Source organism: Limanda limanda, chromosome 16 (assembly GCF_963576545.1).
Source record: "Limanda limanda chromosome 16, fLimLim1.1, whole genome shotgun sequence".
In the NCBI taxonomy this organism is placed as follows: domain Eukaryota; kingdom Metazoa; phylum Chordata; class Actinopteri; order Pleuronectiformes; family Pleuronectidae; genus Limanda; species Limanda limanda.
The window spans coordinates 22,276,581-22,564,938 of record NC_083651.1 but is presented as its reverse complement, the minus strand read 5'-3'; the positions used below and the strand labels follow the sequence as shown (position 1 = coordinate 22,564,938).

Genomic DNA, 288,358 nt, shown 5'->3' with positions numbered 1-288,358 from the left:
ACCAACAATACAAATATACATTCAATTTAGCTGTTAGTTTCATGATAGTCGTCAGAAATCCTTGTCCATGCAGCACTGGGAGCTTTAAGACTAAACAACATTCTCTGGATCATAACAGTCTGGAGGAGTTCATAAGCAGTTGAGGCAATGTTTTGACAGAGCCCGAGCCCCCTGATAACCAAGCATAACAGATCTGTCTGCTCTATTTGTCCATCTTGGCAGAGTGCATAATCCTACATGTCTCATCGCCAAAAGAGTCTCACTTTCAGTTTGATGTAAGAAACAGAATGTGACAAGGGGGGTAATGGAGCAGGCACGTTGTCCTCATGCATTCAGGCCGCATAGCCACAACACTTTGACGCCACTTGCTACCCATCGACCCCCTTCTCAGCCTACACGCCATCCTGGACAAGACCCGAATCAAAGAGAGGTTAGAATGATTGAAGATAATCTCATGTCTTATCATGTTGAGTAGAATATGATGTGACACTGTGGAAGAATAAGGGCGACGGGGTTGGCCCGCTCTGGTGACGAAAGACAAAGAAAGAGACATAAATGGTGTTCAAACAGGAATAAGAGGCAGTGGGTCGCTGTTGGAGTTCCATCCACTGGGGACAGATCTGCTTACATGCACAATGTGCAGCTGTTGGAGAGGCCTGTGCCTGGGTTGGGTGGGGGATTTTTTAACGGTTGCATATCATAAAGCATCGACATACTTTATCACTTTATCTCCATTTTCAAAAGCTATCTATCTTTAGAAGAGATAACTTACTCGCTTGCTTTCCATATTCAACCTGATTCTGTACAACTCAGCATCCATTCAAGTCATAGATTCCTCTTCTAAAACTCTTCATCATATTGCTTGTAGAATATTGTGTCAGCATGTATAAATCATCAAAAAGAAGTGCACTAGTCAAAATAAATATTTGCATATTCTAAATAAGAGTACAGAGCATTATTAAAACAAGCACACTGAGTCATTTATACATCCAGTCATAAATGTGTATCAAGAAAACTGGTGGTTATAAAAGGAGCCATAGTTATTTAGACCAAGCGACCACTGAACACTGGAAAGTCTGTGAGTTTCAAGCCTGCTAGCTGTGTAGTGGATGATGCTCTATTTGAAAAGAAAACCTTATATAACATGATCTCTTCACCTCCCAGGTACAGTGGATGCATGTGAATAGGAAAGCAGTCTGGACTCCACTGTGTAGTACATGAGATATGTGCTGTTATGTTCAGGGCCCCCTTTGTCATCTCTGCACCCATGAGGGCTAATCGTTGGGTAAACAAACCACTCCAAATGTGTTGTAACAGGAGCTCAGCGCGCTGCTGAGGTGAGATTATGATGACAGTGAATCAATGGGCTTCAATAACAAGGCTCTGATTTAAATCCTCTGTATGGCCTGGAATCCCTGCTGTCAAACAGCAGGCATCACTAACCCTTTTTTTCCACATGACAGTGAGTGACACACCAGGATTAATAGCTGCCGGTGTGCTCCTCATGCTCATTACTCTGTCAAGTTCAAGTGTCCAAACTTGTGGGATGGAGACGTTTAAGGTCAAATGTGTGGAGAGGTTGTAGACCAGGGGTAGAAATTACACAGCATGAGATCACAACTTTACCTCAGTTTGATGTCGGGCTGTTAACAATCAAATCAGTCCAACAGGTTTAAAGATAACTTGTATTTAAAGTTACCACAGGTCTGTTAAGATGTTCAGAATAATAAATATAAGTTAAATGTGCAACATATTCACAAAATAAAAACACAAAAAACAACCACAGTTTTAACATCAAATACAAAGAGGGTGCAAATCAACTCCGACCCTATAATGCTAGAGTAAGTTGCTGAACTGCAAGAAGTATAAACGTGTAAAAATATACACAGATAAATGTATTTTAGAAAACATCTTCTGCCTTTGTGTGTTAGCTATTAACTAGCTAAATAATAAACAGTGTTAAGACAACACATCTATTGAAGCTGCAAATCACAAAACATGCACCATCCAGCTGGGTAGACCCTATGCTACAACTTTGCAAGCGTTTTAAACTTAAATTTGATAAGTCAGAAGTGTTCTGTCTGTGTGTGTTTAGTATTTGGCAAGTTTGGATTCTGTGTGTTGGAAACAGGACATTTTATGACACCATACTGCCCAAGTTTATCTTTTTTTATTATTATTACAGTAATTTCTTGAAAAGGTTTAAGGTCATGATCTCCTCCAGCTCCTCCACTCTGGTGGCCACTGGATCTGCACCTGCAGCATTTGCTCGACTCCAAATCCACAAATCTCAGGTTGTAAGTGCATCTTTCATTGTCTCTCCTCAACAGGGGGGGTCAAGGAAGTGGAACAGTGTGTCTACTTGTGCTGACATTATTGTATACAGCCTGCAGCTTGTTTTTATGTCCTTGGTTAACTGAACCTCCTCGTCTGACACAGCAAACACAACTTGCCTGCATAGCTCGAACATGGAGAGGTACACAGAGGCTGGTCAAGTAGTTTTCTCGAGACAACAGTGAAGTTACAGAAGTTTTGCTTTGTGAACAGCGAGGTTCTGCATTTATCATTAGAAAGACTCAGACAGGCTCAGGCAGACAGTTGTCTCAAGGATGCTCTGTGCTGCTGCCAGTTTCGATCGCAGCAATCGACGCAGCCTTGTCCATTTAGAAAACAAGCCTTTGATTACCTTAGTCAAACCTTCAGCAGGAGTATTAAATTAAAATTCAGTGAGGTCTAGAGGGAGGAAATGTAGTCAAAGGTCTGGAAACATTATCTCGTCGACCCTAGCATTGTGATTCTGTGCAATACATTTTGAAATACTAGATGCATTAATATCTGTGTGCAGTCAACAACTGACAAATCAAAGAAGTTTTCTTTGGTAAGTTTTCCTCTTGAAGTGGAGGATTATAAAGAGCACTCTAAAAATAATTTCACTTTAGTCAAGTAAAATATATAATGCACACCAGAAAGCTTTTATAAAAATCATCTCAAAATTTGGCAGTTGATTTTATTTAAAACAAACTATGTGTTTACTCATTTTCATGAAACAGTCTCAACCAAATTTCTAACAATTTCAACACTTCCTATAAACGGAACATTTTTAAAACCTGCTATTCTTTTCCTCTCATATTCAACCCCTACTTTTCTTGTTCAGTGAGAGATGTGACCTGTAGGGTGTCTGGGGCTGGAAGGGTGTAGTGTTGATTGACATGGCTGATTTTAACAACTACTTTTCTCTTTTTAAAGCACGCACTCTCTTCCCCTTGTTTTCCCTTCCTGGCAAGTGAGATGGAAACATCATTATCAGAATTCACAGATTCAATAGGCTTTGTTTGCACCGAGTGTATTCATCAGTTATAGGCCTGGATCCAGATAGGATGGCATCTGGGTCCGGATCCAGACCGCGGTCGACCTATTTGTGACCCCTGATCAATAGTGTAGGTCGAATGAAATATATTACTACAAGAGAATACAAGAGAACTGGATTTCCACCTGATTAATGTTCAGTTCTCTAAATGTCTCGGTGATACTTCCAGCTAACACAAAGTCAACACTGTTGTATTTCACATCACACCTCTAACTCCTCAAATCACACAGTGTTAACTTAATCATTATTTGTAATGTTGAGACGCAGACAATTAAAAAATAATTAAAAACAAAAGAATATAATATGATGTCATATCGGAAATTGGTACATATGACACAATACATTAGTAGAATGTTTTAAGAAAATTGTATAGAAAATACTGGGTAAGAAATTGTGATGAACAAATAAAACAATAAAGATGGAACCAAGTTTTTAGAAAGACGTGTAGGATGCTAGGAGTAACAAATGGCCTTCAAGCACCTCTGGCCGAGATGTAGGGAGCTGCAACCCATGGGGATAGATGGGTGGGCGATAATGTCTTCACAGAGGCCCCACTGAGCCCAGTACACAGCTCACCCCCAGGAGAAAAGACAGGTTCAGTACACACACACACAAACAGACAACAACGATTCACCCAAGAGACTCATGAGCTGTACAGGTGAGGCCACACATGTATCACTTCAATATATCATTCTCACAGGGCAGGCTTTGCAAACACGCCATAGCTGTGCTAGATCAGCTGATATGAAACACGGCCAGAGGCTGGCATCCCGACAGCTCTGTTGTCCTGAGATGGCAAAGGTGCACAGCAGGAATTAAGTCAACATGGCTCGCGGCGAATACAAACAATCACGTGGCGTCGGTGTGATCCAAAGTAATATTGTTATCTCTGTCATGAAAGGCGCGGAGAAGCAGCTCATTTTAAAATGCTTGGTACGCACCAGTATCATGTCTGTTGGTTTTCATCTCAGTGACTTTAATTTGAACAAACCGACAACATCTGTCTGTGCAGGTTTTATAAGATTGTCCGATATCTCACTGTAAATCTATTTCTCATTCAGTGGACAATACGACATGCTACTGCCATAAGTAGAACCCAAAGACATGATGGATCCAATTCCTTCCTGTGATGGCGTTGAAAATCGGTACTCCCTGTCAATTTGGCTTCATGTTTTGATGTTTCCATTTCAAACATCATACATGAATGGAATAGCTGCACATGAAGAAATGCATCCACACAATTACATCTTGCGTTACACCCAAGAAAGAATCTTTTTGTTCCATTCCTGACAGTCTGCTGCAGATACGCTAATTTGGCTCTTTATTGGGAACAACAAGCTAAAACTAATGCAGACTAATAAAGCAGTCGTGCAATAAATCCTCCCTTTCATGAAGGTTATAATGTCCTGTTTGTGCTGAAAACTGAGAGTTATAGTTGCTTTTAGAGAGAAGGACATCTCCCTGTATAATCCATTTCAAAAGTAACACAAGATGCATCCTCAGAATCCCCATACAATTGAATCAACACCTCACTGAGGCAATTTCAATAATGATTTGGACATTATAACCTTCATGGGGGGAGGATTTGCTAAAGGACTGTGGTGTTAGACTGCATTAGTGTTCGATAGCTGCACTTAAACTGCTGACTGAGTGTATGTCATGACAGCTGATCATGTGGCTGATGGTCAGAATTAGGCTGTGCGGTTGTGGCAGATATAGAAAGAAAAGTGACCACCAGTCTGGGATGGGCTGCAAACCACTTACACTTAAGGCTGTAATTGGACGAGACCACATCTTCCTACAGGTTTAGCTTTTCACAACCTATTTCATAGAAATCATCAAGGAATGAACATGGATCTCAGAGCACTGATACTTGCAATACTGTCACTCTAGATTACAATAATTTCATGTTGATATGGATGTGATTGCAGATGTAATGCTTTTTACAACAGCATGTTAATGTGCAAGATGTAGTTTAAAGGTTCAGTGTTTAAGATTTAGTGACATCTGGTGGTGAAGTTGCAAGTTGCAGCTGAATGCCCCTCACCTCATCCCCCCTTCCAAACATGAGAGAGAACCTGTGGCAGCCTTTAGTTGTTATAAAATCTCAGCAGAGAATGTGGACTATATGAAGGACATTATTCAAGAACCCTGCCAGCAAATTTCAAAACACAGGATTGTAATCTTTTTATTACACATTTGAACATTACAAGTAAGATAAGGTTGAGGCTTTCTGACTATGGGGTTTATTGAAAGCCTTTAAACAGGCTTTTCATTGAGATTGTTAAAATTACCACATCCTCTCGTCCTCACTGGGATTGGAACGGTATTACTGGTATAATAGTATTATTATTATAGGGTGTAATTGCATTTATACATCATGGCATGAGGCCATGTGTCTCATTTAATTCGCATATAAAGATGTAAGAAAGCTGAGGAATCCAGTATCTGGATGTTTTTTGAATGCCACATTTCTTCACCACACGGATTTCACAAACTTTTCTTTGAGATTCTGCTCATGTTGACGTGACTACATCACATCGTCTCTGCAACCAGAAGGTGCTAGATTCAGATGTGGAGATTGGGAGATCGAGCTCATTGACAAGTTCATTAAACCTCTTTGAGAATACTTTTGCTGAATTACATGGAGCATTATAATCCTGAAAGAAACCATTAGGAGATGCAAAAATTGTGGCCAACAACAACACTCAGAGAGGCTGTGGTGTTGAAATGAGGATTGATTGGTGTGATTGGGGCCACACCATCACCACCAGCCTGGACGGTTGACACAAGGCAGGTTGGGTACATTTATTTAGGCTGCTGAGGCCAAATTCTGACCCTACTGCATGCATACAAATCCATTTACCATTTACCATTACCATTTTTACCATACCATCAACAACAATACAGGTATGGGACAGAATACACTATTGTCAAGGCAGATTCAATAAGTCTCTTTTTTTCCAGCCTCAGATTCATGTTATTGACTGACAAGTGAAAACCAAAAGGTTCTTGTTGTTTCAGCCTCAAGAAATGACTTGTTGTGCATTCTCACCTTAGCTTTACTAAATGCTTGTCTGAATTACCAAAGATGATTGTGCATTACACTGCCGCCAGATTGGCAAAAATATACTCCGTTGATTAATCAAGAAAAGCTTGAGTAAAAACAGGTAGATCCTGTTTCGGTTTGATATGTGAATTATTTATAAAATCGTATTTGTTTTTCTCACCTTAAACAGCAGTGTCAATCATCGCATACCATGAAGCAATCACTTCACTAAAAGTAACGTGAAAGGGCATGAACTCCCCCAGCACCAGACCAGAAGCCTGGATTTAGATCAAATCAGTGGATGATGGATTTACCCAAGAGAAGCAATTTACCGGGGCCCTAAGAGTTCAGCATGTGTTCAACAACAGGGAAAGCGCAGACAGTTCAATGTCAAATCCATTAGACTATATTACTATTATTACATTTTAAAAGCTTCAGTAACATAGGGCAACACTAGTACACCACTCTTTATTAAAATCAAGCATCATGTACTACACGCAACAAATGAAAAAGCGAATTGCCACTGGCAGCAGGTTTTTCGTATTACCTGGAAGTGAAAGACAACAATTGGTCTGAAAATGTCGTAAGTGCTGCATTGCTTTTAGTTTAGAAAGATAAAGATTCTTTAGCAAGGCGTGAATGCAAAGGGCCACTGTGTGCAGATGCAAGCAGAGCCCAGCTTGGTGATGAAGACGGACGGTCAAAGACGGAGCTCATTTAATCCATGCAAGACGAATCGGGTGGGGGGGGGAGAGATAGGGTGGCCTTTGAACCCAAACAACAGACTGTCTCCATCAGCAGAAAAGTCAACTCCCAAAATAGGCTTTGCTCCATATGATTCAGGTGACATCCACTGTACATAATCACCGCAGCACCTGCACCAGCAACACATTCAACACTTGTAAAAGTGAATGAGAATGTCTCGTGTCTTTTTTAGAAATGTCCTTCCTAGGACTTTCTCAAGTGCCTATCCAGTTGTAAAAACATTACTGTACTGTTGAGCTCCGGCAGCTTGCTGTGACACTGAAGTCTCTGGATGACTCTGCCTTATAAACACAGTGGGAGCCTAAGAACTGTGTTTCAACTCAACAGCACACCTCGCAAAATGTTAAGGTTATATACTGCTGAAATGTGAGGCAGTTAAAGCAAATGGAGGGTGATCAATATGTGTCTTATCTACCTTCTACTGCACAGTTATTCCCAAATTTCTCACATTTTACTTCATTGCTCCCAAGTGACGAACCCTCTGTTCACTCAGCCTTCTATTGTCAGACGGAGCTGAAGCCAATTACAGGAAGAGGAGGCCTGGAAATCCACCCTGCGACGGCTCTCTACATTTCAGTGCTGGTAATAGCTTGGATATGACAGAGGTGGGGTGAGTCATAGACGGTACATTCTGCCAAGGAAATACATGGAACTGCTGGAAATGTAATGATCAATGATTTGTACAGTGCTCTCCGCAGATGGCTGCAGTTAGAATAGCCGAGCTGTAGGTGTTTTATCACAACATAACCTTGGTTCAATATCAAACATTAATACCGCAGCAACTAAAGCACTTTTACTTAGAAGCTGCAAGTATCAGCTGCACATGTAAGGTGGTTTGAAAAAGGGAATTTGGGTTTTTGTAATTGATGTGCAGGTTCTTGTGGTTTAATGGTTGCAAGAGCAAGAGCAGTGTCTGTGTGACTGAGGAGATTATAGAGATTTGTATTGGATGAATATCAATTTATTACAATATTAAAACAGAGGGCTGACAGTTAGAATTCAAGCACCTACTTATGAACATAATAAATAAAGAGCTAAGCTAAACTAAAATAAATGTCTTTCCATGTGCAGTTTGCTTGTTCTCACTGTTTCTGCCTGGGTTTCCTCCAGGTACACCAACTTTCTCCGACAATCAAAAGTGATGTGTATTAAGGTTTGGATGTGAGTGGGTTGTTTGTCTCTGTGTGTTGGCTCTGCGATACACTGGCGACCTGTCCAGTGTCTGCCCCGCCTCCGCCCCATCTCAGATGGGATTGGCTCACCCCTCCTGTGACCCTTCAAAGGATAATCGGTAGAGATGATGAATGGAGGGATTAAAGTAAGAAGTCCCAAATACCGTGAGCTAAGATTCTTAGAAATACAAAGTAAAAGAGGCGACGAGGAGTGAATTTTAAAGTCCAAAGAGAAAAATTAAAACATCCAAGCCAAATGGGAGATTTGCATTTGGAACCAGTCATTAATTCCATTGGCCACAGATGCACTATCTTTCACTCATGACCACAAGGTGCACACACCAAAATACTACTCTTCACTCTGCCGTGCCACCAAACTCCGGCCCTTCTTCCTCTGTCTGACCGTAGACCCATCCATCACACTCCCTTCTCCCATGGTGGAACATCTCCTGTGGGTTCTGGTGCAGTTCTTTCTTCCTTTCTCTGCCTCTGCATCCTGTCGTCCTCCCTCGGCGTCTCCTCCTCGCCCTGTCTTCCCTCTTACGTGTCTCCTTCTATGTCTGCTTGCTCCTGGTGGCCCCTGCTCTCTTTGGTAGGAAACAAACAGAATCATATTTCAAACTAAAAGCTAAATAAATAGCTAAATAAGACTTACAATCATGAAAACACAAGCAGTGGTAGAGTACTTAGAATGCGTAATGTACTTGGAGTCCCAGTGGTCGGGCTGGTTGACAAGGCTGCCCTTTGGATCATTACTTCTCTTGTGGTGTGATTGATAAACATTTTCTCAGGCTCAAAGCTATACATCGATCAATGATTTCAAATTAATCATTACTACATTGTATATGTTTGGTGTCATTCACACTGATTACCATGGAGGATTTCTAGTGATAAAGTTCTAATTAGCGCGCCCTGTGCTAACTGGCCCAGGAACAGTAAGCAGTGAGCATAATGTGAGCAACTTGCCAGTAACAACTATTTGCAGCTGTCAGGCGATAACAACTGTTAATTGACAGTATGTCAGTGTTTTGGTTAGTTTGTGATTGTATTCTGAAGTAAGAATGACACATTTTCCTGCTAATTAGGCACTTTTAGACAATGGTATTTATTTCCACATATTTCATTAATTGCATTCCTTCATTGCCACTTCTTCTTTGTTGTTGGATTGTTCAACTGCAGTTGCAAGTGGGCTCGATAGGAAAATCCCTGAGAGTTTGTGGGTCACACAGAATATTTCTCAACTGATGGCTACAATTGACTCTTGTTATGTTATGTTTGTAGATATATAGCTGGTCAACTCAAAACAGTAGGAAAGTTTTGATTACAGTAACATTCCAACCCAAAATAAAACATTAGGGGGGGTTTCTGACACGTCCATATCCACAAATGTAGAAAACAAGATAGTAAAACGGTGTCCATCCTACTGTTGAACCATTTAATGGCTTTTCAAAAAGTAGAGAGCAGAAGCCAGCTCAGGGGGTCTGGGGTCATTTGTTGTCTCTCTGCCGGTGTTGGCACTTAACATGTCATGACATGCACTCGGCCTCAAAGAGAAGAAACGTTTTGACACTCACCTCCCACACTCGTCTCATGTTTCTGCAGCCATGTCAAGGCTTTCAAATGTATCAATTATTAGCTTGTGAGCTGACACTGTGAAAAAAAAGAAAAGCCACTTTCTGCAAGACTTTGTGCAACTTAGTGCCAAGCAGCACTTTTCTTTGAATGTGTAATCTCTAAAGGAAGCATCGAAACAAAAGAGGACTCCCAGACACTGCAGTAATGATCTCCTCCTCCACCGATACTTTCCACTGTTGGTTGAGACAAAACTTTATGGCTCACTGTGTTACTATTTTTTGTTGATGTCAGACATTGGGAAAATAAGTATGGCGCTTCCCGATTTTTTTTTTGTGTCCTTCATGTTCTCATATCTTGACTCAATGCCAGCAAAAAAACATTACAATGCAAAATCGCCTACAACTGCACCATGGCAGGTGGGTCTTCACCCATTGGAGGTTTAATTCCCCCAAAATATCAACACATAACTGAGTTTTCTGCTCCTTTGTGTTATGAGCTGTGTCCCGTCCTTTTCTGGACGAAGACTCATCTTAAGGTGCACATGTCACAACCCACCTTGTTCAATGATGATGTCTCCACCAATCCCTTCCCCTCTTCACATATCTGTCAGACCAGCTTTTAATTCAAGTGTGGAACTCACTTTGTGCCGTAATGCCTGATATGCCATCACTAGCTCTTCTTCAAAACATATTATAATTTACTGACTTCACTTGTCACATATTGTGAATTACAGGATATTAATTAGAACAACACTGTACATTTAACTGTGTCTTTTTGTTAAGTTTAATACATTTCTATGTGTGTAGGAGACATTGTTATGATTTTACTGGAAAAAGAAAACTCACACATACACACGCACACACACACACACACACACACACACACACACACACACACACACAGACACACACAATATTATGTGAAATGGACTTGGGAGAATCTGAATATAACCTTTAAGATCTGGATGACATATTAAACAGGGTTTTAGTGGTGGACAGAAAGAAGCTGTCTGTGATTTGTTTGTTTGGGGAGAGAGCTCCTGAGGGAGGGCCAGGTCTGGTGCTCGGTTCTGAGTGTAAGTGACAAGTGGTTGGCTTCGGAGGGGTGGAGGCTACAGGAGGGCACATGGTGTAGGAGCATGTCAGTGAGGTGGATGGGGGGGCCTGCCTGGTTCTGTGAGTGAAGAGAGGCACTTTGAATTGGATCTGCTGTGGGACAGGGAGCCAGTGAAGTGTGGGTGAGCTGAGGACGTACTGCAGTTTGTTGTGGACTAACTGTGGGTAACTTCACACCATGTCCACTCCACCTGTAGAGTGATGCCACCTTTCAGCATTTAGCATCGTGTGGCTGTGATTCATCTGTGTGTCCTATTTATGAAATTAAAGTATCTCTGTATCAGCACAACATGAATGTGTATTCCTTCTAGTAGCCTGCTGGTAGACGGAAGCAGCTCGATTGAGACTTTTTGTCTTGTCTGCTGGTTCCTCTGTAAACCTCTTTGTGTTTTCAAACTTTTTCTCTGTTAAGACACTGGCTCTGTCGGAAATGTTAAAGACTGTGTTGTGCAATAGGAGTAGACTTGACGTTGGCTAATTATTAATAATCATGAAATAGGATTATTAAAATAATAAAAATTATCTATCAAAAATAATTAAATTATTAATTGAAGATGATCAGTAATCAAATAACAATAAAACCACTAATGAGAAAATAGGAATTATCAATTAGAAAGTACAAGCTATCAATTAACAATGATAAGGTTATCAACCAAGAATAATGAAAATAATTAGTCTAAAACAATAAAATTATCAATTTAAGAATAATACTATCTATATTAATAATTGAGAAAGGGGGGGCACCACCCTGGCTACCAGGGACCAACAAATCAAGCTATAATTATCAGTCTCATAATGATAAATGTCAAATTAATACTGTCAATATTTTAATATTAACGATTACTTAATAAACAGTGAAGGCTTCTAAGTTCGAGCACAGGCAATCATAATCCAGCTGTATTCACACACTTATGCACAAATAATCACAGACTACAGATACTTTAATTACAAAAGTATTTATTAAAAAGGGGAAATAAAGTTATAATGTTATTCAATGATTTATCATTTTAACAAGCTCCGATATTTCAAAGATAAACACAGCAGCAGCACTTATCACAATTCAGAAAATACATGTAAAACCTGCGGTCTACCTATGTATGTCTGTCTCTGTGTGTGTGTGTCTGTGTCAAAGTGTCTCTCTGTGTATGTGTGTCTATGTGTATGTATGTGAAATAAAGTTAGTGTTATTTAATGATTTATCATTTTAACAAACTCCCATATTTCAAAGATCACAACAGCAGCTTATCACAATTTAGAACACGCATGTAACCTCTGGTCCATCTATGTGTCTCTGTGTGTGTGTATCTGTCTGTGTCTATCAATGTGTCTGTGTGGGTGTGTGTGTGTGTGTGTGTGTGGGTGTGTGTGTGTGTGAGAGAGCGAGAGAGAAAAGGGAGGGGGCGTGGCGATGACGCAGTAACGTAGTGACGTCACATCCAAGATGGAGGCCGACAATGTTAGGCTTAAAACTACAAAACAAAATGGCGGGTTCGTTATGAATTTAGAGCCAGAATTGAGGGCGGGTCTACCGATGAATAATCTCAAATGGCCGCCGGACCACGTGTGAGGCACAAAGGAGGAGGTGGAACAAAGGATTCTTTGTTCTGGTTTAGCTTTGGCTTCAAAATGGCAGCCAGATGTTTTCAGGCCCTTTAAATATAGATTTAACTGTTACATGAACTGTATTCTAAATACAGATCGGAACGGGTGTATAGGTCGGTTTAGAAGGAGAGAGAGAGAGAGAGAAGAGAAGGCATGCAAGGAGAGTTCAAAGAAGCTCTTAAAAACACCGTCAGAAACAAGTTACATTTACTTTACCGCTCAGCACTCAAACGGCGTTGTGTGCTGAAGTCTGACGGTAAAATCTCTGTAAGGTTCTTCAGACGGGAACGAGTGCAACCGGAGACGTTTAGTCACGGCGCTTAAGAACTGTGGCACAAGGCCGTAACCGGAAATGAACCGGAAGTAGCCGAATCGTCGTGGCTAAACAATGAGACACGGAGATCCCACAAACAAATACACTCAAATATTAAACAATATGCTACGTATCTGCCCAGATAATCAAGTCTCTTACTGTACAACCCTCGCGATGTGCCTGCGACTCGTCGCGAATGTGTCGGGGGCCAGTGAATCACGTGGTCTTTCTCACGAGCGGAGCTCCGGAGCTCAGCCGCTGGACCGGAAAAGGGAGCGAATTCCTCGTGCTCCTTGACGGAATGAAACTTTGTCTTTCTTCTGTAACAGCGGAGACCGTGCTGCTTTACAGGAACGGAGTGGATTGTCTCATACTCCTCAGCGGGATGAACGTCGCGCTTCTGCAGGGAACGGCTTTGTGGAAGCCGTTTGTGGATCGTTGGAAAAAGGGAAGTCTATAGAAGTGTCGGAGTCCGTCCAGCGGGGCACTTCCTGTTTCGATATTTCAAGTTAAAACCGGAAAGGTCCTATCAAGATAAAACTTTGACTGAGATAAGAAGAAAATGAAACGACTTCAAATAAAAATGATATTAAACAAACGTCTAATCGCCTCCTTAGTTACTGAGTCGTGTGGTTAGACCTCTTGAGGTCAGAAGACAACTTGAGCAGCGTGGAAAAGAGACAGATTTCTGGGAGCAGAGGGGTTTTGTTCTACCTGGGAGGTACCTGCCCCCCTGGAGGAGGGGTCAAGGGTCAGTGTTGCCCTCAGCCAATAAGATGTCAGGGTCCCGACCTTAGTGGGCGGGGATTCGACCTCAGTGGGCGTTTCAGAGTCTCATTTGGGTTTTTGCAGAGCGGCCTGCAACATCTCCCCACCAGGCCCTGCTGGAGGGGGGGCACAGTGGGGGTTCAGGACATGCTTCCCCCACCAAGGCGAGGCTCCAGGCTGTCTAGAGAAGGTGTGAATTAAGACTGAAACTGGTTGAACTGGTTTCAGCTGGGCCTTGTAGGCCTCAAGTATTTACAACCTATTGTTTGATGGTCACTCAGGACCTCACCCCCAACAACTGTGTTCCAATGCCCACTGCCCCTCCGTTGTTCCCCATGAATGTAAAGGCTCTGTCTCTTTTTTAAAGCTCCCAAGTCCTGCTCCCAGGGAATAAGAGGGAGGAGAGGGCTTTTAGCTGCTGCTGATGAGGCCAGCACACTCCCCTTAACGTGCTCTATGGGGATATTACTCATGTTTAAGCACAGCCTTTAGGTGAAGGTAATCTAGCAAATAATACAAATTTTAATCACCAGCGCGATTGCCAACACAGGTGCATAGGTGAATTAAAAGGGAGGCCTCAGCATTCATCTGGGACTTGCTGTAGGTAGTGGGAGGCGGAGACGGAGACTAAATCGTGGGAGCATTTGTATGCAGCAGCAGATGCTCTGCATTTTAAACAAGCAGCGGTAGGTTAAGGTTAAAAATTCAGGACACAATACTTACCCTAGATTTAGAATTTCACACAAGCCCTGTACTCATAAACAAACCTCAGCTCGGAAGAGTTCTAAAATGGCTCTTTCTCCCTCAGCTGCAGCAACCATGAAAAGAGAAATAATCCAATGAAATACAAACCAAAAGAAATGTGGAAATGTTATTTGAGGTTTTAAAACACCCTCATATATTATATACATATTCTTTCTGATATAAAAATACATTGGTTTAGTCTGTCCTTGACGGTGTCCTTCGGCAAGAACAGTGAACATGTGTGGGTGTAATGCTTTGGGGGTTTTTGTCTGTCTTTGACATTTTGCCTACTGAGAATATGTTGCTTACGCACGTACCCAGTTGCAAACCATGGCAATTAATCCGGGGTCTTTTAAATATAAGGTGATTAGGACTGTGCATGGCACCGAACTCAGTCACTCCTAATTCTATTACAAGTCCTCTCTCTCCCAGTGTCCGTCTCTCTTGCTCCCTCACACACACACACACACACACACACACACACACACACACACACACACACACACACACACCTTGATAAGGATCACAGACTCTGAGCAGGACCTGAGAGGCCTGTAACAGAAAATTGTTGTCAGGCTCCACATTTGCATATCGCTATTAGCATAAAGTACGGCGACACAATCTAAAAAGGATAATGTTAAACCCCCAGGACTGTCCTCTCAGGTGGGGCCAAGGTTGGGAGATAACCACGACCAACCGCTGGAAAGATAAAACATCTTCTCCAGCAGGAATCTAAAGCAGGACATTGAATTCATCACCACTTCAAAAGGAAATGACAATGAGAGGGAAACTTCAAAGCTAAAATAACTGCATGAATAAGCAAATCTTACACGGTGGCTCTTCAGTGACAGGTGCATGACTGTATTCTATATTTTATCAGCAGAGGTCGAAGGAGGAGAGTAAGCAGTGGTGAAATCTCAGAGGTTCATTTCTAATGTGACGTATTCTCCGACATCAATGGGACACCTGCCGCCTATCGATCATGTGCAGTCAGCTGTGACGTTGCTTGGGGGGAGGGTGCTTTAAATGACAAATACTTATTATTGTCAAGGAAAAAAGTGCATTTCTGTTCACATCACTAACAAGTCAAGTGGTCTGTGGGTCCAGGCTGAATTTTCTCTGCAGGACTGAATGGACAGATATGACTGGACCCCCTGACTTTTCATGCTGCAACACCATTAGTTTGACATTTGAGGTGCTGAGTGGAATTACATCCTGATGAGTTAGCTGCAGACAGTCATTACACTCAAGATGACTTATATTAGCTGGCAGCCGCCTGACCTTTCATCATCGTCAAGTAAAAATTTCAGTTTGTCCCATTCTTTGGTTTATGACTGGATTCCTGATGGCGTGACATCGGCTCCACCTCTACGGCAACATGCTATAAGGTAAGATGGTGAACACAGTAAACATGTTTAAATGTAAAGACCAGCATGTATATGTTGTTATTGTTACAGTGTTATTATGCTAACAGCAGCAAGCAACATAATTACTGGCAAAGCTGCATGCAGTCTCTGTTTGTTAAGACCTGCTTAGTACTGTAACTGCACTGTGACAGGCTAGAAGAGTTCACACTAAGTAACACTATAGCTTATGGAAAACTACACTGTCAGGAATAAAACAAAGTTGTAACCAAGACTTTATATAAAGATGAACAGCTTGACAGCTGTGCAGAATTAAAGCCAAAGTGCCCAGATTGCCCCCTGGTGGATCACTGAGGTACAGGTCATAAATCCCACCTACTCAATGTTATTGGATGGGACATGGACATCAAATAAAACATTTCATTGTCGATTATATCAGTAGAATTTTAATTCAGTGAACTCTGGCTCCAAATGACGTCTTTGGTGCAGGATGGCAGTTTTCCTGTCCAGGATATTTTGGCTTCATTTCTGGATAGTGGGAGGAAGTGAAGTTGCATCGTCAAGGAAAGTGATAAACGTGACTTCTTTGAAACTGTATGAATCACTTGAAAAATACTTTTTCAACAAGATACTGCAAAACACTCTCATTGACTTCTAATGATGCCAAAACAGTGTCAAAAATGGAAAATAAAACTCACTGTTGGTTAACTTTTTGCAGTTAAAACTTGCAGTGAGTTCCATGGTTGGGTGCTTACCAGCAGCTGTGTAAGGGTTTTGTGCTGTACTACAAGGTGTTGCCAGACACTTGTGATAAAGTGTAATAAAAAAAAGCCATGGAGGAGCCACCGGTGGCTGGTGATACAACACCTGAATCTGCCGTGTCCGTGTAGGCCTGGATTATCTATGCTTCAGTTTAGCCAAAGGGCTGAAGATTAAATACTGCAAGTGGCCCGAGGCCAGCAGTTCTGACCTCTGGTGCCAAAGGGACATTCAAGTCTGGAGGCTCCGCTAGATCAGGGGCGATTTATTCCTCTTTCATGCCATGGTTTAACTCAGGGGGCCACCTTGTAAACCAGCAATAAATCAGCTCTGCTCCCTGTGAGGAAACCTTTGTTTCTCTGTGATCCTTTATCTAATTCCTAATTTATTGTTGGTGAGACCTCAGGCCTGTGGTATAGGTGGGAATATCAAGGCTGAGACCAATAGTCCCCATGTTATTCTCTCTCTCTCTCTCTCTCTCTCTCTCTCTCTCTCTCTCTCTCTCTCTCTCTCTCTCTCTCTCTCTCTCTCTCTCTCTCTCTCTCTTTAATGAAAGATAACTGAACAGTAAACCAAGTTGTAGAAATAATTGACTTGGCATATAAGGTACATATTTGAGACATATTCACTCCCCCATTACTCTTGCAACCTTTAATGCGATTTTCCCGATAGCTCTGTAACATTTCATCATTTTAAATGGCCTGTAGCTTTAGACACTGAGAAAATAGAGTATAGTGATGTCTTTAAGTGTGAGTCATAAACAACAATTAAACCTTTATCACCTCATTCTTGTAGAATCACATGAAAAGCTTTCACATTGGGGCTTCATGACCATAACTGTCCAAAGGTTCAGTTTATGTAAAATGATAATTTGATTTGTGCCATAGAGAGAATTTTAGCTATTAGGATAAATTGGTAAATTGGTTTTTCTCATGCACATCGGTAATTCCATTGAGTCCACTGGATGGTGAAATAATTAAATGGAGAACTGTGATAATCTGTGGAAAGTCGTCCTTTTGTCTTTCTCCACCCCCTTGTCCAGTAATGTGATCACAGGCAGATATTTAATTTGGCTGTGGAGCCCCGACAAGGTCAGGAAACACTCTGTGAGAGCGTGTTTGATACGTTCTCTTTCCAGCCCACTACAATGTCAAGAGAGGACGGGATCTAAAGGGCGGATCTGACGTTTTTGAAGGCAAGTGACAATTAACAGTTCCGTCCTCCAGTGTCACCATCTGAATTATGCAAATATTCACATTTGTCATCAGGTGTCAGTTTGTTTTTTAAGAAAAGGCAATTTCAATGATTTGCTTTTGAGTTCTGTCTCTATGGCCACATGTGATCCGACGTGAGAAGCTGAAATACGTTTTAACTTTACTGAAGTATATTTTGCAGGTATCTGTACATTTACTTTTACTTTGTGCTTTCACTTGAGTAAGTAATATGGTTGTACTTTTGCCACCTATGCAATAGAGGGACACAGACAGCATTCAATTAGGACTCTGTCACCACCGAACCACTGTTAGGTGGAAGGTCAGTAACAGTTTTAGTAAGTTTCAGGCACACATGCATTAAAGATATCACCATACCTATTAGAGTTTCTGTAATATTAAAATTCAAGGAGTGAACACGATGTTATACTATGTGACGACGGTTACAGCTGTTATCACCTTGACATGTGTGCCCTTTAACAGCAAAGCTTCGTGTCATATTTAATTCATATTCTGTTCTCACTATATTGAATGTCTGATTTGATGATATTTTCAGCAGTGAAAAGGGCTGTGAGCAAACTGCATTTGGAGATCAACACCATGGAAACTAATCTCAGATAAATAAGTCGGGTTTTCTTTAGGGCTCAGCTGAAGGATCAGGTGGTATTTATCAGGTTTGGCTGATGGGTGAGGTCACGGGGGGGGGGGGGAAAGCTCACCTTATTATGTGTATTAGAAGTTGGGGTTTTCGCCCAGACGGTATTCAGCATCTGCTCCTTTAGGTCTAAGGTGAAAACTTCTGTTGAAAATAAAGCCGTAAAGACGGGTCAACAACTTCTTACACTGGATCACCTGAGCTGAGCTAGAGCCCGACACCAGCTGAATACTAAAACGTAAGAGGGTTAAAAAAGCTGCCGCCACTGACAGAGCCGTCATTCTCTGTGAAGACAGGGTTGCAAGGAAGAAAAGGCTTTTTAAAGAGGGACTCTGTGAGATGAATGAGCGTTCTGAGGTTTTGGAGCTGAGATAATGTTCCTTCACAGTTAAAATGCGAAGTAAATCGTATTATAAAGGACATCATTCTCTGAAAACAACACATCTGAGGTAGGATCTCTGGAGGTGTCACTACATTATGATTTATATGTGAATTCAGTCTTTACATGGGACTTCATGCTTAAACTTTGCCGTAGTTTTCACAGCTTGATGTGAGGACCACCCTGACAGATGTTGGAGGATGGACAATGAGCAGTATTACGTTTTACATTACTGGCAAAGAGACCGGAGGGGGGTTTGAAGGCGAGATACAGTAAGGAGGTGTTTTCCTTTCTGTCGGGGTTTATCATCGGCTCAGTCGACAAACTGAGAAGCTGTCTCTCAAAAAGTTCAAGGCAACATTCTGGCTGGGGCACAATTAGAGCTTCAGGTAAACACTTTGGGTTTGAACCAGTTTGTGCTCTTAAGAAATTGAAGTCTCAGAGCCCATCGGCTCTTGTTTTGGGGCTTCCGGAGTAGACAGCACATACCGAGGCCGAGACTTTGTCTTCCATTCGCCGTACACTGTCTACAGTCCAACTAGTTTATTTTAGGACACGAGCTGAACGTTTCTCCACATTAAACACAAACAGTGATTTGTAGGCGTTTTGGGCCCTGTCCCGATTCACCCCATAGCCCTGCACAACTTGGCCCGACCCATTTGTTTTGCGTGTTGCCGTGAAGGGGTAGTGTTGTCCTACTTCTTTACTTGATGGAGGGATAGTGGCCATCAAGCCCTTCAAACGTAGTGTAATCAGGACCCCCCCCCAAAAAAAATGGGGTCAAATCCTTTCTCTTGTGGCTCCATTTGAAAGGGGACACTACCAGCGAAGGGCACTTCATATCTGGGGGTAGGGCCAAGAGAGAGGAAGTGGGACAGTGAACGAGATCCAGAGACAGTTCGGCTGATCACTATTAACAACTATATGAATGCAGATAAATTAAATAGACAATAGCGACCAGCCAATAACAGTAATTCGTGTTTGCCTCATCAGAAAAAGTATAAATAAATTGACATAAAAAGACTTAATCCACAATAGAAATAAACTTCAAGAACACGGATAATGAAGCCACCGATGAAACCTGCTAAGTAAGTTACAGCTAAGTTTTCAAACACGATGCAAAGGAAGCAGCATGAGTACGGATGAGATTGTGCTGACAACACACAGCAGCGTGTGCTACGGCAGCATTAAAAGCTCAGACCGAGCTGTCACCAGTGCTGCTCAGCCTCCTTGAAAGATCCATCATCACCACAACCCAAAGTGTGTATGACCTGTAACCACACCTACGCACAAAGATATAACTACACAGCGAGAGGGGGAAGCAATGATGATTAAATCTGCATACATTTCCATCAAGCAAATATAGCCCGTCCCTGTGAATCTCACCTGAGATAACCTACATCTTTCACTATCAACCTCCTGATGAGGAAAGGACGGCGACTATCTCTTTTTATTAAGTCGAATTCCCTCCTCAACTTGTGGAAGGCACCAATAGACTTTTTGAAGTATAAACTTTATCCCAGTTAAGAATATTTCTGACTCGTAAAATGATTAGAACCCCATATTATAAGGAAACTACTCTATCACAATAAAATATAAACATTCTGATGGGTTATGTGCCCACCAACTTGAATGAGCAAACCCAAACCCAAGGAAATATAAAGTAACACACACAGTTTGTCCCTGATAACATGAACTAGAATGAAAAAAATGCAGTATGGCCTCCAACCTGAAGCAGCTAACATGTTTACAGCTGTGAAGGACACGGTGTGTTTGGTGGAATCATCAGTTTTTTGTCTCCCAGAAATTTCTCTTGTATTGTGTTGGACTTCCTGCTTCTGCATAGACACTGTACAGAAATATTATTGTTGCCCAATAGACTCATATCTAACTAACTGACCCAGAGGTGCAAATCATCTCAAAGTGGCAAAGTGATGATGAGTTAAAAAGTTACAAATAAATAAATGTAATTAAATTAGATAAGATTTATACTCACCCTGCAGTTTGAAACCTCATTATCCATTCAATCCTCTTGATGCACCTTTTGTAGCCTAGAGTTTCATAAAAAATTCTAATGTATTCTCTAAATCTGGTTTATCATCAGTGCTGATGCATGATCAGAGTCAAAATTAAAGAATATAAGGAAGGGAGAGATATTCAAGATCCAGAACCTGATATTGTTGGTTGAGAAATCTGAATTAAATTCAATTTACACGATAATTATATTATTATTAATAGAAATAAAATACAAACTGAGGCATCAAAATTGTACCTGCATGACATGTGTCTGCAAAACATTTACGATAAAAATACTATCTCACTAGCTGGACAAACACAGGTGGGACCAGTTTGCGACATATACAAAGACTTTATAAGTAGACTTTGAGAACATTTGATAAGAAACCAAGTTCAAACAATGTAATATTTTGCCAAAATATTGTTTCTTGAGTTTGGAAAATATTGTCTCTATGGGAGAGGGAAAAGAAAGAAAGAAATACATCGTATTTGGACCCTGTATGCAGGGAATCCAGTGGTTCATGCTGTGAGCTGCTCAGTTTTAAAATCAGTACAGATTATTATAAACAACAAACATTGTTTTGTGTTCTTCTGTCAGTTTTAAGCCCAGAAATCACACACACTTAATGAATAAGACACTCATGGCATGACTAACTTTGAATTCTACGAATTAACCTGCAATAATTTCAGTTTTTTTACTTACATTGATGGTAGTGGAAAAAAGTTGTGAAAACAAAGCTGGGAAATATAACATTACAATATTTGTCTATGTAAACAAGTTAACCTTTTTGTGTCTGCCCACCCTGAGAGAAGTAATTATTTTTTTTCCATCAATAAAAAATGTTCAAAATGGGAGGGTGGGTCAAGAGACACGAACCCTAAAGCATATTACAGGCAAACTTATTAATGATCTTGCCAGAAACAAAAACACTCTTTCAGCCTAATGAGACTACCCTACAACCTCTGAGCAAACAGTTACTAACTTGTTTTTTTATTCATTTTCATTAAAAAGTATTAAATGCAACTCTTAAATCTGAAAGCACTGGCTGTTTACAGCTATGAGTTGCCATGTGGTAATAACATTACAAATATGCTACTGGCGAATACGGTAAACAGAAATAAAATAACACAACACATTGGTTTCTGTATATTTGGTCTTTTATGAAATTGCGGCCTGAGTTATTACCCGAGTCCACCCAGACGCCTCGAGAGCGGCGAGTCTGAACCGAGAGAATAACGTCAAGACACAAAAAGCTCCATAAAGCCGAGAGGAGCTGCAGATTTAGGCGGAAATTGATGGCGAATTGTGACTCATACTGTGTAAAGTGATCATCAGTATAAAATACAAGAACAGGCCTCTCATGTATGCAATGCATTATGATGCCAGGTGCATCACACAGGCTAAGATATATTGTGGACGTTAAATACCCCCCCCCCCCAAAGCAATCTAAACAACGTGCTGAATCAGTTCATCTATCATCTGCCTGGGAAAACACACCAAGTACATTTTCTGAGCCATTTTGATGTCTGTATGAAAGTCCTGCGACATTAGAATAACTTATCATAGACAGTTGGTTACAATTGGATGGGGCATTAGAGCGATGGGGAAATTATAGGATGTCTTTGAACTTGTGCGAAGAAAGTCTGTTCAAACCTTTTTGTATAATAAGGACGTTGTTCTACAGTGCAATAAATCGGAAAGGGTCGTCAGGCTCGGGCAGCCGCAAGATGACTCAAGTAACAAATCCTGAGTGTAATTAGCTTTTAAGCCATCGAACGTCCCCTTTTTCCATGAGTGCAGCATTCAGATACTGACAGGTATGACAAGTCATAAATTATGAACTGTGGCTATTCCCCCGCTGTCATGACTAAAGAAGTGAATTTAGCATTTGACATTACAAGAGCTTTGTTCACACGGATTTGTCCCAAAGCTCCAATTTGATTTCGAGACATATTTAGTTGGGTTTGTGACATCAAAGTTTCTGCGAAGTTGACTGAAACATCATTATTGTACAATAATAAAAAAATAAAAAACATCATGCTCATCTCTGCTGGCAGGATTGTTTCCCTCATGTCAGCAAAACCAGTGGATAAAGTAATGCGAAGGCACATATGGTGATTTGCTCCGAGATTGAAGTGAAACTATTTCATCCCTGGCTCCGTTCCACAGTCTCACAAAATGTTACCTTGATATAAAGACGTAAAATCGGGCCGTTAAAATGAGAAATCAACCGACAACCCTGACAAATATTATCGCTTCTTGGCAGAGGAGCCGCCTTCGTGTTGCTCCTCCATCTCCATCATACGTCATCTGGAGCAGCTGCTGGACAAAACAATGGCCCAATGCCTCTCATCAAAGAATCGCATTCCCATAATTATTATTATTAAGCTGCAACCTTTTCCACGTCCTTTATCAGTATCAGGGAAATGCAGCTGAGCAACAAAAAGGTCCGCTGCTACACGAGGAACCACCGACATGCTTTTCAAACACGGTGGATCATATACTCCCCGTGCTGTTGGCAGCCGTTTCATGTCACACACAAACAAAAAAACAGATTTCTCCAAACGTGGCTCACAGTAAATGTGTTGTGATTTAGGTCCAGCACAGAGGGATTGGACAGATGGTCTCTTTGCAAATATTAGGATTAGAATGGTCCATTTTGTAAACTGCCAATACCAACAAACCACACACACACACACACACACACACTAACACACACACACACACACCCACATGTTGTTCCTTTGTAACATATTTTTGATCAAGGTAAAATAAACTGAAGGTTATGATATACTCTACGCTACCATAACAACCCCTTACCATCATCGAGGGAATTAGTGTCCTGTGAAATTCTCCACAAAGAAGTGAGGGAGCTTTCTTTGGATTTGTCTGACCTCCGACGGTGAGAAATTGCCCAGATGACGCGCGGGTGCTGAAGTTCCATTTCATGGTCCCGTGGTTACCGCCGAGCTGTCTAAGAATATCATTTTTCTTTGCTCTCTCTTGTGAACCTTCAGCTGTGCATATTTTGAAACGTGCATATGAAAATTTGGTCTGTTTTTTTAAGTGGTTGAGGAAACAGTTGTCAGTTCCGCTGTGGTGTTGTCATCCAAAGGGTCAGAGTTAAGGCAGGAGCATGTTTTCTGCGTTGTCAGGGGCCCGCAGGCACGCAGCTGTAACGCAGGACTCGTTGTCATTCATGGTTTTCCAACCGTTGCGCGGGTTGCCATGCAATTCCCCGCCAGAACACTAGGCGGAGTAATGTTTTTTGTCGAAGTCGGCTCTTCTTCGTGTGTGGCACGAAAAAGAGCCACGGCGGCTCCTCAGAGCCTTTTTCTGGCGGAAAAATCCGCCGGTTAGTGACGGGTTATACTAGTGGTCATAGTTTCGGATCTCTTCTGCCAAGTGCTCTTCTATTTGGTCCATATTCGTTCTTCTAAATCTTCCGTGGTTTCCGGGCATGAACCGGAAATGCGACTCCGGAAATGATGTACTTAGCAGACCAATCACAGCCCTTGCGGGCGGGTGACGCTTGCGGGGCTTTGCCGTCTAGTTAGAAAAATTGGCCGACGCATGTAAGGACGTAAGAAGGGCCGTGAGGGGCCCGGAAGGGCTCCTGCGTCTCTGGGCCCGTAAAAAAACGCAGAAGCATGCACCGGCCTTTACAGTCAAGTCAGAATTTAGAGTTTATATTAACCAAATAAATACAATGCCATTCTGCCATTCTGTAAAGCACTGAATTGAGGTGTACAACAAAATGCAATGTCTACAAAGTTTTTAAGTTTTCACTTAATTAAAACTGTAAAACTTGGAAAACTGTACTTGCCAAAGCTTTCTGTATTGCTCTATACATTCATGGGAATATCTGATTTTAATGTATTGGGGCAGTGTCTGTTCTTCGAAGAATGTTGTTGCCATGACGGAGATAAGCATCCATGTCACCTATTATCCCATATTAACACATATTCTTTGTTTCCTTAAAAAGATGAACCATGAATCAATAACAATGTTTAACCACACCCGACGCTCTCATGCTGGTACTTGCCCAGTTTTTGATAATGCAGCTTTACAGTTTTGAAGGTGTTAAGGAAGTTTACTCCAAGACCATCTAAGGTGATTCATAACCTGGCCATCCTATATTTCTTTTTGTGCTTAAATATGCATCAGTGTCAGCAGGTGCTTGCAGATATGATGTGGGAGTCCTGTGAGGTTAGATGCAAAGTTTTTTTCCTGCCAGGCTGCTGAGTTACACAGGGAATCCAGCAGCAAAAGGAATATTTAAACTCAATAGACCATGGAAATGGACACATATGAATGATACAGTCTATGTGGTGAATCTAGCTTTAAGAAACAAGTCCATGAATTGATGATAAGTTAATTGACTCTCTACAGAGACTGTGTTTCATAAGGTGAAATACTTGACTGAGCAAAGTGTTTGCCGCTTGCATTGTGAATTACAACTATTAAGCACTCATGGAGCTGTACGGCAATGTCACATATTTTCAGCTCGATTGCACGTCGGGATAAATGATCATGGAGAGAAGTAGAAAAAGAACAGCGGCGTAGTGAAGTAGTGAATCAATACAGTTTATCTTTATCTAATCTTAGTCTCTGTCTTTCTGTCTGACCCCTTTATAGTGATGCACAAAGGTAAAATTAAAGTGTTGACATAAAGTGCTGACAGAACTCTGAAAACACTGACCTTACTGTAAGACTTGGCGTGTAGTTTATATTTATGTAAATGTAAAATAATTGTGTATCTCACTTATTTCTATTGTTTGTCCAACATGTCTCTTATCGCATTCTCACCGAATTATTGTTGTAAACAAGCCAGTAGTTTAGAGTGTAAATCAATATATGTGGAGGTAGAACTCTTGTCTGTACGTTACAGGAGTGAGTGCACAACTACAGCAACTACTCTGTGTTCAACAATGAACCACGAGAATTGTCTACAAACTATGATGGATTACTCCCAAGACTTTCATTAGTAATGCCTTCCACCCCGGGTTCAAACGTGCACACAAAAGGAAGAAACAATGGATTGAAGTCTCAGTAATTGCTCGGCTACTGTAAGTAGTTCCTGAATAATTGATAATTATTCCAATTAATGGTTGGCTCATTGATATCTGTGAATTTGAATAGGGCCGCTGTCATCATCATCATCTCTGGATCATAGAGACAGTGGCTGATCTTAGATTTTTCTACATCATGGGCCATAAAGGGGTCATATTGTTAGTCAGTGACTTTTTATAGGACAACTAACAGGACAGGGGCAGTTTAGGGGCCAATCAGATTTTCGGCTGAGGCCACTTTACCAAGAGAGGCTTTTGGGGTTTGCTTCATCCGCAGTGACTGGATTTGTTTCCCTGGAGAATATGGATTGTGTCTGTATGGCTACACCTAGATACACTCTGCTTTAGTTCAGCTCTATTATGACAGTGACCTGTATTCCTAAGTGTTATAGTCAGTGTGCTCACAGTCACATCAGCCGACTGCTGAGCATCTCTAGAGATTTTGTCTTACCGGTGTGGAGTCTCTTTTCCCTTTCTCCTTGATGAAGTGGAGACACATATTCACACTAAAGTTTTTCAAAATCATGGGACTAATAGGGATCCTGTGGACCATCCCTTTACCATTTACTGAATCAGCAGAAAACTTCCTCATTACTTCTTCATCTCACTGAACTCACATTTACTGGGCAGTCAAATTGGATTAGTTGTAAAAGTATGAGAAAAATTTACTTCTAACCATCACATGTTGAATTCAATTATATTCAAACTAATTACTTGCTGAGGAAAGAATGGAAGATGTCACTTTTTTTTTTTGGGAGCTAAATTAATTCTGCAGCCTGTCAACAAAGGTAATTGGTGATGATGAGCTACCTCACCGCGGCGTACAATACACCCAGTGCTCTTTTAAATTTATCCAGAGCGAGATGCAGCCAACTACATCAGTCCTCAAAAAGCAAGAGCTGTTCAGTGGAGCCAAATGTTCCCCACTACGTACAGTATAATCTCTTTATAATCTGCAGGTGTAAACACTGAAAACATATGAACAGTTTATAGTTGGTCTGAGCTGGCAGCAAAAAGCAACTCTTCACTACAAAGATGCACAGGTGCTGTTGTTTTTACAGAGCAACTGTTCCATTCCCCGTGCAGCCTTCCCCAACCCGGCACTCCCACTGCTCCCCCTCTAATGGCCTTATAGGAGCGCTGTGGGCAGTTCGAGCACTCATGTGTTACTGATCCTGGTGTACACACAAGTACTGTCAGAAATTACTGAAACAAATCACTAAAAAGGATGAGTGGGAGGTCAGGCTCTAACAAAACGGGAGAGATACGAATAATTCATGTTTTTTTGCAGCCATGCCCTCTAGTAAAGTCGCACTAATGGGGAGTGAGGAAAGTTATTTGCTGATCTTTTTTTTCAGCTGCTTTTGGAGGACATTTCTGTCAATTTAGATTTAGACACTGAGGGTCGTTTTCTGTGCGACTCAAGGCGAGAGCACAAGTCTCAGTCAAAGTGCGACACAGACTTTAGTAAACCTGCTCAAATTGACGATTGATTCCTTTTCCATTACCACTTGTAGAGTTTACCTTTCTGTTTTTGTTTTGCTCCTCGTGAGTCATAGTCAACGTCACGCTCTCTCACCTCGCTGTCTCTCCAGTGACGCATCTTACAAGATACAAGAAAATAATCGCTGTTGCTTGTTGTTCCCAAGAAGTTAAAAAAAAAACAATTAGGACACAAACATTCATGGCCTTTTAGGCACACATGCCAGGATGTTCAATTCGTCATTACGTTGCCCTGAAGGAGTGCAGCTCCAGCATCTAGACTGCTACAATAAAGAAGAAGAGGAAATTAGCGTGTTAAACCAGGTGTCAAATTTCCATTATTGCCAATCGGAGCTGAAATGATTGAGTCATTTGTTGTTAGTGGGGTCTATTACCAGTATCAGCATAGACCCCTGCCCCCTTTAAAGCAGTGCCCTTCCCCAACATTTTATAAATAAAATAGATAAAATTGAACATTGCTTTCTAGAAAACCAATCTACCAAACAAAATCTTAAAAACATAAACATACTCAAGCCTTATTATGAGCTACAGTACAGCCACTCTGCAGTAATAAAGACAGCACATAGTCTTCCTACATAGCTATCTGCACATACCTTTTGATCCACATCTCACATTCAGTCTTAATTTGCCCTGCATGTGTTGCTGATATCACCTCAGGCTGATAAATAATAAGCCCTGGGGCTGATATGGGAGGTGGTTATAAGCTGGAGGAAGAAGCACAGCCGCACATAGGGGATCATCCGGGCAGCTGAACTCGAAATGCCAGACATGTTCAGAAATCAGCTGGAGAACATATTTCCTGTTTATGGGATTTGCAGACATCTTCTGGGCACAGAGAGACAAAAACATGGAGTGGGAAACAGCTGGAGACTCCCAGCGTTTCAATGGCTGCATACCAAAGAGGGCAAAACCTGTCAGGCCTCAAGTGATGGAACTGGATTAGCTGCCACTCGCCGATTTACCTGATGAGAATTCAGTGCATTGTGGAATACAAGCCAGAATCTTTCACTGCTGTACATCACATTTTCCTCCCTATCTTTCAGAGAAAATAAAACCAAGCACATGATGAACAGATAATCATCTGCGAGTTTGTGGTTTGTCCTTGGTTTGAAAAACTGGTATCTGGAGTCACTGCCAAGAAACAGACTCAACAACAACATTTAAATCGAACCTGTCTTGTAGAAATGAGGCTTCTGAACAGCAACAACCAAGTTTGTTCTACTAAGATAATGAGGATATATGGTTTATCCATGTATTTGGACACATTGAAACTAAACACTGGAGAATACCTTTTTATTTTCCCAAAACATTTTGCAGGGAGTCAATCAAATGTAGTTGGGAAAGGTAAATGGTAAAAACCTTGTTGGGAATGTTGTTTATTTCCCTTTTTGACTTTTCCCGTTAACCTTCAGTTGACCTTTAGTTGACTTTTATCAGTTATCACCTGTTATCTAAGTCCCAGGGCTCTGAATCCAATACAACCCCTGCTTACAGCCTCCTCAGATAAATGTGATCTAAGCGATATCAGATTTTAATTGACAGGTCTGTCCATTCCTTGCCATTGGTCAGGAACCAGAGACTAATGAAACAGAACTACATCTCTGAGCCAATTCCAATCGGAAAAACACAGACTGTTGGATGTAACCAACACCCTGTGGCTTGATGAGTATCAGCGACGCGTGCTTTCTACTGGATTCTACCACTGCTGCCAATTAAAGCCCTCACATCAGCGTGAAATACATTTAATGCTCTGTGGGGTATGACTTGTACTAAGTCCAGCTGCAGTGTTAGAATGAATACAGCTCGGTTTTTAACTAATTTCCACATGATGAAAGTCTGTGTAAGCTTATTATTCTTTAATTAATGTTACTATTCAAATGACAATTAACATCAATGTCATTTTTTTTTGTTAAATGGGCCAAGCGGGAGTCCAAATTTCAATTATTAGCATCGATAGTTGTTCATAATCATCAATGAACCTGGAATGTGGTATTTTGAAATAAACACCTTCCATCCACTGAAATTTGTTACCGGGATACAGGGAACAATAGAAGACTCACAAGCACAGAGTATAAAAAAGATAATATCAATTGGCCGAACATGATTCCTTGTGACACTTGTTTACTTTGAGACTATTGCTGATCATACAAAGTCTTATGGACGTGAACTGCATTGTGTTGTAAAGCAGATTCAATACTCTCTCTTCATGTCCTACACATAAAAGGTTATTAACACAAAGACATTTTCATCATAAATTGTGACTAATGAGGAGTTCCTTCCCTCCAGTGACCGTAATCCTCATGGTTTCAGTTTTAATTCAATTTATTTCATTGTACAAGTAGGTTGAGTGTTGGGTCAAGAGGACGTGTTTCTCTTTAAAGAAAATATACATTAAGGAAATGTGCACAGAGACACGAGATTGAATAATATACTTTTTCCTCCTACTTCCATAAGTCAGTGTCGGGTGTGTTTTGTGTGGGCTGGAGGACGTGCGCTTTACAGAGTGCTACTGCTAATCTCCTTCTAGAATCTAGTGAATCTGGTGAATCAGAGAAAACCTGTAACAAATTAACCCCTAGAGTCTGTGTGCAAAGTATTTCCGAGAACCCCAGGCATAGATATTTAAGATACTAACCTCAGGAGCGGAGGTATAGATTTATGCGGGTTTCAGGTGCTATATTACTAACAGGGTTTATTAAATCCAATATATTTATATTCATTTCATCTATTCAAAGTCCCGTCCACTTTATCAGCTTAGATATTTTACCTTCACATTTCAAATACCAATTTACATTGATTAGTTTTGCAGTCATTGATTTCTTTCATGTAGCATTGTCCATCAGGTGTAGATCCTGCCATGTTATTTTTGTTCTGCTTGTTTTCTGAATGTTTTATTGGTTGTAAGTAAATGTTTGTTTTTGTTGAGCTATATTTTTCTCTTTTAGAAATGTTACACCAAAAATTGCCATTATTATTAAATCAAATAAGAGAGGTATGTTACTGGATTTAAATCAAGAATTAATGCAATGTCATCTACATACAATATAATTTGACATATAACTATAATATCACTTGCAATCTATGTGTGGGTACCACATGCAGCTTAAAGTAATCCCTAGGCCAAGAGTAATATATATTTTCAGCTAATATGAAAATGTAAGTTATTCAACGCTGATGGCTCCAGAGACTTACAACTTATGCAGCAAGACCAACATAAATTCGATTCCTATAAATTGCTAATGTTGTGCTAGTTCCTAGTAAAACAGATAGAGAAACTCACACATAGGGTTCAGTATCTTATACTATTTTGATATTGTGATGTCTTGTTATTAAATAAGCAATGATTAATGACAGGGGATCATATCTTAGCTTATTCTAACTTGAGTTTAGTTTCCCTTCCCATATTTTGTAAGTAAGTCGGGACTGGGCTTGAGGAATGTATTCCATTTATTTATAATAGATAGTCAGCACCCCTCGGTTAGTTATGATTCCAGCAAAGAATGTTTTCCTTAATATTTCAGAGTAGCATTTCAGCAGCTTTTTCACCTTTGTCATATAAAGTTTCTTTGAGGCTAATTAAACTGTCTTAAACTTTTATTTAATGTAAAGCACCTCATACTCAGCTATAAGAGCAAGGAGTTATTTTCTGGAACTTAATTAGCTGAAAATGCCTCCCCTCTCAGTTTTTGGTGCCCACCCTTTTCAAGCTCTGATTAATTATTGGATCAAGAACTAGTGATGCTTATTATTTTATCTCCAAATACACATTTTTGTTTTTATCCTCTCCCTTAAATACAGATTAAATTTCTTCCGGATGGCTGCCAATGACTGATATGCGTCAAATGTAAACATCTTTTATTCCTCCCACACATTTGAGCCACAGTCTTAGAACCATTTTGGATGCAAACGTCAATTACGTACAAAGAATCAGTATAATAATAGCATTAACTTTAATGTGTGCTCTGAGTACATGAGCATGATTTCGTAAGCAGGAAGTCATTTAAAATCACATACATTTAATTACTCACCATTATCTCTTTCATATCACGTAAGCTGAAGACCATATTTAATATCTGTTTGTCCCTGGATGGGTTATTAACTACAAAGTACTGCTATTAATAGAGACAGTAATAATGGAAACAGAATGTGACTCCCACGGTGAACTGACACGCAGGGAAATTAGCTTTGTCGCGTTCACACAACACGCATTTAGGAAAGAGACTTATAATAACTTATAACAACTATAAATGATCAAATTACATAAGTGTACCCGAAAGCAGAACAAGGACTCGAATGGGCGAATAAAGGAAAGAAGATTAATTGCTGGTTTTAAGGCAAAGGAGACTGGTGATTGGTTTGATGATGACGAATGGCAGACTGGGATTGGTTAGCATGACGGCAAAACAGGAAGATGGAGGCTGACAAAGCGGGGTTGCAGGAAGTAGAGGGCCGAGTGGTGAGTGTGGTATCAGTGTGTTGCTTTTGTTGTGCACTGCAGGAGAGAGGGTTAACAGTTTGTCGGCAACACGATGGAGAGGAGCTTCTAAGTCCTGATTAAAATGAACTTTGCTCATCTGAGATTTCAGTTTTGAGTTTATTCAGCTCCGGCCGAGCTATGGTTAGATCTGATTAGCTTTGTTTTATTTTAAAAAATGGGTGCCCCATTGATGTGTGTGTCAAAGTGTTTGTTCCCAGTCTCTTCCTCCCCTCAGCCATTAGTGCTGTGATGATGTTGCATCATTCCATGTATGAAACATGGTGCAATCGTGCTTAGATTTACCAGTGAGTGAACACAAAAAGCTGTTGTTTTGAGGCTGGCACACTGACATGACTCTGAGAATAATTCCCCGTTCCCTCCGTTGCAATTGTTACCCCTCAACCTACTCTTGTGTTTGGAGTATAGAGCAATAAATGACAGCAAAGCATGATTTTGAAATGCGTTGCACAGGTGTAAGTGGTCTATTTGGCTGTAATAGTGTTGGTCAGCCGTGTCTTTGAGTAAAATCAAACCTTAGTCTGTAGTCTTCCGATAATCTTCACACGTCAACGATACTTTAAACACACAATGTGTTCCTGATTAAAGCCTAATGCTTCTTCTGCCTGACATAACTCATCAACAAAAGCCCAGCCGTAAAGAAAAGGAATTGATTTGGTTGGTGGTTGGTGGGAGGTCTGAGCTCAAGCTGAAATTGGGCATTAAAATGACACAGTCCATTGCTTGCACTCGCAATATTCCTCCTGGTGTCAGGGGAGAAGCTGTGAGACTGTACAATTAATGCTTACAGGCTGAGACTTGCCTCATTCAGCACCACACTGCTCCCTCACACAACACAACAGAAAGTGAAGAAGGACAAAATTACATCATTTAATTCAACTCTTGTTGACGTGTGGCTGTATTGTGTTATAATAACACGACAATTAGGTGAGGGTTATAAAAGACAGCCTGACAGCGGGTTATCTCTGGGACATATGAGACATGAAAGTAAGGAGGGTCCCCAAAGAAGTGGCCAACCTTTTGATGTCATCCCTCTGCACATTGATGTCAATCAACAGGAATGGTTGTTGAGGGTTTGAAAGCAAACAATTCAAGCAATACTGGGGCTCCTCCTACAGGTCGGATGCCTAATTATAAAGCTCCAAACTGAGAATGGTGAGCTAATTGTCTCTTTTAGCTACTAGCCACTAGCTCTAGCTGTTGGTGTGTGATGTATGTCGTAAATAGGTTGTAATGTTCCAGTACGGTATACGAGAGTTACATGTTGCAGTTCCATGCGTCCGGGAATGACTGTGGCAAAGACAGACATGCTTATCTACCTTTTATTAGTTTTATACCCATCAAAATGATTTTGAAGGTTATTTTATGTAGAGAAACTAGCTTGTTTTGCTTTAAATGTACATATACCCATCTCTTATATCATGGCATTAAAGCAGTCTATTTCCAAAAAGTATTTTCCCAGAGCCGTCTTGGAGAATGAACCTGCCTGTCTTCCGAACTCTTGTTGAAATACAATTGGCTACATCTGTCTGTTCCGCTGTTCGGTTTTGACTACAGTTTAGCCATCAGTAGTCTCTTCTTGAGTGAGACCGCTCATGCAGAGAGACACTTCTTTTTAGAAACAGCAGCTTTAGCAAAGCAAGCATTAGACTGGAGACTATTTTAAAACGAATAAAAGAGTTTATCAGAGGTCTTGGTGGGCACCAAAATATCCCAGTATTTCCTTCCAGGATGAGTTCAGACAGCCCAGCGACATTAGCAGTCTTTTTGTAATACTAGTGCTTTTGTTTATCTCACACCAAGCAGAAATCTAATTTCCTCTGCTTTCCTGGTGATGAATTATGTTTCTATGAATCTGCTATCTGGCTGTTCTCAATTCAATACAGAAGAAGAGAAAAATTGACCCCCACTCCTTTCAGGCACAATAATAAGCATTTAGTGGCTCATAATAGAATACAAACAAACAAAGGCCTTCACACACAATATACAAACAGTCCTGTGAGTTATTACATCAGTGTCTGTTTGACCTCAACATTTGTGAATTGTGGGATTTTTTGCGTTCATACAGTGCATCTGCTTGCAGCACTTTGTTATTCTATGGGGGGCTATCGAGGGTTCAGCATCTTGCCCAAGGACACTTCAGCATGCAGATGGTTCAGACTGGGGATCGAACCGCCGACCTTCAGGTTGGAGGACGACCACTCTACCCCTCAGCCACAGCCGCCAAGCTAAACTCCTTGATAATGATTGACATGCCTTCACCTCGTGTTGTTCGTCCACATCTGTCCACTACTTATCGGAAGCTGCTTTGCAAGGATTCGCTCTCTTCTTCAGTCTCGCTTTACCGAGTGGAAACGAATGAGGATTTTAAAGTTGGACAGAAAAAAGACGGCTTGAAAATTCAATCTGCACAGTCAAATTGATGGCAAACCCCTCGGTGACCTGCCACGGAGCAGATGGTATTCTAATACAAGGACAGCACCATTAAAAGAGTCATCCATTTTGAGTCTGTGTTGGGCGAGTAGCACATCACTGTCGAGAGGCTTACCGAGCCAGAATAGTCAGATGGCCCCTTCGCCTTTCAAAGGGGAGTTGGACTTACCAGTGCCGCCATTCACATTGATACACTCTGTGTTCCGCCGATGCCAAGTAGCCTCTCCACACGTCTCATGTTGTCTTTTGATTATCATTGAGAACATGATGTGCAAAGCTCGCTAACTATTATTACTGTGTACATGTGCCCCCCCCTCCCCACCCACCCCTGGGCTTTCAAGACAGAGTTCTCCTCATTATGAAGTGCGCCTCTGGATTTAGACATGGTCTGGAGTTGAGAACCACTTTGCAGTTTCCACAAAAAGACCCGTGACTTATATCCTGTTGAAGAACAAAGGCACAGTTAAGTGCTGCATTAATATTTCAGCTTCACAATGTCTAATTGCACTCAATTAACGCGATTAAGAATGTAACTGTGGCTTCTACAATGAAATACAGAGATTAAGTGGTAGCTGTCACTCCCGTTGAGATATAGCAAAAAGATGTATTATCAAAAGCACTGTTAGCATTTGCATTTTAAGGTCACCCTTTAGAACATTATGTTTGGGAAGGCTGATACAGACAGAGAGAATAGTTTTATAAATTAACCTTTATTGCATTGAACAATCGCCTAAAAGCTTCTCCAAATACAGTTAAATGCCAAATATGAATCAAATCCTCACATCCAAGACACATCTGGGACTCACTGGAGCAGCACAGATCAACTGTTTAACTTGAATTTATATAGATTGTGACGAAAGCAGCTGCTACCAGAAACTCTTTATTACCTTTTAAATAAATTCATCATATAAGATTTATTCTGCATTCTTATCGTTCATTTGTAATGTATTGCTTGTTACAAGTTACATGAAGCAGGATGATCCTATTTTAATTTTAGTGCACTGGTAAAGATTTTTGATCAAAACTAAAGAACATGTAGATTGATTCTACAGGAATGTAAATGTATTTTATTACACTATACATGTTCTTTAGTTTTGAACAAGAAATCAATCTGATTTTGTCTAAAGGAAACTAGAATAAAATGTATTTTATTACACTATACATGTTCTTTAGTTTTGAACAAGAAATCAATCTGATTTTGTCTAGAAAAACTAGATCTGGTCCGACCCATAAACTATGAATAAAAACATCAACCACCACCATTTATTATCACTTATATTTTAAAACTAGTTTTATATGTATTACATAGACACAAGAGTGGATGTTGAGGCCTGTTTACGAAGCATAAAGCGATGGAACGTCACCAAATGCAGACCTCCACCAGGTTTAAAGGTAAGCACACGATACATATTTACACAAAGATGATTAAAACAGTTTAGTTTTTTTTCTAGTTAAGGAGTTCAAAATAGTGCAACCTAGACACCTATTTAGTTTCCTAGTTGTTAATAGTTTAATGGTGTAAACATTTCTGAAACAATTATTTTCAAGCAGGACACGGATCACCTGACAGGGAAACACATTTTTAGGGCATTCATTATGCACAGCACCTGTTTCTGGAGGCACACTCACTATCCAGCCTCGGATGATGAATGCCGACTTTAAAACCTCGGGGGACGCTGGTGCTTCTTCTGGAAGCTGGAAGGATTTTGTAAAAAAATACAACAAACCTAGACTGCTATGGAGGAAGCATCATATTTATTCAGATAATTAAAAAAAAACTTTAAAAACTATTTTAGGCCAAGACCTGCACACTTTTCCGTTAAAAAATTATAATAATGTAAACGGGTTCATTGTTTGGGTAACACCTGCATCACTCTGTCCTTACCTTAAGGAGGTGATGCGATGGAGGGGGGGGAGTTAAATAAAAAAACTGTCACACAGTAAGTGATGGTTCCTCTGCCATGCTGCAATGCCCTGCTCACCCTTGACCTCCAACCTTTTCACCTCACGTGCTCACCTCATGCATGGTGAGTATGTGGGGGGGGGCAGGATGTGGGCGCAGGGTGTGAATACATGTCTGACAGGCTGGGCTCTCTCATTGGATTAAAGAACTCCTGGGAGGACTAGAGATGAGAGCGGGTCACAGAAGCCTATTTTCACATTATTTGAAATCTAAGTGGTTACTTTCTTTTCTGAAAAAATATCAGTTAATAAGGTAACACAGTAACAGTTCTGGAATGGAAAACTATAACACCTTACAACTTCTCTGCCATCTTGCACCAAATGCATTCTGGGATACTTGGCAACCCCGAGTTCATGCAGGTAATCCCACCAGGTCTGGTTGATAAAATGGGTGAATGGACAGAGATCTGTAGACGTGAACTGCACCGCGAATGATGACATTTCAAAAAATTCACAAGAACATAAGGAGAGAAAAATCACAGATAGAGGTCCAGTCTCCTCCATTCATCCCAGCGCCACACGCTGTGGTTGTCTGGGCAACCGACCTGAATGACCAGAACCATGTCCCATTTTGTTTGTGACATTTCTGTGCCAGGACTTCACGGCCCTGAGGTGTGACAGGGTCTGAGGTCTTTTTCTAGTCTGTTATCTGATTAAAAACACAAGTTTAAAGTGGAGCCACTGAGTCTCTGTATGTGCACGTGTGTCGAAAGTCCTTCACACTTCTCGCGAACCATTCATCCTTCTGACTGAACACTTGGCCGGTGTATTTCCTGGGGACACAGAGGAGGTGCAGTTGGTTCACAATCTGGTGCAGTTTAATAAACTTTGAATAAACAAGCAATCTGCTCAGCTCAGCTGAGCCAGGATCAGAGCTATACATCAGTTAGTGAAAGGTCATTTTACATGATGTGCTGTGAAAGGAACATAAATATGAAACTGATTTCATTCACAAGTCGTCCAACCGGTGTTTGCTCATTTCTGTCAGCTGAAGGATGTATTAGTACTTTGGAATTTGAGTCTAGCCAGAAAATCAACAATCATTCACTCTCCCATTGACACGACGGATAATTTAGAGTCTCCCCAATCTGCATTTTTTTGGACTGTGGGAGAAAGCTGGACCACCTTGGATTCCAGTCAAGCTGTGAGGGCACAGCGTTAACCACTGGCCACCATGTTGATCACTGGCTGGCGACGTGTCCAGGGTGTACTCCGCCTCTCGCCCAATGTCACCTGGGATTGGTTCCAGCTCATCCTGCGGCCCTCAGAGGATTAGCAGTGATGCCTGCCAGCAGTGTCTTTCAGTAAAACCATACTATTCATATGCCCAGTTGAACATTGCAGTATATTAGACTCACGATAATAACTTCTCTTAACCATACTGTGCATATTTCTGACATAGCTCTAATGTAAGTAATAATGGCTCAAGTCAGTGTCCCTATTATTTGATCAAATGCACTCCAAATGCAATTTGTACTGAAGTGCTCTATGTGTCCTCCATCAGAGAAATTACGCAATTAGAATCTCTTCACAGCTGCTGTGGAGAGAAAGAATCTCACTGCAGTGTCCAGTAACTCTTTCAAAGGACACATGAGCACAGGAGAGTGTGAGAAATAAATGTTAACAGCTAACCTTTTTTTAGTTTTTAACGGAGGGAGCTGCAGGAAGTTGCTTATCTACGGAGCTGCCACAGAATTCGCTGTCCTGGTCGGAATGCAGTCTCTTCAAGCGGCCGACCACTAATGATGTACAGCCTTGCCTGTTTGGCAGCGCACACTCGCTCGCGGCAGTATTCCATCAACGAATAACAGCTTGTAGAGAGGAAGACCTGACAAGAAGCCCGCTTCCGTGTGATGAGGCTGTTTTTGAGATTTGTGCTTAGCGATGTCAAAGCACGATACACCCACGCACCAGAGGAAGCAACTGAACTTGACCTTTTTCACCTGCCTGCATCCATACTCAGCTTTAATAGCAGGTACACAATACTGCTGCTGTAAGAAGAATATGAATCTATGAGAGAAACCATATGGGTTTAACTGGGCACTTTCATCCATAGTGAATCAACCTCACATAATCCAAAACAGACCATAGAATGTTTCAATGACTATTTTTTTCTACAGTTTTTCAGGCTGTACCCAGAGAGACACAGCCGATAACTGCACAAGGACAGTTGGCTCTCGTATCCGCCAGACTGCAGGACACACTAGCCAGTGAGTAATAATGTGAAAAGATCCAGAAATGTCCTAAAGTCTCATAATTACCATATCGTTTTTAATTTTCAGCTGATGGCGCATGTCTTAAATGTGTCTTAATTATTTCACCCTCTAGTCCCGGAAATGAATGGTCCTGTTATCAACATTTAGTCAGCTGGCAAATACAAATAGCAAACATATGTACCTTATATTTGTGGTAATATTGTAAACTGTATTGAAAGTCATGGGGCAGGTGTGAATATATCCTTGATTATCTAAGGTTTACAGGCTGTTGATAAGAATAATAAGAATAATACTAAACTAGCAACAGTCCCCAAAGTGTTTGAATGCAACTCTAATGTCAAATATTCAATCAATTTAAGTCTGGATTTTAAACAAAATAATAAATATGGTGAGGTCACTGTTTAACTCAACATTTTATTCGAGTGTGTTTTAGCTAAAAAGATAAAAACTTTGAAGTGTTTGTTTTATTTACTGTCTCCATATTGATATCAAATAGTGGCAGGTGTCACCACAGCACATTTACACAAGCTGCAATAAAGAGCACATGTTCTGAGTCACATGGGACCAGTCACATATTCCTACAAATTTGTAACCTCCGGGCAACATGAACACATCAATTTCTGAAGGGCTGTGTTGCATCAGAGACAGTACCAGCACAACATAGGCATTGCATATATATACTGTTCTTTCTAATGGAAAGAGCTACACCGAGGAAAATCAATAACTGTTCACCACTGTTATTTTCTCATCCACAGCTGACAACTTGCCTCCATATTTGCTATTAAATCACCAGGAGTCAGAAAACTCAACGGTCCCTGAGCCTCGGAGTCTGTTTACACTCCTCAGATTCTAGTTTGCTGATACGTAAAAAAACCACAAGGTGTTTATCTTATGGTAATTGTTTCTGTGTCAGACACATTACTGCAAGAGATTCTCATAATGACAAAAAGAATGCTGCATGGCAGAAAAAAAAACAACACGGAGATTATCTGGAGGTCGCTGCATGGCTGGTTACACTTACAGTTAAATGGCTATCAACTGTACGACTTGCAGAAGTTACTGGCATTAAAGAGCAGGGCAATTTAGTCTCAGCATATTGGTTCTTCATTTGTGACACAGCACGAGTTTACTTCGGCCCTGAGCTTTTTTTTAAATGTTAAAGTCTTTAATACCTTCAGAATTGCAAAATGGACCCTGCATGGTGTGTAGTCGCAGTATGTGTGTATTGTTTTACAACACACAGTCTAGGGTGTGGTGTGTCCGTTACTGGTCAGTGCATTCTCCCTGTGAGGTCTTCAGGTTCACTAAATGCTTGTGATTCATCAACTGATTATTGTGATCCTTGAGGAAAACCACTCTGGTTCTTCAGCTCTCCCAGCATCCCAATGTCTGTCATCACTATCTCAGTTTGTTTTCATAACGAGTGCCTAGGTAAATCTGGAAAGTCTTTATCTCAACTCAACGAAAGTAAGGCCTCGTGTTTGGTTCCATAGAGCCGATGGGATTGTGTAACAGTCTTCTCATTAATCCTTCTTTGGTAGAAGACATTTGGTATTTTTGATCAAATCCCTGCAGGTCCCTGCCTACTGACCGAAGCAGTGGTCATACCTGTCAAGTTTTGCAAATTATAGGATCCTGAGCAAGAACGAATTAGGGTCGAGGGTTATCTTCAGCTGAAATGAAAATGGAAGCCAAAATTACATGGTTAACTGATAGTTATACAGAGAATGATATTCAGGTCAGAGGGTTTATTTTGTAATTACATTTCTGACCTAGTCATTTATTTAATCAAATATCTGAGCTGAACATTACAAAATCGGGAATATTTAGGTCAACTGTCCATAACACTTGGAGACTGAGTTTGGGGGGTGAAATATTTTGAGTTGGATTTATTGAGATGATATTAAGTCATTCAGCATAATGACATGACTTATTTCCTGAGAAAAATATGATCTGATAATTTTTCTTGGAAGTCTTTTTTTTTAACTTATCATCTTTTCTTTGTGAAGTTCTCACTGCTATTATTGATTGACATGTATGTGAGATGATGACCTAAGTAGGAAGGAATAAAAAAAGGGACAGAATAGTTTATTTCACAGGAGTGTGGTTTTTGTATTCACACATCAGAAACAACACAAGAGGAAAGGGAAGGCAGCAGAGATTAGCCGTGCAGAGCGTGATTTTGGACAACACCACGGGTAGCAGCAGCAGACCACGAGAAATAAGTATGCAGTAAATGTGTCACTGTTACGGACATTGCAGAGAAGCTCTATCAACCTGTCCCCAAATTCATTGGCATTCAGACCACATTAAGTAGAGTCGTGCATTTTAAAACTCACAACGATTGCTTCACAGCGGCACCTCCCCCGGAAGGCCGAAGAAAAATGATCAACGCATGCTTTTAATCTACAATAGTTTCAGAAACTGAAAGAATGCATTACCCTGTTACAACAAACACCAACAGAATAATAACTTCACCTGGGTGGGGTCGACAGAACTCGGACACCAGGCAGGACACTCTCATTAGGAGATACCTGTTCACTGAGGGCTTTCTTCAAGGCAGGGCAGAGAGTTGTATCCAAGATAATGTGATTTTGATTAGACCTCGATTCGGTTCAGTTTCCCACGTGATTATGTTTCCATAGGTATGAGTTTGTTGACTTGTAGCAAGACAGAGTAGAGAGATTGAGAGTCTCAGCTCAGCAGGAGCTCATCAGTCCTTCCTGAACCTGCTGAACCTACTTTGTTTGGCCCCGTTTTCATTCCAGCTTTGTCACAAGTATCATTAACTGTGAGCTGTGCGTTAATCCAAACCGAGCTGACTGTATCGATACCTGCCCCGTGGTTTGTTTTGATTTTGTTTGTTTGTTGGTTTTCTTGACTGCGATTGGAAATCTGTATTGTTGTTCATACTTAATTGCACTTTCCTGTGTGGGAAGAAAAAGCATCTCAGACGTTTGGGGAGCGTTTCTTCACGGAGGACGGGATGACCTCATTAACCTGGTGTGTTCTGAAACACCTCCACACTTCACTCTCACTGTCTTAATGGCCACTTGAGCTCTGCTGGTAATTACCGGAAATCCGTAATACAAGTAGGAGCCTGGACAAAATCCACAGACCGCAAGTGTGAGTCTTGGGACCGAGCCAGATGTTCCATTTAGTAGCATCAATGATGTGTCAGGATGTTCTGTGTCGTGTTACAATCAGTCTTTTGTTTTACATTCTGCGTCAGTGCTAAAGGCAGAGCTGAAACTAATACTCAGGTCAACCTTGATTTTTGCTGACTGGATTGGAGCCTGCTGGAACATAATGGTATCTATTAAATGACGGCCATTGTCTATTTCACTGGAAACCTCTTCATCAAAAAGTAAATGCCACCTTCATATTGCATATCGTTTGTGTAGTGTTCTTTCTAAGTTCAGTGAAAAAATGTTAATATAATGGGACAAAATCGATTGTCAAAGAATTGTTCAATTGCTCATGGTCTTGAATATCTGTAAAAAAATACATCTTATGCTGAATGTATGTATGAATTCTATGTGTATCTCTTTGACTTTGGTGTTTAAAAAACAGTCGTTAGCACAGTTTTGTCCTTCCCTAGATTTGCTCATATTTTTGTACCACTTTCATTAATCATAAACTAATAGTTTTTTCAACTTCTTTGGTTTTCACATGTATTTAAAAGAGACTTTCATTCCAGTGTAGGTCTCAGGAGAAAACTTCATGATTGTTGCAGTTTGTTGGCAAGTTGCTCACTGACCTTGGTGGTTGCTGCACATGAACTAAGGGAAAAAAAGGCAGATTCATGCTAATCTCAAATTGTAAATGTCTCGTTGTGCCAGGGCCAGATGGTATTTAAGTATTCAACTTTCCTGAAAACAGTATTTTTCAGCTGTTTTTGTTTAAATCTCTCAATAATTTGACCAGCATGACTCATTAGTGGCCAGCATTCATTCATCTTTTCATCGACGAATCTCAAAAAAACGAATCAACCCTGTTGATAAATTTTTCCCACAAACAAAAACAAAATAAAACAACACAATAGCAGCATTGAGAAAAAGTGTTCATCTGCCTATTTATACAACATCTGCTCTAAAGACACAAGGACAGATGACAAATGCCTTTCACTGAATAGGTGAACCCAGGTTATACAGTTATTCACACCAGCAGATGCATTCCACTCCCACAATGTGTGTTGATGCCACAGGTCAAGTACATAATTAAACCAACCTCTCAAGTGAAGATGTGTTGGGTATGTTCGCTAGAGAGGAATATTGTTTCATCAGTTTCATCAGTCATGAGAACTGAAAAAACAAAAACAAAAAATTAAGTTTCAGGTCACTTTAGTTTTTTACGGAAAAAGTCAAAAGGTATTTTAAGATAACAACTAAACAACTGTAACTCCTAAAACAACTCTGTTCCAAATAAGATATGTGGTGAAAACATGTTGTTTCATACTACAGGGCAGAGAGAATTTGTCAAAATATGACCTGGTCTCCGCAGCCAAACAAACTAATGTTGTTTTAATGAGGAAAAAAAGTCAGTCAATAACTGCCACTGTTCCAGTTACATGATTTCATGCCACACAGCCCGGCAGCAGCCGAGCACAGTGAAGAGAGCTCACTGAGGAGCTGGAGGTGTGCAGCCTGTCACCCGCAGCTCTTCAATTTGCTGCTACTTCTTGTTCTACTGCTGCCCTAAATATTTAACACAAATCCGCTGTCAAAAATGCACCAAAAAAAACATATTGCCTCGTTTTGTAGATGCATTTGTGATTAATGGTTGGAGTTAGCAAGAAATACATCAATGAGGCAACATTCAACTGAAGTGCATGCATGCCTCCTAGCAGTCCCCATAATGAAAATTAGTATACACATCATCAAGCATCAGTATGTGGTGATATAATACATATTTGATGCATTAAATATAATATAATACAATCAATAATTGTATCAATCATTGTATCATTTTTAAATAATTCTTAGTCATGATTATGACTTTAAATCCAGTGTATGCCACAGAAACAGTGGACTAGATGCTTAGCTCACACTACATTTATAGAGTCCAATATCCCCATTTAAGAATCTGAGCAACATGTATTACATTTCAACACCTTCTCTCCTTAGATCCATGAATTACACAAGGAGAAACTCCATCCATCCATCACCTACTGTATATATACTGCTTATCCTTTGAGAGTCACGGGGGAGCTGGAGCTTATCCCAGCTGACATGAGCGAGAGGTGGGGCCCACCCTGGCCAGCTCACCAGTCCATCACACGGCCAAACAGACAAACAACCATTCACTCTCACATTCACACCTACTGTAATTTAGAGTCTTCAATCACTATGAAACCCAGACTGCATCTCTTTGTGGGAGGAAGCCAGAGAAAATGCCCATAAACACGGGGATAAAACACAAACTCCAAAAAATCTGTCGAAGATGTTTCTTATTTTACTGTCAGAAAGAATTTCAACCTGAGGACAATCAAACACACTAGAGATGTTGTAGGTAGACAATAGAGAAACTAAGAGAATAAACAATAAGGATGACAACATTTGAGATTGTAAATATTAATGAGGAATAGGATGTAAGACCATGAAGACCATTCAGCACCTGAAGAGGTAGAACATGTCCCTGAAGACGTGGTTGAGAACAAAACAGAGTCAAAAGCAGAGTGAAGTATTTACGATTAAGTTAAAAACTGGTTCCGCTTCCCCCAAATGGCCACAAGAAATTCAATCACATGTAGGTTTAGGAGAGCTACTTGTGTAGTGTTGGACACATTTTTCATGATGAGATCACTCAGTGTTTTTTTCCAATTAGTGGCTGATGCGAATGTTCTTTACTTCAAATGGAGATTTCAAATCCAATTGATTTACCGAGTGATAATTATATCTGAAAAAAAACACATAAACAAATATTAATAATGGCTGCTCTGTTTGTTATGTGCTGAGATGATGATGTCGGCTAGACCGCCTTTCACTATAGCTTCATTTAGAGGTGAGTTGAGATCAGGGTGATGGGGAGGCTCAGTCTCATCTCACCCCTCTGAGATTACGAAATGCTGAATCCCAATACACCCCCATTCTCCAGGGGAGAGATCCCAGCGGAACAAGCTCATTCCCCAGAGTGGCTGCATGGTAAAAAACCTCACCTTTTTGATAAGCCATCATGAGCTGTCTCCGCTCTCAATCAGTACATATCCGCCACGCTGCCTGACTCATCTCGATTCTATGCTGCAGCGAGTGGAGGCAGCATCAATACCGCTTCCACCCCACGCTGCTTTGAGGGAAATCAGTTGAGGATTCTTTAGAAATTGAAAACTGAAACTCCGAGCTGTTCAAATAAGTAAAAGGGCCACAAAAGTTTCCATTCTCTCAGGAACGGTTCTTGTTCCTAACACCTCCTAAATCTGACAACTTAATAATAGAAAAGTTTCTCTAGCAGGAATTATTTTAAAAGTGTATAGTTCAATTCACTTGCTAATCAGCCATTTTGCGCGAGCTGATAAGTTCACTTTGTTTGGAAAAAACAACCCTTTTGACCGTCAGACCTTTTTAAAGTGATTAAAGTATTGTGCTATAATCTTTAAACTCTGTTCCCGACCAATTTACTCACTGAAAGTCGGCTAATAGAGTTGTTTCAAGACCATGGATAGTTCCAGAAGAGGAAAATATGTTTACACAATGAAGACTCTCTGCAAAGTATTAATATTCATCAGCTGTGTTCAAGGATGTTACACGGCTGGCTTATTGATGAGGTGAGATGTCTGGTGTGAACAGATTCACAGGACAACAGTTGTAAAGGAACAAGTTGTCCTGGTGAAGCGTTGGCAGCAGTCACTTTTCTTTTTTACTGTATGTACAGGAGGGAAGGTGTGAAGTAGTTTGCATATAACGAACATCTGTCTGTGAAGATTAAAACTGTTACTGAAACACACACACACACACACATTTAAATAATTTATTTGAATCCACCAATCATATTCGTACAACAAGGATTCAAACATTTCTCAGAGGTTGAATACAGCTCAGTGACTCATGGGTACAAGAAACATCTCCTACGCCAAACAGCAAGACTACCTATAACAGCTGATACAGAGCAAAACTTTGCTAGTTGTTTAGATTGTCTCTTACTAAGTCCTGCCAGTCGTAGCCCACTGACCGAAAGTTTATGGACATGCCCCAGACTTCCAAATATCAATACTACCAGTTTACATGTATAGCCTAGGTCTCTCATTTTAGCAACAATGGGCTGGTATTTGGTCAACTTGTCAAGGAAGGCTAAGTCCATGTAGAGGTCATTGACACAGGCGACCTCAAGGACTACTACCTCCCTTTTAACCTTGTCCAACCTTGTGTGTGTGTGTGTGTGTGTGCCACACACACACACACACACACACAATACCATATGTGTATATAGATGTGCTTTGTCTTGTTAACCACTCAATTCACTTCACAGAACAAGTTGCATTAATACAAACTTTCTTAGGGGCAATTTGGGTTCCAGCATCTTTACACAAAGCAATAAAAAAATATATAAATTCCATGAACAAATATTGGTCTTGATAATTACAATTTCAGCTCTGTCTGTCACAGCTTTCACAATTTTTGAATTCAATAGACGAGAAAGGACGATCCAAGGTTATTCCCGGAAGAATTGGATCCTAAAATCTATTAACTGTGTTCATTAGTAATTCAGTTTCCATCTTACAGCATCTGCAGCTTCATTTGAGAAGAACAGATGAGAAAATCACGCAGCTGGAGCAGTAATTCTGTTTATTTTCTTTTTCTGGCCGGCTTGTCGATACCCACACCACCTGTCACTTTGAGCTGCTACATCTATCAAATACCAGTGCCTGCTGCATATGAATTAACCTTCTTCAATTCAATATTCAGCTCCAAAACAAGAATGCATCCCCCAGCAGGACAATTAAAAATATCCTCACATTGTGTGGTTATTCCGACATTAAAGATCTTTGAATATAATTAAAACTAAAACTAAATTATTTTTTTTAACATATCACATAATAGAATATTAAATATACATGATCAATGATTGATGATTCGTTCTAATAATTGTTTATTTTTTTCCCGTTAAAAGGTCATTCAGATACTTTTCAACCTGGGCCCTATGTTTATAAATAATATAATCTTATGTGGCTGCTGCCACAGTCCACATCCGACCACTAGAAGTGATTTTTCTCAGCAATAAAGGGCTCAAATTTTAATTATTGTTCTTATAATATTGAATAGTCAAGTCATAACCGTGAATAGTCCAGTCATAACCATGGCTCAGTGTCCCTCCTCTGCTTGTAGCTTCTCTGTCTCTGTTGTCATTTGTTCTGAGTTTGCAGGAGCTCCTGGTCCGTGTACTGCTGCACAAACAAGTGGAGACGGCCATCAAAGTCAAATGCTTCACTGGCATTGTCCTTATCATAAAAGGGTTCAGCCATAACAGTTTCTCTCAGTAAAAAAAAAACTCCTCTCGCTCTCTTTTCCACCTCTGTCTTCCTGCATCCGGACTCACTCTAAATAATCTCTTGAAGAGTGAGATGCGTAAAGAAAAGACCCAGAATAACTGGGTTTCCCCTTAAGATTACATTGTGGCCACTGCAGAGGCAGTCTACTGGACAGATTCCAACAATATTAGTAGGCACCCGTGGCGTCTTGTTATTTGAGACACTAGGACCTACTTAAACCTGTTAAGCATAATTTAATTAGATAATTTAATTAGATAATAGTACAATGCATCTGGACTGTAAGCACCAGTAAACATTCAATATAAGTTGTTTTCAATTTGTATTGCCTCAATTTCTGTCTAAATACATGTACTTGTAGTCCTGGGAGTTTTGACAACCAAGGGACCTTAGGCTGCTTTTTATTGGTTGCTTTTTTTTTTCACAGAAAACCGAACACTCCCACTTCTATTTACAGCTAATTGGTATTGATTTGAATTTTTTTTTTTAAATAGAATGTGATTGGTTGACCCTCTCAGGTACATAGGCACTGGGTTACTTCTGCTCCAAGCTGACCTGCAAAGATAAGGCGACTTCAAGTGAAGCTGCTGCAAATCTGGTAATTCCTTTACAGTAACACTCTTTCACAAGGAGTTCACCAGGGAGCTCAGTCCGGACCGACCTGATTTACAGATTCAGCGGCCTGCAAGTGATGAGCACGAACTTACACCCGAGGCTTCTTCCACTGTTGTTATGAGAAACAGAGCTGTCTAACTGGATGTGGTGTAAGTAATGTCTTTCACTGCTTCAGCTGTTTGCTGTATTCCACAGCGTCGGCACAGAGGTACAGTGGACAGCGACGGGGGTGCAAGACCTAAAACATCTCCCTGAAAAATGCAAAAGGCATGAAAGTCACTTAGACACAATGAGGCTACTTCTTTGCGGCAGGCTTAGCATTGCTCACAGCAACAGCCTGATGAAGGCTACAGGATTGGCATATTGTGTGTTGTGTTGTTTTTGTCGAGTCTGGCTAAAGTTTCATCACCAGCCGCCACTGGTGGGTACCACTCATTTACACACCCACATTTATGAACATACGGCTCAGGCTGAAAATTACCAGAATTCCCTTGGGGAGAAAAATGATCCGCACACAAAAACACATCATTGTTTGTGTGATTATTAGAGAACAGGCTTATACTGTTGTTCTTGAGATACTATTCTCCGTGTGGTGCCAGTCAAACTCGGGATCGTTTGAATTTTGGGGTCATAGCAATCATGGGAAATTGCAAACAATTATTTTTCTCACACAGCTTTGTTGTTGTTTTTTTTAATGGGTTTGGGCATATTTACTGTTGAATCAATATTACACACAAAGAGGGAGCATTGGAGAGATTGGGGATGACATGCAACAAACATCCTCCAGTCAGAATAGAACTGATGATGCTGGGCCATAGGGGACACTTCCCACTGAGTTGTTTCTGAAGCCTCGGATATTCTCCAAAACAGCTTTTGCTTGTTTTGTTTTTTTGTATCTGTATTAAAATAAACTTCCCCAGGTTAACAGCAAGAAAATAAAGTTTGATAATCACTTGCAGAGTTCATGCAAGGTGCACGGCACAGTATGCAAAATAATAGAGAGATAGCATCGGGACTTCAAAGTCATGCATGAAGCCTAATTTAAGCAGGAACTGCAAACGATCCGTGAGGCAAGGTGTTTGAATTAATTTACTCTGTCATTATACTGTACCTGGAGACGTTTAGATCCTTGTGTGGGAAGTGAAATTCACTTCTCTCAGCAAGTGCATTGTCCATGTTGGACTTCAGCGCAACTTTCTTCTATAAATTGATAATATAATGATAAAGGTTGAAAACAATCCTCTGCATTTTGGCATGTCTCCTATCTTCTCAATTATATTGCTGTAAGTAGTCATGCTACACCGATCCAGAAGTAAACAGATGCCACAGCAAGGACACCAGAGGAGAAACGTAGGTGTTGTACATGTTCCATTACCTGAAATGACACTTCGTCTGAGCACCGGTGTCCCACTGACTTTCAGGCATAGCATGATAAACTAATCTAATGTGAACTGAAATTGAACTATTAGCCCATTAAAATGTGAGCAGATGTAGAATGGGCCAGATGTTGCTTGTTAGTTTCACTTGGTTTGAATGATCCGCAGCAAATTGTGTGACACAGCTGTGTTACTAAGTACAAGCTTTTAATAAAATATTCCCAGATGGTTTATATTTGTATGTGGCTTAATGGTTGGAAACGGTACAAAGGACAGTAAGTAGCTTAATGGAATTTATAAAATTGGGAAATACCTTGCTGAGAAATTTTCGTTGATCGATAAAACTGGTAACATAACTTTGTCTGCAAATGGGAAATTGGTAGTTACACAAAAGCTTGACAGTTCACTGCAGTTCATGGACAATGTATTTTTTAAATGTCAGCATTCCAAATGTTATCCAACAAAATAATTTCCCCTGCCAAGGACATTATGTTTTCTCTCACCTCGTCTGGTAGTTGGTTGTTTTCTTTGTTTGAAGGCAAGATTACAGAAAAACATCTGGACTGATTATCAATAAACTTGGTGGAAAGATGTAGTTCGGGTAATGGAGGAACCCAAATAAATGTGGGTGTGGATCCAGATCAGGGGGGTAAATCCAGGTAGATTCATTTCAGTTCAAAAGCAATCTTCAAAGCCGCCACTAGACTTTTCACCAGGTCAAAAGGTATAATACACACATACTGAGTTGTCTTCACTGGCTCACTGTCACTCGCAGAATTCCCTGTCACTCACATAATTCAGAACAAAATTCTCACTTTTACTCTCCACCATCAAACCCCTTCATAAATATATATATAACCCATCTATTCCACCCTCATTCATCCACTCGCTCTCTCAGATCTGAAAATCTATTTTCCCAAGCTCTCTTCTAAATCTTGTGGTGACAGGTGTTTTTGAGACAATGCCATCAAAACTGTGGGAAGTCCCATCCTACGTCTTTAAGGTTTGCTGATTCTGGGGAATCAATCAAAATCCAGTTAAAACTTCCTGTAAAAAAAGGCACATGTACCAGATCTCTCTCCATATATCTACTTTACTGGACTCTATATTTTTCCCCTGTAAAGCATTTTGTGACTCTTGTCTGTGAAACGTGCTCAACAAATAAACTTGACTTGCTCATATATATATATATATATTACTAAGATATGATATACGTCTATGATCATCTCTCCTGTTGTGATTAATGATCCGGCGGTCGTGTTTGTGCAGCAGTAATATAAACATGTTGGCACAGTAATTGATGACATGCTGATCTTGGCGCTTTATGTGGATGTATGTGTAAAAGAGACCAACGTGTACTTTTATCTTAAACGTTTTGTGCACTGGAGATTCAAAAACATTTTGTTATTCTACTTTTATTGAATCTGTCTTCACATTCTCATTTGCCAGCCATTGCAGGTTAACCACAGAAACAGGAACACATTGCAGCGAATCGGCAACGTGTGCAGTGCAAAGTGTTGGCATGACCTTTGATGGCTTAACTCATCTGTGCAAGGTCAGGACTTTGAAGAAGGCCCAGTCAATCCTGACTGATCCCAGCTCCCCCACCGTCCAAGGAGTTCAAGCCGCCTCCGTCTGGCTGCAGAGACGTTCTGCCAACATGCCGGACAAATACACTTTACTTCTAATTTGTCCCGGCTTCCACTGGCCCTCTGAATAACTCAGTGTGATTACTACGCTCTATTTCTTATTATTCGTCTGATTGTTGTGTGGTGACTGTACGACACATTACTGATGCAGGTGTCCTTGTTCCCCCAGTGCTTGTAGCATCAGGTAAGTTATACACAAATCTGATGCACTAGAAAGTATATCCTTCACACCATGTATATGTTTTCACACGTCTAAAATAAGTGTGATAGTGTTATCACATGTGATGACCTCATTTGATTATGACCTGTCACCACTGCAGAGGTGAGTGAAACCAGTTTCTTCTTCTTTTAGATTTCCAAAGCCAGATTTCAGATATTTATTCCAAACAGTATGTGCTCTTCTAAAGTCATTTGTTTGACTACAGTGCAAATTTTCTTTTTTAGTTCAAATTAATGTATCTCACAGGATAAAGAAAAGTAATGTTTTGATGAGGAAGAAAAAATAACATTTCAATATAACAACCTTACCCTTTAATCTTACAATCGACTCATATCTCCCTTGTGTTATTGCTACTTTTTCTTAAGCGCAGATATATTGAAATATTCATCCATTGTTATGACTTACAATTATTTCACAGTTTTGCACTTTGGAAGTTTTTATTATTATTATTGAACATATCATAACTTACAAATGATATAATAACTTTTCATACATCCACCCACCACATTCCTAACGGCAGGCAAGATTTTCTTTAGCACTTCAAAGACTTGTGCCAATCAGGAAAAGAGAACAACAGCAGAACACAGTCGGGGTTCTGACATAACAATAACTGTTGCGTCTGAAACACAGAGAAGGTACTATATGCTGTCACCTTCTTTTATTTGATGATATGGTCCATCAACGGTTTGCCATCACACGATTCACCTTTTAAGAGAAAACTGATGATTTTCCAAAACCAGGTTTTATTATTTATTTCCAGCTGTATGTGGTTGTTGTATCGTTTATTATTTTGTGGGATCGTATTCAGCTTTATGTGAACAATAACATTCACAGAGAGAATCAGAGATTATTATGCTATCAAACTGAAATTGGCTGTGATCAGCACAAAACACAAAACACATATGGTCAATGTTACATATTATATCACTGTATTGTTGACTGTTGTACGGCGACCTTGAGTATCTTGAAAGGCGCCTTATAAATAAAATGTATTATTATTATTATTATTATTACAAATTTAGCATCCATTTCATAAAAGCGAAAGGAAAAAGTAGTGATGGTACTGGAGGGCTGTGTGTGTGTGTGTGTGTGTGTGTGTGTGTGTGTGTGTGTGTGTGTGTGTGTGTGTGTGTGTGTGTGTGTGTGTGTGTGTGTGTGTGTGTGTGTGTGTGTGTGTGTGTGTGTGTGTGTGTGTGTGTGTGTGTGTGTGTGTGTGTGTGGATCCTGAGCAGGTAATGTTTGAATACAGTGCAAAGAGAAGGAAACATTTATTTTCCTTTTATCAAGGGATGAGTGTTGTGAGCATTTTCTTTTATAGTAAAACATTTTTTTGCAATAATAAAAGGAACAAAGGTCAATTCTGACTCAACTCTGTGTTATTGCAGACTCAAACAATGTTCACGTTTTCCACAAAGGTGCTTTCAAGTGTCAATGAGTCCTTGATGTTTCCCTTTTTTAATTTTTCCCAAAACCTTAATTGTTGGGATGGATTAAGAAAAGGTGCTATTAACAGAATAGCATTGTATTACAACTTTTTGCATTCCCACCATATTTCTCACAAGCCGGTGGAGACCAAAACAAAGCCAAAAGGTCTGTAGCTTTTTTAAACCACGGCCAAAAACATGACAGGAATGTTTTATGTGTCCGCTGCATAAAAGGCAATTATTTCCTCACATTTTTGTCTTAATAAACTTTACGAGGTGATAATATTTTTGATAGATTTTTTTTATTATTCTCTTGCCTCCTTCATTCTCACTTGCCTGCTGCAGTAACAAGTTAATGTCGTCGTTGTGGGATCAATAAAGTTTTATCTTATCTTATATTTGGTCAAAAGCTAAATAGTCTCAAAGAAATACTTTTACTTCCACGCGTAGCAACCTCACTGAGAAATCTGTCTGTGTTTTTCTTGTGGCTGCAGTATGAAAATGAACTTGCACCAACAAATTAAATGTTCATATTGCTCCGCAGCTGTTTAGTGTTAATGAATCTCATGCTGATAATTGTTATTTTTTATTTCTATAGATCAAACCCTATAGATCAGGGGTGTCAAACTCATTTTTGTTAAGGGGCCACATACTGCCCACTTTGATCTCAAGTGGGCCAGACCAGTAAAATCATAGCATAATAGCCTCGTGCCCCCCCCCGTTTTTTTCACCGCCGCAACCACGCCCCTCTGCCCTGAATTACGTCGCGTCGGAACCTTCTTGGAACACGGACCTAGGAGTCTATCACACGCATTGAGAGTGAAAGGTGAGGGCCGGCGCGGCCGGCTGAGGTGGGATTCCAGCCCGCTGGGGCTCCGTGCACACCACTGCGTACCCCCTGAACCACTTTGCGTACCCCGTACTCCAGTTTGGGAACCGATGGTCTATGGCAGGGGTCACCAACCTTTTTGAAACTGAGAACTACTTCGAAGGTACTGAGTAGTACGAAGGGCTACTTGTTTGATACAAACTTCCTGAATAACAAAGTTGCAAAGATCACATTTTAATAATAATAATAATATATGTGAAGAGAATGTCTGATCACATCAATTTAAATTATTTCTCGCAATAATCATTAACAACGATTTCCACAACAATAATGGTAGGAAACAGATATATTAAAACAGGCTTTATTTTTTTGTTAAGCTGTTTTAACTTTGCTTAAATTCAACCTTATTGAAGTACTTTTGGTGCTATTTATCACATTCTTCCATCAATCTGTACTTTTTCAAAAATAGAGAAACAATAAATTAAATTACAATCACTTTGTTACAACGATGATGAAGTTCAACCAAAAATAACACATGCATGTGACTGGGGTGTAATGTTTCTAAGTGTCTTCTTAATTTGTTGGGTCTCATACTGTCAGCTGCCAGAGTTTTCAGACCTCTGACAGCTGACAGTATGATTAGTATCATTCACTGTGAACCCAAGAGCAAGACAGGCTTCATCATACGTTATTTTCAACTTGGTTGGCGGTTTTGACTTTTTTTTTTTATTATTTAAAATTAAAAAAAAAAAATTACATTTTTTTTTTTTTTTTTTTTTAATTTCGAGCAAGCCTTGCATCCGGCGGGCCAAGCTGGACCCCCAGGCGGGCCGTATCCGGCCCGCGGGCCGTATGTTTGACACCCCTGCTATAGATCAAACCAAATCACTGTTGAGCTCTACCTGTTCGGCTCTTGACTCTGTGTCTTGTTTACAAGCGGAGCGGTCTCTACTCAAGTTGAAACAATTCATCTCAACTCAAGCAGAAGAGCCGCTGCCTCTGTTGGTGTATTTTGAACGACTACATTACGTTGTTGTAATGCAATTAAATGGTATTTGTGCAAATGAAGCCTCAGTTTATCCTCAGCTAGTTTCAGAATCAGGCTGAATTTCTGCAGGATCTGAGATTATTGCGTGTGCAGGCTGGGGGGGTCAAGGCGTGTTAAGTAATTGCCTGAACAATGAATAATATGGCTGTTGAACGATCAGATGGGTTTCTGGCACGTCATAAATTTTGTTTGGCCGTCTTGCAGTTTCAGCAGTTTTATGGTCCAATTTCCCACATGGCTACTGACAAAAGATCTCTTATAAACCGCGGTGAGCTCATTTAACTTCTTCTGAGCTCATTTCACTGGAGCGCCGCTCTACATGTTGTGGTTGAAACTGGGCCGTGGGGACGTCTGTGATGTAAAACAGAACAAACCGACCGGCTCGTCTGTTTCTTCCTGTTCTTTGTGAAACTTCACAAAGCAACCCTGCCTTTCTTGTTTCAATAAACTTTATTTCAATTGTCAATGGACAATATCGACTCTGTATTGTGTGCCTATGAGTTCGATGGCGTGTTTGATCCACTCATAGTGTGAGCATCAAAGTCCCAGGCTCCGTCTATTGAGGACGGAAAAATTAAAATGTGTCGTGTGAGTAAACAGATTTGTAAAAGGCTGCTGTTGTACTTTGCTCAAATACTATTGTGACTGCTCTGGGTAGTTGGCTTGGCTGCTCATACCTTAAATTGCTGCTGCCCAGAGATTTATTCATATTAGTGTCATGATACGACTCCACTGGCAAACTGTTAGCTTTGTTTACCTATTATGCATCCTTTTGGCGGAGGGGGACAGTCAGGAAGACCCAGTGGGCTGCGCTGTCTTTGAGGCTTCAATGCCTCTGCAACCTGAAGGCTGTATCGGCAGCTTCTGAACGTGCTTCAGACAAACACGATGAATGATTAAAATTTGTATCACTTCCCCACTATGGAAAACAACAGCAATGGTCTCCTTGGCAAAGCAAACTCTCCGGCTCGGAGGCCCAGAGGATCTGAAGCCTTTTCCAATGTAACTTGTATTGCTACAGCTCTGTGTCCATAATGTAAAATAAAATGTGCTTAATAAGGAGCGCCACAGGCAAGAGATCACAGGGTTGTACCCAGGGCAGAAGAGTTTACTCTGATTGTGTTTGTTGATTTTCTATTATGCTTTTTGTTTTATCAGAGGTGCTGTTTAATTTGACATTACACTACATTACTCAATGTTTGCATGTGTATTTTTCTAGCTTTTTTCCCCCTTGCCTTTTTGTTATTTATGTTTTGTGTCTTTTTCCAGCGATTCTAAATTTATGATGTGGTTTCACAGATCAAGAATTCAGTGGCGCCGCGTGACAGACTGTTTCCTGCTATGTAAACAAAGTATGAATTTAAATTGAGTTAATAGGCCTGCATGTTTGTCATGTTTCATCACATTATCCACTCTGAATCTGAAATGGCAATCGCTAAAACAGCAGCTGGGTTCAATTATTTTTGAAATAATGAGTATTTCTTGTATTGTTTGTGATTGGTCTGCAAATAGAATATGTATTCATTGTCTCATTGTTTTGCACTCTGCACCTCATAGTCTGCTCTGAAGGAAACAGTCTGGAATGTTTGAACTGTAAAAAAAAATTAAATCCATGCAACAACGTTTCAGTTTGATGTTGCAAACTTGTTAAATTCTATTTTACTGACAAGCTGAAAGTTTTCGCTCTTTCCCAACACAGACAGTAAAGGCTGAAATCAATGCAGGAGTCCTCTAGACATGTAATCCCTTCTTATGCTAAGCTCTAATCAATGTGGCAAACACACTCGCATTTGGTCTGAGTTTAGTCAGCATCTGACCGTGTTTACAGAATATTGTCTATTGTTGGTCAAAAACAACAGTATTTTTTAGGATTTCTGTTTTGGCATTTGACGTTTTTTCTATACATTACATTACATACACAAGTACAAACAGAATGTTTTTTTAGTGTCTGTTGTTTCATCGCAGGGCAGAGAGAAAAACTGCACATGTCTTGCTGTGTGCTTCAGTCCTTTTTCAGTATCTCGTGTCATATCAATAATCTGTTCTGTTGTGGTTCTTTGAAATGGACACATTCACAATTTTACATTCTCTATATATATTTTTTTTACTCTGAATTAAGTTTTAGTTGGGATGCTTGTGTCTCACTGCTTCTGTTGGAATGTGGTATTGTGAAATCGGTTTGTTGGGCAGGAACCTTTATCTGGGAGCATTTGTCTTTATAAAGCTGATTTAGTTTGACATTTTCATGATGCTCACAAATTCCTAATTTATTCCATGATGCTTGTCAGTGATGAGACGTAGAATCTGCATGCATGTTCACAATGACTGTGACCTGACAAGCATACAGGTCACGTTAGTCTATTCTGTGATGTTCCGGCTGTCATAATAATTTCATTGTATTTCTGAGTTCAGATTAAATTGACCCGTAGGCAATAAACGAGAAGGCTGCAGATCCATCTCACTCTATAAACAACGGTGGGATGGGGCACATCTGTTTCACAGGGAGAGACTCACATGCAATAAGATGCACATGCACATGCAGTGTCATGAACACACAACCGGAACCAGCGACCAAAACAGAGTGTAAAGCTCCGATCGCACAGAACTCATTCTGAGCTCAGGACGTTATTTCTCCTCTATCTAAACAGATACAAGTTATTGGCTGCTACATTTGTGTTAAAAATCTTGTACAAATGTTGTTTTTTTTTTGCAGATTTGCAGCGTACTGTAGACTTACCTGAGGGAAACCACAGGAGAACAGAACAAACACACACCGACTGAATCTCAAAGGAAGAGACAAAGGCCTTTTCTTCTTCCTCCCACACAGCTAATGCCGGGCGGCAGCCAACACAGCCCGCACACACACACACATAGTAATTGTTTGTGATTCCAGGAGACCGTTTTCTTTTTCTTGAGGTGGCCAGGCTTTGACTGAGAGTCTGATTATAATTACGAAGCCATTTGTTTATATCTGTGTGTGCTAACAGGGTTGGCTGCAGCATCCGGGCTTCGCGGCTCGTGCACTGACGCTGGAATAAAAACAGTGACAAGCCCTTTGTGCTGCACTTTAAAATGGTCATTGTTAGTTGTGGATTAGCACGACATATTGCAAATATGTTATTCAATAAGCCACAGTACAGGGCTAATATGGGTCTAAATGCAGAGGCTTTAGACCTCTGTGTGTGAAAAATACATTTGAACACAAATTTGAAATTCTCCAGGCTCCAGTGCTGAATGCTGTGTGCATTTCTCTGGCAAAGCGCAGTGATTGGCACTGAATGGATGCGAGCAGCCGGAGGCAGTCCAGTGTTGCAACATATCAATCATTGTTGATAAATAGCCCTCTCCACTGAAAACAAATGTCCCCTCTTTTACCACTGATTTAGATGAATTGACCAAAGGACGTCAATATCCAATTGGTCCGGCTTGCTCCCCCACTCATCAAACTACATTTGTTAGTCGTCTTTTAATGGCAAAGCAAATGTCCTCTAAGACGCCAGCACGCTTAAAATCTAATTTCCCTCCTAAGTAGTCACCTACATTAAAAAAAAAACCTGAGAAGACAGTCAGTCACTTGGTGCTCATGTTGAACAATGGTACATTTATTTCTCCTGAGTTTCTTATTGCCTCTGACTGCTTCTCCCCTCTCCTCCGCTATCACTCACACACTGAGGCTCTTCTTCACTCGCAGTAGAAAGGATGTCAGGGCGAAATCTAAATAGGTAATTATCAGACTTGTGTGAGGGGAGCGAGAGAGAGAGGGAGCTGCCAGCGGGCCCTCGCCACCGGCCGAAAATCAAGCTCAATTCTCAGCCCAGGAATATTAATTGAGTTCCACCTTGTGTCTGGGACCTTTATTGGATCCCGTTGTTTTTACCAAACAAGGCAAAATTAGAGTGTTGCTTTTTTCCATTCCGGCATTTGCCCATTGATTGTTTACCTAACAGGTTAGCATTTGAGGGGAGCTTCAACTCAGGCGTTATTAATTGAGTCCCTCAACTGACAATGAATGCTGATTTCTTACCCTCTCATACTTGTCATTTTCATGTGTGTGTGTGTGTGTGTGTGTGTGTGTGTGTGTGTGTGTGTGTGTGTGTGTGTGTGTGTGTGTGTCGGAGAGAGACAGAGATTGGTTGCCCTATACTTATCCTTGCCTCTCACTAACTGAATAACAGTCTGTTTCTGGTGAGTTACTGCCCCCAATGGGCCACAGGAGTGAAAACCAGATCATGATTGAGAATTGACTCTTGCTGTCGCCTGTTGGCTCCTTATGTGTTTTTAAAATACTGGCAATGTGCAAAATGTTATGTTGGATAAGAAACTAATTTTAAAAAGAAAACTGGACATATACAAGACTTTGTACTTATATGTGTGGCTTTAAAGATTATAACTATGGGCACAGTTAATAGGACCTTATTAAATTTAATTTGCATCATTTACTCTGTCTCTGTAAACATAAAAATTTAACAAAAAACCTTATTAATATCTTAATAAGTTTATCTTTTTTTCTTTACCAGCTATTGATGTTTCCTCATTTCACATTTATGGTATTTACGTTTTTTTTCATTTTCTGTTATTAGTTATTTTGCTCTGTGCATGGATGGATAAAGTAAGTGGAGAGGTGGTGTGTTGTTTCTAATTGTGAATATGGAGATGAATGCCAATAGGACGGCATATATATATTTGATTTACTGTATTTAATATAACAATAACATTTCACAGGAGACATTTTGTCATGACTGAACAGGGGCAATCAGTAACAATAGCTGCTTCAGTTGCAGGCCCCTGGCATTGATTCTCATTTAGAGTTATTGGCATCACCAGTCATTTTCTTGCTATTGCAGCGAGCCGTGGTGTCTGCTGTGAAAAAGGCCAGATTTGCTGTTTCTCTCCAGGTCACATTTGAGGACAGCGGGAGCCTCATTTTTCCATTTTTCTTCTCTGGTACTTTAGCTGGATGTCGATTAATTAGCATCACCTCAAATGCTAATAATGGCCCCGGGCTTGCACGGAGACGGTGCGATGACTCACCAAGGGATTCAGACATTGCAACATAAAATATACAGCCTTGGCAGATTCATAATTTCAGTTGCACAAGGATATGCTCCTTATTGATCACATATCAAGTCTTGTTTCTCTCACAGTCGGTGTCTGTCAGATTTGCCTAAGGTCATTCCACCTCACCTCCAATAGCCGTGTGGTCCGCGGACTCTTGACTGACTGGCAACAAATGATCATCCTCCTGGCTGCTGTCTGCCGCCCGGCTCAAATAACCCACAGTGGCTGGCTGCTGCTCTCACACAGACCTAATGGAGGGGGGGGGGACGACTGGAGATGGATTCCCTCTGTCATTCTCCACTCGAGCATGCCAGAGTCTATTTGAAGACATGAGCCATGTTTGAGTCCATGTCTCTAATTAGGCACATAGGCCTTTTGCCTTGTTCATGGGGCCATTAAACGACCTAATAACAGCCAGCGCCGAGTCCTGAGAGCAAATAACTAACACTCTCAGTTTAGAGATGCCACTTCCTTCGAGTCCAAAATAAATGGGAGCACAGAATTGCATTTTGTGAGGATTAACAAGTATGCAAATATGCGGTATGTGTGCGTAAGCTAGTGAGTCCCGTAACAATGAAAGAAATGCCAGAGAAGTGGGTCTCCGATGATTAAGAGCCGCCTCTTTCCCCGGGCGTCTTTGGCTCCAGAGACACATCATCATCCTGATAGTTTCCAGGCTGAGCTCCGGCCCTGCGACAGATGACAGAGAGAGACGAGCGGCGACTCTTCCTCTGTCTGGTTCAGGAGGGCAGAGTGATGCATCTCGCTTTATTTATCTTACAAATGACTCCATCTCCGGGCGCTGCTATTTGACTTCACAGGTGATGATCGGGAGAATGCAGAACTGATCGCCACACTCTTCCTCCCGGTGTGGCACAATTTTTCTCCACACGCTTAAAATTCATGAAGCATCCTTCCATTAGTTCCCAAACTTCACCAGTTCTCACAGAACATGATGCTTATCACAATTGATCTGGTCTGTGTTTCAGTTCTTTTTCTATTAAAAGATACCTCTGTGTAATCAAGAAGCCCCTGTGTGTTTCTGTTTTTCTTTTCTTTTCTTCTTCCACTGACAAAAACATGATCCATTTCCTAATTAACTAACACAGGGGCTTGTGAAGGAGAGACAATTCAAAAAAAGCAACGATTGTCTTCTGAGTAGAGGCAATTAGCACCTTTTCCAATGGCGGAAGGAACATCACAGGTTGCCTAAATAGTTGTTTCTCATCGTTACCCGGGTGTCTTTTCTGTTTTTCTTCTTTTCTTTGTTGCCTCCTATGGAGACTGACCTATATGGAGAAGAAATGTCAAGCGTAAGGCAGGGAACAGATGAGAGAAACAGCAGAGAGAGGAGACAAAAGCAGACCAAAGCCTGCACTCAGATCCACTCATGCAGGAAATAGAAAGAAAAAACTAAGATCCACTCTTTCTCTCCACGTTCCCCTGGAGAGATCACCTCTCTTCACAGTTACATAGTGAACGCGGTCGGATGTGGGTGAGATGCCACGTCACTTTTTTTCTGATTGTTATTATATTTATGGCCGGGCGTGTTCAATGGCACAGTTGTGGTCTCTCGCAAATACCAGGCCGTGCGACCCCGAGGCTGCAGATGTAGGAGGTGAGACTTGATCATTTTCAGCAGTTTCCTTTGTTCTTGTTTGGTTGTAACATCACATGACGAGTGCAGTGAGCACCGGCCATCCTGACATTTGAAGAAAATACCAGCAGAGACAAACTGTGACATCTCATTAACTTGCTCGGCGTGTTTCGGGACCTGTAACTCAAAACACTGCTGCATAATTTGGCAACATAGCCTTTATTTCAGGGTTTGGCTACTGCAAATCCATGAGGATGCTGACACACTCCTTCAGAATGATACATATATATGTACTAACCTTTATTTATTAACACTTTTCCGAGCATAAATGCAACTCTAAGTGCTTTACATAAAACAGAAATACAGAAACCTACAAACAGGATGACACTATGACAGGAAAATATGTGAAAACAATAAAATGTATGAAAAAAGGGCTAAAGGTTATGATTTCAATAAAAGGCATGGTTGAATAAGGGTAAGAAGAAAATCATAAACATAAGTTTGGAGCACTTGCATTTCTAATTTGTAGTTGGAGTTGGCTCAAAATCTTTGGTGCATAATTACAGAAAACCTACTTCAGCATATGTTTTGCAGTTTGTGAAGAGCGTGTTTAACAAGCCAGGACAAAGTGACCTGAGCCAGCGGATAGGAACATTAATCCATTAGACAATCTGACAGATAAGATGCTGCCAGGACATTTCTGTCCTCAACAACAAGTTTTAACATCTATCTTCAGTGTTGCTGGCAACCAGTGAAGTGATGTGTGATATTTCTCTGTTCCTGGTTTTGGTTCAGATTCGAGCTGCAGATTTTGTTAAACGAGTTATAGACTCATTTCAAAATTGTCTGTTCGTATATGGAACACATAATGTATCTAGCAAACCGTTCATTTTAACAGCTTTGCACTTGGCATGTATATTTTTAATGACCTGAGAAAGTTCAGTCTCAAATTTGATGTGATTTGGACACATGAATCAATATTAATAAAATTTGACTAACAGTACCTGCAATTGACATATAATATAATATAATATATGAACAGTAATAAAGAAAATTCCATTGATTTTATGTTAAACACTGACTATAAAATCTTCATCGCAGATAAACCAGGTGGGATGAACGCACAGTTTTCTAGCTTCACTTTGCTCCATAGACTGTTTATAAAAAGCTCTGCACACACACGATAAAAAGTGACAGTATGTTGTAGAACTGTCGGAGGAGGACTCACTAATGACAAGGATTCATTCTAAAGCAGCTCTGGAGGATTAACAAAGGAGAAGAGAAGATCCAAACAGCCAGGTTTTGAACAAACACTGCAAGAGTATATGTTAAGTACAGTGTATATGGGTGTATATAGTATATTGTATAATACGTATAGCACCTAGGACTCATCCTGTTTGCTTGAGTGATTAAAAGTGAGTAAATTATGGCTGTTCCTCTGAAGCTTTAAATCACTCATCTGCAGTCGGGACTTCGCTGCGCTTCACTTGATGTCTAAGAGCTTCCATTAACATAAAAGTTGACAGTCCTGCCACAAAGCTTTTGCCGTTTATTTGAGTGTGTCAATCACGCAGCATGAGCGGCTTCTCAGGAGATGTGCTGAGGTAACAATTTATGAAGACTGACAGCTCAGTTCAGAAGATCTGCGAAAGCAATGATGCCAGGAAAGAAAAAAAAAGAGCTGTACTTGCACCTAAAAATACACATGATTGCCAGTGGAGATACTACAGTAGAAAAGATATTATCATATCACATCTGTGATGGTCGTCTTTTTCAGAGATCACTTTGACGTGAACAGCACGGGAGTCTCTGTAGTATCATCGATTTTATCATATTAACGGAGGAATCTCTCTTTCTTTTCTTAACCAACAAGACGTGACAACGACGATAATATTGTAAGTGTTTTTCGTTTGGGTTCACGGGGACTGGGAGAGCTGACACTGAGCCTCTGGGATGTGGTGTTCTGTCGTCGTTCCTTCAAGATGCAGCTTTGATAACACGCGCACATGCTGACACTCATCCACAGCAAATACAGGCTACTTAACACCAAAATGAAAAGCACGTCCAGGTTGGGCCCCGGCTCAGGCAAGCTGTGCCTGTACACAATGACTGACACTACTTGTACCAACTGTTGTCTCATGATGGAAGATGATGTCACTGTCCTTGAGGTGGAAGTGATTGTTGTGATTTAGGCCAAAAAGCACTTAACCTAGGATTGTTATCATCATTTTACACCCATTTAGCATCGTTTCACATTTGGTACACCTCACTAAAACCTGTGTAATTCATACAGCTGCCCTGCTACAGATCGTATATACCCTCTGTTGTATTTTGCCTTCCATCCATCAATCCATCATCAATACTGTTTATTCTTTGAGGGTCACGGGGGGGGGGAGCTGGAGCCGATCCCAGCTGACATTGAACGAGAGGTTGGGTGCACCATGGCAGGTCATCAGTGTAACACAGGCCCAACATATAGAGATAAACAACCATTCACTCTCACATCCACACCTATGGTCAATTTAAAGTCTCCAATAAACCTTAACCCCAATCAATGGACAGTGGGAGGAAGCCCAGACTAACACTTTTGTTTACATAGTTTAGTTCACAGCAAAGACATCAAAACACTGCCACCTACGTGTGTGTCTGGTATTGTTGTGTTGCCACGCAATGTACTGAGCAATTTACAGGGGCCGAGACACTTTCTAAAGGTAATTTGTCACATTCATAAGTGACTGGCTGGAACTCCACTGAGGCTGTTCTCCGGGATCCGTTTGGAGTTGAATTTGTCAAACTGCCCGGCTATTACTACACTTGAGTCAAGGTCGATGCCTGAGGTCAACGTGGAGCTGCACAAGGTCCCCAGTTAATGACGGTGAGTGTAACCTCCCTCACCAAGGGATCCTTACTAAGCCGTACTAGCAGCACCTATAATTCAAGCTTTGGATGAATAGTTTGGCATTTTGAGCTGATTCACCCTCTTTTTTTAAATGGGAAGATCAATATAAATCTCATTTATTCTTTATAAGATACGCCAGCATAAAAGAAACAAGTAGAAACACTTAAAGGTTCAATGTGTGAGCTTTAGGTGAAAGGGATCTGTTGGCAGAAAATGATTGTGAATGTTTTCACTAGTGCGTTTCATCTAAATTGTATAAATTGCTGTCGTAGAATGAGCCCTTTATAATTAAATACTTTATATTTATATCAGGTCCTCTCTACGATGGCCGCCAGACTGGACACACTTTTGAGTTTTTAAGACAACTTAAGGCTACAGGTTGTCTTTCATGTTTGGAAGGAGAGGGTGAGGTGAGGGGTATTCACCTGCAACATGCAACTTCACCACTAGATATCATTAAATTCTACAAACTGAACCTTTAAGTGTGACACATTGTATGCTGGCAAACAGCAGTGTATGGAGAGAAATGAACAGTGAAACACATGCATTACATCATCTATTGTCTCTTATCTGTGATGCCACCTGAGGGCAAAACAGATACACGAGTGAAGGCACAAACATTAAGGAAAACACAAATACAAATAACGGAAACATTCAACAACTATAGCTCCAGGATGCTGTTGGGTTCAGATCAGCAGAACCTAACAGAAACCCAGTGGGGCTTCATCCCTCTAACCTAACCATTTATTAAGTTCTCATATTTTTCTGGGCAGGAAATTGATGGAAAATGCGATCACTTTATCCATGTAACATAATGATAAGAATGTTATTTCCTCTGGCAGTTTAACAACGGATCTGTCTCCAGCTTTGTGGTTGTTTCATGAGCAGATGTTCCACCGTGAAAACACAGTCTTTATTAAATTGTGCTTTATTTATTTTGTTGTACGCATGTGTGTCTGTGTGTGTGTGTGTGTGTGTGTGTGTGTGTGTGTGTGTGTGTGTGTGTGTGTGTGTGTGTGTGTGTGTGTGTGTGTGTGTGTCTGCATATTTATATATATATTTATGATGAATATTATTTTTCACTGTGCGGATGGTAAAAAACATATCTCTGAACATCATTTATTAGCCACAAATCATGTCACTCATTTGTCCACCTTACAGAGATTGATTCATCTCCATAGCGACGACTTGCTCAGGTGCAAAACAACACATTTCAAGTTTCAACATTTCTGTTTGTGCACAAATCAAACAATCTGATGAGATGTTGGCACGGTTGTTTCTGCATCCGAGACAGAACCAGTATAACAGCCGCTCTTTTCCTCCTCTTTCCTCTCAATTAAGATCATCACCACCTGGTTCTAGCTCCACAATTACTGCACAGATATTTTATGAGAAACATATTCATTTCCTCTTTGCAAGAAACCATGTGAAACTTGTTTTTCCAAAATGTCAAACCATTTTCTTTTAATTGAGAAAGAAAACAGCCCCCATAACTGTCATTTTACTAGATAATTTTGTCCCTCTCTTTTCATGTTGTGTACTTCCTCTCAATATTGGTTGAGGTATGCTGAGTCTGTCTTGCTTCCTTGATGTTTATCTTCGAAATGGATATTGTTACCTGATGTTTCATAATGTCAGGAAACAGTGTTTTGTCCGAGTGTGTCAAATTAAGAAGAGGAAATTGGCTAAGCAATTATTTGGAGAAAGTTTTGAAAATACAAACACTAATAAGAGGCGAAGGCACGAAAGCAAAGTACACAAAATATCATCTGGTGCAAACCATCACAACAACCAACTGCTTCAGGACTTAATTCAACATTCACCACAAGTGTCTCTGTCTTATTCAAGAGATAATCTGCAGTTTAGAAGCACAGACATTGAATCACCTTCTGTGATGAAGTTGAATTGTGAAGATAGGAATATTTCCATTATGCTAATGATTCTCTCTCTCTCGCTCTCACTCCTCTCTTTCTCTCTCTCCTTGCATAATTTAAGGGAGAAATCTATTGTGAAGATAATATGATAATCTAACCATTGGCGGCCAGGACTATTTTTCTCCCAATTCAATTGAAAAGGTCACAGTGCTGAAAATCCCCCCTGACGGACACGCAAGATTTTAATAATTACTTTTTTTGTTAGATGTGCCTGTTTTTTACGGTCAAAGTGACTGGTGACTAGTGTGCAGGTAGACAGCCAGACAGAAAATCCAAGCTTCAAAATCAGAGAGACACTAGACAACAAAACAAACAAAAAAAAACTCAAATTTAAGAAAAATAGAGCAGAAATGTCAAAAATACCCCTTTGGTTCCCTGAAATTGGTCGATCACAACACTTCAACCACCACTAATGGAACCAGAATATAAGATGATAAGAGAGGAACAGATTAAAAGGCCTGTTGTTCTGTTGAAGGTTGCACGCTGAAAAACTGCTGTGTAAAGTTGGAGAGAACAACGTGGAGATGTGGATGCCGAGGAGCTTTTGCAGATGTTAGGTTGCACGTGCAGTCAGAGCTGTTCCTGTGAAAGATTTTATAGATTTGTCACACCAGAAGCTCATAAGAAGCACGTCTGAGGTCAAAGATGCTCTGTTATAGATTGCAACTGAACACATTCATACATACAAAGAATAAGTACGACTTCATTCTCAAAACAACATCTTTATATTACGACTTTTTCTCGTGACAATACGAATTTCGTCTCAGTGACTATACTCTCATGATATAACAACTTTACTCTTGCCAAGTGAGTCATTTTCTCTCATGATACTAAAACAGTATCCTAGGTTATTCACGTAATATAATGATTTTTACTTTTGATACAGTATTGCGACTATTACTCTCAAACTTGAATTGATGAATATAAATGATATAATAAACAACCTATTTCACTCAATGTTTTCCAACTATCATAACATCTCTCTTCCTCCGGCTTTGCTCGTCCTCTGTTGCTCGTTCAAGCTTTTCCTTCTCCGGGGCCTGAACTGAACTGTCCATGGTGCTGAAAAGGTGCAAAGTGCAGTGCATTGGAAACTACCAGTAGTTTTAAACCCTTTCTCTTCCTGGGCAAAGTATTGATATGCTTTTTAAAATTGTTTACATAGGGAATTATTTTTATGTTGAGCTGCCCATGATACTGAAAGTGCATAAAATTCACAAAAATATATATAACTGTCTTTTCTTTTTCACAGTTTCAATGATGTAAGTTGTCAGCAAAATATTTGCAATATGTAAAACTCTCTATGTTTTGCAATATGTACTCAACACAGCGTGCTTTTTGAAAGTTATATTGAGGTAACTGGAGGCAAAACGTCACTTCAATGTCAAAGTAAAGTGCTTTTCATTGAGGTGTGAGAACATTAGAGAAAAAAATAGAGAGCAAACATAATTTAGTCAGTAAAATGTTTCAAATCTGTTGTACATGAATAAATAAACTAAAACATCACCTGTCTATGTTCAGCAACCTTGCAAGTCTCAATCTTTTATGTCTTTACCAACTCACTATCCAACCACAGTTTTGCACATCAGAGCAATAATGTCTGTCCATTTTCACACTGACACCACAACATGTGCAAAAGCAAAAGGGTTTATGGTGCTGCAATTTACTAGAGGATACTCTGACCTTCATGCTTAACACTGTCACCTTTGTTGAGATGTGACAACAGATCACAGTAAAATGTCAAGTTCACAAAAGTTCTCAACATAATAAGTAATGACCACAGTATTCAAGTTTTTAGCTCTAATAAGGGAAGTGTAACCATTTTGAACTGTTCAGAGAGATGAAATTATAATGTACACATGCAAACTGGATATGGAAATGTTACAGTGGTGCAGCAGAAGGATAAAGTCTTGTTTTAACAGCTCAGACTGTTGTTGGGGAATATCCTTTATTTCTCATGGACAACGACTGCATCAACATCCAGATGGTTCCACAGAACCTGTGGGACTTAATATGTTACATCTTTAATGTTGACGCTGGAGAAACAGTATGTTTTTGCCATTTTTTCCCCTGATAGCTTTGTATGGAGCAGTGGCACTTGTGGGGAACCAACACTATGAGAGATCTGTTTGCCTGAGGGCAGAGGATGCTGGCAATGAGAGCTGGATGGCTTGGAAGCACGGGAGCTCCTCTTGAGAATGTAGCGCCACAACCTGGCTCAGCTCCAAACAAAGAAGGACCACACGTGAGATGTTATGAAGAATATGTTTATTTACTGAGAGGAGATTAGTTTGTAGACAGACTTAAACAACTAAAGCAAATTGTCTCTCATGTTCAGTTTCACTTAACGTTAGATAGTAAATGGTCCCACCAGAGAGACGGATCCATTTCCAGGCCTCGTATTACCGAACAAGACAAAAAGGTTCAGTAAGGCAGAGTCCACTTTGTCTGAAACCCTGACAGCATTTCTCATTTGCTTTCTCCTTACATGGTTTTGAACAAAACCAAGCAGGAACAAAAAGAACAGGCTACTAAGAACAGACTCAGAAAAATAACATAAACTCACTACTCTCCTCTTTTAAAAAGTTTGTCTGACACCAGAAGAGCTGAGGAACTTTCTCACATCGATCCGATATCACTAACCAGGAACATCTCGGTTAAGTATTTTATATTTCAACAATAAACTCAACAAAATATGATTTCAAAGCTGAAATCAGATAACCTGTTACACCAGCTGAAAGCTACCCTACATTGTTAAAACAGTTGGTCCAATATTACATTTCTCAGCGGGACTAATGCCGCGGATTATTACTTCTGGAATCTGATATCTAAGGTTTTGGATCTTTTAAGCTGTTTATCTGAACTCAGCAGTGTGGATTTCTGCACTCAATCGGACATCACGACTCCTGCTCCACGGGGCATGTTCACAAAGCTGCTGCTGCCGTGGAAAGGAGGCAGGTGTGCGCTGTGTGGCCCAATCAGCTTGGTTGATTATCCCCCTGGAAGAGGCCATCATCAGCAGACGCCCTGACAAGCGACAGGGCTTTTTGAGAGACGCAATTAAGGCCTCAATGGGAAATCTACATCTGACACACATAGATAGGATTTTGGCGGCATCCTTCCCCCCCTCCACACACACATGTGCATTATGCTCAAACTGTGAAGTGGAGAGCTCACCTTGAGTTGCATCAGACGACTTCGCCGTCAGCGTATTTGTCTGTGTCTGGGAGCCGATGGGGGGGGGGGGGGGGGGCCTGAACGCTTGATTACTGGCTTGAATACCTGCTGCATTCACTGTTCAAAACTAATTATCACATGAAAATGAATAAAAACTGGTGTAGGATTATCTGTGTAATAATACACTGAAAATGACAAAGATTAAATAGGACTGACATTCAGACTTCAACTTCAGAGCGTAACATCTCATTAGAGATTCGATATGCAAACAACAGCCAATATACTAACGTTAAGTTGGGGAATGGGAGCAGTGATGGCTCGTATCAGATATGGTTTTTAAATGTTCTAACAGGTCACAGCAGCTGACTGCTTGGGCAGAGTCGGAAAACACAACTGACCCGGTCAACTTTACAGACTGTGGAGGAAAACAAGCAGGAGAGAAGCGTTTCTTCTGACTAAGTCCAGACGTGGGGATAAAACATGCCGTATTTTTAATAATTTAAATGAGGCCAGTCTGACGGCACAGCAGGGATGCCATTGCAAATAAAACAAATTTAAAAAAGCACATGGGTCATGCAACATAAAGTTGAACAAGACTAAACATTTTCTCTATGCAACAGAAAAAAAAATTAGATTCATGCAAGAGCACATCCCTGGAGGATCAGTATATTATTAGTGTTATGAACCACGCTGCACTGTTTGGCAAGTTAACTTGTAACTGCTAGTTTTCTCAATCTTCATGTTTCTGGTATCTGGAGCAACGTGCCCTCAGCCACACAGCTCTCTGTGTTATTTTAAGAGTCGACTGATTTGCAGCTGAATGCCCACCTATACGAATGCTGTGGCTAACTCAGCTAGCCTGCTGATAGAACTCCATCCATTATCAATACGATTAGGAGAGAGGCAGCGTACGTCCCGGACACATTGACAGCAAATCACAGGATCAACGTACAGAGACTTTGGACTGTGGGAGGAAGCTGGAGTATCTGGAGAAAACCCTTGCAGACACAGGGAGAGCATAAAACGAACCAGGAACCTTATTGCTGTGAGACGACTGTGAGACTTGTTAACCATGAGGCCCAAAAGATGTCTTTTTTGTTGTCCTCTTTCTCCACTTCATATTCTGCATAAAAACTGGAGGGCAAACTGAATTTGTTCTCCTACAAAGTATTTTTGACTTTTCCATCATCCAAGCTTAGTCTTCTTTGACATCCCCGATGCTCTCGGTGTTGTTTAGTGTGTCTCCAATTACGGCCGTCTCGCTCCCTGGCTCGTCCTCTAGACACGTCTGTCCTCGCTCCGTCTCTGCTCCTCTGTCGTTGGATGCTCTGTCGCTGTTCCCCCCCGTTGTAATGACCCCCACTGAGACCCAGTAAAGCAGGTTGGAATTCCCCCGTTGTTTGTTTGGGGGACTTTATACATTCGAAAAAAGGGATCAGACCCTTGTTACCAGTGCCAGTGCAGAGATGCCAGCGTACAGATGAGGGGTCATTAGCAGATGCTACAAATGACCGTGCTGCCGAGGGTCCCAAAACCTTTTCAAAGACCCTTTCCACCACTAATGAATCTTATAATTAACACCCAGGCCACATTCACATCACACATCCTAAAGGATCCGATGTGGGCACAAGCACGCGGCAGAGAAAAGGGCATTCGCCTCAGCATGGAAGTGGTAATTAAAAGTATGATGTGTGAATCTTGCGACGCTCTCCCACCTGGTGTCCCATATTGTAAAAAGTATGTCAACACAGGCGGTAAACACAACCATTAATCAACGTATGTCAGCAGTCCAAGGTAATGAAAATCAAAAATTATTGGTGATAATGCACAACATTATACAGTCAGCTCTGTTTACAGAAATAGAAGCGACAGACTCGAGCTGAGATTTTCATGCAAAGGTCCGGTCTATTAATCTCAAGTGGGTCTGCAGCGGAGGATATTTCATCTCCACTTAATGAGATGCAGAGCTGAACAGAAATGACCATGAATCATTTCTTGATAATTATTAAATACATAAATATTTTTCATACACATTATATAAAGAGTGAATATGTTTTCAGGTTCATAGCTTTAGAAGGATATATTATCAAAATAAAAGAGCTTGATCAAAGCCTAATGAAATAATGTCATGTGTATCATTAAAATGCATCATTGAGCAGCCAGACCTTAAATTCACGTCATCAAATCACTAACATCAGAGGACACGCTATAACAGCAAGGACGCTATGTGCATATTTAATTATCTGCATTTGGTTTAGTTCGAGTTTCAACAAAAATGCATCTGAAGTAGTCCACATTTAATTTATTTCACATTTTGTTTGACATTTTCAAAAATGTGTTAATCTGTGACTCTCTCTCATCTCTTGGCTCTTTTGTTAAACAACAGATGTCAACGGGTGTAAGTTTGAGTTTTTCATGTTACTTGTCATATTGACTTTTTATTGTTTCTTTTTTATTTTTGCCAAATGTTAACATGGCAGTGTAGATATATTACTGCTACAGGAGTTTTCTTATCAAGGTTCTAAGTAACTTATTTATTTCTGGTAAGTACAGTGTAGAAGAAGAACATTTATTCTAAACACTTTATATTCCTCTTTTCAAAAAAATAATCATTTGACATTTGGATGAGAAATTATTAAACCTGCCACACAAAAAAAACGTTACCCTCAAATATGAACGTATTATAAATCTTCCAAGATGTTTCAGTGAGTGTTAGTACAAAAAAACAGCAGACACAGAATAATATTAGCATTGCTTTAGAATCCTGTTCCCGCAGTCCACACTCATTCTTCCTCTGTTTAGGGCTTTAGAAACTTCACACAACTCTTACTCATCAGCAGCTAAATGCTCAACTATGTTCTGAACTATGATCATCAGCTAGGGGCTACTTTTGTCTGTTGTTTGCAGTTTGCTACTGTGGGCTATTAACCAAAACAATGGGCTAAAAGAAACTTAAATGCTCTTTATATCCAAGGGAAACTGCAGAACAGTGTGTGTGTGTCACTATGAGAAACCTCTCTCATATGTAACATATTCATTTGTTTGATTGTGACTGTAGAAAATGAGCGGTCACAACCCATTTAAGGTTCAGTAAATGTCACTGTTCTGGTTTCCCGGGGTGTGCATGAAAAGCCTTCTTTGCAGAATGCACTTGAAAGTCCTCTAAAGTGGGTAAGACTTGTGTTCTAATCACATGCTGTCAGTAATGAATGTCAGTGGCCAGATGCTCGCACACAGCCAGAAAAATAAAGTGGTACTTTTCTCGCAGCTCTCCCGCCGGGCGCCAGGTCTCGCTTCCTCATATTTAATCTGTCACACATCACCATACGCACAATGGTAACAATTATGAAAAAAAGAAAATCTGCATCCTTCTGAAGGGCCTTGTTGACCCTGTTCCCCTTTTTGTTGATTACAGAGAAAAAAGATTTCAGCAAAATGAAAAATCCATTAGAATCACTTTTGTGCTGTCATGTGTTTGACATGTTGGAACCCACATGTGTGATTTCTCGTAACACACACTGGGAAATGGTATGTCTGGGTAAGAGCGGCAGCACCAGTGTGAGGCCACGGGCCAATGCCGGGCTAGGAGGAATCTAACACATATTTTCATCCACCTACAGAAACACATACAGCATCACAAACAAAGGGATGATGATATGGCATTGGAAATAAGAAAGGATTATTTTGTGAGCTTGTATTAGCCGGTTCACTGGTGATCGTCATGCTCGCTGTTCAGAGGAAGCGGACTGGAGTATTTCATACATAACACAGACAAGAAGTCACGGTTGTGTATTTAAACTGGTGTGGACACATAACATACAGCCAGTGGACCATTGTGAGATAATAAAAGAATTTGACAAAAAAGTGCATTGGATTAAAATCGCCTACCCTATCTTTAATGTCTATATGTATTTAGAGGATGAATTTTCCCTGCAGGATCCTCCTCTGATTATTTGAGAGCGATTTCAAAGAGCAGAGCATTTTCTGCAGACTAGACAACCTTCTAATGTAAATGGTACGTTCCATGAGAGAGGTGTGTCCACATGAAAATGTAAGAGGAAAACATAACAAGGCCATTCCCTCAGGAGATTTATCATCAAGGTTGAGCACTTTGAACGACACAAAATATTGTTTGCCAGCCATCGGTGATGGCCTTTCTTTTGGTGTCAGCTTTTATGGCCTCCATTACTGAGATGTTGTTATGATCATTGCTTTTACAGCAATACAACATTTCATTTCAAGTTATTGAAAGACACCGCGCACTAATCGTTCGGCAAATGCTTATGTTTGCCCTTGTGAAAGCACGAGGTAGTAAATCTCGGTTATAATGGTCATTATTACAGTGAGCGTGCAGCTAGTGACTGGTCTGCTGTAATTAACGCTGGTCTCAGTATTTCATTTTACCACCGGACTTTTATCACTGAAATTAGCAAGAAACTCTTAATCATTTGAAGCTTACTCTCTGGTTCCTCTCAACAAAAATGTTTGAATGTTAAATATGTGGAGAGAAGAGGAAACAGACGTCTCTGCAGGCCTCGTAAAAAGCAACATTAAGCTTCTCTTATTAAGTTCAGCTATCCCCTTTCCCAACTGCAGCCATGGTTCTGAGAACATACTGTAATGGAGCCTCCTTAGGCCTTCCCCTCAGCCTGTTATTGGCCTGCTGCATCAGCTCTTCTCCTGGAACACTGCAGCCGCTGCACGATCAATAAAGAGGGACTTCATAAACTGGAAAATATCTCCCTCATAAAAACACTTAACTAGTTACTGTTCTAAACAGGCCTACCCTGCTGGAAATATTTGATTAATATGTGTTAAGTGCTGAATGACACCATAGGTAATGTTCCATAATCCTCTTTAATGGTCCCGACAGACTGACTGAGTCACACCAATTATCTGATGAGTCACACAAACACCCGAGTGCATAAAATAATGGACGGTTTGTCTGGGCTGGAGAGAGAGAGAGAGAGAGAGAGAGATAGAGAGGGGAGATTGGATCCTTCTAACGTGGCATTTTTATAATGTCCATTCAAGTCAAATTATTACTTGAGCAAAGAACAAATACGGATCATGGTAAATAGTGTCGACATTTCTGCACTATTAGTTTTTTTTCTGTCACTTTTTGTCTAATGACATTTAGCTGCAGTCAGACACATAACCTCAGGGAAGAGAAAACCCTCAGAATTCCTTACAGATTCAGGAAACTGGTTCAGCGCTGAGTTTCCTTCTCCGACGACTTTTGAGGATGGTTGAAAGAGACGTTTGAGAACAACTACAACATGCCGTTTGTGCTTTAAATGTCTGAATTCTCAGGGGGAAATCTCTTAAACGGGTCTAAGTCTAAAAAATAAATAGTAAATATATAGATTCGGCAATCCCTCAAGAACGCCTGTGTCAGCATTTTTTCTCTGTGACACGGCTGTCGTGGAATGACCTTCAAGTGGAATATTAAATTGCAGTAAGTAGTGTATAAGATAAGAGTTTAAAGAAGCATCTTATTCTTGTAATGTCTGTAAAGACTGTAATGCTTTGTGGTTTATGGATAAAGAACTGTTATGTGGGTCAAAACAGAAATCCCTTAGCATTCAGTTTGAATGCAGAAAACAGAAAGTCTCGGGTGGCTCATCCGAGGCCTGTAACTGATCCGGAGAGAGACAAGACATGAAAATAGTCAAACAATTTAGGCTGAAAAGGTCGTGAGTATATCTCCATGCCAAATATCTGAATAATAACGCTGCTTCATCAATGTTGTGTGGGAGTTCTGCCTCAGACCACAGTAGATTACACAGTGAGCAAGTGAGTGAGTCCACACAAGTGTTTTGGCTCGGTATCAGTTTTAATCCCAGTTCACACTAGCAAGCCTGAAATCACATGACTGCTCACGTGCACTTAGACCTGTGTGTGCCAGTGTACACAGGAAGACTGGAGTCTGGAGAAGAGTGGACAGCAGGCGAATCCTTAGCAGAGCTGATGAGCTGTCAAATGAAAACACAGCAGTGTGGAAGTCGCCTGAGTGAGTAATCTTTAGAGATTCTGCATGTGGATATGCAGAATCTGTAGACAAGGTAAACAGTCCATGTGGAGAGTAAAAGATGTGAAACCATTAGCCGAAATGCTTTTGCTATCACCTTTCTAAATCTTCTGATTTCATATGCAAATATCTGTTAGATATTGGTCAAAATGTACCTAAAATCCCTACATAAAGTCACTGCATGTGTTTTATATGAGGAAACGTTCAGACTCATGTGATGAAACAAACAGAAGATGGCGTCATGGCCTTTTACCGGAAACCCCCAAATACTGGCCATTGCCCCCAAAAGGCAAACTCATTGTTGTGTGATAGCTGATGGGCTCGAGGATCGGTGATTGAGTTGTAACCCAGAAATCCAACACAGGCCGAGTTAATTTAGTCAGTGGTATTGATCAGTAACTCTATTAACCCCCTTTTTCCATCCAGATCACTCTGGATATCTGTCCCTTTAATGAACGCGATGGTCCTCTTCTTTCTGGGAGTGAGACTGTGACCCGGTGCTAGCATGTGTGAGGCAGGGTGCTGTGAGGTTGTGTTCTCCTGGAGACAAACTCCTTATCTAACTGGCTGCGCTCGTGTCCCCATGATGTCTCCATCTCTGCTGCTATCAGTTAATGAAGCCCAGTGTGGAGCGAGGAGCAGCTCTAAGCCCACCTGCAGGACACCCATGAGGAGCGGGGGGGATTTGCGGACGGCGAGACCCTCTCAGGCAAACAGCTCGGAGCCATAGAGCCTCGGTCTAGGATCTGATTCAGTCAATCTTTTACACCACATGCCTAAAATGGAAAGACCTAAATATGGTAATCGTATATATTGCCTCAAGATTTACTGTATGTCACAAGTGTGGGCACCGAGGGGGCATGTCGTGTAGAAGACATCTGTAATTGAGAAGGCAGCAGCAGCAGAAGCAGCTCTCCACGAAACAGGTAAAAAAATATTTATAAACGTCAAAAATAGTTGGGTAGAAATATTCCCCGAAGACGTCTGCACCAGTAAGGAGGGAGTCGAGCCCCGTGGGTGGAAGGTGCCGTCAGGTTCACTGAATCCCACACAAGCCTATCAGTCTGAATATGACTTCACCTGAGGGAGTGGATCCCCCCCATTCAGCTGTCTGCACTGAGCTGTTTTTTTCTCTCTGGGGGTAATTTGTGGCGCCGCGCGGGGAGACATCAATTCTTTCTGACGTGTAGAGAAAATAGGAACATTTAAAGGCCTTTATTTGTCATCGTTTTTCCTCAGACAAATTTATTACCATGGAGGTCGCTGGCCTCGAGATACCCAGCCCCGGGGTTATTGTATTTCTTTTTCTCATGCCCATGTGAGTGCTGCTTTGGACTCTTTTGTAACTACAGATGTATTTGTGCACCCTCAGTTGAACAGAAGCAAGCGCAGGCACTTAAAACACAGAGCGTAGTGCTGCAGGACACGCCAGACAAACTGTTAATAAGCTAAGTGGCCTGTATGACAAATATCATGAAGTGTGAATACTGCTGAGTGCTAATTATCAACGAGAATTTATCCAGACCAGTGAACTGCCCGTTCTAAAACCTGCCTGTTTGGAACCACTTGAGAATGAATCCTTTTCATTTGTGAGTCCTCCTCAAACAGTTCTACAACAAACTGTCACATGTTTTTGTGCGTGTGCTGGACGATGAGAGCAGAGCTTTTATTAAACAGTCTGTAGTGACGTAAGAAGACTTTGTGTTCATCCTACCTGGTTAACCTGCAATCAAGATTTCATAATTCATAATCAACTGAATTTGCTTTATTACAGAGAGCTGGTCAGCACTTTGTTTAATTTTGTTATATATTGAGCATATGCTGTGTCTAAATTAGCATCAAACTCTAAACTACATTTTATCTGGCAATAAACAATAGACACGCCAAGTGCAGACAATTAAATGAGCGATTTGTGAGATCTTGGTTCCACAGACAGACTGAGTATGTAGATATTTGATTTTAGGGCAGTTCCAGCTTGAAGCAGCTTTAAAGCAGTTGGCAGCGGAGTTAAGAATGAACACACAGTGCACTCGGCTTCAATGTCAATTTGACTTGGTTCCTCCAACTTCTCGCTCGAATAAATACTCCATCTGTCTGCACTGATCTCATCACCAACATTGCATATAATCCCCCTTCTTAGACGTCAGACTGTACCCTACTGATGATGCTCATCCAAGTCAGATGACATTGCGGGGTCTCACCAGGGGGAATCAAACCTCCCCGAGTCTTAAACAGCTTCCCGAGGCAACATCTTCATCTAAACCCGTCTCCTCACGGTGGACTTTCCCCCCCCCGCCCTTCAGCAGCGGCGCACAAACACAGCCTCATGCCACGTAATCTGTCCTTTCCTGACATATGCACGTATGTATGTACAGACACGCACATAAAGCTCCGGAAATGTGCACACGCCTCACACTAAACACAACAGACATGATGCTATCACACACACTTTTGCACTGATGCAGGAATACAGACACAGACAGAAACACGATCAAACTCACCCTCCAATAACTGAGAGGGGTAGAGGAAGCTCACAAAGGGAGTAATCCAGCACCAAGGAAAATGCCAAGTGTCTTATTAGTGGTTTAGTGGAGATGGCTGGGAATCGATGAGCGACCCCGCTGGTCACAACACAGCACTCCCCGAGACACACACCATGGCTCTCATTCTGCACCATCCATCATAACAAACACACACACACAAAAACTGTTTGACAGCTAAAGACTTTCTCCCTCTTATCCCCTGTCTGTCCTGTGCTTTGGGACCGACCACGTTGTGCTGCCAAGCAGAGACACAGGCAACATAAGGAGTTGCTTATTTTCTGCTTTGGTCTTCGGAGACGGCTCCTCATTTTCACCTCCGTGCTGTACACAACTTTTTTGTTTTTCATGTTCTGCTTCCTTGAAACTCTTTTGATCGGGCAAAACTTTCTGAAATGCTTTTAGGACCAGCTGATCAAGGCGATTCGGATTCTGTCTTAACCCCAGTGATGTACACATATAGTGTACAACAAAGCTCTTGCTTTAGTACAGCGGCCATGTTCATAATTCAACAGTTCAAAGGAACTGACGACAGTTTGAAGTTCTCCTCTCGAGAAATAATTAAAAAATTTTGTATCTTTTATTTAACCAGGTAGTCTTGTCGAGATCGGGATAATTCGTAGACATTAAACACACATTGAAATCAAGTACATACCCATAATACAAGTATAAGTATCTAAATTACTGTAAAAAGTCAACTATTCACTAAAGCGATCATCCTCCCGATTATTCTGCAAATGGTGAAGTATTCCTTCAAACAACTACATCAGGTTATTACTGAAATTACATTATCATTATTTCATTGTACTCCAACTAATAACCTTTTTCTAACATGTCAAGCCCTGTCTTATAACTAGACATGTGTGGACATCTAGATAAATGTGCTCCATTAGCTCTAATCCTCTGAAGCTACAACCCCAAATTATTAACAGGATAACAGGACAGGGGGAAAAGAATCTGCTCTGAAAGGCCTCATCATTTTACATAACCCCCAGTTCGCGAAACAAAAGCAATTGTCCTCATAATTAATCTCTAATCCTGAAAAATACCATCCAGCCATGCATCATGGGTTTATTTCTACCCTTTGCAGTCAATTTAAGTAGATATTGATGGGAGGAAAATGTGGGTTTGTCCCTTACCCATCACATTTTTTGTTTTATTCCCGATCGTACCAAGAGTTTTCTGACTCCCTCCCTGTGACTCTTTTGACACAATCTTGATTTTAAACTGTTGCTCAACACATCTGCTGCAAAAGTGACACCCAGTAGGATTAATGAAAGATTAAAATGGGGATGTGGTCACAAACCAGGCAAGATGACACATTCTGGCTTTTTTTCCCTCTCACTCCTCTGCCTCTTTTAATCATTTGGCAAGCTGTTGTGAATGTATCGCGTGAGATGGGATAAACAAGGTTATTCCACATGAAAGATGTGCAGATTGCGTGGCAGCGGTATAACCGACAGGGAAACAGCTGGTGGGTAATGGTGTTTCCCGAAAGAGGAGATGCTGCAGATTTGACCATCTTCCACACTGCACATTTTTTTTTCCCACTCACAGTTTCAGGCCGAGTCCTACCTTTGTCCATACCTGCACTCAGCCAGAAAATGAGCTCGAAAATGCCGAAGGGACTCACGGGACCCACTCAGTAAACCAGTCGATAAAATAGTTGCCGGTCAGAAAACTATTCCCCACTAGCGGCTCCAGCAGCTACGCTCACCTGGGACAAATGTTATTTAGCAATGTGAAGTGCAATGGCTTCAGAAAGTATTTAGACCCCTTGTCATGCTGCACTCTCTGGCTGTGTACCAATTCAGGGGCAACCTCCTTCACAGGATGCAGTCTACGTGGCCCGAGAAGGAGGTGATCTTCGTGGGACCTGTAAACCACAAAATAAGAAGGTTATAGGCTGTAGATGACATCATCAGCTGGTCCCGCCCTTACTGGTGTCACCAAGCAACAAAGCTGCAGTTGGACCCAATGAGAATGTTTTAATGCCTCTCGGTTTTTTAACATTTGTGCTGTTAGCTGTTTGGAAAATGGTTTGTTACTAAAGTGCAACGAATCCACGGTTAGTTTGGCCCGAGAAGGATCCATCCATTGGAGCCTTTGTTTCTTGGGAATGGAAGAACAGATCCATTAGCTGCATTTGAAGAAGCCTTTCGATGTGGGACAGGCTAAACATGCCGCTGACATGTTGAGATGCAGCTTTCGAAGGAGGCAGCCTCTGAATAGAGACAAAGCAAACGTGTTGTAGACTAAGTGGTGTTTTTCTCTTAATCTACACTCAGTTATGCATAATGACAAAGTGAAAACACATTTTTTTGGGGACATTTCTGCTAACGAAAAAATCTAAAACTCAAAATCTCTTAATTACAAAAGTAGTCAGACCCTGAATTAATTTGCAGAGGCTCTTTCGGCAGCAATTACAGCTCAGAGTCTTCTTGGGTGAGTCTCCACAGGCTTTGCACACTCGGATTTGAGCAGTTTATCCCATTATTCCTGGCAGAGCCTGTATTATCCAGGAGATGGGCAGTGCCGGGTCTCTGAATCTCCTTCCTTGAATTTTTGTGCTGACATGCATCAACACACTTTATATTCAAGTGTGTGTCTTTCTAATATACGTCTAGTCTATTTGTTTTACAACAGATGGACTCGAATCAAGCACATCTCCAGGATAACTAAAACAAAGAATGTAGGAGAACACTGTTTGATTATCACAGCAATGGGCCTGATTACTTCTCTAAATGACCAATTTCAGTTTTTGCATTTGCTTAAAAACAAAATAAATTCTAGAACAGGGTAAATCATGCACAAGGTGAAGGGGTGTGACTGTTTTGTTTTTTGATTAGAGATAATGAGGCAGCAAAAACAACCCACCTACATTCAAATATGTTTGAAACACAATTAATCATTCTGGACAAAACAAACTGTGTGTGCGTAACACATTAAGGTGACGCCGTGAATGAAAGCTTTGTGCCTTTGTCTTGTTGTCTTCATCTGTCCCCCACATGTGCTCATCTGAACACAGCATTATCAGAATCTAAAAGGTCAGTAGAGCAAGGATGTAAATGCAAAGAATAGTTCTATCTCTGAATGGCCGAATCTCCCCATCAAAAAGTTTACATGTGTTCCTCTCATGCCACATTCATGACTTCATCCTTTGAAAAGCTGTGTTTTGTGTGTTTTGCAGTTTGGTGTAGATCCTAATAAAAGTCTGAATCTGGTGAATTTAATCGAGATTTCATTTGGGGACTGATGGGCCTTGGTGGAGGTATGTGCTCTCCTGAGTGGGGTGTAGTTATAAGTGCAGTGCCAACACCTTAAAAATAACGAACTTACTACAATATCTGCACATAGCACAGTACGCGAGATTAGTGAAGACAAAGATTGTGGTTGGGGTGAAAAGACAATAGTGAAGATATAATGAGGATTTTATATATAGGATTTACAAAACCAAAAAAACAGGATTTTTCACCTGAACTTTCACACTCTGTTCCCATCAATAACTTCATAATAATTGTTTCTGTAGTGCGGTTAATCCACTTTAAATCTACCAACATTAGCATTGACTCTACCTTTGCACATTGAGCTAATTTACTGATGAATTATTGAAAATCTATACTTTGGAAGCTTTTTGCAATTTTGTCTGCATTGCGATTCAACCTTGCTCATTTTGCTTTTTGCAAATGCTTAGAAATTCGACCAAAGCAACTTCCCTGCAGGGATCAGTGCAGTTTTCTCTGATTGTGATTCTCTCTGAAGTGAACAGAACTGTGATGAGACTCACTTCACTCCCATCCTGTGACCCACCGCTCACTCTCTGCCTCGCTCCATAAAGATCACACTAAACTGAGAGACTGTGTGGGCTGCCTTCCCCTCACGGTCGCTCTGTGAGCACTTTGAATGCCACAGGTGGTCAAGGAGAGGCGGAAGGAAGTACTTCCTGCGTCCAATTAACATGCACTCCCACAAGGCTGCGTTCAAATAATCAACTTTCCTAACAGCTAGGGCTTTACCCCAAAGGAATACGTGGCAAGATCAAGGAAAGATGTGAAGGAGACGACGTAAGGAGTTAGGAAAGGAGAACAACTGTGCAGAGAAAATCTGACTCCACTTACACTCATCTTTTTTTATTAAAACAACTCTATTTATACCAGATGATACTCACAATACATACAATACTCTGTGCTGTGCACTGACAGTTCAAATACATCTTGTGTATTGAGAATTACTCGTCACTTCTCACACTCTGCCTTAAGGTGACAATGAGCTTTTATTCTTCTCGCTTTGATAATCAGAAAATCCATCTGCCGCGGCAATAAAACTGACAGGATTTCGGAGTGAGATCAACAGAAGAATCCAGCTTTCGTCCTGACCTTTCCTTTTGTTGCTGTGACAGAATTCACAGGGTTTCTAGAGTCCCCCTTAGTGACTTGAAAATTTCTAATTTCTCTCCGTTTGTGAATATTCTGCCAAATACCTAAAAGGTGCACATGCATTAGGTTCTTAGTTTGGCTCCAAATGGGGTTTAAACATAATTAGGGAGACGTATTCACGAGACGGCTTCGATTGGAGGCTTCTTCATCACAGGCACATGCACTCTAATGTACTTAAGATGTGAGAGAAGCATCAATATTTCCAACTATCTCACTGCAAGAGCTTAATGTGTGATCCCCAAAATGTCAAACTCTTCCTTTTAGCTGCACAACAGTTCATTTCACCAGTCTCTCAACACCATTCAGTCACTTCGCTGTATTTTTCACTTTTGGCTGTTCAATTCTTTTGATGTCATGATCTAAGTGGCACCTACCTATAGATGAAGGACATTTCTTAATCGGGGGCCATACAGGGGCCACAACCTACACACAGAGGGGCCAATTATATGTCCAGGATCAATGCACAGTTCCTGATTCAGTACATCAGTCAGTCAGTCATTCCTTGTTTACTGTTGGCTCTTAAGCTTTTATTCAAAGACACACATCATTGAGTATATTTTAAATATTGCTCCTAGTTCAAGCACATTGTGTTGTTCAAAAAACCATACAAATAAAAAAATATATTCATGTTAGCATTGTTAGTAAGTGATTTTGCATCATCAATCCAATAGTTATTTTTCCCCATTCTGAGTCAAATCATTGCACTTAAAGATAAGTAATAAAAACAACATTCTGTAATATTTCTGGCACACAGCACACAGGTTAACAGTGACGGAGACAAACCCACTTTCTTGGCATTAGAGCACACAGGCAGGATGGAGGCAGTGCGCAGGATAAGGATGAAGATGTAGAGCTCATCCCTGCCTTAAATCCAACTTAATCCCAGGGTCCAATCAGTATTCTGCTAAGGCCCCCTTTGAGTCATATTTTTCATCTGCTATTTAAGCTTCCAGTGTGTGTTACAGCATCTCAAGAGAAAAAACGTAGTGCTTTACCTGGTTACCACAGAGAAACAGTGAATTTCAGTCATTAGTAATGAATGGACAGTGGGTAATGTGTTTTTCTCCCCCACAGACAGTTTGAAAAGGCTCAGGGAGGGTGACAGAAAAACATTTGGTGATTTTGATTGAACCAAAAAAACTTTGCAGAGATGTCTCTATCCATCCATCCATTCATCCATCCATTCATCCATCCCGCATATCCCTTTGAGGGTCTTGGGGGGTGGGGGGCTGGACCAAACAGAGGTGGAGTTCACTCCTGCCAAAGCATTGAGCATTAACTTCATTTTCATGCATAAAGTCATATTGTATCTGTAAATAGAATACATTTGAATTTCTGAAATTATAATTTATACAATCTTTCAAGATGCTGTACCCTACCAAACTTGTTGATTGCTATGTCCAACAGTCATTTACAGATTGGTGTCACAACACAGCACTGCAGTCCCTACACACCTATTGTAAATAAACTAGACAAATATCCTAAGTATGTCTCGAGTCCTCCTCTAAATGTGAAACACTGGAGAAGTGATCAAATCGATCAATGTGACAGAGAAATAACGATGCAGGCGTTTCAATACTTTTCTGATTACACAAGTTTCAGCCCCTCTCAGAATGAAAGACACCGAATGAGCTTCTGAACAACAGTCCTGTTGTTAATCACCTGTTAGCTTCAGATTGTTGCCTTGATGAATGACACGACTCTACGGTGCACAAACATCTGGAGAGTTAGTCTCACCTCTCATTGTGAAGCTGTTAGGCAATAAGCTGCTAATTGTGTAACAGGCACATGTCACCAGCTGATTATATCCGTGTGGCTTTGTTTTCCTTTAGAAGTTAGAATGTGAAAAGTGCTCCTCAGATGATTCTCCTCTCCTATTGGGGCGTATATATTTGGCAACGTGTCTTCGAAGAGCATCACTTGAGTTTGTGTTTACGTACTTGAGAGAAGAAGAAGAAGTTTTTTCAAGACAAAATACAAACACAACAAATAGAAGGGAGAAGCTGTGCATCTTCTTTTTTTTTCCACTCTGAAAGGTCACCATAGCCTTTGGCAGTGTTTGATTGGCAGGGACCAGGAAGCTGCCGAGGCGGAGCGAGCCGGCCTCTATCACCTGCTGCATCTTTGACTTAATCTGAATCCTTGAATCTCTCGAACGCCACAGTACCGTGCGGTTGACGCACTTTACGGGACAGAAGATAAATCACTTTTGATGCTAAGACACAGGCTGGAGAAGGAGGTTACCCGTGAGTCCTATGAGACCTGAGTGGATGGTATTTTAACCGGGAGAGAGCAACATCTTATCTGAAAAACTGTTTGATATCTTAGTTATTCACGGCCCATTGCTACATAATGGCCACCTAATTCTCTCGCCTCATTGTGCATGGTATGTAAATGTTATGCGTCTTACAGTCCGCCCTGATACCTGAGGGAGATTCGCTGTGGAGGTGTGCAAAAGGCCGTCCGGCAGCGAGGAGGAAGAGGCGGCTGATTAGCATTTACTTCAGCTAATCCCACGGCGGCTGCTTGGGTCAGAACTTCCCAAACAAGCGTGGACACTTAGAAAAACATCCGTCCACACATTTGATAAAGCACTTAGGCAATGGATGAAGCAGCATGCACGTTTCCATCCATAATTAAAGCACCGCGGACTCTATATGAAGCACAAAGTGTCGATCCCTGCCTGCGAGAGACACAATAACATATTGGGTGAACACATAATGAACAGTCTGCAGCAGCTACGGGTCAATTCGTTTAAAATTCATGGAACAAACCTGCACGCAAACAGTCCTAAATTGACATTGTAGCAATTTTTCAAACGGAGCCTCTCGTGCAGCGGCTCCACGACGAGGGACTTACATCTCACATTTGACTCACACACTTTTTGAAGTTGCTGCAGGACTTTATACAATATCCCCTTTTGCCACATTGCTCTAACTCATCGTACCTGTCAGACATGTGAGGCAGCGCTACGCCTACGGCACGAGGGGGCCCACTGTGTTGAGGTTCATAACAATACACCCCTACAGCCACATGTGCTGGGATTGAATTCATTACTCTTTTAATGGCCTGCACACAACAACGTAATTTCCTTACGCAATTATTGCCCGTGCACCTCATGCAGGTAAATGTGAGGCAGCCCTTCTGTGTCCCGCTGTTGCCCATTATAAATAGCTCCTAATGAATCATTACTTTCAGACCTACCAATCCACCTTTGACATGAGTTATATTTTACAGTGCTGGTGAGCGCGTTCTGCCAGGATTCATCAGATGGGTAATTACTGCCTCTTTCAGTTTAATCTGCTCCGGCCGCAGCGCAGCGCTACATGTTGCACTGAGGTTGCGTGGAGGTGTCGGAGAGTTGGGTTGTTTTGCTTTGAGACACAGGAGGGGATCTGAGATTTCTACTCAAGTTTTTTAAACACTAATAATACACTGCATGTGTGATATATATGTGTACATTTAAATATTTAATTCACTCATGTGTGTGCTACTCTATCGATTGTAAATAACAAAACAGGCTGCAGAAAGAAACCTTTGAATTGCTAGTTGAGGAGATAATCAACAATCATCACAGGGCTGATTCAAAGGAAAATAATATGATTACTATGCATGATTATCTCTTTTCAACCACTACCACACTTGAAATAAGCTGACTGGCCCATTTTGGCTGCCTGGACCTGGAGAGCAGCCACAAGGGGCCAGATCCCTGCTAAAAAGAAAAGCAAAAATAGGTAAAATATCAAACCCACAACAATAAAATGAAACAATAACAATTGGACGTTGACCTGATTCTGCTTCACCACCAGTGGGCCTGGCAGTGAGCACACAATGAGTATTATGATTAATTTCTGTTGCGGTGAAAAGATGAGGATGAGCATTAATTAAACTTTTTTTTATTTCTCACAGTCCCCTGATAATCTCCCAATGGGAATTCCTGGATCCACACCAACATGTAATGGGTATTGGTAATGGTAATATGTCCATTTGTTCTTGCATAATCTTGGTTAAAATCAAACAAACAATTGTAAAGGGGGGAAATCATAAAAAGCTATGGTTCTACTTTTTTTCATTATAACTATTAAGTTAATCATGTGTTTCTACGTGCTGTGGAGTTTGAGAGGTGTTGATCCCTTCAAAGCTGAGCTGTGAGACTGGAAACAACAGCTTCCATTAGCCTCCGCATGGCAGCAATAAGCAATAAATTTCCCTTTAGACTCGGTTAAACATCCACAAATAATTGGGAACCAATATTTGTTTCCTGTTACAACCCAATGAAATATCTAGCGTGACGACGCGTGTTGCAGATCCTCCGTAATTACATCCATGGTGGATGTGCAACATGGCTCGCCTTCATCACGTGGCCTCTCTGTGATCAGAGTGATGAAGGGCTTCTAGTGGAACATGCTGATAGATTATACGTCTTTTTGGCAACATCATGAGACAAATTAACTTAGAAACCTAGCATACGTTGTGACTGACTGTGTCGTGGTTGTTAATGAGGCTAAACAAGGTTCATGGCAGTCGTGGGCTCTGATGAAGAGTGCCAGCAAATCAACAGTGGCATCTTTACAGTCGTGCATTGTAAAAAAGTACACCAGCCTTGGAGGTGTTTGAAGCCGCCTTGTCATCAGCCTTTATGTATGCATGTGAAGGTTGAGCCGATAGGCCTCTAAAAATCTGACAAGACCCTTTTAATGTGTGTGACCACGGCGGGAGAGCGAGGACCCAAGCTGACCTGTTTGTAAGCGACTGAACTTCCATCAAAATACACTTTTAATTGCCTCATACTTTTAGTCTTAATGGTAATGCGTGTGTGCGTCCGTCGCATTCTGATTGTCTCCGACTCCCCTGATCCTTTTTTTATTTGCATAAGCATACTGCTCCGGTGACAGAGCTTCAACAAGCCAGTCTGAAGTGCTCAGGGGCACATACGTTTGTTTTGTTGTGTTGCAGCCGGCTGGTGCTGGTAGTGAGAGATTTAATCAAGCTAACCACAGTGGATCTGGCGTCAGTAATTACACTCAAATTAGACTCGGCAGATACCTGCGTTAATCGGCTGAGAGGGAAGCGGGGCCATCTTATGTATGCAAGCTGTTGCGGGCAACATATGCCGCTGCAGATCAGACATGAATCTTTAATCAGAATAATCAGTAACACTCTGACCCCCGTTTTTTAGTATTTATTAGCAGTATGTAAACATTTAATTCATTTGTAAGTCATTGTGTATTAATGCATTTGTCAACAACTGCAAATTCTCCTTAGGGCAGCCGTAAGTGTGGGCTGATGGAAAATAAACCACCGATATTATCATATAAAATAAAATAAACCTTCATTTGATGATGTCATAATTGTCATCAGACAGGTTCCTCTATGTGAGTACAACTTGAGTGCATCATAAACCATTAAGTGTGCATATATAAACGCTAACTGGGTAGGAGTCCATACCAAAATGATTAAAACGTGGATTTAGGAAAACAAAGCCAACGTGCACTTTGCCCCCCCCCCCCCCCCCCCGCACTCACTCAAAAACTGAGTTTTGAGCACCTTGTACACTTATACCCTACACTCCTCAACCGCACTTCACAAACCAATCATTTAAGAATAAATGTGAATATAAGCAGTACAGTAGAACGGCATCTTGTTTATTCTTAAGCCCGTTTGAAGCCGCGCGGCCACAGAGGGTGAGAGAACTGAAGCTCAAGATGAAAGACACAAGGTGTAAAATGGCTCATTTAAATGCAAGGGATTAGTGGTCTGTTAAAAAAAATAAAAAAATGGAGCAAACTTGCTGTTATACTGCTTTAAAACACCAAGCCAGCCTTAAAAAATATATAAAAGAAGAGGAAAAAAACATTTAGAAGGTTTTTCTATCAACACAACAGATTTCAAGGTGAGCAGTAATCCAAATATTCTCATAATGATAAATGCGAAAAAAATAAAACTCCACCGCTGACATTGCATCCCTTTATTTCACTGCTCGCCAACAGAGTTTGCAGTATTTTATTTTATTTTGTCGTTTGGCATTCATGTGGTTCATTTTGATTCTCAGCAAATCTTTTCTTTGTCTGTGCAGCCAAAGTGAAAATGAAACATACATTATCTGTGTGTGCCAGGAGATTGCTCCGGAGAAAGAGAGGCCCTGCAGAGTTAAGAGCGATGAAGCCCTCCGAAATTGCAAGAGCTCAAATCACTGTTTGAGTGAGCGAGAGAGAGACAGAAAGAAAGGAAGAAAGAAAGAAAGAAAGAAAGAAAGAAAGAAAGAAAGAAAGAAAGAAAGAAAGAAAGAAAGAAAGAAAGAAAGAAAGAAAGAAAGAAAGAAAGAAAGAAAGAAAGAAAGAAAAGCCAAATAGATGCATTTACATAAAAAACGTTAAGACTAGTCTCTGCAGTCACTGAAGGTAGCACCATAGTTCATGTTATGATGCAGGTTTGGTGATACTTTTTCCTGAATTACAGAGAAGAGACAAACTAAATTATAGCCCCTTTAATGATTTTATCATTTTCGAATTTGGAAAATGTAGTTTCAGGTTGAGTGAAATGTTTCTTTCAGCTGTCATGTTGTCGTTGCTCTGCCATGGGACGCTGGCCTTCATCAGGGTCCGCCTGAGACGAGATGGGTTTCTGTTGAATACATCACCTGCGGGCTCGGGAAGCCCACGTAGTGAGCTGCGTGACACACTCTAATTCACACTGTTTGCTTAAACATCCAATCGGTCCTGCTAGATTGCTTCTCTCATTAATTTCTGCGGCCGGGCTTGAAGTTGTGTCTCCCGCGTTACCGAATACAGGAGGTAATCTAATTTGCGTGCCCTGCCGAGCCTCTGCTCTCCCACAGTCCAATAACTGCCGCGGTGTAGTGAGGGAATAAGAGCTGCATGTCCACAAAAAAAAAAAGATTGCTGGTTGTTTATGTGGCTGCTCCATTTTTTGAATCTCGACTCCACTGTGACTCGGCTTGTTTTATTCCAATTTCGGCTTCAACAAGTCGCTGTTATTACACAGATCAATTAGACATAATAAGATCACAGGTTTAACATATGCAGATTCTTATCAAGAATATGAAAAAAGTCTTGACAGTGTTTATCGTAGAGTTTCACAGCTATGTCAGCCGCTCTCTCTCCAGTCATGCAGTGCATATCATTCATGACACTAATTTATTACTCTTAATGAATTATGACAAACTGAATTCATAAATCATGGGTAAAAGTGTAATGCCCGTTCTAAACCTGTCTGTTTGCTTCTTCTGTGTTAATGTCAATGCTCCAGAGCTGCTTTAGAATTATTCCTTGTTATTAGTGAGTCCTCCTCTAACAGTTCTACAATGTACTGTCACTTGTTATTGTTTGTGTGCTGGACGTTGTGTGAATAGCTTTTTATAAACACTCTATGTTGCAGAGTGAAGTGAGAAAACGTTGTATTCATCCTACCTGGTTTATCTACAGTCAATGCTGTTCGTAAAACATCATTGTTCAGGTGTGTGGTTTATATGTGAGTTTGAATGCCTTACTCATTTTTACCAAAGATAATCCAAGTTCACAACATTTCAAAATAAAAGCTCTGTAATTCAGCTCGATGACATTACAGCAACAGAATGAATTATTGTGTTTTTACTTTGAACGCAACTTGTTAAAGAGGGAGCGATTCTATGAATGTCGTTGCCATGACAAAGATCAGCTTGTGAATGTCTGTGTCAGTCCGATATGGTGAAGTAAAGTTATCAGACAATCAAAAAGGGCTTTTATTGGCCGCAGGCAGCCCGTTGCCGACCGCTGCTTTAGTTTATCTGAGGCCGGATGAGAAGAAATGTTCAACTGAGTCTGCAGATTAAAGGCTGCACTGCCCCTTCCCCACTGACTGCTACAGAGCTCTTATCATCTGTCTATCGAATTCTTAATTATACCGAACCTTCTTGTGTACAAATCACACCAAATTTGACCCTGCACATCCCTGGACCACTAAGGATATACATGCTAGGTGTGAAACCAATAAGATAAGCAGGCGGTGTAGTCAATGTGTTTTACAGGAGGAGCCAATATGCTGCAAAATGAGTCTTCATCAGCTGCCCAGTGAGGATTTGACACATGTATAGCCAGCCTCTAAAGCAGCGATCCCAAACGTTTCTTTTGGCTTGTGGGCCCTTATGTATAAAAGCACGTTTCTGGCTTGGGCACCTCTTTCACATTTCAAAAATTTACGAGTTGTTAGCAGTTCTACCCAAAAAAGTGATTGCCCCTCTAAACTACTTAAATGGTTTCATTTAAATAACTGTAAGGCTCCGGGATGTAGAACTGTCCAGTATTTCATCATAACCTGCCAAGATTCAGTCCACCCCCAAAAAAATTGAATAATGAAAACATATAATGTAGCAGATGCTGCATCTCCAAAACAGACATATCAAAATAAAAGTGTATTACAAGACGGTGTAAAGATAGATAATACTAAAAAAAAGTCATAGAATGTAGTCATGAATAAGGACATTGAAAAAAAAACAATGGATTATAAATACTACCTCAACAAGAATAGCAATCAGTATAGCACATGCCTCTACAAAGAATCCTACTTCACAATGTAGCATCAAAAATTGATCCATCTCTTTGCCCTGATCGATGTCATAGTTTAATGGGTTATTTCTTTGTCTGTGTCCTGTTCTTCCACCCAAGTTTTGTTGAAATCATATTAGCAGTTCTTGCGTAACCCTGCTGAGAGCATATACCTCAGCCAAGGGCCAACACTTGAAAACTCTTTCAAATATCACACACTCATATCGGTCGTCTAAACATGTCTCTGAGAAATCAACGAGGGAAAATGTGGGAAAATGGCTTATCTCACAATGTTAAAGATAAAATCTGCCCTCTGATTCAGATCGAAACCCAAATTTAAGATGGTTTATCTTGGGTCATGTCCCATCCCTCAACAAAATTTCATGGAAATCAGTAGCCTTGTTTTTGAATAATCCTCCTTAAAATCAAACAAACGCACACTGATGAAAACATAACCAACTCGGCAGCAGCCTACTTAAATAAAAATGGAAAAGTTTCCACCTTTATTTAAATCAATTTAATAAATACCCTGATTTCATCATTAACACTTCACACATTCGATTGTATGAGGAATGAAAATGGAACTAAACATGCATGAAAGACGATGAATCCTATAATACACTGTTAACTACAGAGGTCTTTTGTATGATGCTATCACACACATATACACACACACACACACACACACACACACACACACACACACACACACGCACACGTGCACACAGTAACAGAAGCAGAAAATATGAAGACACTCTCTGCACCAGAGGATTTGCTGAGGGAGCGACTCACTCCCTTTTCTAAACGGCATGAGTGGAGGAGAAAATAACAGATGGTTCAACCGGGCTTTCTTTCTTCCAGCGCAGGTCATTTGTGCTGCAGTGTGGAGCTGTTGATAGTTTTGCTATTATAGCCACACAATGCAAGGGAGAAGTATGGGCTGATGTTTTCTAACAGACCAGATAGGTTCTCCCATCTTTTCTTTATTTCTTTTTTTTTTGACAGTGATAATAGCAGCAATACAAGTCTTAAGCGAATATATTCGTTTGATGCAGTCTTATGGTTCCCGGTAGAGGACGAGTGTTGTTGTTGAGTGAGAGCAGAATTTTTTTTTTTTTTACTTTCCTCTTGTCATTCAGTAAATAGTTTGTTCCACATCAGAGTAGAGTTAATATAATCTGATTCAGAAATAAATGATATGGATTAGGTTGCTTTCAGTGCCCAGCTGGTGATATTAACTTTGTTCAAGGAAACTTCTTCTTGATTTATACAAATTGAAAAACAAAGATTTAACTGTTGGATTTACTACTGATGTGATAATTAATATATTAGCGTGTGGGCATTTTATCAATTATTCATTCATTCAGCATGAACTGATTTTGTAAATATGGGCTAATCCATTCACTCTGTGGCAGTCAGTCAGTCGACGGTCCCCACTACATGAAGCCTTGTATTGGAAAAGCATAGTGAGAGCACTACTGATGCAGAGAGCAGCAAACAGCAGAGCGGCAGCACAGAACACCAAGACTGCCATCCGATGGCCAGAGTATGAACATGTCCCCCCCCCCCTCTGAGACGCACCTTGCAGACAGCAGGATGTGGCACAGTCGCTAAAAATGGAGTTATTCTCTGTCCATTGCATTTATCTTTTAGGTCGAGCACAATTCCACCGAGTCTGTTTCTCTTTCTGTATAATGAAGGACTGTGATGGTGCTTCATCACTTGAACATCCTCATCCCCAACATTAGCTCTGATATAATGAGGGTTACTCAGAGGACGGGGGCCCTCTCTGCAGAATGATAAAAGACCCGAGAGTGCGCCGGTGACACTGCATCGGTCATTAGCCTGTCTCACTTTGCCCTTTCATATATTTCTAAATAAGTGCTTTCCTGTGGGTTTAACAGACCACCTAATCTGCCTACTTAGAGGTACAGAGGGGGGGGGAGAGAGTCGAAATCCAGAGAGGTGAGTGTCAGGCAGGTAAATGTGCTTATGAGAGCTGTGACATGTTTAGCTTCTCTCGAGGAAAAATGCTGCCACAGTCTTTCAAACCCGGTGTGTTTCAGCGCTGATATAAATTATAGGTGGTGGGGGGGGGATTAGTGTGTTTGTGTGAAGTAAACAAAGAGCCGAGGCTGCCATTAATGTTGCAGCAGGTTTAAATTCTCACAGAATTAGTTTCTCCTGTGAGGAGCAGCACTAAATTCGAGTATTCAGCCGGTGTTGGGCCGTCTGATCAATACCTGTAAATATACAATTCTCTCCAAAAGAGCAGAGGAGTGAGTCTTATCTGTGATGCTGTCGAGATGCGCCACCCTGGAGCTGCTTCATTGCCAACAAATGGCCGATTGATTTCTCGACATGAGGGATACTTTAGTGTCGACACCGAAGGGGACTTAATGCTAAAATACAGCCGGAAAAGATGGACTCTCCGATCCCGGGAGGTTAGAGAAATATCACTGTGAATCATCCATCCCTGCAGGATTACTGCAGGAGAATTGATAATAAAGCAGAATGAGGTCACTATAAACTCAAGTTTGAGTAAGAGAGACACAAGGAAGTCCCTACAGGTATTTGAGTGGTACATGTTAGTCCTATATGGATCTCAAAGGGAAAGAGAGTGGAATCACAGAGTGGAATACGACTGTATAGCTACACAGGACATGTAGTCATACTAAAAACCAGCTGTGCTCCCTTCCTTTTACACACCACAAAGGGGACACACTTCCTCTCATCCTTCACAGGAAAACTGTTTTCAAAGTGATGTATGGTCAGCCTTTTCCTGGTGGGGTAGTCAACCCTGCGCTCACGTTGTGAAATGAGTTTCGCTGACCCGGCCACCCCCAGGGGTTCGTTGAAGAGAGCCCTCAACTGATTCCACTGGAGGGTTATGTTACACCATCCCTGCCATCTCAGATAAGCATGTGAGGTTAATAAAAAATGGAGGTTGTATATCACTGTCAAATTGAGGAAAAACAAGCCGTTGGCACTCGTTTCTGGATGGCAGAGGAACAATCAATGCAAAGTGAGTAACTGGTGGATTCTTTGACTGAACTGGGGCATGGGATGCCCCGGGGGAAACAGGAAGTGACAAGCATAACATTTCACTTAGGTGGTCAATGCCAACGTGGCTGAACGGTGCCCATACAATAAGTAGTTCCATAACCACCATGCAGTAATGGAGATCTGACTTATAAAAGACTTCTGGTGGGAGCAAATTCACTCATAAAAACTTTTTAGACCACATATACATCCTGTCGTAGTGGTTATAACAGAAGATCAGATTTTCCTGGCACAATTGTAGCCTTATGGTTAAGACTCACATCACGTAACCACACGTCATACCCCCGGCTCCATGTCTCCTGTCTCCCTCCACACTGACACTTTTCACACAAACAAAATAACGTCCAGTATTTACAAAGGGAAAAAAAAAGCATTTATTCAGCAACACTCTCCCTGCAGAGAGACAGAAGCATATTCACAGTAGTAGTATAGGAAGTAAAAGAAAAAAGGGAGGACACGTTACAAAGAATGGTTCAGGCAGTGGTAGAAACATCTGGTTTTTACTGTAGCACTCGATCAAACAACAGTTCAGACGTTGGCACCCTCATCACAGCTTCAGTCACACAGACAGAAGGGCAAGTTGGGTTTCCTGGTAAATGCACATATGCTCAGGTAACACACACACACTGTACATCCATAAACATGGTTTAGTTTTTTTTTGTCATTTTTCTTGGCACAAATTGTTCTAAAATCTCCAGCTTGACACCATTGTGCATGAAGCCAACTTCTTAGGTAATGGCAATGTAGTGCATATTATTTGAAAGACCCAGGACTTCAAAAAAAGGAAGGACATCAGTATTGTTCAGATTCATAAGCAGCTACTGATTTTAACGACATCGTGGAACAGAAGCGCGACGGCCTCCTGGATTGTCAACACCTTTCTCACAGCGCAGAACCAGCAGAGACACGGAACTTCAACTCTAACCCAAAACAGGAAGTAGTCTGCAGCGTGAGAAGGGTGGAAAAGGCCAGAATGCATGAACACGGCAGAGCACCATGAAGAAAACCAGAACCACTCTCACCTCTCAGTCACTGCTCAGCACACTCATGACAATATATCAGTCTTGCTTTCATGTAACACACGGTAAAGTGTCCATCAGACATTTCCGGGTTTTCTGGGATTAATTAATCCAAGATGTCACTTTGCAGCAATAATTCTGAAGAACTGCAAAAGCATCTTGTGACTGACGTGTGGTTTTCACGTAAGGCCTGTTAATGGAATAAAAGAAAAACTTTTTGGCAACAAATATTCAGATTGCACTATGATTCTTCTGTGGTTAAAAAACAAAACAACTATTCATCAAGATAAGATGAAAAAAGCAGCCTCAGAAATGAAAACCTTTAGGGTTTCCACAGCCTTTCCAAGCACACGCTGAAGTCTGGGCAGATGAATATATGAGGCTGACATCTTCAACAGACAGGTCACTGTCATCGTGAATGATTACAAATATGACAGACACCAGCATTAGAGTTCTAAACTGATAATCATAGACTCAAGGGGTCCACACTAAGACGGAAAATATGCAGGTTAAGATCAAGAGAAACTAAGAGCACTGTGTTTTGACAAACACTCAGCGATTCTGGTGTCAAACACGCTGAACCAAAGTCGAAGGCAGGATAATCGCTGAGTTGAACAGTGGAGCAGCAGAGTTAGTGTCAGTGGCAGTTTGGTCACTGGCTTCACCGTGAGCCATCAAGCACTGCAGTCACAGTCACAACAGTGGTTATCTTCCAATGAAACAGCAAAAATAAAGTGGTTGAGACTGTTCTAGACACTTAACTATAACGGCTACTTAAAAAAAAAGATTACATTTCTTTTGAATGACAATCGCAAGGACGCTCTGCTTTGTTCCCAACTCCGCAGTTGTTTTGTGGGGTTGTGTGTTAATGTCCACAAAGAGTTCACAGTAAACAGCATCTCTCTTTGAAACTCTTCTTGTTCTTCTTGTTCTTTCCTTTTCCATTTTTGCTTTTGTTTTCTGCCATTTTCTTGCCTCGTACTTCACGCATCAGGTCAAAGAATACCTGGAAAAACAAGAGAAAAGAAATTAGAAATCAGTAAAGGGGTTAAAAAGTTAAATAGAAAATAAAGTAAATACAGTCCTGAATATGTAAAATAGTTGGTGAGTGTTTTTTGTATGTTTAAATGCACCTTGTCGACGTTGGCTCTGGTTTTGGCTGATGTCTCGACATACTGGACGCCCCACTCCTCAGATTTCCCTCGGGCCTCATCCACGGACACCTGCCGGCGCTCCTCCAGGTCCGACTTGTTCCCCACCACCAGGATAGGGATCTTGTCCTCCTCCGCCTTCACCCGCAAGATCTGCTCCCTGCCGGCACACAGCAGATTGTGTGTTTTAGGTACTTTCACTGATGTGTCACGATGTTAATAAGCGAGAGATGTTTACAGGTAGGACTCTTGTAAGTGCATGAACGAATGTGATCCGTGAGTGGTCCACCGCCTCAAGTTAATCAACATGTCGGAGCTGTACATGATTCTACAGTGCTGCTCACAAAAATTTGCATTTGAGCTTCAGTATTTTGTTCATGCCGAAGATGAAGAGAAGCTGTCTAAATCCTCTCAAAACCTTCCTGCCATAACTGATCCACTCACAACACACACACTCACACACTAGAGAATCAAATTAAACCAGGCGCTGTGATGCAAGTTCTCCTTAACAATCTTCTTACCTGGATTTGCATTATTAATTTAGGATTTGGTGCAGGCAGAGAGATCAGCAGCAAGAAAATAAATAAATGAATTAAAGCAACATACCAACATTTTGCTGGCTGTTTGGGGCCTTTGCCTACTTTGAATCCATTGTCATCACAATCACAACTGCTGGATATGTAATTACGGTCCTACAATCTAAAACTAGTCATCCTCTATTCAAAGTTCATGGAGTGAATACTAAATGTGCACACTTTCATCTGTACCTGAATTCAGCAGTGGCAGTGAAAGACTCCTGCTCTGTGATGGAGAAGACCAGTAGGAAGCCTTCCCCGCTGCGAAAGTAGTTGTCCCTGATAGCAGCGTAGTCCTCCTGGCCTGCTGTGTCCAGAATGTCAATCTGGACCTCCTCCCCATCCAGAACAACCTTCTTTCTGTAGCTGTCCGCCTTGGTGGGCTCATAGTCCTCTACAAACTGGGAGAGAGAAGATTTATTTCATATTTGAAGCTTACATAAGCTGTTAAAAGATGCATTTACATGCATAAAGCAAGTGAAACATGAGCAGGTAATACATGCAGCTGACTACAGTGGTTGAAATGGACCTGTAACTGAGTCAATGGAGATCAGACTGATGCTGATTAGGGTAAGGTATAATTTGGGCTTTTTGCTGATACCAAATATATATATAAGTGCATGACTCTTCACAAAACAGAACCACATTATAAATAAACTTAACTACAATAATTTAACATTAAATATCAAAATACTCCAAACCCGACATCAATTGTCTCCCATTGCCAGGGCCAGGGACACTAACGGCTGATGTGTTGATGATGGTCACATAAACATGGAGCATTACTCTCCCTTCACATGCATCCATTCACTGGATGCTTCATAAACTCTGTGTCGTGTTTCTTCCTACACGGAAACGCAGTGTCTGAATTCTATCGCCTAAAATAAAGCCACACTTGAGATAATTTACCTTTAGGCGTTATTTTGTCGTGTCAACTCCAGTTTAAAGCAGCTACTGGCTAACTGAAGGCTAATTTAAGGGGCTGCCAGAGCCATGCGAGTTAAATGGAATATTAACTAAGCATGTGTGCTAATGTTTGTTGCCTCTAAGCAGGGCAGCTATTTATGTGCATGGCTTAGGCACCGAAATCCGCATAGTGATTTGGTCTGGAAGGTCCTGGCAGCGTTGCGTGTCTGAACCCTAGTCTGATGCTGATAGGACAAACTGTGACCATATCATCGCTAGTGTAGAGTCAGAGAATCAGTGGCCAAGCAAGAAAGGGCAACGGACAGCAGCATTTCAAGTTGAAGGCTCCTTGCAATTGCTCCGAATTAAAAGGCTTCCGTTGCTGAGCCACTGAAAGGAGGGCTTTAAATCACAAGCAGAAAGTGCTGAGTGATTTAACCACCAACCACTTATTTAGCCAGTAATTGATACTTAGATTAGATAAACAATAAAAAAAAGGGAAGTGGCTAGACAAAGAGTTGCAGGTGATGCATGCTTACTGTTGAAACCGCTTGCTTTCTATCTGCTGTGGTCACCATTAAGTCACAGCAGTGTCAGGTGTTTAAAGTGCTGTGGTAACTCACCTCATCATACATGAACTGCAGGGTGAGGGCCGACTTCCCCACACCTCCACTGCCCACCATTATCACCTTGTGCAGTGCCAGGGAGCTCTGGTTTTTACTTTTACTGGTCGTCATCGCTGGATCCTTCGCATGCACACACACACTCACTCACACAAACACACACACACACCCCCACTCATACACTTCTGTGAACCGGAGCGCTCTCTGACACAACCTGTGAACAAGAGAGGAAACATAGCATTGCCTTCAGTAAATACACCCCATACATAGAGAACCGAAGTGTGTGGACAAGTGCAGGAACAGATGGTGGTTGTTACTTAACAGCTTTCACTGTGACAGTAACTCCCTGTGCCAAGGCTCTAGGCTTTGCTCCAACAAATCTCGAATCCTCCCCCCAACCCCTCCCATTAAAGTGCCAAATTGCCTACTCATGAATCCTAGATCTTTATAAAGTTCGCCATCAAAAGGTCATTGCAGCTGATCAGTAGTAATTAAGCTGTCATTCTCCACTGGAAGACGGCATCGTGTGCTAAACACCTTCCACAGAAGATAGACGTCACTGGTCATCCATCTGCTCCACGATGGCCCTGCCCTCAGAAGGTGAACACGTAGTCTATTGCTTCTGCCTGAGGCCATAATGTGTTCTACCTGTCGGACAGAACTTCCAACAGAGCACAAACTGACCGTCAATGACTGTATGCCATGTCTTCACTTGCACAGCCTGTGGACAGACGGGACATTATTGTATCACTAATGTCTCATATGAACAGGGTTCATTAGATAACATGGATATATTGTAAATAAGTTTGCAAGTGCTATTTCGTTCAATATGTCTTTGACCACAGAGGACAACCCCTCCATTATATTACTGTGAGTCAGGGAGGCATGAAATGCTGGTCATTTTCTCAGTTGGACAATAGCTGGCAAAGCAATGCAGACTATTAATAGCAGTAATTACTGACATTACCATAAAAATGATTGGATATTGGTAAAAGCTTCAATTCAGAGCATCACTAGTTTGACCGTAATGGTACACTGCATTAGAACGATCGTTAAAACGGCCAGTGATGGCTGTTTTAATGGTGGTTTAATCCTTCAGAGATTGTCCCTGGCATTTTGCATTTTATTGTTATGGTCGAAAGTTGTAAGTCAATGACAGAAAATGTGACAAAAGTGAAATCCTGTGCCTTTGTGTCCCAGGATGTATCCTAACCCAATGAGAATCTCTCTGGGGGATCAACTGCACAGCCAATATTCTGTGTTCTTATAAGTCAAAACCCACAACTTCCTGTGGACTCATGTACTGGCACAATTCTGACTTCTGTTTTAAGCATGAACACGCAGTTGATATCTTAATGTTATCTTTGGCTATCCAAAGGTCAACGATTAGCAACTACTGTAACCCCCACACTGGTATAATGAGAGAGACTAATAGAGCTAGAGCTGTAACACACTTGGCATCTTAGGGCCTTTTTTCTTTTCTTTCTTAACCCCCCCCCCCCCGTCAAAGATGCAAGAACAGCACTGGTGCAATCTACAATAACAAATATAACCCTAGATCTTTAATAACCAACTTAACCAACATCTGTGTTGACAAGATCAGTTGGTCTCAACTCACATCTCAAAATTGGACTTAATGCTTTTATTGAATTACCCACCCTGTTCTGCTGTCTTGAGTTCAACCTCATTTCCACACATGAACTCCTGGACATGCTCTCTTCTATGCCCTCATGATCCTGGTCTGCTGATAATGTTCCTACTAAATTCCTTGAACAGGTTCTACCAGTTATTTCCCTCCATCCTCTATACATTATCACTCAATCTTTCTTCTCTGGCTGCATACCTGATTAGTTCAAGATAGGCAGTGTCGTCACTCTCCTCAGAAAACATTCCCTAGACACCACCACTAAGTGGACTAGACCATCTGACTAACTCTTGCAGTGGTGTCTCATATAATTGCTATGATGACGACATACAACTTAACTTCTCTGTTAAACCAAACCACCTCTTTAACTTTACCACCCTTCATGACTGTGTCGCTTCTGTGACCAATTTGATGTCTCAAAAATTCCTCATCTCAATTCTGATAAGTCAGAGGTCCTTGTCCCTGATCCCCTCATTAAGGAGTTCGGTCCCTATGACGGCCCCCGGTCACTATCAAGACCAGCTCTAAAAAAACTGTGTTCTTTTTCAACCAGCATTTGATATTTGGACCTCATATTACCATGCTCATTCAGGGTTGTTCCTTTCAACTAGGGAATAGTATACAAATCAAACCTTTACTATCTGCCAAATATATGTTTTATAATTTACTGTAACTCTCCGTTCACATGCATTACTCAGTCCTGCCTAGCTCTTCTTCAGTTGGCCCAAAATGCCGAAGCTAGCATTAATTTACGTTATCTGTTCCTCGTTCATATTTAAAACACAAGGGTGATAATGCTTTTGTGGTTGTTGCTCGGGAACTTTGTTACAGAGTTCCTCTTTCCACCAGATCTGCTTTTCTATAATACTTTGCATTACACTTTAGTTTTATTTTGGTTGCATTCTTAATTCATGTGTATATATGGATATAAGCTCAATTGTATGTAGTTATGCTTGTGGATGTCTTTTTGTATGTAGTCCTGTATTTTAAATGTCTATTTTAACTAAATATGTGAAGCACCTTTTAGTGCTATAAAAGTAAATTATTGAAATGTTATTCTCTCCCCACATCATTTGATCTCTATCTGTGGAAAGATTCTGTCCCTTCCTCTGTGGATGTCAGACTAATGGAAACAATGAGGTGATTCATATCATTATTCATAATCTGCAGTAAACATTTCATCTCAGTTTACACAGTGAGGTTCACCAGACCTGAATGAGGAGAGAAAGCCTTGGCTCTAAGAAGCACATGAAAGCAGCAAAAAAAAGCACTGTGACATTTCAATTAAGTTGTTCCATTATAAGAGTTGCAAAGTGTCACAATAGAAAAAAATGTGTACATACGCAGTTCTGCATGCGAGCATCTGCTGCAACGCTTCCTTGCATTGTCCACAGAACATGTCATTTGTATCAACTTAACCTTGTACCTCAGTAAGCAGAAGCTGTAGTGTGAGGATTATGAGGGCTGCTCCCTCTGATGAGGAAGTAAAGTCTGACCTGTGCTCTTCCTGTCTTTGTTATCAGTAACCAGGCCAGTGAAAGGGTTTATGGAAAGGATACACCCCACCCCCCACACACACACAGACTGCAACACCACTTACTCATAGAGGTCACCACTTAAATTATTCATTTCTAACCCACTTTCTTGTGTGCTTGTACAGTACAAACAGATTTTAATGCTATGAATAAAGCAATCATAGTTAATTCACTAATGACAAAAAAATGCTCAGCACGAGAAAAGTGCTTAGTGCATACTTTCCAAAGGAAGTTCAGATATGTGTTCCCTGCCATATTTCCACCAAATGCAGGTCAACAAAGGTTGTGCTCAGGGTTAAAATAGAGGGCACCAGCTAGAAAGAAATGAATATTTAGGCCTGACCCAGATAGTGAACTGCAGTCTGCTAGGTAGAGGTCTGTTTTAGGGCACGTCGGGTTATGGAGCGAGGGGGCTCCGGCCTCACAGACCACTTTGGGTGCTAAGCTCCTGAAATATAGATGACACCAGTGCAGTGTGGGTTACAGGGATTCATTAAGATTCCCTTTGGAGAAGGGGCCAGTTGGTCCCTCCCTGCACATCTTAACACTTTGGCAGGGATGCGAAACAACCAGCACTTACACTGAGACTAATAAAAGATTACAGCACACAAATCAAGCCATAGAACCAAGGTTGATGCTATCATACTTACTAAAAAATGTACATCACTAGGTATGCTTTGATTGATTAAGAAGCTAAAATCAGCTGTATAGTTATGGTGAAGTTTAATGTCATGTACTGAGGGAAGTAGAATAAGTGAATTAAGGTGAATGCTGAGCCATAGTTGAGCTCCATGACTCTCTTTCTCTCCCGCTCTCTCTCGCTACATTCCAGAGGGCACAAGGGTGAGGGGATTTCCTCTCCTCGTCTAATGGAGAAAACAGGGTCTTTCTCAGGCCCAATAGTGAGCCTCCAAATTCCAAGGATGTGAGAAGGAGATTAGGTCACTGTTATTATTCCTCTCATCATCTGTACTGGTCAACTGAGTCCACCAAAACACTCTGAGGGGGCTCAGTGGCTCTGTGGCGATGCTACGTGAATAATATCCTACAGGAGATGCAGGATGTGGTGTAATTTCAGGGAAGAAAACTCTCAAACCCACTTGCACAACTTGTTGTACCTCTCAATTCTTTAATTCGTAAACCACTAACTGCTGGTATCCTTCTCTTGGTAAACGTGATGCCAGGGAAAGCAAAGTTCCCACACAATTGCCCCACCTCAGAACTCTTACTGTGTCCCGTCCAGTTTCTACCAATGCAAGACTAAAAACTGTTATTCTACTGTTGCAAATGTGAAGGGAGAGCTTCTGGACAGCTGCCTGTCTACCTAGTCATAATTACAGCTCACTGTGACCAAAACAATATATTCCAGATGAGTCACCACAGTCAGGAGGAACGCATGTGCAAGAATGGGTCCTTTGTAACGCACAACAATTGGGATTTGTTTACCACCGTGCAGGCGTCAATTTAACAGCAAATAACAGCGGAGGCATTCGCGTAAACATTTTCAGTCAAAACACAGCAGTTATCATGGTCACTGCCAGAGAAACTGAGAAATTATCTAGCCTAATTAGACAGTATACTGCGGCAGCAAGGAAGACACTTTCAAAAAGCATCCCACAGTGCATACTAACAAGTCTTGGCCGGTGGAGTGCACAGAGGAGCCTTTGAGGGAACTGGGCAGCTAAGTCCTTAGTGTGCTACAATCCTTCCTACTTCAGCAACCCTGAGTGAGCTGGTACATCTCTATTCTTAACCTTTTTCTCTCCTTTCTTATTCATGTGGAAATAATCTTCGAGGTGCAAATGTACACAGCCTTCACTGATCCCCTTAGTTTCAGAACAATGATTTTCACAAAACATCATGTTGTGATACCGTGTATAGACAGTGAACACATTATTACACAATTACACTGGGACGCCAAAGCTTTTGGCCTGAAAAATACACAACATATCTCTTCTAACCTCCCTGCAGCTGGGGCGATGTCATCTAAACATCTTTCCCATTACCTAAGCATTCCACTGCACTGATCCGGGGCGGGGGGAATGAAGAGTTCAGCTCTCAGTTTGTATCCATGGACAAATCTATTCGTTCCTGCTGAGTAGCTCCCTACTGCCCACTTATCTCCAACTTGCTATATTTTTTGTTTTGCCTGGCAGGAAACAACAGGCTCAGTTACATACCACCTACGACCATGCTAGGGGCCTGTGGTGCCATCATGGTTTGAAACCGGCAGAGCTGTAAACCATGAAAATACCAAAGATAAGTCTATCTAACATCCCCTGATATCCGTCTCGACTCCCAGCTCGGACGTATTCACTGAGACTCGCTGCTTGTAAACCTCGCTCCTCGGCACACTAGCATTTTTTGAAAAGCATGGACAGTCAAAGCCCTTCTGCAATGCAATATTTACATCCTGGGACAACAGAGCATACTGTAGCCAACAGCTTTGACACAGCAGACATAATAAGAGCGCAGGGGTAGTAAAATGTGAAATCCTCCCTTTTTTGTCACGGGCTTCAACATATGGTAAATGGGCCCACACGAAAACATTTATGGGCTGAGACAAACCTCTCATTGCGTGTTTGTGAAAGGATGTCCTTGTCTGAAGGAGCACAGCAAACATTCAGAGTGCAGGTGCAGATGAGACGGATTTCACATGTCCATACACAATCTCTGTCTGCAGCCTCAGGACACCAGCAAGATAAAGTTGTGTTAGCATGCTGTTGACATTGCCAGAGGAGTAATGACAAGCTGATTCACCATTGCATACATGTAGGTTACCGTTCATCATTTTCAAGCCGTGCTAATCTTAAACTAGCTCCGAGGCACCACTCAGGAAATTAACTTGTAATTGGTCTGTATTTATGTTGTGCTCTTCTACTTTTGTAGACCACTCAAAGTGCTTTACATTACACTTTTGCCATTTTCACACACACACACACCTTCATACAATGCATCTATGTGCAACACTTCTTCACACTCTCACTCTCACACTGCCGATTCAGCCATCAGGGTTTCATTTAGGTTTCAGTGTCTTGCCCAAGGACACTTCAGCACATGGAATGAAGGAGCCAGGGATCTAACCAGGAACCTTCTGGTTATCTCTACCTCCTGAGCCACAGAGTTGTTCAAACTCTAATCATGTTAGAAACAGGCACTTCATTACTTTACTGAAACACGTGTTTCTAAGGAAGTCAAGTGACTTGAGTAATAAAAATCTCTCAACAAAAAAATGTGTGTTTAGAGCATTTAAGTTTGAAAGCTAATGTGTTGCTGTTCTAGCTGTTGGTCCATGGGCGACTTGCTTTACAGGAATATTAGAAAGCAATGACCCCATTACCTTAGCTCCCACAAAGGTATTACAGCTGGACTTTTGAATCTTTGGTCACTGCAACATTACATAATATATTGTCATACATCACATGAACATAATACAGTCAAGCTGATTATAGCATTGACTTACTACATATTATTTTTTGCCCTATGAATAATCGTTATATTATAAACACGTAGGAGAAAAGATAAGCAGTCTCAAACTGAGTATATGAATATATATTATTTATTTTTATTATATTTTATCAGAAGACAAACATACCCTTCAAAGTTAGCCTCCTAACCCACAGGCCTGTGCTTACTTGAGGCCAGCAGTGGGTAGAGGGGAATTGATGTATCTAAAAGTTATCATACTGTTCTGTAAATTAATATTTGCACACATTGTTCCTCTTCCTGAAAGAAACAGGATGCACTGTTTTTTATTACTTTCATAACTACTGCATGTGCCAGTGCATCAAATAACCTGCCTAGGGGGAAGAAGAAAATCTGTCTACATTTAAGGTAATTGATTCTCTGGAGGGGAGTATGTAATTTTCCTATTCACAGATCTTGAAAAAGAGTTCGGAATCAACGTTATTGATAAAATAAAATCATTGTGCCGAACTTTTAAATGTCAAAAGATAATAGGATTTACTCCGTTTTAGGATTTTTTTTTTTGGAGTTCTTTTTTTAACCTTTTTAATGCATACCAAACAAACAGAAAAGGACAAATATAATAATTCTCCTATATGTACCTGTCAAACAAATAATATCCTTTATACTGTGAGATGATTGTCAGGATCTGCAAATATCTGCTGAATGAACAAACACAATTTCTACAGTACAAAACAACACCAAGTGTATTCTGCATTTTGCACAGAGGCCACACTTGTTTGACTTCCTCTTGCCTGGTTCATATAGTGATTACCTGAGACAGACGCGAAAATAACCCTCCTGTCCTCCCTGCTGACAGACAGCAGACAATTGATGGTGGCCTGGTATGCACTTATCTACATCACCATCCCCTACAGATTATCACTCACTTTATAAGTCCAGTAAAAAAAGGCCTTGCACTGGTCTGTCTGCCCTTGCCCTCCACTTTCACTGCCAACATCATTAGCAGATGGTTTTCTGACTCCAGTGCCGTTACACACCGAGAGCCCAGGTCATTAGGGAAGCTCATCAGAAAATGAAAACCTGATCATAAAAGCAGAGGGAGCTCTTTGACATGGGCCAGCTACATTCTGCCCAAAACAAAAGGAAATTAAGTTATGTAGAAAATGTTTTCCATATCCTGATAAGCTGAAGCAATAGCAAGGAACGGGGCTTAGCATTATGAAAATCACTCAAGTGAAGACGAGGTTGTGAGCAGAGGAATAAACATCCTGAGAGTCTTCAGAGTGAAGGAGGAGGAATGCAGGGCCAGTTCAGCCTCACTGTCAAAACATCTCTCCCCCCCCGGACTCCACTGCTTGCTTACCATCGGTCTACAACTATGCAAAATTTGCACTTTGACAGGCCCACACTAAATCCTGCTGAGTTGTTCTTTGCTGTAACAAGTTACAATGTGGCCAAAGTTGGTTCAAGTCAATCATGCACTGACCTATTGTATGAGTCTGGATTTCACTGCAGAGTTTTTACCTCCGGTGTTGTTTCAGGCTTTTTCCTGAAAACTGAGAGTGAAATAATGATATGGTGCGGTTGGGAAAACACTAAATACTGTGATGGTGTAGTTATAGAAAAACCCTCAACAATAGCTCCAAAACAAAAGCATCTGCATCAGCTTTTAAAAACCTGAAGCAAGACTGTCAAGCAATTCCTGAAGTTACTTCCCTGAAAATGTTGTGATTTTGCTGGAATCAGCATTTGGCACAACAGTTTCCTTGCAGTTTAACAAGGGGCTGACAACATGTTAATGGCTGACTTGATCCTAGCTCACAAAACTTATGAACTTATGAACTTAAGCTGGGGATACACATGACACGTTTATTACTCTAAAATGAAGGAATCCTCACACACACATAACAGCTATATTCAATAATCTTGGTTTTTAAAGAAGTTGTGAGAGAATACTGGCAATACTTCATAAATGATTTCCTTGTGGCACGTTACATATAACTTATGTCTCAGTGCTGTGAAATCTGCCACCTACAAACAAGCCTTGGTGATGACAATATTGCCTGAGGGATGAAACCTTTAGCCCCATGTGAATTCCAGCACGGCATAGAAAAGATCATATAACAGTAAGAACTCCTTTGTGAAAAATAGAGAGGGTCGTAATTTGAGCGAGAGCGAATCACGGAAAAGTCGGTCTCAGCTTTTCCAGGATTGCCAACCCCAGCTTTAATGAGATGGACCACTATCCTTCACCTTCTTTCACTATCTCAAAACAAGAACAAGGGTGAAAAGAAGTGAAAAGGTTACACACCCATCAGCAAACTGGACCATCGGTAAACACAGAGTGTCTGTCAGCCTGCACCCTCACAACACAATGTATACATGTCAACACCACTCACAGATAGTTGACTCTGTTGCCAAAACATATACATCTCTATACTACTTTGATCTTTCTGTTGACAACTTAGGACTTCCTGTTCAGACTTGGTATTAACATCTGTTTTGAGCGATGTGATCAAAATTGTACGGCGTTAAGTGTGTGTTCACACAGATGTTTTACATATGTGTCAGATGACATTGTGTGTGTCTAAATGAACGAGGGAGAGAAAGAGAGAGGAACTGAGTGAATGAATGCACGCATCTAGGAAGAGAAACAAAGACCACACAAGTCCTTGTGTTGTGATCAGTATTTAATATTGTGGAGGTGGCCACAAACAAACCAAAGTATACCAAAGGGTGTTTGATTTGTTGTTAAACTTTGGGGTCAGAGGACATCACCTGTCAGGGAGATATTTCCTATGTGGCCCAGGATGCATTTGCAATGTCCTGTCTTGATCACTCAGATGTAAATACAGTAACAGATCTAATTTCACGACGTATTTCTGTGGATTAGACCTATAAAAAGGACACATTACCATGAGACTCCCAGCATTGTGCTACATCAAAATAACCGCCCCAGAAAGGAAAACTATTACTGGTGTGTACACTGTTATTATGTTGACAGTTTGAATTACAGCTGAAGAAGCCAGAAGCCAGTTTGGGTGTGTCATCTCAGGAGGGAACAATACACAAACCTCCACACACACAGAGACAAACACACACCACAGATCATTTGAAGTATTAATCAGGGGTAACGTGGTTTGAATTGAACCCAGTGTCTCAGGATCCCAGCTGTCAAACACACACAGGGGTCAGTGTCATGTGTGTGTCGCTGGACAACAGCAGCGGCCCGTCGCCACAGCAGCTCATCAATACTGTGTAGATGAGCTACACACCGTTATTTCTAGAACCAAACACAACACACACACATATTCTAACACAACCCCTGTCCACGGGGCCGTGTGGTCAAGCGGGTGAAAGCAGAAGTTAGCAGCCAGTCCACCGGGTGTCTGCGGGCTAACCTCACGATCACTTAGCATGAAGGCTAATGTTTAGCTAGCAGAATTAGCTAAACAAGCTAAACACAAAACACCGAATGACCAAGTGTTGCACCCATTTTTTTATCCCGAGCCCCCCCCCCTCACTGTCCTCCCGTGTTCGTGGGGTCAGGTGAAGGTGTCCCTAAAGAGGCCACGTCAACACACACACACACACGTCTCTCCGCGGGGGACATGTGTCTTGGTGGGGACTCACCTCAGCAGCTCGTGTGTCTCCGGGTGGATGTTATCTGGACGCCTGCACTGAGAGAGGATGTGGAGACATCGGCTTCCCTGAGACAACCCGCTCCCGCAACAAAAGCCCCACCTTCCGGATGTGCGAGGGGACGCATGACCGGAAGTGACGACGTCATCACGTGGGACTGACTTGTAAAAAAGTCCTGTCATCATTTATTTATTCATTTATTTATTTATTTGGTCATACTCAGTCTGGTTTTATATACTGCGTTTGTATTGGCATCTGTAATCACAGATCTGTAATAGCCACTTTTTGATTATAATGAAGTACCTTAATGATTTATATTACAGAATACAACAATGGTCTATTCCACATGTCATGTCATACTGGAAACCTTTTGGAAGTGAGATCGACTGCAAGAAAGTCTGGATGATTACAAATCACAAATATTACCCTGACAATCATGGTGAAATTCAAAAGACACATAAACTGTTGCATCTTTTTTTGGTGCTGTCCCCACATCACAACATTCTGTCTTTAATAGATTGTTCACTGACAATGTTTTCAAAGCATGTGTAAGAAGGTACAGTTATTTTTCACCTCGTAAATGTATTGATCAGTTTGGCAAATTTATTATTCACAAATGTGATTTTAGGAATGAAAAAGAGGTTATTTCCTTAAAAGCTGTTGAACAATATTAAATCTTATTTCTAACTATACTAACCAAAAAGGCTATTGAAACCCTTTTGCTAAGATATTTTTTATGAATTGTGGAAAATCCGAATAGCTGCAGATACATTTTCTGTCATTTAATTAATTAATTGATCAACAAATTCCATTATTGCACCGTTTAACCTCTAAAAGGAGGCATGTTTAATGAGTGGGACATGTGATTTTTATATTTTTCATTAATTAATAGATTGTTACAATAATTATCCCTATTTCCTGATCACAGTAGAAGAGGTTTTAAAACAGGCAGCTGTGAGGTTAGGAACATTTAGTTAAACTGGGTTAATGTCAAACAATAAAACTATATAAAACAATGAAACTTCATCTTTGGCTGAACACTAGCACTTGTAAAAGCTGTAAGAGTCTACGACAGTTTAAAAAATGATAATAAAATTGTGGGCACTTTTTTGTCGTGACTGCTGATTATGTAGTAAATGCATGTTTATTGTGAACAGCAAGCACATAACAGCAAACAGAATATACGCTTTCACAGCATGTTATCTTGTGATAGTATCTGCATAGACATGAGGATGATCTTGGAGAAATACACCATGATGAATACATTATTTGAATTGAATGCCATACTTTTATTTTCTCTTAAAATCATCCCTTTATAGAATAGATCAAGAATAAGACAGGTTCAGTTTTTATTCACAAGACAGTGAAAAGCCAAAGACAGTGTTAAAGATACTGCTCTGGCCTAGATTATGACCCATGTTGATATTAAAATGGAGCTTGGTGTAAAGTTTATGTAATCTACTGTGCCTGACAGTACAGGCAATGCAATGTTTTATTGCAGTACTATAAAAGAACACACTGTGACCCCGAAGGAGAATGAGTTAGCATTGAAAATAAATGGTTGGATGCTAATGGTGCAACTGGGGGCTGTTTGGGGTCGTATTTGTAGAGTTGAGTAAAAACGTGTCAATGGGCTCTCCTCTCCCAACAGATTCCGTAAACACACGTGTGCCCACATGGCCTCTAATGTGAAAAAGAGTATAAAGGTCTGCACATCTGGCATGTTTCTGGTTACTTAATCTTCTTTCTAATGAAGCAGGGGAATGGAGCCATTATACATATAAATATACCGTATGTGTCAGGTCTCAGTACTCTAGTGTAAGGGACTGATGAGGGGCAGTTTGTACACTGGCTTTTTAAATGCTCTGGGGGGTTTCTCTCACATTTGTTCTTGGACATAAAAAGAACATCATCTTTAAAATACACGTGAGTAAAAGAGTTAGTGTTATATTGACTTGGATACAATACAATGCATAGCTATACAGTAAATATAAAAGGAGAAGCAAAACAATAGCTTAGAAATAATTTCATGGGAAGATTTCAACTCATTTCACAACCTGAATTTGAAGCTCAGATCTGCAATGTGTGGACATGATATAAAACATATAGCCTATTTCTTGATATAATTAACAAATTAAATGTACAGGGATTTGTTCCTGCATTAGATGCACTGTTCATATTCAGTGTCCCCTCTCAGGCCTTAATAAGGATTTTGACTCTTCACTCATTCTATATGGGTTTACCCTCATTCTATTCATGGCCTTTATTCCTTAGATAATCAAAATTTAAACATGAATAATAAATGATTCGAAGTCATTTAACTTAATCAAATATATTAGGATTTGAATTAACTAAATTTAATTGAGTTGATTCAAAAACAGAATAAATTAAATGGTACTAACATGAATACATTCAAATATAATAAATAAACCAATTTAAAAGCGTCTGAGTTCATTTAATTGTCAACTGAATCGATGAAGTTGAATTAACCTTAATTCAACAAAATTAATTGAATTGTGTTAAGTGAAAGCATTGAGCGATGGAGAAAATGCAGGATGAGCTAAGAAAGAATGATGATGTACCTGGATTTGCCACCGTGGGCCCACTTTTCATTTTCCTGTCGCTGTGGTGGTAACGGTGTAGTGATGGTATACACCTCTGAGTATTACTGTTCAGTCCCTACGTCCTGCTCCATACAAAACATACAAATTGAAATGTTAATGCTCCATTCCCCTGCTGCTATTAAGAAGGCAGCACAATAAACTGAAGCACATCGTATTGAAGTTGCAGACCTGCGGATTCTTACTCTTCTTTTAGGTCATATTGTGCCCACAGGCCCTCACTGATGCATCTGCAGAATCCCCGGAGAACCATCCTAATAAATATATGTGCTATTCCAGCACCAAGCCTGAATGTGTGGAAGCATCTGTTTACAATTATATCCTGTTAGATATCTCTCGGCTGCTGCAGCCAGATAATGATGCAGAGCTGAGAAAGACAAAAGTCATGATGGATCCATTTCAGACCAATTTACCAAAGCCGCCAATTATGTTAGTTCAGAGTTTTTCTGAGTTAGACGACTGATTCTTGTCAGATTGCGAGTTTATTTAACATTTGACATCTGATGACTGCTCGCTGGCAACAAATTGTAGTCTCACAATTTGCATCATATCGATATATCTCAGGATTGCTGCAGTTCATGCCATACTGAGTTTTTTTTTTTAATTAATCACATTATGTGCCCATGCAGCCTAAAACAGTGTTATTTAGAAAAGGACAAAGTGGAGGAAAAGACACAAACCAGATTAGCAGCATTAATAACAACACTGAACAAATTAAGCCATCCTTGGGTTATTTTCCAACATTTATAAACTCATGTGCATTCAAATTAAACAACCATTATATTCTGTCATAATCAGTGCACCAGCACATATCGGCATTTTGAACAGACATTTCGTGTGATATCGATTTTCTTAACTCATGCCAGTGTGCTCTCTGTTCACATCGGCACTCACAGATTCTCAAGAAGACTGACACCTCTGCCGTCTCCAGCTGCCTCTGCCAGGAGCATTACAGGTAACAAGGTAGAGGGAGTCAATCAATATTGTTGGAGAAGAATCACTGATTGAGTTGTTTATCATCATCTCCACCAGGCAGAGCTAGAAATCCAGCTGGAGCCAGAGACTGTATATAGGCTGGAGCCCCATGAAGATGCTCAGTTTCCTCAGCTGATTTTTGTCCTTGAACAGACAACCAAATATTATACTATTATGTTCAACAATTATCACTGTGGTTTTGCTGTTTAACCATTCCATGAAATGTTTCTAGTATTTGATGAAACCAAGATTATTTCATTTTGTCACGTGAGATTTCATAGGACAGATTGGAAAGTGTTGACTCCTGCAGCAACAAACATTTAATTTGTATTCGACCATCTCAGTCTCTTCAGCAATATTCTCACAGAATCATAGTAAGCACCTGTTTCTCTAAATCAGCTTTTTGTAGTTTGACCACAGGTGGGCAGTATGGGACAGTATGTGCACTCGGTAAACCTGCATAAAATATTTGGTTGATTCAAACACCATTGACTGTAGATATCATCTTATATATGAGCTGTCATAAAATGACCTAGATATTCTACCTCATTAGTTATTGCTGAGTTTATTTAGTATATTTTCTCACTGAGTTGCCTTCTATCATCTGTTTACACTGTTTTAGTGTTTACAGCCAGTGTGTACAGTCATCTTAGTTTAATACTTCATATTCTCAACGTTCATCTTGAGTTGATATGTTGCTATCAGTTATTACAGCAAGTGGTCCATCCTCACTAGAGACTAAAAGTTATGAGTAAAAACTTTGAAGTGTTGTACTGGTTTTAATCTTTCTCACACACCCACGTCACTTGTATCATTGTTCAGCTAAATGTAAATACACATCGTATGCAGACATTTTGTATTTTAGTGAACAGGGATTTCAAATATTACATTACTTTTCTGTTTTGACATCCTGCACAAAATCACATTTCTTCTTGCATATGGGAGGTTTTTGTGTCCTAATTTGATTCAAAATACATACTTAAATTGACTGGTTACCATGACGAGTTCAACTGATCCCTGGCAACATCAAACTCACAGACACAGGATCAATAATACAAACGGGTTTTTTTTACATCTAAGGCATAAACTCTTGTATTCTGGTATCAAAAACAACTGTTGATCTCCACTGTTATGTCTCTTAAACTATTTCGCTTTGAAAATATCATCAGTTAAAATCTGTTTTACTGACCGAGGTTTACATCAAGTCACATCCCTGTTGTGATCCTTCAGAGTCCATAGCTCAGCTGACGACACTGAGTTTGTTTCAAAGTGTTATAAACCTACAGAGGCAAAAATATCATCTATGTCATCTTGGCCTTCACAGTGAATGGGCTGAGGCGTCTCCTTATGTGTGGTCCCGCTACTTTCTTCTTCCTCTGTGGGTCCAGATGCTGATAACTCACACTTTCTCCTCCCCCTCCTCCTTTCCCTCCTCAGGTGTATCTTTTTTACAACAGTCTTGATTGTGGAAAACCTTAATTGTCTCCTGAGGTAATGAAAACGCGCTCTACGGCGAGGATTCATCCTCATGGAGGCAGAGAGGCGGAAGGTTCTTGGCGCTGAACCCTGAAGAGATGAAGCCCAGAGAGCTTCCCGTCTCAAGCTCTGCAACTTCCTCTGGACACTGAGCATCAGGAGAAAGATACATTTAATATGCCAACCTTGTCATAGTAGTTCTACCTCAACAACTTCATATTGTGTGGTGCTGCTCTTACTTGTAGCCAGCAGCCTCCAGGCTAGTCATCTTGTGGCACTTCAACCGCAGGAAGGTTAAAAGACGTTTTTCCTTTTTTCTCTGCTGGGATTTACACCATGTGATCTGTTCTTCCAGATAAGCCGCCATGTCTGTGAATGAAGTCACTTCTCCCACTAGTTCCTTGAATCTCAGTGTCCCATCTGTCTTGTTTGGTGTCTGTGGGAAGGATTTGTCAAAGGATCAGTACATTGGAAGATCAGTTGACAGCAGTATAAAATCAGTAAATAAATAAACACTGCATCTGATTTGTTCACACACCTCTTGAAAGTTCCTGAAAACCTCCAGAAATGGCTTCATGTCTGTGTCATGAACTAAACCTTGGAAATAAGGACAAGAATAAAAATGAGTAATGTAACGTAATAAACTGCTGGATTAAAAGAAAATGTTTCAACAGTGGGACATTTGTTTTTTTTAACTATCTCTAATTGAATCGAATAAATGAAACAAACGGACACCTATTTTAGTCTTTCTAGACAGTATCACATTACTGCCCTGAGTAAGTGCTTCAAGCAAAATACAAATCCATAGATGAAGCTCCACACCTCTTTCAATAGCCACGCCCAGATCTTCCCTAACCTTCCCCTTCTGTCCAGGTTTCTTGACTCTAGCAGTAGAACTCTTCTCCTTCTGCGTCTCCTTGTGTTCTTTAGCGTGGGAACCAGGCTTTGGTGTTTTGATCAGTAACAGTGCATGAGAGGGACTCAGAAGCTGAGCCACATCTGGGGGCAGGGAAAAGTCTGTAAGGAAGGGCATGGGCTGAGCCTTGGCGACTTCTCTGAGGAACTCCAGGAGCTGCTGGTACAGAGTGGACAGGCTGACCAGGACGCCACGGAATATCACCCTGATGGAGGCACAGGGACGGGTGGATTCAGACAGTGGGGGGTGTTTTATAGACGAAGACACATCATAAAATATCAGATGCAGCACGTTCTAATTCTGCCACTGTAACAATGAGGAAAAACACTCACCAAAGACGACTGAGCATGCTGGTTATCACCAAATTCAAGATAACAAACTCCTCCAGTTTCATGTGCTGATGTGAGAGTCTGAAACAAATCTGTTAAGGGCATGACTTTTCGAAGAGGCTGTAACACTCAATTCAAACAAACAGATCCACGTCTTGGGAAGTTCCTATCACACGTCTCATCAGGAATGAACAACCACATGTTTTATAACGGTACAGCATTTGGGAAGGATACGAGAAAGCTCTGCAGCAGCGGTCCAGCGTGCAGCTCATCAGCTGGGCGGCTCCCAGCACCTTGAGACAGAGCCACTCCAGCATTGGCTGACTGGGAACATCACAGTTACCGGTCTTGATGCTGAGACCACTAAAGACACACACACGCAAAAACCACACTTAATTACTTTGTAATTACTGCAGCAACCAAGCACATTGATTAAACTTGGACTGAAGAGTATTATTTGTACTTTGTTGTGATTTAATATTGATTAAATAAACGCCCCAATTAAATATATAATGATTCACACACAGCCTGATGCCTCTAGCTGGTGTGAAAGTACCTCAACCTCGTAGTTGTGCTTTAATGGATCTACGACAACTGATTGAAGTTTGATTTATTCTCACTGCTTGGTTTGGCTTACTGAAAAAAACACAGATGGCAGAAAGTGAGTGAAGAATGACAGATCTTGTATAGAGGTGATTTTGTTTTAGTGAGGAAATATGTTCATAATCTTCATAATGTAGATTCTTGTTCTTCTTCCGTCTTTGTTTAAATATTTCCACTTGTGTACATCATTTGCTGCTTTTTGAGCATCTACATTTTCCTTTGAATAGAGTACATTATGAATTACTTTCAGGAGTATGTGATTAGTGTCTCTTTTACTGAGAATGTTGTTGTTGGATGTTTTTTTTGTTTTTTTTTATGATTGTCTATTAAAATCAATGAATACTCAATAAACACAACATGATAAAGGGCACTACCACCACGTGACACTAACCCAGTGTTAACTACCTTTGAATCCTGTTGGGACACAGACAAGTCAGTTCATCGAGAGCCACGTCCAGCTTCATCTTCTTCAGCCTGTTCACACATTGTTCCACCTGGGACAGAGAGGACAGGATATGACACATGGACACAGTGAGTTGTTGAACTAGCTGAAGCAGATCCCACATGAGGAGGGTCTCACCTGCTTCAGACCCTTCAGCGTCTTGTTTCCTCTGAAGCTGTTGTTGAGGATGTACAGCAGCTCGTAGAGGACTCGAACCTCCGTTTGAAGAATCTCACTGCGGAGAAGTTTGAGGACCTTCTCGTTTTCAACCAACAGAGCTGCAACGTTTGTGCCTGCAAAACAGCGACGACACACACACACACACACATCAACAACACATACACGTTAGGGAGGATATGAAGGTGCACACTAGCACAACCCAGTGGCACAACACAGCCCAGCCTAGCACAGCACAGCCCAGCACAGCCCAGTTCACATGGCCTGGAAGCGACATGACGCAGCAAAGTGAGATATTTATCATGTCTTTATAGGACAGACTCCCTGGTACCTGTAGCTGAGCTGAAAGTTACCCGGACGCTGGAAACAGCTCCAGGGAAGGAGATGTTTACTCTGTTCCACGGTTCAGCTGCCATGCTGCTCTGCAGGAGGAGCACACATCCGGAAGTGGACCAGCCAATCCAAATCGACCACACAGTGACGTCAGAGTCCGTGTTAAAGGCACAGCGCACGGAAACTGGAGCAACAAATACAGTACAGTTAATTAAACTTAAGAAAACTAAACTAAACTAAAGAAATAAATCTCAGTCCTCTAAACAGGTCCGATTTTTTTCATTAGGATCCATCAATTGTTGTCTGAGAAATGAAGAACACAATTTTGGAAGAACAATTTAGATTAAACTTAGCTGCTCCTGTTGCTATGAATTGAATTGCATTAATGCTATTATTATTATTATTATTATTAGTAGTAGTAGTAGTAGTAGTAGTAGTAGTAGTATTAATTCATTAAATGTTGTATCTGGACCTTTTATAACAAGTTGGCCGATGTTGAACTCTATTATGTTATATAATATACAGAAAGAAATCTCTAATTCTAACAATTTAGGATGTGACTGGTTTTATGGCAACACAGGACAGGGCTGGAGGCTTCCTGACTCTGCAGGCTCCCAGGTTGTCCTCCCTCAAGTCCCCAGCAGAGGGCGTGGAGGTGTTGGTGGAGGTGGGTGTGCGGGGGACTATCCCCCAGTAGCTGTGCTCCAAGAGGTGAGATGTAACGTCTGTAACCATTTATATTAAGTTCAGGTATTGATAATTATCAGGATGAATGTGTCAGATACAAACATTTAATAAAAAACCAAGCATTTTTTAGATCTGAGGTCGATCACTCATGGGTTACATGCTTGCACAATGCATAAACAATACACAAATGTGTATGTTTACCCTTTATTAAATTAATTTAAATGGAAATTATTGTTTTATTGCTCAGGTCTTCATTAAAATATTACACTTTATGGACAAACATATTGGGAAACCTACACACTTGACCTACAAGATATTTAATGACATGCCATTCAAATCCATAGGCCTTTATATGGTGCTGATCCCCGCTTTGCAGCTATAACAGCTTCCACTCTTCTGGGAAGGCTTCATACACATATACACATTCATCCAGAAGAGCATTTGTCAGGTCAGACACTGACGTTGGACAAGAGGACATATCTCCATAGAGTTGTCCAAAATGTCCTGGTAGGCTGAAGCATTAAGATTTTTTCCTTCACTGGAACTAAGGGGCCAAGACCAACTAATGATAACGGGACTGAATGAAACCCATGAATACCATGATTAATTATTTTTTTCCATAGAGTGTACATTTAAAACAGTGGGGGCAAACTCACCTTATCACACATGTTGTCCCCGGTGCCTGACACAAACAGCACCGGCACGTGTTCCGGCAGCGCCCTGAGATCCTCACTGCGCTGCAGGTGGGCGTGTGTCTGTCCTGGGGGGTGCAGAGGGAAAGACAGGCAGATGACCCCCTGCACTGCTCCCTCTGTTCCCTCACTCAGCTGCCGGGCTAAAGCTGCAGCGGCACGACTCCCCATTGACCTGCCTGTGGACAGTGGACACACACACGTTCCAGAGAATGCAGTCATTTTGAAATAAAAGGCTCTGAAACAACCTACCTAAGGAAATATAACAGGGTGAGTCAATAACTTCACTTTAATGAAGGCTGAAAACTTAGTTTTATCATATTGAATACCCTGATAAGTATTATTATTGTCATGGGTGGTCATGCTTAAATTTGAATATTTGTACTTTTATGACTGTTTTGATTTTTTTTCATGTTATTTTTATGTACTTGTGTCTTTTATTTGTGAAGCACTTGGCAACTTTATTTTTAGCAGAGCTTCATAAACAAAGATATCATTATTATAAATATCATTAGTACATTTAAATGTGGGTTCAAAAGGGGGACTGACTGCCATATAGTGAACTGATTAATTTAAATGGACCTGTCAATGATAGTTATTTTATTGCTATGCTCACAGACTGTGTAAAACCCTGTGTAGCACTCACCTCCGACGAATATGTGCCTGATGTTAAACCTCTGCAGTGATTTCAAATAGTCCTGTGAGAGGAAACCACATCTTATTCATGCAGATTCACAAAGAACCACCGGGTTAGGGTTAGGAACACTGTTGAGTGGATGGAGGCCCTCACCCACACAGCGTGGAACACCTTCACCCTGTAGCTCAGGTTCAAAGCTCTGCAGGTGAAGCGCAGGCAGAGGAAGCCACCTGAAGCCAGGGCGTGAGACAGAGACACCAGCTGAGGGACGTGCATGTCTCCACCGGCTCCGTGCGTGAGTATCACAGCGGTGTGGACACGTGTCTCCGAGGAGGGGACACACAGTGCAGCGTCCACACACTTTGTCCCCAACTGCACCTTCACTGTGTCCTGAACCGGATACAAGCGGCACCGTCCATCACAGACACATTTAACTTTAAATCGTTTCTCTTGTGAGTAATGACGCAGTTTGACAAATTAACTACAAACTAAACAAAGTACAGCGACTGTAACTAACAGTAAGAGTTTGTGTTGTATCAGGATCGAGTCTCTGTTAAATTTACAAGATGTAATGTTTATATTTACCTCCACAAACTTCTCCATCTCTTCTGCGGTACCTCAAGTGACGTTACAGCCGACTAGGGTCATCTAGAGGTTGGGAGTGTTATTACAACTTAAATTTTCGACTCTTGTCATTGATTTTATACATTGTCATAGGTTTAATATATACATGTATAATATATATATATATTAAATATATACATAGATAAATCAGGTATAATGTTGACAGCCAATGTGAAGCATGGTAAGCGTACCTTATAGGGTAGTGACATACAGAGCAGAAAATAATGTGTGTTGGTATATATATATATATATACATATAAAGTTTATATTCCCAATTTTGGATCCTCCCAAAAAAAAACTAGGTACAGGTTTTCTTCATCCTTTCACATGTTCAGGTCAAGTCATCTTATCTTGTTCTCTATATGTATGTGCGAGTGTGTAATATAACAGCAAGAATAAAAAACACACACCTTCAACATGTAAAAAAGAAATACATTTATTTAAAAAATATGACCTAAGGTGATATTAGTTAATATCACACAGTCAAACAATTAATCCACATTTGTACAAATTATTTGGCACTTTATCAGATATGAAGGACTTCTCTGTAAGTGAGTGACGGGTCCATCAGAGTTCATCTTTTGCCTGAAAAACAAACAATAACACTGATGTTAGAATTAGGAGTAATATAAATATATATACATCTATAATATATACATACATATATAGACTTACATGTTACAGAGCTGAATAAGCAACTTGAATCTGATATGTATTTATCATGAAAAATAAAAATTATATTATTTAAGTGATAGTGTAACCTTTAGGTGTAAATTGTACAAGTGTAAAAGTATGTTAAGAGTAGAATGCACTTTAGATGCAGGGACATATTATACACACTAGAGGAAGACATACTCTCTAGTGTTGAGGAATTAGCTTGTGGAAGGATGACTTATCGAAACCTCAGGTGTAAATTCAACCATCTGTGATGACTGAGTGTCATTGAGCTGTTTAGGTTCAAGATCCGGTTCCTTTACTTTATATTGTTGCTCATCTATTCATGATTATTTTTACATTTGTAGATTCCTATGTGTCGTACATGTGTAATGTAATCTGTGTGCTTGAAAAATAGACTTTATTTTCGTTATCTGAGCTACTTGTGTAAACTGAGATGGGGGGAAAGTCCCTTTGATGCAAGGGAAACATATTTGTGTCTGTTACCGTCGTCCTGTGGCAGGAACACGTGAACAGGTCGTCAGTCGGCTGCTTTACGAGCTCCATGTCCTCACGAACCGCCGGCTCCGTCACCTGGAGTTTGGCATATGCCTGCAAGAAGGAAACTGAAGTTACAGAGAGAAATACAACAGGCAGAGGCAGTTCACCCTGATAACAATGACCCTATTAAAACATATTTATGAATGAACTTAAATATTGTTTAACACCAATGTAACATACTTTGAGCCCTGGATGATTGTGTGATGAGGAGGTGAGGTAATATTTTAAGACAGCACTGTACCTGGAAAAGTTTGAAGTAGTAACAAAGTATACTGTCTCCCATGAGATGATTGCGGGCAAACTGTTGACCCGCCAGTGCAATTTTCTTTGCCTGAAAGAAGAATCAAAGTGATCTGGGTTCATTTTTGAATCACAACAACCCAGTAGAGTGAGGCCAATAAGGATCCACTACATAGAATCATGCCTGATCAGTTGGTGTTTATACCAAACTGAATAATCATCATCACCTCTTCATCATGGTCACGGGCCCATTGGATCTTTTCCAGCACATCTTCCAGGTCCGCCCTTATTGGGATGAAGTGCTCCCATGGTCGCAGCTCATTGTAGAAGTGCTCGTAGTAGCCCGAGTCCTGCTTTAAGACCACACTGTCTCCTGACAACAGGTACGGCAGCCGATACGCCGCCACCGTGCCGTCAATGTTTATTTGGTACTTGTACTGGAGGTGGACATGGAACACAAATTAAAAAAAAAGGTTTAATGACTTATCAAAATCAGGGCTACATTTAAAATCCAATTTTTGTTTGTCACATACTTTCCTCATAGACACTACTTCACTTGAGGCTCTTGTCTTTTTGTGCAGATTGTGCTTATTCAAAGTATATTTTTCTAAGGCAGTCCATCAGAAACCAGCTATAACGGTGCACTTACCTTGAAAAAGTCAAAGAACGAGACGTGTTTGACCAGCGGCCCGTAGAGGCTCTCGTCGTGCTTGAAGAAGAAGAAGTTGGTGAAAGCTGCGTCTATCATGTGAGGATGAGCCCTCGATAGCTTGACCAGCTCCAGCCGCTCCTGACGACTGTCCCTCCCTCTCCAGAAGGCCGTGGCGTTCTTCTCTGACCACGGCGGCCCCGAGTTGGCCTGAACTGACATCATGTCCAGACTTACTCTGTTGAATTGGACGGACACAATGGTGAATGTCAAATCAGCCATCTCACACTTCATAAAAATGCATGAGGTCTGACTTTATACAAGCAGAGAGGCATGAGGAGAAAATAATGAGCGTCCGGACACGGGTTTATTTGAGTTTCATTAGTCTGTCTGCACTGTGGCGGTGTCAGGGAACAGGCTGTGCACAGTTCGGCCGATCCACACTGTCACCTGCTAATGAGAGATTGTAACTGAAGGAGTCAATGTTTATTTTTTTGTTTCGTGGAAAAGCTAAGCAAACATTCATATCAGATTGTCCTGAACAAATCTATCAAACCAACTGTGGCAAAAAAGCAAAACTGTAATATTCAAAATGTCCACAGAATATAAATATAACTGTCTTATAAGCTGCTCCCTGCGACACAGGTTTACTATTAGAACCCACTGTGCAATGAATCCAACCTGACGGCAGATCCTATGCCCAATGAAGGAAAAAGCTACGTTTTTGGAGACTTGTTTTTTATTCTTTTATTCTGGTAAGAATTTGGCTGGATTTTTCCTTTGAGGCTGCCCGCACAACATTCCTGAGGTATTTTGTCGACTATTCGATAAATATTAATATTATTAAACATTAAATGCTGGCTCACTGTACTTTCAGGTGTTGATAGGGGGGTATCGATCTGCATATGTCTCTCAGTGTGTGTACAGCCGTGGCCAAAAGTTTTGAGAATGGCACAAATATTCATTTTCACAAAGTCTGATGCCTCAGTTTTTAGGAAGTCAATTTGCATATACTCCAGAATGTTATGAAGAGTGATCAGATGAATTGCAATTAATTGCAAAGTCCCTCTTTGCCACGAAAATGAACTTAATACCCCAAAAACCATTTCCACTGCATTTCAGCCCTGCCAAAGAAGCACCAACTGACATCATGACAGTGCTTCTCTTGTAAACACGGGTGAGAGTGTCGACTAGGAAAAGGCTGGAGATCACTCTCTCATCCTGATTCAGACAAAATAGCAGACTGGAAGCTTTAAAAGGAGAGGGGTGCTTGAAATCATTGTTCTTCCTCTGTTAACCATGGTTACCTGCAAGGAAACACGTGCAGTCATCATTGTTTTGCACAAAAAGGGCTTCAGAGGCCAGGATATTGCTGCCAGTAAAATTGCACCCAAATGTACCATTTATCTGATCATCAAGAAGTTCAAGGAGAGAGGTGCAATTGTTGCAAGAAGGCTTCAGGGCGCCCAATAAAGTCCGGCAAGCGACAGGAGCGTCTTCTAAAGTTGAACCAGCTGCAGGATCGGGGCACCACTAGTGCAGAGGTTGGTCAGGAATGGCAGCAGGCAGGTGAGAGTGCATCTGCACGCACAGTGAGGCGAAGACGTTTGGAGGATGGCCTGGTGTCAAGAAGGGCAGCAAAGAATCCCTTTATCTCCAGGAAAAACATCAGGGACAGACTGATATTCTGTCAAAGGTACAGGGATTGGACTGCTGAGGACTGGGGTAAAGTCATTTTCTCTGATGAATCCCCTTACCGATTGTTTAGGGCATCTGGAAAAAAGCTTTTCCGGAGAAGAAAAGGTGAGCGCTACCATCAGTCCTGTGTTGTGCCAACAGTAAAGCATCCTGAGAACATTAATGTGTGGGGTTGCTTCTCAGCCAAGGGAACGGGCTCACTAACAATTTTGCCAAAGAACACATCCATGAATTAAGAATGGTACCAAAACATCCTCCGAGAGCCACTTCTCCCAACCATCCAAGAACAGTTTGGTGACGAACAGTGCCTTTTCCAACATGATGGAGCACCTTGCCATAAGGCAAAAGTGATAACCAAGTGGCTCGGGGAACAAAACATCGAAATTTTGGGTCCATGACCAGGAAATTCCCCAGACCTTAATCCCATTCAGAATTTGTGTTCAATCCTCAAGAGGCGGGAGAACAAACAAAAACCCACAAATTCTGACAAAGTCCAAGCATTGATTATGCAAGAATGAGCTACCATCAGTCAGGATGTGGCACAGAAGTTAATTGAAAGCATGCCAGAGCGAATTACAGAGGTCTTGAAAAAGAAGGGTCAACACTGCAAATATTGACTCTTTGCAGAAACTTAATGTAATTGTCAACAAAATCCTTTGACACTTATGAAATGCTTGTAATTATACTTCAGTATACCATAGTAACATCTGACAAAAAGATCTAAAAACACTGAAGCAGCACACTTTGTGAAAACCAATACTTGTGCCATTCTCAAAACTTTTGGCCACGGCTGTAGACTCGAGTTAATGAATCATGTAGCTTTTGGTTACAGAGACCTACCTGCCCATGGTCTCCAGGACAGACTCAGTCAGGTCATAAGTGGGCATGACGATATCTCGAGTATTGTTGGAGCCGCACCAAGAAAAGATGGGATGAATCCTGTCACTTGGTTTCCTCTTCTCCAGGGGCCAGTCACCCAGGTTCACAAAGAACTCAATGTCAGGAAGCTGCACCTGGAAACAGACAACAACACAGAGAAGAGAACTGGAGTGGGCTCTTTTGAGGGGAAGTGTTACATTACAAAATAATATTAGAAAAATAATATCACAAAATAGAGGAGATACTGTATGTGCATTATTGAAGTCTTTGAATACATATATAATGACACAACTTCCCAATGAAATATATTGCTTATGTGGAAGATAATAGTCAAGAATGAAATGATAATTAAAACTTATCATGAGGAGTGTCAAAATATTTCTGTTCAGGTAGTTTAAAGAAAATCTTACCTTCCTGGTGAGTGACAGGAGGATAGAGTCCATAAAGATCCTAAAACCCACATGTTCTCCAAAAGTTTTCACGTAAACCTGAAGGAAATTTAAAGAAGCTATAAGAACATTAAAGTAACACAGGAGAGCAAAGGAATAAATACCAAATAATGAGGAACACATTTTTGTGTGTTGCCAAACCTGAATTTAAAACATAATGTAGAAGTAACGATCAATGGGAGTGTGAATCCTTGACAACTGATTACTGATATGTCCAGGTAATGTTAGCACTCTGCGAATAAGGCTTCAGGCATATCAGTGTAGCAGACACCTGGATTGATGAACACGCTGGTATGTGTGCTGCACAGCCTCAGGCTCTCCTGGCCGACCTCACATTATCCTATGACCCTAATTACTATCAGCCTAGGGAAACACAACCTTTATTACTCTACTATACTTTCCTCTCTCTACTCAAAGGACAAACTGGGGATTTTCTTGTAAAATGACAAATGTGTTAATTGATTTCCCTTCACTATTAATTTATCTACAGACAGTTCATTACATTACATTACGAGAATTCCTTATCTCCACTCACAATGTCGTCGTTTTTCTAATGACACCTTCACCCATTCTAATATTTCCTAACAGGATGATTTGGTTGTTTACTGCTTAGTTTGTATGTAGTTAGTGGTTGTGGTGTATAAGGTCCAGTGTACCTGGTTGTCTTTGATGGTATAATGGCAGAGGCTTTGCCGCTGTCCAAAGCGCAGCGGGATCTCCTCAGCGTTACGATCAGGGTCAACACTCTGGTAAAAAGACAGGTCCTTGTCTATCTGGGGGAAGGACTGAGGACAGTGCATGTGTGCCTCCCATTCAGAACCACTGGGCTGGGGACAGTCACAGCCCTCGTGGTAGACTGGACCTGTGGATGACCAACACAGAAACATCAATAATATCTTTCACAAATTACGGATTTTGTCAGCAGCTTGAGTCGTGCTCTGTACCTTTGAGAATGAACGGCGACTTGGCAACATGCTTGTTCTTGAGCATAACGTGGATGTGAAGGTCCGTGTAGGTGGCATACATTCTGTATCGGACCAGGAATGACCCATCATGACGATCCAGGACCTGGATCCAAATCCTGGTGAACTGCTCCACCGGAGACACAATCTTCACCTCGAAGGTATTCTCACCGGGGGATGCTGTGAAACTGTGAGGAGGAAGAACATGGAGAACGAGCTGAAACAACCTGGCCTGCTGGAATGTACAGACGGGATACATATGATTGTATATGGGAAATGTTATACTCCCTAACAATCGGCCACCAAAAATCTGTGTTGGTCAGACTGTACTGTATATCTGTTTAGGATCATTATTGTGGTGATCACTTAATATGAACATGAACACACTCAAACAGCTGAATATCTACATTTCAACCTTTATATAAGCCTTTTGTGTGAGCAGGAAAAAAAAGTGTTTGTTAGGTATATGTTGTTGCTGATATAATTTCATGGCTGCTTGGAATTGCAATCCTAGCGTTGTGTTTCCTCTACCTGCAGACAACAACAGTGTAGTTTATTGAATGAATGGAGCAGAGAAACTGATCCATCTTGAGAACCAGAGCATGTGTGAAAGTGACACCCGCCGAGGGACTATGCATGGACTGGGATACCTTCATTGCACCTGTGGGAGATTTTGGATGAAAGTGGTCGTTGGAGGTTCTCTAACATCTCTCACAAAACACCACGCGTGGTTCAGAGACTTCCTAAGATGTCCTTTCTTTGACCTCGTGCTGTGTTCAGTTGTTAATAGAGGTTCAGTGACCTGTCTCATCGGACCTGGAGGGAGGTTATGTTTCCACCCGTCTGCCACTTGGGCCAACTGGGACACCTCAGAGACAACAACACAGAACTACATGAGAACCGTTTCAAATTGCATTAAGGGGGGGACATTGGAGGACATTTAGTTTTAGAGGTTATGGTGGCCTTAAAGCGCAAAACACAACAACAAATCGCAAATTGCAATAACAAATCAGAGACAGAAACAAGCCTTGTTGATAGTAGGTACCTTCTTTTTGCATTAGAAGTTAATGCCACTGATTTGTTGTCATGTTTTGTGATTTACTGTTGTGTTTTCAGTTCTCATTGTTTTGTGGTTTGTGATTTGTCATTGTAATTAATTGTCTTACTTGTTGTCGTGTTTTGTGATTTGTTGTTGTGTTTCCTTGTTTGTTGTTCTGTATTCTTTTTGTATTTTCTGTTGTCTTTTGTGATTTTATGTCTTGCACTTCAGGGTCATGCATAAATAAAAAGTCTAGCCCTCATAGAAACACAAACATTGATGACAAAGTGTTGAGAAAACTGAACCTTAATGTGACCTTTATTCATATAATAATGATATAAAGGTAATTTGTCCAACTTTGTTCGTTGAATCTAAATGAGACAAAGTTGTAGGTATTATTTCCATTCATATGAAGTCCTTGTTTACTAGTCTCTTGCTGCTCCACACTACAGCTGCTACGTGGAGCTCCTGTCACTGATCTCCACTGACAGTTCACTCTGATCTCTACAAAAGAAAAGTCAAAGTTTGTTCTCCAGCACTCGGAGCCGCATCGGGCCTGAACGGGACTTACTTCCTCCCGGAGCCGTCCGCCGCCTGGATGTAGAAGAACCGCGCCGGGAGAACCACGTCGGCCTCCAGCCCCGGTCCCCACACCAGAGTGTCCCCGGCACTGAGGACCGAGGCCCCGGGGACTTCCTGCGAGGACACGTCCCGGCAGCAGCAGGACAGCAGCAGCAGCCACGAACACAGCCTGGGACACATCACCGAGCCCGGGGAGAGGCTCTCTGTGTGAGCCGCTGAGAGGAGGAGGAGGAAGAGGAGGAGAAGGAGGAGCAGGAGGAGCTCCTCTTCTCACTGTGCTCTGATACAACGACTCGCCATCTTTAACTCGTCCAGATGTTGAGTGTTGAGTGACAGGAGCCGCCTCTGTCTGCTGAATGAGCGGGAGGGCGGGACTAGTGACACAGCGATCCGATTGGTCGCCCCTCCACCCTATTCTGGATCGGATTGGCTCAGTGAGCAGTGGACTCCTGAACGAACACCTGATTGGACGCGCACCCGGAAGTTAAACTCTTGGTTTTTTGATCACGTCTCTGACTCTGTGATAGTGGGTGTGGCATGTTATTATATCATTATTCAATGGTGGAGGTAGTTTAATAATAACAATATTATTCAAACTGTTGTTATGCTACTACTAATAATAATAGTTATAATAATAATTATGTTGCATTTTTTTTACAATGTTACAAAGTGATTAACAGACAAGGCAGATGACTAAAAGGACATAAAACACACAAGATATATAGCAATATAAATGAATCAAATTAATATATGAGAAATAAAAGCAGTGTAAATAAATGCAAATCAATCCTTTCCAAGGGGTTTCAGAAAGAGAAAGGTTTTAAGAGAAGATTTAAAAGAAGCTATAGAGGCAGGAGTGTGTCTGGTTTCAGGCTCTAACAGTGTATAGCTGTTGGCCTTAATCGATCACTTTCAAAGTTTTGTTTTGATTCACTCACAGAGACTTCTGAGTTGATCACAGTGTTGAAAAGCTCATCATTTATCACTGCATTTCCACAGTATTTCAGATTTACAAACAGTAGTGAGTGTTTTCGGACAGCTCTTTGTGTCAATATTTCCTCAGTAATTTTTTTTTTTTCAGCCACAACTCATGCAACGCTTCAAAATGCATGTGCTCGGGCCCACCCAGTGCTGCTTTGCAGCCCTAGAAATTTAAGTTATTATTATTATTTATTATTATTATTATTTTTCTATTTTAATTAGGGCCCGAGCACAGACATCAAAGGTGTCTGGTGAGACCCTATTGAAATTGTAAGGATTATTATTTATTATTATTATTATTATTATTATTATTATTATTATTATTATTATTATTATTATTATTATTCAGGCAAATGAAATGGCTTTTTGAGGGCTTTAACATGCTCAACTTCTTACCAAAATTTGCAGAAAGTTAGAAAGTGGTGAAAATTTACATATTCTGAAGGAATTTTCAATGGGCGTCGCAAAATGGCTCAACGGTGCCCCCCGAGACCCCCCGAGACCCCCAGAAGGTGTTCCCATTGACCTATCTTCACAAAAATCGATATACAGGTGTATCATGACCAGACAAACAAAAAAGTCTCTTGGTGCAATTGGAAAAACACAACAGGAAGCCTGCTATTTTGCATTTAGTGGCCATTTTGGCCATATTCCACATTTTTTCTTTGATACACTTGTACCAGGGTTTTCATCGGATCAACTTCAAATTGAGATGAGTGTCATCACAACAAGATGGAGATAAAAACTGACTGACAGATTTTATTTTAATCACACGGTGTGACCGTGGCGTGGTGTCAAAGTTTGATTACACGCCATTAAAACACGATGTTCTGTAACGCGGACATACATGGACCATGAATCCTTTGATTTCAGTCTTCCTAGATCAAAGGAAACTTTATGTCTTGCAAAGGTTACGTCTCTCTCTCTCTCAGAACTGGTTATTTTTGTTTTTTCAGACAAAAAGCATGCAACGCTTCAAAATGGATGTGCTCGGGCCCACCCAGTGCTGCTTTGCAGCCCTAAAATTTTTATTATTATTATTATTATTCAGGCAAATTAATTGGCTTTTTGAGGGCTTTACCATGCTCAAATTCTTACCAAAATTTGCAGAAAGTTAGAAAGTGGTGAAAATTTACGTATTCTGAAGGAATTTTCAATGGGCGTCGCAAAATGGCTCAACGGTGCCCCCCGAGACCCCTGGAACGTGTTCACATTGACCGGTCTTCACAAAAATCGATATACAGGTGTATCATGACCAGACAAACAAAAAAGTCTTTAACAGGAAGCCTGCTATTTTGCATTTAGTGGCCATTTTGGACATATTCCACATTTTTACTTTGAGGTACTTGTACCAGGGCTTTCATCGGATCAACTTCAAATTGAGATGAGTGTCATCACAACAAGATGGAGTTTTTTATTGGGATCTCTATTAGCTAAGCTTTCACACAGACGACCCATACATTTTATCTTTGTAATAATAAATATGCTTTTATAATTGTTATGGTTCCACTTGGAGTCATCACACCAGCAAACAGAAACAAAAGACCCCCTGTTAATGTTGTGAGGAGCAACAATGATCAGGGACCCTGGTGAACTGAGGCCGAGCCCTAAAATACGGGTTGAGTTTGTCAGTGAGTCTCAAAAGAATAACCTTCACACTAGTGTTTCAATATTTATACAAACAAATAGTCGTATAATAAAATGCTATCCTGACAGATTTGATCTTGAGGTGTTTTTTCCTGCATTTATAAGCTCCATCAGGATTTTATCTATTTATATATGAGTGATTTCAAGTGTACTTACTTTTGTTATTTCAGTGACCATTGTGGATTTTTCTTTCTTTAACGGAACGGTACCAACAATTTTGTCCACGTGTGTATCTATACAGACCATTCTACGTTTAGATTTATTTTTGCCAAAAAAGGATTAAATTATCAGGTGCACAATTCAGGAAGCGCCGCAACGTAGAGGAGAAGAAGGAACAATATAGATGTAAGAATCACCACGATTGTGGACATCATTAATGTTTCTCTTGTCGACATGATATGCTGTCAGTACAGCAGTAGATTTCAGTTATCCGTTTCTCTGTATTCTGAAGCAGCTCCACAGTCAATATGCATGAATGCCTTCTCATCCATTAAACATATGCAAGTAGCTTTTAATTGTCATATAAGTTTGTGGTGATAAAGTCCACAGGCTGGAATTCGATGACACTGAATCCTATTTACTGTGCGAGAGCTGATTTACCATTTACCACAGACGTAGAGAAGAACCACAGTCTTCCACCAAATTTCAAGGAAATCAGTTCAGAATCAGAATCAGAATCAGAATTCTTTTATTTGCCAGGTATGTTTGCACATATAGGAAATTGACTTGGTGTCATTGGTGCACTGAACATAAAACAACAATATAAAAAAAAACAACAATATATAAGAAATAGAATAAAATAAAATAAAATAGAATAAAGTAGAATAAAGTATATACATATATACAGTAACAGAGTAACAGAGTTATGGACACGTGCTGTGCGAAGGTGCAGAGATTGGTGATAGTGCCAGTAATATATAAGTTATAAATTATAAATTATGTGCGGGGGGGGGGGGGGGGGGCTGGTTGGGTAGAGTCAGTGTAATGCAGAGTCAGTGTGGTGCAGGGGGCTTGTTTGTGAGCCCCACTGCCACGGGGAAAAAACTGTTCAGATGGCGAGACGTTTTAGTCCTGATAGCCCGGAACCTTTTTCCAGAGGGAAGTCTCTGGAACAGGTGATGACCGGGATGTGAAGGATCAGCAATGATCTTGCCTGCTCTCCTACTGGTCCTGGAGTGGAACAGGTCTAGGAGAGCCGGCAGGTCGCAGCCGATGACCTTCTCAGCTGACCTTATGATCCGCTGCAGTCTGCCCTTGTCCTTGGCAGTGGAGGCAGCGAACCAGACGGTGATTGATGCGGTGAGGATGGACTCAATGATGGCTGTGTAAAACTCAACCATCACTTTCACTTGCATGTTGAATTTTCTCAGTTGCCGCAGGAAGAACATCCTCTGCTGGGCCTTTTTGATGATGGAGGTGATGTTCTCCGCCCACCTCAGGTCCTGTGCAATGATGGTCCCCAGGAATCTGAAGGACTCCACTGTTTTAACTGGGGAGTTGCACAGGCTGAGGGGGGCGGTTTGGGCTGGGCTTCTCCTGAAGTCTGCTACCATCTCTACAGTTTTTAAAGCGTTCAGCTCCAGGTGGTTCTGGCTGCACCAGGAAGCCATGCTGTTAACTTCCTCTCTGTAGGCGGCTTCGTCTCCATTGGTGATTAATCCGATAAGGGTCGTGTCGTCTGCGAACTTCAGGAGTTTGACAGAGGGATGGCTGGAGGTGCAGTTGTTGGTGTAGAGGGAGAAGAGAAGAGGGGAGAGCACACAACCTTGTGGGGCTCCAGTGCTGATGGACTGGGACTCAGAGACAAGCTTGCCCAGCCTCACGCGCTGCTTCCTATCAGTCAGGAAGTTAGTAATCCACCTGCAGGTGGGCTCAGGCACGCTCAGCTGTGTCAGCTTGTCACGGAGAAGAGCAGGGGCGATGGTATTGAATGCGGAGCTGAAGTCCACAAACAGGATCCTGGCGTAGGTGCTGGGGGAGTCGAGGTGCTGGAGGATGAAGTGGAGTCCCATGTTGACTGCGTCGTCTACGGACCTGTTGGCTCTGTTGAATAGTTGTAGCAAAATACTGCAAACTAGCAAACAAACTGATGAAAATATAATAGGCAGAGGAAATTATCTGATGGTCATTTACGATAAGGCTCAAGATAAATATTTAGTACAGCATTTATCTAATCTGCAGTATTTCATACTAATCTAGTGCCTCACAGTACCATAGTAACAGTCCTTATGTCAGGTAGGGACGTCACACAATGCAGGTATGTTAATTATCAGCAGGTAATTTCAGGTTTGACAGGATGCTTTACCATAAATTCACTGTACTTAAAACAATGTTGCTTTTCAAACCTAACCTGTCTTGACAGATCGAACTTGCAGACTGGAGCAACAAGAACAGAAGCTCCACCCTTTCAGCACACAGCTAAACTCGACTTGAATAAAAAGGACAAGGTCATACTATTGGACACCTTCACTCTTGCCGACTACAACTCCTCAACCCACTTCTGCAGGCTGTTTCCTGATCCCACTCTGGTGCTGCATTAACGCCTCTCAGATCAAGAAATTGAACCTGTCCATCATCACTGAGCAACCTCTCTATAAAATGTAGGCTTGACTTCTGCAAAGGCAGGCTTCCATTATTGGCGTGTGGATGTCTCCGGATTTCTAGAATCCGTCCTGACCTGTAAGACTTTTGTGTAATAAACTTTAAACTATACAAGCAAGTTTTGGGTCCGCAGAGATTTCAGCATCAACTTCACCATCATTGACACCTCTGTTTTTTGTATCAATTCCATGGAAATGATTCATTAGCATTTCCTTGTAAGTTGTGCTCTTCCATGGAACTCAGTGTGTCACTCTACAGGATAATTTCGTTGCCCCCCCCCCCCCCCCCCCCCCTCAGCTTCGTTGAGTTTCTGCATGGTTAATCCAAGGTGTGTCTCAAACAAAAGAGTTGTTTTTATCGAAACCTAATTTTCAGTTGGAAGAAACTTGTGAGACTTGTTTCTCTTAAGAGGCGTCTGCTGATTAAAGCGATTATTCAGAAACACACGAGCTACAGCAGCTGATGCCAACGCCTTGTTTACGAACAAGTCGAAAGGGTCCAAGACTGGCCCTTTTGGAAGATGAGATGCGAGCGTATGTTACATATATTTAGTTCTTCTTCTTCTTCAGGCAAATGAATTGGCTTTTTGAGGGCTTTAACATGCTCAACTTCTTACCAAAATTTGCAGAAAGTTAGTAAGTGGTGAAAATTTACGTATTCTGAAGGAATTTTCAATGGGCGTCGCAAAATGGCTCAACAGTGCCCCCCGAGACCCCCGGAAGGTGTTCACATTGACCGGTCTTCACAAAAATCGATATACAGGTGTATCATGACCAGACAAACAAAAAAGTCTTAGGTGCAATTGGAAAAACACAACAGGAAGCCTGCTATTTTGCATTTAGTGGCCATATTCCACATTTTTACTTTGATGTACTTGTACCAGGGTTTTCATCAGATCAACTTCAAATTAAGATGAGTGTCATCACAACAAGATGGAGATAAAAACTGTCTGACGGATTTTTTTTAATCGCACTGTGTGACTGTGGCGTGGCGTCAAAGTTTGATTACACGCCATGAAAACACGATGTTCTGTAACGCCGCCATACATGGACCATGAATCCTTTGATTTCAGTCTTCCTAGATCAAAGGAAACTTTATTTCTTGCAAAGGTCACGTCTCTTTCTCTCTCAGAACTGGTTATTTTTGTTTTTTCAGACAAAAAGCATGCAACGCTTCAAAATGCATGTGCTCGGGCCCACCCAGTGCTGCTTTGCAGCCCTAGAAATTTTAGTTATTATTATTTTGAAAATTGAATTTGACATCAAAATGTTATATTTATTATTCTTATTATTTTGGCAAATTAATTGGCTTTTTGAGGGCTTTACCATGCTCAACTTCTTACCAAAAGTTAGAAAGTGGTGAAAATTTACGTATTCTGAAGGAATTTTCAATGGACGTCGCAAAATGGCTCAGCGGTGCCCCCCGAGACCCCTGGACCGTGTTCACATTGACCGGTCTTCACAAAAATCGATATACAGGTGTATCATGACCAGACAAACAAAAAAGTCACACGGTGTGACCGTGGCGTTAACCCCTGGTTAAGTATTAAAGCTGCAAAGTATAAAAGAATGTAAGAAAGGGAAGCCACTTTTCCAGCTTTAGAAAAGACATGGTGTCATTAAGCCACTGAGTACTAGAGGGAGCTTTAGTCGACTTCCAATGGAGAAGAAGGTGGCGTCTTGCCAGTAAGGAAGTAAAAGCTAAAATGTCTAATTGAGTAGATGTAAACCGGTTATGGTTCTCTGGGAGCCCGAATATGGCAACATGGGGGGAGACTTTTGTAATCACTGAAAGTATTTTTGACATGGTGTCAAAATAATTCAACCAAAAGCGAGAGAGAAGCGGACAAGAGTAGAACATATGGGTTAAATTGCAGGATGAGGCATGACATTTGTTGCATTTGTCAGTGACACTGGGATAGATTTGTGACAGTCGCGCTTTAGAAAAGTGGACTCTAAACAGTACTTTAAACTGTATAAGTGTGAGACGAGCGCAGGATGAACTTGTGTCAATTTTCTTAAGAGCAGTGTCCCACCAGTCATCCTCCAAGTTTAGATCCAGTTCATCTTCCCAGGCAGCCCTAACTTTAGTAACTGGAGAGCAATCAAAAGACAGAAGTTCATTATAAACTTTAGAGATGAGTGATTTTTGAAGTGGATCGTGGTTTAAAAGCACCTCCCACTGTAGGGTCGGTGGCGAGGAGGGAAAAACTGGACACAAAGCTTTAGCGCAGTGTCTAATTTGAAAGTATCGAAAGAGATGAGAAGGTGGGTGATGAAATTCTCCTGAGAGATCTGTAAAGCTGCGAAAAATACCATCCTTGTAAAGATCTTCAAAACATGTCAGGCCTTTATTATGCCATGCGAGAAAGGTTGAATCTATAGGCGAAGGTCGAAATAAATGATTGTTCAGTAAAGGAGCTAAAGTAGATGTTGACTTAAATTTGAAGTGTTTCCTGAACTGATACCAAATTTTAAGTGTGGAGTGAACCACTTGATTATTTGTAAAGCCAGAGAGGTTGGATGGAATAGAAGAGGTAAGTAGAGCAGGTAAGGAGGATGAAACACATGACTGTGCCTCTAAGTGACACCATGGCAGATTCACTGACTTGAACCAAAATGACATTTTTTGAATATGTGTCGCCCAATAATACAGTTGGAAATTCGGAAGTGCCAATCCGCCATTGAATTTACATCTCTGAAGTGTGGATTTGTAGCCTGGGTGCCAGACAAACTTAGCCCCGCCCACAACATTTGTTGTTCGGGAAGTTCGGTCTGGAGTCGCTCCGTTGGGGAGAAACTATGGCCGATCAGGAGCTGATCGGACCAATCAAATCGTCAGGGCGGGCTTTATACGGTGATTGACAGATGATCTACAGTGACGTAATCAACCACGTCACCAGAAAGCGCTGCCTGCAGAGCTGAGATGTGTCGATGCTGCTATCGAGTCTGTTTCATTTGTAGATCGAACAGATGTTTTTGCCGTCCTCCTACGGGATTCATAAAAAGTTTAATTTATCAGCTGGCCCTGATGCTGCAGCCACACAAGCGTCCCGGGCCGGTCCCGGGCCGGTCGCGGTCCCGGGCCGGTCGCGGTCCCGGGCCGGTCGCGGCTCCCGGCCGGTCGCGGTCCCGGGCCGGTAGCGAGGCTCTGAGAGAGATCCGTAGCGGGCTTCTTCACGCCGCCGCCGGCCGGGGCTCTCACGAGCAGCCCTGGTCTCCAGCTACTTCCTGGGGGCTTTGCCTCCGGTGGATATACGAGCGGCATTAGCAGCATTTCCATTTATTCATTTAGAGAGTTAATAAACTCTGGTCGCGGTCCCGGGCCGGTCGCGGTCCCGGTCCGGTCGCGGTCCCGGGCCGGTCGCGGTCCCGGGCCGGTCGTGGTCCCGGGCCGGTCGCGGTCCCGGTCACGGGCCAGTCCCGGTCACGGGCCGGTCCCGGTCCCCGGCCGGTCGCGGGCCGGTAGCGAGGCTCTGAGAGAGATCCGTAGCGGGCTTCTTCACGCCGCCACGGCCGGGGCTCTCACGAGCAGCCCTGGTCTCCAGCTGCTTCCTGGGGGCTTTGCCTCCGGTGGATATACGAGCGGCATTAGCAGCGTTTCCATTTATTCATTTAGAGAGTTAATAAACTCGTGAAACAGACAACTGACAACAACTATGCGTCGCTTGACATACGTCACATACTACGTTGCTCTGATTGGTTGTAGGTCTATCCAATTGAGCGAAGAGGCATTTTGTTTCCTGGTTCTGTTGAAACACGCCCCATAATCACAGCCCAATGGAGCGGTCTCAGACTCATATTCTGACTAGAATAATGAGTCTGACAACGTCAGGCTAGTGGATTTGCGGATCCTAGGAGCCTTTCCACACCATAAGAAGTCAAACAATAAATAGTTTGATCAATTGTTTTAAAAAACTGCTTTGGCAGGAAAAGTGGGAGACAATGGAACAAAAATAGAAATTTGGGCAAAATGTTCATTTTAACCGCGTTAATTCTTCCAATTAACGAGAGAGGTAAGCTCTTCCATCTTTGGAGGTCAGATTTAATTTTAGACATTAAAGGTGAGAAATTAGCAGAAAAAAGAGAGTTTAACGTTCTGGTTACGCTTATCACGAGATACTTAAAGCCAGAAAGGCTCATTTTAAAAGGGACATCTGACTGTGTGAGCTGTGATGCTGAAGCATTGACAGGATAGCATTCACTTTTAGAAGTTTTCACTTTATAGCCTGAGAATGATCCAAATCTCTGGAAAGCAGATACAATTGTGGGAATGGAAAGGACAGGATCTGAGACATACAACAATAAGTCATCAGCATAAATCCTAGAAATTTTTGAAATTGTATTTTATAGTTGGTACTTTCCAGTTTTGAGCAATTCTGGTTATCATTGTTATTGATGAAATTTGTATAATTTTATTAAATGTGAGATCCTCTCTCTCTTGACGGATAAAGAGCAGGGTGCAGTTACTCATAACATCAGGTATCCTTCGCAGTATCGTCTCATGCATTGTGTTGTTTCTGCAGGACACAGCCGTAAACCACTTGTTTGTGGTTTCTCTTCTATTTACTGTGCTTCTCTTGTTACCTAAAAAGGGGAAGTTGAGCAGTTATCAGGTGTGAGAGAGGGTTGGGCACGTTTCGCATTAAGACTCGTTCACAAACCAGGCAGAAGCAGGAAGAAGCAAGTGGGTTTAGACAGAGTGAGTGAGACTGAGTGAGTATCAGTATTTATGATATTTATTTATGCCTGACTTAACTTATAATGTTCTTTTAACATGTTCATATGTATACAAATAATAGTAAAAACAAATTATAGAACACTTTTTTTTAAGATAAGATAAGTAATGGGGACATTTGCAATGTTACAGCAGTAGGATACAACACATAAGTAGCATGCAGTACTTGGGTGAAGGAATACAAATAAATAGAAATGTACAACAATATATAGAAAAAATATATAAATGTGATTAAACCGGTTTATACAGTGTGATTCTTGTTGTTCTGGGTTTGTACCCTCATGGTTGAATGCACTTAATGTTAGTTGCTTAGGATAAAGGTAATGTTAAGCAACAAACACCTCAGACAAACAAAAGTCGACCCCTGAAGAAACAATGTTGTGTAACTTACAAATACTTTGTTACTGTACTTAAGTAGATTCTTCACATATCTGTACTTTACTTACTTTACTACGAGTATCTTTTTTCCAATACTTTTAACTTTAACTCGATACACTTGAACACAAATTTCTGTACTTTCTACTTCTTATATTCTCAAATCTGGGTCGTTACTTGAGCAATGGAGGTTGGTGCAATGCGGGCTTTACGCACGGCCCACATCCTGACATGTACGGATAGTGAAATAAGGGGTTTCACAAGGAGTGTGATTTGTGTGTGTGTGTGTTTGCGTAGTTGGGTGAGGTTGGCCAAGTAGGGTATCCCAGATGGATGTAACCAGGGCTAAACACCATCATGGCATCCAGTAAAAGACAACAAAGTCGATAGTCAGCAGTCAGAACAATGGTTGCTGCCTAGCTGAATCATATTACCGGGTTTCCTTGGTCAGGGAGCTGAATAGGGAAGAGGAAAGTGCATGTGGGGAAGGAGACAATGGCTAAACTCAGTTCAAACAAGCTTGATCTCACTATGTTTGCTTTGTTCCTTATATCTAACTTCTCCTTTTGTGGTTCCTTATTCTACCGCAGGTTGGGAATCTCTCTTCTGTGATGGACGAGATGAAATACTTAAGACGGACGCTCTTCCTCTTCTTCATTATTACCTTCATCATCTTCTTCATCTTCAATGTCAGCTTACCCAGGAGGAACAGATCTATCCCGTACCCACTCAGGGTTACGAGCATTTGCCCCTCTCATGTCTCTGATCAGACCATCACCCCGCTCAACAACACCAAGCACCTACTGGTGTCAGCCTTCATGGACCAGAGGGTGGAAGGCTTTGATATACGCATCATTGGTCTCTTCAGGGTCGACTCCATCCAACCCCTTCACTGTTGCTTCTGCTGTGAAGGTTTCTCGTCGATCACAACTCCAGCAAACATTTTACAACATTCAGAACACTTTGGATTTCCCTTAGTCGTGACAGATGTCATGTGTACTATTCCTGAAAACTGCAGAGCTACACATGTCACTCTTCTGACTCAGCCAGAGAGTGGGATTGCACCTAAACAGATCTGGCTCCCAATAAGAAACAGAAAGACCAACATGGACGAGGAGGAAAAGTTTCAGTTTAACTTCACAGTCTGCATCTCCAACCTGTTTGGAGACTACAACAACGTGCTTCAGTTCGCCCAGACCCTGGAGATGTACAGGTCAGTGCAGCAGAAACACCACCAGTGGTGGCAAGTAACGAAGTAGAAATACTTTGTTACTGTACTTAAGTAGATTTTTCACATATCTGTACTTTACTTGAGTATTTATTTACCTGACGACTTTTTACTTTTACTTGTTACATTTGAGCACAAATATCTGTACTTTCTACTTCTTACATTCTCAAAACTGTCTTGTTACTACCGCAGCAGAGGTTGGCGCAACGTGCACCTTTACGGCACTCTCTCTCTCTCTCTCTCTCTCTCTCTCTCTCTCTCTCTCTCTCTCTCTCTCTCTCTCTCTCTCTCTCTCTCTCTCTCTCTCTCTCTCTCTCTCTCTCTCTCTCTCTCTCTCTCTCTCTCTCGAGTGTGGTGGTTGAGTGTGTGTGAGCTGAGAGCTGGTGACGGTAAATGAGCGGATTGTGCGATTTTGTTCTATTTGTTGGTAATTCTGTTTATAGTTATATAGTGTATTGTTGGTTTATAGTGTTTGTGGGGTTGCGGTGTACACGGAGGAGGTGTCATGGCTCTGCAGGAGCCAGCGAGGAGGAGAAACGGCAGCTAATCGTTTTACACTTCCTTGTTGCTCCAACATTAACTACAACAGCGTCCCAACTTGTGTCTTTTTTGTCTCATATGTGCTGAGGAGCGTAGCGCCCCCCCCCCCCCCACAGGTGTTTGTGTGTGTTTGCAGCCGGCCGCGGGCCGTGCTAAACGCCATGGACCTCGCCAAGTTAACCCGGAAGCACGGAATTAAGATCGCTCCGGCGTTCCCGTGCTCCGTGGAGGAGTGTAGCCTGGCCGTGGGGAGGGTGGTCGGCAACGGCAGCGTGAAGTCCGCTGCGAGGATGAACAACGCGGTTGTCATTTTCCTGGATAGTGTAGATAAGGTGAACACGGTGGTGGCGAACGGGATTGAAGTGAACGACACGTTCGTGTCCGTTCTGCCTCTCGCCACACCGGCGGTAAAAGTGACGCTGTCCAATGTCCCCCCGTTTATCAGAGATGAGACATTGTTAAGGGAATTATCGAGACACGGGAAGATAATGTCTCAGGTAAAAAAAGTGTCCTCGGGATGTAAGTCCCCTCTGTTAAAGCACGTGGTGTCCCACAGAAGACATCTATTTATGATTCTTAATAATAGGACTGAGGACCTGAACCTGGTGTTCAAAATCAGGGTGGATGAGTTCGATTATGTTATTTTTGTAACATCTAATAATACAAAGTGTTTCAGCTGTGGGAAGGAAGGACACCAAGCAAAAGGTTGTCCTCAGAGAAATAAAACAGCTGACACAGAGGAACAGCAGGAGGGGACAGGGGGGGTCCAGCAGGAGGGACAGGCGAGTGAGGAGGGGACAAGTGGAGTCCAACCGGAGAGTCAGGCGAGTGAGGGGGGGACAAGTGGAGTCCAACCGGAGAGTCAGGCGAGTGAGGGGGGGACAAGTGGAGTCCAACCGGAGAGTCAGGCGAGTGAGGGGGGGACAAGTGGAGTCCAACCGGAGAGTCAGGCGAGTGAGGAGGGGACAAGTGGAGTCCAACCGGAGAGTCAGGCGAGTGAGGAGGGGACAGGGGGAGGTCCAAAGGAAGTACAGGTGTGTAAGGAGGGGACAGGGGAGGTCCCAAAGGAAGTACAGGTGAGTGAGGAAGGAACAGGGGAGGTCCCAAAGGAAGTACAGGTGTGTAAGGAGGGGACAGGGGAGGTCCCAAAGGAAGGTCAGGAGTGTAAGAAAGGACAGAAGGGGACAACGGCGGTCCAACAGGTAGATCAGGTAGATGAAGGGGAAAAGGAGGAGACAGGGGGGGTCCCACAGGACCAAGTAAGCGATATTGACATGGAGAGAGACGAGGAGGTGCTTAAAGTTCCTCGTCTAAAAAGAAAGACCAGGAGCAACAGTGGTAGCTCAAAAGCTAAAAAAGGGACCGGGAAGAAAGGAGGGAGAGGAGCAGCAGAGTCTGAGTCAAGCATGGAGACAGACTCTGCTGACGATGAATCCTCCGAATTCAGGGCAGGAAGCCAGAAGGGCACAAGAAGCTACAGTGCGGCGAAGATGAAAGTGTTTCTTCAAAAAACAAAAAACATGAAGGGTTTAAAGATAGAGGATTACTTCTCTGATACAGAACAGTTTTCAACCTCTGCCCAGCTGCACATGAGCAGCAAAGGCAGGGGAGGTTTTACTGACCAGGAGATGTATAGATTAAAGAAGATTGTTCATAAAATTAGACAACAGAAAAATAATGATGATGATGATGAATAAAGGTGAACATCCTGATTACCAATCAGTTCTGTGGTTTTGTGGGTTTTTTATATTATACAATATGAGTCTTTTAAGCATCAGTTCGCTAAACATAAATGGAGCCAGGGACCCTGCGAAGAGGTCACTGATGTTCCAGCAAATAGAAATGAAAAGAACTGAGAGTGACTGGAAAAGAGAGTGGGAGGGACAGGTGGTCCTGAGCCACCTTAGCACAACCAGTGGGGGGGTGGGCATCATTTTCTCCAGGAGCTTTGCACCAGAGTCTTTAGAAGTGGAAGAGGTGGTGGAGGGCAGGCTACTGGTGGTGAGGGCAAAGGTCGAGCAATTTTATTTTGTTTTTATAAATGTTTATGCTCCGGTCTCAGGACCTGATAGTCTGTTTTTTAAAGGTTTTAGACACAGTTTTAAGCAAAATAAAAATTATTTTATTTTTAGGAGGAGATTTTAACTGTACAGAAAATGATGTTTTACTATACTATAGGCTTTGCACTCGGTCACACAGACACCGTAACCTTTCCTCTCTTATCTATCCCACCCGTTCCACACATACCCAACACCTTGTCACAGGGGGCCTATGGAACTGCCAGTCAGCTACCCGCAAGGCAGACTTCATCTCGGGCTTTGCTACACAGCAGACAGACCCACTGGTAGGGGTGGTGGCACAGGTTTACTAATTTCCCGCAAATGGTCCTCTTCTCTCTACTCGCTTCCACTTTTTACCCCAACGTCTTTTGAATTTCATGCTGTGACAGTTTCTCATCCGGTACAATTAACTATTGTTGTTCTCTACCGTCCACCAGGTTCTTTGGGAGATTTCTTGGAGGAATTAGACATTCTCCTTTCAAACTTCCCAGAAAACGGCCCTGCACTCATCCTCCTGGGTGACTTTAACATCCAGACAGACAAGTCATCTGATCTTTTACTTTTAATGTCTTCTTTTGCTCTCTCACTCAGTCCTTCCCCTCCTACTCTCAAAGCCGGTAACCACCTTGACTTTATTTTCACCAGGAAATGCTCAACATCTAACCTCACTGTAACTCCACTTCATGTCTCCGACCACTTCTTTATCTCCTACTCTCTCCCACTGTCTCAAAACAACAACCCTACCACATCAACAGAGTCTGTACCTGTCCGTCGCAACATTCGTTCCCTCTCTCCTGCCTCTCTAGCATCCTGTGTTTTGTCAGCTCTCCCTTCCACTGACTCCTTCTCACTCATGCATCCTAACTCTGCCACAGACATTCTCCTTTCTACTCTGTCCTCCTCTCTTGACTCTCTCTGCCCTCTTATGTCACGACAGGTCCGCCAGTCCTCCCCAGCTCCGTGGTTGACTGACTCGGTGCGTGCCAACAGAGCCACTATGCGAGCATCAGAAAGGAAATGGCGGAAATCTAAACACCTGGACGACCTGCTCGCCTATCAGTCTCTTCTCTCCTCTTTTTCTGCCTAATCTTCTTTTCCTCTACACGGCTCTGCAGAGCATGGGGGGGGGGGGAAGGCCCCGGGCATCGACGGCATTCCAGTAGAGTTTTTTAAAGAGTTCTGGAATGAGATGGGGGAAGATCTTTTAACTGTTTTTAACGAAAGTTTTAGAGACTTGGTGTTGCCGACAAGCTGCAGGAGGGCAGTGATAACTCTCCTACCAAAGAAAGGAGACCTTCAGGAGATTAAGAACTGGCGTCCGGTGTCGCTGTTATGCACAGACTATAAGATCCTCTCCAAAGCTCTGGCAAACCGTCTGAGGGAGGTGATGGGAGAAGTGATCCATCAAGACCAGACCTACTGTGTGCCTGGTCGGTCTATTCTGGACAACGTGTCCTTAATTCGGGATATTGTGGACTTCTCTAGTTCATTAGGCATAAAAGCTGGTCTCATTTCTCTGGACCAGGAAAAGGCTTTTGATAGGGTTGAGCACCTTTACCTCTGGAAGACTCTGGAGAGGTTTGGCCTCAGCCCAGGTCTCTTAGCTATGATCAAGGTTTTGTATCAAGACATTGAGAGTGTACTGAAGATCAATGGAGGACTGAGTGCACCTTTTAAAGTGCACAGGGGGGTGAGACAGGGCTGCTCGCTCTCAGGGATGTTATACGCACTTTCTATTGAACCCATGCTGAGTAAGATAAGAACTAAAATTGAAGGGTTGATTTTAAATGATTTTTAAAAAAGCCACATTTTATCAGCATATGCAGACGACATCATCGTCTTTGTAAAAAATCAGGAGGACATCCAAGAACTGGGAAAAATTGTCAGTGATTTTAAAATCATGTCAGCTGCTAGAGTGAACTGGGGGAAAAGTGAAGCGCTAGCAGTTGGAAGGTGGGAGGGGGGTTTACCCAGTCTGCCGGGGGGGCTGATGTGGAGGAGAGATGGTCTCAAGTACCTGGGGGTTTATGTTGGCAATGAGTCCATGGTTCAGAAGAACTGGGAGGGAGTGGTGGACAAAATGAAAGGGAGGCTCAACAAGTGTAAATGGCTGAAACCACAATTGTCTTACAGAGGCAGAACCCTGATAATAAACAACCTGGTAGCTTCTGCTCTGTGGCATCGGCTGGCATGCATGGAACCTCCAAAAGGATTGATTCAGAAAATACAAGCAATTTTAACAGACTTCTTTTGGGACAGGTTGCACTGGGTGCCCCAGTGTGTGTTGTTTTTACCAAAGGAGGAGGGGGGGGGCAAGGGCTGGTGCATATCCAAAGCAGAATATCCACTTTTAGATTACAGTTTTTACAGAAGTATCTCTTAGGTCCACAGGATGTTGTTTGGAGACAAGTAACAAGCAGCATCCTGAGGGGGGCAACTGGGCTGGTTTTAGACATGCCACTGTTCTTAATGGATTTTAAGCTGTTTAAACTGTATGGATTATCTCTTTTTTATCAGTCACTTTTTAAGACATGGAACCTTTTTAAATGGAAAAGGCTGGAACCTACAAACTCTCTGCACTGGCTTTTAGAAGAGCCCCTGATCAACGGAGCCAGGCTGGATGTCCAGAGCAGCTCCACACCAGGCCTCACCAGCATGCTGTGCACCGCCGGAGTTGTAACCTTGAAGACGATGGTCCATGCAGCAGGTCCTGGACTTAACAACATCCCGGATGGCGTCCCTCATCGGGCAGAGATCCAGGCGACAGGCAGAACACATTTTAAACGAATGGATTAAGAGACTCACGGGCGAGGAGGTGAAGATGCTAAAGGATTATTCTGCTGGAACGGAAACCCCTGATGACAGCGACCCGTTTCCGGAGCTAGGTTTTAACCCAAATCTGGATGGGCTCTCAGGACCTTTTTTAAATAAAACTGAATGGAAACAACTGGACCTGTACACAGCCAAAGGGAGGGCCATGTATGAATGTTGTGTTTTAACCCTGAACAAAACTAAGCTGGATGTGAGGCCTGACACGGTGTGGAGGAAGAGACTGGATCTGGACAGCAAGGACAAACCAGTGTGGAGGGTTTTATACAAATCACCTTTAAGGATGAGGACTGGCGACCTGCAGTGGAGGATTTTACACGGAGCCATAGCGGTCAACAGTTTTATATCAAAAATCAATCCAACAGTCAAGTGCAATTGCCCGTTTTTTGGAGAAACAGAGACAGTTTTCCATGTTTTTTATGAATGTAAAAGACGTTTAGAACTTTTTAATACACTGCAGAAGGTTTTTAAACAGTTTGGTGAGACATGGAGTAAAAGGGCCTTCATTTTAGGAGCAGGATATAAGAAATCAAATAAAGACAAATGGGAACTTTTAAATTGGATGGTAGGGGAAGCTAAGATGTCAATTTACAGCAGCAGGAAGAACAGAGTAGAGGATAGGGCAGGACAAGAAGCTCTTCCTGTTTTTATTTCTCTACTTAAAGCAAGAGTCTGGGTAGATTTTAGGTTTTTTAAAGAAATGAAGGACATGGATGGGTTCATCAAAAAGTGGTGTTTTAATGATGTAGTATGTTCTGTGGTTGAGGATGTTTTAATTTTTAATATGACTTTCTGAGTAGGTTTTAATATTGTTCTGAACGTACTGTTCGTATCCATTCATTAACAGTACTTTTGTATACATTTTGAAAATAAAGGGTTCAAAAATCAAATCTCTCTCTCTCTCTCTCTCTCTCTCTCTCTCTCTCTCTCTCTCTCTCCTGCAGGAGCTCGGTTCAGTCTTTATTATGAGGGCCCGAGCACTGACAGGCACTGACAGACGTGAGGCCCTATTGAAATTGTAAGGCGTATTAAGGGGTTTTATTAGGTGACTATACATGATTTTTTGAAGGTATACCTTTTTTTATTCACATTCGTTTTCCTTTTCCTTGGGGCGGCTGTGGCTGAGGGGTAGAGCGGTCGTCCTCCAACCTGAAGGTCGGCGGTTCGATCCCCAGTCTGAACCATCTGCATGCCGAAGTGTCCTTGGGCAAGATGCTGAACCCTGAATGGCCGCCCATAGAATAACAAAGTGCTGCAAGTAGATGCACTGTATGAATGTGTGTGTGAATGGGTGAATGTGAAACTGTACTGTAAAGCGCTTTGAGTGGTCTTCATCAGACTAGAAAAGTGCTATATAAAAACAAATCCATTTACCATTTTCCTGCTTCGTGTCAACATCTGCACATAAATACATAGCTCAAAGCAGCAAGTGGTTAACTTTTCTTAAAGCAATTATTGGAAGTAGTTGGTTTAAAAATAAACTGTTGGCAAATAGACAATCATTGGTTGGCCGTGTCTACTTAGTCTTACACGTCCACGTAAACAAAACAAACAGATTTAAAACAAGTCGAGATGGAAAAACAAACAACACGACCATTTTTCTATTACCTGAAACTGGGTAATCAGGCCCAGTTTTCCTCTCACTATAATGCCAATATAATTTTTGCAAAGATATTATTTATCTATATATTGCCAATTCCAATCCTTAGTCGCCCTTTGTGCTGACTCAACACAACTTAGAAGCTGTTGAGTCTTTATATTTGTGTTGTACAAACTGGCTAATGTGTACAACTTCAGTCTGAAATTCGTCAGCAAAACTAGACTGTGTCCAGTGATTTGTTCTTCTCTGTACTGTGCAGGCTGTTAACGAAAGAGAAACTATCTTATTGTGTGTGCCTTGTTTCCGTTTGCCGAGTCATCATAAGGGGCATTGTGTATCACTCCTGCTACTGATGAAAGGTCCATGTTTAGTGATATTTACAGAATGTTTTAGTGGTTATACTTTGGTTTATTAATGTTCTAAGGTAGACACAAGAGGCACTTGTTTATTCTGTTGTGTTGATTCTTTGTTGTCTCTAGAAGTTCAGATGCACTAGTCCAAGACTATTTTAACCTCAGCATTTCGGGTCCAAAATTTGTATAATTATACATTATATTTATAGTGTAGTTATAATTTTTCAGTCAGTTGAAATAAATCCTGAAGAGAACAATTTTGGGATGTTTTGTTTCTGCATAGGCCGACTATAAAAAGCACTTAGCATTTTTAATTTTGGTACTTGTACTTTTACTTTTGATACTTAAGTACATTTCAACACCAGATACTTTTGATCCCTAAGTACATTTATTATGAGCTACTTTAAGGCTTTAACTCAAGTCATTTTCTGACGGGTGACTTTTACTTTTACCGGAGTCAATTTCAAGTAAGATATCTGTACTTTTACTCAAGTATGGCTTTCAAGTACTTTATACTCCACTGAACACCACAAAACTCTCAGTAACCTTCTCTCTGACACACTTTAGTCATGCTCTCATAAAATAATTTCAGAAAATGAAAGGAAAATGGCATTTGACAATGACATTTTCTAGAGTTTTCCTTTTCATGTTTGAGAAACCAGCAGGTGATTGTTTGGACACGTTCACAGCCACAAGGACCCCAACAATTCATTCTTGTTCCCCTCTGGATGATTTATTGTGATTCCTTTACTTTTTTCAACAGTAGCTCCAATTTAAAGTCAAAGTATTAATTTGTCCAATACTTTGGTTTATGGCATGTCAGAGGTTCACAACAGTGGACATCGTAAATGGCAAACATTTGGTAAATATCAGCAAACTAGAATCCCTAGCCTGGGTGCCAGACGAACTTAGCCCCGCCCACAACATTTGAGTTTGGGAAGTTCGGTCTGGCATTGCTCCGTTGGGGAGAAACTATGCTTGAACAGAAGCTGATCGAACCAATCAAATTGTCAGGGTGGGCTTTATACGATGATGGACAGATGATCTACAGTGACGTAATCAATCACGTCACCAAAGAGCGCTGCATGCCGCTGGAGAGCTGAGATGTGTCGATGCTGCCATCGAGTCTGTTTCAGCAGACATCGACCGCATTCATTTTGAAAGAGGAACGCGATCAAGGCATTTGTAGATCGAAAAGATTAGCCAAGCACTCATATAAATAAAAAGAGAGTGGGGGGGGGGGGCTACGCTCCTCAGCACATATGAGACAAAAAAGATGTTGGGACGCTGTTAATGTTGGAGCAACAAGTAAATGTATGCTTGAAAAAAACGATAAGCTGCCGTTTTGACACCTCGCTGGCCTCCTGCAGAGCCATGACAGCGGAGCTCTGGAAGCGCAGCATGCAGATCAGCAGCTCCGTAGATTTCTGGTAGCGACGGATCTCTCTCAGAGCCTCGCTACCTGCCGGTAGCGGTCTCAGGCTGGTAGCGGTGGGCCTTCTGAACGCCGCCGGTGGCCGGGGCTCTCACGAGCAGCCCTGGTCTCCAGCTGCTTCCTGGGGGCTTTGCCTCGGTGGATAAACGAGCGGCATTTGCAGCATTTCCATTGATTTATTTAGAGAGTGAATAAACTCGTGAAACAGACAACTGACAACAACTATGCGTCGCTTGACATACGTCACATACTACGTTGCTCTGATTGGTTGTAGGTCTATCCAATTGAGCGAAGAGGCATTTTGTTTCCTGGTTCGGTTGAAACACGCCCCATAATCACAGCCCAATGGAGCAGTATCAGACTCATATTCTGACTAGAATAATGAGTATGACAACGTCAGGCTATAGAATACCCATTGTCCACATGAATGCTGACATTAGCAATTTGCCCGAAGGTGCATATTATGTCTAAGCACAGCCTTAAAGGGATAGCATTTGCCTGCAGACACAATCTAGTTAAAACTATCATATCTTGATAAGTGTTATCATCAGACTCTGCTGCAGCTAACTTTATAGAGAGCTTCATAGCACATTTTGGTTCATCGGAGTCCAACGTTACTTTAATGATCTTAAGATATTTTCTGCTACTTGCCGTGTTCCAAACAAGTCATGATCAAAGTTAGTCCCATCAACTAACATGGAGGAAGCTAGGTTTATGACCTAATAAATAAACTAAACTTGATATTCTGCACCCAGCCACCAGGGGACGACCAAGACGTTTTAGCTTCACTCTTCCTGACACGTCTTCTAATTCAAACAGTTGATGGGAAACCAACACCTGCCTAGCGACAACAAGCTTAATGTGTTTTTGTAATATGTGTAAACTAATGATTTAACCTTCACTTTTGCTCTCAGGTTGCTGGGCGTGGACAGAGTGGTTATCTATAACACCAGCTGTGGCCCAGAGCTCGAGCGTCTGTTGCAGATCTACAGCCAGGACGGCTTCCTGGAGATAGTTCCTTGGCCCATCCACCAACATCTGAATCCATCTAAAGGTTGGCTCTTCTCAGAGCACGGAGGGGACGTGCACTACTTTGGCCAGTTTACCACGCTCAATGAGTGCATCTACAGATCCATGGGGCGCTCACGCTATGTCTTGCTGAACGACATCGATGAGATTATAATGCCTTACCAACAGGACAACCTCATGTCTCTGATGAACATGCTCCAAGAGCAGCATCCAAATGTAAGATATTTTTGAGTGTGTATTTGAGAATATTGTTTATAAGATCAATTTGTTTTTCTTAATGGTTATATTTGTCTTTCCATCTTCCATGCTGTGTCATATTCTGTAGACAGGGGTATTCCTCATCAAGAACCATATTTTCCCCAAAAAACACTTTGAGCCAAGTGGGAGGTTTCACCTGCCGCAATGGAACGGGCTGCCAGGAGTTAATATCCTGGAGCACATCTACAGGGAGGAGCCCAGCACAAACATATACCATCCGCACAAGATGATAGTTCAGCCAAGGTAGGTGGATTTCTCTATACATTTTAAAGTCTTTTTGAATATTGAATTGAATACCACTTGAACACCTTTTATATTAATTCTTTTTTTTTTGCTATGTATTTTGTGAAGCACCACTAAAAGGTGTAATGCAAATTTACTTAGTAACTTCTTAGCTCATGCTTACAGCAGACATTTCAATCTAGGGTACAGCTCAACATAAACTTTATGGGGCACCCAATGTCTAGCATGTGAGCCCATCGTCTATTCATGTCTTGCAGAAGTTGATCCTAATGTCACCTTTTCATGGGACCATTGTCTCTACTCTGGTTTAACTGTGTATCACCCTAACCCCTGGATACTATAAGATCCAGAAACAGAACAATACATTCACACTCACCCCTCTGCTTGTTTTGGGATCAGTAGGTCACCCACACACAGTAGTGTATAAAGTACTTGAAAGCCATACTTGAGTAAAAGTACAGAAATCTTACTTGAAAGTGACTCCCGTAAAAGTAAAAGTCACCCGTCAGAAAATGACTTGAGTAAAAGTCTTAGAGTTGCTCATATTAAATGTACTTAAGTATCAAAAGTATCTGGTGTTGAAATGTACTTAAGTATCAAAAGTAAAAGTACAAGTACCAAAATTAAAAATGCTAATTTTTTTTTCTAGTAGGCCTATAGAGACACAAAACAACCCAAAATTGTTCTCTTCAGGATTTATTTCAACTGACTGAAAAACACTATATCTATAATGTATAATTTAACAAATTTTGAACCTGAGATGCTGAGGTTAAAATAGTATAGGACAAGTGCATCTGAACTTCTAGAGACAACAACGAATCAACACAACAGAATAAACAAGTGCCTCTTTAATCTACCTAAGAACACTAATAGACAAAAGAATAACCACTAAAAAAAGTCTGTAAATATCACTAAACATGGACCTTTCATCAGTAGCAGGAGTGATACACAATGCCACTTATGATAACTCAGCAAAGGGAAATTAGGCATACAAAATAAGATAGTTTCTCTTTTGTTTCTCAGATGTTGACACGAAGCAGGAAAGGGAATTACAATTTCAATAGGGCCTCACGTCTGTCAGTGCCTGTCAGTGCTCGGGTCCTAATAATAAAGACTGAACCGAGCTCCTGCAGGAGCGAGAGAGAAGTGCGCTGTGTGTAAAGGTGCACGTTGCGCCAACCTCCGCTGCTCAAGTAACGAGCCAGTTTTGAGAATGTAAGAAGTAGAAAGTACAGATATTTGTGCTCAAATGTAGCGAGTAAAAGTAAAAAGTCGTCATGAAAATAAATACTCAACTAAAGTACAGATATGTGAAAAATCTACTTTAGTACAGTAACAAAGTATTTCTACGTTACTTCCCACCACTGCCCACACATAGACACTTAAATACTAGCACAGACACAGTTCGTCTCACTTGCAACCTCCACCTTGCCTGTGCCATCCTTTCTGCAGAAAGCTTTTTACAGATACATTTACAAAGACAACTTGTCTCAGAACCTCGTTTGTTGACCAAATATCCACAACAATGGAGACCCTAAAAGAAATGACATACCTTGGAGTGTGTTATGAACAAATATTTGTTAACAAGCGATGTCTCTGTGCAAACACAGGTTGGTGGAGCAGACTTCAGTGCACGAGGTGATCAAACAAATGGGAAATAGCTTCCAGGTTCCACCAGAGATCTGTCGGATCATTCACGTCCGCGTGGCCCTACAGGGGGCGCTGACGGTGGAGCAGCTCCATGTGGACAAACGACTGTGGGACTTCCATGAAAAAATGGTTCCCAACGTGGACAAGGTGCTGAAGAGAGCGGGACTGCTGAACACGGAGGGGCAGGGCTGATGGACGGGACTGCACAGACGGGACAACTCTGAATTGATCGCAGTTCAAGTGTCAAGGACAGTCTGGAGAGCTGCAGAGGTGCTGGGTGATGATAAATGGGACTAATTGGTTTATTTTGATTTTATTTAATTATAGATTGCAGCCAGCTCAGGTCGTTTTCTGCACTTTCTGAATGTGGTTTTTCATTGTCTTGTTGCAATATGCATGGATGTCTCTGGAAAAGATGACGGCTTGACGGCGGCAGATGCTGCTACAAAATCTAGATGTACTTTTCGGCATTAATGGTGCCATCACAGAAGTTTAAGTTACCTACAAGAGCACTGACACAATCCCATACCAGACAGATGCTGGTTTTTGGACTTTTGGCTGGTAAAAGTCTTGATGGTCCTTTACATCTTTGGTCTGAAGTACACAGCATCCATTTATTCCAAAAAAGACTTGAAATACTGACTCGTCTGACCAAAATACACGTTTCCACTGTGTTGTCCAGACAAGTCGACGGCGCTTCTGGACACGGTTAAGTTAAGACTTCCTTTTGGCACAGTAAAGTTTTACAGGCATTTGTAAATGTAACTACTTATTGTAGTGCCGGTCAAAGGTTTGCCAAAGTAATCCTGAGCCCATGTGGTTATATTGCTTTTGGATAAATGACAGTTCTTGATGCAGTGTCGTCTGAGGGATCGGAGAGCACGGTCAGTCAGCTTAGTCTTGAGCTCTTGCTCTTTATGCACTGCAATTCCTCCAGATTACTTAAATCTATTAATGATGTTATGCACCGCAGGGGATGGGATATCCAGTCCCTTCCTTTACTGCTTTGAGGAACACTGTTCTTAAACATTTCAATAATTTTCTCACACATTTGTGGGCAAACTGGCGATCCTCTGCCCATCTTTCCTCTTAAAGACCTAGGCCTTTCCTGGATGCTGCTTTTGTACCGAATAATGATAATAATCACCTGTTGACATCACCTATTTCAAATCACTTCATTTTTTTCATCATTCTAGGTGATTACTAGCCCTTAATTGCAATATTGCATGTAGGTAAATAGGCACAGGGTTTTTGATAGGGAGAATGCAGTCCATTGTGATTCCAGTGTTATATCATTGACTGTATATAAAGACTGACATGCGCTTGGTCATTGATAGCTCTCTCCACTAATCGCAAAAGGCTTCAAAACGTGTATGTTCGGACCGGTCAGTGCTACAATGTCGCCCTAGTTATCATGTTGTTATACTACTATTAAGTATTACACTACTACTTATAATGATAATAGTAATAATAATAGTAATAATAAGTTATGTTGCATTTTTCTTTACAATGTTACAAAATGATTAACAGACAAGGCAGATGAGGGACATAAAGCACACAAGATTTATAGCAGTATGAATGAATACAATGAATATAAAAGAAATAAAAACTGTTTAAATCAATGCAAATCAATCGTTTCCAATGGGTTTCAGAAAGAGAAAGGTTTTAAGACAAGATTTAAAAGAAGCTATAAAGGCAGGAGAGTCTGCAGATCACAAACTACATACTATACGTTACATACTAAAGGGAATATGTAAGTAAGGTGCTGGGCATTTTAAGCCCTTACAAATGAGTAAGAAGGTATTGTTACCTAAAGTAAAAATACCACGTTGTAAAAATTACTCCATTACAGATAAACATCCTAAATCTAATTTTACAAAAGTGAAAGTATGAGGGTGAAGTATCTGATATTATTTGGTTATTATGGCTGATGAATTATTGTGTTAGTAGTATTTTACTTTTGAGATGTTGCTGATTATAAAAGTGTTATGCACAGTTCCATAATGTAATCTATTACAATAGATAACATTCAATTAGCTCATATGTCGTGTTTATGAAATCCTATTTTGAAAAGTAACTAACTATTAGGTGAATGTTGCGATGTATTTCCCAATCAACTTTGGTTAAAAGATGTTGTGTAAATAAATATACTTAGTTACATTTCACCACTGAGCATTATGATGAGCTAGTATGGAGGAAAATAATTATCATTAACACCCCATCATCTATTTTCATTTCAGAGTTTCAAGGTACAGGATTACACTGAATCCCTTCTTGTGGTGAAAGAATTCAAAATCATAAAGCAGCAATTTTTTTACACCAACCAGGTGGATGCAAAATAACTTTGTTTTCAACATTTAAGAGTGAAACTGCCTGGAAACAAGAAGGTAAAAATCCCCATATGAAACACTGTGTTGCACTTTTCACACACATTTATTTTCCTAGCGACCAGTGAATCTCAGCTCTCAGCTTTGTACATCAATCAATGTTTATTTCAGCTTTTGCATCAACATATTTTCAGTTCTTTTTTTTTTTGCCAAGTAATTTTCTAATACACTAGTATAATATCAATAAGAACAAAAAGTGGTAGAATCCATTTAAATAAGACAAACTTTGCTGCCATCATTGAGAAAACCAGAGAAATGCCTTTTTCAGGATACGACAGTGTGAAGAAGAACTACAGAGTCCCAGTGATTTAGACAGAGCCAGAATACCAGATACAGTACCAGCAGTAACAGGTACAACATATACAGAGAAAAATATCTCAAGAGTGTCTTCTTCTTTTTTTTGTTTCACCTTTCACCCAAGATTGAACTGTACAGTCAATATAAAAAACAAAAAACATACTAACAAAACACCCTGTCAGTAGAAGTCAGATTTTTTTCTTTTTAAATCAACTTTCTTGTAGTTTTTGTGATTTTTTATGTGATTTCTCCGCCGTTGACAGAACTGCACTGGACACAAATCTCATTGATGGTACAGCGTAAGAAGAGAAATGTATCATTTCTGTTGTCAAGTTTAAGACATCTCATTCAATCAGGTCATGTGTAATGACTGAAATCCCCGAGGCTCTGCTTCTGGATTTCAGGCGGAAACAAATGGGTTTGAAGGCCTTTTAATGAAGCCTCAGCTGACAGGAAGTAAACTGAAACGACGAAGCGGATTATTCTGAGTATATGTGTCGCTGCGCATTTTTTACATGGGAGTGACGTCAACAGGAACAAGACACAATGCGTCGCACGGGTTAATGCTTGTGAGCATAAAGGCCTGAAGTGTGAGAGATAAGATATCAGTAATCCCCGTTCAGCTTTTCAGATTGATTCAAAATACAGACGAATACATGTAGTACAAAATATCCCCTTCAGTTAATGCTGTTTTAACATGTCGTGTGGCTACCCAGTGACATGTACTACACAATCACAATATGATACACAACAATGTATCATGGAACATTTGTCGTTTTTCACATACAACAGCCCTGGTTGAGAGGACTTTCACCATCAAATATAAGACTGTGACAAGAGGATATAGTCATCAAGAACAATATTGAACGGAAATGAAAGAGCAAACATATTTGCCCTCGGTTGAAATTTTTGCAAATGTTTTACACATGTACATAGTTTCTTCACTGACTCAACATCTGAACAGCACTTGAAAAAAATGAAATAATACTCTAACTTCTGCTGAAACTCACGAGTGTTTAAACGGACGTGATTCCAGGTCTGCGCTCTGTGTTCCCCGAGGACCAATCCGGTTCAACACTGGGAAACGCACACGCCACCACTTTAAGGGCCGAGGGAGAGATAGACAGGAGGGTGTCATTCATTTTTGATTGCTTTGGCAGAGAAAGAGTCTGCTTGAACACTTGTTGGTGCTCTTTCTCACTGTTACACACACACACACACACACACACACACACACACACACACACACACACACACACACACACACACACACAACCTAATGGCTCACTAAACTTGTACACCCGACAAAGGCAGCTAATGACTCAAATGGCGAACGATTGACAACCCAAGAAATAATAAAAAAACACCCTCACATATATATATATATTTAGATTTATTTTTTTCCAAAAGAAAAAGGACTCTGATAAATGCCCTTATGGCCAAGAACCTTCTCTCATCTGCTCTGATCAACAGGAACCACATGTTGAATACTCACTAGTCTTCAGCTCTTTGTTTGTTTACAGTAAGTAGATTCACCCATCTTGTTTTTTTTTATGGCACGTGAATAGTACATATTTTCGTATAGATATAAACACACTGTGTCCAGAATACACGTTTAAATGTCTTTCAGCCATCGCGTACGTCATATATCAATCTGCTCTCTGCTCTTTCATACAATTATAGTTGGGCAGCGAGATATTCGTCATTATCGTTTAATGCTTTTATTATGTAGCAGCAGCCGTAAAGTGAAATTAATGGTATGTGATCAGACAGTGCGGAGTTAAGTGTAAATACTACTGATTCGTGTTTGCACTGCGCAGCCCAGAGTAATTGGTTATAACAAAGTTGTAGCGCTATGCTAAGTGTGTGTAGAGAAAGCTTAGTATGTGCATTTATATTGTGTCAAGTAATATTTGCTGAAACTGAGAACATAAAATTTAAATGAACCAAAGAGGAAAAATAATTAAAGGGAAAGGAACACAACTTTTGGCTTAATAGCAATGCAGGTATACATTTCCCTTTTTATATATATATATATTTTTTTTTTGTCAGTATTTCAAAAAATATAAAGTTTTTTATAGTTTCTGTTGTTGGCTTATATTATTAAATAAAACTTTTTTTTGTATCTCCTGTTAAAGTAGCATGCTGCTTTTTAATATGGCAGTTGGATATTTTTAATAGTCATCCATTTTTGTTTCATGCATTTGTTGTTGGTTTCGTAACTTTTGAGTATCTACACAGTGAGGTCCAGAAAATCCAACCATACACACACACACACAAACATACACACAAACACTCTCTCGCTCTCTCACACACACAGACACACACACATGCAAGCTTTGCCGGATATTCCCACTTTCTTCATTCCTTTAAATGTCGCCACCGTCTTTCTATCCTCATCACAGCGTGTCTAGACAAGGAACTCAGGAACTAGCCCGTCCCGGTCATTCAACAAGGTGACAGTGCCGCAAACATAGCCTGTCCACAAGCTGTAAAGACAAAGTCACTCTTGAGTCTCTCTTTTTGATTGCTCCCATCTGCAGAGGGAAAGTCCCTGTCCCGGCATAAAGCTCTCAGCAGTCTCAGGGCAGCCTCCGCCCTCTGTGCTGCTGCTGTTAGAACTGGTACCACTTCTTGTCCTTGCACTTAAGCATCAGCTGTGAAAAGACAAAAAGGAGAAGGGCTCCGTGATGAATAATAAACAAAACTGTGTCTGTAACAAACAAACATTAGTGGCGGAGTAAATGAAAGGGACAGTAATGGTGAACCGTCACGATCATTTTGGTTTTCAGGCATTAACCAATGATTACTAACAAAACGATTAAAAACTACCAAAAATGCGAATGAGCTGAAAGTAATTGAGCAAATTATCCTAAAACTTGTATCCTAATCTTGATTTTACCTCAGTATTCTTAAACACGTATTTAAACCAAGATTAAGATCAAATTTGATGACCATAAATATTTTGTCTATGAATTACTACCATAACAATTCTTGTGTTCACCTCATGAGCGTGTTTGGAGAAGCCCTCTGCACTGGACATCATGAGAGCGGTCCGTTCCTCCAGCTCCCCGAGTCGCTGGCCTCTTTCATCCAGAGCGATACGAGCCCGAGCCAGATCCCCCACCACCCCCGTCGCTGCCACCTTCATGCCCTCCATCCCCACCTGGCCAGGGATGTGCTGCGCCAGGCTGCGGGACGCCTTCCCAGCTGAGGCCTCACCGACTGTCAACAACACCAGGTCACAAAATGAAGAGAGAAAAGCGATAGTGAAATGTAAAGCACTTTCACATAACCCTCAGCTAATCGCACAGTTAACCCTAACATTTTTTACACCTTATGTTTCTTATATGATTATCACTTATGTCATCTTTTGGGTGAATTAGCACACACGGAAGTTAAGCACTTTACATTGAGAAAAATAAAAACAAGGAATAAACCCACAGAGCTCCTCTCTGTCGACGGTGTTGGCGTTTCCTCCGAAGAATCCTTTCAGGAAGCCTCTGTTCTGGGCCTCGGGCGTTTCTATTGGTGTGAACAGCTCGCCGAGCATTTCCTGCAAATAATGAACATGAACTAAATCTAAGAATTCACAGCAATTGATACAGTTTTTTTATCAAACAATCATTTCCAGTTGTGCACCAGGGACAAAGCCACAACATTTGTTGATCACACTGGTCATCAATGAGGTATGGTGAGGTGGAAGTGCACATATATATTATATATATATGTATATATAACAGTATAATAATGTTCTTCTTACTGTACATTGACAGTGAGAACTAGACCATAATGTGAGTAACCAACCACTGTTTGCCTGCAGGTGGCAGTATGGCAGCACAGCATCATTTTCACAGCTCCACTGACATATGTTATCATTAGTGAGAGTGCAGTGATGGTTGTTGAGAATAAACACCTCTAGAAATATGATCGGGTTTACACACACACACACACACACACACACACACACACACACACACACACACACACACACACACACGGTAGTTCAGACCACATATGACAAGTGTGACATTTCTTTTCAATAGCTGCTGTCAGCTCTGGGCTTTATAAACAGTGGGGACAAAGGCGTTGTTTAATTACTGCACAAACACTTTTCTGAACTCAGAACCACAGAGTGAGATGACACAAATTGTCAAAGTGGATGCCCACACACTGATGCCAAAGTAGTGAGATCTTATCTGTACATAATGTCTTTAATAACACTTTAATCTGATGATGTTGCATTGAACAGACTCAAACACACACTCAAACCCCCCCACACACACACACACACTAACTGCGGTACTGACCTGCAGGTTGTCACACATCTCCTGGCTGTAAGTAATTCTCTGGATCTCTGTCGGGGAGCTGAGATAGAGAGCCTGCCCCCCGTGGGTGAAGCAAAAGGTTCTTGCGATGCGCATGTCTGTCAGAGGCAGGTAGTTGACATCCATCAGCGGTCTTAGACTGGGGAGACTAGGCAAGAAGAAAGGGACGAGTTAGATAACCTGCAGGAACATCTGAATAACACAAACTCTAGTCTGCACAGTAAACCACACGCACAGCTAAATGTACACAGCACGATTACAGAAATGAAATAGTTATGATTATCAAATCTAATTTAATCAAATATCAGGATTCAACACAATTTGATAATGTGCAAAAATAGTGCCACTGATTCAGGGCTTTCCTGTATTCAGACCACTTCGGTATTTTCACATTGTTGCAGCTGTCTTTGTACCTGAGTGTCATCACGTGACCGTTGGCACAGAAGCAGGCGAGGCACACGCTGTTACACGCGGACACCACGTCGGCCCGCAGCACGAAGGACGACTCTGTGATGTTGTGGACGAAGAGGCAGGACTGCGAGGGCATCAGGAACACTTTGGCCTGCCTCTCGGAGCACACCACGGCCAGATGTCCGTCCCCGCAGGCGTCCTGGGACGACGACGGCGAAAAGTTGACCAGCTTGCGCCTCCGCGGTCGATCGGGGTCCTCGAGGGCGTTGGGGTCCCGCCAGGCCTCGTAAGGGCTCTGAATGACCCCCCCCATGCAGTCCAAGAAGCCAAAGCGCAGCACTGAGCCCTTTAGCATCAGGACCGTCCCTGCAAGGGTTTGGGACGAGACAAGAGAGGAAAACATGAGACCTCAAGTGTTCCGAAGCCACAGCAGACAACTGTCACAAATATCTCCATAGCAACCTAGTGTCTGAGTATCACAGCACAATACACATAATGCTGAGAATAATTAGTATGTATTATAAACTTGACTATTCCAACCCTCAAGTCATTTTTTACAGAAGGGATTTCACTTGAATGTATTTCTCTTGCCTTTACTTATGTATATTTTATCATTTTCTTTTGACGTTACTTTTAAATTTTGTTGTATTATGTTATCTGATGTATTTTTAAATGACATTGTAAAAATGTGCTCCTTGTATTGTTTTCTGGCTTTTATTTGTGCTCTTTGTAATGGTTGTGGAAAGGTTCTATATAAATAAAGTTATTATTATTATTTGAATAGCGTTGGTAACGTCAGTATAAATAAACGATGCAAGTCCCAGTACTTGTTTTCAACTCTTGTCTCCATAGTAATCCATTACTTTCACATAACACTAGAGTGTGCCGATATTATTCTCAAACACATCATTTGTTGCGTTGGAGACGGTTCACTGTCTCCAGAGGAAATCCCCGGCAGCACAGACAGAGCTCAACAATACTCGCTTCGCTGATCGCCAGTTTTTCAGGATCTGTGACCTTCCAGTAAAAAGCTCGCTTCTTGTTCGCATGGTCTCCAGAGAACAGCTGCTGCTTCAAAGGGCCTGGATTTTTGGTTCAATTGATGTTTATACCCTGAGACGAGAGACCTTTCTCCTCACGCAGCAGGGCTCCTGGGCTAGTGATGTGTTAATTCACTGGCTCAGTTTTGTTTAGTCAGAGTGCGAACACGTCAGAGCTGCAAAATCCATCCTTTCTCTGAGTGCAGAATTTAGTCAATGTGAGACCATGCATGACAAATGCCCGTCAAGAGTTTCTCCATGACAACAAACTCCCCCTCTAATTGAGACTAATGCCGTTTAAGACGCTTTCTAGTATGAGCGGGACCCAGGGAGAGTTGAGCCTTCGAGTGCTGCTCGCACGGCGAAGCAGCCCATTTAATTCCTGAGGAAATTGCCTGCTCTTATTCTAAAAGCCTTGTTTTGCGTCAACACTGAGATGTCTCATTTGTCTGAGTGGATGTTTTGTGTCAAACATACAAGTGGTGTTGTAATGGGAGCTGGTGTTTTACTTCAGATCAGGGTCTTGTGGTTTTTCCGACACCATTTTATTATTTCTGAAGAACTTGTCCACATCACAGTCATGAGGGGAACAAGGAGAATACTAAAGACGTATTCCTGCAATGGGAACATGTTGGTTTGGTGCTGTTCTATTCGCTGTTTGATGGCAACACTAGAGGATGAAAACCAATCAAATCCAAGATGTAAATTTACTGAGTACAGTAAACTGACTAATATTTTCAATCTTTCAAGTAAGGTCCAAAACATAAGTCACTTTGACTTAAAATTGTAGATCTAATGCTGAGAACTAAATCACCAGTGCACACAAGAAAAGTAATGTATCCCTGTTGGTGCAAGAAAACTGCACAACTACATTTAATCAGAACCTGAAAAAGGTACATGACACCTCTGATGAAACCCTGGTACTTACCACAGGGGCCGATGGTGACCGCCTCCTCCATCCTCTCCTCCTGGTCAGTGGGAAGGGACATCGGGATGAGCACGACCACGCCCAAGCTGGTGCCCACCCACAAACACGGGGTAGGCAGGGCGTCACTCTTGCGCCCGTAGGACTCTCCGAACTGCAGCGTGGTGATTGCCTCCTTGGTGTCCCGGTCGATGCTGGACACGCTGGAGCTGCGCGAGCGGCTGAAGGAGTTTTCACGACTCTCCGCAGCTGCCGCCGAGCACAGGAGGAAACGATGCGAGAAGAGAGAGACATGAAGGGGTGAAGAGAGAAAGAAGGGAAAGAGAAGACAGAAGAAAGAGAAAATAGAGATTTATGGCAACAACGAGATGGACGAAGAAGACGGAGAGGTGACATGAGGGGACGACAGGTTAATTAGAAAATGGTTTTCTGTGTGTGAGGAGAGAGAGTGACAAGGAGTGCAAAAGACAAGTACTCCTCCGTGTGTCGTGGAAAACACCGGAACAAACAGGGAAATGCCAACGAGAGGTGACACACGGAGAAGGAACGTGATCGAACATTACGAGGGGACGAGAAGACGGAGACCTTATTTTCACATCACACGCCTGTGCACACACAAACACTTCTGTTGTCTTTAATTTGAACTGCTGGTTCGACTCACTGTTCAGGCCTGGTGATACACACACTGAGAGACACAAACACACACACACACACACAGGAGAATGCACACACTGCACGAAACCCAGAAAACGTCTTTAACTCTATTTTAGTGCAGCCCATTCACGTCCACACCATTGTGTACTTTAAAACTCCATCATAGAAGTATTTCTGTATTGCTGCACTTCTGAATAATTCAAAGCCAGGCAACGTGGAGTTCTGCCTTCCCCGGCAAGCAGAGTTTATGTAACAACAACTGCTGTGTGCCAATGAAGTATGCTGACTGCAAAACATACACTATACACTGACTGACTGCTGCTATATAAAGATTGCATCACAGCCTCCCCTACACCTCAGGACGAGAGCACTTCTAGGCGTGATTCAGACAGAACAGGGCCACGGGACGGACGTACTTACTGACGGAGGAGGGAAGGACATAGTGACTGACTGACGGGAGGGACGGACAAACGTGTAGTAGTCAGCAGGACAGCGGTTGATGGGTTTGTGGCCGAGGCCCCCTTACCTCTCTCATTCCAGCAGTAGGCGCTGGAGCTGTGGTGCTCGTCGTGGGAGTACATAGAGACTCCGTGCAACTGCTGAAGCATCGCCCTCCTCGATGCATAACCTATTCACCCCCCACCACAACATGAGACCCGTCGGACAAACCACAATCGCCCAGACCCAGAGAAATCAATACACACACACACACACACGCACACACACGCACATGGGTGCACACACATAGCCACCCAGCCAAGAACCAGACATGATGGACAGCAGTACCAGAGGATGAAAGAAAGGGGAAGAGAGAAAGATGCAGCTGAGTGTGAGCTGAGAGATTCCTTGAAATATTAACAGAAAGAGAGAGTGACTGAAAAATAGGCTACGTTTCTTGTGGCCACACAATCTTTACTCAAAAGAAAAACATTGTCTCTCTAAACACCATCTCAACACCGTCTGCTCAACCCAACACTGGTTGTCCCAAATGGGGACCAGAGATAACGTACAGCGCTGTAGCTGTAACCAAAATGTGATGCTGCTCCCTCTGAAACTGCTATGAGCACAAAATAGTGCATCCAACAATCGGGAAAAAGAAAAATCAACGTAACACAAAAGGGACATGAAAACGCAGATAAAGATGTAAATTCTGTCAATTCTGGTATCGAGACAACCCTGCTGCGAGCAGACACACAGGCGAAATAGCCTTCTGCCGTGAGTCTCGGTGGCAGCGGCTCAGCTTTTGCCGTGTGTGTCACTGGGGTGCGTTTACCCTGTGTGACAGAGCCTGTGGGGGGGCTGGCTAATGAAAGTCAGGCAGAGTGGAACACTGGCAGGACACAGGGCCCCCTGGGGCGGGGGCTGCTTCACAGGGAGCTAGAGAGCCAGGTGAGGCAGTGTCAGAGTGTGATAGGAAGAGACGGACAAGGTGCCAGATTTATGCCGTGGTACATGCACATGCATCCACACACTTTAGAGAGACAGGGACGGACACATGGAGACAGCTACTGAACACCTGGTCATATCTATTTACCACCAATGACTGTGAATAGAGAATTGTGCCACATTTTGTGTTAATTGTGCAATTAATTGGGAACTGATACATTTTTGACCTGAAAAACCAGAGTCTTTAAGTTGTTCAATGCAGCGATTCAACAGGGACTTCTTACATCACAATATCAGGTGTGTGGTTTCAGTTTTTTTTTTTGTTTCGGACGTGGGTGTACGGAGGTGCAGAACAGAACATCCTTTGAAAGCCTCTTCAGCATCTGGCCAGGTAGTTACTGAGTCACCTTACTGCAGAGCACAGCAAAATATATCTGAGTTCTCCCTCTTTTACCTGTAAAATGTTGATATTATGAGATACTATTAACTATTATATTGTTTGTGACTATATTTAAATCGAAGGCTACACTCACCTCTCTTAACTTACACACACACACTATCTTACAGATGTTCCTGTTCTTTAACTGTCACTTTATTACCATGTCCACAGGCGAATCTAATGTTATCATACCATAACATCTTCAATATTTAATGGCTGTGCTGCCTCACCAACAGAGGAGGTCGTGACGTGGATACTGTATATTCAGTTTCGCTTCCCCTGCCATTTCCCTCCCCTGTCTCCTCTCCTGGAATGCAGGCCTCATTAACATCGGCCTCACCTCTGGCACTGCTTGTTGACCTTTAATTATTCCAGTGATCCTGCTGGCTCTTCACTGTGGTAACCCAGTGCAACTGATAAACAACAGCGCCCAAGGTGAGAGCAGTCAGTGAATATGCATCGGCCTGCTGAGAAATGAAATGAATGAATAAAAGCACATTACAGCTTGTGCAGATAGTGGATATTCTTGATTTTTCAAATGATTTCCTCCCACGCTGTTTGTGAATCAGACATTTGACATAAAAGGTTGGGAAAAGTCAAAGATGGTTTTGATATAAGGGGCAGTTTAATTGGGTCCAATACAAAATCATGGACTTAGAAGGCAAGACAATTTACCCTTGTGTCACACCATGTGACATTCTGGATACAGGTGACCACTCTAAATCGATTAAAGCCAGAGCCACTCTCTCAACGTTTCCTCAGCACATTTGAGCAGGAGGACAGATGGTAGCACTCAGGCACACAGGGGTGAGGGTTGTCCTTAAGGAGATGGTGACACTCTTCTTTAGTTTTACAGAGATTGTTGAATATCTGATAATGGATTTAGTGAATGTCTTAACCCGTAATACTATGTTAGTACAGCCTAGGGTTAGTATAAGGTTTCCTAATAAATTAAAAAGTCTGTCAACCTTTTTTTATGGATATTTTCATACGTTCTATTGCCTTAATACTTTGGAAAATAAATGTCATCTATTGTCTGCATTGGTGCGGCTGCTACTGCAGCTGTAGCCCAGGCAGTGGCTTTAATAAAACATTCAGCTTATGCTGATGTAACATTTTTTTCTCCCCTGGCTCCAGGTCAATGTGGTATAATGAGGCTGATGAAGATGGCAGAGGGAGTCTAATTGCAGAATTGATGTAAAATAGTCAGCTGTGACTCAACAAGCAACACTGCACCTATCCGGATTATTTTTAGCATCAATATTCAACACCAGTTTAGAACCATTTAAGATTTGCACAATCGAAAAAAAGGCCCAGATTAAGAACCTTTATAATTCTATAGCTCAAAACAGCCTCGACTAAAAGCAAATACTGACAGGAGCGTGTGTGAGTGACCTCTCCAGCCAGAGCTTTCCAGACGTGGACTCTCCTTCAGAGCATTATATAAAATCTCCTGCCTGTGGAGTACTATCCCAAATGTTGCACATTTCAAATTAGAGCATTTAGATGTTTGGCCGATCATTGTGTGTCTGTCAGTCACTGGCTATTGTCTGCCGTCCCCACTTTTATTTCCATCCACTGTCAAAACAAAGGGAATCTACAAATTTGCAGCTACAACATCAATAGATGTCCTTCAGCAATGTCTGACGCCTGACAGTGACAGACTAAGTGCAAGATTTCATACTGTGTGATTAAATGTTCTTGCACATTACTGACAGAGGCCATTATCTGTGTCGGTTCTCAGGTCAAAATCTTAAAATGACGCTGCCTGGAGGGTCATTTTAGGTCTTTACTTGAAAGCAAATTCATTTATTTTCTCTTTTACTGTCATTGAAAAATGTTTTTGCGGTTTAAACGAGTTGAATGAAAGACTTTTTCAGACCTTACATAAACCCTGAATACAGTAGTGATAAAAATACCTTTAGGCATCACACACAGAGACAGAGGGACATAATTACACACTCAAAACACACACACGCACGCAAATCTCCACACTTATCATGGGTAGTATACGAGGCCACTCGGGCCAATCCATTTCCAGGCAGTGCAAGTCAAAGACAGGGTGTGAATAAAACGAGTTCAAATGGAGGCAAAAGAAAAGAAATGTCAGATCTGTCAAAATGCCAGAGTGCGAGTCGTGCTCCAACGGTTGTCTCTAACTGCTTAATCACCTCTTTTATGTGTATGGGGGGAAAAAATTGCATGATCACCTGCAATACAAATAAACTGCGTATACTCATACGCAAGGACATTAATAAGTGATGAAAAGCCTCCCTTAGCTCAACATTTTGTGGGTTATGAGAAGGTTGGACAGTGTGGCCACAATACACAAACCTAACTTGAGCTCAGTTACTCATCAAAAAACTAAAACATCTACAATCGCTTTACGAGACGAGGGAGAAATATGAAAGAAATGAGGCTAAAATGTTACCTCATCTAACTATATGACTGGATGGGGGTAAAAAACGTGACATTAATTTCTAAAACCTCAGTGCTGCTTTCAGAGTTAAATACATGCAGAATTCTGATGCAGAGGATTAAAAAAGAAAAACAGGCATTGAAGAAGTCAAAATGAATCAGTTAATACACTTGAAAATAGCACCAACCTTCAGGGCTGGGACATAGTCGACACAGGCAATCGTGTTAAGAGTCACCGTGCAAGAGCTGCAATGTTGTAAGGTGATGCTAATGCAAGCTGCAGACAATATATATGTTTGAAGTAGCAAAGTAGCTCTCACACTGTTGATTGTTAATGTGGAGGTAGCTGCTGTTAGTGTAAATGTAGAGCAGCTATAATCATCATGTTCTCACTGTCAAGATTCACCTATTGCCTGATTTCCACTTATCTCAGTGTGAAAACACATCCTCTACAGATTTTAGTGACGGCCAATTGAGTAAATTGACCATTTAACAATCTCTGCCCCTCCTATTTACTAAAAAAACACCAAACTCTAAACTTACTACACCAGTTGCTCCCAAACATTTCAGCCTCCTAAAATAAAGGTCACAGATTATGACCCCTGGCATCACAGAAGGTGACAGAGGCAGCTGCTGATTTGAGACACAGACACTAGCATCAGGACGGGCCTTAAAGAGGTACAATTGAGTTTTAAGATGGTAATAGTCAAGCATTTTAGATGTGCATTTTGAGAGATTATATTAACTTTTTTATTGATATTCATTTGAGCAACTGATTCTTTCGCTTATCCGTCATTATCACCTCGGGGGTCATGTAGGGAAAAAGAAAAGAAAATTATAATTTTTATATATTTGTATGGTTCTTCACCCCAGACCCTTATTTTTAATTTTATTCTGTTCCAAATGGTTTTTCACTTTTGCTAACTTGCATTAGCATATGCTTGCCTTGTGTTAACTATGTATCAGGCCTTAAACCACTTACCCCAGGGTGAGAGGAAGGCATGCACTTGTTGGGAGGGAGAACATGTTAGAGAGGTTTAGGGATGGGGAGGGGGGGGGGAGACAAGCACACACCTTCAGTGTGGGACACAGGCAAAGAGATCTCCATGCAAGCAGCAGACTGGGCCTTGCGGAAGGGCGGTCGGCCAGGGCCTCTGCGGGTAAGCCGTGGCCCCTCGGGAGCCAATGGGACGCGAGGCTTCCCCGCCGGGCAGGGCTGGGAGGTGGGGCTAGTGCAATGTCCATTGACATGATCTGTAACAACGGCAAAGCATTAGCAAACAATACAAAGAGGGAAAGAGAGAAACTTTCATTCATATTCAAATCCACGACTGCAATATCCACCATCACAGGTCACTTAGTCTGATAACAAATGGCTTTAAAGAAATAAGCTAATTTTACTAATTTATAATCCTGTTTTATCAGCTTTAAGGAAATATCGATCAGTCGATTGGGGTGATTTATATAAATAAAAGCTGACTTATTACTTTATTACAATAGTACATCACATGACCTATGAAGATGGACATTTTTGCAGTGTCAGAGAAGCAAGCTGATGTTGAAGATCAGATTGTCAATAAGAAAGATGGCAGAAGGTGAGAAAGGAGGACAGAGTGAGTTGCAAAGGGTCGGAGAGCGGTTGGAAATCAGTATGAGCAGGAAGGAGAGAGAGATGCTGGGGGAAAAGAAGAGTGGGTACAATGTGGAGTGTCATATTGTAGTGCAGTCATCCAGTCTGAGCCAGGAAAAAGATATGAAAATCACAAGAAAACAGGCTTGTTTCACTTTGTTTCTTTTCTCCTGTGAATTGTTAGACAACCTTCTTTTTTAGCAGAAGCTGTTTATGTCTTTTGACGACTCAGAGCTTTACAGTATTTACCAGCTTTGACAAAACGCCTACAGTGAAGATCAAATAAATAAGATCGATTATACAAACTGCAATAAATATAATACTATTTTTTAAATTAATTAAGTAAATTCAAGTTTTTGGGCTACATGATCAGCTACAGCCGCTGCTGACAGGAAACACTTGTTACTCTCTGGGATCGTTGCTCTGCATGGCCTCCGCTTAGGGACTGACGGTGGAAGCTTTGTCCTTACTTTTGCCTTTAGAGTCAAACCTTTTTAATGAGATATAGCAGAGCAGCACTATGTGGAGTGGCTGCACTTTACAGTTCTTTGTTTCCTGCAGTTCAGTCGGCGTGTGAGGAAAAAGCTGCCCGGACAGGTAATTACAGCTTCATGATACCAAACGCCACGAGGACTTTTATTCTCACTTCCTCTCAGTGACGAGTAAAAAAAAAAAAGGCTTCTGACGTATTTTTTGGATTATTACGTCTCCTCTCTCAACTTCTGCTGCATGGTTGATGCACAAATGACTCACTTTCAAAGTGAAGATGAAAAGCTCCGGGGTGCCACCCAGTCCGCGTGCATTATGCACAGTTTCACAGCAGGACGGGCCGAGGCAAAGCAGGGAATTGAAAACTGAGGTTAGTATCGGGCCGACTGATCAGGAGCTGCATGAGGGCACCGCTGAGACTCTGTATTGATGTTTTCTCACTCTGAATATCAAACAGAGATGCGGCCGCTCAGTCTTTTGCCACGAAATGCTCTGCAGGAAACTACATAGCAGAAAGAATGGCACTGTATCCTCATCCACATCACCCAACGCATGGACTACCACAATACATCAAGAGTGCACAACCACCGACTCACACACACACGCTAGCACATACACCAAGTAATATTCCCCATAATAGACAGATCCGACGAAAAATATAACATATTCCTATTGAAGTGATTAACCTGATTAAAGATTAGATCAAGTATGATTAATGATACAAATAAGTATTAATATGTATTTCTATCCATTTTACACACAACATACAATATTGACACTTTGTTGTTTAACCTCACAAGAAGTTTAAAATGGTCCTTTGTTGACGACACTAAATGTGTGATGAGGCAAACAAACTTGTTCTTCTCCATTTTTTTTAATTACCTGGCTCATAAAAGATGTAAATAAAACAAAAGCGTTGTTTTTTAACTGTCACACACCAAAAGGTTATTGAATGAGTCACAGGAAAGCACCGGCACATTTTGTGTAGAAGAAGCAGAAGTTTTGTTTGAGGGGACAGCATGTATGACACTGCAGACGCAGAGAAAAGAGAAACCTGAGGTTGTGATGTATATGTGGCACTCATGTAGCAGATGTATGGGTGAGGGGGGGCACTCAGTATCTGTAATGCAGATGATCCAGTCATAATGAAGAGACGGCTGTTTCAGAGAGAAATGATCCAGTTAAAGTGAGGGAAGGAGCGAGTGATCAAATCACTGTAGAGCAAGGCTGTCAATGGAGGAAAAGGTTGTGTAAAATCAGAGGATGGTCCAATCATGATAGAGCGATAGAAAGCCTCAGATTTAAACATGGGCATGAGCTAAGATTCACCTTTATAAACACTTGCAAAATGTAGACGGAACAAATACAGAAGATTGAAATCAAAATACATTAAAGGGGCACAATGGACGAAACGAGTCAGGCCGACAGTCTCATGGGCTGCTTGAACAGGAGAGAGTGACAAGTAAACTGAAAAAGGAAAGTTTGAGTAAGAAAACAAAAAAAAAACACCTACTGCTACATAAAAGCCTACAATACGTGAAATAAGCAGAAAGTCGATGATTCAAAAGAAATCAAATGAAAACTGCTGGCTTTCGCCTACCGTACCAAGATCAGTCTTAAGATCTGTTGGCAGACTTAACTTTCTGCCGGGCCCCTTTACTGAAACAAAAGAATAGGAAACAAAGCACCAGTTAATCCTTTTAAATAAAAATAAAATAAATTAAAAAATAATCTACGGAGCCCCTGAAGTCCCAAAAGAGGATTTTTCAAGTGAGTAACTAGCTCCCAAAAGATAACATCTGGTCTGCACAAGATGAACAAATATAATATTTTGGGAATCCAGGGGCTTCGTACAAATCTAAGACAAAGAATGAACCAAAAAAAGTGCAAAAAGAAGAAACAAATCAAACCAAACAAAATGGAATTCAAATGGAATTCAAATGAAAATACAACCAGAACATGCACAGCAGGCGTATTTCAAAATGCATGCTCCATTGTTGTCCCAGGCCAGTGGAGGCAGCTATATCTACAAGATTAGTATCACCCAGTGAAATAAATGGCCCAGTGAATCATCCAGGCACCAGGATTTATCCTCTTACAACTAGTGGTCAATGTTTTGTTGAGCTGCAACAAGACACTTGGATTTACCCTGGATGTTAAACTCCAGGCACTGCACACATTAGTGAAATCTGATTAACATTAAATTAATTGACATTCTGAAAAAGGTGTGTTTTGTGTTTTCTAAGGCCTGGGATGTCTGACACGGCAGCACAGACAAACAGAGTGACACCACACGGCGTCAAAAACCAGACACTGGAGGGAACAAAATAACTTGTTGAAACATTTTGCAAGTATTTTGCAGTAAGTGGAGAACTGCAAAGGTCAAAGTTGAGATGTCATGAGTAAGTTTCCCCTCTCAAAGAGAAGGCAATGTTTTATTGTTTCTTTGTGGAAGACACAGGATGGCGTTCACATGCGACTGGTCCATAAAAAGACCACATGGAAAAACACTATGAGCATGAATTTGCATTGTCTAGATAGAATTTGACCATTTTTAGTTTTGATTTGATATGTGTCAAAGGAATCAGTGACGATTCATTTTGAAAATAAATGTTGACTCAGGTTTCAATCCTTCTGCCACAGAGGATGCGGGGCCGACTGGCGGAAATGGTGAATCTATTTTTAATCTATTTTAATGTAATACAGCTCATTCCATTTATGCAGTTTATTTGCTGTGAAGGACCACGTAGTCAGCTTAGTATCAAAGGTCATTTTGAGGAAAGATACATTTCTCTTATTACAAAGGAGGAAATTAGGGTGACATGGTGCCCTAATTGAATTCCTCAATCAATGAACTTCTGTGTCCATTTTTTCCAGGAACGAGTAAAGCTTTTCAGATTAGTGTTTCTAATGAGATAATAGATGAGATGTGCATGTGAATGTGTGTGTGTGTGTGTGTGAGTGAGCGTGTGTTTGTGTGTTTTCTTCATAATGAACCATGGGGAGCAGATGCTGCTGCAAAGATATAAACTGTGCAGTGTTCGGGCTACAGTGACAGAGTAAATGTTCTCATAATAAACAAGATTCAAACAGATGGTTCCTCTGTTTAACAGCTCAGTGGCCAAATTAACAATTCATAAAATGTTCATTGTGAATATGAAGAACACGCAGCCAACCACTGCATGTACCAGGATTCATGACCATGGGTCTTAATGATGACATGCTCATTTAAATCTAGTCAGTTGAGAAACAATAGTTCTGAAGGATTTCACCAATCTGTGTTGATAATAAGATTATCACTATAGCTTATGTGCATGGACAGTTTTAATTTGTATATAACATATGTAACACATGTTTGGCAACAGTTTGTGTTGGACTAGCTCCATTTGTGACCTCAACACTCCATATGTTACTTCATGATTTGTTCAAGTTGCGTTCCCAAAGGGAAACGATGGCAAAATGAAAACCTTATTTCCTTGCTGGGCAGTGGGTGGCTCTTCTAAAGGTGATTCATGACTCTGTAGATGGACTGAGGCAGGATTGGTGATTAAATGGTGTTTAAACATTTCTGTTGAATGTGCTGCTCGGGTTTGCTCATGTTCTCCTCCGTGCAAGGCCATGGCAGGTTGAAGATATGCAAGATGACAAGAATACCTTTGAAGATCAAACACACTGCAGGATTAGGAGGTAAAAATACGCCCCTCCACCCCCCGAGGTCCGTAGAAAAGGCTGATGGACTGAATTAGAGTAACATATAGAGTGCTGAGATCCAAAAAGGACCTAATGTTTGGATTTGATCAGGCCACAACACTGATGTTGACGTACACAGCAAGCTGAAGTAATTTTTATCAGCACCACAGCTGCCCACTTAGTGGCCACCATGCGGTTGGTTAGAAATGAGACAGTGATGAATGTTAGCGCAGAGGACAACAAGATGAGATTGCAGGTTTATTGACACACAATCACAAAGACACAATTGGAGACAATCTGAACCATAGCCTGGTTAAGTAGCATATTGTCCTTCAGTGACAAAGATGTGTGGTTCCAGTGGAAGCACGATGATTAACATCACAGAGAATGAAGCACAAGAGAGGAGATGTACCCAGCAGGAATACAACCCCTTCCTCTTTCTAAGCCCGCTTGCCTCGCAGCATTGCTAAATGGCGACGGATCCAAGGTCAAATCCCCAAACTGGCACACACAAGTCACATCACAACGTCTGCCCCCCTCCCCACTGCAACCGAGGCAGAGAGACAACACAACACCAACAGTTTTCCGCACAAAAGCATGGAAGACATTGACGAAACAGCAGCAGACAGTCAGTCACTAGAAACACAGACCCTGTCGGCTTGTTTACACTGCAAGCAACCTGTTAGATGGTTGATCTGTGCTGACCTATCAGGGTGTGAGATTGCATCTGTGTGGCGAAAGGCACTGACGACATTGACTAATTATGACAAATTTGATGTATTTTAAGGACGAAAACCCTTTTCCAACCCTTTTTTCCTATCATGTTGGTTGTGTTAATTATATTCAATATTCCATTAAAGGATGGGCTTTAAATGGCTGTAACTTCAGCTGCATATGTACTTATGTGTGTTTTTCATGATTCCTACAGAAACCAAGTGAAAAAACAGCTTTGCTCTTGATCACCAACGACCATGAAAGATTCTGCCGTAGCCCGGCTCTTTCAAAGCCACCAGTTTCATTTGACATTCCTAAAATGTCCCTACCTCTGTGCTTGTGTCGGGATGAAAGGACTTTTGGTGTCTCTCTGATAGAGTTGCTCACAGTGTGGAAGCGGAGCTGGCATGCAAGGTGCAACACTGAACCAACTACCTGTCCAAAGACAACCCAATTATCCCAGCTCCCTCCCTCTTTTGCCAAGAAATAAAAGCCACAAGCAGACGTCCACGAAGAGGCTGAGATCCCTGAGTCCTCCCTCCTCTTACCATTGTCCAGCAAGTAAAAGACTGGACTGCAGTGGCTGGCTCTCAGACTGGCCACAGGCTCGGGCAGCACGCGGGGGTCATTGTGAAGGGAGGTTGGGTATTGAACTAGAATAGGAGATCCAACAGAACAGACAGAGACTTTTCAGGGAAATGGGGGAAAGAGACAGACAGAGTGGGTGAACTGGGGAAGATTGAAGTCTTGGAGTTAACATGAAGAAAACAGTTGAGAGGTTCTGAAAATAAAAAGGTTAATAAGCAGCAGAAAAAAGGACAAAACTATTCAACCAGCAATATGATACTCAAACGGGTTCACAACACAAGCACAACTAATACTAACACAAAGAACACTGCTACCCACTACTAGGGGGACTACTACAACTTATTACCACTGGTATTACATTTATAATCCTCAAGAAAGGTATCTTCACTACTTCTGTTGTCTCCAACAGCTCCAGTCAGCCCGTCAGTCCTCCAGACCTATTATTAACATCACTTTTATTGCTACGAGGCAATTTTGCAAATCATTTTAACTTCCAGACACACACAGCCACCACCTCTTAGTTTTACAGCCACTGTCAAATACCTGACACTTCATAAAGACAGATAAAACGGATCCATCCACATCTTGGGGGAGCTCTTCATAATACAGCTGGCAATTTATATTGTAATTTCCGACTATTCACTGTGTAACTCCTCTGAACGTACAGTGTGATTCTGTTAGTTTTTCAGCCTTGGTTTGACAATATAAGTCTCCTGAGCTGCGAGTTTGAGAAAGGTTATGTTTGTTTTTCTCTTGCGTTTTGCCACTCGTGAGCTGCAGCAGTGTTGGACAAACAAAGGAGCTTTTCCTCCACTTGTACCCAGTTTCAGCCTATTATAGAAAAACTGCTGAGATCAAATAACTGTAACATGATCAGGAGGGTTCTACATACTCTTGAAAGGCATGAAATACAGAAACCCTCCCTTCCATTACATTGAAAGGAATTGACTCAAAATATCAAATGAATCGAAAATTAAATTGAACCTTGAATTGGTAATGAATCAACTATCTTCCTTGTATGAAAGAAAAAAAATAAAGACAGAAAATACATCTTAAAACTGTGTCCTGCCACTAACAGGTTAAACCTGTTGATGTATTAATTTGCCCTTTAAACTTAATGAGCACTGAAATAAGCTGTCTTCAGTCCAGAAACAATGTGTGTCTCTTTACTAAGGATCCTTTCAGTGTCGCTAATTGAGAAGTGAACTGTTTGCCAGCAAATCAAAACAAAGTTGTATGTATGACAGAGCTTTTCAAAGAAGAATGTGGATGTGCTGTCTGCTGTACTCGAGCAGGTCCCGGAGGTTGTGTAGCAGCAGCTGTCGGCTCCTCTCGTGTAGCCACATGACAACAGCAGATCACTCTTCATCAGAAATACACCTCACAGCCACCAGGAGGGTCTTTCCTGACATGATATCCCACATCATCTAGAAACAGTGGGCTAACATCTGCGTTAGGACTCTCAAATTTGTGTCTCAACACTTGAGGCTTTGGTCATATCAGAATTAGCATATCTCAGTAAGTTTGGTCTAATAATTAGGTTAAAATTATTTAATATGCTGCATATACAATATTTGTATGTGTACCAGAACTGGCTTATGAGTGAAATAATGTACGTGTAAAGTTTTACATATCCTAACTGTCATACAACATTATGAGAACGATGTAATTTTGTTGAGTTCTAACTTTGTATCATAGATATACTTGTTATAGAAAAGGCACAAACAGGGTTTCATTATAACACTGTTGTGAGGCTTATTTGAACCTTACTCAAACTGAGTTGCGTAGTTGTGGAAGCAATTGTGCAGCTGGCATCAGTTCAGAACATTAAATTTCAGCTTTGCCCCCCACCCTTCCTCTCCTCATGTGCCCATTGCTAAATATATCCTGCTGGGTCAGGGACCCATCACAGCATCTCAGCTTGTTAGTCCATCTCACAAGTGGTTTTATGGTCAAGTAAGCCCTGATACAGACACACATGGGATAAAGCTAAGGAAATGTAATTCATAATCCCGAACTAAAACAACAGACTTCAGGAGACAGGAGAGAAGGCGACAGATTGGAATGGAGGGAGACAGCTTCTGGCAGGAGAAGGACCAATTACCGGACCTAATGACGAAAGGAAGATAGAAAATAGGCAAGAAGGGGGAAGACGTGTTAAGAATAGGCGAGAGACGCCTGCGGTTATTGACACACGGGGTGAATCAGGCCGCTGTGTGGCTGTCCTCTGTCTGGATATGGCCTTGAAACAGACACAGCACACCTGGTGTGCCAGGAACAGCCTCTAATGGCCAGAGAGGAAGGATGGAAGTTTATATTCAGCCGGAGGAAACAATCCGTGGACTCTTCACCTGTCAGGTACAGCACAGGAGAGGTGCCTCATTTATCTGGAGCCATAACCACTTTAAATAAATGTACGTCCCTCTAAACTTAACGTTGAATATTTCTAATGCGTCACAAAATCCACAAACAAATCATACCAACATTAACATTTTCATTTATATTGATTGTAGATCTGCCTCCATCCTCCTGCTCTCAGTAAATGTAACAGTGAGTGAATCAGACACTGTGTTGTACAGTATTCATCAACATCCATCTGTCCACGTCTCCTCCCTTCTTCCATCTCTCTAATTAAAAGACGTCAGGCCTGTTATGGGACAGAATGACCATGACCTAGTCAACATGACAATGCTGAAAGACTCAGCACGACAGCAGAGGACATCTTGCCCTGGTTCTGTAAGCCTCCTTAAGAGGCTCCAAACAGGGCTGGAGACTAAACATGTGAGATCACACATAACAGAGCTTTTTCTTTTTTTACAGACAGGGTTTTTTTTTGGTCGTTAGTCCTCACTCGTGTTGAGGATTAAGGACAGAGCATGTCTCACCTTGTTAAGCCCTATGAGACGAATATGGGCTATACAGATATTGAAAATTGAAGATTGAAATCTTAAGTAATGACTGGAGTGGCGCTGATGAGGACTTGCCACATCAGAGAGGCATCTAATCAAGGCAGGACCAGTTTATTTGTACAGCCCATCACTGTCAGTAAAACTTCATGAACCTTAAAAAAGTGTAAGGAATATAAAGGGTACAATAATATAAGACGCTTTTTGTCCTTAAAATCTGAAATACAAAAACACTGCTCATCTTCCTGTAGCACATTCCTCCATCACGAGCAGCTGAATGTTATTAAAACCACCGTGATCGCTGAGTCATTGTTGAGTCACACTTTGGAGCCTCCTGTGGATGCAGACATTGTTCTTGCTCTGCAGCTGGGCAGTTCATTGTTTACTTATCTATCTGCCAATGAGGAACATTATAAAGTTTTTATATTTTTCAGTCTGTACAAACTTTGCGGAGGCTTAAAAAATTCACCAGACAAATCAAAAAAGTATGAGTCAACTCTTATATCACAATCTCTCAAGTTCTATTGACTGAAAATATTAAAGGAAGTGTGTTGACATTCAACTACATAACCTGGTTCTGTATATATAAAGAAAGGCTTAGTGCATTATAATATGGATACGTCCTTCTTTCTATCTACTTTCACAAAGCAGCAGCAAAGAAACCCTGACATCCTTCACCCCAACCATCTCTCCTCTTCCATCTTACCCTCCAGGATTAACCCCGGAAGTTCTCAGGCCATATAAGATACAGTGGATTTTTTTCTGAACATATCATCCGTGATATTTGTGATGTCTCTTCCTCACGTGCAAGTGATTCACAATGGCTTTGTAAAGAGATTAGCCACAAATCCTCTGCAGCAGACCGGGGTAGGCACCTTGTCTTCCAGCCCTGCCAGAAGCTGTTTAAGGTCTTTTAGATGTGTTTATGGTCTGTCACTGAGGTTTCTCACCTCCTCCTGGTTGCTGATAGGCATCCTGATCACATTTTCTTATATTGCGAACTCTACTTGTCCCTTACGGAGAATTGTCAAACGCCCCCTCCAGGAACTTTAGTAGGAAAGCATTCGTGTATCTCTGCGTCTCTGGAAATATGAATCATTAATAGACTTGGACACATGAGGTCCATGTGGACACAGTGTGATAAAGCAGCCTGGAGCCATGTGAGCAGCTCAGCACCTGTAAGGACAGAGGTGAAGCTCAGGTGCTTCAGTGTTCCTTCAGACCTCCAGCGTGGCCTGAACCCTATTCGATCCCAACAGTTTGTATTCTCTATAAATCACAACAAACCAATTTTATTTATTTGCGCACAGCGGAATCATAATCATTCCTCAGCACTGACAGAGTGAGACACATAAATCTTATCATCAGGTAATTACATGTTATTATTCAAAGATCAGCCGCTGTGTATCCCTGTTTGAGAGAACTGTACTTCTGCTTAGAAGAGTACATCTCCATTCGCCTCCTTTTCCTAGGAACTTGGATTAGTTATTTGTTTCCAAAAAAACAAGGATAAACCAAGTTAATTATTAGAGGATTAATAAATCAATTATTAGGATGACACTCATGTTTCAGCTCTGTGTTGGTGCCGATACTGAAACATGCACCTCACAGGTTTTATGGAGGAAGAACAATTTGTGGGGTATTTACAAAAGGTTATTTGATATTAATAAACTACCACTAACTATATTTATCAACTGTTAAAAATTGTTCAGAACTGGAGGAAAACATTGCGTAACATCCCAAAATCAAGCTGGTTTAAATTACCACTGAGAATAAGATATAAAGCACACAGACAGAAAGAGCCTTGAGAAAACAGCATGGCTGCTTGGCAGGGTCTTCAGCACAGATTTACACACTGACACTCTCTTCATTTGACCTTTTAGTTCTGAATTTGCTGAAATAACGTGGTTTCCCACCACACGTACAAGTGCACCTGCTGGGAAATGTTCTAATTTCTCTCCGTTTCTCCTCCTACTATGCGTTTCTTTTTCATTCTGCAATCATGAACATGGTCTAATTTCTTTTTCCGAACACAAAATCTCATCATTCTCCGAAGAACCCGGCAGTTTAAACTCTAATCTGCTGGATCCACGCACTCACAAGCCAAGATATTCACAAGCCAGTCCTCTCAGCTTATCTCTCACTCTTCTTCCAATCTAACATCACATCTCTGAAGGGTGATCCTGAAACCCGAAGCAAGTGACAAGATAACGAATACAACATCTACTACAAACATCGAGGGTATTTACATTGTTTGGTTCATCAAACCATTCCCCTCCAAGTAAGCATGTTCTGTTTTATCAAACATCCTCGAGCATCTAATGCTACATCAAGTCAAGCAATGCTACACACCAACATGTCAGAAGATATTGAACTTATAGCAGCGCACAAGAGGATTTCATGACATATTATGGATGATAAAAATACATATTTCAACAGCTTTGAGAAACTGTTCTGATCTCGTCTCAGACAGATATTCAAGCCTTGATCTAGTAAAATGATGCAGGTTACTGCCACCTCTTATCAACTCTAGTTTGTCACCCCAGCTCATATTCTGAAATTAGTTCAAAGTAAACATGTAATAGAGGCCTACGCCATCTTTATAGAGGGTAACAGTCAACACCCACTTTAAGGGTTCTGGTCATGGTGAAGTAAATTTCTAATTTTCTCCTTTGACGTTTCAAAAAATCCTAATGAAAAGACTTTCAAGGCCGACCAACTCAAATCAATCATGACCATTAAACCTTTGGTTCAAAGCCAACAAATTATTGGAAAACAGCAAGCAAGGCGTGTACTGTGTTATTTCAAGAGTGAAGGAAAAACACATCCCATAAACCACTGCTAATGCACAAGCTAGCCCTCACTTAACTACTCTCCAGTACATGACCTGACTTTAGATGCTTCCCCATCACTAAAAAACCTCAGCATGTCAACAAGGTAAATAATGATTGCTCTGTGGTAATGTAACGCTGAATCATCCCATTGTGGCTGACATGCATTTGTAGTAAACATTTTCATTGTAACAGCAAGCTCCACCAATCAGAGACATAGTTCCTACACCTGAGGATTATGGGTAGTGTAGTACTTCTCCTTGACGTCTCGAAAAAACAACATTGATATCATACGAACTGTAGCTTCTACAGGAGCTTATAACATCATTACACAATCTTGTAGCTTGTGGTATAAGGTGCTATAGCTTGTGAGATAAACAAAATCATATCCGGAACCACGTTGTTGAGCTCTCCTGCTTCTTCTCCAAACCAGAGATTTAGTTAAGATCTATCCAGGTCCTTCACAAAAGTGGCAGAACTTATCAGTCAATCCAAGAGTGGGATAAACACCGAAGTGAGAAAGCCATAAAGAGAGAGGGAGAGCAGCAGGAAAGTGGAGAAATCGTATAATCAATACACAACAGAGGAATAGAGTGAAACCAGCTGGAAACCGGTACAAAAATCATAGAACAGACCACAACACACTGCAACCATACACAATCACTACATGTTCTCAAGAACAACTTTCCATTTGAAGGGGTTTTCAGCAATTCTTGCAGGAGACATTCAGAAACATTGAACAACAGCTGCCATCCTCATCAAGGGAAGATGCTCTGGTGATGAGTGAGGTGTCCACGTGCTGGACAGTTTAGAGACGGTGTCTTCCCAGCCAAGCTCCACAGTGCAATTCACATTTCCATACAGGGGAGATGGACTTTGTAGTGGCTGGAATGTGTGTGTGAGGTGTGTGTGAGTGTGTGTGAGTAGGTTACCTGAAGTAGGCGACCTGCTTCTCTCCATGTCAATGGATTGCTGGTTGTCAGAGAGTTCAGTAAGGCCTGCGGCAGCCAATGACAGCCAAGAGGAGGAAGAGGTAGAGAACACAGAGTCTGTCAGATTATTTCAATCGCGTCAATCGTTCACACTTTACAGGAGTCGGCTTGTTTGATGTCAGCCACATGGAGCCCTAAGAAAGAATCAGCAGCCTGTAGTTCATCCTCTCTGATACCTTACATTCACAGTATTCTATTATTATTTCGTAAGGTCGTATGATACCATGGGAATCATTGTCTTCTGGGAGCAGAGTGGCTGAATCCGGATGTTACCCGCACTGCAGTCTAATGTATAAATGTATAAATCACCTACTGCTGAATCTCCAATCTAGCTACACAACTACAGAATTTAGTGTAACATGATAAAGTGTCAAATACAATCAAACTACAAAACAGAACAAACATATATGATCATGCACCAAGCACAGTCCAGTAAAACAAAAAAACAACAACATCACAAATGCTGAAATATGAAACTTCTGTGGGGAGTTTGAGCCATGTTCATTAAGGCTTCATTAGCAGCCTCACTGAGTCGTCACACTTCGGAAATTTTCCATTGATTCAATTATTTCCCTTCAGTCAAAGTTTGCAGCAAAACTTCCTCATGCAAATTTCCCCTTCAATCATTGACACTGGCTTTGATGATTGAAGGCACCAGAAGTCTGATCTTAACTTTACGGAAGAATAAACTTAAACAATTAATTTGTAATCATTGATTCAAAATACACATTAAAGACCCAGTGGATGAACAAGGCTTGATTCACCCCACTGACTAACCTTCACCTAAAATATACATCATGTGGATCATATAATATTTATAATTCCCCCGAGATTCAAATGGTGTGGCTGTCTCTCTGCAGAGGACATACTGCTGGACATGACTGGAATAGGTCGGCTTTGTTTTATATAGAAAAGTACAGAAATTATATTCTGCTTTAAGACTAAGGACTACCACTTTCATTCCAATCATCTCCTTGGTTTGTCCCTTGGCTTTTAGTCCACATTATCCCTTCCCAATCTCTATAGCAGCCATTTCTATCAACGCTGTTGTCCTAGAACTGTATGTTCCAACAAAACCAGCCCCATCCTCCCCCATCCCTCCCGCACATACACACACACAGACACACACACAGACACACACACACAGAGCCCCCCCAGCCTAAGGAAGGCCTGACTTACTCTGATAGGATGTACGAATCCTTTTCTTTGAATCTGAATAAAAGTTAGACAGGCCACGCATGCAAAAGTCTGTCAGGCAGGCCCACATGCCCACACCAGCAGCCACAGAGTCGACATAAGGTGGGAGGAGGAGGAGGATGACAAGAGGGAACGAAGAGGAGTAAAAAAGAAGAGGTGTACAAGTGGGGTAGAAGGTAGAAATAATAGAAAAGAAATGATGGAAAGAATTTGAAGTAAAGTGGGAGAGGATGGGTGGATGGGTAAGGAAATTCGTTATAAAATTTTAGGATGTTGGGAAGGGAGGGGAGGAAAAGGGAGGGAAAGGGGAGAGAGAAGAACACACAGGCTTAGAGTTGAAAAGAAAGTGAGAGCAAGCAGCAACCGCGTTAGTGTCAGGGGGAGGACAGACAAGATTAACCCGCTAGTCCTGCAAACCCTGGTAACGCTGACGAGATTGGTCATTTGCACAGGAAGTTAACTACTGTTTCATAAGGGAACATATGATTACTCACAATGCAGCATCAAAAGACACATAATAATTAATTGGTTTACATTTCATATTGTTCATGTTTTTCTCTAATACTATCCTGACATGGGCAGGCTGCATTAGACATTAGACTCATTAGACACTAGAGCAACACACCTAATGATCAATAATTGAGCATCATTCAATGAAATGAATGCATTACATTTAACTGACATATATATATAGAATACAAATACAGAAATTTGTGGTGATAACAGCTAAAAATGTTGTGGGAAGGACAGAAACCTATATTCTCACAAGTTAGAACGCTGCGAAAAGAGAAGATGCCAGAAGCATTAGCGCGGATTAACAAGTGCTGCGCACCTCACTTTTCTCTTTTGTAACTGTGTTTTTTGAAGTTTTGTCTTCAGCAATTTATTATCTCCCGCACAGCGAGTGCTTGAGATCATAACACCACCACCTGGGGTGAAGGGAAAAGGGCACGGACGCCTGTTTTTATCTTCCCCTTGGTCTTGAAATTGATCTTAAAGAGCCAACGCGGAAAGTCTTTGACAAAGGCGGACTTTGGGAACAATATGTGCTGTACTAGTCAATAAAGGCTCTTATGCAACACCGAAGTCTTGGCTCTGAAGTTCAAAGTCACCGATCCCTCCTTCGAACTTGATATCCACCTTCACACTAACCCTGAGGACGTGTAAATCATTTTCACATACACTTTTGGGAATAATGTAATGAGAAAATGTCAGTACTTTAGATTGTTTAATAGACCTTAGACATTTAAAATATTAATTAATTGAAACTGCTCCTCCTTCACATCCAAAGGTTTTTCTGGGGTCAAATCAAAGTGTGGTTTTAGTGCGGCAGGGGTTGAATATCTTTACAGTAAGAGGCTGCCCCCGAGACAGGAGACCATCAGCAGCCAAGATAAGTAGCAGGAAAAAGGGAGGCAGGGGTCAGGAAGTACAACGAGACCTCTGTGGCTTGTCACTACAGCTCTATGCTCAAGCAGGACTAGAAACAGAAAGGACAGAGAAACCAAATGATAACATGCATAAAAATGCCGACGTGGAATGACACGCAGGCTGTTAACATGCGCTTCATATCATAGTGCAGACCTGTGACAGGCACATGGCTTTTTCACTGAATGTTTGAGTCGTTGTATGTTATATTGTGACAGAAAAAGAGCAAAGAGAGAAGAAAAAGAGTTGGACTGATGCAAACTTATGAATACTGGTCCAATAATCCATTCGTAGATTTAACGAGATACTGCCAGACTTTATTTGGGATTAAAGACTGGATTTTGTCTCTTAAATTCACTGTTTACAGAGTAAATTAGGCCAAAATACTTTATTAAAGATTTTAGAGCTTTAATTTAAATAAAAAATAATGCTATGTAAGAATATGAGATTAATATATACATATATAAATATACTGTATATATATATATATATATATATGTTGTATTTGAGTAAATGTAATCGGTAACTTTTCACCAACTTTGATTGAGTGAGGGGCCTGAGAGCAGTGGTATTGATCAATTATACAAGGAAAGTAATTAGATCACACTCATCATTGATTTTGTGCAACTTAGTAATTTGCCTGATTGATCAGTCGAGCCTTGGAAAGAAGAAGTGATACAAAGGAAGGACACAGAAGAAATGGAAGAAGAAACATCAGTGGAGGAAGAAAAAAGAGAGAGTGGACAGGAGGATAGAAAACAGTGGAGACAGTAAGATACAGTTGTCTGGATGTAACGGCTACATTTGTGAGCTTTAGTTGTGTACGTGCACGTGAGTGGCAGGATCCCAGAGGTGTGTTTGTGTGTGTGTGTGTGTGTGTGTGTGTGTGTGTGTGAGTGTGTGTGTGTGTGTGTGTTACCTGAGGTGGACTGTCTGTTCCTGCGGGGGGAGCGGGTAAGGCGCTGGTAGGGGTCGGAGGCTCCGTACAGATCCAGTGTCGACATACACAACAGGATGGTTTTCTGCAAGTAGTCCACTATCGCAAGGCCGTTGCAGTTCCCGAACGCCAAACTGGACGTACACAAACACAGCGAGGAGGTGCGTGCACAAACACACGAACACATTTGCATTGACATGGCAGAGAAAGACATTTCAGCAGATTTATTCCACCAGGTTGTTCTCATTTGCAGATAAGAGGAGCAACATGTAGCACAATCAAACACTGTGAAATTAACTGTGATATTTTCATGTAATTACTCCACCTCACGTCGAGTGTCTTTATCCCACACTGCTCATGCTGCTGTTTTTGAATATTAATACTAGATTTCTAATAAGCTCCACTAACTCTGCTCTGGAGCCTCTGGCCTCACTGATCACAACAAACTCGTTAGCAGTTATTTTTCTATTCGTCGCAAGTGCTGATTTAGTGTTTGGGCAAAACATGTTCCAGCCGATCAGGCACTGACCAGAGTGAGAAGGTATTTACAACTAATGACTATCAGTGGCTTTTCAAACATAGTAATCTGAAAAAATATAAAACAAGTAAGAAGAAAACTGCTCTGTCCACAACTCAAGACACATCAGTCTGAAGACATGATGAAGCTGCAAAGGAAACAGTACCACTCTGTCAGTAAAGGCTCCTTTATGCTACTCCGTTTTTTCGGATACGGACAGATAGGACCGCCCTATCCATCATGGAACGCCCTCTCCGAGCGCCTCGGAGAGCTTTTCGTGCACCTCTGATTTTTCTAACTGTCTGTGTTTATTTCGGATAGCCTACGGACAGCCCTTGGCTGTGATTAGTCCGCTAACGACATCATTTCCGTACAACGTCATTTCCGTACAACGTCATTTCCGGACCTCAAACTTCCTGCTTCTTTCCCTGTGTCACAACAAACCCAAACACACCTACGATTCTACGATTAATGTGACGTGTGTGTTTAGCCAGCGGAGTTGTACGGCTGACGGTGGCTGGTTAGAGCACTGACGGCATGTATGCACGGTCACATACGGTTATAACGAGTTTTCATAACGTCGCTAGCGGGCTAGGCTAGCGGGCTAGCAACCATGCTAACTGCGGTGGTAACAGTGCAAAAACCCGCTGTCACGACTTTAATACCACTTCTATCATGACACTGTTTCTACAATACCGTGTAAAATTTCTACAATAACAATAACTCCGTGTAGCTTCAAGCTACATGTAGCCTCAAGCAGCTTCAAGCTGTGGGATTAGCAACACAGTTCGGAAACAAGACCGGGGAACCGCTGCGCTAAGAAACGATTACATCAGCGTTTTGACCTGCTGGGTGTCACTTTATTTTATTTAGTTGCCATCGTAGCCTACACTGTGTGTGAGGAAAGTGGGGAGTAAGTAAATAAACAGCGTGGACTTCTTCTGATTACTCGTGAGATAGGCTTCTCCAAGCTTGTCTTCCGTTGCGCCACCTACTGTTTGGCGGTGAATTGTTTTCAGACGAACGGTCGTCGGAGAAGCAAAAATCAAAAGACTCCCTGGTATCCGTGCGTCCCTCTCCGAGACACGGATACGTAGAAGCATAATGGAGCCTTAAAGCTACATGAGCCTGACAACACAGCAAAGGTGACACAAACAGGAAACCTCAGCATTCATAGATGAATACATCTTTTGTGGGGTCACACTGACCTTGAACTGTAACTACCACAAACTATACTATAATGTTCTAACCTTGTACTTGGAATGTTAAGAGCAGGCACAAATAGATTGAATGTTGGGTTAAGCTTGTCTATCACAAGGTTGGCAACAACAACCATTTACGCTCACATTCATGTTTCAACCTGCACGCCTTTCAGAGAGGCTCAAAAGAAACCACTCCAGAAAATTGTGCCTCTTATAAAGACAGAAGCCAATGGAGGGACAGATCGAGACAGACAGATGAGAACCTCATGGTCTCTCTCATGTTTCCACTGCCTGTTTAACTTCCAACAAAGCTGTTGTGACAGCGCTATGAAGCTGAACAACTGTCAGAGTACCAGCATTATCCACAATCAATTTGAGCAAGCACCTCTAAACTGCACAAAAGATTGCTGTTCTGAGTGGTGACTGATTGGTGCAATGGATTTTTTTTAGGAATAAAAGCCTGACAGACAGACAGTCCAGCCTCCTGTGACTTACAGGCCGTAGGCAGAGTTGATGTCCAGGGTGCTGATCTGCTGTGGTGGTTCTCCATCTACCCACAGCAGCTGGATGACCAGCTCTGCCTGGTAACCAGGGGGGACCCGGACCACCCGGTCTTTCACTCTGAAAAACAGACACATTATAAAAGAGAAATCAGAGAACTGTGGGAAAGTACAAGTGCATTGTGTCACTGTGTAAAGAACCTTCTCCGGTTTGTCAAACATATTTAATTCCACTATGGAAATTCACTGGAAAAGAGATTGTGGACAACTTATAGCTCAATGAAAGGAAGTAAATATACCTACATACCAACAACAACCAGTAACTGTAAAGTCACTTCAATCAGCCAATCACAACAAATTCTGAACCTGGTCAACCAAAATCTGATGGCAGAGCAGAATTGTTTTTATCTGATGCACTGAACCGATGATGTGCATGAAGGGGTCTCACTTGAGGCAGGGGATGCTGTCTTTGATTCCCTCTGGTGTTCCACTGCTGGGGCTTGCTGGGTGTGGGGCCTGGGGAGAGTGGATGCCGGGCTCTGGGAAGCAGGGATTGTTTTCGTTCTCAGAGGGAGTGATGACATCATCAGACTCGCACTGCAGGCGTATGTCTAGACACTGGGGACAAAAAGAGACAGTGAATTAGTGAATGCTTTTTAAATTAGATCACAAGGGTCAGTAGAAAAGTCACTGGAGACGTCAAAGCAAAAACTACGATTTATGCACCAGATCGTCGGGATGCATTCCCTTTTGCTCTGAATGCGGTTTCACTCACCACTATCTGAGTGTTGGCATCGTATTTGCTGAATCGATAGAGGATGATGTGAGCTGAGATGCCGACCACACAGAAGATGCGACTCTGAGGGCACCAGCTGACCATCTGAACTGCGAAAGGGTCTTCCTCCAGCAGGTCGGCGCTCCGGCCCTCGCCAGGCTTTGGCTTCTCAAACACTTTGGAGGTTTTCAACTTGTACAACATCTGCAACGTGACTGGTCAGAGACATTTGTGAGAAGAAATTATAAATGGCAACATGCATACACTGAGAAAGAAAACTTGACACCTACACAATATGTTGCCCAGTGAAACAGTGTGCTATTATTGCTGCAGATTCTGGCCTGAGTGAATAACCTACACTGAACAATGTCCAGAGGAATCTACTTCATAGGATGCATGTTAGTGTAACTTCACTGCAATGTTTTTGGCTTAAGGGCCTCTCTTTGGAAATCAAAAAAATGCAGTGCTGGAAGGCTACTCCCTTTCCCTCCACCCCCACCGCCAAGATCATCCTGAGCCGTTTGAACTGCCTGCACAGGTGTCTGTCTCTGTTTCATTGTAACTAGGAGGGTCAGTTAAGGTGAGGGTACTTCTGGGAGACGTTACTCACACTAAGCAATCAGCCAATGTCAAGAAGGCAAAACCAGATGTGATGCAATCAAAATAAATGTCATCCACCGACATCCCACAGGTCCACAAAGCACAAGATTGTTAGGAAACCACACATTTGCATGCTAGGTATTTATGATGAACCCATCTGTGAACATGATAATGGGCAATGTGCCTCTTCTGATGTGCAGCATCTCATATCACCACTGTGCCATTAATTACTGTTGATTTCGGAGCCCAAGGCAAATCTAAAATTACTCTCCATGGAACTTGTGAAGATATAGTGTGTATCCAAGCATGCTGTGTGACAAACGCCTGAGTCGAACAAAGAGCATCACTTCAGTTTAGCTCAGAGACGATGAGATGGAGAGAAAGAAAAGTTTAGAGTAAGGACTTACTTGCAGATGCATCCCAAAACTTAATAGATCCGTCAGCATGCCTAAACAAAGAGATATTTACATGTTTACGGTCTTTTAGGCTTAATTAGTGCAAATACTAAATTATCTAAACAAGTTTCCTTAAGTAAAAACACAAATGCAGACACACTTTTGGTTCCTAGGTGTTTGGACTTGTTATATACGGTTTATTTCTCTCAGTATCTCTAACTCACCCTGTGAGGATGATTTCTGGGTAGGTGTTGGAGCCCAACGTCCACAATCCTCCACTGATGGGCCATTCCTGACATGGACACAGTCAGAATGTTCATTATTTTGAAAATCTGAAAATATTTTCTCTTTCTCCTGCTGAGCCCTGCTGGTGAGATTTCATCCTATTCCAGAACACTCAGTATTGAGACTATTGCTGTTCTTTTACAAAACACAAGCTGTCATTTTTAAAAAATAAAACTGTCGGGTTAAATAATAGTTTATATGCAAATGATGACCAGTTATTTTCATAAAGCTTAAGAGCGACTCAACTGAAAAGCTTTCACTTAGCAGTTTAATATTGGAAACCTTGAGAAATAACCTTGTATATGATCTGTCTGCATTGAATGGGGAAGTTGAAAATGAAGCTGTTTTTCCAGCCCTGAAACACGCTCAAACATTTAAAGGGGAATTAATTATCACCATAAACAAAAAATGGAAATATTACAAGTAAAAACGAAATATGTGTGCAAGTATCATATGGCATTATTCTTTCCCTTATTACCCCTCCCCCCCCTACCTTTTGACTGTAGCCAGTCTTCTTGTGTTTAGCTCCTATAGAGTAGAGGATGGGGATGATGTCGGGTGGACAGTCTGCAAAATAAGCTGTGCAGGTAACTGGAGACTCATGGACGTCCATGGGGTAAGGGTTCTCAAAGACTGGGAAGCTGCATCAATCAGAACAAACAGAAGTGAAAGCTGAAGTTACAATGAAATAACAACAGGAAGATAATTGATCATTTGTTTAACACACTGAATATGCACATGAAATGAATAGTTTGGGGTGGACAGGTATTCATTTATCCAGCTTGATTTTAAACCCCTTGATGTCAAATTCACCAAACACGACATTTTGTAACATCACCTCTTTGCATGTGAGGCAATTTTTTTTTAAATAACTCTGCTATGTATCTGCAAGAAAACATGTCTACGGCAAAAAAAACTCCCGCCATGTAAATTACAACACAAGTATTAGCCATTCATTCATTAGTTAACTTTATAATTACTCGTACTAGCATAGATACTGAGCGTAAACTGTCTAAACTACCCCACTCTCTGTGCAGGCCACCAACTGCCCAATAATAACCTCTTTAAATGCAATTAGCAGCTAATCAACGGGCTGACCCGGTCGGCAGTCTGGACATGTTAAAACGTCATTACGCCTTATCAGAAGATATTTATATCTTGCTGCTTTAATTAGGTCACCCAATTAACTGGGTGACCTAATTTATAGGTAAGTGTTATGCTGCTATCTAAACGTCTTCGCAGGGCTCAGGTGTTAATCCATCAAAGCTGCGTCTGTCACCTTTATCTTCATTCCATCCCATAATGATAACAAGTTAATTTAACCGGATTAGTAGCATTTGCACCCTGATAGCAAAGTGGCACATACCACCTCTGTTTTGTGCCCTTTAGAATAGATCTGAATGACACTGTTAGCTCTTTAATTTGAGGTTTATGGATGACAGGTATATGTTGTGTTTTCCCTGAAGTGATATGTTGTCATGTCATGTCACATGCAACTGAGCTGCTTGCAGGTGTATTTACACTGTGCAGTATACATGAAGCACGTACTTGCTCTGTGTCAGGTCCACAACAATCAGGTCCTTCTCCAGAAGCACCACCACTGCAGAAGGCTCCTGCACCTCTGTAAAACACAAAGCCAAACTGAAAAGGCTTTTCAGGAAAATATTGTAGCCCAAGAAATCACAAATGTATAAACCAATCTTTGAAAAGCCCATTTAGTTTTAAAGACATTTACAGAATACTGGTTTTCACCAAAAGCAGCAAAAATCGACTGTGTGCAGCAAAAATGAAACTGGGGCTAACTTCAATTACAACGAGTTCACCTCCAAGTTCTTTTTAACAAATACTTAGTGGCTTTTAAGTCTTTACATGGTTTATTTTTGCTATTGGCCTCACAAACAAAATTCCACCCCCATCTGATTTATCAGTAGGGACACCAGCTTTTGTCCTTGGACACACTCACCGTTGTTGTACGGAGTGTCGCAGAGAACCATGAACTCTACAATCGGATAGTCCATCTCCAGCACGGTGATGGCTTTGCCATGCATGATGGTTAACGTAGGGCGCCGTCCTGCCTTGTCATATGAAAGTCCCCCGGAGAAGACAATAAAAGGCTCGCTGTTGTGGAAGCAGAACAGGGTGTAAGGAGGGGTTCCTCTCGGGCTGCATCAGTGCTAGTAGCTAAGAGTATACTAATGAGTCAATTTAGCTATCTGTGAGACATGCATGGGCCACACCAATTAAATGAAATACTTAAAAGATTGAATCTTTGACTTTATAGCCTACATGTCTGTAGGAAACACTTTCAATGTAACAACAACCTATGAAGGCTGAAATAAAGCAAATCCACTGTTAAGTGAAATGAATCTGCATTGAGTTGTGGAAGTGATTCAAAACAGAATCAACCAGCAGGAGACTGGTTTAAAAGCTCAGTGTAATCATGTATAATTTTACCCCCCCTCCTCGGCCCATGAGCACAATTTAAGAGGCTATAATTATGAAATAATGCTTTGCCAAAAAAAACATTACTGCTTTTTGCTAGTGATTATCACTGTCTGGGGTAACATTAGCAACATTCTCTTTAATTCACTAGATGATGAAATAACCACAGGATAAAGAAAAACTTCCTAAGCACCAGAACTGTGTTGAAATCACAGTTTATTGTAATCAAACTAAGGATAAAATAAAAATCAGGAAATGTGGATCTGAACGTCTGTTTTAGACACACACCTGCTCCTTGAGGTCTTGTATTCCACTTTGAGGATGGGCTTGCACGACTCCTTCCTCCCATCCCTCTGTATCTTACCTGAAATAGAGACAATAACAACAAATTGAAATACACAAATGCTTGGTGCTGATGGCTCCACTTGGGAAATGCTCTCTGGATTAGCCAAGGAGCTTACTAAGCTAAACAGGGAGCGCGATGCAGGAAACCCCCTTATACAAGAATGAGGTCAAAGCAAGACATTGAGTAGCATCCTAGACACTTGACAGGTTAAGACTCTAAACTAGAAAGGTGGAGGCAAAACGATGACATCAGCAGTAAGAGGTAGTAATAGTGTCGCAGGAGGGCATCATAGTTAAATGATGTGTGACTGATTGGACTCTTATCAGTTTGCTTTCAGCTGATTGAACTAACGCAAAGTGTATTTTTACATTCTTTTTTGTGCAACCTCTCAGTTTGTTTTTTGTTTGACAATTTATTTGAACAAAAGGGCAAAAACTACAAAAGAGAGATTGGGAAACGCATTAGTCGACAACTTTAATGTATGTTCTTCTGATGACCCCCCCGCCCACAACCCTCCATTTCAAGCTAATCATTCTATTCTGCATCACTACATTAAAGGCTTTATTATTTAATGGACATTGCACCACTCCAGGCTCACATCCCTATCCTCCGTAGGGTCGTAATAATAAAGTAACAATAGTGACTAACACTGTTTGTCTCATTATAAGTCACAATGGCACAGCTATTGTCCCTGTTCCCTTTATACTTTCGTATTATTACTGTGTAATATTTCCAATTCTTCTTCTCAGGAAACGTCAGAGTGGCAGACCAACATCAGAGTTAGCACATTACAGGCTGAGAGTTATTTTTTCAGCTGCTTCACACAGTGAAATGATTTATTTTGATATGAAAGAGGAAGTCTCTCGGCTGGAAGGCAGAGGGACCTTGGGTTCTACCTCACGGTCAAAGTGCCCTGAACAAAAGCCGAGTAGCTTCTGAAAACATGACTCTGAGCACCTAGGCTTCTCTCTGCTGCTGCTGCTGCTTTTACAAAATGGAATGCAGCAATTTCAAATACAGTCCTCATGATAAACCCAGTGGTTCTGATAAAAAACCAAGATGTAATTTTTAAGAATGAATTACAAATAAAGGAAAACTTAATGACTTCAATACAAAAGCTATAAAGATTCACTCAGAATTGGCATCGTACATCTTTTAACAAACACTTGTTTGCTCAAACTAGAGAGTGGGCGGAGCAGCAATTTTCTGACTGAACTTGAACCGAGGCTGAGAGGAAAAACACCCATTGTATTTTTGTGTCTTTAACCCAACACAAGTCTGATGTTTTCCCAGATTGCAGGAAGGTGCTGTCTGAAGAATCAAGTATCAGATTCTCCTCCTATTATCCTGTACAACTTAACACCTATTATTAAATACATGAATCTCAACCTGGTGTCTCTGTAATTGTGTTCTGCTGATAGTCCAACCAACACACATATGTTTCATGTTTTCTGAATTTCATTTGAAACAAAAAATATGTAGCATTATCCACACCAATGCCCAATTTAAATTGTACATAGACTCCACATGTGGATATTATTAAAAATAATACAGTCGCAGATTTATTGTCAAGATGTAAGCCAACTAAGAAATGCCTCTAAATGCAGTATAATGCAGTATAATACATACAGTAATGTGGAGCTGGATGAATTCCATAACTGACTATTCTGTGGCTTGGTCAGAGTTATTTAAAGAGTCTTAGGTGATAAAGTTATTTCACGTTGTTGTTGTTGTTATTGAAGAGCCTACAGCTGGATAGACAGCAAGCCCCCTGTCTCCCTCCAGCTCACAGCACAACCCAGTCTCATCAGGAAACGTTCAGTGGGAACGTTGGTCCACTTGGACAAACGTTTCCATCTCACAATCTGGCCTATCAGATTGTGAGATGGAAACGTTTGGTCCGCCCATTGTTTTGCATTGACGTGTTTTCACGTCACGTGACTCCCGAGTTCCCGTCTACGGAAAGGAAAACATGGCGGACAGTCCTTGTTTTTTCAGATAAAAATATGATTTTGTAACTTAGTCTGGGCATAAAAATACATTCTGACACCATTTCTAGCGAGAAATGTGGTATTTGCTTCCACAGTCTTCAGCCAGTTCGTGCTTATGATATATATTTTAATAGTTATCACGAATTTTTTTTTCGTTGCTATGATGGTTGCTATGGACGCTGCCATTCCGAGAACCACGTCGTAGCGTGCTGTTTAAATCACCGTCCCTGCGTGGTGTCGTTCAGTGCTCGTGAATGTTATTCATGTTAAATAATATTAATATTTGAGGCTAGATTACACCTCTAATGCGAAGGATCTTGCGAGTCTGTTCAGAGGCGGACATGAGTCCGCCACCGGACCGAGTCCGCCACCGGACCGAGTCCGCCACCGGAAATAACGTGTGGCTGTCAACATCCGCTCCCTTTAACTAGAAGCTGCGTCATACACACGGAGCATTTGGGAGACCACGATGTCGTCTTCCTTCTGTCAGGTAAGTAGTTTATTGTTTTTAAAGATCGTTACGATCTAGGTTCACAGTCCGAGTGCTGAGACAGCGGATGCGGAGTCCGTCGATACCCACAATGGATGCTTTTCTTCAGCTAATATGCCATTGTTAGCCACATGCTTCAGCCCACGGTAGCATGTGATTACCTGGGAGGTGAAAACATGGTTATTCAAACCAGTTCAAGATGCTTAGCTCATCATTGAGGGACGCTACAATATAAATATAAACATGAATTTGATTTATGAATGCTTTAGATTAATAAGGAGCGTATTTCTCTACCAATACTTCACAATAACAGATCAATTTGGTTTAATGTATAGAATGTAATATGACAATAATGTTTTCATGTTATGGAGTTGCGATTCATTTTATAAAACAATTCCTATGTTCTGTTTTTTAATCAAGGAGGATCCAAGTGAAGCTACAGGAGTATGATGAAGAGCAAGAAGGGCAGCCTGGAGAGAAAGAGGAGCCGGGTTGAGCCCACTACTCTCATCCACGTACCACGAGGAAGATGAGGGAGAGAAATTATCCTACCATTAAAGAGGTACTTTTAAGTTACATACCAGAAACACCATTTTATATAATGTGCCAAATATACATTTTTATTAAATCCCCAAAGTACGCTGGCTGAAATACAAGTTAATATCACACTGAAAGAGTTTTGATCAATCATGCTTCCCTGCTGTGGTTGTTCAACTGGGAAAACAACTTTTTCCACAGGAAGGCAAGTAAATTTAAGGAATGCTTGTGCAAAGTTTTCCTCTGTTATGTATAATGATGACCCCCATCAGACATTATGTTAGCAATATTTACACCTTTTCATTTATACTGTTTATTTCTGTCTACATGTGTGAATTTGCCTTCATTAGTTTCAGAAAAGAGCGATCATGTATCGGTCAGTGGGCGGCAGCCCAAGACTCCGCAAACTAGTCTTTAAGCAAAGTAGACGAAGGCATTGAGGTTGCGGCCTGCCATCATTATTATTTTGCTTAAGGGACTGAATATGTTTCATGCAGAAATATTAGCATTTCCCTTATATCTACCAAAACTGCTTGTTTCACAGACTGCAGTTTTGTTTTGATCCGATGTGGTGTGCAAATACCAACTGTATCTGCAATGGGTTGTTGGGCATTAATATTTGTAACTCTAATTTTGTTTTGACAGACTGTGCAAAGAATGTTGAGAACATCACCACTCTACAGGAATACACAGTCCAGTAATGTGTGTCAGAAGTTCAGTAGTGAACGACAGGTACTGTGGAAAAATGTGTGTCATTGTTGTACAATGTCCTTTGACTCTGTTTACACAAGGTCAACACAAAAAGGTTTGATTGTAAACTGATATTGGTATGAATTCATGTTATACTCCTCTTCACAAGAAACAAACAATTTACAAAAAAAACCACTAGAATTACCGCACTGCGTTGTATGACTCCGCTAACCAGTGCAGTGTCCGTCTATATATTTCTACAAATTTTCTCTCATATAAATGTCACTGTAACCTCTTGACAACTGAAACCATAACATGAGGTCAGTGTGGCCTTGACCTTTTGACTTTAAGACAAATACACAGTTAGACAACCCGAAAACATGCAGTAATGCCTCCGGCGACTCGCTATTACAGAGGCATTAAAATGTTAAGTGTAGTAGACTGGATTTTATTGGTGTTACATTGGACATCTTGTATTGGTACACAAAAAATATATTTGGTTTCACATTTTAGATGGCATAAGCAGAGACATCAACTCAGGAAATGGATTTCTGCAGAAAATTAAGCCTTGTATGTGTGTATATATACATACAAACGCACTTTTAAAACGTTTTGTTTTTTATCATATATTCTCAGGTAGTACTGACGCATTTACGGAGATGGGACATGAGGGCCTTGTCTGCGTGCCCAAGAGAAGATTCCACAGAGTTCAAGCTGAGCAGGCTGCAGCAGGTTTGGAGGAATCCTCCTCTGAAGAGGAAACATGGCGAGGTTCTTCTCCACTGATGAAGAAATGTGAGTGCTGTGATTAGGTCAAATCTGCTAAAATGCTACTGTGGCTCCTGGGCCCTGCTATTAGCTTGGTGTATGGTAGCTGTTAGCTTTAGCATATTTATTTTTTAGGGGCCTGTCTGACGTTTATGTTTTAAAAAAAAAATCAGAGGGAACCATCTTCATAATTTAACACTATGGTTTCTTTGTGTCCTTCAGATCTTCTCAAGAGAAGCTGCCTCAGCTCCACGGTCCCTCCTGCAGCCTCCACTCCTGATGCTAACCCCCGGTCTCCATCACACCATCCGGGCAGACCTGGAGTCACAGAACTTTGTCCAGAGCTGCCGTCTGAGAATTGTTGATCATATAATTTTCAGCAGATGCCTTAATGTAATGTTTGTGCACAATAAATGACATTGATCATAACATATTGGTATTTCCTTGCAGTCATACACCATGATATTGGCAGATAAGATGTTGATTACATTAAAGCAGTGAATGCTCTGCTTTAAGCAACATAAACACACAATGATCCAATGGATTTGAAGTAGAATGGGCACGTTACATTCTGTAGAGAGTACCTCAGTAACGGAAGTCAGAAAATAACTTTATCTGAGGTTCAGTCAGTTATAGTCACAGCAAAGCACACAGGTCTTGTTGTCTAAGTGGCAACCATATCATATTGTTTAAGATGTGTAACATCAAGCTTGTGTATCAGGGCTAAATACATCCAGTCATAAGTAAGTTCACCCTCTTGTTAACACTAAAAGTAGGTGACCCAGATGTTTCACAATGCAATCTGATAAGGTCTTATGAGAAAAATTCTTAACATTAAAGAAATGAACACAGAGGATAGCAATAGATGTTTCACTTTAAATCAGTAGCTGGTAATCGGCAGACTGACTTATTCAAACACATTAATACTACAATGAATGAGGCAGGTGCTTCCTATCAGAAATCAACTATATCGTCACATTAGGTTTCTCTTGAGCTCATGGAAATTACCTTCACCTTCCACTTACTGTCACCTGAACCATACTGTTGTTTCTGTATCTACAATGACTTAGGAAAACATATACTAGAGGGCAATGTATAAACAATAATACATCTTATTTATATAGAGCTTTTCAAGAAGTGCAAGTACTTCACTGAGGGACAGCTAATACAAACAATATATATATCTTAAATCCATGAGATGGGACAGCCTCTCACTTGGATGTAAACCAATTTTAGAACACATTTGCTTATACTGGAGATCTTTTAAATTAATGTCCCAGAAATAATTTCTGATAGCAAACCCCTGCCTCATTCATTGTAGTATTAATGTGTTTGAATAAGTCAGTCTGCCGATTACCAGCTACTGATTTAAAGTGAAACATCTATTGCTATCCTCTGTGTTCATTTCTTTAATGTTAAGAATTTTTCTCATAAGACCTTATCAGATTGCATTGTGAAACATCTGGGTCACCTACTTTTAGTGTTAACAAGAGGGTGAACTTACTTATGACTGGATGTATTTAGCCCTGATACACAAGCTTGATGTTACACATCTTAAACAATATGATATGGTTGCCACTTAGACAACAAGACCTGTGTGCTTTGCTGTGACTATAACTGACTGAACCTCAGATAAAGTTATTTTCTGACTTCCGTTACTGAGTTACTCTCTACAGAATGTAACGTGCCCATTCTACTTCAAATCCATTGGATCATTGTGTGTTTATGTTGCTTAAAGCAGAGCATTCACTGCTTTAATGTAATCAACATCTTATCTGCCAATATCATGGCGTATGACTGCAAGGAAATACCAATATGTTATGATCAATGTCATTTATTGTGCACAAACATTACATTAAGGCATCTGCTGAAAATTATATGATCAACAATTCTCAGACGGCAGCTCTGGACAAAGTTCTGTGACTCCAGGTCTGCCCGGATGGTGTGATGGAGACCGGGGGTTAGCATCAGGAGTGGAGGCTGCAGGAGGGACCGTGGAGCTGAGGCAGCTTCTCTTGAGAAGATCTGAAGGACACAAAGAAACCATAGTGTTAAATTATGAAGATGGTTCCCTCTGATTTTTTTTTTAAAACATAAACGTCAGACAGGCCCCTAAAAAATAAATATGCTAAAGCTAACAGCTACCATACACCAAGCTAATAGCAGGGCCCAGGAGCCACAGTAGCATTTTAGCAGATTTGACCTAATCACAGCACTCACATTTCTTCATCAGTGGAGAAGAACCTCGCCATGTTTCCTCTTCAGAGGAGGATTCCTCCAAACCTGCTGCAGCCTGCTCAGCTTGAACTCTGTGGAATTTTCTCTTGGGCACGCAGACAAGGCCCTCATGTCCCATCTCCGTAAATGCGTCAGTACTACCTGAGAATATATGATAAAAAACAAAATGTTTTAAAAGTGCGTTTGTATGTATATATACACACATACAAGGCTTAATTTTCTGCAGAAATCCATTTCCTGAGTTGATGTCTCTGCTTATGCCATCTAAAATGTGAAACCAAATATATTTTTTGTGTACCAATACAAGATGTCCAATGTTACACCAATAAAATCCAGTCTACTACACTTAACATTTTAATGCCTCTGTAATAGCGAGTCGCCGGAGGCATTACTGCATGTTTTCGGGTTGTCTAACTGTGTATTTGTCTTAAAGTCAAAAGGTCAAGGCCACACTGACCTCATGTTATGGTTTCAGTTGTCAAGAGGTTACAGTGACATTTATATGAGAGAAAATATGTAGAAATATGTAGACGGACACTGCACTGGTTAGCGGAGTCATACAACGCAGTGCGGTAATTCTAGTGTTTTTTTTGTAAATTGTTTGTTTCTTGTGAAGAGGAGTATAACATGAATTCATACCAATATCAGTTTACAATCAAACCTTTTTGTGTTGACCTTGTGTAAACAGAGTCAAAGGACATTGTACAACAATGACACACATTTTTCCACAGTACCTGTCGTTCACTACTGAACTTCTGACACACATTACTGGACTGTGTATTCCTGTAGAGTGGTGATGTTCTCAACATTCTTTGCACAGTCTGTCAAAACAAAATTAGAGTTACAAATATTAATGCCCAACAACCCATTGCAGATACAGTTGGTATTTGCACACCACATCGGATCAAAACAAAACTGCAGTCTGTGAAACAAGCAGTTTTGGTAGATATAAGGGAAATGCTAATATTTCTGCATGAAACATATTCAGTCCCTTAAGCAAAATAATAATGATGGCAGGCCGCAACCTCAATGCCTTCGTCTACTTTGCTTAAAGACTAGTTTGCGGAGTCTTGGGCTGCCGCCCACTGACCGATACATGATCGCTCTTTTCTGAAACTAATGAAGGCAAATTCACACATGTAGACAGAAATAAACAGTATAAATGAAAAGGTGTAAATATTGCTAACATAATGTCTGATGGAGGTCATCATTATACATAACAGAGGAAAACTTTGCACAAGCATTCCTTAAATTTACTTGCCTTCCTGTGGAAAAAGTTGTTTTCCCAGTTGAACAACCACAGCAGGGAAGCATGATTGATCAAAACTCTTTCAGTGTGATATTAACTTGTATTTCAGCCAGCGTACTTTGGGGATTTAATAAAAATGTATATTTGGCACATTATATAAAATGGTGTTTCTGGTATGTAACTTAAAAGTACCTCTTTAATGGTAGGATAATTTCTCTCCCTCATCTTCCTCGTGGTACGTGGATGAGAGTAGTGGGCTCAACCCGGCTCCTCTTTCTCTCCAGGCTGCCCTTCTTGCTCTTCATCATACTCCTGTAGCTTCACTTGGATCCTCCTTGATTAAAAAACAGAACATAGGAATTGTTTTATAAAATGAATCGCAACTCCATAACATGAAAACATTATTGTCATATTACATTCTATACATTAAACCAAATTGATCTGTTATTGTGAAGTATTGGTAGAGAAATACGCTCCTTATTAATCTACAGCATTCATAAATCAAATTCATGTTTATATTTATATTGTAGCGTCCCTCAATGATGAGCTAAGCATCTTGAACTGGTTTGAATAACCATGTTTTCACCTCCCAGGTAATCACATGCTACCGTGGGCTGAAGCATGTGGCTAACAATGGCATATTAGCTGAAGAAAAGCATCCATTGTGGGTATCGACGGACTCCACATCCGCTGTCTCAGCACTCGGACTGTGAACCTAGATCGTAACGATCTTTAAAAACAATAAACTACTTACCTGACAGAAGGAAGACGACATCGTGGTCTCCCAAATGCTCCGTGTGTATGACGCAGCTTCTAGTTAAAGGGACCGGATGTTGACAGCCACACGTTATTTCCGGTGGCGGACTCGGTCCGGTGGCGGACTCGGTCCGCCTCTGAACAGACTCGCAAGATCCTTCGCATTAGAGGTGTAATCTAGCCTCAAATATTAATATTATTTAACATGAATAACATTCACGAGCACTGAACGACACCACGCAGGGACGGTGATTTAAACAGCACGCTACGACGTGGTTCTCGGCATGGCAGCGTCCATAGCAACCATCATAGCAACGAAAAAAACATTCGTGATAACTATTAAAATATATATCATAAGCACGAACTGGCTGAAGACTGTGGAAGCAAAGACCACATTTCTCGCTAGAAATGGTGTCAGAATGTATTTTTATGCCCAGACTAAGTTACAAAATCATATTTTTATCTGAAAAAACAAGGACTGTCCGCCATGTTTTCCTTTCCGTAGACGGGAACTCGGGAGTCACGTGACGTGAAAACACGTCAATGCAAAACAATGGGCGGACCAAACGTTTCCATCTCACAATCTGATAGGCCAGATTGTGAGATGGAAACGTTTGTCCAAGTGGACCAACGTTCCCACTGAACGTTTCCTGATGAGACTGGGTTGCACAGCACAACATCTGAGCACAACAACTGTGTCCAGCAAACAACGCATGACGAAAATAAAAATCAATACAGAGTAACTGTGAGCATGAAAGCATTTGTATCACAGGTGGGTTCCGGGGCGTGATGCTCAGACTGCAGGGTTCGACCACTTCATTTATTTAATACCAGAATGAAGGGACTTGACATGTTTACAGTTCATGCTTCTTCTTTTCCCAATTCTAAATTCACCTCTGTTCATGTTCAATTGCTTCTGTCCTTTTCCTTTATCTGTTATGTAAACAATCTGCTGGTATTTAACCAGGTATTAGGAACTGCTGTTCCGTCCTTGACATTCCTCGCCCACTACCCCCCCTCTTGCTTCACTCTTTTGTGATTCTGCCCTGAGATCACAGATCACAAGTCACAGCAGAATTATTCACCACCAGATATCTGACAACATAAGGGTGGCAGGGAACGGGGGAAACAAAGGGAAGATGAGTTGGCAGAAGGGGATTCAGGATTAGGTTTAAAGAGGGAATCATTCAACCCACTATTCTCAACTCAGAGCCAGATTTGCTTTGTCATGCACTCTGGATGTGAAGACCCTTGGCAACAAGCGTGGTGTGAATAATACGAAGCTGATGGCTCTACACAGCTGCACTGCTCCACCAAGCCATGATAACCAGGAGTGACTCCAAGGATTTGACAATGGTAAACAGGCTGCATTTATAATTCCACTTATCTAGTCTGGATGACCATTAAAAGATTGATGATTTAAGGGGAATTCTGATATTTTTTTAACCCGGGGCCTATGTTTAAAATGTGTGGATACTCACAAAAACTTGTGTAATCTGTCCAGTAGATTACCTCTGCTGGCAGCTACAACATGGCAGCAGTAATGTAATCATATGGGGCAACTGGAACAGTCCACAAAATGTCCACTATAAGTGTTTTATGACCACCAGTAAAAGACTCACATTCACACGGCTCTGTGATCTTCTTATGAATCTACTTCCCCTTAAGTAGAGGTATAGTCTGTATTTACATAAATACTTTTTTATGCCATATAAGTGTTTGAATCTGAACCCATAGACAGGTAGTTAACCATGAATTTGTTCTACAGTAGATTGATCAAATTTAAGATGTATCCTAAACGACGTGTCATTTCTGTCTGTTGTGTCAGTGATCAGCCCAGTGACCCGGTTTTTCCAGCTTGGGGAACATAAAGGCTCGATTCTGTTTAATAATAAAAACAGTGTAGTGGTGTGGGTGTGAATCTCACCATGAGGGAAGGTGACCTGGACTGGCTTGGTGGTGTTTCTGAGGTTCCACATGGTCAGGCTGCCGTCTGAGTGACTGCACATGAACTGCTTCCCTTCATGATGCCAGCTCACTGAGTGAATGGCCTGTGCCAACGACAGAGATACAACATTACTAAACCACAAAAGTTTCTACTCACAGATTATTTCCTTCACTAACTGCATAACTGTGAATTTGCTTTGTTTTTTTTTTTTTTAAAGAAAATAAAAGGTTAACAACAGCAACAAGATCAAAACAGAAAACCCAAACAAAATAAACAATAAAGTGCAATGCAATTCATGGTTCACCAACATGACCACAAGTATAACATATTGAAGCTTGGCCCTGCTGTCCTCGTCTTTGTTGTTTTGTTTGTACTCAGCTGAAGAGGTGTGACACAGAGATGCCATGCTACGCTGGAGGTGATGCACATGAGACCACCTTAATGACTGTGGGCAGGATGTGACTCTTCATGGGAGATGTGACAGGAGATGAGAGATGCAGAAGATCAGCGCTACGAGGCGAAATTGTCCAAGGGGCAAATTGGGTTTGAGGCCACAGAGGTTAAAAAAAACAAACAGATTAAATCAGCAGATGTGTGTGTGAGTTTGACAGTGGTTGTGTATGAACCTGACTGTGTATGTGGCCGTGTGTATACTGTAATAGAAATACTGAATAGGCAAAAATTTGACGAATTTGAAGCTATTCAATTAAGACTAGTTTCATCTACTTTACAGAATCAGAATCAGGTTTTATAGTCAGGTTTTTATTTTGGCTGTGTTGTTTCACAATGTGCATTTTCACTGAGGCTTCTATACCTGATGAAAGGAAGAGCAGGAAAATGTAGTCAGTATATACCTTTTGCAGGTTAAGGTCACCCGTAAATGTTGTTTACACAGCAGTGTCTTATTCAGATTTTTGTCTTGATCAGTTGGATATCTGAATTATTGTTCAGGTGGTCAGATGGCCATTTAAAAGCAAGGCCACACAAGCTAAACATCATCAAACACAAAGGACAGAGTCTTGTTTTGCACGGCACTTCTAACTGGGTGAAACTTTATTCTTCACCTGTTTGTTTCCTTCACTTGGAAATAGCAAAAAAGACAAGTCCTTGTTTCCACAGGATTCTGTAGTCATGGAAGGTTTGTAAATATTTAGCTACATCGATCACGTACGTCCGTGTCAACATGATTCACTTATGAACGACTTTGAGTTGGTGATAACAGGAGTGCAGAGTGGGGACTCACCTCATCGTAGTAGATTCTGAAGTCAGCCTTCTTGCACCGGAGGTCCCATTGTACGACCGTCCCGCTCTCAAACCCTATAAGCAGCTTCAGAGGGGAGAGTGACAAGGAATGAGAGAGAGATATAAGAGCGGAGCATATTGACAACGGCACCAATTTAATTCAAGTAATTTCACGATTTTCTTTGATGTGATGAGACGTTTTGGCTCTGACATTTTGGTTTGTCAGGACTGGAAGTTCAGACCTCAAATATGTACCACTGAGCTTCTATTCAATTAATTTAAACACCTGTGTGGGTCTTTTTTCTGCCATACTTGCAGACACATGTATATTTATTGCTTTATACATGCCCAGAAATACGTATATATACCTGTTACTTCACGTGCACAAATGCCTTGTTGCACATAACGGATGAAAAAGGCAACCACAACAACCTCAGAAAAACATCGGCACACAACATCGTTTCACACTCAAGGGTTTGAAAGAGAGAGAAAAGGCAACACAGTGTGATCACAGATCAGAGGAGAGAGATCGAGATCAATGTTGGAGGAGCACAGCCTGCAAGACCGAGCGGAGGAAACAAACCTCCCGCTGAGAAGGAGACGTGTGTGAAATCTTAGAATAGAAGTAAGAGGGCAGGCGAGGTGGAAAAGGAAAACTAGTAACTTCCCTGACACCTTTAAGCTTTACATTGGCATCACCAACAGTTACGAAGGTAAACAAGCAGGGAGGATGAATGAAGGTGTCCTGTGAACACGTCCATAAAGAACACAAACGGATTTACATTATTCTCAAAACAAGTTCTGGATTCTTTTTTTCCGATGACCTCACAAGTTTATCCACTTATCATTGTAGCTCTAAGCCTGTTTACTTAGTTTTGATGACGAGGCTGCAGGAAAAATTTAAATTCACACAAAGTCATAAAATCGCTTATCTAATTCACTTGTGATTTCTGAAATGTTTATGGATTATGTGATACAGCAGAAATGGAGCAACATCAATTACCCAAGTCATATTTGTGGTCACCTGAATTTAATTGAATGGCTTTTTTACTTGGATATACTGATCCTTATTTACATCAAGTTGGTACCAGGCCAAGGAGTCTGTACTATCTGTGAAATAACTTTTATGATGGATTTTTTTTTTTTTTATACTTTAGTTTTTATTGAGTTTTTAGCACATCACAACTACACATAGTAAGATCAACTTGCAGATGTTAATTCAGTGCAGATAAAACAAACATACAGTAATGAACAAACAATTATAACAAAAACAAACAAAAACGGAGCCTGCGGGAAAACTTGGTGTAGATAAAAAGATGAAATACATACCTATGTAAAGATTAAGCGCAGCTCAAGTAGCTGCCTTACACTTGAATGCAAACAGACTGTGAGCCAGTGTCCTTATAGTTCGTCGAAGTAAAGTATCCACTTCTGCCATCTCTTAGCATACAAATCTAACCTCAAACGTATCACACAAGTCAGTCGTTCCATTGTCCTTATTTCCTGAATGACATCAAACCATTGTTGCTGTTTAGGTGAATCAGGTTTATACCAGCTTCTAGTTATGGTTTTCCTTGCTGCTGTAAGGAGTACTTTTACCAAGTATCTGTCCCTCTGTATAGTAACCAGTGAAATGTGACCTAAGTACAAGACAGTGCATGACAAAGGAATCTTATATCCAAGCACATTAATTAAGATTAAATGTACCTCTTTCCAAAATGACTTCAGTTTTTCACAACTCCAAAAACTATGCGTGTGGTGTGCTTCTAAGCAGCCACACTGTCTCCAACATGGTTGGGGTGTTGAAGATGCTTTACTGCTGATTTTAGGTGTAATAAAAAACCGCACCAAATTTTTCCAGTTGAAAGCCCTCAGTTGTTGTGAATTTGTGGAAGTATGTTGAGTTTCACACATATCGTACCATACATCTGATGAAATGTCTACATTTAATTATTTTTCCCACCTTAATTTTAGATACAATGTTGAGTTACCCTTACATTCCATAATACTGTCATAAAACATGGAGATTACTTTTACACTTTTACTATTTGGTTTATATGCATTGATCATATTCTTTATAACTGGGTTTATTTCGTGAGAAATTTCCATCTTCAATTCTTTATTATAATAATCTCTAAATTGTATATACCTAAATAAGTCCCGATTATGAAGAGAAAAAGTTTCTTTTAGTTTTTGGAAAGTCTGTAATTCTTTGTTTTTTTCCATCAGTGTACACACTGCCTTAATACCTTTTACTCCCCATTGCTTAAATATGGCATCATTTTCTCCTGGTCTAAATTGAGTGTCAAAGGCTAACCATCTAAGTACTTTCTGGTCTTTCCTTAGTTTGAATTGCCTTACAAAATCAAACCAAAACTCCAGAGAGCCGGATGTTATTGAATATATTTGACTTTTGACTAATAGGGGGATTTCTTTTTCTCCTAAAACCGACTGGATCTGATAACCCTCAACATATGTCTCAATTTCCTTCCATCTAGCAAAATAGTTATCATTACACCACAGAAAAAGGGGACGGAACTGAGCTGCATAAAAATAATCTTTGAGATTTGGGAGTGCCATTCCTCCTTTATGCTTGGCCAACTGCAGTGTTGTGTATCTTATTATAGGCTTCTTTCCATCCCAGATAAATTTAGAAATAAGTCTATCCCAGGTAAAGAACTGGTGTTTAGGAACCCCTACTGGCAAAACTTGAAACAGGTATAGCAATCTAGACAACATGTTCATTTTAATTACATTTATCTTACTGCCAAAATCCAATGGATAGGTGGACCATCGTTCAATATCCTTTTTAATATTCTGATTAATCAAATTATAGTTTGCCTCGTATAATCTGTTCAAATTTTTTGTAATGATTACGCCTAAATATTTTATTTCTTCCATATCCCATTTTAAATCATGCCTATGTTTTATTTCTTCTGAAGGCTTGTAATTAAATGACAAAAGTTGTGTCTTTGTAATATTTAGTTTGTAACCAGCATAATAATTAAATTCTTCGAGGATGTCCATCAATATGGGGAACGACTTCTCAGGATCCACTAAATGGACCAAAATATCGTCCGCGAATAAACTAATTAAATGATCTCTATGTCCAATTGTGATGCCTTGTAGTTGTTCATGTTGACGGATTGTCTGGGCTAGGGGTTCAATATAAAAAGCAAATAATGTGGGGCTGAGACAACAACCTTGTCTAGTTCCTCTTTGTAATATAAATGATGGAGATAATGACCCATTCATTTTAATTTTTGCTGTTGGCTGTTGATAAAGTGTTCTTATTAGATCTACAGATTGCTCATTGAAGCCAAATCTATCTAAAGTTTGATACAGGAATTGCCAATTGACCCGATCAAAAGCCTTTTCGGCGTCGAGGCTTAGCACTACCGCCTTTTTATTTTCCCTTTCTATTCTATCCATCAAATGTAGAGTCCTTCTAATATTGTCATGCGTTTGTCGGCTTTTTACAAATCCTGTTTGGTCTTCATCTATTAATTGTGGGAGAATATTCTCAAGTCTTTTTGCGATAATGGCTGTGTACATTTTATAATCTACATTGAGAATTGAAATAGGCCTATAATTACTACTAAATTCCCTATCTTTGCCCTCCTTTGGTAGTACTGTAATGACTGCCTCATTCCATGATGGTGGAAGTTTACATTCTCTTTTAATCCAATTAAATGTTTTTAGAAGGAGTGGAGCTAGTTCTTCTTTAAAGGTTTTATACCACTCCGCAGGGAAGCCATCACTACCTGGAGTCTTACTTGATTTTAAGTTGCCAATTGTATTATTTATTTCTTCTAGTGTAAAATCTGCTATAATGAAATCATTTTGTACTTTGCCAATACAAGGCAAATCAAGCTCATTAAGAAACATTTGCATGGCTTCCACTTTGGTATCAGAGGTCTCTGTATACAATTGTTTATAATAATTTAGAAAAATGGCCTCTATTTCCTGTGGTTGATATTTCAAATGATTTGTTTCTGGGTCCCGTATCTTATGGATGGTACTATCCACTTGTTGTTTACGCAAGCGTCGGGCAAGTAATTTGGCTGCTTTAGGACCTGATTCATAATAGGTCTGCTTATAGAATCGGGCCGTCTTCTCAACTTCTTGTTCTAATAGATCATTCATCTGTTTCCTTAATTGTTTTATATGCACCAGCAGTTCTGGGTCTCTGTTTTTTTTATGTTGTTGCTCCACATTTGATAAATCTAATACCAGGTTATTATATTCCATGATTTTCTTTTTTTTGTGTAATGCTGTTAAAGCAATCAAATTCCCACGCATCACCGCCTTCAATGAGTCCCACAGTATAGATGGGTCCACCTCTCCGTTGTCATTTATCTTCAAATAATCCTTAATTTCCAGTTTTATCTGTTCTACAGCTGCTTTGTTATTTAACATACCTACATTTAACCTCCAACCCGTCTTCCTCTTCCTTCCTTGTATTTGAACTGTCAAGTACACAGCACTGTGGTCAGAGACATCAGCTACCCCAATTCTACATTCTTTTACCCTATAACAGTCACTTTTTGGCATAAAAAAATAATCTATCCTGGAGTAAGTACAATGTGGAGCCGAGTAGTGAGTGTAATTTGTGTCAAATGGATTAATATGTCTCCAGACATCACAAAACCCGATATCATCCCAGGCTGTGTTAATCAATTTTGATAATTTATTTCTATTTCTCGTTAAGCTAGTTGTGTCTAAATGTTGATTTAATACTACATTAAAATCTCCACCACATATACAGACACCCTCAGCTTCCAGTGCAATCACATCCATTAATGATTTGAAAAACAGTTTGTTAGTATCAGGTGGTGCATATACATTTACTAAGGTTACTATATCCTGTCCAATCCTACCCTTAACAATAAGATATCTGCCCTCCTTTTCTTTTATTTCTTTAAATGATTCAAATTTGAATTTATTAGCGACCAGAATAGCAATCCCTCTTCTATGACTTTGCACATATGAATTATAGAAAGTATTTTTAAAACCAAATCGTTTCAATTTCTCATGCTCTTGTTGGGAGAGATGGGTTTCTTGCATAAAAATAATATCTGCCTTCTCTTTTTTCAATTTTGCCATTACCTTAGACCTTTTAATCGGGTTTCCCAAACCGTTCACATTTAAGGACATTAGCTTTACCTCATCAGGATGCATCGTAACTTAACTGAGTCAATCTTACAACATTATGTTTCCACAGGCTTAACATAGTAACCAATGATAACTGGAACACAATAACAAGCCCAGAACGGCTTAGAACAAGCATTATAATAATAAAGTGAAAGGACTTCCAAAGTCTGAAGAGCATTCTTCAGTTTTCAGCTGAGGGGGAAATAAACCTCTCACAAGGAAAGGGCCCCCTCCCCAATTAGTCCGCTACAAACTGTCACTTGAACTTACGTGTGAGTCCGTTGGTAGGGCCGAACTCTCCTCGCCCCGCCAGCCAGCGCATGAATACAATGTTTATCTTTATGTTAAGGGTCGCTTGTATATCATCAGTTTTTTTAAACACTACCGTTCTTCCTGGCGTCAATGCTGAAATTTCCGTAGGCGCTCTTTAGCGCGTCTGGCAGTGCCTACATCTGCATTTGATCCCACTCGCTGCCACGGTGTAGCCCGCTGGAGAAGCTCCAACAGGTGACTCCTACCGGGTGGTCTCTCTGGCACCTCCACGCTGTATCCCCGCTGCCGGAGCTCCTGCGCTGCCTCCCAGGCACTGCCGTACACCTGCACACCGCTCTCCCAGTGAATGCGCATCCGCGTGAAGGGCGTCTGGAAACGAATGCCCTTTTCCTTGAGAGCCTTTTTGATATTGGTGAACGCCTTGCGCTGTTGTAGAACGGTAGCTGTATAGTCATGATCAAAATACAGCGGTTTCTCTCCCATTGTGATTTTCTGTCGCCATGCTTTTTGGATAACCATCTCCTTGGTGCTGTATTGCTGAAAATTAATGATAATAGACCTCGGAGGTGAGTTTGGGCCCGGTTTGGGCGCAAGGGCTCTGTGTGCGCGTTGAATTTGTAAATCCACATCGTTGTTCAGCTTGAGTTCGGACCGGAGCATTTTTTCGACAAACTCCATCAACGAGCCTCGTTCTGCGTCCTCCGGCACACCGTGGATCCTCAGGTTGTTTCGTCTTGCCCTCGACTCTATGTCATTCAGCTTGTCTTCTAGCTTCTGCTGATCCTGTATGGTTTGCTGAAGGGCCGCGTTAGCCTCCGCGCTCCACGTTTCGGTGTCGTCAATCCGCGTGGCCATCTCGTTGATTTTCTCGTTGTGCTCCTGCATGGCTAGCATGTTTGTAGCTAGCTGCCGGTTAACATCTTGTTTGAACTCGATGAGTTCTTCTCTCATGTCACGTTTAATTTCGTCTTTGAACATTTTTAAGTCTTCCTTTAGTTCAGACTTGAGATCGCTGATCTGCTTACTTATAGTTTCAAGCCCTGTGCGCATCACTCCCGGTGTTGAGTCGCCGCCATGTTGGCCCTCATCTCCCCGCATGTCGTCCTCGGCTTGTTCTGCACGGTGAGAATCCTTTTCCGCTGTATCTTGCGCCCCTTTACCTCTGCCTTTCTTTCCCGCCATCATAATCTTAAAAGAGACCACTTCGTTATGTTTTAATTAAGTTAGCGGGGGTTAATAATACGCTGACTCGCGGGAGCAAAGTGCTCAACCCGCCATCCTGTTCTGTAGCCAACCGGAAGTCTATGATGGATTTTAAACACATATGTTACAACTTGACATTTTATTTAAGATTATCCTGAAATCCTCAAAGCTGTTTTTGGATTGCGAGGCTGAGCTACTGTAAGCAAAAGGTGCCTGCATAATTTACAACAATTAGTACAAGTGTATAGTTTCCAGTGGAGCAATCAAAATTTATTTGATATGAATTAATGTCGCTTCCCTACTGTCATACCCCAGTCGTAATTAGGAAGCTGGAACTGTCGGCTTTATATTTACCACAACTAAAAGTGAATAATAAGCAACAGAAAAAGCTTTGAGAAATAAGAACTCTTGTAGAATCCTGTATCTATCCTTAGCCTTTACATTACATTAATACCATTTTCTAATGCTACCCACAGCACTCCTTCCTTTGTCCTGTGACTACAGTGTGCGAGAGCAGCTGCAAACTCGTCTTTATGTCTTCACAGCTTGTCAAGTCTGGTTTGACCCAAAGGCAGAAAAAATCCATTGAGAAAAATCAATATGCTCTTCAGCGACCTCACTTTTTACAGCAACCTCAGCCTGACATCCTTCCTGCCAATCTGACTGCGACATGACCCTGAGAAACTCGACCGTCCTCAGAAGATATTACCTGCAAGTCCCTCGCACTTCAAATCATCTGCGTGTGTATGTGAAGAAAGACACATGAAAGCAACAAGGAGAGATACTATAGGGAGAATGGTGTGAGGCGGGTAAGCCACTCAGAGGAGCTGAGAGAGTGAGAGGTGAGACTTGAAAAGGAAAGTGGAAGGAAATAGACAATAGGCAAAGAAAAGAGGCAAATGCAGTGACAGCAGAAGGAGGTTGAATGACAGATGAAGGAAAGGATTTGGCTACAGGCACAAGTTAACACAGGGAAATAGGTCGGGGGGGGGATCTATGTTGCAGAAAGTGATCAGGTTAGGAGTTGGTGCTCGAGGAGAACCAGGAGGTGTCTGTGGTGTTTCTTTCATCTGCCTACTCACCTTGCCTTCATCCTTTGGGCTGTCGCTCAAATGAACCACAGGTCCTGGATGAGTTTTAGTTGCTCTGTGATGAGAGGGAGACATAAAAGAGGGATGAAAAAGACCCATATCTCTTTGTTTGGAGACAACGTGGAAGCAATGACTAATGAGTTATTATACAGTTTTACACTTTGCATACAAGTCACATATTCTTGTTTGGTCCAAAAGCATAGTGTGTAACATGCTGCAAGGTAAAATGATATTAACAAGCACTGTATAGAAGAGAATACTTGACTTTATCCAGGGAACGGCATCCACATTTGTGTTCAATATGAATACACTCTAAATCAGGTGACTGTGCCCTCTTTAGCAGTTTAGGCTGGGACTCCTTGATTGGGAGGACAACAGACACCAGTTAGAGATTCTGCATACTTAGTCGAGCTCCACTAAACTCTGAATAAAAAGGTGACCAGCTCTTTGTGCAGCAGTGGTGGTGCAGCTTCAGGGTTCGGATGACTGCGTCCCACAGTCCGGCTTAACTTGCTACGGCTAAATCTTTGCAGGTCACTTTTAGAGAAGGAAAGCTGCAGCCAGCTTTATCACACGCCCAGCTTAAAGTCCATTTCAAAAGGGCATGTTTAAAAGTTGTTCTGTTTTTCTTTAAAATATCAGTGTGGCGCATGAGGAAATAAGGCTGCACACAGAGATAATTAGGAGCTGCACATAGAGCTCAACCTCACTACACTCTCCAAACCCAGCAGAACGTATGAAAAGTCAAATCCACTTATGCTCTTATTTAAAACCTAAAAAAATCACTCCCATGGCTCGGTAATAAAGTGTTCAACAAATTACTGTTCTAACTGTAATTACTAGACAAAGAGCAAAATATCAAGGGTGGGAAGGAACCGAGTATATTTACTGAAAGAGCTGAACTTAAGCACAATTTCGAGGTAGGTCAGCTGTGGAGTTGACTTTTGACTGAAATAAATCTTATATCTTCTGAAAGGCACACAGGGGAAAGCACTACATGTTTTCACCCGAGGGGGACTTTGATGCATCAATAATTATATCATGTATCATGATGTCTTAATTGAATTCTAATACAATCTATAATTATAAGAATAAAATGGACTCAGATGACAAATATTTTTGCCAAATTGAACTCACACGGCGACATAATCTGTCAGTATTATATGGGATTGTGACAAATGCAGAAGAGAAGAGAAGTCTTGCTTTTGAGTTAATCAAATGTTCTCCCAAAACTTACAGCATTAAATAAAAACTACGATTTTTCCAAGAACCCCTTGGTCAGTGGCCAGCTTCACTGTAGCAGCCCATACAGCATAGTGACTTAAATGTGAGCTGATGTGGGAAGGTGAGGTAAAGTGTGACTGACACGTTCATTACTGACCATTTAGTTATGCCTGCTGTGGCAGGGCGATAAAAACAACCCAATATCTTCCCGTTCGACAATCTGAGAAGCAAAAGGCAAAGGTATCACCAAAACATCCACGACACACGACACCTGTTCAGCATCTACAGTGCAAAAACGGGTAAATCTGGCTGCACAAGCCATCTAGCACAAAAAATTCAGTGAAATTCAACAATCATATGCTCGTTTGAGCCTAGACAATAAGTTGTACATGAACAAACCTCACAATAACAGCACACGCACACACACACACACTAAATATTAAGTTGTCAAAAAGAAAATATTTGCAGCAGCTATTGAGTTTTGGATACAGCGGATTTGACCAGGGGCAAATGCTTGCTATTGTATAAGTAAGGTTGTTTTCTTTGGTTAATGAAAGTCATCACTCTGTGGAGGAGAATATGTGAATCGAGATGAGTTCCTGACTGACTCCTGATAATGTTGCCTTTCACTTGACAAGGCCAGTTTTTGAAAAGCACACATTTCAAATCAGGATGTTAGAAGAAAACGATAATTTTACTCTTGAATAGTGCGTTTAAACAGGAAAAACAGAGTTAGTCACTTTAAAACACATTACATCACTTTAAAGTTGAGTTGCTTCCATCTGAATAAAAACTGCCAGTAGCACCTTCCAGAATTTAGCTGAGTCTACCTCTCCATACTCTGTGCTATAGACTTTATTCAAACTTTAAATGGATCTCATATATTAAACTTAAATTAGTTTTTTGATATCTTCTGTAGTTTTTTGAGTAACCACATTTCAAGTTCAATGCTTTTTTTCTGAGATTTTTTGTTTTTGTAATGAATGTGTGTAATATCTGCATGAGGGGCTCCACCAAAACTGAGATGGAGCATCATTGGAGAGCCTTTGAGAGCTTGTCCACATTAACCAGCGGGATCTGGAGCTGGTCACAGCCAAGGACATCATGAAGTCCTACTTTGTCCAGATGGATATAAAATGGCACACGTCCTCTGTCTGTCCTCTGTCCCCACTGCCTCTGTGGTTGTTGGTTTACAATTCTGAGGAATTGCTAATTGGGACGTTGAATGCCAGAAAAGTATCTACAAGTATCATCAAGCCGAAATGGAACTGTTGCTACTATTGAAGTGTGAAAGCTTCATTTACAATACTTGTGTCCCTGCGCTAGTTAACAAATAATCTCAGAGACAAAGGTAAACAACATTATCTGTTGTGTAACTAGACAGATGAATACTTTTTAGATTAATAGACGACACTCAAATTGCTCAAATTAAACCATTCTTTTAACTGCAGCTTCCAGGAGGCAGAACATGTTATAATACAATTGAGGGTTATAAAGGAATAACACACACACACATACGCAAATGCACAGACACCTTGAGCTGAAGCGGAGCCAGTGGAGCCATGGCAACCAATCACAGGAAAGACAAAATAATCGATGTGACAGATTAAGGAGGAGGAAGACAAGGCAGGAAAAGCATGTCAACTGCAGAGATGTCAAGTATGTGACATGTTTGAATTGTATAGTGAGTAATATTCAAGTGGCATCACATGCAGAGGCTTGATACAACATTGTGATGTCTCCTGTACATCTCCATCTGTTATAGAGGTAAAATGAGATGTCAGAAGGCAAAGCAATGTCTAAACATACAAACGTATTGTGTGGTTGTATATCTATTTATTTACAGAAAGTTTTTGATACACAACATTAGGTAGATGGACTGTATTTATACAGTATTTTTCCAGTCTAATCGGCCAGTCCAACTGGTTTAAAGTACAAGGTGCAGTCACCCACTCACACACACAATCACACAACATTCACCCACTGTCGGCACAGCCTTCAGGTATTTGGGGCTCAGTATCTTGTCACAAGACAATTTGTAATACAGACTGGAGTCGCTGGGGATTGAACCCCCGACCTTCTGGTTAGTACATAATCCTCTCTGCTACCTCCTCAGAGACAACCATTAAACTGACTCAACGCTAATGTTAACAGTTTATTGCTAATCTCTTAATTCCTCTATGATAGTCTTCTGTTTGGTTGAGCAGAAACACGTAGAGTCAAATGTGCATCTACAGCATCTCTGTGTTCCTGATATTAGTTTGTGGTGATGTGAATCCATGAGGAGACCTTTTCTGTTTCCTAAATCTGGTCGTGTGTAATTGTAGAACTTTAACCATCTGCTGACATGGAGTCAATAAGTTTCGGCGCAGATAATGTTGAGGTTTTCAGAAGAAGACGTGCACCGAGGAGGAAGAGGAAGAAAGGAGACATGTGCTCAGAAATCACAACACCCACGTTTGCTAATAGAACACAGCTCAGCCACTCAGCTGCATCCTGAGCTAGCCTCTTCATTGGCTCTTTCTTAACCCATAGTTTACCCACAATCCTTTTCACCTAGTGTAAACAGAGACAAAGACATTTCAAACAAGCAGCCAACATTTTCCTCTTTTTTGAGTTGTTTTCATGTTTTCTTTGCTGCAAAACTCAAAACTATAGCGCTATAGAACTTGGATGTTGTTCCTCTCCTTTATTTCCAGTGAGCATTAGCTGTGCATTCAGCTCAGGAGACAATATTTCTGAAGAGTCAGAGAGACGGAAATAATTAAATAAGACTGTGTAAGGGCAAATGCTTTGCTATTGCTATTATATAACAAATATTGTCACTTCTATGTGTATAATCATCCAGTTTTTACATTTAAATGTGAAGAAAGAAACATTTACAATAAAGCTTATTGGCTGTCCTGCATGGCACTCAGGCTAGGGGGGGTGGAGTTATCTTGTCGCAGATGACAGGGAGTTTTGAGTGTCATTGGAGGACATGACTGTTTAATGAACCCGTAAGTTTTGTCTGTGTGATAATGTTTACAAATAAACTCATTGGTATACTGACACTGAGTGAAAACTAAGAGCGATCAGGCCAGTGCGAAGGAGATCGGGTCAGCGCCGTGAAGGAGACATGGACGAGAGGCTCATCGATCTCTTCCTCTTACCTGCAGCCGCAACGTTACCCTCTGTGTACTCACGGGCAACTGCACCTTGGAAGCCTTAGACAAGCCTTAAATCATCAGATCCCTGAGGATGCCTTGCAGAGACATAATGCAATTTAAAGAATCCTACGCTCCCATTTCTAAACCACCAATCAGAGGCAGGAGCAGAGTCTGACCAAGTTTCAATCACTGCTTGAGCTCAGAAATGATGAAGGTGTCTGGAAGTTGTATTCCTTTAAATTATATCTTTCTCTCTCTCCTCTTCTTTTTTGAAATCCTACCGACTGTAGCTTTACGAATAGCAGATGTTTTGAATAAATATTCAGATATGATTCACAGTATTCACATATCATGAATGCTGACTCTTTTATAATGTCTGCTGTTTCATGTTTGTATGGACAGAGCACTTTAATCCCAAGTAATTCAAGTGTGACCTTCCAACCATATATTCTGCAATACTTCTTTGCTTTGGTAAAAATACAGAAAGACATTTCATTCAGTTGTATTGTTTGTGTGATGTTAACATGTATATAAATCTAGTGTCCACTAAAGGCCGAGATGGAGTAAATAACCTAACAAATACTGAGTTGTGTGAAACAGAGTTCTCTATAGACAGTATTGACTTAGAATTACAACACTGCTAAAATCAGTTTGAGAAACACTGCAAGCTTTTCTTTAACATCTCTTCAGCCTGAGGACCTGACATTGAGACATGTTGACTGCAGTTTTCATGACTGTGTCTCCATAGCGACTTCAGCTCAGTGACAGTGCCATCTCTGATCTGATCCTCCATTCTTGCAGCAGCTACTTCACAGGCTATTCACCCAACCTGCCAAATCGCCACAGGCCCTGCAGCCTTAATATAGAGAAAGACTTACAGGTACTTGTCACATGCATGTTATATTCCACATTTACCAAGACAATAGACTATAATTAACCTTATACTTATGCTTTGGGGTTCATACAAATAACTATAAAAATGTTAGCCATGCTTTAAACAAAAAGAAAAACAAGGACAATGTGTGAATGTACGTGAACATTTGCCAGACCCTAACAATCCATTCATTTGCATATGTTTAATGTTATCTATAGGGTTTCTATTGTGTTTCCATGTACGGTCTGTATCTGCATAGCTCATTTGCATTTGAACACTACTTATTCATTGAAAAGAGGTTGGACCAGGAGGACGCTGGGAGCTTTTTCTTCATTTGACAATCTCAGTGGAAGAAAAAGCCAAACATAGCAATGTTGACTATGGCTGACATGATGCCAGGCGTAAACATAATTCTGTTCATCAGAGGGATCTATGAACTGCGGCAGCATGCGTGCAACACTGCTGTGTTTACTTCCATCTCCCCCTTGCATCTCATTTTTTATATCTCATTGTAGAATTAATCTCCTGGAGATGAAATTGTGCATTAAAATATGTTGAGAACCCATTTGAATTTCAATGAGAGCCACGGCCCTCCTGTTTGAGATCGTTGGCCCCAGTTGAACTGTCGCTATAATTGATTATTTTTCCAGAGAGCATACTTTGGTTTGTGTTCAATTAATGCATCTGTGAACGGCTGGCACACAAACAAACTCTGGGGAGGCGCACATACACATGCGCGCACACACAGATGCACACACTCACTAAATGACTCTCACTCTGCTGTTTGTAAACAGCGCACAGAGTGGAGCATTTCTCCTTTGCACACTAGACGTTCCACCACAGAAATAACAGAGTCCCCACTCATCCCTATTCATGTTTGGTAGAAAACGTCCACAGCCAAACTATGAAACTCCCCAGTCGCTGTGTGTGTTGATGAGAGAAGATTCTCTCTATACTAGTTCAACTTCTAATGAACTCCACTTCAGAAAGGCTGATGGTTAGAAAATATAGAATACATTATACATTGTCTTCCAAGCTCAAACAGAACAAAATATAGATTGTCCATAATACAGATTGTAAATGTGATCTCCCAACTTCATCCACCTCTTTGTCTGAAATGTGATTATATATACACTTGTTTTCAAATGCATCTCTTCTACACAGTATCTTCACCCACTGTGTTGTGCAGCTGCTCTCTTTCAATTGTGTTTGTGCACATTTGCCAGTGTAAGTCTTTTAACTATTTCAGAGTCCAGATTTAAGACTAAAGGAGACAAAGCCTTAGAATGACTGGTTATGTTTATGAAACTAAAATAATAATGATTTTACTTAGATGTAATAATATCCTAAAATGTAAATGAAGCAGTGTTTTTTTTCATGGAAGGCATTAGGATTGAAAAACACCTTTTTCAATTAACAAAGTACAAATTAGAACTCATCACTGAAAATTCCTGTCACACATTTTTAGACTTTTTAAGAAACTTAGGAAATTCTGATCATAAGATGCAAAGTAAAATGGAGAGTCCTCCGTACAGCAAGAAATAAACAAACCAAAATGTTCTGCTCAAATCTCAAACACTGAGTTGGCCTCCGAGACTCAAGAAGTGATTGGCAGACAGACCTCCCACACAGAAACACCAGTGTTGTGACTGCTCTCCCCAGTTTGGGCTGTCACAAGGCAACAAGCTGGTTCGCTATGAAAGTGACTTGTGACTGACACTGCAGCAGGGGACTTGTCAGGCTAACACCACATGCACAGCGTGTAGGTGGGTGAAACCCAAAAGAAACAAACAGGCGTTCAACAGAGCTGCGCCCCATTTGTTCACTTGACGGTGCCATTCATTTACAATCTGCAGCATGATTACACTGAAACAAACCATCCACATATTCCCCTAATGCTAAACCAATGAAATCCCTGTGATGATTGCTTCTCTACATATTATCATATGTCGTCAGGCCCCAAAGAACCAGGAAATAATCATCAATGACATTTCAAGTGGCTGAAAACTACACGATACCAACAAAGATATCACTTGTTCAGTTTAGAAAGGCACAACAGAGATAAGCTTTCAGAGATATGATTCTTGAGACAAGTAAACTTTCTGTTTGTCACCACTGATGAATCATAGTTTAGAGAGAAGGCATCAGCAGAGGACCAAGTTAACTGCCACTCAATATTTCACTGTGCATGTACTGTATGAACCAGTGCCGTCCACAGCACCACCATCAGGACCATTACATTAGAAAGCATCTCTGTCATCATCATGGCTGTTACCACTGTTTTGCTGATCTCCAGCTCTTTGAGCGTTAGCTACTCACAGCTCTATGGCCTTGTTCCACATGATGACGTATCCGGACAAAACGAAGGACTCGATGTTGACCATGTGTGTGTTGCCGCGCTCCGTCCCCACGTACAGCCATTTGCTCTGAAAGGGAAGGTGGCAAAACGTGACCCTGGAGAACAAGAGACAAAGGAGGAGAGAGACCGGGTGTTAGAACATCGATATAAAGTCATTAATTCAGTTTGATTGATGGGTGTGATAACAAAGTTTATTCTCACTCTTTTGTACATATGCACATTAAGGTAAACCCGACATTTTGCGAATATAATGAGGATAATTATGTTAGTTATTATTATAAGTGTCTTTACAGCATCAACCAGTGGAATAAAATGGAAAACTGGTTTTATCTGAGTGTGTATATTTCCTGTTAATAAAAAGTGATTTAAAAGCTACTGTCAATTCTAATCACAGTTGGATGAAGTTAGCCACGCTGCTATTTCAATCAGCAAAGAAGAATAACAGTAAACAGGATTTTTTATGAGAGGACGGATTATGCATCACAACAAGGCAGAGGGGAGAAAGCTAATAAAGTAACATTAGGTATGGCAAAAACTTTTCCAGTGTTTCTCGGTTGTTCACAGTTCCAGGTCTCGGCTTTCAGATAATGGGTCATGGTCAGATTTAGGACAACATTTCTGGGGATTTTTAGGTCTCAACACAGATTAATTGGACCTGTGAAGAAGGAGGCTTCATGGCTTGAGTCAATAATAGACCTAAACTGATAAGCTACAACCTAACAGAACCATTTACCTGTTTTATTGTGGTTAATCAATGTATCAGCCATAATAGAGCAATGATTCCTTCCAGAATAAAACCACAATGAAACATGGAGTCATTTGCTCTTCTTTCTTTTTAACATTTACACAGACTTTCTTCTGGTGACTCAACAGAATCCAAGTGATGAAACAATCATTGGCTCAGAGACAGATATTTAATGACAGTGTTATTGTAGAACACACACTGCTCAGCGGGGATGTTACCGTTCTCCAACCTTCAGTATCTCTTCAGTGCCTTGACAGACTGTAACTATGTCCCATCAGCTTAATTGTAATAATTGTGCCTCTCAACAGAAGTCATGGCCTGACTCATTCATGGATATCCGAGGAAGATGGCCTGACTCATTCTGTCACGGTTTAATTTAGCACCCAGCAGGAAGGTGGAAAATCGCTTTCCTTCCACAATGCAGAAGCTGGTGTATGGGAATCATCGCCTGCATTTGCTCCTCCTGCGCTTTATGTTGCCACTCCTGCTTCTCTCTTGTCAGAGAACTCTTGCAGTCAGCCTGTAAGCTCACCCTAAGCCGGTATAAATAGTTATTTTAAGAGCCCTTCAAAACAACTGCCAGAAGTAGAAGCCTGAACTTTTTCTGTTTGCGGTTTAATTTCCCAGTAGCCTGCAGACGTACTGTATGCACCACAGGCTGAACTGGTCCACTGTTCCACACATAATCACTACCCTTCCATACTCAAAGCTTTAAATAGCATCGAATCTTAATTATTGAATGCAGAATTTCCCCCCGCACAGTCTTCATTTTGCATATGTATGAATTCTATATTGTACCTCAAGTGAGCATCACTCCAGGCAATAATGATATAGCCTAACTGTAGAAGCTTACTATAACCATACCTCAGTGATTGCATGTCTGCTCAAGCTTTTTTCACTGAACAATACAAATACCACTTTTAAAACATTATAATTTAACAGCCACAAACAATTTATTAAATAATTTTCTATGACTTCTCCGAGATTTTTCGGGATTGGATATTTTTTCCCAAAGCCCCAAAGCCAACGACCCAGTAAATGGCAGGATTAGAAGATGGAAGACAAATGAGACAGCAGACAATTCAATATGGATTCCGGTGGCTCGGGGAGATGACATCATTCAAACTGGTGCTGGTGGCGGGGATGTGCTTCATGAAGAAGAAAGTCTTTTGCACCATGCATTTATCTTCAAGGAGCTTTGTGATCAATGTTTGAGGATTATTATGTCTTTAACACTAAATATCTTCAAACCACCTTCGGCAATCTGGATAAATACATCTATTCAGTGAGCGACAATAAAATGTATCAATGCAAAAGTGAGTGGAGATAAACCGATTGTGTGGAATTATTTTGGATTTAGGAAAGACGAGATAAGACACTACCACAAACCTCACTGCCATTTTGTATTAAATTTCCAAAGCCAAGAGGTCTTACAATAGATTTAAATACAGATTAAGTCAAGACTGAGCAGAACAAAATAATGATTCATATTTTAGTGGCTTTTTGTGATCTGATATAGATGTAACCAATTTTGAAAAATGGGCTTTACAATAGTGATGGGACTGCCTATGTATACCCTTACAAACTATCCAACATGTAGCATCCCTACAAGTCTTAATTTTCTTCCTGTGAAAATATTCAAAGATTAGTCAAGGCTTTACAGAACAAAACTTCTATTAAATGAAGAAGCATGAGAAAATGAAAAAGACATGGTGGGAGTGAGTAGAGGCGAATACAGATCTGGAGTCAAATATGAGGTCTCGACTCCAGAGAGTCGGACCAGGCTTATAATTAGCAATCAAAGAGGCCAGAAAGAGCCGTGGGTTTAGCCTCCAGCTGACCAGCCACCGCCAAACCAGCTGAGGAGCAAATATCCTTTATTAACTAAACAGATGTAGGGATTGATTGAATTGCTGATATCGTCGAGGGAACGGGCCACCTGGCCATCTGTTCTGCATGAGACATGACACCACTATTTAAGGAATTCTGCAACGGCTACATAACGCTATCCGAGCTGTCATGTTGGATAGATCAAAACCACAGATGCTTACATTAGCTCAACTGTCTCCTTTCATTGTGCTCAAAACTGCAGGGAGTGTGTGATGCTTCATGTGTTGTGATGTGCATTTTTGTTTGCTATGAAAGTCTTCAGATTCCTTTCGACATGACGAGCGAGGAGGGCCGGCGGCCACGCGATGCTGACTGACAGTCATCCCAAAACAATTCTCCTGACAATTTCCTGTGATTCACACAGTATTCTGAAGGGGTTGTGCGGAGGTGGTGGGGTGCTAATTGTGTGAGGTCCAACCTAGAGAGACAGAGCTAAATGGAAAATCACTGGCCAGCCCCTGATGGATGACTCATGATGCCCTCCTTCTTCATTATCCTCAAGCATGATTCATTGCTCTGCAACCGAGAGTGAACGGTGCTAACTTCTACCTCACTGCACCACGAGACAGGTAGAAGGAACCGGAAGAACGGCTGAATCAAAACAATATTCCTAAGGTTCATGTGTTTGTGTGGCCATGCTACAGAATGAGAATCACAGTGATGGGTACAGCTGCAGGGTCTGCAAATACATCTCAGATGGACTGGTTTACAGAGGCTGTGTGATGATTTCTCTAAACATTAAAGTGTAAAATTGCAGCTAAGTTCTGTCTAAAGTGTCCCTCCCTGAAAATTGCTGAGAGGCGAAGCTGAGACACGCCGAGAGTTCTGGGACAGAAAAAGAAGGACATAAGGTATATGAATATTTGGAATGAATATGATAGAATTCCTTGAAATGTCAGTAGTTGTCATCACTGCATTACAGAGACAGCGTGTTCCTTCCTTGACCTGCACACAGTAGCTTGATTTAACAAGCCCCTGGTTGGGTTTTATGATGCTGTTCCCTTTTTTTACTGCAGGAGAGAGATTTTTCGTCTCCTGGAGTAAGCTCATGGCCGTCTCGGGAGGGAAAGTTGAGAGAAAACATGCCCAGTGACTCAGATGAAGTCCTTGACTTAAGTTGAGTTCCGCTGTGACGTGTACTCATCAAAATTAACACTGGCATCGACCCTGATGTTCTGTGATTTTATGAGTGTGCCAGAATAAATCTTTATTGTAAAAGAAAATACATGTGCTTTGCAATTCGTGTGCACAGTTTATAATTCACATTCAATCAAAATTCTGTCATATTCATTAAAGGCCCTTGACCATGAAAAAGGTGCAGACATCAAATTTGAGTGGGAATGAAAATGGAAAAAGAAAAAAACACTTCTTCAATCACATCTGTTCAATGAATTCAGTCAAAGCAGCATTAATTATAAGAAGAATTTAAAGTGTGAAATACTTGAACATGAAGTTAATCGAATGATTAGTGTCTCTACTTTCCTGTGTTTTGCTTTGAATACATCTTATATAACTTTGCTTCCATTGTGTATGAAGGTTGCCTCCTTTGATTTCCACCAACATGTCTGTGAACTTTCTTAGCCTCAATGGCAAAAGAAGCTTAATTTCACATAGATTACATTATTTTCATATACATACATTATGTTGCATTGCTGTTATTTAATTGTTATAAATTTTGATTTAAATTAATATTGTTTCTTTTGACTGCAGTTATAACTAAATTAACTTACTATTTTGCCCTGTTGACATAATTATTGACTATGAATGTGTGCTCTGGATAGTTACAGGACTACACTACAGTGGACGCCCCTTGGATTCAACAACATGTGTTGTTTTAAACAACAGGGTTTCTTCTGTGTATTGCCACGCCGACGCCAGGGGAAACGTTTCAAAAACCAAATGTCAACATTAGAAACCTTTGTTTGCCATTCCAGTTAAATGGTGGGGAGCAGAGCCTGAGCTGTCACTGCTGGGAAAAAGCAAAGAGCCAAAACCTTGCTTATGACAACATTCCAGAGGCTGCTACTCAGGGGAGAAGAGGAGATGGCCTCAAGCAGCGGGTGAGACATGTGATAGACTGAAAGAGGCAGCTGGCGGAGGGTGTGTCATGTCCTCCTCATCCAGCGGGTGAGGAGGTGTGACACAAGGATCAAGAGAGAGAGAGACATCATGAACGTCATATCTGGACAAAAGAGGGCGCAGTGGGGTTGATGAAAGTTTGCCCAGGTGGAGAAAATGTAATGATCACAAGCACACTCGGGGTCTTTTCACCTTCAGTCAAACTCACTGGGTGCGACCAAGAATTCTGCAGTGATCAGGTTCATCCCAGTTTATTGAGCAATTCTGGCTTCCTATAGTGCGGACGTATCTGTCGGGTAAAAGCAACAGAGTAAAAACAGCCTGTCCTTCAACCTTCAAGACCCTCAATTGGTGTCAGATATAGAAACAGACACAAGGCAGAGGTCATTTGAGATGTTCAAATTAAGCACATCCATCACACCCAGTCTGACTGGGCTTCCATAACCAACATCAAATATTCCACGAGCTCTCTCTAATGATGCCAGGTTACAGCCACCATGTGGAAGGTGAGTGATGTGGCAACATGTCAAAGGCGAAGGATTCGGTTTTCTAATAACCACTCAGAAATCATCTATCACTGCCGGTGGTGGTGTAGATGGGGGGAGATGTCTCACAAGTTCAATTGAGTCAGAAGATGAGGTTTCTCAGGCTTATCAAAGAGGGTAAAAAAGGTTCAGTGTCAAAGGGAGGAGAGGGAGTAGAGGGAGGAGAGGGTGGAGAGAGAGGAGAGAGGGGCGAGGAAGGAGAGGGAGAAGAGGGAGTAGAGGGAGGAGAGGGAGAAGAGGGAGGAGAGTGAGGAGAGGGAGGAGAGGGAGGAGGCCTCGGCTTCTCGACCCAGACAGAGCTGATTAAATGTGTTTCTGGCTGCTGCGGATGATGCTGCTGAGAGATGGTCCAGTTAAATAAAGCTCGGCTCAGACAAATGCACTTTGAAATCAGGTTGCATGGCGGACATGAGGAGAATCTTCACACAAATCATTCACTATAATCTTAAACAAGACCACACTACAAGATTAGAAAATGATGTCTAATCACACACCACAGGATAATATTATTATATTATTGGCCCAGAGGAAATGACACACCAGCTCATCTCTCTCATGTATCTAATGTTGGTAAAAGGCAGACGCCAGAATGAGTGTGGATGAGAAAATGATCGAAAGCAAGTGGTCAGCATGAGATATTTATCTTTTCTTCAGGTGACACTTCAACCGTCAGTTATAATATCTGTTAACTGTAGCGCAGTAGCTGACGTTAGCCTCTCGGGTTGCTGTGTCTCTCTTGCTGGCTTTTGTGATTCAGCTCAGAAACAACGCACTGTAAATCCTATATATGAGTTTGATGAGTATCGGGTAGGCTCCCGATTCTTCTGCGGCCAGCTGGGGAGGTTCAAGAAATGCTCTGGAACCCCTCACACTACCAGATAATCTGGGCCGAACATCAGTACCAACCAAGATAAGAGTCCTGGGGGAACAAATCAGCTTTAAATTGGCCTGAAATGTCTGTAAAGTGAGCCCAGTTCAGGTCTTTTCTAAGGACTCTTTACAGCTGTCATTGTGTCAAGATGCTGAAGATGAGTGGAAGCAGAATACAGTGTCATGTACAGCTCAGCCCTGACTGCCTGACCCTGTGGAAATTGTTGTGCATGATGATGGGCTCTAGTATCACGTAAAAGCTGGAGGATATACTCATCTCGGGCAATTGCATCTAGTTTTCACAGTAAATGTGTGTTTCTGTACCCTGTACGTGTGCGTCCTATCTAGCGGAATTCTTACCTCTCTCTGTTGAATTTGAGTGAATGCAGGATCGCCGGCCGCCTCTGACGCAGATTCCACAAGTGTAGCGTGTCATCTGCACAGGCTGTGACCAACGCTCCCTAAAGGACAAAAAACAGGAAGTATCAGTAGTTAATCATTGCAGGGACACGGATGTCACCTTGCCTTTTGGAATAAAGTCCTGTGGTCCTGGTTGATGAGATTGTGGAAGATTACACAAAATGCTGAAAACATAGTAGATTCAAGGTGAAGGGCATCAAGGACATACACGTGAAAATAACATGAGGTATTTACAGTCTTATACACACATAAAAGCAGAAAAAATAGGTAAAAAAAATACCACACTAACATTGAAACTGAAATAAAACTGAGAGGAAGTTTTCAAATGTCATCAGCTGGTTGCAACCCTGCTTCTGAGGGCAGCTAATTGTAATTACAGTGAAATTCCCAATGCGGGTTTGCTACCAGAGCATCAAGGCTAAGACTGGAGCCAAGGGAGAATTAGCTTTAGATTACAAACTTAATCATGGGATTAAAGACTGTACAACACAAGAGGATTTCACAGAATGTTTTCCCTTCGTTCAAAATACATAACCTTTGCTTAAGGGGTGATTATCAGGATGATACTAAAACTATATACGGGAAATGTAGCGTAGGGAGGACGTTTTGTGGACCATTATTATCCGTGGAGAAATGTTCCATTATTCCCTGTAATTACCATCAGACACAAAAGTCTTGTATTTGCACTCTGTGGTAAAAAAGTCTTCATCTGACTGATTCTCTTTTCAAAAAACCTGCCTAACCCCCATTATGAATGAATGACCTTAACTTTCCCTTGATTCGTCTGATTGTCACGCTTGACAAAAGCTTATTTTCATAGTGAGTTTGTAAGATAATAATTTATATTGGTAGAATTATTAAAGATATGATATTTGTCTCCACTGAGTGCCAGTACGAGGTAAAATATATAAGACTTTTCAAGCAACCAGTAATCCTCAGCCAGTGTTCATCACCATGCAGCAGAACCAAACCTCAGAATTATCACATTCTACATTATAACATTTCTTTTAAACAGTACACTTCTGTTAAGATTCTATAGAGGCTATTCTATTCAATACATATACACCTCATTCTGTTCTCTATATGTTCACTTATTCTCAGACCAACAGATGGAGCAAACTATTTTAAAAGGGAAGTGTAATGGAAGAACTGGGTTGCCAGGTGTGATTGTGTGGAAAGTGGTTTTCATTGCTCATGGGTCAGGTCGGAGGTCAGTAGATGCTCCATCACCTCTCCCACCTGTACCCTGGTAAGTCTGACCTTATATGTTTTGCACCAGGTCCGCAGCTCCATTATGGTGAGCTTGTATTGACGGCTTGATGGCAGCCAGGTGCAGCTATAGTTCACAGGTAAAATGGCAGAGGCCAGGGCCCACAGAAAATGACTCCATACAAACAATCTGGAAGAATAACTACCTGTGTATTTATGTCGGTGAATCAACATTTCATGTTTGGCTGAACCATTTTCAATAGCTCCCTTTTAACACTTATCGCATCAGAAAATCTAAATTGGTTAATTAACCAATTGATCATAACATGGCCTGATATAAAGTTCATTCTTAAGAAAGGTCCCTGAGTTGAGACGAAGAAATTGATTAAACGTCTTCAAACCTGGAGGAAAAGCTATGAAAATCCAATTTGAACACAGAATATGAGGCTTAATAAATTATAAGGAGTGAAATTTATGTTTCTCGTTAAAACAAATTAATAATGGTGCCGATGTTATAAAATTTGCACATTGTCTTTGTTTCAAGAATTGTTGAGGGAAGTGGGCTTTGTTAATAATATGCAATAAAAGAGTTTACCCCGCAATTTAAAACCATTAATCAATGTAACTGTTCAGAGGACTAGGAAGTCCGAATGTTCCACAGATGAATCACAGACACTGGTCTCTGTTATGCACCTCATTTACGCAGCAGATGGCAAAGAGTTCCCAAATCATAATTTATTTTCCCCGTCATCAATTTTAAAGCAGCAACATAACGTAGCCTATTGATGTTGGTTTGTCAGTGTAGTGTGTGGACTGTATAGTCCAATGAACAAATGCGTTTTTGGTATAAATAGAAACTATCACTTGTCGCGTTTATTTGCAAACAGATAGCTGAAATGATGATCACACCCTACACACACATGTGCAAATAGCAGTTGTTGGGCTGACAGCGGCACATGGAAAATGTTTGCCCACCACCCCACCGTAGAAGAGAAACACTCTTGATGCATGAAACAGGTACATTCCAGGAGTGGGTTAAATCTAAGTGAATGTCAAGAGGCTGGTCTGAACTGTAAGTCGAACATTAGCAGGGAGGCTGACGGCCCACACAGTTAATCCAAGAGGACACTGACACGCAGCACAGCTATCAGTCGACAGGTCAAACAATGAGAAGAACTATAGTCATCACTGTGAGGGCCTATTGAAATACAGGAGACAAACACAAAAGCATTTATTATGCTGAATCCCACTCATTTCACAATGAAATTGCAAAAATGAATTAGTAAATATACAGACACTTCAATGGCACTCAGCTGAGGAGGAGTTCAACACAAGGTGAAGGATAAAACAAAGGACTCCATACAGGTTTAGCAGCTCACAGCTGTTGTTAAACATTATATATGTTTTTGTATTTAATTTGTTGTTAATAATCTCTGGAAAATGGGTGAAAATAGATTTTGTGTAGTCCTGCTAACAGACAAACAGCAATGAAAACATAACCTTCTTGGCAGAGGTATTAAAACACACGCACACAGAGAACACTGTCTTCACACATGTACTTGAGCCTCCACACACATACTCAAAGTAAGTATCTGACACACAGAAACACACACACACACACACACCTCTTCAGGCCCATACACATCCATTTGCTTCAGACAGACACATCACAAGTAGGCCAATGAGTGATGGAGAAGTGGGCTGAAAAGGCCAGTGGGCATAAAAAAGAAAAAAACTGAGTGGTTCTACGCAAAAAACATCGAGAGGCAGGAGGAGCAAATGGATTAAAGAAGAATAAAGGATAAAGAGAAACACAGAGTGGAATGAACCGCGTGACTAAGCTCCTGCTCTTTAACACCACGACCTGTTTTTCTTCCGCTAGCACACCTACAGAATTCTGTTAGTAAACAAAACATGGAATCGAACCGCGGTGCACACGAGTAAGATGTTGTTAAAGGCCTCAAAGAACCATGTGTCAGCCCACACAGCAAAATCAGACAGCGAGGGAAAACTGTTTTAAAGACATTGAGGAAACAAATCTTTGAGGGAGTAATAATCATAATGATCATTTAAATGGTTCATTACAGAATGCTTTGTCTCCTGCTGTCATCAGCTCCTCCACATTAAACAACAGAGAGTTTCTAACTGGTTCAGAAACAAGACTGGGGGGCTAAATATTGTAAACCCAAATATGTCAATATGTACTTTCAAAGACAAAAAAATAATCCAACACAGTCGAACCACTGAATTGGAAACCAAATCTGCAGTCAAGAACCGAAAACAACGGTGGGAAAGTAAATAAATCATTGATGGTGCCCACGGTGCAGCAGGGTTACACTGTCAGGATCTTCATTTCTCTCGTATTCGCACACATCAAGTTATTTCCAGTGGGCAAACTGCTCCTCTTCATGATACAACTGGAGTGGTTGGATAATTTCATCCTCAGCGGTCTTGATTTCTGGGTTATGTAACGTGCCAAACCGAACATGGACCAAATTAAGCTTCAGTCACATTTTCTGATTTAATATTTAACATGGTGAAGATGTTGCTGTTTTTCAGCAGGGGAAAAAAATAATTACACTTGCACGCCTCAAACAGAGAACGGAGATTATTGTATACGTATAGTGTTAGAATATATATATAGGACCCACAGAAACTCGTCTTGTTTGCAGGAGAGACTGGACTTTGAGCGTGTGCAAGCAGCGAGGACTGTAGGCTCAGGAGAAGGGAGAGCAGGGGGGGGTGCCAGGCAACAGTGAGAAGGAGCGGGTTCAAGGTGAGGCTCACATGATGCTCAGTAAACATTGGCTGTGAATTTGACTCAAGCTTTTTTTTATATTGCACAATGACAAGTGACTAAACCACAATATAAAATGATGCGTATACACAATTTTGTATTCAGTAAGTTAGGTAAAAAGGTGTTCGACCCTCACAACAGCCCTGATTGTGACAAAGCCAAATCTGCAATTATTTATTATCAACAAATCCCATGAAGTAAAAAATAACGATAAAAGCATAATGAATTAATTGTACTCACAAGCAATGCCTGAGTAGCTTCAGACATAACTCCTCTCTCATATTCACACAAATGATTCAACAACCCCCGTTTAAAAAAAGGTAATTGCCTTCATCATTATAACAATCAAGATAACACAAAAGGGATGACTTGCTCTTACCTCATTGATGAGGAACACCAGTTGAAGAACAGCTGCTCCGGTGTCGTGCTGACAGTAGCAGTCCACCCCAGGTCGCCCCAGTCTGATGACATCACAGAGTCAAGGAAAAGTGTACAGAGGTGCACTATGGGTACATCACACAGCATGGTCAAAAACAGAGCATTTAATGTGGCAGTGATGGTGGTGTATCGTAAGACAACATCAAGGTAACACTTGGAGAGTTTTACTGGTTGTACTGGTTTACTCTGTGATGGATATGACCTCGTACTAAGTCCATTGTATTTTTTGCACCGTATTTCTCAGTCTAAATATTGGAGACATCTCTCAGTGTGATTCAGCAACACAACCATGAGTGACCACTATTTGAATCCCTACATCTCATCAGTGTTAACAAGACTGAACATTACGACCTTCGGGTGAGGTTCCCTGCACAGCTGTATCATCACTACCTTCACATTATCTTGTTGCATCTAATAAACCGGGCTTAGTGTGTACAAACAAGACACATAATGCAAGCAGCCATGCAAAACGTGCAGTCACTGATTCTGCTAATACCAGGCCCAGTCCTGTTTCAAACGAAATAATCTTACATTTGGCATTATTAAAAAAACACAACTGATCAGATGTCCTGTGAATAATGACTTTCTTATTTGGTTTGGCAGAAATATAAACCAAAATAAAACTCCAGAGCAGATTCCTGAGCTAAGAAATGTGAGCAGTGCTTCTCATAAATTTTCCAAAGAGCAGAGGAGTTTAACTACTTGTGTTAGAGGGGGCGAATAAATAAGTAAAGTTCACACCAATACGTGACACATTAAGAATGTGAGACTATCTGTACATGATTCTCACCAGATATGCATATAGGTGTGCTATCAAATAAACATATGGGCAAAATCGCGGAATCCCCGGGAAAGAATTTGAAATGAAAAACATTTAACACCGAACAGCTATGTGTGATCGTTGGTAACATGGACCAACATGATTTGAGTCTGTCGAGCGCCCACACAGTGAACACCCATGCTGACAGACACAGTATTTACTGAACATGTACAGGAATAATCCTGTGATCAGCAAATAAATCAACATGCGGTTTGTAGAGGAGACAAGTTACCAGAGGAAGCAAAATCCCGAAGCACATCCACCAGAGCAGGTGGGAATCAGCGGGAGGGGGAAAAGACACAACGTGAAAACAGAGCCAGTTGGATCCGGTACAGGAGCAGTTATTCATCCACTATCGCAGAATTCACTAGAGTGGCCGTCACCGCGCGAGGTTCGGCACCTTGTTGCAGAGTGGCAACCTGTGAGCTCGTTAATTTCCTTCTGTTGATTAGCTTTTCAGTAATCATATTGCATGGAAACCTAAAACATTGATATAATTCTGTTATCAGTATGTGGTAGCATTAACTAAAATTAGCTGAAATTACAACCTTAAAGTTTAGTGCCTTCGCCAATATTAATAACCCCATTTGGTTTGAGTCATTAGGTCGAATAATCTTTGGCCTTTTGTAAATAAGCCTCCAGCTTCAGCGATGAAGTGACATAAATATAAAAGTTTTCAGTTTTTATTCTCAAAATAGTTGTTGTGAAAAGCTTATATTAATACTTAAATGATAACGGTCTGTCTGCAAATTTTTTTTGATTTGATTGCCATGTATATAATAGTTTGGTTTGTAATTATTATAATATAATAGCAACAATACTATTTGTCGCAAACAATCAGGAGGATATGATTTTATAATAATCCATCCATATCTCATCATTTCAAGTATTGGACAGTTGCGGAATCTTGTGATTTCATGGAGTCTGGAAATGTAATAAAGCTCCAACCCAAAGCTCATGATGTGTCTGGTTTGCCCTTCTCCCTCCAGAGATTTCTGTCCACCTCACTTAACATCAATACCTTTCAACACCTTCCAGAACGCTCGGGGCAAAGTGTAACGTGTACGAAGAGCAATGAAGTATTTGTTGCGTTGTCAGTGAGAGACAAATAGAAAAACCTTAGAGTGAGAAAAAAACGTTCAGTCGTAGAAAAATACGACAAATAATTGATTGTAGTAGGCGTCAGTGCAACAAATTACCTGCTGTAGGATTCTAGTGTGGACACAATTTCATGCCCTAATCATAAATTAGAATAAATCTATTAGCAAATGATGAACACACAGAGTTTGGTTTTCCAACATGTAACTCTGGTAGAGTTCAGTAATGTTATATGTATGGCCAATAAGTCAGGAAGGACTCTGACTATGAGAAACCCGGCTGATTGATAGTATGCAGAGCAAGCACATCTCAATTCAGTTTCACAATGTACTCTGAAACCAACAGGGCAGAAAGGTCTTGTCTTGCTAGACTGAATCATCACATCTACAGCAGCAGCAGCCACAGACTCTGATACGGCTGCAGATCTCAGGTGCACTGAGGAGGAAAGACTCAAACAGTTCACGGTTCAAAATGCTGCTTGTGGCTGTCGGTGAAAGATACATTTAAAATGTCTTTCAAAATGTTCTCCTAATTTTAAACAAATACCCAAATAAACAAGTATGTAATATTGATTTATTATGGCTGCACTTCTCAATTGTAATTCCAGGTTGTAACGGCACAAAACAGGGGAGAAAAGCTCCAGGTGGTGAATCTATCTGGAGTTAACACATACTTATATTAGATGTAGATTATATAAGACTCTATTTTTACAAGGCCAATTTAGACTTATTCTATAGAAGAAACAAGATTCATTTAGTTCTGGTGCCAATTTGATCAACATGAAGGCTTTCATACGCAATACAAATTGGCTTGTGTTTGTGTCTCTGTATGTGTGTGTGAATGTATGCTGCATTTATATATATATATATATATATATATATATATATATATATATATATATATATATATATAAGTGAAAGGGCTGAACAGCTGCGGCTCAGGGGTTAGGATACCTAAAATACTTTTCTATATTCTTATCATGTGCTAGTACAAACATGCATACAGCTTTCTTTGTCACATTTCAGGCTGTTGAGGTTTTATTAAGATTGCCTCGAGCTGATGTCTAGTGGTGTTTTCATTCCTTTGATTCTTCCAAATCCACGACACCAAACAGAATCACTTTCTGCCCTGAAGAAGTGGTGCTGCTCATAGAGATTATTATAACTTATTGTATTCTAATTTACATGATGGTTAAACACCCATAATTCTGACACTGAAACTTAAAAAGCTCCTTTCTTATCTTTCAACTTCCTATGATGAAATCCCAAGAGAATGCAGGCAGAGACCAAACGTCTAGATAAATGTTTTGAGAATACAAAGCATCACTGGAAAAAGAAAGCGGTCAGAGAGCAATCCCCCAAATAATTTCTACCCCCTTCTCTCTGTCAGCTCTTTTTAATTCCCACTCAGAAACACAAACAGGGGAAAAAACATTTTGCCCTCGTGCCATCAAACTAAAAGAAGTCAGGCTCGCCCATCTAGTCAGTCTGTATGTATCTCTCCTCTGAATACCCACACAGCTGGTGTCTGAAATAAATACAAGTCAGACGTAGCTGCTTGTGAGTGTTCACAGTGTGAGTGAGGCTTGCTGCAGTGGGACAGACTGTAACTAAAAATGATTTACAGATATCACAGGGCCTTAATGTTGTGCAAGTGTACAGAAGTGCAATGTTCTGCATACGCTAATGTAGTATTCACTTTCACAATCAATGATTTGAAAGAAGATATATAAACACATGGGAATTCCCCATGTATCATGGTCTGAGCTGTAATAGTTGTAACTACAAGTAGTAGCTGATGATCACAAAGAGAAACTGGTGAGTGTGTGTTTCTACAGCTGAGGTTATTTTCTGTTTCATAGCTTACGCAGCTGGAACTCAAATTTACATTAACATTTAACCAACAAATAGCTCTTGTTGCTTGATACAGTTGCTAAAGCTCATTCTCAGATCGCTCAAGGTTCACATTCATCCAACATAATACCCGTAATAGGGTGAAGTTTGTCCACTTTCTGCTCTAAGACAACATCTGTGTAACCGCTTTGCTAAATGGGCTAAAATAATAACAATTTTTAATAATTTCTTTTTTGGACCATGGAAAAACGATAAAATTAGTGTCGAACATGAAGCTGAAGCAGAAAACAATAGGCTTGAATCACAAGGCTGTGTTTATCTCAGCAGGGAGGGCAACACATGCAGTAAGTCCACTGCTGGAAACAATGGCCACAGTTCTTGTTTGTTTTGCAGGAACAAGAAGCAAAGACAATAGAGGAAAGAGCTGGGAGGCCAAGATTTTAATTGCATCACAGCGCGTTTGACGAAAATTGCACAGGGCCTTAATTACCTGTGTAAATATTCAAGCCAAAATGAATATGATAAGAAAAGACCAATCAGCTACTGTCAGTGGTAAATCAACATTAACACTGACGGAGGTACATCGATGTTTGTTCAACATACACTATGACTAAACACAGGAAAGTCCTCTACTTCCATTCAGTATACAAAGGGCAAAGCAGGGATTGCAACTTGTGTTGCTGTTAATTCAAATGAAATCGTTCTTTGTCCTCTGCTTTAATGCCTCATTGGTCTCCTGCACCCTTTCACAGTCTCATACTGGATGTGAATATGCCTTGTTACTCACAATCACAAGAAGGAACAATGCATCATGAGCTCCTTTTTTTTTTACATTTCATTAACTCTCCGAGAAAGCTTGTTTTTTTCCAGGTGTGAGCGTCCCTGCTCTCTGTGCCATAGACCCTCATCTGACTTTATAGAGAGGAATACATTTAGAATTTGGACACGCACCAATAGTTGATTTGTGTCATTACTGATAAGTGTATTGTTACATGTCTTATTTTCACATTTATCCAATGTGACACATTGCAATGTGAGACTGGTAATTGAAAATAGTCATACAGGAAACGGAAACTATATAGCCCATACATCTCACACTCATAGTAAATATAGTGTGTCATATAGTAAATGGGCCGTGATTTCCAACACAGCCTATCGGATTGTGAGCTAACGTGGACAAAAAAGTGAGGCCTGCTCTACTGAAGTTAGAGAAGTTAACATTCCATCAAACCAAGCCAAACTTGCGATACCAACCCCAATGGTTAGTTCCTCTTCCAAAACCTTTGGCTCTCATGAGATTTAAAGGTTCAGTGTTTAGAATTTAGTGACATCTAGTGGTGGAGTTGGTGCATGTTGACTTGGTGAACCGACTGCAACACCTTTCAGACACACGCCACCAAACATCTTCAGTAGAGTTACTTTCATTTTAAAATATCAACATTCAATTTGTCTTGTAGTGGACAACACATCCAAATAATTTAAGAGCAGTCTATTATCAGACAGGCTCAGAGAACTGTGGCAGATCCAACACGTTCCAGCTTTTACCTCCTGGTGGAAGATTCACGATTCCCGAGGGAAGGCTGCCTCTGTCCATTAAGCTTCTCATCCGTGACATGTAAAGGCTGTGAGTGTTGTGCATTGATACGTTATGAAATGTAGATGCTGACCACGTAGGTTGTGCAATTTGTCACCATACTTACTTCTCAGGTATGTATGTGTTAAACAAATTGCCGTACTGTAAATTTGTCGGATGATTTCTGCTATATGAATTTAAGCTACTTGACAGGCTATGTATGATGTATGAGCTTATATATGATGCATGACTTTATCTTCTGTGGAACAGCAGGACTTAAGGATATACTCCAATGTCCTTAAGTGTGTGTGTGTGCGTGTGTGTTTGTGTGTAGTAGTATAAATATATACAAACACACATACACACATGGACAGGATGTACAGTACCAGCCCAGTTTTCTTGTATCCAACAAGCCCTGAATCATTTCATTGAAGCCCACAGTCTGTACTGACCTGTACCCTGACAAACATATAAAAGCCTCAAATACATGAATAACACACACAAATGCTGATCACGATGACTAATGGAGTAAACGGAAAAAATATCTCTTAACACCTCGTTTATACCATATTTAATTACATGGTGGCACTAACTGAATCAGATAAATGAGTCAGCAACATCACATAATAGACCTTCTAGGACAATTTGGGTTGAATCTGTAACAATGCACCAGACCAGCAGAGCCACATGTGTTATGAAGATGAACAGTGCTCTGTCTAAGTAGCTGAACCACGTAGCCAGTCAGTTGTAATGTGCCGAATCACCTCAAACTCTTCTGTCAATGCCATATCATGTACGACTTATCTTAGAAAATAGAGTGGATGGCAGATTTGTCGGGGACACTAGAATGTCTATTATATACAAGAATAGTGTGTTTAATTCACACAATCACTAAATTCGACATGTCCGTACGCTCTGCTCAGATTATTTTGGTGTAAATGGGAAGACCAGGAAAAATAAACAAAAGTATATATTTTTCTGATGTCAAAACACCATGTGAATATGCAGCATGCTGAGTAAAAGCGTTGGTCTAATGACACATGGAGCATTTGATGAACACATGCACGGTGATCATGTTTGAGTGTGTGTGTGTGTGTGAGTCTTTTGTGTCCATGTGTGTAGCATACTGTGCTTTGTGTGTATATGACTCACATGATCTCAGAAATCATCTTCTACACAACTGAAAATGATAATAACATAAAGCACTTATATGGTGTGTCAGTCACTATCATGTAACAGTGTGTTTCCTGTGAGGGCTGCATGATGACTCTCCTCCACTGTTGTTGTGTCTCCCTCTGGACTAATTAGCAGCCAAACTATGTTTTTCCAGGGTTCCAATAAAATTTGACAGGCAACCAATTTTTATGTGTAAAATTATTCGCACATTTCCGCATTCTGCTCACACGACACACGATATATAAAGTCATCGCCATTCCAGTTCAGTGCTGTTGTTTAATAGTCATGTTGTTGTCAGTGAAAACATGAGCCGAGAGATGTGTGTATTCTGGGTATTAATCCTGTTGAAGTAACAGTGTTTATATACACATATCACAATATAGACCTTGTTTTGTTTTGTCTGTCAACATGAATCTGGATTCAATGTTAATAATGGATTAACAGTGGATTGACCTGTTCTGAAGGCACATCTACATCTTTAAATATGCAGATCGGAGTGAGGGTTAATAAGAGAGTCTGAATTGACTGTAGGTGTGAGTGTGAATGGTTGTTTGCCTCTGACCTGTGCAGGGTGAACCCTGCCTCTCACCCAATGTCAGCTGTGATTGGCTCCAGCCCCCCTGTGACCCTCAAAGGATAAGTGAGATAGATACATACAACATTTCTCTGTTTTGTATCTTTGACTTGAGCAGTAAGTTTGTCATTTTATTTTTGTGTGTGTATGACTGACGGTTGTCAGACCTCAGCTCCACACACTTTTTTTCACCGTGATGAAATCTAATCCAGGTTTCAATTTGCCTCAGAAAACTCAGGGTGAAATTTTACACCTACGACCATGTTTTTCTCCAAGCAGTGGTAGTAATACCCGGGCTGGCTTCTCGCTCAAAGTGCTGACATTTAAATTCATTCCTGATCACAGCCGTGCAATTTCTGGAAATCACACTGTGGGGTTCCTCTTAAATTGATCCCAGTGTGATTGTTTCTCAATCCAAATGGTCTGTCATCCACTCATCCGCCCTCTTCTTCTCTCCATCCACACTCAAAGATCTCTGCTTAATGCTGAATGAATCTTGTCCTGCGCATTTCACTTTCCGTGCGAGTGTGTGTGTGGGTGTGTCTCTGTGTGCGTGTGGTGGTGAGAGGGGTGTGTAAAATAACTGGTTTGTGTGTGTTTAATAGTGCTGGTGGAGCAGTGGGGACACAGCTGGGCAATTTAGCTTTAAGCATAAACATCTCACAGCGGAGTCGAAACAGAAAAAAAGGTGTGTGTGCAGAGAGTGTGTAATTGTGTGTCTGTGTGTGTAACTTCGTGTGGGTGCTCTACACAGCTGTGTGAAGAAGCACTCTGCGATAATTTCTTACCGGCAGAGTCGGCTTAATCTCTGAAATGCAGGTGAGGCTGTAGTAACAAGTCTCTAATGTGAACAGATAACATATTTTACAAAGATAGTTCACTATTTACTGCAGGTACTTGTTTATATGTGTACCTCTCACTATATGTTTACATGTAAAGTCAAGTCTCGCTGACATTTTCAATTCCTCCACTGTTTAGTTTTGACCTATGGGAGAAAGTGGCGTGGAAGCAACTTCTTTTGAAGCAGAAGTGTTTTTCCTTGTATTACGTGAAAGCTACTGTCAACGAGGGAGAGGACAGCTGACGACTGACACCTCTTTCTGTTATGTATCATTTATATTGTTACCTCCATCAAGGAAGGTTATGTTTTCGTCCCTGTCCATTTGTCTGTCGGTTGGTTGGTTTGTCAGCAGGAATACGTAAAAACAATTGAACAGATTTCCACAAAATTTGGTGGCAGCATGGGACATGGACCAAGAACAGAATTCATCAAATTTTGGCTTGGATCTGTAGAAAGGTTTTTTTCCCCTTCACCAATCCTAGGGAATAATCTGTGGGTCTCCATGGCATATTTAAGGAAGTGAGTGTGCGCAATTTTGTGCAGCCTGATTGATTTTATGGCACGGTTGACCTTGGTAGAGTTATGCGCTCTACTGAGTGTCATTCCAGATATAAAAAGGATTGTGTGAATGTATACATAATTAACAATCCAGAACACTCAAGTCAATCAATTCTCATGTGATTTACTGGGAAAAGCAAAGACCTTTATTAGTGCAGACGTCACCCTTTAAATGCATCTCTTCATGCACACTACTGCTCCCACCACATCAGATGTGGTGGGAGCAGTGAGAGAGGGCATTTGTCTTGCTCAGGCCCTCATAATTTAAATATATGTGCATGTAATTGGCTATTTGAATGTTTCACATCATTGTGATTAAAATGCTGAAGCACATCTTCTTAGTGCGGAACTCCTCTCTCATTTCCAAGGGCACCCAGGCCACAATCTGTGTTCACTAAAATTGCATTGTAATAATACATTGTATTATTATATGTTTCCTTGTGCTTTTGGCCGATTAATTTCCCATACTGCACTTTTATATCCTTTATTAAGCTTGAGGTTATTTATTAATCCACTGTGACCAAAATGATGATTATTTTCCTAGTCTAATATAAGCATTTTCATTGCATTTAAATCGAATTTAGTTTCCTTTTATTATCTTTGAACTGCTCCTATAAAGTATTGGGTGCACTTTGTAAATTACATAGAATCCCCTCTGTTACATGTCATTACCATAAATTTTGTATTATAACAAAGTCAATTAATACTCGTAAATTTTACAAAAATAGCTGCAGAATAACATCACACAAATGTACAGCACATCACTGTGGGGCAATATTCTTGTTTTAAACTCCTTTTCAACTCCTCTGACTAATGAGGTGTTATACTTTTCAATTTAAGAATACATCTCCAATTGCAAGTATAATGTGATGATGAACATGTACTAGTGTAATAGAGCTGGACTGAGCAGAACATTTTCAACAATTATTGCTTCTGTTAACTGTCATAATGTAGATCACTGCATAGCGAAACCAGTGACTGGTAACATTATGTTCAGAATACACCACATGATAGTACATCCAAACACAACCTCTGCCCGTGGAGCTGTGTGTTAATATCCTTTTGCTGTGCACAACGTGGAAACTATTTGAACTTGTAGAAGACCAAGAAAAATATTGAAACACCCATGTAGTTGACACAAACAAGGCCTAATCCATTTGTTCATCCATTCATCCACTTATACTTTTTGAGGGTCACGAGAAGACCTGCAACAAATCTAACAGTGAGAGGCGGGGTACACCCTGGACACCGGGCCGACATAAAGAAACAAACACAACTACTGCAAATGTAAACACTTCAATTACTCTTCCCCCAATCTACATGTTTTTAGCCGGAGTAATCAGAGATAACCTAAGAAATCTCCACAGAGAAAGATCCCTGTGGATTCAGGATTCAAACCTTTTTGCTGTGAAACAACAGTGCTAACCACCTCACCACAGTGCAAGTATGATACAGTCACGAGAAAAGTAGGGTTATGGCAGAAAGAAGAAATGGTAGAAAACTATGAGTTAGAAAGATGATTCATCTGGTGCCAGGGAGGAGGAGCAGGGCGCAGGGACCTTGTGCTGCTGACGCCTGCACTGTTCTAGGTGCCCTTGAGTGTCTGTGAGTCACCTTTTGATTACAGCTCCATAACTGAATGTGACCTGAAACTGTGAAAAAGTATATTCATCCTCCAAAACCATGGTTTGTGCTGGGAGGTGATCATGCGAACCCCTCTCTCTCCGATTTGAGCTCAACTTGTAAATGCTATCTTAACAGAATAGGGCCTAATTCCTATTCTGCTCTGCCAAAGCCATTATTGTTGGTATCAAATTTGACATTTCTGGAAAAAAACTTTAAATGTCAGAACCACAGACTCTTTATAAAGACTACCACTTTACTTCTATGAACATGATCAAATAAATATATATATTAAAAAAAACAATGCTAAGTGTGTAATAATGCTACAGGTGTTCTATCGCTAGACCGCTGTTTTTACCTCACTGCCATGCATGACAATCAGGTATAAGCAATTACACACACGTGCCTGGGGTTGCAAACCATTTGTATGCTCTTAGCTGCATCTCAGTGAGCAGCTCAGTGAGTAATTAACCTGCAGATAACCTGCTTTGAGGCTATAAAATTGGTGTTCTAGGAGCTGAGAACATGTCTGCAGTACAGAGACTTTTACAGGTCAGAGAGGGAAGGGACTGCAAATGCACCAGCCTGAGGTTTCTCTTGTAAAGCAGTGAGGAAGAGAATCTGGAAACGCCTGGGGCGACTCTGTCCTCAAAATAACAATGTGAAAAGTGACACTTCTCGAATTGAGGACGATTAAAGCTTGTATGAGGGAAATTTTAATTTGAAACTTTGGTATCAAAAGAAACTGCTACAGACATGAATGCAAACAGATGCGATTGAACATAATAGTTTTTGTAGTGTTAGTATTCACATAGATACAATTCTTGTTAGTACAATTCAAGAGGCCTACACTTAGTGGCATATTTTTTGCCAACTCATATCAGCCAAACATTGCCCCTGTGCATCTGCAGGTCCATTTAGAGCCTGTAGATGTTATTGTTTTCTGTACAGGAACAACATGAAATCTAAAAAATAAAATGTCTTGTTGCCCAATCATCGTTGATAGCACAGACAAGCAGATGTTGGGGGTGAGGTCCTGAGTGACCATCAAACAATAGGTTGTAAATACTTGAGGCCTACAAGGCCCAGCTGAAACCAGTTCAACCAGTTTCAGTCTTAATTCACACCTTCTCTAGACAGCCTGGAGCCTCGCCTTGGTGGGGGAGGCATCTCCTGAACCCCCACTGTGCCCCCCCTCCAGCAGGCCCTGGTGGGGAGATGTTGCAGGCCGCTCTGCAAAAACCCAAATGAGACTCTGAAACGCCCACTGAGGTCGAATCCCCGCCCACTAAGGTAGGGACCCTGACATTCTCATTGGCTGAGAGCCAACTGAACCCTATGACCACTTCCTGAGGAAGCAGGAAGTCCTCAGGTGGTATAAAGCAAGGGACCTCACTAAAATCATTCTCTTTTCCTCCGATGCTGACGTCGCCACTAGACCCCCCCCCCCGGGGGTCTTCCTAGTCGACCCAGTAAGCTAATGGAGGCGATAAGACGTTTGTTTTATTCATTTCAATTCATTTCAGTCATTTATTCTTTTATCTTAGACATTTTCCTGTTTTAACCTGAAAAGACCAGACAGGAATCTCACTCGCAAGACGAGTGAGACACGGACTTTACTTTTATTTTTTCTCCACACGATCTACAACGGCTACAAGCAGCCGCACGTTCCTGTAAAGCAGCACGATCTCCGCTGTTACGGAAGAAGACAAAGTTTCATTCCGTCAAGGCAGCAGGAATAATTCGCTTCCTTTTCCGGTCCAGCGGCCGAGCCCGGAGCTCCGCTCGTGAGAGAGACCACGTGATTCACTGGCCCCCGACACATTCGCGCAGACGCGCAGGCACATCGCGAGGGTTGTACAGTAAGAGACTTGATTATCTGGGCAGATACGTAGCATATTGTTTAATATTTGATTGTATTTGTTTAACCGGCTACTACTAGCCGCTACTTCCGGTTCATTTCCGGTTACGGCCTTGTGCCACAGTTTTTAAGCGCCGTGACTAAACGTCTCCGGCTGCACTCGTTCCCGTCTGAACAACCTTACAGAGATTTTACCGTCAGACTTCAGCACACAACGCCGTTTGGGTGCTGAGCGGTAAAGTAAATGTAACTTGTTTCTGACTGTGTTTTTAAGAGCTTCTTTGAACTCTCCTTGCATGCCTTCTCTCTCTCTCCTTCTAAACCGACCTATACACCCGTTCCGATCTGTATTTAGAATACAGTTCATGTCACATAGTTACATCTATACTTAGGGAGGCTGAACACATCTGGAAACCATGCGGCCCAGGGCCAAAGCAGAGACAAAGAATTCTCTTTGTCTGAAAATCCCTTTGTGTAATTCATGTAACGACCACCAGTGTGAGCTCCGGCCACATGGTGTCATTAATATAGACTCCATCTTGAATAACGCAAGTTAACTCCACCATTTTGAGTCTATTATTGCCACGCCTCCTCTCTCTCTCTCCTCCCATCCTGGCTCTAAATTCATAACGGCTCCGCCATCTTGTTTTGTAGTCAATCCGCCATTTTGAGAGTTTTTAGGCCTTGATTCCACGAATCATGATCGGCCGCCATCTTAGATGTGACTGCGTCATCGCCACGCCCCCTTCCTTTTCTCTCTCTCTCTCGCACACACACACACACACAGACACTTTTATAGACACAGACAGATACACACACACAGAGACACATACATGGACCAGAGGTTACATGCATGTTCTAAATTGTGATAAGCTGCTGTTGTTATCTTTGAAATATGGGAGTTTGTTAAGATGATAAATCATTAAATAACACTAACTTTATTTCACATACACACACATAGACACACATACACAGAGAGACACTTTGACACAGACACACACACACAGAGACAGACATACATAGGTAGACCGCAGGTTTTACATGTATTTTCTGAATTGTGATAAGTGCTGAAATATTGGAGCTTGTTAAAATGAGGAATCATTGAATAACATTATAACTTTATTTCACTTTTTTTAATAAATTCTTTTGTAATTAAAGTATCTGTAGTCTGTGATTATTTGTGCATAAGTGTGTGAATACAGCTGGATTATGATTGCCTGTGCTCGAACTTAGAAGCCTTCACTGTTTATTAAGTAATCGTTAATATTAAAATATTGACATTATTAATTTGACATTTATCATTATGAGACTGATAATTATAGCTTGACATCGTTGGTCCCTGGAAACCAGGGTGGTGCCCCTCTACGATAAGTTATGGCCTTATCATCTTTAATTATTTTTAATAAATAATCTTTTATTATTTTAATAATCATATTTCATGATTATTAATAATTAGCCAACGTCAAGTCTACTCCTATTGCACAACACAGACATTTCATTCAGTTACCCCATTTTTACGTGTCCAAGCATCCAGGCTTGTCCAAAACAGTAGTTGCAGCTGTTACAGTAAGTGGTCAGGGCATTGTAGGGATATGATATAAGAAATAACATATTGTATGCTCTTGTGTATTGGATTTCTGTTTATTTGATTGCTATCTCTATGTGACCATTAGTCCAATTAGACACTTCTTCTATGATATAGTGTCTCACAATATATGAGAAATGTATTTGTAGTTTAAGAATAGTATCTATACCTTTTCGTGAGGGAAACGAACATCTCCATGTTTAAAGGCTAAATCAATGGCTTTCTTAGGGAACATATAATTAGAGGCTGTGGGCCTTTTCCTCCAACTGCCAAGATGTACAGTAAAGGACAGAGCAGCCAATAAGGAATCAATGTGCCAAGTTAAAAATGAATGGTCAGATGCTGATGTCGGCACCTGCTGAGCAGCTCAAACACAGGAGGTGATCGAATGGAAAGCCTTCGGACAAATTTAGAGTGTCAGCGCAGATAGACTTTGGGTACATGCCCGTCTAGATCAATCACAGTGAAGAGGATAAATTAGAAAACAGTGTGGGTGAACTATGTTTCCAACAAACACAGGCACTCTTATTTTGTAGGCAAAATTTTGGTTCCTTACAAAATTGAAAGGTTTGAAGGTTTACACTGGGCGGCTGTGGCTGAGGGGGCAGCTGTGGCTGAGGGGTAGAGTGGTCGTCCTCCAACCTGAAGGTCGGCGGTTCGATCCCCAGTCTGAACCATCTGCATGCCGAAGTGTCCTTGGGCAAGATGCTGAACCCTCAATAGCCCCCCATAGAATAACAAAGTGCTGCAAGTAGATGCACTGTATGAATGTGTGTGTGAATGGGTGAATGTGAAACTGTACTGTAAAGCGCTTTGAGTGGTCTTCATCAGACTAGAAAAGCGCTATATAAATACAAATCCATTTACCATTTACACTAAACAAGGTAGGTATAAATGAAAGCACCTTTAGTAAATGTAGATTAAATTAAATTAGTGCTCAAACAAAAGCCTGGCTACCTTCATCAGCCCGTTTCTGGAAATAACAACTGTCATAGAATGTAATCAGGAGAATGTTTAATCTGTGTTTTTAGGGTTAAGGTTAGTTCCAGTATGAAGTTAATTACAACTTCTGGCTCGTATGCATTCAAACAAATGAACATATGTCACCGTGCACAAGCATGGCCCCCGAAATCGTATGTATACATGTATCACTCCCCTGCACATTTGCATCCACACATCAACTAATCTTAGTCTCCATGTACTGCGGATTATATTTGCCAATTTGCATTTTTAACGTGTTAGTGGCAGCAAGAGACCTCTAAGCAGTCTTTTAAAAGGTATTAAAGAAATATAAATGTTATGCTTTCAGGCAGAAAAGATTATTATAGATATTAGCTAACATTAGGTTTTCAAAACCTTGCTTGAGCTTTTTGTAATACCTAAGCACATCACAACAGTGCCGCCCCAAAATTTAAGTGAGCTTATGTTTATATTAAATCGCAACCTTCTCTCGCTCCCTCATCCTAATTTCTGTGAAGAAAACCAACAGGACTTGTGCCTGTGTGCACATTTTAGTGTGCACACCTTTTTTCCCCCTTTCACATTACAATGATCTCTCTTCCATTGTTTTTTTCTGTCAACCTGGCTTCTTTCATCCTCCACTTAGTTGCTTGCTACAACCCCTGCCATTTCTGTCTGCATCCCGACCCCCTCCATCCTCGTCTTTCATTCCATTTCCCTTCATTTAACTGTTTACAATAGCCATCATTAGCTTGCCCTCTCGTGCTCCTACTGTCAACCCCGGTCCTCTCTCTCCACACTGTATCTCTGCCTCGATCTGGAGGCATTGAGGCACGCAAAGAAGCAGGCTGGGCTGAGCTGTGGGTCATAATGATGGTGCTAGCTTCTATAAAAAGCCTGGCAGGCAGCTAAATCGATATCTCCTGTTGTCAAATCGCACGTTACCCAGAGAGAGCGACAGAGGATCTTGAGATTCTCCTGGCTGCTGCAATGTGGGCACTCTGCGTGTTAACGCGTGTGCTCTTGGAATCCGTGTGATTCTGGAGCGCCGGTGCAAGTACCGCGGTGGGCTCGGCCACAGCAGGACCTTGTATTAGCTGCACTTAATTCTTTGGAGCAGAAAATCTGTCTGGGCCTGTCATTGTAGTACTCGACAAACAGCTCAGTCCTGCTCCTCTGAGGCCTGGAACATACACACCCATGTGACAGATAATTTCGAAACAAGCCCTGTTAAGAGATGCATTTTTCTACATCATATCTGGTCAAATCATGTATTTGTATTTGTCATGTGTATATGTACCTGATTAGCTGCGCTTGTTTACTGTTCTGCAGTGCTAATAGAAGGACAAAGAAAATATTTGCCCTCGGGTTAGCTTGTCTGCCTGTCTAGTTTTGTTTGAGTTCAAATTAAGGGCAGCAGACCACATGTGATCGTCTGCGCTTGATTCAAGAGCTGATTTGTTGAAGAGGTCCGTGGTGCTTTTATATGGAAAAGCAAATTGTGAGACCATGACTCTTTTGATTATCATCAGCCGTCAAAATAACCACACCCCATAGTCATTAAATCATTATAAGCTGAGTCAGTAACTACGTGCTGTAAATATTAACACAAACATATGTGTCTCTTCAGCATCTAAAAAAGACTAATCTAATATTCAGTGACAACATCTAAGCCTGGGATCAAAAATACTGTGTTGTTTCACATACATTTTTGTAGGATGACACCTGAGATCAGGAGTGAGAGTCTGCATGGAACGTTTCTATGCAACAGTCACAGCGTGAAAACAGTCACTATCCCTCCATTCCCTCCTAATGGCCTGTTATTTCAGGGATCCAATTTTCCTGTGATTGGTTCACTGATGAGCCAAACCTTTGCCGGTGCATACTGATAATCGCTTTGGGTGTCAAAACTCCTGTCTCCAGTGCTGAGTATCGACCAGAATATGCATCGTCTTTGCACTTGTCCAACTGCAGCGCGGCTCCGGGGCTGAGCGGCGCTGAGGGAGCTCGCTGCGGCGCTCAGCACAGATCAGACGGTTTGTGACGCGCGTCGCCAGGTGGAAGAGCGCGGTTGATGGTTGAGCTCATCCAGTCAGATAACGTCCATGTGGATGACGCTGTCTCTGTTTCCCTGAGCTGTGTGCACACCTGTCTGTTGTTGTTTGCTGTGTTGTTTAGTCAGACTATGACTAAAGGCTAGAAGCATAAGAGCAGTTTTAAAGAGATAAGTCTCACTTAAATGTGTCTTTTGAGCTGTAAACTACAATATATGACTGACATATTAATCCTGGGTTTAATATCACATGTATGACTAGATCTATAAAAAAATCTACATTTATGAGACACCAGCAACCGCTTGTGAATCAGGAAAGATGAGCTCATTTTCAAATATGCTTGAACGGAACTCATAAAACCACCTGTCACTATTTAGAGACGTCCCCCATCCTCTCCTGCCCCCCCATGTCCTCAGACAATGCTTCTTCACCTTCAGCTGTCTCTCACACAGACACACACACACACACACTTTTGTGACAGAAAGGTCATATGAGGTGCATGGCTTCTGGTAGTTCTGACCAGTTTGAACATCTGGCTGAGACAACCCTCTGTGCCAGTGGTTTGAGCGGCTCGGTGCCTCCGCTCTCCTCAGACATGTTTTGCTTCAGCCCTGGTTGTCTCAGCACCAGCTGCCTGTGTAGGTGGTTCAAATGGCTCGGGACAACTGTGGCGAAGGCAAAAGGCCCAGCAATTCATACGACTATATTCCATGACCTTCTGATGCCAAAGTGTGTGTGTGAGCTGCTACTGGAATCACTCATAGCTAGACAACCTAGATAACTTGGCTTCAGCCAGCGTGTGCGGTGGGTGAAGTTACATTACTATTTTTCCTGTTTTGACTATTAAGTGTTTGTAAATTCCAGTTTAGTTCTGCCACAGTTGTTTTTCTTATGCGGCACAAGCAGTTTTATGAGTCTTGAGTTGTAACTGCTCCTTTAGATGCTGCACATCCAAATAAGCTCCACTATTCTGTCAGTGTGAGGCAAATGGTGCAGCTGTCAGAGGCAATACAGCAGCAGTGGGTGGGGCGAGGGTGGGGGACTGGGTTTGAATACACCGAGAGACAAAATAAAGAGTGCCCCATACAGCATGGGTGACATTAAGTGTTCTGTGGGGATCATCGAGTGCTTTTAAGAGTCAGATGTGAGACATTGAGGGGAGGAAAACACATCATGGGACAAGTCATCATGGGAGACAAGTGCATACTTATGTCAGTGTGTACATGTGTTTGACTGGCACAATACTGGTACAATACATGGCAGCTCATCATAGGAAATCATCATTTTACTGTTCACCACAGGAGCTTATACATGGCTGCTCGTATTGAAACGCAGTGATACACAGATGTTTACGTCGGACCGTACATGTTTAAATATATGTAAACTACATTATAACCCTATCTGGCTTCTAAGCACACATGTGTACAAACCATACAACAAGGGTAATCTTTGCCAGCTATTTACTGCACACATTTCCAATAGTGACACATTATTACTTGGCCCATGATGGTGATTGCTTAAGGCATTCACCCAAGCACAGCAGTCCTCCCACACACACGTTGCCAACCAACCATGTGTAACAAGGTTATAATATGCTATCTGTGGTATCCCTACACTCTGCTCTGGTGTCTACGGTCTGATGTGGATGACGTGTGAACATGTTCTTCATCAGATCACGTAAAAAAAAAGGAGTGTCAAATGACATTGACAGCATCGCAAGGATTTGCACAACCTATATATGGAAAGGTTTCATATTAATAGATTTAGACAATGGATCCAGAAACACAGAGTGTCATAAGACTCCCTCCAACTAGACATCATGAAAGTGTACTCAATGGTTTATGTATATCTATAGATAGGCCTGTCTATACATAATAGAGATGCGAGGATCGGCTCTGACGACATCCGGATCCACACGTATGGATGACTCATCCGCTCAACACCCACTCCAAGGAATTATTTTCTCCAATTTAGAGATCTGCACCCGCACGAACATTCCACTTCACCTCTATTGGTAATAATATTTTGACATATTACACTTAAGAAGGCTGCTTTCAATCAAAGTCACATTTATCTTTTATATATTTATGAATTACTCTTACTTACTGGCCATGAGATATGAATCTGTTCTTTACTGATAAGACCTGGGGAACTTAACTGAAGAAGCCTCTTGAGTGAGAGATGAAACGTTTCTCTTAACCACATGATGTCGCCTCTTTAATAAGCTTTAGTTTGACACACACTTTCTGCACTGACTGTGATTGAGGCCGTACTGTTGTGGAAACGTTTGCAATAAAAACATATGGACCTATTTTTCGAGCACCATGGCACAGGGAGCGTGACTTTGCACATTTGGTGGTTTGGTGACAGGATGTTTCTGGTGCATCTGGAAACAGGGAGAGATGGAGATGTAATGGGTGTGTTGATGATGCCCTACTTTCTGCGTTATCCTGTGAAATCCAAACTGTCTGATTCCCTCTTCTGGCTTTGTCCTCCCCTATTCCTCTCTCCCCCATTCTCTCTATCTCTTTATCTGTATCTTTTAGGAGCTGCTTTGAAATGTAAACTGTATGGGTGACAAATGGTGAGTCACAATGTGGGAAGATAAATCAGCCCAACTCTGCGATGCTGCCAAGAACCTATCGCTCGATCCGACCTCTTTCTCTCCTCCTTTCTGTGCAGGTGTTCACCCTCGGGTTCACAAATGCACACATATACACCCACAACAATTGCTGGCTTATTCTTGGAGGTGAGCATCCTTTTCTAAAGAGCTTACACAACCTCTTCCAACCTTTCCTGCCTTTTCACTGACTCGTAGGCACTCACACACACACACACACGCACACACACACACACACACACGCACACGCACACGCACACGCACACGCACACACACACACGTCATGTTTGGATGCATTGGCTACACATACACAAATCAGAGACTAGATTGCTGCTGTGACTATGATTCATGCACCCCAGAAACTACAAATGTCTAGAACAAGAGACTAAATATCGTATTTAAATGGCATGGAGTGAGAGGAATGGAAAGATAAGATAAAGTGGATCAATGTTTTGCATTGTGTTCATGCTCGTGGAATTATCACGTCCAATCTAATCCCTTAACAACACAGTAGCACACAATTTCCCTTTAAAGGGAATTCACTCTGAATAGAGGTCCTCTGCTGCTCGGCCCACTCCGGTTGCACCAACCACACCTTCGTTTTGCTATCTTGCTTCCCCGTTAAATCCCCCTCTGTTTCTTTTCTGCATCTCCGTCTCTCACAGCCTGATCCTGCAGTATCCTCTTATCTGTCTCTGGGAATTTGTTTCTCCCAGGTCTGGCCTTTTTATCATTCCGCCTCATCTTTCAGGGGCCAAAAGAGCAGATAAAAGAGCTCCCTATCGGCCCAAGCATGAGACAAGAAAGCTAGCGGAAACAGCAGCAATTGGCATTTGTTCTTGCCTATCTACACTCTGCTCTGAGGCATGACCGGCAAGGAAAGAGGGACTGTTATATGCATGCGTTATAAAAATCACCATCTTCAAAAGGCAGCACATACACATACAGTGGTAGTAGAAAAGACAATTAAGCTAACCAAGGTCTATACATGTGATTATATATGTGTTTTCCTTATATGAACCATTATTTATAAAAACGTTTATGGTTGTGTTAAGCTTAATTAAATAAAATGTTCACATCTTAGGAAACATTCTCAATTTATGTCTGTGCAAATTGGCTGATTTATCAGTAATGGATAGTTTTGAGTCTCTAAGGTCAGTATCGGCAAATCAACATTTGTTGGGCTCTAATAAAAACAACAGTTGACTTTGTTTTGTTTATCATTGATGTTTGTTGGGTTGTCAGTTAGCAAAAACTTTACCTTTCCCAAGGAGCATGGTCAAATGTATTTACTTCTCCCACACCACCTCCGCCTACTGATCCAACAACGCAGGTGTGGAGGTGTAGGCCAAAAGAGATTTGTGGGAGGAGTCCTACACCAAATGAGGTTCTCCAGAGGCTGTATGTTCCCCGAGACACAGCCACATTAGAAAGATTAAATCATTAGGCAATTTGATTAAAACCCCTAAAAACAATGCTCCACCTGCAGAATCTACTTGACTAGCACATAGTCACATTACAGAAGGTAAAGATTCTCAAGCTACCATTTCACTGGAGCTTTCAAATAATGTTAGAATGAAAATGCAATATTTTACTGTGTGTCAAAACCAAACTGTATGAAACAGGTTGCACAGATGTTGCTTTCTGATTTTATCTCGGAAGTTTCAAAGCCACCCACCATATCCTGTGGAAAGTAGAGGAAAACAATGTATTTACTTTTCTATCAGAAAGTTATGACTTGAAACTACAGACTATGTCCTTGACAGTCTTCATTCACTTTTCAAATTAATTTATTTAATATGTGCATAATTTTTCAGCTTTAGCCTCCGCTGCCTCCTCCAATGATGGCCTTCACTCCCCCTCACTACTGCAGGATTTCTCATCTCTCTGTTTCTCTCACGAGTCTCACAAAAGGTGAGTAAGAGAGAGCTGCATCCTTCTCTAGCACCTGCAGTCAATTTTGGCCATGTCCCACAAAAACAAAGAAGGAGAAGCAAAACATGAAAAATGCAACAACAATAGTCCCTTTGTCTTCACAAGCAGATGTCTAGACAACAAACTGCTGGACAGCTCGATGGCTGAGTGCACTCGTCCCGGGCGACGAGTCGAGGAATCAAATTAAAAAAGGGAGGCAGCTGGCTTCGGCAAAGCCCTTTGGCCAGGGTCTACTGTTCACGGTGACAGACGGGATGAATTGATGAGATGTGATGGGCTTTGCTGCACTGTTTCAACTTGTGACACTGATGACGGTCATGACACCTTTTTCTGTGCTCACCAGGGACACATGTTTTGCATTATCTTCATTAAGGCATTGACAAGCAACAGGGTAATATGTTCTGAGTGAATGTGTCGTTAAGAAATAAAAACAAAGGATCCTCTGCTGTTGATTCATATCCATCTTTTGTCTTTTCTCTAGCAGCTGGGTCTAAGTCACATTCACCACTAAAACCAATGATTTGTGAGGTTATGTTTAGTGAGGTTTGCGCATGTTAGGCATTATATTATTAGCTGTGAAATCAAGCAAGTTACTCGTGCATTTGATTTCCTCTTTTATGTGACATATGAAACAGATGGCCAAGCATATCTGGACTGTCCACATGAGACAGTGTAGCCAGAGTAGCCATAGCAACATCACAAAGTCAAACTCTCCATTTGTGAAGTACTTCATGGCCTTACAGCCCTCTCACACAGCACTGAACACGTCTTCTGCATGATTGTGAAGCTTGATAGAAGGTTCTCTTAGTGCATAATTCTTGTAAAGTGGAAGAACCCGGTGGCAGTTTGATTATCTAGGACAATAGAGCTCAGTGATGTCCCCTGTGGCTGATCGGGTGATAAATGCAGAGGCGAAAAGGATATCTTGATGAACAGACACCCTTCAACGTTTTGTTAAACAAATCTCTATCAACCTCCACATACACTATGTACTTCACACTTTACAAGGAGGTCACTGACCTGTTCTTTTGCTGTGCCTTACTTTTCACACCCCTGTTGAAAGAGCCGTATGGTTTTGACATGTGCTTGTTAACAACTATGTGGTGTATTCATGTGTGCTGTAAGTCCAGTTCTTTCATAGCACTCCTGTTTTTTCTTTTCTCTCTCTGTCTATGTATGTTTATGTTTCAATGGGTTGTGGGCGTGAAACTCAAACCTCTTCTGGCTTCCCGACTGTCAATCTACAAGCACAGTGGCTATGAATCTTCTCATAAGCTCATCAGTGTATCAATCAATCAATCCAATTGTATTTGTCTCATAAGGCTCAACAAGGTGTGACCTCCTCTGTCCTTAACCCTCAACAAGAGTAAGGAAGCAATGAGGATTGAAATATAAGAGTTATTGTCAGTAATAGTAGAATATGTGAGAAGGCATATTGTAAGAAATCTTGTTGTATCATAGTCCAAGTTCAGTCGCCAATGATCACAATCCATCACCACCATCCACGATCAGGATCCACCATCACAATCCACAATCCACCATTAAGATCCACGATCAGCTTGATCTAACAGGCTCTCCATCTACTCTTCCCCAGATCATTGTATGGTAGCAAGCAATACCGGCTGCTTGCAGAAATGTATTCCACGTTTTACACCTCGTGTATTTACCTTGATCTAACTTTGTTTCTCTGTGTGCCTTAGGATCATCCCCTGCGTATGTGTTTGTCTGCTCGACTCGACCCAGCCTTCATTGCCCACTCAGCTCAGCCCTTGTTTACCTTTGCCCTCCACCTTTGCCTGCTGGAACCCTCACTCTGCCATTCAGCTATCCATTACAAGAGCTCGGAGCAAGAAACTCGTTCTGCTCATCATTATTGAGTTGTCTAATTATTACGACTGTATTAAAAAGAAAACCCAAATGAAAATTAATTATAAATGGTCATTTCTGTTGTTACGCAAGACCACCTACTGCTTTGTGCAGCAATACAGATCTAGTATCAGCAGAACTGTATATACAAGTGATAAATAAATACCTTATAGTTTAAAACAACCATCTTCTGAAAGTAAAACCTTATGTATTAAGTTTATGGTGAAATTACAGAAATATTGACTGTGAGACTTACCACTTATGCAAGTGGTAAGAATGCAAGCCAAACTTCCTACTGTAGGCATATGGATGTACCTGTAAGTGTGACAAACAAGGCCTGTGTGCTATTTCAGAGGTTGGATCTAATAAGTTACGACAGACCAACAAGGCCTAACACATTAAATGGGTGCTGATGATTGCATCCTGCTTTTTAAATAAGACTGAAGGTCCACTGCATCCTGCAATCAATCCTGCAGCACTCAGTGGTTTAATGATGCATTCAGGACAAGTCAGAAAAAGTAATGTGTAGATGAACAGGTCATTAGAAAATATAACCATGCATTATGTAGAGTAAACAATAGAAGCTAGAACTCCTTGTGCTCGGTAGCAGAGTAAGTACATGCATACATACTGTGATAAGCATAGACTGCTACAGAATAAGCATAAAACCTGCATGACGCATGAATAATTTATGGTCTTTTTAGTATATGGAGAATTTCCTGCTTTAATAAAAACACAATTTAAAAGCTCAGGGGTTGTTGGAACTCAGCATCTCTATGGTGACGGCAGAAAGAAAAAAAAAGAGGAAAAACTTGAATAAATGAGTGAATGAAGGTAACTAATGCAGAAACTTCGACACAGGTGCACTCCATACTGCAATTAAGCAATTACCATCCAATCAGGTTCTGTGGTGTTGACAGAGGAAAAACGCAGAGCAGGCGGATTTCGTCAAGAAGGATGAGATCTGAGTGACTTTGAAAGAGGGTTCAATGTTGGCAGGGGCTTCAGTCACAACGACGCTCAATCAGCTGGTTTTTCAAAAGGTACAATGAGGCTTTCGTTTCGGAAAGAAATAAAATCTGTGTACAGCTCTATGGGAAAGGCCTCGATAAATAGGGTCATACATAATGGATGACAGGTCACATTGGAAGATTGTGATGCTCACATTTAAGAAGCAACTCTTCCTCAGCTGACGGAAAATGCCAAATATTAAATAGTCCATCATCAGTTACACAGGGAGGGATCCTAGGGCTGCAGTGATGGACCAATCAGAACAAAGATGAATCCAAACTTTAGAGTTCAGAAATGCAAAAAACACAGGGACTGGTCACAAGAGATACAAGAGAAGGAGTCCTCTTTTGAATATGTGTGTTTTAGTATTTAGCTGGTATGGTTTGGGTCCAATTTACCATGACTAACAAGACCACTTGTGATCGGGTCTCACTTCACCGCTCTGTGTGCAAATAAACATGACATTTGTGTTGGTGAACACCAAATTATGTTATTGTAACCCAGGCTTAGTTTCGTGTCCAATGACACTATTTGTGTTTGTGTGATTCTGCATGTCTCTGTGAGAGTGTGTGATAGGGAGAGAGAGAGAGAGAGAGAGAGAGAGAGAGAGAGAGAGAGAGAGAGAGAGAGAGAGAGAGAGAGAGAGAGAGAGAGAGAGAGGGAGGGAGCAGAGTGAGAGAGCAGAGTGAAAAGGGGCTGAATAGAATAATTAATGCTCTTCAGCTACGAAGAAAGATTTTACTCTTTTCAAAGAAGTATTGAACATTATGTGGTGAAATCAATGTTGGAAATCAATGTTTAAACCGCGTTTCAGGGTGTGTGTGTCTGCCTGTCAACGCAAGAGAGAGAAAAGTGAGCGAGCAGAGTCAGGATGGACTGACTAATATTTATTAATTAATATAATGTTAGTTTGTGGGTTAATTTATACAATTGGTTCACCCTAGACTCCCCTACCTGAACTGTATATAAGGTTAGTGATCCAGAAAGCCACCCTGATCAATGAGGAACCATTTCACCCTCTCCAGCCTCCCTTCCAGTTCAAAGTCCCTCTGGCGTGAAAAAAACAGCGACTAGAAATCCTCCCTTACCTCTGCAATACCAACCCTCAACAATTATAAATAGACACTGAAGTTCAAGCTGTTTTTAACAAGTCCCTTCTCATGTGTGCTATGTGTTTTAAATAGTATCGGTTGCATTGTTGAGCTTTGTTTTTAAGTATGTTCTGTGTGATGTCAATGTGAATTATGTGTGTATTGTTGAGCCCTGTCAAGTTGCAATTGTCTATGTGTATGTGAAATGGCAAACTACTGTGTAACAGTACAGCAGGACATCAGTTTATTGTTGGAAAAATGTTCCTCGAAAGAATAGGCGAGTAGAGCACATATGAAAACATGAACAATTTAATTCCGAAGCCTTAATAGTTTGGCCTAAAAATGTAAACGTTATACATTTTGTGTGAGTTATAAATAAGTGTTTGCAGGATGTGCAACACACACATGGATGATTCAACATTTGCATCACTTACAGGAGTAGCATGGCAATCTCCTTAAATTCACACGACTTAAAAGGGAGAGGAGTCCGTGAAAAGCTATACCTCATTATCGTTCTTAATACTTCTTGACTTTTCAATTCCAGACACAGATCTAACGGTCCAATTTCCCTCTGTGTTGCAATGCACACGGTTTCCCACGTGGGTTTGGAGATAAGGATACAGGGCTGCTCTTTGTCTCCTCTCTCTGCCCCCCCCCCCCCCCCCCCATAATTCGCTCTCTCACTTCCACTGCCGCTGCCGAGATGAGACTGTGCATCCACACGCGCACCTCCTCGCTGTCACGTGGCGTAAACATAAGTCCCAACAAGCCTAGTCATTTAATTCAAAGGGACATGTAATCTGATCTAATTAAAGAGTACATGCACGATTGCATTGGCAGCACAGCTAATTGCATTTACAGAATTTTATTTTTTGCGGTTTGCAATGATAACGGCATGAACGCCATGCAGCCAGATCGTGGCTTTATTTGCATTCTTCCCACGAAAACGTACTGTAAATGTTATAGTGAAAAGGGAAGAAGACAGTTGACAGTTGCGTTTATTTCATCCCCACATAACAATCACCATTTGTCATTGCCTTTGAGCATATTGGTTCACATTATATACTTAGTTGAACAACACGCAATGCAAAGTAGTTTCCTTTTAAGTATATCCAGTCCTCGTAATTGGAAAATAATCTATTATCATACATTGTGACAGCAGCAGCGCAACAGGGGAACACTGTCCTCTTTAAATATTGTTGTCTGGAGTAATCCATTGCTTTTTGGATGAAAACACAGAGAGAGGATTGGTCGTAAAGGACGGTTTCATGGAGAATTTACACAATCCTTCCTGGAAATATGAAATTGTTTCCAATCCAGCCATCTCCAATCTTTCACTTGGTTAACACTGGATGCGAAACTGTGTAGACTTGGTTGGAAACAAGAGGCGATGAATGTGTGGTTATTTTCCAACAGTCTAATGGTGGTCGCACAGGTTTAGCCAGTGCATCTGGCGTGCATGACTGCTGTCGACAAAGTGTTACACTCCAATCACAGAGGGCAGATAGATCACAGAACTGTCGTTATTCAGCTGAAAGGGGAATGACTTACAGTACAGCTCCTGTGAAAATACCTTTTCAGCACAGAGCCGTGCTTTCTGTTACACCTCACGCTGCACTTTGACCGCGTGAAAATAGACTCTCACTTTTTTTAGGTACATTCATTTCATTCTTTCTCTCTTTCTGCACCTTGCGCTCTCCTCCCACTCGATGTATCCACCTTGTATGGTGGGATATTGATGGCTCAGATGTATGCATGGACATGTGCACATATATAAACGTAGGCAGGCGTGCTGACGCATACAGGCCTCTTTTTACATTTCCTTTCGCTTCCATTTCACGGTCCTCTCAGCTGGAGGGTACAGCGCAGTACAGTGAACGGGATGCTTCTGATGTCAGAGTCGCTAGTATGATATTTCTCCACAAAACATCAGTAAGACCTGATCTGTTTGGTTGTAACTGTTACAGCCTCATGAGCCAGAGGGCTGATGAGCAACACATCTCAGCGACGCGGCTCCTTTACTCAAATACAGAATACTATTTTATTTACACAACAAGTCCTCATATCTAAACGTCAAAGTGGGCTGTGTTTTGGTGTGGTGCCAAAATCTGCCTTTAAGAAACACATTGAAGGAAAAGGAAACTTCAGATCAGTTTCTCTCAAGCAGTTTACTTTCTGCCACCCTCCCTTTGACTTGTGACTTTTCAGTGTCAATGATCTCACGGTAAAATAATCACAGAAGCTCTCGGCGACCTTTTTGCGGTAAAGGTTAGCTAGCAGTCTTAACACATCAGATAAAATCAAAGGTCAGGCTTCCAGCTCCCCACCAAGACAAGACCCATTTTCTCGAGAGCAAAAAACTATGACAACTTTCTCGTATTGTGTTTTACCAAAGCTGCTGAAATGTATATCTGTATATGCATATTTCCATAAGCCTAAAGTACTACACAAGACTATTGAGTCAGAGTCTAAAAACAAACAGCTGGATTTTTGCACTGGATGAGATTTGGATCAGCTCTCATGTTCAGAGAGTAGGATGTGTATTCTGCAATCGTTTTGCTCTCCTATGATGCTTCATGTATAATTGGTGTAAGGGTAAGTTAACATCGTCCAGAAACAAATCTGAAAAAAAAACTATTATCTTTGCTTTACAACTCTAGTTGAACTGAGAACGGTTCTGTTGTTATACATTGTGCACGCACTGTATCATTTAGTAGTGGATGGACTGTGAATGTAAACCACTGGCATTTCCTGGACTATTCGCAGCGCTGCTATTAATAGTCAGCTGACCTTTCATTACTCATCCACCTCGCCATCCCCATCAGAGTGGACGAAGGACCGGTGAGCAAAGAATACAAGGAGGATGAGGAGGATGCAGATGAACAAGAGGAGAATGTAAAAGCACAGACAACAGTTTCGAGCATGAGAGCTGGAAATCCAGAGGCAAAGGTCTAACTTTCTATGTTTATGTGTGCAAATATACACAAATTTGTCAGTTTATTAGGTACAACTATAGCTAAATGATAGCTAATGATGATAACATTAATAGAGTGCTAAAAAGGTGTTGATTCAACTGTAAGATTTCTTCACATGATTTAATCTGTGTTTTGTGTTATATGAATATTGAATCACTTGGAACACACTGCAGTACAATATCACTGTGCATTCACTACCATTCTGCATATTCCTCTACACCCGGTATCCTCATTTACACGAGAACACAGAAGAAGACGACCGGGCTTCTCCTCTTCCAGCTGCTCTTTAACACTTCACCAGCTACACATGACATTTACGCAATCAAGCTCAACTGACACTATTTTCACACGTTGAGTAAGACACAGATGGAAGAATCCCCTAAAAGGGATTGTGTTTCAGCAAAAACCAGCAGCAACAGAGTGGTCACATTCAAAGTGAACATTTTCACAATCTTTTCTTAAATTGAAGACAGAAGTGAAGAGTAAATAAAAGAAAACCCTTCGCACTGTTCGGTAAATTGAAAACCACCGCAAAGGAGGCAGCAGCACACGAGTCAGTATGTGAACTGGCTGGTCTCATTGATTTGTAGCAATTACTTTTGGAAAAACAATCACAAATTACGGGAGACCATATTGATTTTTGTTCACATATATATATGAAGTAATAGAACATACTCCTTAATGTAACACGAAGCTATATCCTTAGATGACCCATGGGAAGAGTCCACGGCTGTAGATGAGGGAAGTGTATTACTTTGACAGTCAGGCACATAGAATGCAAAGCAGAAAAGGTTGGTGGCTTAACAGTCTCATAGAGGAAGATGAAATAGAAAAGGAAAGTGAGAATGTGAGGAAAACAAGAAAGTAATGGGGAAAAGAATAGGAGGACGGACAGATAATGGAAAAACATGATCCAATACAAGTTAGAACAGAGACAATGAGACAAAGATGGAAAACAGGATAAAATCCGACAGATACTTAGATTTTGCCCACAACCTTTTTTACAGCCAGGACTAAACAGGCAAAGTGTCAAATGACCAAAAGACACCAAAACACTGCAATGTATCATGGGGCCTTGTTGCTTCCCTGTCTGTCCCCCTCTAAATGGCACAGCGCTATAAATTAGATCATTATATAGCTGGAGGGAAATTAGAAGTTTTCCAACCAAACCAAAAATACCAGTGTTAATGGAGCCCTGAGGAAGCATGGCAACTAATTTAAAGAGGGTGGGGCCAAAAGGCAAACTGAGACCTCTAAAACATCAGGGTTACCAGCTTGTGGATCCAGGCCATTAGTAAACACAAGTTAAGATGACATCCTATTATATCAGCAGTAAGATATGTATATTATCTGCTACTTTATTCATATTATGAAGAACTTAAAAGAAGAGGTTTAAAGTGGTCTTGGTGGTAGGATGTACTGTATAGGAATTAAACCAGGATGTAGAGGAGAGGATACAACATGGAAGATATTTATATGGGCAGATTAAAAAGGTTCTTACATAATCTGGTTTGAAACTTTGTTGAGCTGAGCGGGTTAGGGACACTAAGATCACGTTCAGATTAACTTTAGAATGCCTGAGAAAAAGAAGATACTGCCTCCTTACCTACAACTTGACTTGATGTCACTTTGTAAAATAACTTAAGATACTAAAGATAGAAACTACAATCAAGAATCTGACTATGTTGACGTGAAATGAATAATCAACGTTAGTTTAAATTTTGTTGTTCCTGGATCTCAAAAGTAAAAATATTTTAGATGGTAGATGTTGCCTTGGTTTTTAGGAACATGTAAAGGACATTCGTCATTTCTAATTTTCTAATTAAAGCAATCAGTAATTACCTAATCATTTTTACAAATAATACTCGAGTTCCAGTCCAGTAATTCTCTCAATATTATTTATTCTCTCAATATTATTTATTCATTAATTCAATGAATGTGCCCCTTGCAAAGGTAAAGTAAGGATGCGGGAGGTGTGGTTACGAAGAGCTTAATATTGCTGCTTCAACACTTTCGCCTGCTCACTTCCGACGCCAGTCCAAACTGCCTGTGCTCTTAGTTCACAAACAGAGGGCTGCAAATCCTGTTCTGAGTAATTCAATCAAGACCAAATCACTGGGCAGGACTGTACGTGTCTCCTTGTGATTGTATGCTTGTGCTCATATCCATGGCAACAGGGGGTGTTGATAATGAGCTCAAGTTTGGAGATTTTACAGCAACAATGGTGGTGGGAATTATGGAAATAGAGCCTGGTGTGGGCTCCCCGTACTTAATCTGAGGAGCCTCTTGATTGAGGCACCGGCGGCCTCCTGCAGGAGCTGAGCGACTGATAGAAGAGTCATTATGTTTGCAGGCCCACTCACACAGTCAGCAAAGACAGTGACACAGTGTGACAACAATGAAGGCCTAATTGATGACTATCTGATGATATAGTTTGTTTCCCTGGCACTGCAAAGCTGCCCTGTCACACAAACACACACACAGGCAGTAAGCCTGCGTGATTGATAATGCACTAACAGTTGCTCTGTGTTTACACAGTCGCCTCCTCCCATTGCCTGCTCATGCTCCATTGGCCAGATTAGGTTTGCTAATTGCTTGCTGCCGGTCACTCGGCTGTGGTGAAGAGAAAATGTATCCCTGAAAGTAAAAGCTGCAGTCATCTCTTCACCCAGCGCTAATCTGAGGAGGGTTAGCTAACTTATCTCAAATTCTCAGCACTGTCGTTTAAATTTCTTCCAGGCTAAAGGCTCGACAGGGCCTTGAGTTGATGGGGGACAACGTGCAAGATCAGCTACAGTGATTCACATCATGAGACATTATGGATCAGCATCAAATATAAGACATTTATTTTATTATGTATGTGTATGTATGTTTAAGGTCAACTCAAAAACGAACTAACAGTCTGCACAGTTGTTATAGTCGAATGGCTTAATCATTTATATTTTAGTGTATTTTCAAGCACCAGACATCCTACTCTAATTGTACTATATTTCTTACTGTATTTAATTTTATTCTGTTTTTATTCTGTATTTTAAATGTACAGATGTATGTTATGTTTTTATGGGGGGTTATGTGTTTTGTTTCTTTTCTTCTACTGTGTTAAGCTGTAATTGTTGTCTCGTCATGGGCATGAGTTAAATTGGTGTTTTTCTGCTGTTGCACACTATTATGAATCAGATAACAATTATCAAAACATGAGAATACCACTACAATACCACTACAAGTTGGTAAAATATACTTTTGAATTGTCGTCCAGGCCTAGTCTCACCTCCAAAAAAAAGAAATACACAGTCCTTAAGTGCATGTGCTATAAACAATTTTACAGGAAGACTCTTTCTGTCATCTTCCTCCTTCCTATCACTGTTTTCCCATTTCTCTTTCCATCACTCACTCCTGTTCCGTTGCTATGAGAAGTTACTTTCCATCAGTCTCCGGACAATTATATTACTACTTTCACTGCAGCAACACAAAAGCCAATAACAGACATAAAAAAAAATTTGTCCAGAGATGATGGCAATATTGACACAGGTAGCTGGCACACATGGATGCACACTCAGCAAGTAGACAAACAGGTTTTAGACACACACACACACACACACACACACACACATTTGCTAAAACTCTCTCTCTGCTCTACGTGCTCTCTCTCTCCAAAATCTCAGCATATCTTGGTCATCTCGCACCCAGCCAGAGGGAGGAGTGTCCTCGGAGTCCACTGCAGAGATCCTCATTGCCAAGCCACTGCACCACCCTGATGACATTGTCACTATGCACCATTCAACAGAGCAGCACCAGTCCTTCTGCGACTGCCTCAGCTGTTCATTGTGGGACATCAGGAACAAAGCAATTGCCGCAACAGCCAGTAAGCTAGTGAACTGTAAGTGTTTCTTGATGATTATCAGGGGTTGAGGATCCTCCCACTGCAGAAGCATGAGATGCAGCTTAAAATAAGTGATTCATCAATGAGGGAACGCAAAAGGCCCCTTAACTGAGAGTATAACCTACTATAAAAAAGATTAAAGTAGATTAACACAAAGGGATTTTATGACTTCTTGCTAATTTGTACCAGGAACAGATTGTGTAGAGGGAGGAGAGACAGGTACAGAGAGATCTGATGGGAAAATCTAAAGACTCACTGCTGCCATTTCAACCAAAGATGGCCTTGTTATGTATTGAAACATTGTGTTGGCAAATTATATACCTGACATTTATGTGAATTTATTTTTCTGTGCAAAGAGGTCTGAATATAAATGTAATCACCATGTTCCTAAGCAATACTATGGCAGCTGAGGCTCAGGAGGGTTTTCCATTAACTGCCCCTGACGGCTGAACTGTTAGTTTGTAGATGAGTATCTTGGTTGCTACATGAAGGGAACCAAATGTTTTCTGACAACGGCGACAGGACCCCACTGCAAACTCAGATATATATCGATCACTCCTCTGCCTGTATTGACACACATGTCCCGCATGCCTACACACCACAGGCTGGAAAGCAGCACGTCCCACAGAGAGCCCACGTAACGGCCGTCCCACACAGTCGATCAGAAGTGTCATCCGCATGTTTCACTTTAAGCCCTGGGAGATGAAAACAGATTACAGGGGGCAAAATATATATATTTTCCTGACAAATAATGATGTGTTACCACAGCGGCTCAGGTATCGGCTCGGTGACGGCAGACAAACAAAAGACAATGAGACAAGGTTCTAACTTTAAATTGCTTGGTTTTACACCCTGCTCCACCCTGGAGAGACTAGGTGAGGAAAATAAAAATCCGGTGAAATATCCGTGAAAGGCGGTGCTTGCAGCACTCAACATAGTGGCAATGGAGAATAAAAGTAAAAGGCAAGAATTGCTAGTTCAAGGCTTATGAAGTAGAAATAGAGCATGAGGAAATTCCTGCAATGACTCCCTCTATGTGCAGTGCTAATACAGCTGCAAAGACAGTGACATAGCCAGGAGAAAAGCAAGAGAAAAGCTACAGCGGGAAAAAGAAAATGAAGAGAGACCGAGACCTTGACAGAAGATGAAAGGCGGATGTTCAAAGCCCTGGTAAGAAAAGGATGACAGGCAGTGAAGGACACTAGAAAGGTGAATTGAATAAATACAAGCAGAAATAGAGGAAAACGCGTTGCTCTAGCAGGCGATGCAGTATGAGGAAGAATGAGAGCACAGCTAAATAGATTTGTGTGGTTTATATGAGTGCATGCAACTGAAAGAGAAAGTCATTGACGGGCCACATGGGAGCAGAGGGAGGTGTGTGTTCAGCATGTCAATACAAATGCTCAGAAAATCAAGGGCATCAATTCATCTGAAATCTCATCTGAAATCCCTTGCTTTACAGTCATTAGAGAGATATAGAGATAGATAGAGAACAGAAAAGGATTGAGAAAAAAGGGGGAATGAAGGATATCAATATATACATTCAGACAAGCTTATCATGCAATCAAGTCACATTTTATCCCTTTTCATCAGCTATTCTGTGTGTCATCAAACACATTAGTGCTTTTACCCTGCTCCAGAACATTCAGCCGCCTACTCTCCATCGCGTTTCCCTTTCAAATATTCAAAGAACGTCTCATCTGCCTGTGTCACCCTTCTCTCTGATTTCCTGTTGGTTTCAGCATAGAGATCATTCAGTCTATCGATGCACTACCCCAGCAGGACCTGCAGTGCAGCTGCCGTAGCGTCGATAATTGTTTGTTGCCTCAGTCCCTGGTTCCCTAAAGGGATACCGGGGAATCTCGGGTATTTATGAGAGAGTAATGTCCTACCTGGGTTGCACTTACACGTCCTCTCTCCCAGCCCTGTGACCTGGTGACCCAGGGGACGGGCTGTGGGATGGACAGTTCTGCGCCTGCGACATGACAGCCGAGCAATCATTTTGTGACAGGGCGGAAAGAGGGATGAGAATTAGGAGTGGAGGAGGGGGGAAGAATGGAGGAGGGGGAGGCCCTGTCTGGAGACTGTACTGCAGTGCCACAGGTTTGTGTAGGAGACAAACTATTTCTGTTAGGATAATTGTAAGTCAGCCTGATACTATTTTTCATTTTTATAGTACATTTTTATTTAACAATTTTGGGCTCTTTATTTATCACTTAATTACTTTCCTGCCTAAGGAAGACAACCATGAAACCCCAGATCGGATATTGTATGATTTAAAACTATTTTATATTATCATTATTACTATTATTTATATTTCCCAGGTACATACATTTGGTCATACATTATTAACATTAGCACCAACATTAACTATGATGGATCATGTTTCATTGTGCAGTAATAAAAAGGGGCAAAGGCCAAGGGATGCATTTAGAATAATCTCATAAAAATGTGTTAATGTACATTATGTGTGTCTCCAGACTCGATGAGGGGAGGGAGTGAGCAGATGAGGAGTAAAGGATACATCCGTACGCCGCCTGTTCTTGTGCCGATGGCCAGGATCTTCTGCACGGGGTCAAAGGCCAAGGCTGTGGGCTGGTAAGGGAAACCATGCCGCACCGTCTACAAGGAAAAAGACACAGGGAACTATTTTAATTAACAGGAGCAACATTCTTTTTTGATGATTTTATCATTTAATGATTTGTCCTCCAACATTCCACTGTGTAATGAATCCAGATGAAACCTTTTATCTGTTATAACAATTAGGACTTAACCCATGGAAATGGTAAATGTAACAAGACACATACATTTGTACTTGACATTGTCATGCTGCTGTGATTGCCGAGGTGACATGGATTCCACATCCATGTTCTTGTAAAGACATCATTCCTATTATTAGCTGTATTGGCACAACATTCATCAATACACTCACAAAGATGCATCAGAAATTAAATTGACTGAAAACTTCTCCTGTTGATCAAACATAAATATAATAAGACAAAAACTAATTTCTGCTTCTTACCATGTCACATTGCATTGTTTGTTATATTTATGTTATTGTTGCTTCTGTATTTAACTGACAGAGAACTGGCCTCAACATTCATATGCCAAGGCTTGATTACACAAAAGAACAGTGACTGACACACACTCTCTCTCTCTCTCTCTCTCTCTCTCTCTCTCTCTCTCTCTCGCTCTCTCTCTCTCTCTCTCTCTCTCTCTCTCTCTCTCTCTCTCTCTCTCTCTCTCTCTCTCTTTCTGAGATGCGTTGCAGCTGTCTGCCATTAGTCATGTTAAATTTCCCAGCAGAGCTCACTTGCAGTTATCTACTCTGGAGCGACATTGAAGACATGAACATTAACAATGTAATGGAAATGTTACCACATGATATTACTGTTTTACTAGAAAACTGTCCATTACTACCCATTACAGCATGGTAAAATTAGGTTATTTGGATTTTTTAGACTTCTTCTCAGGACTTTGTATGTAGGTAAACATGTTGTCTGTTGGTAAACATGTTGTTGTTCATGTTGTTTACTCTCAACTTGCACTGCTCACATTCAACCTGAGCAAAGATCAACAAAGCAACAGCTGAAAACGCGAGTGTGTGTGTGTGTGGACCCCTGTATTTACTAAGCCTGCTCGACATTATTATTTAAAATGATATGTATTTAATATCGTCTTTTATTTATTTATTAATTCATTAATTTTTTTAATACTGTTTAATGTAATATTGAATCTGTAAAATCCAATAATAGGCTGGTCAATAATAATACCCAGCCCTCGTCTATTCACCAGCACCAGCACTTTTGTCTGGCTGTCTGAACGGTTCTCACATGGTTTTGTGTGCTCACACAACACAGGCATGAATTCACAAAGATAATATGAGAGGCTGTGGATGAATTAGATGGGTATGAAACACAGAGAGAATCAAATCACTCAGCGGTGATCACACTGGACAGCTGAAAATGAGAAACAACACAGACGCACTCTGAATCACACCTAACCCAACTATGGGTGCACGCCTGTGTGCGTGTGTGTTCCTGCTTTGCACATGTTTCCTATTCATATACGGTAAACACCAGCTTCTGTGTGCGAGTCTAAATGTTTAATAGCACATGTTTCATATTCATGGGATCATTATGATGATGCATGAGATGTTATATTTGGGGTCAATAGGACTGTGTGTATTTACTGCTGTAGCAAACCAGTTAAAAGCACATGACCTTGAGATGCACACGTATCTGTCACATCACTAATACATACACAGCAGGGTTCTACTGCTTCATTTAGGCTAAATTGTGCCTTGCATACAAATGGAGTACCAAATAAAAACAAAGAAGTGTGTCTGAGTACAACTATGACGATTTACCAGTTGGCATCATTGATATATTTAAAATGTATAACTGTATTTATTACTTTGTATTCTGTAAGCAACACACAGCAGTTGCTGAAATTCAACTGCTATTTTTTCCCCAAAAATGCAGTTACGGTCTTGCTCCTGATTAGATACAGCAGAGGACGCTAATTAGCGATCTGTGATTGGATTGCTGTTGTATCATTTGCAAACGCTGTAATGCTTCTTAATCTGTTTCTCTTTTACTAAAGTGGAATGAGCTGTATTTAAACCCAAAGGGACCGAAAAACAAGCTCTAAAATGTGATTTTTTAAAAATAATACTCGAGAGTTGAAACTATACAAAAATATACACTATGTTATATGGGCATTTAAGTACACTTAACAAATGTATTGTACGCATTTAAACAATTCCTGGGTTTGCCCCTTGAATGGGTTCCTCCATGACACATATTGCCTCCCTCTACCAAGTTGTGTGGTTCTCTGTCCAGAGCAAATTTATAAATCAACAGAGGCAACAATGCAGGAAGAGCACCATGGCCACCAATGCACCAACACAACATATATCCTCGTGCTTTTTATGGAATTAAGATGCTTTATTTTGTAAAGATGTGACATGAAGCCAGAAACCAAATGATGAAACAAGATTACAGGGTTGTAGAAGAGGAACTTAAACACTTAAATAAAGAGGAATTGTAATATATGCTTCAGACATCGTGGAGAGATCTTCAGATACAGGCAATGCTGTTTTACACTGACATAAAATTGATTGAAAAAACCCAGGCGCATCAGGAAATGAGCCTGACATGACAGAAAGTCATAAGAGTAGGTCAGGCTCATTCATACACAAAACACGTATGTAAGAGCCATAGCAGAGAAACAAACACACACACACGGTCAGACACACACACTGAGCTGCTGGGCTACAGCAGAGCCACTCCCCATATACATAAAAGACACCCAAGAAGTGGATGAGGGATGCATTTACTCTGGTGGATCTCAGAGTAGCTCATACATATTTTAGGGACAAAGCCATAAACCTATTTTTTCCCTCTTTTAGTGTGTATTTTCAAATACATGTGCATGTGTGCACAGAAGATTCACACACACTTCCATCCTCTATCCATCTGTCTGCCTATTGTTTGTCTGACTATACAATAACAATAACACAACTTCACATCAATGCAGTTTTACAATGATTAAATAAGTACTGATAATTATGGATTAGGTAGCTGTTTGCTAATAAATAAAGAAGGAGGAATAACTAAATATATATTCATGCTGGTGAATTAGCCAAGATATACATTCTTAAATAATACAGTCAGTTCTGCAGGATTTGTGGACCTGCTGCTAAAGGACCTGCGTTATGGCCGCCAGAAGCTGCATTACATCAACTCCTCTCTCATTCTACCTCCTCCCCTCTCCTCTTTCTTTGTTGTGTTGTCTTCTCCCCTGCACACACACAGACACAGTCTTTATGCACATGAAGCCCCAATGCTCAATCTCATGGACTACAGACACCCCACCCCCCTCCAAGGACCAATACCACCTCATGTCACCCTCCTTCCTCTCTCTCCACACAGCATTCAGCTGTAGAGCAGGTTTAGATCCCTGGTGCTATAAATAGCACGTAGCACCCGTGTCTGTCTGCCACAGCCAGGAAACCGAGCAGCATCTCCAAACACAGATCAACTCAGTGAAACACAGCATTTAATTCTTATGTGTGTGTGATTACAGTAACATTTACTCTGCTATAAAAGTACAGCAAATACACAATTAGCTAATGAGGTTAAGCTTGTTCCGTGTTAGGATTATCTTTAACATTTGCCAATGCAAGAGGTGTACATAGGTCACTTGTATCTAGAGTAGTGTAAGATACTGTTTATCACATAGCAAGATCACTTAAGGTTAATTGTGTTGAACTAAAGTAGCATCCACATACCTACTATTGCTACTAATTCTCCTATCTTACAACTCGCATCTCTCTATCTCTAAAGAGCTTCACTGAGACAGGTAGTGTGCGAGTTGAATCTGGTCCAGCTGCTTCCCTGCTGCAGCCCTTCAATGTGGCGCATGGCAGTGCATCACTGCAGGTGCTCTGTAGATACTGAGACACGTGAGTAATGTACTGAGCAGACTCTACAGTGTGGCCTTGATGGTTCTTGCATACGTTCATCTACACAACAAAATCACAGGGAAAGTGCTGAGCATAAGGACCAGGAATAAACGAAGGAACGGATGTGGACAGTATGGTGAATAATACATAGTCAGAAAACTGTGTGGATGGCGAAAGAAAGTAAAATAAAAATGGAAATGATGGAGAGAAACGTACTGTATAGGGGTAAGGGTAAAATATATCTTGCATCGGTTTTAATCTCTATTGTTTAGGATGTTTTATGATGAGTAAATCATTTCAGTTATCAGACCACTTCCTTGTTTATTTTATATTACTACTGTAAGAACTCGGCAATCATGTGTACGATTGTTCCGCCTTGGAGGACATATACACTCTACTCAGGGCCAGTATTCTTCTGAATGCATCTTACTGTATCTTGTGTGAAATATGCACGTCTGCTGCATTAGTAGTCCTAACAGATATGGTCAGAATGTGTAGAGAAGTTTTCTTGTGTATGAGCTGACACACAATATTATATCAGCACTACACCCAAGATCCTTTCCAACCTTCACAAGTATAGTTTCACAGATTCAAAATACAACAAATTCCAAATTGTTTAGTCTGCCCTGCAATTAAAACAGCATCCAAAATAAATAACTTGAAATGCTGTCATGACTATTATTCTAGCCTCTGCACTTCATCAGCAGGACTACACAAAAAGTGCTGTCCCCATTTGAACCAAACATGGTGGAGGGATGGGGGCGTGCACCAATTAAATTCTGTTTTAGTATTTTAGCACTTTCCTTCGTGTATGGATCTGGATGTAAAGAAAAGACATTTTAATGGTGTTGAGATCTATGAGTTTGTGCAGGTACTGCTGAATCTGCATTACACCTAGTTGCACTTCCCCCTGATAAATTCACGAAATCTCACTCTTACCGTCCTTTAATGTTTCCATAACCGCTCATCCGATCGGCTTTAAACTTGGCAGGTATATTAATGAGGACCAGGGGAAGTGCGGCGTAGACTGCTAATGCTGCCTGCAGCTGGAACTGGTGAGCTTGTGGTTATGATGTGGGAAGTCCTGTACACTGTGTGATTGGCGTTAGGGGTTAACTCAAGAGAATAGTGCTGCTAGGCAACGATAGCGTGAATACTGATTCAATATTATGTTGTTAGCTAAGAAATCACATCTCGTGGATACAGAGTTTTCAGAAAATTTGAGGCACAGGGTCCTGTATATGACAGCAGGGGGTCTTGATAAAGACTCTTCCTGTAAGCGTGGCGAACCTGACCGTTTAAAGTGTTCTGGTTGAGGAGGCGTCAAGAGCACAAAAAGATCGCACAGCAAAAGCAGCACGTCTGTAAAGTCTGAAATGTGAGTGGTAAAACATATCATTTGGATTCAGTCGGGCAAAGGACAGCAGTTTAGGAAGGAGGCTGACACATATAATACTATATAATAATAATACACACAAAGGTGATTTAAATGGCCATTTACTAACAGAGCGCAAACCATTTTTAAGAAAACTATTCAAAACCGATTTCTGTGAGTGCTGCCAAAAAGGGCTTTTTCCCAGCACACACTTTGACAGTAATTTGTCACAATTTGAATCCATAATAAAATGAATAGTTTAAGGAAGGAACCTGGTATTATTGAGCATGACACCTCAAACAGGAACATGTGCATGGAACACAGCCGTCATCAGTAATGTACTTTTCCTTCAGTGATATGTCAAATAATCTGGCCCAAGTTTCCCATATGTATTTTATTATTGAGTATAAACTTGTTTTTTCGAGTTGGAGATGAATACAAACACAGAGCCACACTTTGATGTTTTGGAAATATTGGTTTTCCCAACTGTAGCAACAGGTTATAAATTTAATTCAAAAAGCTATCTTACTGTACTCACAGTTATTTCTAATGATGTTGAAACGTGAGGCGTCACTAACCTTTATATTTCTCTGCAGATGTCAGTGAGCGAGTTCTTGTCATCAAGGTGCAGGTGTGAGCTATCGTTAGCTTAGCTTAGCTCTTTTTGTTTACCAAACGTTTATCCTACATTTCACATTTAGCCTACCTGGAACTCTGCACAATATTAGTGATGAAGTTCATAAAAAACACTTATTTTCAAGAAAGGGATTTTGTTTTCCTTCGGTGGCAGCTACACTTTGACCAGTCGATCATTTTACACTTCAGCCCGGGCTCCACGAGCAGAAAGGACTGCAGGTTGGTAAACTATCGCGAGACTTGAACCGCACGCTGCAGGAACAGGTACTTAAATGTTGTTAAGAAAAAAAGAAGAACTACACCTTTTTTTTTTTCCTAAAATGAATCACTATATTTTAAGAAACCTTAGTTTACTTGACACGGTAAAAGAAAACGTGTTATTATTTTATTTATTTGATCAAGTACCTGGCTAAATAAATGTAAACATATTTATTTTAAGCCAGAGTATTCATATTACATTCTATATTCTACATTCTATTCTATAATTGAAGCCAACAACCTGAGAAATGGACAACTGTGACATATTGAATCCAGGCCTGTGTGTCTCTGAGTGAATCTGACCGACGTTTGTGTGTGACCAATATTAAAAATTCAAACAGGAGTGTTTCAGTGTTGCCATGACAATGAAAGCAAATCAACCCTTAACTAGATAACTGTCCTCTGCTGGTTGAAGGACTCTGCATATCTGCCCATAAATCCAACTGCTGATGGTGGAGCAAGTGCTTTATAAATGAAAGACATTTGTACATAAATAGCACCAGGATCTGTGAACCCAGTAAGAGCTAAGATACGTTCCTCCTTATAGGTAAGCAGAGGGAGCTTTGTGAACACATCATCCATACAGTTCGCCTTTGTGTGTGTTGGATCTTCCCTGTGTGCATACAAATTCTCCCTCTGCATCACTCAGGTGTATGAGCTACTTCTCCCTAAGGCTAAATGTCAGGATGAGAGACAGTAGTGCAGAGGAAAGTAGAAAATTCCAGTCACATGCATCCAGTCCAATTTCCTCTACGGACTCAGATCCTCCCGAAAAACAAACTGAGTTACACGTGGCTTCACCGATCTCTGTTTGAAGGGAGATATTTTGAGGTTGATCTAAAATTCCTTTGATCTTGTCGGGAGCAGCCCAAAATAAAAACAAATAAAGAGGCATAGCTGAACGTGGGAAGGAGTGAAGACGTTAAGGGGAGAGGAGATCCGGGGGGTTTCTGAATGTGTGAAACCAGTTGGAAACACACAGTGGTTACACAACACAGCATGTCATTCATTTCTTATCTGACACATTCTTGGCTCTATTTTCTACCCGAGGATTTATCCGATTTGTTTAGATGCCCATCGGGTCTACCTCGGGTCCAGGGAGTTCTTTTGTGTTCCATGAAATTTGAAATGCAAATTCAGGATTCGGCTCAATCCAATACATGTACCATGTTCAAACATGAAGGAGTGAAAAGATGTGTATCCTCTGCAGTCGGCGTAGGTTGTAGCCTACAGTCATTTGGTTGAGGTTTCAAACATCTTGGTTTTATCTGTTACAATAAAAAACATTAGTCCTGAATAACATTTACAAAATTTGAATATTAATTAGTTTTTGGTGTTATTTAGCTGGTTTATTATGGAACCTGGTATGAGAATTTTTTTTAAATTAAGCTTCAGGAATGACATAACATCTGTTACGCACGAACAAGATTAATGCAGAATTTGATACTTAGGAGTAATTTCTGTCTTTGAAAGCGATGTTTGGCTCTTCCAAAGTTGAGGATTTATTTGAGCTAAAGAGACGTTTTGAAAAAGATTCCCCACCCCTGATATACAGGATACATCACACAGTCATATTTACAAAAATTAAGATATGGATACAGCTGCATATCAAACACTGACTGTATGTCAGCACCATTCACGCAGACAGTGGAAAAGCTCCAGACACGTTATGTACAAGAAGTAAATAATCCATTGTCTAATAGAACGACAATATGGCGGCGTGCAGCGAGAACAACCCCTCTTCCAAGCAGCTGTTACGCCAGCTAACAGGATCCTTCTCTAATGTTTCCAGATGGCAAGTGGAAGATAAGATCTCAGATCATTTTACAGCTTCTTCGTTCCAGAAGTAAGACTCTGGCAGGGAGTTGTGGGAAAGATGCCAGCAGCCCTCAAATGGCAAAGGCATGTGCAAAGGTCTCAGCGTCTGTGCATCAGATGCCACTGAGATGGTGCAAAGTAGGTTCTGTGAATATTTTATGTTTCCCAAATGCATCCCTGTCAAATTCAGGGTCAAGGTCGGGACAATCACGCTGTCAGGTCCTGTATACTGGAAGGAACCCTAAGTAGAGATTTGTAGAGGTCGTGGCCTTACTTCTGCTGTAAATATGACACGAATTATACATAGGATGAATGGTTAAGTGCCACGAGGTAACATTGGCTTTTAAAGCTGACAGTAGAAGAAAAGGGGGGAGGGTGCAGTAAGAAAAGATTTATAGATCTCTGGAAATGTGCTCAGGCCTTTATTTCTGTTCCACTCATACCTCATATTAACTTAATGCTTATGGAATAAAGAGGAGAAGCTTTGCCATTTAAATAACTACATTACAGTTGGATTAATAAAAGGTGTTTGACCTGAACAGGACAAAAACTATGGGACTTAGTTCACATTGTGTGAAAGATTCTCAGGCAAAGGGCCATGCATTACCTTCTAGTCTGAAAACACAGGCTGGTAGTTTAAAGAATATTGAAAACCACTACAACAGAGGTTGCAAATGAAAATGTGCTGGCTCCTGGAGCTCATTTCATCAATAGAGAATACAAGGAAAAAAACACTCTCATTCTTTCATTAACAGGGGGTGTGAGACGCCACAGAATTGAATGCCTGGCCCCCATATTTATGATAGAAATTGAACGTATATAACATGTAGGGTGTGTTAGTAGCAGGCAAGCAGGACTATGATATCAAAAACTACCTCTGATGTCTTATTCCAGTGTTTTCGGTCATGAAGAGAGTGACTCAAGATTCCCACTGTGTGATTGTTTAGCACACTGAAAGCCAAAGGATTCAGGGACTTTGATTCATCACTGAGGCTGGGCCTGATCTAATAAGCACTATGTGCTCACCACACACACACAAACACACAAACAAACACACACAGAGAACAGCACACAAATGAGCACAGGGTGAGAATGCTGTGTGAGAGATTGGAAGTATGAAAACGAATGAATGAGCCTGGATAAGCCTCTCTCCCTGCTGAGTGTAGTGGGGTCATTAGAATCAAAGCTACAGACAGTACGTGTGGCCAAAGGAAGTGGGGGGTGGAGAGACATGTTTGTATGTTTCCTGCTGTGTCTATCTTTGCATTTATATTACATTTGAATTACTGTATGATTGTTTCTATCTGAGGGGATGTTTATGTGCATATTACCACACAAACACACCTGATCATAGGGAGATACTGCACAGGCGGGTGCAACATACGGTTGTTTCAACATTTGACAAAAACAGCTTAAGGAAGTGTTGTAAGGCCTGGATGTGCAAGTCGGCTCCCCCAATCTGAATGTGTTATAATAGAAACAAACGCAGCATACATCATGTATGTTGTGGCAGCATTTTGTTACTGCACAACACCGCTGGATATCAAAGACTCTGATGCTAGACTTAAATGGTATGGATATGGGAAGCTTCTTTCAATAACAAAAAGGATGAAGGGAATAAGGTGCAGGCAAAGCTATAGGTGGAGAAAAGCTTAAGTTCCTGTTGCTGCAGCAGCGAAAGAGCAAGATAATGAAGAAGGGGGCCCTTGAAGACGAGCTAGTGATTTACATATGTTTATAGCTACAGTATAGAAATACAATATGCTTATTCAATATGTAAATCATCTAAAATAAGACTTTTTCCAAGGTACACCAGTCTGTGACGAAAGAACAACAAAGACGTTTACATGGACAGCAATATACTGACAATTGATCTTATTCTGTGTAAGATATAATTTCTGTTAAGATGTGTAAATGAGTTGCTATAACAATATTCTGTTACAGAGCAGAAAGTTTTCGTTTTTGTTTAATCTGATTTTGGTTTGTGTGCTCAAATAATTGGATGGATGTGCTAATATCATATCAAAGAGATTGAAAAAATAATCAAATTACCACATCAAGAAAATGACATTCAGAGAGATTCTAGTTGGCATATGCTTGCATCATTTTTATGAGCAGGACAGGGGAGGAGAGAAGCGGACATGATGAGTGCGACAGAGAGATGAGACGCCAAGTGTTACTGGAGATGTGAGGAAGAGGAGACTATCAAACACACGGATATGACACAGAGTTAATACAGTTTGTCATAGTCCTCATCACACAGTGGAAGCAGAAGCCATGAGACTAGTGGCAGTCGGTTTTCAAAAATTGAACAAGGCTTCAGCAACATGCAATATAGCAGAGGGCATCTTCATCCACATCAAGGATCTTATTTTTTTCAAAGGGTTTTGCTCTTACAGTAGAAAAGAAATGAAATTAATGGAGGTAAGGGAGGATATAGATCGATATCGTGGTGTTAAATCCCAGTGCCTGAAGTCCTTTGGTAGAGCACAGAGAAATATTTGACTCTCTGCATGGGCTAAATCTTCAAGGTTTCAAGGCTTCCAACAACAGTCAGGCATGTGTCCCTATAGATGAAATCATGAACCTAAAAATCCACATTTTTATTTTCTATAACTCTAAAGCAATCTTTTCTGTTTGTGTGTGGAGGAGGATGTTGTGATTCTATGCCCATGTCGTGCCATCTTGCAAGCTACGGAGTCGGAGACCAGCCATGTGTGGATGTAGCGTGGATGTGGTTTAACCTTTTTAACCACAGCAGCAGGCATGTCAGTGAGCCTGTAATGGCATCAGCATCGTGCCTCCAGGCCTGAGGGAAAAAGGTAGGAGGAGCGGAAACAAAGTGTAGTCACATCACGACACTGTAATGTCATATCACTGCGCCCCCTCGTTTCAACTGTTTGGTTTTCAAAGTAAATGTTTGGGCGGGAGAGGAAAGTACACATTCAATATTGGTGCAGATCTGCATCAGGGGGCAGAAGCAGGTTCTTCATCCCTTTTTTAAATATTTTAATTAATTAATATATCTTGATCAAAAAATCTGGCACGTGAAGAGGACTGATATCTGTGAGTAGGTGGGAGTGGGTACAGTTAACTTGAAACTGGTCATCCAATGTATTTAGATTTAGGTCGTCAGCATGCACATTGCATCTCAAGGTACTATGGGTACGATGCTGAAACAGAATCCACTCAAGAGTTAAAGTTATTTGTCAGTTAAGTAAAACTCCATCACAAATGAATGATTGAATTATTAATGTTCCTTATCACCTCCACCAAGGAGGTTAAGGGACTGATGTGTGAAGTTGTGTGATGTGGTTCAGATCCGAAAACAAATATGGATATAGTGAATTTAAAATGTAGATTCATTGTTGGCCCTTGTTAGCAGTGTTCACTCACGTACAAAGTTCAGTCTCACAATATATTGACCTGTACTCTTGATGTGAAGTGTCCAAAACAATTCGGGAAATGTTTAAAAACGATACAAATGATGATTCCTGTTAAACTTGCTATCTCATGTTGGACAAGGCAGAGTGTACTTATGAAATTAATCACATTTAAAGGCTGAACAAAGCAGCTGTCGGTCGTCGGTCCTGCCTCCTCATACAAAGATAAGTTTTTAATTTCGATTATTAAACATAAATGATGAAAGAAGACCAACAGTCATATAAGGCCGAGGCACAGGAATTAAATTGCCTCTTCAATATGCTGTCTCCTACTTATTGAATGCACCGCTGCAAGGCTTCTTCTGAGTCCTTTTTAACTGAATTATGAAAAGAAAAAATGTCAAAGAAGAACCTTGAATCCTATAACAAGCTGCACTTCTGTTATAAAATAGATAAATACATTTAAAAAACCTCAACTCCAGCTTCTACATCCAGCCTTTAGATACTTTAAGAGCCACATCAAGCAGATGAGGTTTGTCAAGTGCCTGAGAGAAGCTCTTAAGAGCAGATGGATCCAATAACCACTCAGAGGTAGGGAAGAAACCCCAATGTTGGTTTAAAGCTTTGCAGCATGGCAGCTCCGAGTGGATTGTTTTCCATAATCAGGTTTCAACTCAGCGCTCTGAGTTCTCCACTAAAAACATTGTGTTTGGAATGTTTTTGCTCATATTTTCTCCCACAGTCAGTGAACAGAGGGGGACACATTTATCAAAATATGCAAAACTGAAATGAACATTTCTCTACAAAAAGCCTCATGAAGGACAGATGGAAGAACAGCTGATGGTAGGAGTTCTAGGGCAAGTATGCGTTTCCTTTTTATGAACACTCCCAAAAAATGATTGTGTTTCAGTGGATTTGTCCCGAAACTTGAAAATCAAGGTAGCTATGGAAACAGGAAACATAATGACCCACTCATTGTGTTTAAATATTGTTATTTGTTACATTTGGCATCTTTTGCATGTCTTTTTTTTGTTAAATATTATTTTTTGGTAGTTTTTCCTCACTCTAGTTGAGGGTTAAGTGCAGAGGATGTTGCACCTTGTCAAGCCCAATGATGTAAATTGTGATTCATGAATACGGGCTATACAAATTAAATTTGATTGATTGGTTGATTAAAAATGTAACAGTTTTTTTTTTCATATATTAACGGCTGTAGTTACAACTCATACCTTGTTACTTCCATCAAGTAGCTTTAATGTGTTTATCTGCAGCATTTACAAAAACTACAGGACAGATTACCACAAAACATGTTGGAATGATGAGTTGTGGGTCAGAGTAGAACACTTAACACTGCGATAGGATGTTTTTCAACTGATATTTACTGAGTGTTTGCAGTCTGGTGCAGATCTACATCAAATCCAGATCTATTAAACATGTTAATGTGGTGCAATGAGGGGACTTGTTGGGCCTTGGTGGAGGTTTGCGCTCTCTGAATGCCATTCTAATGAAGAAGATACCATTTAATTAAACACAAATTCAGGTCTCAACAGGAGCTTCATATCCCACAAAACGATAAGTTCCTGTAGTTGTTGATCACATACTGAAAAGAAGGAAGACTCACTTCCTCAGAGAGTCGGAGTGATGTAAAACTGAGTGAAATTAAGTGTTTGAAAAGCTCTCTCGAGTGTATTTGCACAGCATGAGGAGAGGCAGCGCAGTCTGCCGTCACCTACAGACCCAATGGACAAAGCTTTATGAAAGCCCACACAAAATCAAACAGAAGATATTTCTATTGGCTCGCTCCCTCTCTCTCTCTCTCTCTCTCTCTCTCACACACACACGCTCACAAATACGACACTGTAGTTGATAATTCCATACACACAGGATGGTAGCTTCACACCGAGAGCACAGTATACAGCTAACTGAACGATTCTCCTCCTTTTCCCCCCGTGACATCAACTCCTCCTTAATTGATCCCACACTGTGGCTTCTGACAGGCAGCCGACACATGGTAATGTGAGACTAGCTGGAAGTCGACCCACTGAGTCATCACACCCATGGAGAGCTCATGGGCTCGCTGCGGAGGGGGTGAGGTGATGTCATCGCTATGAGCCCACGTACCATGCTGTTGGGGTGAAAAGATGAGGGGTGGGGGCACTTGACCTCTGAACTGCATCTATGAGTTTAATGCACAATGTCTGCACCCTAAATGGACTAAAATGTTGAAATTCTTACTGTTCATCTGAATATGGCTCAAAGCAGCTTTTCTTCATTCGTATAAAACTAATCCGATCCTCCAAATGGACACAGAAACTATACTTATCAAGAGGAAATCTAATTTGAAACGTGATTGTGCTGGTGTTGTGGGTAATCATGCTCCCTCTTCTGAGATTAATCACTTATTAGAAGGAGGAGAAATGTGAACGGGGACAAGATCTCTCACTCGTCCACCTTTTAACAAGCTCAGGATGCAAAGATATTAAAAAACTATTTAAAAACTCATGAATCACGTGAATTTGCTGCAATGATCAGGGACCAGTAGAAGTATTCCTCTCTCTCCTCTTACACTCATGTTTATTTATTGCGTAGAGATGCCTGTAACATATAAGTTTTTAAAGGTTTGGTGGCCCTGCAGCTTTGTTGATTCTTCCTTTCTTGCCCAGGTTGCTTCAGAGTTGCTGCGACATGTTTACTCATGTGTGATCACAAATATCGCGTCACAGATTATACTCCTGAACGGTGACGGATCCTGGAGGGCTTTGACTACATCTGCATCCATTTAAGTCATGTGCTCATTTGTCGGAATCACTTTGTATTTTATACCAAAACTATATTCATAAATTCTGGGTAATGGAGTTGGAGCCATGTTTGTCACAGCGGCCACATAGAAACCATCACTTTCCATTAATTATAATTCTACAGCTAGACGCAGGGTGATGGGGTTCAGAAAAAAGGAAGCGGCAGATGCAATATGGATGAAGTCACTTGAGCTTTAGAATTTGCACAACACAAATTACAGTCATTTTGACAGACAGCAGCAGTGATTAGCATTAAACACGAGGCTGTCAGTGATTTTCAACTTTAAAAAGCGGGGTAGAAAGCCTCCATTTCCAGATATATAGGATCTATAGGATATACTTCAATACTCAAGTGAAGCCTATTATTTTTACCTTTAATGCCAGATTTTTTTATTGAAGCAGAGGAGGTCATGTTTTACCCAGTCGGTTTGTTTTGTGTGGGTTTATGAGGAAAATTACACAAAAACAACTGATCGGATTTCCACGAAACTTGGACGATGGACGTTGAAATCACGAAAGAACAAATTTAATATCGGTGTAAATCCAGGATTTTTTCAAACTTTCAAAATATTTGTTGATTCCCGAGGGAATAATTCATGGGACTTGATGATAGAGTCTGTGAAATTTGTTGTCGCTTGAGTGAATTTAAGGACACCACTTTGGCGAAGGTGTGCAGTGCCCTTCAAGTTTTATGATCTTGTTTACTTACAATAACAATAATCCTTTTTGGCCACATGGGGCAGAGGAAACTTAATATTGACACGTTATCAAGTTTGTGATCGATATGATAAACTTGTTGGCAAACAGTTGCCCATTTACACATCCAGCAGCAATATTAGCATTAATCTGTAGCCGTGCTAATTTCTCCAGTAATTCACTGGTTATAGTTGAGTGTGTAAAGTTGAGTGCTGGTTGAAAATCAAAGCCTTCAAAGATGCTAACAATTATTCAGAGTAGCTGCAGAGGAAACTCATAATAATCTCTATTATCACAACGAGCAACCAGCACTTACAAAGAGTCAAACATTTATATTATTACAGCCATTTTGAACCTCAGAATATATATTTTGAAGTTTCAAAGTCAAACAGTAAACATTGTCCAGCACTTTTCTCAATTTTCCAAAGTTTTGCTAACATGTCCTTTCCACAGTAAAACCAGATGAACAAAAAGAACACGAAAGTCTGATTGAACAGAGAAAAACACAGAACAGAGATAGGACCCAAATGTTATATTTTGTCTCTTCCCTGTTTGACTGAGGCTTGGATTCAACCAGCTACTGACTGAAGACCTGGAGGGTTGTCAGAAAGGCAATCATGCTCCAAACTTTGTGTGCTGCCATTTTCCAGAAGTGCTCCACTCGTTGGACATGTGGAAATTGAACAGGACGACCAAGACAAGCGATGTGCTCCTGGATTCACTCTGTGCTGATGATAGGTGTCAGTAGCAATTTAGAGGAGGCATGAAAGGATGCACCTGGCTGGCTAGGACTCGGATTACACGACTCCTTGTTCTTCTGGTCTCTATGAATCTGGCCTTAACGTTTTGTGCTCTTTGTCCCAAATAATCCTGCAGCAGGTAGGATCTGAACATCTACAGGAACCATCGATTTGATTGAGGCAGATACAGATCACTGATTTATGACCTTCTTCCACAGAAATCAAAATCCACAAAAAACACTATAAAAGGCAAAACATCAAAGTTGGCTAAAGATGGTGAACAAACCTGAAACACCAGTAGCACCAGACTACAGCAAACACAGATAGTAAATATACAAGGGAGGCAGAGATCATTGAAGACATCCGGTGAAACACATTAGGAAGAGCTGCAGACGATCACAGGGGCAGGGAACAGGATAAAGGAAGTAAATTAAGCAAGAGAGAAACACAAGGAAAAATCTTTCAAAGTAAAACAGGAAAGCAAACGGGCAAACAAACACAAACCCCTAAAATCTGAAAGCCCGAACACAGATATTGAGTTCAGAACATAAAAAGATCCAATCACAAAAAGGTAAAATCGGAGCAGAAACAGAGATGGAGACATGAGTGCAGCTCTGTTGCTGAACCAACCTGGACTTTGGTCTTTTTGCAGAAGAAGTTGTCTGAGAAAGATACGTTTTGTAGAATGAATCCAGTTAAAGCTGCACTGGTGGATCTGCTTCTGCTGTGTAGTCTCTTTATGTATTCATGTATTTTAACTTTTACACACAGAAAGTACACAATGAAAAACAATAAAGTTTGTAAAAGTTACAATAAATTATTCACCTAAAATCCACTGAAAGACATTGATCTGTTTGCTGACTGGTTGACCGGTGGGACAATTTTTTTTGCAGAGACTCAGCTTTGTGCATTTCAAAAAACTAATGGTGATGGCATCCTCCCATTTTTCCTCTCTCTGGGTTTGGCTTGTTGTACTGTGGTTTTAGCCAAAGGCAAAGTGCTGTTTCTATTCTGTTTTCTTTTTTTTCAGGGTTTGATATCCTATTCATGTTTTTGAGTTTTGTCTTGGGGCTATTATAGTCTGAAGTGAAAGCTGTAAACAGATTTGAAGTAAAGTGAACACGTTATGATGCATTATGGTAAATAAGTAGAATTTGCTTGTTGATAGCGTAAAGAAAAGGGCTGTTTGTAGAGCATTACCCTGAACTAGTGTAAGTGCTTTCAGAAAAAGCTTTCATCTTCATTCTGTCTTCCTCCCGACTTTATTTGAATATACTGACGGAGTTGCACAATTTCGTTGAGTATATGATTTGTATAAGCTTTGTTTTCACACAACTCAATATGTGTACGATAAAATAACAGCAATTTAAGGGTTGGGGATAATTGTCATCGCTCCCGCTGTAAACTTTAGATGAATTAATTCAGTTGGTATCCAACAGATGCAACTTGATCTCTCGCCCTTTTCCCCCTTTTTTTTCTTCCTCAGTCTGAGAGAGATTTCATCATTTTTACTTTGCTATTGTGGTCACAGCGTTTTGCTTTGAACTGTGAGCACAAAAAACCCTGTATAATCCAAACACAATGAGCTGTTGTATCTTCCCACACTGCACAGCGAGGACAGAAGCCGTGGCTAACTTCAAAAAGTTATCCAAGATGCCAAACACATAAATGTACATCCCCGACGGTGACGGTGGGATGTAGGGCACATTGGCACATTCATGGCTTTTTCATGAGAGGTTTATTTTTCAGAAACAACCGTGCATTAAGCCACTCACTGAGGAGGAGTGGCTTCCTGCATGGGACCAGGCAATCATGCTGTTCTTTTTCCAGCACTTTCTCCTCCCTGCCCTGCCTGTCTGCTGAGGGAGCTCTGCAGCATCCTTTTCAGCTTGTGAATCAACCTCCTCACTCCCCTCCTCCCCTGGCTCCTCTATAAAGAAATACACACACACACACGCACACACACACGCACACACACGCACACACACACACACACACACACACAAACACACACACACACAAACACACACACACACACACACACACACTCCACCAGTATCACTCAGCCCAATAATGAATCAGCTCCAACAAACAACCCACTTTCTCTCTGGTTTCTTAATGAATTATTCACGGACGAATCCAAAATTTAACCCCCCATTTCTTTAAGGGGCGAGAAATAATCACTGCAGTCAGCTCCAAAAATTGCGTCCAGGAAAGGGCTGCAATGGGCGTCAGAGGCTGCTATAAATACTCCCACCACCCTGCACCCCCACCTTCCCCCAGTCTCTCTCTCTGTCTCTCTCTCTCCCTTCTTCTCATTGAAAAAGCACATCAGCTAGGACAGTATACTGCAGAGTCCCTCTTGCTGTGCACTTTTTTTTTTCTTCATAATGCAAGGGAGGGACACCAGTTATGTCATTGCTCCTACACTATTTGTGTCGGCTTGCTGATGCAACGAGGAGGAGGAGGAGGAGGCTGCGATTCATTGACTTCCTTCGGTTTGTTTGTATCACATGTGTATGAGGCTGCTGCAGCCCTGATGACGGGGCACATACACTGTAGCTATATAATGACTGCACATACTGGTGGAGGTATACAGCCAAAGACTGCACATGCACACACACACACACACATGCACACACACACAAGCACAGCCAGCTTCACCAGCTGTGCACACATGTCCGTGGGGGAAAGAGCTTTATGTAGATGAACAACGGGTGACTAATGGAATAACTGCAGTTATTTACAGTTAAGGCCCTAAAACAAAAAACAAAAAAAAACAGAAACAAAGACTGACAGGAATATAATAGAATCATGTGTTTAAGTGTGTTTCCTGCTATTTGGAAAATTATTTGCTTTGATTCCCAGGAGCAGGCCGACAACGAGGAGCTGTCCGTGGTGCTGAACTTCCAATGTAAACAGAGAACAGCAGGCCACCAAATGTACCGCATCAGCAGCCGAGCTCACTCCACATTCAACTTTTACGACCTCCTTCTCCATAAGCACCTGCAGACACAATTCTATGGACAAGCTCTATACATGTGGAAGAAAGGGATGTGGTTACATCTTCATACAAAGTGTTGCGTGCTGTTTGTGTCCCGAAACTGCTCTTGATGTACGCACCTTGCACAGCTGAAAGTTTTCCGACACTAACGTCTCCTGCACGTCGATGTCCTTCGGGGTCTGCGCCGAGGTGGGAGTCCCCGCAGCGCTGCCGCTCGATGGGGACCCGAGGGTCCCTCCCGGAGAGGAGGTGGTCAAGCCGTCAATCACCTTCCGAAACTTCTTCATTTTCTTTTATATAGCCGGGATGTCACGTTTCGTGTTGATGGGAGAGGGAATCAAGACCACTCCGCTTCTTCCTTTGTTTCCCACAGAGTTCCCAGTCTCCTCTCGGATGCAAACTGGATTAGGCAGCTGTGTAAAGAAAGCAAAAAGGAAAAACGTCGCCTCCCGCAGCAGTAGCAGGGTAGAAGGACCACCCTCTCTCTCTCTCTCTCTCTCTCTCTCTCTCTCTCTCTCTCTCGCTCTTAGGTGCGATTTAAAAAGTCACACAGGCACCACATCTTGCTCTCTGAGAAATGAATGCGTCTGATCCACTCTGATCTCCGGGATTACAGCCAATGTTGCGGATGCAGGTCGCCTATCTCCTCTCCGAGCACGCTCTGACGGCTACTGAGACCGCTCAACTTCATCTCTCGTCTGCATCCTGGAGCAGCCTGACATCCGAACCTGGGCTCCGAGGAAAACCCCACACCGCAACATCACCGAGGGGCCGAGCGGACTGAAGTGAACGGATGAGAAAAGAGAGAGCAAGAGAAAAGAGTGATAGAAACAACAAACTTGGGAGGAGGTCAATCCACTCCCTCCCCTCCGAAAAAAGTACTTTCACTGCGCCGTCGTTGCCTGGAACAGGAAGAGCACTGGAGACGCAGAGGCGATGCGCTCCACGGTCAGGCCGAGAAAACGCTGCGAGTCTCCGGGCACTGAGGAGGAGAGGAGAAGGAAGGATGAGAGGAAGAGAGACGCGGCTCAATGCGTTGACGGTGAGAGCTGGAGGTGAATCTACGGATCGATTTGAGTCGGGTCTTTCTCTTCCTGCACTGTCCAGATGTGTGGAACGATCTGCCCCCCCTGTCCAGATGTGTGCCCTCCTCCCTGCAGCCCAGAGCCACGAGCAGGAGACGGGAGCTGTCCGCGGTGCTGAAAAACCATCAACCAGCAAGCCCCGCCCCCAACCACTACACACACAACCACACTCTCTCTCTCTGACTCTCTCTCTCTGACTCTCTCTCTCTGACTCTCTCTCTCTCTCTCTCTCTCTCTCTCGCTCTCTCTCTCTCTCTCTCTCTCTCTCTCTCTCTCTCTCTCTCTCTCTCTCTCTCTCTCTCTCTCTCTCTCTCTCTCTCTCTCTCTCTCTCTCTCTCTCTCTCTCTCTCACTCACCTTCTCTTTTTTTCCCCCGCCCACCCTCACCAAGGATTGGGTGAACGGTTTTAATGAAAGAAACAGAATAATGTAGGGGGGGCTGCAATATAGGAGCAGTTCATTTCACCATTCACCATTCAAGTGTTTTTTATTTCCAAAGGCACTTTACATCATGAGGCTAATATCATACAATAATATTTAGACACAAAAAAAAAAGATCAAACAAAACTTAATAACTTTTGTTATAGAGCGCTTTTCAACACAAAATGAAAAGTGCTGAATAGAAAGAAAACAAAGGAAGGAATATGGTTATAATAATGATAATATTAATAAAAGAGATGAAAGACAAAAATTACTTGGCACCCCAAGAAAATTCAGGAAAAGTCACCATCTAAGTGAACCTTATTTCTTCACCATTATTGTCCTCATTCTAGAGTCTAGGGGCCCTGATAGCAAACGGTCTGTCCACACCTAATTTTCAGCCTTTAGATTCAGGAAGTGACAACAGACCTTTGCCTGAAGAACACAAGGTGCACAGAAATAAATAAGGACTAAAAACATCAGAGATTAAGCCGGGACGCGGCCATGAGGAGCCACAAGTAATCAATATAATCTTTAAATCAATTCTAAAACAAACTGGGAGCCAATGTAAAAATGACAAAACAGGTGTGATTTGATGATATCTCTTAGTTCTAGTTAAAAGCCAAACTCATACTGACTGCAGTTGCTTCAGGGTTTTCTGAGTAAGAACAGATAAAAAGGCTGTTGGAGGAATACATGCGTGAGGTAATACGACCATGCATGTAAAAAGATATCTGAGAGGAGAATCAAAAACAGAAAGTTGCATTGTGCTAGTTTACACCTAACCTAAAGTGCTGTGTTGTGGTTTCTGTTAACTGGATCCATTTAGCTGTTAACTGCCTGCCAGTTGGTTAGAACATCTCAATCAACAGGATTGAGTGAGTTAACGTCCATGCATCTATATCAAAGTTAGTGAAAAAACAAGATGTAGATTGAACATGGTATGTATCGTCTCTCTTTACTGGATTTGTACTACTGCACATTTGTACTGGATGTGTAGGTTTGTTCACAAGCCTTGTTTCTGTCTAAAACTCAAGCTGAGCTACAAATCACTCACAGCTTGTGTGGAGAAATACGATGGAAATGATTTACTTGCACCAAAATTATAAATATAGACAATGGATCAAGTAGACTACTGAACAAATGAGAGATGGCACAAATGGTGAGAGGCTTTGCTGCCGGTTCTGTGTACATGTTCAATGACAAAGAGAATTCTTGTGTGGTTCTTAAAATGTCTTGATATAATTGCTGGTTTCCTTCATGTCATACTTTGCAAGTAATTCTTCACAATACATCAGAGAAAACATGGTTTTAGTCCATTAACTGACAAGAAAATACACTTTACATGACCACAATCCATTTCGCAAAGCCTACCATAAGTGTTTTGGATAGCTTTACCTTTTAGGCAGCCATTGGTTTCTCTTCATTTCAGAACAATCTACCAGTTTATTAATTTAATAATTGTCGAAGTTAAATTATTTTGAGGGCTGCTTCAGGTGCCAATAAAGGTCGTTATGGCAGCCGAAAGGGTGAGCAACCAATGAGCATTACTGTAAAAATGTTAATGCAGAAAATAAAACACAAAAAAACAGACGTGCATATTGTGAATCTCTGCCTCTTCTCACCCAGAAGTCTCGGAAGTCAGAGGATCCCTGAAAGCACCAAGTAGAAGCTTATCAGAATAATGGAATTTCCAAATACTCTCTTGACTGTTAAAACAATGTCCGAAGCCAACAGATGAAAAAAATATTCTGAGCATTAGAATATTCATCACAGGCTCTTCTGAGAAATAATAACTATAATCACCTTATTTTAATGTTCAGTACCAGTGATATTGCATAAGCACTTACATCACCAGCCCCCCGGTGAGACTTGATGTTACCGAGTCAGAGCACGGCCCACATGGTCAGTCTGTACTATTCTCTAATCTTGATCTGTGAGAGGGGTTGGGTCTTCCTCTCCTCATCGGTTAAGTTGTTCTGCCTTTCAAAAATGTGAATAAAACATTTTAAAAGGACTTTAACAGATCTGTGCCTTCGGCCAGAGACTGTTCATACTATTCACATTACAGTGCAAAGATCCCTTACAAGATTTCCTTTGCAGCACCTCAAGGGAACAACATGGGACATGCATAGGTAATGTACAACTGCAAAGCAATGTGTGTGGGGGGGCCTTTAAACCTTCTTTCAGAACATGGCAAATTGGATGAAACTCACATCTGAAGCTCTTCACGACTCCATCTAGACCAAGTCATGCAGTTTTGAGAAAAAGTTAAACCAACGTGCTGATAGACTCATACTGGGCAGGTACAGTGCAAGCAAAGAATAAATGTGAAAACAGAACAAAATAACTCAGGGGGTTTAAATGTGATGAAGAGAAGTGCTCACGTCGTGAAGCAAGACTTTAATGATTTAATTTATTAGTGGAATGAGTATTTTAATATGAAGTGTGTGTGTGTGTACTGTAGAAGACTAATCGTTGTTTTAAATGCATTATCAAAGGCCAAACCATTGCCTGTATGAAAAATATGGACAAAATGTCCCCACATCCTCCTACTACTTGAAAATGAAGCAAAATATCCTGGATCTAAACGTTGTCCTCTTGAGCCTTTAGAGTCTGTGCAGGTGATGGAGAGATGAACCCTCAGTATTGAGCTCCAGCCGATACATCCGCTTCAAAAACCATTCAATGACATTACACTCTATTTTAATAGCTTCAAATAGGTAACAAACTTTTAAACATACGTCAGTACAATAAGAACGTCTTACTTTTATAATCTATACTGAAGCCAGACACCAGGTGGCAGTTCAAACGCTTTGGCTTCCCTTTGGTCATGTCATCCATCTTTATAAAGTCAAACTAACAAAGTGAAGCAGAAAACACTTCTGGGGAAGATCAGTGTGTTGATGCTTCATTGTGAGCATGTTAGCATGTTAGCATGGAGGTGGAATGCTAAATCTTGTTTATCGTTTGTTCGATACCTACCTTTGTTTTGCAGTTAGCTAAGTTATCCCTGGGAGATCTCCGCTGAAAACATACAGAAAAACCTGAAGTAAACAAATCTGAAATTCTTCATTATGATTATAAATCTCATTGTTATGACAATTAATAAATGATCGTATTTATCACCTTTGCAGTCACGTAAATAGACAATAAGACGCATCAGCACAAGATACCGTGAACAATGTGTGTCCATACAATTCACTATGACCATTATCATTATTGCACAGGAGCTATAGAGAAATGTAATAAAGCTGGGAAAGAAACAAACCGACCTTGGTCCGTGATGTGCAGACATTACGACTTCACCGTCCGTTAGGTTTATATCAGGCGCAGTGTGTTCTGGTCAGATCCACCGCAGCCTGCAATTTTCTCAGCTGGAGGAAAGACAGGGAAACGGCCGAAATGATCGAGAAAGTGTCTCCTGTGACTACACAAACACACCAGACCATTAGCTGTGTTACTTGCTTCGCGAAACACAAGGACTCGACCTCGGGGGGGGTTTCACACAGGATGTTCAGCAGTGTTCCCTCAACGCCTTCGAAAGCAACTCTATCATTACCAACATTTGAATGTTTTGTGCTGGAGACATTCAAAGACTTCGAGGTGTTTCTCTTCATGTTTGGGCAGATTTATTTTTGCTGTTTTGACACCTGAGGTGATGAAGAATAGAGACAAATGCAGAGAGGGATTTTTGCATTGTGTTTCGTTTTCGAAGACCATAATGCTGCATACAAACATGCACCCACTGGGAGCTTGTGTTTTGTGTAATACTTGGTAATCAGGCTGCTTGTTAATTCATAGCCTAAGATAATGTGTGGCTTTCATTGAAGAAGAAAAAAAAAGCAGTACATTTAGTATTTTGTTAAAAATGGATATTGTCTCACTTTTAAACATCTCCTATACAGTTGCATTTCCTATTAAGCAACATATATGGCTGTTTTCAAGAAAAATATAATAAAATTTAAAGACCACTTACCAACAAACGCTGTTTGAAGGTCAGTTCAGAGTGGGTTCCTTATCTGTTAGTTCCCCAACAGAAGAACTTACTTGTCTGCCAGTAAAACTAATACAAGAGCTTCCCTGGTATATAACCAAGAGCTGCTTATGTCAGGGGCTGGGAGATGGATTACTATGACCAACTAAAACTTTGGCAACACCAATGTAGCATCTAGTCTCAGCCTAATCCAAAGAAGAAGAAGAAAAAGAAGACGCTATATGTTCAAATCTTGGGGGGAAAACCTTGGAAAGAGACAATGTATGTCAGTGTGGTTGATACTAGCATCAGAGGTAAAGCTGAGAAATATATAGAGGTGCAGTGATGTAGTGATGCACTGGTTCTCTGGCCCTTGGGAAAGCAAACCCAATCGTGAAAGATTCACAAGTTGAACCTTCTCTGAATCGGCACAAGCACCCGCATGTCATTGGTGTGTGGAAAGAGGGTAAATGGTAATTATAACTCATCCCTGATTGACAATAAATGGCACGATTGCACAATGGCTCCACGCTTGACCTCTGTATCATGGGACTCCTGATCTGGTGTTCAGTCAGCCTCGTCTCACAGATGATTTGCTCAGGATTATTAATTTTTAGGGACAGATGTAATTAAAAACCCGTCCGAACTGAGCTTGGAATGAATTCAGTTCGTAATGAATTTATGCAAATGTACACGTGTGTGCCTGCGCAGACACACACACACACACACACACACACACACACACACACACATATATCAAGGCCAAGTGCATTCATCAAAAGATGGGTTTCCATGTTCAGTGTACAAAGCCTTTCAACTTGATAATGACTCACTCTCGATGACTTTTAAGATAGTTACATCTTTAAAACTTCTATAGGCCTATAATATAAACAAGTCTAATATAGAATGTATTTGATAATGAAGTCAAAGCATCTGAGGGGGATGAGTACCCTGTATACTATTGAACGTTGCCTCTTTGCTCTCTACCACCAGTCCCAGTGAGCGAGTTCAAACATTCATAACATTTTTCCAATCCCCTGCAGGCAGGCATATTTTAGCATAAACTCAATATCATGTTCACAGTGTCCGTTCACGGGACGAGCAGCTCGACTGGACACTGCTCTGTACAGTCTGCTTTGATTACAAACACACACACACACACAGACACACACACACACACACACACACACACACACACACACACACACACACACACACACACACACATGAAAACAATACCCTGCTCCTGGCTTCAGGGTGTGAAACGTATAATAATGTCCAGTTGGTAATTTTTGCAGTGTAACTGAAAAGTGATGTGATGTCTTTAAACCTGGTTGGAGAGGAACACATGAAAAGGCTAACCCTAACAGTCGGATACAATCCAGCTTTAAATGGATTAGTCACTTTCATGCACCCTATGGAACCCCCCCCCCCCCCCCCCTGCCCCAACTGAGCTGATTAACACTGACTCAGACCACCCACCAATCTGTAAGTCACTTTGGACCAATTAATACCTGCTGGGTGATTTGATACCAGTGCACAGAAGCAGAGTTTAGAAGGGACAAAAAAAAGTAGTTTTTTAATCAATTTCTAATTAATAATTCATTCCTGTCCAATGGACCACTGGTAATTGAGTCAAGGTGGAGGAAGTGAAGGCCTGGGAGGCGGGGCCTATCCTACAGGGACCGGTCATTTCCATATAAATGAGCCGATAAAAGCATGCCCCCGATTTTCAAGATTCATTATTGACCGAAAGACGAAGACAACTAATGACTTCTTTCCTTTGTCTCTTAGGTTCAAGATTTATTCATTAGTTCAAAACTGATGAAACCATGTCAGGTATTTATCTTAGAAAAAACTTCAAGACGCTTTAACACTATTGAGGAAATGGTCACATGCATTTTAAAATTAATGTATTAAATATGCAATGATCTGAAATTGTGCTGGGAAATAAATGTGTTTCACTGGTACTGTGTTACTAACAAATCCCTACCTGAGCCTCAATTTGTTGGAGCTCACCCTGGAGAATAAAGGGGGGGGGGGGCATCTCTATGAGAATCTGAGCTACTGAGAGGAGGCTCTGGCTCGGCTTACTGTGCTCATCACGGATTAGCTTTAACATGTTTGAGCGTATCTACTTGGTGCTAGATCATAACCTTTTATGACAGTGATCAGCTTTGTGGTTTTTTCATATATGTGGTTGTATATCTTGGGTGTATATCTTGGGTGAGTGGGTGACAGAGCTGTCACCTGATCACCACCTGGGAACAGCTGTTAGAGAAACCCTAAGACACTTCTTCAACTTCCACCCATTCCTCAATGCATCCTGTGGGAGTTTGGTGATAAAGGTTCTGAGCAATCTTCTGTGACAGAGGCAAGGGAGGGGGTGTGGTCAGAGCCCCAAGTCCAGGTTTGAGGTTCAAAACGTGTAGATCTCAACCTTTGGGTTGAGGGAGAGCAGCTGCACCAAGTCTATGATAAGTATATCAGGTCTTTTTGACTACTGAAGCTTGGATGAACAGGGAGATTGGCTGGCAGATTTCTGCAGCAGCAGGGATGTGAAAGTTGCACCGGATCAACATGGCTCGAGGGAGCTAAGCCTTAGATCTGTGTTCCAACCCTCATCTATGGGTATGAGCTTTGGGAAGTGACCAAACGGATACATGATGTAGCTGTAAATAGTTTCCTCTGCAGGGTGTCTGTGCTCGGCCTCAGGGTGAGGAGCCCGGACATCTGGAAGGATTCAGAGTGGAGCTGCAGTGGTCAGTGTATAAAATGATCAAATAAAATTAATTTCATGGATGAGAGCTGAAGTTCTGAGACCCTGGTTTCCAGCATATCCCATCCACTACCTTTACTGTGATGGAAAAGGTAGTGCCTATTGAAAGGATTGGAATTAAAAAAGTATGTTAAAATATTACAGAAACAAATTCAGGAGACATAATGTTGAAATAGAGGATCATAATGTTTAACTGTTCACTGTAAATGGTAAATGG

At 41.2% G+C, this 288,358-nt stretch overlaps 5 protein-coding genes and 2 long non-coding RNA genes across 8 annotated transcripts; 2 read left to right on the top strand and 5 right to left on the bottom strand.

Moving 5' to 3' along the window:
- Positions 1 to 93,807: 93,807 nt before the first annotated feature.
- On the bottom strand, positions 93,808 to 108,078 carry ralba (v-ral simian leukemia viral oncogene homolog Ba (ras related)). Its single transcript, XM_061088486.1, has 5 exons — positions 107,974 to 108,078; positions 97,732 to 97,945; positions 96,395 to 96,603; positions 95,610 to 95,787; positions 93,808 to 95,482 (listed from the first exon to the last, which is right to left on the bottom strand). The coding sequence occupies exons 2-5, from the start codon at positions 97,843 to 97,845 to the stop codon at positions 95,360 to 95,362; spliced, it is 624 nt and encodes a 207-aa protein (XP_060944469.1). The 5' UTR covers positions 97,846 to 97,945; positions 107,974 to 108,078; the 3' UTR covers positions 93,808 to 95,359.
- Positions 108,079 to 112,354: 4,276 nt separating this feature from the next.
- Positions 112,355 to 118,250, bottom strand: LOC133021767 (nucleolus and neural progenitor protein-like). The gene is made up of 12 exons (XM_061088737.1): positions 118,024 to 118,250; positions 117,880 to 117,931; positions 117,194 to 117,412; positions 115,853 to 116,038; positions 115,483 to 115,637; positions 115,308 to 115,396; positions 114,534 to 114,662; positions 114,303 to 114,380; positions 113,877 to 114,175; positions 113,593 to 113,651; positions 113,294 to 113,490; positions 112,355 to 113,202 (listed from the first exon to the last, which is right to left on the bottom strand). Exons 1-12 carry the CDS (start codon positions 118,144 to 118,146, stop codon positions 112,851 to 112,853), a joined length of 1,938 nt encoding a protein of 645 aa, XP_060944720.1. The 5' UTR covers positions 118,147 to 118,250; the 3' UTR covers positions 112,355 to 112,850.
- Positions 118,251 to 118,914: 664 nt separating this feature from the next.
- poglut2 (protein O-glucosyltransferase 2) lies at positions 118,915 to 126,530 on the bottom strand. The gene is made up of 10 exons (XM_061088246.1): positions 126,197 to 126,530; positions 124,569 to 124,774; positions 124,281 to 124,486; positions 123,586 to 123,663; positions 123,137 to 123,309; positions 120,599 to 120,836; positions 120,177 to 120,386; positions 119,951 to 120,040; positions 119,656 to 119,760; positions 118,915 to 119,079 (listed from the first exon to the last, which is right to left on the bottom strand). The coding sequence occupies exons 1-10, from the start codon at positions 126,385 to 126,387 to the stop codon at positions 119,062 to 119,064; spliced, it is 1,515 nt and encodes a 504-aa protein (XP_060944229.1). The 5' UTR covers positions 126,388 to 126,530; the 3' UTR covers positions 118,915 to 119,061.
- Positions 126,531 to 136,877: 10,347 nt separating this feature from the next.
- LOC133021282 (uncharacterized) lies at positions 136,878 to 149,965 on the top strand. Its single transcript, XM_061088064.1, has 5 exons — positions 136,878 to 136,915; positions 137,243 to 137,761; positions 147,508 to 147,838; positions 147,948 to 148,123; positions 149,734 to 149,965. The coding sequence occupies exons 1-5, from the start codon at positions 136,878 to 136,880 to the stop codon at positions 149,963 to 149,965; spliced, it is 1,296 nt and encodes a 431-aa protein (XP_060944047.1).
- Positions 149,966 to 154,589: 4,624 nt separating this feature from the next.
- stxbp5l (syntaxin binding protein 5L) lies at positions 154,590 to 280,169 on the bottom strand. 2 transcript variants are annotated; one of them, XM_061088708.1, is made up of 27 exons: positions 280,002 to 280,169; positions 261,230 to 261,327; positions 226,693 to 226,774; positions 222,248 to 222,348; positions 215,719 to 215,853; positions 208,144 to 208,207; positions 200,433 to 200,516; positions 199,169 to 199,292; positions 188,465 to 188,540; positions 187,698 to 187,852; positions 187,283 to 187,355; positions 186,228 to 186,375; positions 185,674 to 185,741; positions 185,462 to 185,502; positions 184,455 to 184,669; positions 184,128 to 184,297; positions 183,675 to 183,800; positions 181,443 to 181,594; positions 179,078 to 179,146; positions 177,839 to 177,904; positions 165,131 to 165,312; positions 159,165 to 159,402; positions 157,199 to 157,562; positions 156,768 to 156,933; positions 155,902 to 156,013; positions 155,462 to 155,682; positions 154,590 to 155,114 (listed from the first exon to the last, which is right to left on the bottom strand). In XM_061088708.1, the coding sequence occupies exons 1-27, from the start codon at positions 280,167 to 280,169 to the stop codon at positions 155,073 to 155,075; spliced, it is 3,540 nt and encodes a 1,179-aa protein (XP_060944691.1). In that variant the 3' UTR covers positions 154,590 to 155,072. The 2 variants fall into 2 exon arrangements, with proteins under 2 accessions (XP_060944691.1, XP_060944692.1); XM_061088709.1 differs by lacking the exon at positions 179,078 to 179,146.
- Positions 190,926 to 193,427, top strand: LOC133021689 (uncharacterized). Its single transcript, XR_009682970.1, has 5 exons — positions 190,926 to 191,003; positions 191,424 to 191,565; positions 192,186 to 192,272; positions 192,867 to 193,025; positions 193,221 to 193,427. It is a non-coding gene; the product is annotated as an uncharacterized LOC133021689 (long non-coding RNA).
- Positions 194,817 to 197,314, bottom strand: LOC133021757 (uncharacterized). Its single transcript, XR_009682981.1, has 5 exons — positions 197,240 to 197,314; positions 196,678 to 196,819; positions 195,971 to 196,057; positions 195,219 to 195,377; positions 194,817 to 195,023 (listed from the first exon to the last, which is right to left on the bottom strand). It is a non-coding gene; the product is annotated as an uncharacterized LOC133021757 (long non-coding RNA).
- Positions 280,170 to 288,358: the final 8,189 nt, after the last annotated feature.

What these genes read in the sequence shown, in the direction of transcription:
- LOC133021282 (XM_061088064.1), top strand. Translation starts at nt 136,878, where the DNA reads ATGGATGTAACCAGGGCTAAACACCATCATGGCATCCA. An exon ending in TCCAAGAGCAGCATCCAAAT is followed by an intron (nt 147,839 to 147,947) that starts GTAAGATATTTT and finishes CATATTCTGTAG; the next exon opens with ACAGGGGTATTCCTCATCAA. An exon ending in AAGATGATAGTTCAGCCAAG is followed by an intron (nt 148,124 to 149,733) that starts GTAGGTGGATTT and finishes GTGCAAACACAG; the next exon opens with GTTGGTGGAGCAGACTTCAG.
- LOC133021767 (XM_061088737.1), bottom strand. Translation starts at nt 118,146, where the DNA reads ATGCACGTCCCTCAGCTGGTGTCTCTGTCTCACGCCCTGGCTTCAGGT. An exon ending in CAACATGTGTGATAAGGTGA is followed by an intron (nt 116,039 to 117,193) that starts GTTTGCCCCCAC and finishes TTGTTGCTCCAG; the next exon opens with TTTCCGTGCGCTGTGCCTTT. An exon ending in AGCATGCTCAGTCGTCTTTG is followed by an intron (nt 114,176 to 114,302) that starts GTGAGTGTTTTT and finishes TGCCTCCATCAG; the next exon opens with GGTGATATTCCGTGGCGTCC.
- ralba (XM_061088486.1), bottom strand. Translation starts at nt 97,845, where the DNA reads ATGACGACCAGTAAAAGTAAAAACCAGAGCTCCCTGGCACTGCACAAG. An exon ending in TGCAGTTCATGTATGATGAG is followed by an intron (nt 96,604 to 97,731) that starts GTGAGTTACCAC and finishes TCTCTCTCCCAG; the next exon opens with TTTGTAGAGGACTATGAGCC. An exon ending in ACTGCCACTGCTGAATTCAG is followed by an intron (nt 95,788 to 96,394) that starts GTACAGATGAAA and finishes GTGTGCCGGCAG; the next exon opens with GGAGCAGATCTTGCGGGTGA.
- poglut2 (XM_061088246.1), bottom strand. Translation starts at nt 126,387, where the DNA reads ATGTGTCCCAGGCTGTGTTCGTGGCTGCTGCTGCTGTCCTGCTGCTGC. An exon ending in GTCGCCGTTCATTCTCAAAG is followed by an intron (nt 124,487 to 124,568) that starts GTACAGAGCACG and finishes GGTCATCCACAG; the next exon opens with GTCCAGTCTACCACGAGGGC. An exon ending in TCCTGTCACTCACCAGGAAG is followed by an intron (nt 123,310 to 123,585) that starts GTAAGATTTTCT and finishes GTCTGTTTCCAG; the next exon opens with GTGCAGCTTCCTGACATTGA.
- stxbp5l (XM_061088708.1), bottom strand. Translation starts at nt 280,169, where the DNA reads ATGAAGAAGTTTCGGAAGGTGATTGACGGCTTGACCACCTCCTCTCCG. An exon ending in GAACAGACAGTCCACCTCAG is followed by an intron (nt 179,147 to 181,442) that starts GTAACACACACA and finishes CCTGCCTGACAG; the next exon opens with ACTTTTGCATGCGTGGCCTG. An exon ending in CTGTGTCCCACACTGAAGGT is followed by an intron (nt 159,403 to 165,130) that starts GTGTGCTTGTCT and finishes GCAGCTGCGGAG; the next exon opens with AGTCGTGAAAACTCCTTCAG.